The 288,358-nt window shown below is 39.0% G+C and overlaps 2 protein-coding genes and 1 long non-coding RNA gene across 13 annotated transcripts; 1 reads left to right on the top strand and 2 right to left on the bottom strand.

Annotated features, from left to right (window-relative positions):
* Positions 1-19,226: 19,226 nt before the first annotated feature.
* Positions 19,227-51,011, bottom strand: LOC138241029 (melatonin receptor type 1A-A). 2 transcript variants are annotated; one of them, XM_069193331.1, is made up of 2 exons: positions 50,176-51,011; positions 19,227-21,173 (listed from the first exon to the last, which is right to left on the bottom strand). In XM_069193331.1, exons 1-2 carry the CDS (start codon positions 50,225-50,227, stop codon positions 20,311-20,313), a joined length of 915 nt encoding a protein of 304 aa, XP_069049432.1. In that variant the 5' UTR covers positions 50,228-51,011; the 3' UTR covers positions 19,227-20,310. The 2 variants fall into 2 exon arrangements, with proteins under 2 accessions (XP_069049432.1, XP_069049426.1); XM_069193325.1 differs by lacking the exon at positions 50,176-51,011 and adding an exon at positions 43,597-43,909.
* Positions 43,994-47,613, top strand: LOC107077181 (uncharacterized). Of its 2 annotated transcripts, XR_001478265.2 has the most exons (3): positions 43,994-45,004; positions 45,299-46,082; positions 46,307-47,613. It is a non-coding gene; the product is annotated as an uncharacterized lncRNA (long non-coding RNA). The 2 variants fall into 2 exon arrangements; XR_001478264.2 differs by having other exon boundaries at positions 45,299-47,613.
* Positions 51,012-54,922: 3,911 nt separating the features above from the next.
* fat1a (FAT atypical cadherin 1a) lies at positions 54,923-129,679 on the bottom strand. 9 transcript variants are annotated; one of them, XM_015345635.2, is made up of 30 exons: positions 129,170-129,677; positions 120,904-124,198; positions 102,883-103,197; positions 92,220-92,281; positions 84,442-84,771; positions 83,998-84,208; positions 83,568-83,636; positions 82,896-83,035; positions 80,635-80,910; positions 80,068-80,278; positions 75,198-79,268; positions 74,359-74,555; positions 73,809-73,962; positions 70,900-71,133; positions 67,141-67,530; positions 66,759-66,973; positions 66,215-66,352; positions 65,887-66,030; positions 65,498-65,695; positions 63,037-63,838; positions 62,813-62,944; positions 62,212-62,369; positions 61,543-62,005; positions 61,290-61,443; positions 60,884-60,994; positions 60,132-60,766; positions 59,238-59,375; positions 57,610-57,669; positions 57,118-57,153; positions 54,923-56,465 (listed from the first exon to the last, which is right to left on the bottom strand). In XM_015345635.2, the coding sequence occupies exons 2-30, from the start codon at positions 124,166-124,168 to the stop codon at positions 55,843-55,845; spliced, it is 13,932 nt and encodes a 4,643-aa protein (XP_015201121.2). In that variant the 5' UTR covers positions 124,169-124,198; positions 129,170-129,677; the 3' UTR covers positions 54,923-55,842. The 9 variants fall into 9 exon arrangements, with proteins under 9 accessions (XP_015201121.2, XP_015201120.2, XP_069049415.1 ...); XM_015345634.2 differs by lacking the exon at positions 129,170-129,677 and adding an exon at positions 126,814-126,945; XM_069193321.1 differs by lacking the exon at positions 57,610-57,669 and adding an exon at positions 58,775-58,833 and having other exon boundaries at positions 56,412-56,465; positions 129,170-129,679.
* Between the last annotated feature and the right edge of the window lie 158,679 nt (positions 129,680-288,358).

Here is a 288,358-nt window from a genome sequence, read left to right on the forward strand (position 1 = left end):
AGAATTCCATGTAGTTCTGGAGGCTTCAGGTTGTGCTGAACTTCAAGTACCAATTTGCCCAAGGACCGTGTAGGCTGAGTGCCTTCCATGAGTTGTGCAATGGCACTTTTTCAAAAATCTTGTGCTTTCCAAAAACATTTTGCACAACTCAATGAGCTAACGAGAAGCTTATTGTTTTGTGCAAAAATAGAAAAAAAAAACATCTTTTCAAATTCGGGAATACTAGTAACATTTTAGAACATATTGTTACATTTTGGGGTCACTAGGAAAACTAGGGAACATTTGGCTACATTTGGGAAGATACAGTATGTTAACATTCAGGAATATTTGGGTGTGGTGGGAAAATTAGAAAACATTAAGGAACAGTGGGAACTTTTGGGGAAAACTAAACATTTTGCAGCAATTGAGAACAATAGGGAACATTTAGGAACACTGGGAACCTTTTGGAACATTTGGAGTAGGTCATAATAAAAAATAGGATAGTCAATGTGTTAAAAATGGAATGTATCCTGTGTATGATATGTGTGATATACATCCTTAAGATGTGTATGTTCTCCTGAGAATTATGTTGCGATCAAGAAGTGTTTGTTGGGAGACACTCTACATCGATCCCTTAAATGACGTACAAGCCACACCCACCTACACTGTCTAGCTCTGGCCCTGTTAAAGTGCCTGAATATGTACATTCTTCAACACTCCCAATTCTTTTGACATGCGTGGTGTTTTATTACTAGTACTTTAAGCATCAAGGTTGGAGTTTTTTGGGTTATTATTTTGCTGCTGGGGCATTAAGACCTGCTGATTTTGCATACACGTCTCAACGTCCAGCTAGCTGAGAACATGCAGTTTAAGCATCAACTCAAACAACAGACCCAGCACAAAGTTTTATTGTCAGTTGCTGACTCTGGTCTTTTCCCCTCTCAGGTTACCCACGTGTGCCTGCTGCTTCACTGAACATACCACAGGTGTATATGATCAAATTGGTACATTTAATAAGATCGCATGAGTTTTAGGCTATTCTGACTTGAGCACTTTAGCAATGAATATGAAGTAAATGTAGGCTATCAAAAATGTACACAAATATTTGTCCACAAAAATAATATACAAATACATATTGAGCTGAACTCCAAGGCTTTTAATGTGTTGGGTAACTGCTTCTAGTTGAACACATTTGGTTTAATATGTATGTTGGAGGTGTGGGAGGCAATCATTGTCAAAGATATACACTTTTCCCCACACTGTCAGGATTTCTGGTTTGTGGGCAGCTGGATGTAATACGTTTTTGGGAAAATACCACATTAATTGAGCTCTGCTGTGAACTTCACTAGTACACAGCTTTAGAAGTTAGTACATTTTTTGGTTTTAATTTTTTGGTTATGTAAGATCTATTTGTCTGTCTGCCCTCCTTTCTGTCTTGCTGGGCTACAGGAAGCAGAACTCGAGGATGCTCTTTAGTATAGGGGTACCCGCACAGACCTGGACAGATACAGTCCAGTAGGCTTTAATGAAAGTTGTGCATGAAGAGATGGGAATAGATGTTCTGTATCCTGCTCCACTTAGCAATAGTTAGCATAACAGGCATTATGAGCTAGGTTGGAGTGTTGACCTGCAGATACATTGGGCCTTCAGGACTAAACACGGCCATATCTGTTTCAGATAATTCTGAAGATAATTATTCCTAATTATAGGTCATAGTAATATAATGTGTGATGGATACATTTCTATGGAAAACTGAACTGTCTTATGGGCTCTCATTCCATCTTTGTGATCAACATTTTACAATTTCAGATACACTTAAATATACAGGAATGCATGCAATGAGAGAAGAGTTCTGTCTGTTCTGTGTCGTTGTGATTTGTTGCATAACTAATATCCATACCCATAATACGATATGCTCTTAACACACACTACAAGATGGAAGAGTGTTTCTTATGGTAGATCAATAGCAGAATCTGATCTCAACTGCAAAGTTTATATCTAAAATAAAGGTCATTTGGAAATGGCATCAATTTTTTCCAGACAAAGTTATGACACTATATCGACATAAGAGTTTATTACAGTGAGTACTCATCAATGTATAAGTCATGGGGTTTGGTTACCGTAAAATGCTCCAGTCCAACTGAATCATTAAATTCCTAATAAGGAGAGGTATTTGGAAGGAAAAATGTGTCTGACTGAGGATTAGTTTCAGCTATCATAACACAAGGAAAAGCTGTAGATAGAAACACCTTTTTCTGTTTTTTTTCCAAAAGGAATTTTGTAAGCTTAAAAAACAAAAAAGGGCAAAGAAACTGCTTAAACCAAAGAAATAATAAAATATAAATTATCAGAAATGTGAATTTCAGTGCTCCAAAACAGCTGTATTACCTTATTTTGATATCGTTGAGAAATAAGCACATACAGAACAATACGTGCTCTTTGATACGTGCTTTGCTTTTGCACTTATGTTCTTCATCCACAGCCTTCTGTTTGACAAGCAAACTGGTGCTCCATCAGGCTGGTGTGGGATCAGTCCTCATCTTGAGTGTCAGGAGTGTCTTGGACCTGTAGTAACGGGTCCATCATAAGTGTTGGCTCATGTACAGCACCACCCACCTGCTCAAAGATCTCCCATACCAGCACTGGCCAGAACAAGCTTAGTTTCAGACGTCCCGATGATATTGGCAATAAATAGTTAAACTGCGTTAAAAATGGTGGGCATGGAGTTCCAGATTTTCAGATGGATTGACAAGCCATTCCAGAGGAGTGGAATGACATGTTAATCCATCTCAGCTTTTAAAGGCACTCTCCGGGGGTTGTTATCCACAATTCAGGCGCCTCGGGTTGAGCACTTTTCCGGACATGACCGGGATTCCCTTGATAGTGGCGCACGGTGGGTTCAGCACTGACGAGAGGAGGATGAGGCTGACAGGCATTCTCTTCTTGGCTTTCTGCAACACTGCCACCCCAACATCCTGCCAGGCCCCTGCAGGCTTGTGCTTCTGTTGGTGAGGAAGCCACTGCTCCTCCAAAAGGCTCTGAACCTCCAGTACGGGACTGTGCTGCCTGTGATGTGTGAAAAGTGGCTCAAAGGCTGCCGAGTCACATTTATAGAAGATGCTAAAATAGCAATATTAGCAAACACTGTAAAAGCAGTGTATGAAATTCAAAAGGCTTTAGATAAGATTCAAGACTGGGCAAGCACCTGGCCTTCAAAGTAGATATGTGCTGAATAATATTGCATCTAAGCAGCAAGATCACAAACTACAAAAAACAAATCTGGGAAAACCTGAGCTTGTAGTGGCTAGTTATGAAAAAGTGCAAATTTGAGATCAAGGGTAGTTGTTTTAAAATTGTATAATCTACTAGTAAGGTTTAATTTATTAATTTACTTGTTTAATTTTGTGTGCAATCAGCAACCACATGCATTCTAGGGCTCAAAGGAATGTCCTACACTGACAGGCTAAAGGAACTTAACCGTTAGTTAAGATTAAGAGGACTGGGAAAGGGACCTGATGCACGTATTCAGATTCCTCAAAGGCTTTTGCAAAGTTAACATAGTGAACTCCTTCAGATTAAATGGTGAAGCATGAAAAAGAAGGCACAAGTGGGAACTAATAGGAACAGGAGGCACTTCTTTACCCAGAGGGTAGTGGGAGTCTGAAACAAGCTATCGGGCATTTTATTGAAGCCGATACCCTGGCTTCTTTCAAGAAATAGCTGGATGAGATCCAATTAAGTGTAATGTACTGACAGTTCTTGAAACAAGAATTCCTTGCCGGAAGGATTGTCTTGCTTTCTAGATGAAGACGAGCACAAAACCTAAATAAAATGCATGATTCTGTGTACTGATAAGCAAACCATCTTGTTGTACAATTACATGTAATGCTAAAGTCTGCTGTTTGACAGCTGCATATATTTCATCTGCTGCAGTTCTAATTGTATGGATAAATTTAAACCCACTGTAAAGCAGCTGCCTCTGGGTTTTATTTTATTTACTGCTGATGTGACATGCATCCCCCTTATGAAAATGGAAATGTACAGTGGCCGACAGCAGGAAAACTATTCCTGCAGGCTATGCTGATGCACAAAATTAAGCAAAACATTTTAAACACGGATATCAAAGAATCTGAAAACGTGAACAAATCTTAGAAAAGTTCGTATCCGGTGCGACCTTGAGCTTTAACAGAACCCTGGCAGTGTTGACGCAGAGTTCTGATCAGCCTCTGGACACACTGCTGTGTTCTGATGCTCGTCCCTGCAGCCAGCTGGCGAAGGTTGGCCAGCCCCGTTGTGCCCCTGTTGTAAAGTAGTGCTGTTGTACTCCTGGCACTCTGTAATCTTGCATTGTCCTTCTGGGAAACGGTCACTTTCAGACTGGCTTGCGTGGAAGCAACAGAGATCTCAATGTGCAAGGGTGAAATCTGAGCAGCAAAGTTGCCCCCAGTCTCTGCAGCAAAGTTTTTTTATGTGTTAGAGCTTCTCCCACAGCATTTGGCCTGAGAAACGTAATAGTCAGCGAAACAGCTGCTGTGTTCTTTCCACAATTGTCTTTCAACAGCTCCAATGTACTTTACTTTCATTTGATTTATTTTCTTGTCTGTACATCCATAACCCTGGGCATGCTTTCTAAGACAAATTCCCCGTAGTTGTTTGGAAACACTAGGGGGATCCGTATTTACTTTGTCCATATTTTATATGCCCCCTCTGCAAATAATATTTATACTAGAACATCCCTGAGTGCCTTTAAGCAAAACACCAACCAATTCATGTTTTCTTTCAACTGCAGGGGATAACAGACTTTTTTGACGAGGCTGTATCATATAAATAAGAAGACAGACTGATTTTACAGAATGATTTAGGTGAAATCGGGTAGGTACCCATTTACATTTGTCATTAAGAAAAAACGTAAAATAAAGATATGAATTGCCCAAAAGGAAGGTAGATCACTTCTGGTCTGGTGGGCATACTTAACTGTGTTTCTACTCCTGGCAATAAAGAAATGATATTCATTAACAGGATGATACTTCAGTCACTCTCAAATTTGAAACTCCAGACAAACTACAGTTAATCTAAGTTATACCCTGTCAACCCAATACACAAGCATCTCTTCATTAAATGGCCAGATGCTAAACACAAACTAATTATCATGCTTTTATTAATTCCTAATGTTATGCATTTAATAAAGGTAACCTTTTAATAATTAATGACTGATACTCGTGTTCAGCATATCATTAAACATTATCCTTGAAACCATTCTCTCTCCCGTGACATTATCCTTGAAATCGTAAAAAGAAGATAATCTTTCTAGTGTAAAAGCAACCAATGTGTTTCTTTTAGGGGTAAAAGAGCTTGAAGGGAGGAATGGTTTATGTAACAAGTTACAGTATGTGCATTGAAAGTTAAATTTCTAATACAGCTCAGTGAAGGGCTTATCAGCTTCAGCCCTGAAGGCTTCACTGTCCTCTGAATTTCACTCAGTGCAGCATTTTTGTGGGCAAGAGTCAAAGTGATTTTTTTCCTAATTTAACTAATGATTTTCTAATTGAACTAATATAACCCTGTAAAGAGAACAATAAAACCTCTGTCTATAGCCTGGGTGTCAATGTTCAGAGCTGAGGACTCTTTTTTCCACAAATAAGCATCCACAATCACAAATGAATCATAGTCACTGACAGTTGACTACGATGGGGATCTGCTCCCCAAGTCTAATACATACATTCTCCAGGGCCTATACGTGAAATAATATTTATTTATTTAGAAATTGTATTTTAAAGAAACTGCAGATAGAAAGGATACAATCATGTGCTGAGCTAAAATAATGATAAGAAGATAAAGATATGAACTATACTTCTAATGGATCAGACAGAATGGAGGAGTGATGTTATCAACTTCGAATTGATAAAAAAGTATATTTTGACATTTATTACAAAATAAAAGTAAAGGTTCTAGTCGGGAGCCGTCAGTTCACAAGGTATGAGTGAACAAGGACAGATAAATGCATGCTACAGTACAAGTAGAAAACGCAACGTTTGGGTTCTTAAGTCTTTACAAGAACAAAATCTTAGTTCAGTACAGCATTGTGGAAGAAGGTGTTGAAAGGGGGTGACATGTGGTGTCGCAGGTAGCAGTGGGGCTAGGGGTTCAGTTTCTGGGTTGTTATCTGAGTTTTTACAGAAGCAGCCATTCAAAATGCACGGTTCAATCCCGTACCACACAAAAGTATAAACAGATCACCGCGTTGTACCGCAGTATGTGATTGGCTGGCTTAAAATGACCGATGGGTACACGTGGTGCATTGGTTCTTAGTGAATCAAATAAATCATTTAATCTCTTTACTGTACATGTTTTAATCCGGTTAATATTGAATATTAATATGGAATTTTACAATTAAAGGGAAATTGTATTTGCTGAGCATAAAAAGAAGAGGAGCATAACGCATCTAAAGGTCATAATGGATATTAATTTAGGAACATAAACATATTATGTAAACTATATATGGCTGGTATTGGTAGTTTAAAAAATACACACAAGTAACTCCACTTTCTTCCTAAACATTTTAAGCATCAAAGTCTTTCATTTGGTTACACACTGTGGTTATTTTGGAAAAGTTTTTACGTGCTCCTTCTGAATTTATTAAGTTTATATGCTTCATAAAAAGTTATAATGTTTTAACATTTCCTATGAATATTTGCTCTTGGTATCACAGTAAAAAAACACATACTTTTTAGAATTTAATTAATAGGGAATATAATATAGGGAATGGCATATATAAAGAAATTTATAACGATATAATTATATTCATATAGCTCAAATTATTTTTTTTGCAAATGTCTGTATCAGTTTAACTCATTCACCCATGATTAGGTGTGTGGTGTAATGGCTTAGGCGTATGCCTTGCATGCTGGTGGTCAGAGGGTTCAAACCCAGCTGTCACCATGAGATTTCTTTTAACAAAAACATGTATTTGAAAAACTAAAATAGCAAATATTATGGACACTATATTGACATTTTTTATATTTATAAATATCACAACATGTTCGAAGCTAAGTGATGTATTAATAACAAATAATTTCAAACAGCTACTATTCTGCCCCTACAGTATAGCCTGTGAGAAACATATTTTTTTGTCCTGCATCAAAGTTGAACTTGTTCAGAGTGCCCTACGTTACAAACTCCAAGTGTTTCATTTTGTCTATTGCTACAACATCGACAGCAATGTAGTTGAAAGGAACATGTCAAAATGTTTCCAAAATAACCACAAGTGAAAGAGTTGAGGGATTTGTTAACAGAGAAATCATAACAATGACCCCGTGTTGCTAATCATGCATACCCAACTGTACTGTAATCCACTTTCTTTGTAAACACGTTTTATTTTTAATTTGACTCATTCGCACATGATGAATTTTAAGAGTGACAGATGGAGACAAGATGGAAGTTCTTGCAAAAACTACATTCCCCAGAATGCAGTGGGAAATAATGTAAGTCACCCTCAGTCACCTGACCAGCTGATGCACTGCAGGATTAGCCCATTAAGAGCAAGTTGTTTTTAAACAACCTGGGGGGGGCAGGAAAAGTGCCCACAGTCATTTTTTTCACTGACAGACAAAGGTAACTCGTGGTGCATTGGTTGTTACGATTTAACGATTTAATCACTTAATCTCTTTACTGTGCATGCTTTAATCCACTTAATATTAAATATTTATATGGAATTTTACAACTAAAGGGACTTTTTGGTAACTAAGCATAAAAAGAAGTGGAGCATAACGCGTCTGAAGTCATAAATGATATTAATTTAGGAATGTAAACATATAATGTAAACTGTAGTTCAGGTGTGTAGCTGTGTCAGCATGTGTAGGCTGTAAAGGAACAAGTAATAGGTTTATTCCATGCTGAAAAGAGAAGAAAGAAAACATGAAGAAGGCTCTATGGCTGAAACATTGTTTTCTTTCTTCTCTTTTCAGCGTGGAATTAACCTACTACTTGTTCCTTATGTAAACTGTATGGTATTGGTAGTTTAAATAAAAAATACACATCAGTATTCCACTTTCTTCCTAAACATTTTAAGCATCAAATGCATTCATTCGATTACATACCGAATGAAATACTGTAACATATGAGTTTTTACGTGCTCGTAAAAAGTTATAATGTTTTAACCTTTCCTATGAATATTTGCGCTCATTATCGCGGTAAAAAAACGCATACTTTTTAGAATTTAATTAATAGGGAATGTAATATGGAATTGTGTATCTAAAGACATTAAAAATGATATTCATTTAAGGATCAAAATATATGTATTTATATAGCTGGTAGTATTACTGTAATCCACTTTGTTTATAAACACATTTTATTTTTAATTTGACTCATTAACGCATGATGAAGTATTATGTACACTATATTAACATTTTTTTTGTATATATATTAAAACATATTCAATTTTCAGTTATGTTGTTAACAACAGGCCTGAAGGCAGTCCAGTGTCTTTTATTGAACCATTGTACTGTATGTCCAGATAACCAAGTGCACTTCCATAATCTACAAATGCAGGAAACCTATCCATGTAGAAACCCCACATTGATATAGTTATGATGATTTTTCTATAAATCTTAAAATAAAAAACATGAAGTAAATATTTCACGAAATCCTCAAAGTATCCAGTCGGCTATTCTCCTCCGACTTTTTATGCCAGAGTTTTATGGTCTTCTCTCCTACACAATGGAAATTAACTCTAGAACTCAACCGTGTTCTATTGTATCACCCCCAAATCCTTACACTGTCCAAAGATAAGAAAGGCCATAGGAAGAAATCGGATCACATTCATCAACCAGGCCACACAAAGCCAGTAAGAATTAGATGTTTTGAGATGGGTAAGGATAGGTAAGAGATTCTGCTGAGTAACCAATCAATTTTCAATTAGAATTCGAAGTCTCTTTCATGTCACTGTTTATCTCCAATTACTCTTTATTCCTATCATGACCTAGCAAATTACCATGGAATACACTTCAGTATTGGAGATTACAATGTCATATTTACACCTGTTTCATCTAAAATTATCAGTCTTTAAACAATACAGTATCCCTCTATCTGAAAATTAACCACTGCCCTTAGCTAATTTCTTTACCAGAGAAAAAACCTGAAGATGGGAATACATGAAAATATTTAAACAGATTATTGTCCTGGTGTTCATTGTTCTCACTGTTGTGCCATCACTTCATTTACACCCATAATCACAATCTTCTGCATACTTTTACTATACTTATACATTGATATAATTTCATTTATAAGACTGCAGAGTTTTATTAATTAAAACATAAACACGTGTGTGCTACATTGACTTTCTTACAATATACATTTTTGAATATAGCACAATACAGTATTTGTGTCCTTGTTTTAAGGATGTCAGAATTCTCTCTGACATTAACTCTGGGGGCATAATGATTAAAACTTGCTAGCAACTCCCTGACTCCCCCCCTTGCCCTCTTAAACCCACTCCAAAAGTAATAGAACCTACTTCTGACCTGCTCAATCATCCTGATGTTCTTTATCCCTTTAAGCTGCATCTCACTCTGGAGAGTTATCTAGCTCTGCCAAAGTGACTGATCTGTATAAATGGATAAAAATATTTTATACGGATCAGTAGCCAAAGCTGACAACAAATACCCCTAACTAATCAGTCAGTTGTCCCATTCTCAGTCCACTACGAAAACTAGGAATCAGCCCAAACGAATCCCACGAATAACCCATCGCTTATCAATCTCTATCCCCTTCGTCTGTCTGTGGGAATATGAACCAGAGTGAATCTGAATAAACCTTTTATGGGTCAGACTTGTCCCAAGTCCATATTCCCTCACTCTTTCTAAAGCATTGAGGACCAGTTGACAGTAGTGCAAAATATTTTTTAAATAATTACAAATTGACAATGGTAAAGAAAGCTACAACTTCTAATTGGTCTCATATATATTTCGCCGCATGTTAATATGAAGTAATTTACTGTCTTTTCGTACTACAATAGAAACTTAAAAACTTTTAAAGGATATTTTTGAACAGGAAGTTTGAAGGATTCATTTTTTAAAGAAATAACTTCCATGCAATAAGTTGGAATGTGTGCCTCCCTTTCCCTGTCATTCTTCCTTTCATCATTTACAGTGTTTTTGTATAAGACCAGATGTTATTCTGGAATCTGTGTAAACCACAATATACATTATAACTATGGTGTGTAAGTTTAATTTCATCCACAGTTTATTTTGGAGCTGATGCAGTAGAACAGTTTTAAATAAGTGATTTGTACTGAGCAGAGAAAAATACATTATACTGTAGATGGTTTGTGTTTTTGTCCCTTCAAGTTACATTCCTAGTTAAAGCCCTCAGAGCTGCATGATTCTGTACATCCATCTGTTTTCTAACTTCTTCCAATTAAGCGTCGCGGAGGAGCTAGAGCCTATCCCAGCAAGCTACAGATGCAAAGCAGGATACACCCTGGACAGGAAACCAGTCAATCACAGTGGACTGAACGCATCGACACATCTACTGCTATATCTGTTCTCTTTCTTTCCTTTTCCCGTTTACAACCGTTTTTTGTGCAATATATGCCAGGGACCTGTGCAATACATTTATATCTATATCTATATTTACATCTATATTTATATTCATATGTGTGATACGATTTTTCTGCGTACTGTTCTGTTCTAGTTTGTTCTTTGTGTGTCCAGATTGTGAGTAATTCTTTTAGTGCACCCCTCACTGTAGTGATTGTATTGTATGTATTGTACTATTATTATTATTATTATTATTATTATTATTGTATCATTCGTTACACTGTGGCTGTGTTGTCTGTGTTAAGCTGCTGTTGCCCTGCAATTTCCTCACGGGATCAATAAAGTATCTATCTATCTAATCAACCTACTGTACCAGGACGTCTTTGTACCGTGGAGGGAAATCAGAGCACCTGAAGGAAATCCACGAAAACAGGGGGAGAACGTGGAAAAGACAAGCGAGGAATTGGAACACATTCTCAGAAAGGAGCAAATTTTCCCTTGGGACCCAAAATCTTAAGTACAAAAGGTTGTCTTACAACGTTTCATCTGACTCTGTTTTGGAGTTCTTGAGTGCTGCAATATGCAACAAAGGCAGCCAAAAGTGTCTGAGAAAACATTTTCAAATAGGAGCAAAATATCACATGTTCTAAACTTGCCTTGGGACCCAAAATCCAGCACTGAGCGTAAAAAAGGTCTAAGTAGTATGTGAATGCTAACCCTAACCCTATCTGGGGCTTTGACAGAGAAATCCTGCAATCTGTGTCTAACGCCCTCCAATCATCAGAATTTAAAATGTTTCTCAAACCAAAAGGAATGTGTCTAAAGCAATCAATACCATTGAAATAAGATCTTTAAAATCGATGGTCTTCAGAATGACAGGTTTTCTTACAACTTTTAAACTGACTCTGTTTTGGAATGCAATATGCAACAAAGGCATCCAAAAAGTGTCTGAAATAAAATCGGATAGGAGCAAATTATCACTTGTTCTGATGTTCCCTTAGGACCCCAAATCCAGCACCGAGTGTACAAACTCTCTAAGTAGTATGTGAATCCTAACCCTAACCCTACCTAGGGCTTTAACAGAGAAATCCTGCAATCTGTGTCTAACGCCCTCCAATCATCAGATTTGAAAATGTTTCTCAATCCAAAAGTAATGTGTTTAATGTAGTCATAACCGTTGAAACAAGCTCTTGGAAACTGACGGTCTTCAGTAGAACAGGTTTTTTTGGAATGCAATTCCCGAGCGCTGAGGGTTTAGCATTGATTCACTGTGCTACTCTCATGAGAATCATATTTATTAAAAATAGGATTGTCAAAATAACTTTATGACAGATTGAATGTGCTTTGCCTTTCATGGAGAATTAAAAGTGTTGTTCTAGACAATATTTTATTGACATTTGATAGATGTGGTGACAAATGCTACTTCAAGTCTTTCGAAACTATTTTTTGTTTGAAAAACTGAGTGGAGACTGTGTCATCTTTGTAAAAATCTGGTCTGCATTTGTTTAATGTTGTTCGCATTACTGTATGTACTTGCTTGAGAAAGCAAAGATACAACTCTTTAGATTACTTAAAAGATGGTACTTGAAGCAGCTCTCCTAGGATAAAAGGCACACTTTTTTAAAAATAGAGATGTACATTCCACATGGCAGTGGGGAAAAATTCCTACATCTCCCCTGAGCTATTAAGACTTTGAAGTTCAGTTTCAATGCAGATAAGACCGTCAGTCATTTGACATGTATCTCCTTTTGTGCTTTTTTTAGATTTCTTACCTCATTGAAACGTTCTACATAAATGCTTTTAATTAAGGAAATTAAATTATAGAGTCAGATTATATAGTGACTTCTTAAGTAATTTTACTGAATCATGCATTTTCATTATGATTATCCCTATAATATGTTATGCTATACTTCTATGCTTTGGAAATATTCTTCTGCTGAATATATGCCTTTCCTTTGACATGAACTGATTTCCTTCTTGCACTCTTGACAGAGTGCTTAATGCATGTCACGGCTAAGAGTGCATTTTTCAAATGATCCAAGACAACGTTGTAAGAAAGAAGATTTAATTGTAAAACATCATTCAATATAATTAGATTGAATGTATGCCTTTATTTCTCTGTCTTTCTCTGTGTTTTTATAGAATGTTAAAGAAAATTAGGTCTGATAAAAAGAGCTATTTGTAATGTAATGTAAAATAAAATGTATTACACATATATTTTACATTTATTTAATTTCATGTACTTTTAAAATGGACCTGCTGTTCAGAATAAATTGTTATTTTTGTCTTTAGCTTAGCTGAGCATTTACATTTAACAGATTATGTGTGTTTTCTGTTTTTATTTGTAATATTACTGGTGCATTGCTGATATGGAACATAAGTAAGGTTACAAATTTGCCTCATCTGGCCCATTTGGTAGTCAGTAGCTAATTGATGCAAAGAACTAAGCCAGGATCCATATTATCCTGCAACTCAAAATGGGTAGTCCACTTAAGCTAAGCAGGTGTGAGCCTGGCCAGTACCTGGATGGGCAAAATTAAGGTTGCTGCTGGAAGAGGCGTTAGAGGGGCCAGTAGAGGGTGCTCACCCTGCAGTCTGTGTGGGTCCTAATGCCCCAGTATAGTGATGGGGACACTGTACTGTAAAAAGGTGCCATATTTCAGATGAGACATAAAATGCGGTCCTGACTCTCTGTGGTTATCAAAAATCCCAGGGTGTTTCTTGAAAAGAATGTGGGTGTTATCCCAGCATCCTGGCCCAATTTTAAATTGGTCTTTATCAATCCTGGCCTCCTAATAATCCCCCTCTATGAACTGGCTGCATTACTCTGTTCTCCTCCCCACTGAGAGCTGGTGTGTGGTGAGCGTACGGTGCATTATGGCTGCCGTTGCAACATCTAGGTGGGGCTGTACATTGGTGATGGTGGAGAGGATTCCCCATTACCTGTAAAGTGCTTTGAGTGGAGTGTCCAGAAAAGCACCATACATAAAGTGCAAATAATTATTCTTATTACTCTCATAGTCATTTCGCAAAAGAAGCCAAGGGCATCAGATTCAACAACATACAGTAGCTAGGCACTTTGTTCCCTTCCTATAACCCTTGAGATGTCTTAAGTGCAATAGGAATTTTAGCTTTTAACAACTCGTGCTGCTGATTATTACGTCAAATGATGTGTATTATTGTCTGAAACATCATATCTAAGGATAACTGTGATTGTTTAAATATTTTTATTTGATCCACCTCACATTAACCTCTGACAGAGAATGGAAGCAAAACTAAACCTACAGAATGCTGTACATAATTTTCACTGTGAACTGTCACTTATGTGGCACTTATTATGCATTCAGCCTTCTGCCTTTGGCACTGCTTCTAAAGATAAAAACAGGACTCGTGCTTTTACACAAAGGGTGTTTGGGGTGTATAGAACAAGCTGCCCAGCCATGCTGTTGAAGCCAATGCCTTAGCTTCTTTCAATAAAACAGCCGGGTGAGTTCCTTAGCCATTACCAAACTAGACAGGCTGAATGGCCTGTAACCTTGTTATTGTTATAGCATACTGTATAGTAAGTTTTAAAGCAGTTGCCTGAAATGACTGTTTCTCCAGGCATACTCTCTGTCCTGTTACATTACATACAGTACATAGTGTGTAAGAGAGATGGCAGGTAGACTTTGTAAGACATTAAGTTTTGTTCTGTTTTTACTCAGAAGACAAAGTCACAGGAATAAGTCTAAACAAGTAATAATTAGGGATTTTTAATACATTTTTTGTAAAATGTTTTTGACCTTTAATTCAGATTATTATTGACGTTCATCTGTGGCCCTGTGGAACTTTACCTAATTGATTAAAACTGTTATCACCCTTTTGTGAAGCAATATTATTCCCTTGTTTTTTCAGTTAAATTCATCCTAGGGAACAAAATTAAGACTCTGGGAAAATTACCTGAGTTAACATAAGGCTTGCCAGCATTCGAGTCTGCAGAAACAGTGCATGACCATAAACAGTGAGGAAAACAAAAGCTCTGTAAAAGCATATGTGCTTGTCCTTAGATGTTCTTTAAATAGATTCAGTGGTTTGGCATTAATAAAAACACCTCCATGTCTCTAGTGCCCTCCTGTAACACTCTCATCACCTGCTGTTGAAGACTATGGATCTCCAACATTTCACAGTAAATTCATACTGAACTTGTTTAATCATTTTCTGTGGACTGGAGGAAAATGGCAAGACAATTTAAATTTCAAATAGCACTTGAAAAATCGTAGACAATATTATTTCCATTTTTCTTCTTTCCACATTCTTTTTCTCAAACATTATTTGAAGATTCTAACAGAATCGGAAAAATCCCTTGCTCAGATGACTGTATCAGAACACAGGTAGCTCAGAATTTGAAGATCAGAATTTAGAATTAATCTTCTTTCTGGGAAACATCTAAATCTTAATTAGCAAATGAAACAAAATCACAAAGCAAAAGGTAGTTGCACTTTGTTGTAAACTGCATTATCGGTGGAAAACAGGATTGAAAAATATAAAGATGGAATTGTTATCAGGGGCACTGGGTCCCTGGGTTAAGTTCTGGGTGCGGGCTGCATGGAGTTTGTATGCTCCTCCACGCTTGCTTGGGCTTCCTCTCACAGTCCAAACACACTGGTAGGTGAATTCGCTTCTGGGAAAATTGGCCCTGGTTTGAGTGTGAGTCTGTGTGTGCCCTACAATTCACTGGCCTCCCATCCAGGGTTTGTCAACTGTCCCAGTTGCACCAGTTGCTTGCTGGGATAGGCTCTGGCTCCCCCAAAGCCCTGTATTGGATGAGGGAGTTGGGAAATGAATGGATGGAATCGTTCTAACCATATGTGGTTCCGCAAGCCAGTCTAGAGATTCCTAACTTCAACAAACCCTCTCACCCCAAAAAGGCGCTTTTGCTGTTGGGTTTTAGAGGCACACAGTGCTTTGCTTTCCAGTGATTTTTAGTCCAGCTTGCTCTGAAACACAGACATTTCACTGAAGACAAGAAATGAGTGGAACACATTTTGTACTATAAAATCAATAAGACTTGTAAATGATTTCTAGATTGAGGAGTGTTGGATTGCTTTTGGGATAATGTCCATTACTTTAGAACCCTGACCAAGCAGATATGCATCAGTCTGTTGCCGCGTCTGGAAAATGCATGCCACTTGTCGCATCTGATATAGCTGTACCTTCTGCTGTTACATAGATAAAATCAACACAGCCATCAGTGAAAATCTACTCTGTGGAAGGATGCACATTAATGTTTTTGTCCATACATTACTAGTTTAGACAAGGGAGTAATCGTGGACAAAGCTGCTTTTGTTTGAAGATTTCTGTATTGAATTTGTTAGGGTGCTAGTTGGAGAAGAACCATTTCACACTCTGATTGGTGCAAATAGTACAAGTGTAACTTCACAAAGTCTCCCCTATTATCCTATCTTTTATCTGTCTAATGAATTGCAATGCATTATACAGTTATGACTTCTGTGTTGAAACCTTTGTTAATTGGAAGCCCCGTTTACAGCTCAAACCTCTAATTTGTCTCCTATACACCTCAGCATAACCCTATACTAGTGCTACAAAGTTAGATTCTTTGCAACAGCATTTTCACTTGCATTGAAAAACCGAGATGCAAAACATTTGTCAGACACACGTTGTGTAATGTGTTGGGAGAACAGGAGCAGCACTAATAGAGTGTGGCACGCAAGTCTTCTTAAGAACTTGGCCATTAAGGCGGTGAGCACTAAAGAGCTCCTGCAGCAGCCTCACTGTGCGCGACTTCATGAGCATCTTGCACTGTACTGCATTTAACAAAGACGCGGTCATGCATGGTTAGTAGATAATTATTTATTTATTTTAAGAAAATTAAAAAAAAACATGTATGAGGAATTATAAATAAAATAAAACTGGCTTATTTAAGAACACATTAAATAATTAAGTGTTAAACTAAATGGATGTCATTACTGTGACATTAATTTGCCCAGTTAACAGATTCCAGAGAAAACATTCAAGAGAAGAGAACACATTTGCTTCGTCAGCAAAAATACATCAAAGTATGAAATTACGCATCTCACCTCACACTTAATTCCTTTTCCAAGACATTAAATATAAATGGTGCGAAATCCAATATGATTTTAAGCATGCATTTAAGGAAAGAAATAATTTTGAATTGGAAACTTGCTTCTTGAGACTGGAATATTTTTAAAGATTCTGTTTGTACTAATGAGATCTCTTGTTGAAATATGAAATTATTTCAGATTAAGATCTCCAAAACTAAACCCCGAGAGTCAGATACAATGGTAAGAAATGCCTTGAGAGGAGTGAGGACAAAAGGCATGATATTAAAACTGAGCTAAGTGCAGTTAACAGACATTTGTGAAGCTTATTGCAATAACATCGTGCACCATTTCACAATGTGTTGGAATTAAAACTACTTGTATGTCTTTGCTGTTTAAGTTTTCACTGTTAAGTACTTTGCTTTTAAAGTTTAATTTATCTTTCTGCATTTTGAAGTCGTAATGAGTACCATAAGTGCTTATTGCAAACATAACTTGTTGCTGAACCCAACTGACTCAAAACTAAGAGCAGTGCCTAATGCAGTCTCTGTAGTTCATCAGTCAACTCCAGTGAATTTCTCTTGCAAAGCCAAATTAATCAGGGTCAATGGTCACTAGACGAAATTAACAAAATGGCATCTTTTCATTCGCAAACCTTACAGTGTGTTCTTACAATCAACTGAGCTACTGGCTATGATTTAGAAGCAGTAAGTTCTATTCTGTTCATTGTATGTCCTGCTCATTGGTTAAATTCCATTCCAGGAATCCCAGGAACTACAAGCGAAACAAACAGGACAGTCAGGACCGTTGTCACCGCTGTAGTTCAATTCTATATATATATATAAGACATGAAGCAGCTCCTCTAAAACGGCCAATTGCTCATTTAAATAAAACACTATCAGTGTGTCTGACTTTCTCTACCTTCAGTACACTGAGGACCTACACCATGTGTAACAATGTAGAGGAGATGAAAGGAAACTCAGTTTTTTAGAAAACCTTAAATGTAACATTTGTTTATGTTTCTGATATCAGACCAGGGCTTATTTCAGTTGCACATATTGCAAACAACTTGCAGAAGTTTGAAAGAATGCACTGAAAAAAAAGGTTTTCTGAGATATCACAGTTTTGGAAATCACTTTTGAAAATCAAAATGCTTTAAATGAAATACAGTGGATTTAAACATTTTTGTTTTACAGTTAGGTTTTTTTTCTTCAATAAATGCTTTATTTTGATATATTTCTTCAAAGTATCCTGCAGTTGCTAACATGGACAGAAATTGACTAAGAAGGGTGAATTTATCAGATTTTTTGTACAGTTTATAGATACATGTAATACACAGATATGGAACCAGTTATTGTGCAATTGTTTAACCCCACAGTCAGTAATGCTGTTTTAATAATAGAAATATTAACTTTGCTATTTTTTTTACTTGGTCTGTGACAACGATTGAATTTTGTATACCTCTATCTAGTCCCTGTGGAATTCTTCTTAGGATTTAATTAGAAATCCTGCAAGGCATTGATCAAGTCAACTCAGAGAACTGTCTCGAAATCAGTGGCGAAACTAATATGTGGGATACATCTAGAAAGAAAGTTTAGGACACAAAGCATTACATATTTTTATGCAGGCTTTTCCTGTTGAAAATAAAAAAAGGTATTTTAAAAGTACATTTCCAAGAAAAAAATACTTGTGAACAAAAAAAAAAGTGATCAACTCTCTGTTTCTTAAACTGCTTTAAATTAGCATATCCCTAAGTAATCTTTGAATAAAAATAATTGTAGTAACAAACATATTCTTTCTTCCACTGTTGTTAAACCTTGTCATCAAGACTTATTCTGATGAAAATGTAGTTCAGTGTATAATACAGTTTGAGAGACAAATACGAAAGTAGCATGCCTTTTTTGTAGTATGGTATGAACAACCAATATTATTGTTAAAATATACACGAAAATTTACTTCTAAATCTTTGGTTCTATTGATATAAAGTTGCCTTGTTAAAAAAGAAAATATATAATCCCATAATACTTTCTGATATTAATTTGAAATGCAATATTTTGAAAGTGTCAAAAAATAAAGAAGAATAATCACATGACATGCACAGCAATATACTGCTTGTTAATTGTAAGGCAGTAAGAAATTATATCATACATTTACTATATGCGTTATAAAATATTCTAAGTATAAATATTTCAGTTATGTTCTTTAAATATGAAGGAATATTTTAAATATTACATGAAAATAAATTTGCATAAGTGTTCCTGTCCCTTATCTCCCCATTACTTGACAAATCATAATAACAGCGAATCACCAAAAGCAGACCCTGCACAGTGCAGATTTTATCCAGAATGAACATGGAAACTTTTGAAGGAGTTATCCCTGTTTGGCGCTGGGAACGGAATGTGCTGATGTGTCTAGCAGCAGAAAGAGAGGATGTACTCTCTGAGTATGCCTTATATATCATTATGACACATTTACACAAATATACTTCCTGCAGTGGAGAAAAAGATCTGACACAAGGAAGCAAAAGCAGAAGTAAGGCATTTACATTCTGTGGAAGGATGCACAAAAGATAACACGCAGAGACGTTCTACACCAGCTCTGCTTATTTTTGATCATTGAAAAATAGCAAGTATTTAAGACCATCTCTGGCAGGTTTAGAAGTAAGTGACAGTTTGAATTGTTACGGAGGGAGATTTATAGCTTATTGGGAAATAATGATGTACACCTTACATTTAATATACAGCAGGCTTGCATGACAAAAAGATAGCCTTGTTAAGGGTGTTGGAGTTTGCTATGTTCAGAAGCTGACACGTCTTCTCAAACCATGTGAAAATGTGTGGGCCAATTCTGAATACATGTAAAAATTAAGAAATGTTGCACAGTGCTGAAGTGTTGGTAATCAGCTTGCCTCATTTCCTGACGTGAGATTTTGACATCAGCATTTATGAAATACAGACACACCTGTTGGTCCAGACTAACTTTCTGAAATACTGACAGGAGAGCCTGATCAATTAAACATCATATGTTTTTGCTGTTAAGCAGAACGTCTGGAGAAACTCATGGGAAAAATAAAACATCAATGATCAGTGCCAACCTAGAACACAGCTGTTATATAATAACAGTTTTCTTAACCAGTGAAGGAAATGTATTCTTCTCAGTTGCTACCAGCAGGGATCTCATCTGTGACCTGAAAACAGCTTGTATTCCAGAAGGTGTCTGTTAGGCTGAGGGAGTAACACACTGTTCTGCAGTGGCATTGCTGAGTGAAGGATGTACAGTACTAAACGTGAGCCACACGGTTTCTAATTTGTCACATGTATATTGGAATTATATTCTTTTTTCTCTAATATAATCCAATTATTTGTGTCCAAAGAATATAAGGTCATTAGAGTACTTGAAGAAACCCCTGTGGTGAGTAGTTTTTCTAACCTTACTTACTAGTCAGTCTTAGGGAGATAAGTGCACAAGTACAAATACTGCAGTATAACATTCATAACCCTTTACCCTTTCTTATTAAATGTACTGCATTGTACTCCAAAAGCTTTTAAATGCAAACACCAAGGCATAGGAATTGCAAATTACCTTAAAAATAATAATAATAATAGTGCTTTTGAGAAAAATACATAAATGCCTTTTCAACTGTCTGGATTCAAGAAATTATTTTAAATGGTTAACAGAAATTTCTCGAGCTCAAAGTTGTGCATTTTTGGTATTTTCTTCACAGTGATTTTTTATCGCTAAACAGAATCCACTTTCACTTGGTTGTTGTTGGTCATTAAAGGGGATGGCTTGCTCTTAATTCTTTCAGCTGCGTCATTGGAGCTGTCGGGGAAGAAAATCCTTGCCGTGCAAACCGACACGATGATCCTTTTATACTCTCTTCTGAAGTTCTGGTTCAGCAGTCCATAAATGATGGCGTTAAGGCAGCTGTTGAAGTAGGCCATGAAATAACTGGACACAAAGAGCCACTCTGGAATGATGGGCACGACTGGGTTCACGGCGACTGCCAGCCCGATGAAATTCAGCGGAGCCCAGCACACAGCAAAGAGCACAAACACCACAAACATGGTGACAAAATTCCTAACGTCATGCGGAGTGAGTTTGGGCCGGAGGTCCGGTTTCACTCGTCTCCTGACTTGGATCACCAGAATCCATATCCTCAGATAGCAGTAGGTGACAATCATTATAGGGAGGATGAAGTGGAAGAAAACCACGGCGATGGTGTAGGCCGAGCTGACGGACTGCACAAAAGTGCAGGAGTAGACCCTCGGGTCGTATTGCAGCGATCCCACAAACAGGTTTGGCACGATAGCGACAACGGTGAGCACCCAGATAAGAACGACATAGCACAGGGAGTTTTTGTCACTGTACAGCTTATCATACTTGAGGCTGTGACAGATGTAACAGTAGCGGTTGATAGCAATGCCCGTTATGTTAAATATCGATCCGATGACGCTGAGCCCCATGAGGAATCCGCTGATCTGGCAGTGCACGTACCCCAAGTTCCACCCATTGTGGAAGATGGACGTGAGAACCAGAGGATATGGGTATATTGCCACCACCAGGTCTGCGACTGCGAGGCTCACCACAAAAATGTTGCCTGCAAACGAAGAAAACAAAAGATTGGATCAGCCATGAAGCAGGAGAAGCCGCCTTGCATTCGAGCCGTTTGTCTTGTACAGTGAGACCTTGCATAAATTATGTCATTGCAATGTTTCGGTTGTTTGTTCACGTGAGAACGGCCAAAGTCGAATGGAGATGTATATTGTTAATTTACTTATATTTACAATAAACATAAATGATAAAGTTATTTAAATATACACGTTTTGTGGTATATAAATGATTTTAAAAAATACCGAGAAATAGTTGATCATAAGAGTGGTCAGACACGTCTTCTAAAATATGTCATGTTTGCCCGTCCTGTTTTTAGAATTGGACTTCTATCATTCATGTTGTGATTGGATATCCTAAGAAATCAAGTTTTCAAAATAAGTATTATGGTAGGATTTTAAGTGGTTTCCTTCATATCAATTTTAACTAAACAAAAATATTAAATAGGCATTAAAACATGCATTTTTGTCTTCTACATACAAGAAAAAAAACATTTACCAAATAATATTTTATAAATTTTCTCGTGAAGTTCACATGCACTACATCGCATGTATGTACACCATTCTTAAAATTGATATTACCGGCTACAGAAAATCCACAGTATTACACAGAATCTATTTTTAATCCTTAAAGTAATTTTCTTGTAATGCATATGTTGTGTTAATTATTAATAAAATATTGTATAAAGCTACATACACCAAACCTATGGGCATTTTTACAACAGGTGATGCCTTTAATTTTTCTCACTTTCTCTGCAGCTTCATCATTATTGCCTAAAGCAGAGATGGACTCTGAAGACAAGCCGAGTAAATGGAAGAAAGGCAGAGAAATATATATACAGTAGGTCTCAATTGCGTTCACCTCAGACGGGTTGAATCATTAATTTTCTCTTTCAAAAAGTGCACTTCAGAGCTACTAGTATGGAGGTCTACTTAAGCATTACTTTTTAACTCTGTGGTTGGCATAATATTCTAAAAGATGGCTTCCACAACTGAGAAAAACAGCTCAGCCTCCTTCATTGAGATTTTTTAAAAACTAAATGATAAATCATCTTGAGAATCCCAGAAACAAAATAGAAACGCAAATAGTTTTGCTTTCTAAATCACACTTCTAAAACTAAAAAATAATTAAAAATAGTTCAAAGATGTGGAGATCAGTCAGTACTTTAAAGTGTTATGTGTACTTAATTTACAAAGTGCAAAACTACAAATTAAGTGTGTGCGATTCATTGGACGCCTGTCAAAGCAGATGGAATCGTGGATTAGGATAAGCAGGATGGTATTCGAGCTCATTACGCCTGGGATAAAACTAACTGGGAGGAATTTAATGTTCCAGGAAGACAAACAACCCCAAGCATTGTCCAAGAAATGTTCAACTGTTTTTAGTTTTAATTTGTGCCTTGTGAGCCAAGTTTCCAGAAATTAATTCCTGTAGCAAATTAACCTTTTTCTTTTTTTGCACAAAGCTCAATAAAGGATACATGCAGATTTGTTCTAACACTGTACATTTTGCACACGACTATAGCCTGACAAGTACTGCACTGATAGTTTGTGACGTCCCTGTTTCCTCACCAAGCCTTGCTCAGCTTAAATTGAACATTTTGTTCTGTCGTTAGCTGATTTTCTACACTCAAAGCTAATTAAGTTAATAAAACACTCTTTTAACATGTATGTAATCCACTTAAAATAAGTCATGCACTTATTTTTTCCATTTAATCTCCAAAGGAAAATTATTCATTAACACAATAATTAAGAATACGTGCTGCATGAGGTTTAGTTGAACAGCACAGCACAGCCTGCACCCCCATACAGCAGAATACACTACAAAAACTCTTAACACTACATTAGATTTCATACAAGGCACTCAAAAATAACTAAGTAGGGGTTAAATCCGATGCACTGGAAGAAAGTTTTCACCTGAAGCCTAACCCTACAGTGGATGAACTCCTCTCACAGAGTTAAGCTGAAAGATGATATAATATGAGCAGTTGTGCTGTTCGAGATGACCTTCCTTCTCTGAACTCCCCTGAGTGAGCCTTGGAGCGTTCATTGTTTGACACAGATTTGTTTGAATTATTTTCTTACTAAGCATCCCAGCAGCACAACTGATATTTGTTGAAGCGACTAAGAGACGACGTAAACCTATGAAATGAGAAAGGGAAACAACATTATTATAGGAGATATGGGACAAACAAAAAATTATTGTGTGCATACAATTGATAAAAGCCTTTATCATATAAATTAATACTGATACAGTACAAATTAATACAGTACATTCCTACTGAAGCCCCTAAATTGTTTTTAGGAGACTGAGTATAATTATTTATTTTTCGAATTATAGCGGAAACGCAGTCTGTTACAGTACTGATGTTTACGGACACGAGTGTACTGTTATGGCAGTATGACTAGTTTTATTTCTAGATGGTTATATGAACAAAACAAGGACATACTTATGCATTGTGTTGACAAGTTGTAGAATCTGGCTGGACAGTGTTTGCAGGGTGTTATTTGAGAGCGAAATAAAAGAGGCTGCTCTTCTATTTCTCATCATTCCCGACTGTCACGTCTTTATTCGTCTTTCGTTCCACAGCAGTGCGCGGTCATTCACCTCGATGATTATGAATTGAACTGGAGCAGGGGTTCTGAAGTGATGCCTTTAGCAACATGAAGCATCTGTACGTGGGGCATTCTAATTTTCTTGTCAAAGATGCCACACAGAGTTTTGCAAAGGGACCTTGGCTGACTTTAATTAAGTAGCATTCCCTTAAATGTGTCATCTCATTGCCTTCCTAGAAGGATTACAGACACCTGTTGTTTTAAGTTCAGCTAAGAGCACTAAAGACTCAAACCAAATTAAAAGGGGGTCTTAAAGGGAGGATACTATTTCCTCATGTTTATTTTGCTTCTCACATATCAGCTGCTAATCTTTTACAATCTTCCATTCATCCATCCGTTTTCCAACTACTTCATCCGATACAGGGTCACAGGGGAGCTGTGGCCCATCCTGGCAAGCAGCGGGCACAAGGCCGAACTCAAACTGGATGGGATGCCATTCCATCGCAGGGCAGACACACACACACACCAGAAAATAATTAACCTACCAGCATGTTTTTGAACCATTGGAGGAAATCAAAGCACCCGGACAAAGTCCTGGGAATGGGGCCTGTTCATTGTTTCAGCGTTTTCTTGCTTATTCCAGTAATGCAGAGTCTATGTATACTCCAAATCTGAAGACAATGTGGATAATTGGTTAGCTTTATTTCGATCTTTGTTTTTGTCAGTTAAGAAGAATGTCAGCAAACATTCCTGTTGGCTATAGTCAAAAAATAATTTGAATTGCAGACTAAATACTATGGATTCAACTTCATTTTATGGAATCAAGTAATTTACATTGATAAATATCTCAATAAGAATTATTTTGTTCGCTTACTGGATGGCAAATCTCTTTTTAAAAAAAAGCAAATAGTAAATAATATAAGTTATAACGGTGCAGAGGTTTTATTTTTTGTGGATTTTTTCTCAGCAATAAACTACTTACTCACTTTGCCCTGTTTTTAAAGGCTGAAGTGCATTCAACAACTGTCAGCAGACGAATTTCAGGGTACCAGTTAACAAATGAATATACTGTAACTCATTTGAGGTGTATAAACACAGTTCGTGTATGTGCATGTGACATTTGTATCCCCTTGTCCCTCCTGTCTTCCTGGGGGGGCTGGTGCACAAATAAACTTCAAAGGGCACAAGGTTTCCCCACAGCGGAAAAATGTAAAAACAGTTTTTATTTTCCCGAGTCCAATAAAATCCAAACAATTCCTATACAAAAGGAAGTTCAGAGCAGCTGAAACAGCCAAAGCAAATATATAAGTTCATGGGTTTCTTTAGTACTTAAAATATATTTATTAAAAAGGAGAGATGCAAAGCCATCCCTACCCTAGGAAGCTGAAATGTATAACTTTAGCCAGACTCAGTCACATCCTGTCATTCAGCAAGTTTAAGCTTTTAAAAAACTGAGATACAGATGAACTACATTAACTACATAGTAACATAGTATTTGCTTCCTAAATCCTGTAACCTCTCTATGATTTAGAAACATTGTAACTATGAATGTCTCCCTTTCATGCTGAACTGGGCTCCTCTTCTGGAGAGCATGAGGGTTTTGCAGTCTTGTGGAGTGAATGAACATAGAAATAGAAATAACAGCAGCAGCAGTTTTACAAAACCCCGTCAGTAGAAATGATGTCAGGAGCAGCAACAGTGATGTCACAGATCCCAGGTAATGGTGTGAGCAGAGTCACAGACCCAAGTCTACAGCAGCAGTGATGTCACAGACTTATTCTTACCTGTCTGGATATACAATAAGACCTGTTCATCTCAAACAAATCATTGGAAAGCCTGGGTTTTTATTTGTGACAAAATTAAACTACAGCTTTTCTGAGCATTCAAGTGAATGACTGAGAATTTACATATATAGCATCTGAAGTTTGCATTGGTTTTCCCACTTAAAGCTAAAAGCATGGCAGATTCATAAAATATTTTTCTGCTCAAATTGTTGAGAATAAGACAAACTAATAATCTCTTAAAATCACAAATGGTAAAAGTATCACATTAAAAACTGCTTCTCTTTGATAAGTTAATAAGAAACATTAAACATTAAAAGTCATTTTAACTAGAGGAGAGACAGCTACTAGAATCTAATGCTGAAATCAAGCTCTGGCAAGCTCTTCAATGGAATATAATAAGAGCATACTCAAGCCAATTCTCCTCAACATTAATCCCTATAGAAGCTTAATAACTGAAATATGAGTATCACAGTGTTTTTCATTTTCACTGCTGGGATTTCATAGCTCTTAAACAACTTTTCCTATGCTGTGGCATTACTAAAAATCACTACCTTGTATGTTAACAATGCAGTTTCTTTGCCACGCATGTACAAATTCTTTGATTTTCTTTCATGCTGAGCCCGAAACGACCTAATTGGATCATTAAGTTGCTTAATTAGGACATGCTTTCTTAACCTCTACAAACGATCATTTAAGTGTAAAAACAGCCAGACTGTGGTGAGATTGGATCATGGTTTCAGACCTGTGGGCATGTTTGTGTCAGAATAATGTTTTGTGGACAGGTAATTCATTAGTGTTTCCAGCCTGCTGTTGAATATTTTTAAGCATGGGATGTACTGTTGATCTTAAAGCTAGATGCACTGGCTATAGAGTTAACCGACTCTGACCTCTGTCAGCTAAGCAACTGACACCAATATTACCACACTCGCCAGCTGTATAATGTGCCGAACCAGTCTTCTACTACTCTCTGAAATTATCTGGTCTATGACGGAAGGGTTACAAAGACCAGGTGAGAAATTGTCTGTTTATAATATCGTCTATGGATGAAGTGAGCTAGTAACAAAACTTTGAGGCTCCTTTCTGTTTTATTGCTTTGTTCGCATTGTAATTAAGATCTGTGACAAATAAAAGTCTGGGACATTTTAGGGGAAAATTGATTTTGTTTTCAAAAAGCTAAATTTTGTTTTCAAAAAGCTAAATCATAAGTGCTTTGACATATTCTCAAACTAGAATATTCTCATGACTGGGAGTTCTTATCTGCATATCATCCTGACACAGCAAAGTTCTGTTTATTATTTGAATTATTATAAATAATTAAAAGACTCATATCATTTTGTGATCAGTACAGTCCAATTAAATTTCTTGTTCTGCAACATGGAATGAACTCAGTTTACACAAACCTTTAGCTTCACAACAAAGATTTTTATATAGAGTTTAACTCACAATGCCCTCAGTTCCCTGTCTGTGTGTTTTTGGGATATTCCATGTTAATCCACTCTTATGACATCCTAAAAAAGTAAGTTAAAAAAGCCACCTGCATATTTCTGCACAGATCCTGATGCAGCAGCACCCAAACTCAAAATCTGTGAAACATTACTGAAGCGACTATACTGTATATTTCCATGGTTCACTTTTTCCCTCTCATATGAAAATGTATAATCTTGTAAAAAAGCTCTTTTTCTCTTCCCCTGAGAACTTTTGTACGCAGCTTTTTCTGTTGTTCATGCTTCTTGTAACTAGCAGTGCCAGCAGTAAAACTGATACAGCAAAGAACTGTCAGGAAATCTCCAATTCCCAAGTAAACGTACTGTGCACTGAAAGAAGCCGCCTTCTGAATCACATTTATTGCACATTAAGAACAAAACAATCCAGGGAAATTCCTCTTCCCATGACTTGTCGAAATCAGGAACGTTCCTGTTCCCACGACTTGACAAAATCTTTCATGCATTATCATGGGCCAATGTGCAACCATACCTGCAGTGTCTGTCTTAGCTGGCTGACAGCATGTGTACTGTACATTAGGAACCCAGTTTCCAGGTCACTAGGCCCGTCAGGTTACCACTTGTTTCAGCAGGTTCTACAGTATAATGTAAGGAAAAATCACTTTGACTTTAATTAGGTCTAGTTAAGCTCAAGAGCTAAGGGGCAAGGCCTATGATCCTAGTTCAGGGTCTTAATGCAGTCCTCTATCTAGCCTGGACCCCATGATGAACGACTTCTACTGTATATACTATTTATAGTAAATCCTCGATATAAACAAGTTCTACACTCACAATTCAGCTTTTTCACGCAAAATGCTTTTGTGACCACTTTTTCCACACTCATGGACCCAATTCACTTTTTCACAGGCTGTTCGTTGGGAGAGTTACTTCAGTCTCCCTCGGTCTCTGTAGTAAAGACACAGCTGGGTTCACAAAGAATTAACATGTTTATAAAAGTACAGTAAATCCTGGGACATGCTTTAGTTATTCGGCTGCCATCAGAAAAGTATTTCATATGCGTTTTGTGTAGACCTTTTATCAGAGCAATGCCTGTATGCGATACAATGTTATACCAGAAAATAAAACAAATATTAAATTGAAAACACCCTGTTGCCCTGAGCCCTGTGACACTGGAACTCTGTGGCTCAAACCTTTGCCAAATTTATACAGTACATCGCCTCAATTGACACACTCAGAGCCTTCACCTGTTCATTGTGAGGTTTGGCAGTGTATTACGCAGCACAAATCACACAAAAGAAGCAACTGCACCAGCACACAAGGAAAGAGAGTCGTTGGAGCACCTGGTGTGGAGTCTTTAAGGTATTTAGGATTATGTGCCTTTCATTAGGAGTTAGACTGATTGCAAGACTAAGTTGGAAACAGTGAGCAGGCGTTGTCTCCTGCTGTTCAGTTCAATTTTTTTATGAGTGATTTTTGACTCTTGTCATCCTTCAGCATCTTTTTTGAATGAGTAATTGTTGGGTAAGGGGCGTTTTTCTTGGCCTCTTTCAACGACTAAAGTATTTCCATTCTACATTCTACTAGAAAGTTAAAAGGCAATATATGTGTGACTTTGGTTGCCTGAATTTCCCTTAACCATTTCAAATGGAGAAATCAATATTTCTCTCTTTTTTTAGATCACTTTATTTTTCTGCTTCATAGAACAGAGCTGTTTCTTAGGAAACAATGAACCAATGAAAAGCAAAAAGCATAACATTTCCCTCGAGCCTTAATTTTGACAGTTCTCATGAGAAAGGTCGTTTTCTTGGTTTGGAAACGAGGCGCTTCAAATTTTGTATAACCAAATATGCACTTGTTTCTAAAAGTACTTACACCAATATCCAGAGGGTTAGTTTTACAAAAGAGAAAGCAAAATGCTCATGTTGCTTTAGAAGGTATTAAAAGATTAACAATGTTCAAGACACATTTGTTACAGATGAGCTATAGACAGATTACCACTGAAAAACCACAATTTTCCTCCTGGCTAGGAAGGAATATTCATTAAAAACACGTCTTTACAATATCTGTTTAATAGTAAAAAAATACTACAACTTTTTCCTAGGAAAGTAAAACAGTATCAACATAACAGACTATTGAAATGCATGTTTAGAATGGTTTGGAATTAAACTCAAAGCATTTCCTATTATACTTGGATCATGAAATATACTGTAGAGTCAGGGAAACCTGAGGCAATACAACACTGTTACAGATGATTCACTTCCAGAACGTTATAGAAGACCGATACTCCTCACCCACACGATTTCTTCACTTTAATGGAGGTTTGGTTTTGAAAAGATAGTGATCATCACCATTTCAAAAACCTTAACTGCTATAATTGTCTCAGTTACTGTATGATTTTACCAGTGTTCCAGCCTTCTGTTGAAATTATAATTAGCAAATAAAAGGGAACAAAGTCATAAAGCAACGCAACATGGAAACTTTTTTAACAGTTTGAGTCTCTTGTAATTAACAGCCTCAAAGCCTGCCTCCAAACTGAACTGTCTAAACTGTTTGAAAATCCAATGTTTTTTAATGAAATGATAGCCCTACAAATTATTTGGACTACAAAACAATGTTTCTATTCCTTAAAAGCTGATTGGATTATTTATTAGATTATTCTTTTAACAAAGAAGACCTGAAAGAGCACTAGTTTTCTGAATGAATCCTTTAACGTCATATTTTTTAAACAAGTGATTGTTATGGAGTTTAAAGGTATTAAACCTTTTTCATAATCAGAAGGCCCTGCGGTTGTGTGCTATTGCACACAACCGCAGGGCCTTCTGATTACGAAAGGATTTATGGATATAATGTTAAGTTAAATACATAAGCATGAGTTAGATATGCTCATTCATATACAAAAGTACAGTATAATGGTATACATTTTAAATGATAAATATTATTGAATTCATTTTATATTTCTGGGCATTTTTTTATTACTCAAATGTATTATATCCAAAAGGACTAGTGGCAGAGATGTCTTTAAATGAACTCTGAAGAAAATTAAGCAAATTAAAAAGCTATGTGAACAGTAAGAGACACTCAAACAGGGAAAATCAACAAAAACAAAAAATCTTGTTGTGCACAATGATTAAGCTGGGCTGCCTTTAGAGTAGCTCCAACCCCATCAAAAGATGTCAAGCTTCACAGGTCACTTTCCTATAGACTGCCGGAAATTAAAAAAAAACTGCACTGGGACAGTCGATGTGGAAAAATAATGGCTTTGTTGCCCCAATGATCACTGAGGATTAAAAGTAGAAATGTTTTACACAGATGTACATAAAGGTCAGTGGGGCTTTCTTCCTGCATCTCTTCCAAAGCAAATGTATTTCTCTTTCATTATCATAGGCATTTCTGGAAGTGGATGTATATACAGTACCAAGACAGGTTTACTGGATACTTTCTATCCTTATTACAATAACCTATAGGTGACCCCTAGTTTTCATACTGTGCGTCTTCGTTCCATATGAAATGGAGAGCATTTCTGTAGAAACCCTTGGGTTATTTTTATAAGCGTAATCACGTTTTTAAGTAACTTGAATCAAAATCTCCATGCTGCAAGCAATTATTTTATTTCATGCAAGCTTTCCTGCTCTATTGCCGCCTTAATTAATTTCACTCTGTTCTGCTGCTAAATTGTGGATCACAGCCAACTGCTTGGTTTTACACTGGAGTGATTTCAACTAAAAACAGTCTCTGTTTTTACATACTGTATATCCAGGTTTCACACAGAAGGAATAAACAGAAGTAATTACTATTTTTGAAAATAGTGGGCATACTTCCTTCAATTAAAATTCAGCATTATTTATAATTACTGTATGTGGTTCTCTAAACGCTCACTGGTACAGCAATAAAACGTATCTAGCTTGCAGCCTAGTGTCAGCTTGATTTAAATTTTTTACAGCACATCTGTTCTGCCCAGCTTAGCTGAATTATCAACAGCTTTAAAGTGCACGACTCCATATTGGTTGCAACTAGGAATGCAAATCTTGCCGATTTGAAAGCATTTCTTTTCCGGTTTAACAGATAAACAGTATGTACGCAATTGGATCTGAAACGAATTTCAAGCTATAGATTCTATAACAAATCCCAATTAAACAATTCTTTTTTGTTGTTTTTGTTGACTAAAATACTTTTCCAGTATAACGCTGTTCTTTTACTTCTTTTATTTGGTTATTTTTCCCCTTTAAATTGAATCACCAGTTTTTTTTTTTTAACCGATTCTCTCCTGAAGTTTCGGTTGTGTGTTTTTGTACGTCTGGGCTCACAGCTATAAACCCTGCGACCGCACACAGGGGAGAAAGAGGACATGTCCTCCAGCCGCTCGGTTTGTCACATGTCACAGGCCATGGGAGTTCGGTACCGACTGGAGAAGGGCCAGCCTCATCGCGGGCTGCACTGGGAGCCTCCAGAAGTCGCTGTGGCCCTGAGATCCGAGAGAGATCGGCTAGACTATTCCGAAGCTGCTCCTCGCATGCAGCGTGGCCCGGGTCCGAACCCGAGATCACAGAGCTCTGGATATGGCACTGCAAGCTGACTCAGCTGAGCAGAATGACAAGGCCTCTCGTCCTCTTCTCACAGCAGGTCATTTTAATTACAAAATCAGTGTGTCGCTGTAATCGCTGCAAATGCAGGAAAAGCATTAATAATAATAATAATAATAATAATAATAATAATAATAATTGCTTACACTTATATAGCGCTTTTCTGGACACTCCACTCAAAGCGCTTTACAGGTAATGGGGACTCCCCTCCACCACCACCAGTGTGCAGCATCCAAATTAGGAGAAATTTCAGCAACAATATAATTTCATGATAACATGAATGGAATATCATATCAAAAAAGGTATGTTTCCCTAAAAAAATTTAGTCTTACAAGGGATTCTTCATATCACAAGTCTCTCACAATGATGAGACTATAGACTCGCATACTAAATACAATGTTTTTTATAGGTACACTTGTTCTTGTCAGATATGTAAAAACATTCCAGGCCAGAGATTATGAGTTATAGCATCCCAATTATCCCACCATCTTAATCTGTGCTGTTAGATTGAGAGATAGTTTCTCTTTTTCTTTTTAGGCTCAGAAAAAAAAGGAAGAGATGGCACATAAACCAATCATTACACTCTTTAATCGAGACCCTTAAGTTCCATCTGGTGCATGGAAGACAGTTTTGAGTTTGACCCAATCCAAATACAGACAGCAACGCAAGCCACTCTCATGACACTTGGGAGGTAACTGTGGGATTATTGAGTCGCATCTTAATAAGGTCAACCCCCCACCTCCAGCAAAAAGAGCTGCAAATCAAACGCCAAGAAAACCTCCTTTATGGGACAGGATGAGATCCGCCATCACCTAGAGCTGGAAACAGTTGTGCTTTACCCCCAAACTACACAGCCTCCTGCACATGAAGATAAACCACTGCATAGCAAAGCCACACTTTCTCCCATTAATCTTTCTAAAGGAGAACTAAAAAAAATAAATAAAAAAAAGTTTGACTCACAGGACTCGAAGTGCTAAACAACCCCCTTACCAGACTTGTGGTAAGTTTGGGGATGTATTAATGGAACCCTTGCAATAGAAACCCTTCATTTAATCATAATATTAGCATCTCTTTCAAAGGAAAAAATACAAAGGTGGATAGGACATGTTTTAGTGATATTTCCTTGTTAGTAATGATAAGGTTGTGGGTGTAAATCCTAACTATCTTGCAGTAAGAAAATAAAATATGATGACCGTGCATCCACTTCTAAGAAGGGTTCAGGTTGCATAGCATGGAGTACAGATAACAATCAATAGAAAATAATAAGAAGTTTCACAAGCCAATGTGGGGAAAAAAAGGAAATAATTCAAACAAAACGATTCAAAGAGGGATGGTTCCAAAGGACCAAACAGAAATCAGTTTCCTGCTGTTGTTTCTGTTAATTCCATGTCAAATCTTACCACACCAGTCCCCCGTCTATCATCAGTTTGACCTCTAGGTCAGACAAAGGCACAGGCTCCCTTGGGGGTCTTGCCTTTCTTGTTTCAGGATTCATATAAACCCTAAGCCGAGGTTACCAGCTCGAGCACAGCCGAGAATGTCGAACACGAAGACATTTGCTACAAAACTCCTATTGAATTTCCTTCGCAGAGTATAGATCACCCTTCGGAGGTCAGTTCCCAGTTTCCCCGTGTGTGCTCTGCCCTGGGGGCTCCGTGGGCAGATTTGTACACTGTGAGCGTCCCGAGGTGGGTATGCTCTAAACACAGGCGTCTCCTCGTCTGCCTGTCTTATTCTGATCTTATTTGCAATGGGGATATTCTCTTTTCTGGTTGGCTGGTCAGACTGCAGCCAAAAAGCGGCTGGCAACATTATTCAACCTGCACCGGATACTAAACTATTAGTACACAGGTCAAGAAGGATTTGAGGGAAACGTTAGAGCCAAGTAGAACACTGTTTAAACTCGATAGGAGTCAGTGGGTGAGAAGAAAATACAATGAGACAAAAAGTCAGAGTGAGGTTTCTGCAGTAGATTATGGATTTTTGGAGTTATTTTATCATGTGAAATATGACATATTAAATTTAATTCTTCCCTGTACAGTACATATGTCAGTTTTCAGCACAGCAAAGACCACAACACACAGCCTGGCTTAACCTAAATTGTTCAGATTTTATGGAAGAATTAGGTTGTAAATTGTCCTCCCAAGTTAATCGACCTTATCCATTTTATTTTAGCTTCACGGTAGAATGAATAAAAGAAAATATATCTTTTTGGACACCCTTATTAGTAGGGCAATCTCATTAATGCATCTGATTAAATCAATGTTAGGCACAATGGTAAATGCCATGATGTTATACTGAGCAATGCTATCTCATTTATTGCCAGTGGAGCCTACCATGGATAGATGGGATAGACCTCTGGCATCTGCAAAAGGTTTCACAGTAAGGTCAAAGTTTTCATCTCTATGCACGCCTGTGTGCCCACAGTTGACCCTGCTTTGTTCCCATCATGCACTGCAATACGCTAACCTGGCAAACATTGTCCGACTCTTCTCCAGGTTTCCTTCATTTTGTCTCATAAGAGAAATGCCACTTGCCTGTGAAAAGAAGTGACCCTACTCAACATGCTCTGTGGCCACATTTCAGCCTCTCCTGTACGCAACACACAGCTCTTGTGACTGGGCTCCTTGACCTCTCTTCTACATCATTTCTCTTCCCATCTGTCTGGAGACAGAGACACCTGTGGCATTTCCGAGTTTATCAGCTGAGCAGCCATGAATGCCGAGGGAACGGCATTCAGCCAGCACCAGGCTCGATCAGTGACCTTGCATGACCTCTGCCACATTGGTTTGGCACAGCTGTCACCTCCAGGAAGCCAGAAAGCTGCACCCCGACTCCAGCACACCAATGCCGCTGTTCATCCCTTCGGGCCCAAGGTGTCATCAGAGTGATCGCATCGACGCATGTTTTAATTCCTACTGACAATCCACCTGCCTGATGATTTGCAGTGGGTTGTGGAATGCACGTGTAAGCTGCATGCTCACAACACATACTCTCTGTAGATTCGCTGAGTGTGTAGGAAGTCTGCTACATCAGTAAGAAATATACGCTATTGCATCAGTTTCTATTATCATTTGTAACATTTAGATCTTTATACCCCTATGCTTTGAATCTCCCTTAAAATGCTGCTTGCTTAACCATATTCCAGAAACTCATAGATCTGTGTTTTGTCTGTAATCCGTCCGCTCAGAATTAAATAGAATATGTTTCTGAAACAGGCGGTACAGTGGCTAGCAATGCTACCTCGCAGAGCTGGGCGTAACGGATGTCAGAAGGGGCGAACCGTGGAGAGGCAGGAGAGCGGAAAAAGACCCTATGCGTAGCGGCGAGACAGGGGTTAGCCCGGGCTCAGCAGTTCAGGAGTCGTAAGAAACCTATGCCCTCAGGCAGCGGACGTGGGGCGACCTGGTGCTAGGCGGGCCTCGGGACATCCGAACGTCAAAGCTGAGCGAGGAGCAGAGCAGAAGCAGGAAGTAAATAGGCTCCACAACAAGACACACCAGAAAGTCATGAATAATCACAGGGAACTAGGAACAGGAGAGTAGAGCACCCTCTAGGTGTACTGGGTGTGATACTGGGGTCCTGAGTTCTATTCCTGGGGTGCTGTCTGTGTGGAGTTTGTATGTTCTCTGAATGTTTGCGTGGGTTTTTTCTAGGTGCTCTCGTTTCCTACCACAGCGCAAGGACATACTGGGGGGTTAATTGACTCCTGGGAAAACTGGCCCTGGTGTGAATATGACTTGAATATGATGGTTGCGTGTTTGTCCTGAAATGGACTGGTGTCTTGTCCAGGATGTATCCTGCTTTGCATCCGTTGCTTGCAAGGATAGGCTCTGGCTCTCCTGCTGGTTAAAGCAGTTTAAAAAATGGATGGATGGATCTCTCTGCTCTAATACTTTGAATACTTTATTTCAGAAGTATTAAATGTATTTACATTCAGCTACTAATCTGCATCAATAACTACAGATCTTCTAGGGCATAAGGAATTATCCCTTTTAATATCTTACTTCCCACTGGATAACCTCCAGTTGTTTTTGGAAAGACACCAAATATTTTCCCTCTTAGGTTGTTAAGATCATGCCAGACACAGTATTAACAGTGTGTATTTATTACTCATGGGTGTAACTTCTTATCCTGTTAATGTCTGTCACACAAACCTTCCTTTCTAAACCTAGGAAATGCCGATTTCAATAGGGCAGATTTTGCAACACTATCGCAGGATTTCAGTTTACTAAAACAAGAAAAGACTGAAAGGTTTTAGCGAAGGCTAATTGAATATCAGTGAAGACATGACCAGAAAACTAAGACTGAGCACTGCTGTAATGCAGAGACAGGACAACAGGCAGTATACAGAATAGAAACTATTTTAATTGGCTAACGTGGAACTTCAAAAGTCAAAGCTTGAATAGAGTTCAGGGGATATTACTCTTTGTCTCCCATAACTGTTCTTATCAGGGCCACTAGAAACATACAGTAATGCACATCATGCATTTGGGCCTGGAGTAAGACTTTCTTTGACTAAAACACAATTTAGTTTCTTTCACTGTGACACCTACCTCCAGTGCATATCAATATACCCAATGCTCTCTCATAAAAATATTAAGGTCCTTCATTATAGCTAATTAGTCAATTAAAGAACAAATTGTCACTTACAGGAAACAGAGAACCATACCATCTTCAGTAGTACACTAGATAAATGTCACCTGCCAACTACTGTCTATTCTTTTCAACCTGTGCAACCTATTATTAATACCATTCATATAAGGTAGGTTGATCAGCCATTTTGCTTTCACCATATCTAGACTCTTCTCCCCTGCACAGAAAGGGGTGACCCACTAGATAACTGCTGTCATCCCTGCTCCTACGTGCTCTCTGACCGCCTCAATCCAGTGCAGTTTTCCTTGGAGGGAGCTGGCCTGATTGTCTGACCTCATGTCACATCAGGGAGACTGGAACTTCAGAGAGCCACAAGACCTACTGTACTCAACTGAGCGAATAAAAAAGAGACACAAAGAGACAGAGCTTACTGCCCAACTTTAAGAGCACCTATGTTGGCGCGCCGATGGTTACTGTAAGTGGGGGGTCACCGGCTTGTACTTTTGGTGTGAAAAGCAGAAATTGTACTCCCGTAATTTCTTGGTAACATGTAAAGATTCTATATTCTAGCTAATGGGGGTTAGCCAGTTTGACCCCCTGTCTCTTAAACACAGCGCGGTTTGACAAGCCTATAAATGACTGAATTCCCAAGCAGGACAGCTGGCCCACACCCAGCAGCTTCAATCCCAGGACGCGTCAGCAACCAGAACAGGGTTTCTGACCTGCCAGCAACACCCGAATGAGTTCACTTCGTCATCTTGCATCTGGGAACTAACACCTTTGAACTCTATAAAAGGATACATCTGTGCTCCCCGTAGTACAGCAAATAAGATTTTGCTACTGCTGGGCTCGGTTACAAATTATGGTCCACACCGGATGCCTTCGCACAATTAATAAAGGTCTTCAAGACTGTGAATCGGTCAGTGTCATTATCGCTGCTTTTCAAAGTATTTACTCCACTGATAACCGATAATATCCTGTTTGTCCTGCAAAGTGTTTTCATCACGTTCTGTGTGGGAAAAACTGCTTTTCCCAGTTTAGTTTTCTAAATACGCTCTTCATGTCTCTGCGCAGTGAGTTGAGAAGACCCCTGAGGCAAAATAGATGCTGTTTGCATACAAAGGCTATTGTATAATACAGGGACCAGAGATTCAATTGCTTAGGAAACTGGCTAAACTTGAACGAAAGCGCTAAAAATGTCCTTTGGAAAGGCATTTCATTTTTGGTCAGTCAAAGGAAAGTTTAGGTTAGATCAATTCCATTGTATTTATAGGGAATGTAACATTGTAATCTACTGTATATCTTCAAGTAGAAACCGATCAACCTCATTTTATTTGATGAGGCTGATTTTAGAGGAATATTACACATTTTAACTCCAAGGAGACAAATCTAAAACTGCCAAAGAACTTAAATTAGATGTACACAGGGCAATGGTGTGTAAAGTGTATGACAGTGATACAGTATGTAGCCTTGAGGTATCCTTGAGTGCCCCATGTTTCTGGTTTTCATTCCATTTTGTACCTTAATTAGTTAATTGTACAAATTAAGTGGATAAGAAGACATATCAGATGTGGTTTCCAGGTCTTAATCAGGTACTGAGTGATAGGTGCCTCTAAACCCTACAGGAAAAGGACTGTAATGATACAAGTCTAGACGTCTATAGCATAGCTGTATGTTCCTTTTCTGACAGAGTGCTCCAGAAGGCCTTTGGGTTGGATTTTGATGATGTAAACAGGAAAATAAGTATTTGATGTGTGTCATTATGGTAATAAGTTGTTGAAATGTATTTCGCCCCTTGGTTGCTGCAAGTCACTTCATATTAAGGTATCCACTCAATAACTAATTAGAACAAACAGCTCAATATCTGAGTGATAATCTCAAGATCCACTCCAGATTTAGTTTTCTGGGGCTTAATCCTGTTGAATTCATTCCTATTTGCAATGAGTGAAGATATCACACAGACTATTCTTACTAGTGTAAAGACAGGCCAGTCCATTAAAGTCATGAAGAGATGTTTGATGTTGCTACATGACCTCATGCCATCATGTGCTTTCTCTCATTAGTCTCAGGGTAGCAAACCCAGAGTACTGTAGATCAGGATCAGTCTGCAGAGCTGTCTTTCTTTTTAACACCCTTGCTGTCTTGCAATCCAGTCAAAGTGGTTATGCAATGTTCTTCCAAGCTAATTTTGCATGCAGTGAGCACATTCAAATTAATAACAAAATGGCTTCTATCCTTCTGGATGTAAAACCCTTACATGACCCCAGAAAAAAAACCAACAACTGCACAAGCTGGAAGTAATTACTGATGTGAACAGTGCCTGTGTTTTCCACACACCTCAACTATCACTCTTTGACTAGTACATTGTATTGCAAGAGCACTGATGTAGCTTTTGTCTGTTGTGCTCATAGAAATGGTTCACATGCAGAGTAATACATCTGTAAAAACGTAAATACCTACAGTATGTCTGAACTGATCATTGGCAGTACACAATTTGTGCAGCATGCCATCAGCGAAAATCCAGTAGAAATCAACCTTTTTACTTTTTGAAACGAATTTAACAGTTTGTTGAGTTTACAGTGTTTAGTATATTACAGAATCATTTTAGGACGAATTGCAAAGCTCTTTTATCTTTTTTTTCTCCACTAACATACTGGTATTCGACTTTAACACAAGTCCATGCTTGAATGGTCTGTTCTTCCCTTATTATTAATGCATTGGTGCACTGAACATGAGTTGGAAAATAGAAGCTGGTGCTATTGAAAGTGGTTTTACATGTTGTTTATCCTGAATATCAACTGCCAATAACTCCAGTTACTAGTAGATACGAGTATATATTTTCCTCCATTCAATTTTTCATTTTGTGGGCTACAGACCATTGTTATGCCCCTAAATAAGAGGCCATCAGCAGACCTAGCTCATCGACAGGCAGACCACTTTGGAATTATTCTAACGTAACAGCGGAATGCTTAGACTGAGTTATTTACACAGACAGGAGGTCATGATGTTTGAAATCTAAAAACTGAATTTGTTTAACAGCTGCAATAATAAACAAAAATGGACTAAAAAAAACAAAGCCTTTTTTGTCATATATCCATCTGCAACGTAAACATTGCATATGTCGGACTAACCTTATGCTGCACAAATCATTCTGCCCTGGACTAGTAAAAACTTAAATGGTCAAGAAAATTACCTACAGACTACTAACTAAATGCTTTTGAGGGGAATTAAATTGATTGAATAATGCTAATAAACTGAGAACATATTGCATATTTGCATGGTACCTAAATGTTCGTACTTACCCAGCAGAATTACCCTATTCTGTATCTTGCATGCAGTGGACACTGTCTTGAGTATTTCTGCATCTGGCAATATTCTTTCCTCCCTCTCCGTGAGCAGTTCTAATCATGTTGAATTCCAACATTGTTTCTGAAGCACGATCATCTTTCTTCTACCTCTAAACCTGTCTGTTCCCAATTCACTTTTATAAGCTCTGCCTCATTCCTACACAGTCTGCTATGCAGAATTAAAGCACAGATCAAACATTATTATGTTATAGTTACAATTTCTCAGTGATCCTATCACATATAGGTTTTAGAACATGTAGTTGCACATCAATTACAGGCTCACACGACACCTTATGATTTGTTTGAACCATTCTAGTCTGCTTTTCGCTCTATTTATAGTACTAAGACTGCTCTTATCAGGGTTGTAAATGATCAACTTTTTACATCTGGCTTGGAAGCTGTAAGTATCCGTATGCTTCTGGGTCTTAGTGCAGCTTTTGATACAGTAATTCATTCAGTGCTGCTCGATTGCTTGCAAACCTTCTTGTCCATTACCGTCTTTAACTGGTTCTTTCTTGTCTGACTGGCAGGCAGCATTTGTTTCCCTTTGTTCTCATAAATCCCCTATGGCCCCAGTCAATCACGGTGTTCCGCAGGGATCAATCTTGGGCCCATGGCTTTTTGTTATTTACATGCTTCCTCTCGGTCAGATGAAATGCAGACAAGGTTTTCAGTCTCATCAGTATGCAGACGACACTCAGATTTATACTAATGCTTTTCCCACTCCGATCTCCCACCTCCATCACTCATCTCTTGTCTCCGCGAGTTCAAGCTCTGGTTGAAACCAAAATTCCCTGAAGCTAAATAGTGACAAAACAGAACGTTTACTGGTGGGCAGCAAATCTCAGCTGGATAAACTCAAAGGTTTCACAGTGATGGTGGATGACTTCCCCCATTCACACATCAGCTGTAGCCAGGAATCTGAGAGTCACAGTTGGTCCTCTCCTGTTTTTGGAGTGCCAACTTAAAAATATGATTAAGATATCTTTATTTCACCTAAGAAATATTACCCGTATTAGGCAATTTCGATCAATGTTCGACACCGAGTGTTTGATTCACACATTCATAACACCAAAGGGTTGATTTCAGCCACTCTTTTCTCTATGTGCTCTCTAACACTCTTCTCAGGAAGCTTCAATACTGTATGTCCAAAGATCGGCAACTACTGTAGATTACGAACACACACCAGACACTGGCAGCATATCACTCCTACACTTTAGTCTCTACATAGGTTGCTTATAAAGTCATGTATTCGATGATATAATGTTATTGTTGACTTTTAAGACTCTAAACAATCTGGCCCCATTGTACATCTCCGTGTACATCATGTTTACTTTGCCTCCTGTGGGCCCCACTCAGTTGAGGCCAGTCCTCTGTTCACTGCGCCTGGGACTAAATCTCAGACTTTTCGTGACACAGTCTGCTTCTCCTGTTGCTGCTCCACTGTCATGTTATGACCTTCCTCCAACTCTGCGACACACATTCTTTGACCCTGTTCAAGTCTAAACTCAAAACTCACCTACTTATTAGGGCTTACGGTATGTCTGGTTGCCCTGTATGCTCCTTTTAAATATTTAATTTTACGTTTTTTTTTCCTTTTTCTTTAGTATTATATAGACCATACTTGGTTTTTGAAAGGTGCTTTATAAATAATATAATATCACACCTTCAGTACATACTGTACCTCTCCAATCTCATTACTCAGTAAAATACTTGAAACCATAACTGTATTACGTTTCGGCATACACCTACAGCGTTGTTAAACCCCTTAAAGTCTATTTTCCAGTTTTACCCAATGACAACATTTTACAGCAGCCATCAAAGTTTAAGCTTAAAATTGTTTCCCAGAAAACCAGAAAAGCAAGGAAACTAGAAAATCAGCAGTTAAATAAAATTATTAAATTTTTAATAGCTCTTTGGGGTTAGTACAGGCGTCAGTAACCATTGCCTCATTTAATGATATACAGATCCTCTGAAGTTTTCATTTGTGGACACAGCTGCTGGCTTGTGAATAGATTATGTAGAATATATAAGTGGCTCTTGTGCTACTGCTGAAGAAGATCTTTTAAGAACTTCAGAGGGAATATGGGAAATATTCTACTATATGTTGTCCAAAAAGTGAACCCCCTTAATCCCGAGTTTTTTCATTGCTCACACAGTTTAATTAACCACAGATCTGTTGGAGTGCTTGACTGTTTTATTGCTGCTGCGCTGAGCGATGTCAAAATTATCAAGTTCTAAATGTCAGATTGATATGAACGGGACAGAGAGCTGACATCACATGACAGGACCCCCCCCCCGCCGCCACACAAACCGAGACAATTCAGATCGTGTCCACAGCTCTGGACTTCTGAAAGAGTGCGCCCTGCATTTCATATTGATGGATAAAATCTATATCAGACCTCTCATAAATATCATTGCTGATTTCGGTAAAAGCCTCAGATGAAAGTAAATCCTGTCAAATTCCTTTTCCCTTCAGCTGACATTTCTAGACATACTGTACAGATAACTTCTCCACCAGATCAATGGAAACTACTGCGTGTACGAGCTGACTACTGATAACAACAGTAATAACGGTCACAATCGTGTCGGGTATTAAGGAAACGGGTAGCCATTTACTTATTAGTAGCACCAATGAATAATTTGCAATTTAAAATCAGTCTTTTACGGTTTTGCTTGCTCAATCACTCCATCTTCTGTTTATTCATTTCGTCCCGTGTTACTTTTGGGGGGGCTTAATATAAGAAATTCTTCATAATAGGAGAAAAAACATATCATGATCCTGAACAGCACTATGTGCTTTAGCGCAGGTTTAAGGCAAAATGACAGGTATTATGAATAGGTGATGTCCAGGGGAAGGACAAAAAAGACGTTATTTAATGACAGAACTGCTTAGTTCGTGTATTTCGGTTTCCAGCACACTCTGCTCGTCAGCAATGTCTCGCCATTTCTCGATGTCAGCGAAGTGATGTTGTCGCATCTGGCCGCTGGGCTCTAGTTTGGGTTCAGCTACAGTACGACGTGCACAGAAAATGAGGTTTTGTATTATCAGGTATCATTACAAGCGTAGGGGGGGAACATGCGCCCGTCTTCGTCTTCACGCTTTGCCCGGTAGGTTTGTTGTGTTTCTGAGCCATATTATGAGATGAAACCTGCGCTTTTCTAACGAAGACACCCGTCTTAAAGGATTGCATCTTATCGCTCGCTGTCCACCGCACACTTGGCCATTGAATTAGCGAACCCTGACATGTTGCCCATTGCTTCGCTCACAGATGTGCCTCCTGCTCCCTCGCTGGAAATACGCGCCTTTGACATTTGCTCGCCGATCACCGCTTACCAAACCCGTCAGCATCCCGCTCCGCTACTTGAGAAAACAAAAAATCGGCGACAGCCTTAACTACCCTAAAACATGCTCGGCAAGCACCCCTCGTTATCTGCACAGCCACATCGAGTCTGACACACCACGTCTTCCGACAACGGAGAGAATCTCAGGTATACGGAATGTACAGTACAGTGAAAGTGAATAATGCATTAAGAAAACTTTAATTTTACGCGTCGGAAATCTTGTACCCATTTGTTAGTTAGCTCTATGCTTGGTAAAACAAGCGCCTGATGTTTTTACTCGGCATGTTTATTCTTTTTCTGGAAAACAAAAAAAGAGCTGCGGTTTCTTAATTCGTTTACTTCTTTCTTCCCCCCATATCCGTCGTCATTAGCATCAGTTCGCAGTTTTGGAATTAAAAATCTAAATTATTAGCAAAAGGAAGGAAAAAAAAACACTTTACAAAAATGCCAAGGGTCTTCCCCACAGGGATCTCCGGAAATAACGATGTCGAGTACAGTAATTCGCAGAACATTTAAATCACGAAATAACATCATACGAGATGACCATTACTTTTGAACTTGGATAGCCAGTAAACCGGAATGTCAAAGTCTTCAAACGAACTCAAATGCGCCTTCAAAATCGCATCATCACCATCAGCATCATCATAATAATAAACAGTGCTAACAAAGTCACAATTAAACTGCAGTATCAACATTACAATTCAATGGCGAATTCAGGCCTGCCACATGAAGGTACACCTTGCTAAACGTGTTACCCCCTTACCTGCATTCCTTAGTTTCTTGTTCTTGTACACGGAGAATATAACCAAAAGGTTTCCCAAAATATCAACCACGATTGTAAAGATCAGAAAGCTGCCCAAAGTCGTAGCGACCCAGGGGGGGCGATTCAAAGTTAGCTCCCGGGGGACCAGTGAAGTGGTGTTCAGATAGCTCCCATTTATTCTCATTTTACCTTGTCTACTTTACTTTCTCAATCAGCAAAAGAAATCATGTGTCCCGCGTGTCTTCTAAGATGTGAAATCAAAGCTGAGGCGTTGTTCTGCAATGACCTGTTCCTGTCGCCATGGTGTAACTTAAATCCTCGGCTTGCCAGCTAACTTTTTTTTTGGGGGGGGGGTTTCAAGTGCACATGTTGTCGGAGACTACACTGTTACAGCTTTGTGTCTGCCCATCACACTGTTGGTATGTGACATCCAGCGCTATCCTCTCGGCTTTCTTCGATTTGTGATAGAAGTGGAGCTGCCTAGCACCGGGGAAGCGCTGCCCCCTTGTGGACACAGTCGGCAGATGCCGGAGCGGAACCCTATCCGCGTCTATGAATTCCTCCAGCTACTGTAGTTCACTCTTCTCCACGCCCAAACCACAGATCAGTAGTGATTCGGGTGCTCGTCCAGTATTACTTCACAGTCGCGCATGCTTTATGCATTCGGGTATTGGTTAATTCATTCGTCTGTGGCAGGAAAAGAGGAAAGACATGGAGAAAAAATACCAGCTGTAATCTACTGTATAAAGAAAAACAATCGATTTCTTTTAGGCTATTGGAAAGCGAATAACTGAACAAAACGAACTGCAAACACCTCGTGTTTATTGTTATTAGCAGTAAATATAAAGACAAAGAGATGTGTCAAAATTGCCCCGGGTTGTAAATCATAATTAAATAGCTATGCATTGAATTTAACACGTAAAAAAATGTGAAGCCTGAAGTGCACGACTTCCATGAATGGGTGGTGGGAAATTTTAATTCTTTCTAAGGAGACATAATCTCAGCGTCACAGTCAGCGATTGCCACTAAGAACAATAATGAGGAAAAAGGTATCGGCAGTGAACCTGAAAGACTTGCGCAACCTGGGCTGGTTCCGTGCGAAACACATCTGCCCCACAGTTCCTCTTCCAAACCTGAAACCTAACATTACAATACGGTACACGGACTGCCCTGAACGCGGACTGCACGACTGGCTTCCAGTAAAGAGCGAGTGTACAGGATGTCCGATTTCCAGATAGAGAGCAAAGGGAAGAGAAAACAGTTTACAAGGCGACGTCGCGCTTCAGATGAGCTCCAGCAGGTCCGCCGAGTCCCAGTGTCCCTCCTGGGTGATGAAAACCGAGCTGACTCTTTGAAGACCCGAGGACAATCGCAGCGGGCCAGTCTGACAGGCAACTAGAAACTAGAGGTACCGCAAAGGGCCGTCGGTAGCAATAGCCTTCACGCAAACCAAATCGTGCCTCTTCTCTCAGTGGAACTAGTAAAGGTTTATGCCACGCCGAAAAGACAAGAAAAGAAACACGACGTTCCGGCTGTGGAGCCTTCTCCGACTCCTTCTCTTTCCAGCGGGGGATAAACCTTTACTTGTTCCTGTGCAGCCTACGCATGCAGACGCAGCTCTCTGCTTGAAGCTCTCCTCTCCATGTTCACCAAGAGCAAGAGCTAAGCGTACTGAAAGGTTTGTCGGGTGTTTTACTCACAGGAAAATGTGCCTTAACGCGCCTGGCAGAGGGCTGAGCTCCTGGCCTCCGGACGAGGGGACCGAGACGCGTAGTCGAGGAGGAGCAGGGATCCAGGAAACAGGTGAAGGTGATAACTGGATGACGTTTAGTAACTTTTTTTAAATGTGAAGAAATGACGTCAGGGGCGATTGCGAACGACTGACGGCTGGGTCTGATTGAACGTGGCCATTTTCTCTCCTCCCGAACTTTCCCTTATAAACTCCATTTTCGCGGTGGCGGGCATAAAATGTCAGGACGAGCACAAAGGGCACAAGGTTAATCAGTTAGTTAGTGAACTGGAAACTACAGGAGGTGAGGGAGTAAGTCATCCATCACGTATAGACGAAAACGTCAGCCCCTAACTAATTAACTTACGTTAACAGACAGGGAGGATCTCCAGTGCCCAGGCTTGTGCTTGGATACTGGCCCACTGCCTCGGCTCGTGGGAAGCGAGTTCAGGCTGCCCCGGCCTCTCCTACTCACTGGGTCAGAGATTCTGTGTACTGCCTCTTCTCAGACTGGAGGAAGTGAGACCTCTGTTCTTAGTGGCTCGAGTGATAAATAACAGGTCTTCCTCTTAGAATCTCTTACTCTTCCCTGGCAGCCTGATGCCTCCAAACCATTCCTTATAGAAAGTATCACTGCACCTCTTCCTTGACAGATTCCAGGGGACCCAAGGCACTGCCCCTCTTTCCTGTCTCTTCTCTGTCCTCTCTGTGTTTCTGTGCCCTGTACACACTTTCCCAAGCAAGTGTGAGGATGCAGGTGGGTGTCCACGAAGGACAGTGTATGTAGGCTCCCGAATGTCAGCTGTGTATTTGTTATTGTGTGAAAACAATAAAAGGTTGGAAAGAATCAGTGGGGTTAATCTATACATTTTATAGTGTAATTAACGTTTAACTGTGTTATGTTTGTTCAGCAAATAACATACATTTGTAAAAACAGCTGCATCATTGTACCTTATGACACTTTTTTATTTTCCCTTTCAGACACCAAGGATAAGACAGCTAAAGAGACACTAACTGAGTAAAAACAACAGTAATAGAAACACTTCTTCTTTCCCTGAGCCTCTTGTCATTAAATAAAGCTTCTACACTCCTGCCTGCTCTGGAGGCATTGCTGACTCATTTGGCAACAGTGTACAAATATGTTTATTGGCTTATGTTTGATGTTTTTATGACACACACGATCTTCACCAGAGGAGGCAATACCATTTTTAATCAATTGGGATTTTGGTTTCTCCTTTTCTGCAAGGGAGAGATTGTCCACATGAAGAATTTTAATAACAGCAGGTATTTCCTTCACGCGGTGTTCAGCACAGTCCCTTGGCATATAAACCATGAAGCAAACCCCATTTCCTTTTGGGAGAACAGCTGTATCGATAATGTTCTTTCCGGGCTTGTTTGAAGGATGGGTTAGCTGTTCCATATACCTACCCTACAAGCCTAACATACAGTAAACCACAGTTTCATTACCCCACAGGTTTCACCTTTTTATTCATGGTCTTTCTGCACGTTCTCTCTGCAAAGCTCCTGCAATCACCAAGCTCTCTGATCCCGGTGTGCCCCTCTCCTCTGTGATCGTTACTGCATGCCTGGCTTCAGTGTCTGGCTGCTGATTGGATAGTGGCTCTGCTTCACCTGCTCGACAGCCCACCTGGGGCACAGACTGTTATGTTATCAGGCTGACAGTGTAATGTCTTGGTTAGGCTATCATCTGATGGGAGATTTATGCTGTTAACATTACTCATATTAATATAAGATTTCAGCAGCCCCAAGAGTCAAATCCTATTATGTGTTTGTAAAAAAAAAACAACCCACAGTAATATAAACACTTCTTCTTTCCCTAGGCTACCAAGTTATTTTTCTTTAAATGAAACTGCAGCTCTCCTGCCTGCTTCTGGAGACGGGTACAAGTTAATAGGGCCACACTGAATATTCTTCACAGGATTGCTGCCTTCACAAAAATGAAGGAAAGATTAAAAAAATGTTAACCGTGTACTTTATTTGTTGCAATGCATTCATTTAAATTACCTAAAAGTGCAGAAAAACAACAATGTGCAAAGGAAGTAGACAACTTCAGAACTCTGCAGTCAGGCTCAAGTTTACTGATGTGGGAAACCAGACAAAAGTTCACAGAAGTACTGTACTGTATGTATCTCATATTACATTAACAAACATCTTACTTGGAACTTAAGAATTTTTGTAATGCGCTATAGCTTATGTAAGCATGTTCTGTGAAATGACACTTGGCACTTTTTCTTGTATAAAAATAAATTTTATTTTATGCAATAAAATGTATCATGTTGTATCAGGTGTTTTCTGACTTATAGATATTTAAAGTAATATTTAAATTAAAGTAATTTCCAAAGCTATTGTGATTTGATTATAAGGAGACTTATATAAGGAAACAGTGCATTATCATGTCATTTCAAATCCGTACAGAAAGCTTATTTAAATTTTCAATAAAAAAATGATCTTGCTATAGCTATTTTGTAACCTTCTTTTTTATGCTATCATTTGGCTTATGATCTAAGTCATCTAGCAGAGCCCAGCAGGGAGATCCGACCTCAGTTAACAGGTTTTGAGTTCTCCTGGAAGTTCAGTGCTTAGCCTCTGAAAGTTCATGTCTCTGTAGGTTTCAAACATACAGTGTAGCTGTTCTCTCTTTGTTTCCTATTCAAGGGTCATTAAAAGCCATTTTACCACACAGTCTGATCTCGTCTCAGTAGCCAAGCAGAGCTGGGCCTGGTCAGTACTGGTATAGATGGGAGGCCTCCTTCCTGTATCTTACTCTGTTCCATTTGCTTATAAGCTCATAAGCTCTGTCTGCTCTTAAGGAACTGTGAGTCAAGGCCTGCTGTATACTACTGTACAGTATGTGTCCAGGGTACCTCAGAGGTTACAGTATTGCGCCAACGTCACTCTAAGCAGTTATGGTGCACTTAAAGATTTTATCCTCTAGGTCTACTATCTTTTTTCTATGCATTTCAGTTATTATTAGTGGTGTTCTATTCAGAAGCACAGGCTGCACGTTCCACATCATTCTAATGACATAACATTATAATAAAATCGCATTAAATGAGCTCTTCACTAATTGCCGTTGGTGATCAACATACTGTACTTGTGTACTTAGGTCGTACCGTCTCCAGCTTTTAATGAATTCACATGCATTATCAGAGGGAGATTCCGTGTCGTGATCTTTAGGAGGATACATCGTTGAGATAACAACTTATACCATTCGTTGAATTTCAAATGTAAGGTTAATGTATAATAAGAAAGTCAAGCGGTGAGGTAATGGGATAATATGCTGTACAGTTAACAGGGATAAAGAAGAGAGAAGAAAGCAGCTGTTTAACTGCCGCAATGATAAACCAAGATACAGAGCTGTAGGCTTGACTTAACCAATGAGACTACAACAGATGTTCAACTGCCAATATTTTTAGCAACACCTCCAAGAACGTAGTATCTGAAGTCACTTCATGATAGAACGAGACCTTATTTTCAGACCAGTTTCCTGCCTCGTTACATAAATTAGACAGGGCTTGAGAAATATCCACAATGGCAATTTTCCTGGATCCATTAAAAATAAATAAATAGGATAACTACGGCTCTTCAGCAGGAAACACTTAGGATGCAATTAAAATATTGCTTTTTTAATAGCTGACATTAGACACCAAGATCTTCACCCCAGTTCTCCTTGCAGCCATGTGTTTTAGTTTTACTAAGTGCTTATTTTACTGTTATCTGGTCCAGCAAGTGTGAAGATTTGCTTTTTTCGATTACTTTTTTTCCTCATCATGATCATTATCATTTCACCGGGTCTATCGCCATAACTACGATGACAGAACAATGCTCACGCAATTCCAAGCGACTGGCCTCCAGAAGTACGAACCGCCAGTTTTTCACATCATACATCCATCCTTCTCCACCAGCCTTGTCTTCCTACTTCTCCTCCTCACAAGCACACAAACAGCATAATGAATGTAAGCAAACGTTGCGATCATATACAGTACGTTCAAACGTAAAAATGAGATATTCAGTCATGTCTCTTTTAATGAGGAAACTCATTAAAAACAGGGATACTCAAATGCTGGTCAGGGCATCCGCTCAAAGTTCAAGTGCTTCCTAAAGTAAAAATGCGTTTGCAGGTTTTCGAAGCATTTTTTTTTAAAACACCAGCACTTGGGCACTTGGCTTATCCTGATTAATGGCTGTCTAGTGTATGAAACTTTAAAACTTTGGCAAGACAACAGAAGAGGTTTTCGTAGTAGAGTCACTGTGCTTCAATAAAAGCTCATCTTATTCATTTTAATAATTAAGCCAATAAAGTCTTTGAGAGTCCAGTTAGACTGAAAACCCCCTAGACAGGTCCAGATCCTGACTGAGGCCTCCGATATGTGTATAAAGCGATAAATATAGCATAGATTTACATACATACCTTTACGTTAAACACGTAGAATCTAAAAAGAAATATTAATTTAATAAAGGCCTTGCACGCCTGTTAGTATTTGTTTTTTAACAAGCATATTTGAATTTCACCCTTCAAGTAACATTTTGTGCCTCTACACACAGTATAAAGTTCTAAATTTGATGTAAAAACGTAAAAATCACGTCACTATGGCGACGTCGTTCTCGGCATCTTTCAGGTCGAAGGCGCTGAAAACAAACCGCCTCCGAGCCTTTTCTTTTTTACAGAGGAAGCAGCGCTCTAGAGAAATAACCACGCAATAAAACTGCGAAACCTGGCCTGCCACTGTTGGTTACAGCCAGAAACGTATTACATACCCTTAAGGGACTGTCAAAACATGTCAGAGAATTAAACTATTGTCAGCGTCTAACAAGAAACATTGTCAAACCTTGCTCAGAAGCAGTCCTCCTGCTCTCCAAACCAGCAAAAATCTGTTTCATGCCAAAGGTACAGCAGTGTTTTCTTTCATTTTCCCCCCTGCATGGTTATTAATATCACGGCATCCTAGGTGTATTTATAGGACAGGGATGTCGAAAAGATTTAACGTGATTGCTAGTTAACTTGAAGGAGTCTCTTCCTTATTAGTAGACACCCTTTTTCATTTCTGGAAATAGTGTCGGTAAAGTCAGCATGACTAGATGCGAGGATCCAGTCTATAAATTTGTTGGAATCAGACACTCGCTCCCACCCACAGACGATTCAGAGCTTTTGTGTCTGAACAACGGAACCTAGGCAGAGCAACATCGGCGGTTAAAGATTCACTGCAGTAGCCCTGACACAGCAAAATAACAACAGCAACAAGTTAATGAACACTAACCTGAGGTTAATTGATGTACTGTAGCTGGCACCGCGGAATGCAGTTTGTGCTGTATGTTGAGCGATTGTACTGTACATCTGACCTCAGTGCCACGGTTAAAATGCGTAATTTATTGACAGGAGCACTGACGATAACCAAGCAGAATGCCCAAGTAAAAAAGATTAAACGTGTCATTTTGGGGAGGAGGTTGGGGTCGTCATGCTAGGACGATTTCTGGTATATCGATGTTTAAGTCTAAAGCTGGACTGAAATATTTTCTAAGCATTCCAAAACAATTTTCCACTAATTTGTATCATTCACTCGGGAACACCACAGTCGCTGCTGTCTCCCGTGCACGCTGCACAGACTGGTGAAATGCACCAGCTGTTGTACCTCCGAGGGGAATTACTGTACCTGTTCAAGTCAAACTTTGTAACCCTCGTCTTGTCTTGATAAAATGCTCCACGGTGTTGCACCGCGTGCGTGAGAAATGTCCTAGATGGGACTTTATTTGAAGCAGTATAAAACGTATACCCTTCACTTTGACACGGCAACATTTTTGGCAGCCTGTAAACTTGTAAGTGTTAATGTAACAGAAACCCTCCTCTGTTTCCACATCCCTGAAGATTTAAAACACTTCTACCGCGAATCGCGAGTGTAATGAGTCTGGGTCTGTGACGATGATACACTACCATCTTGTGGCGAACATTCAATGCAGCAAGAGCTCATGATGCTTCTCACTGTGGAATACAGTGCTGTGCATGACAGTTATCTGCAGTATAAGAGAGGCAACACGTACTGTATAACTTTGAAAATAATGGGACCGTGCCTTGTTTTCATTTCGTGTTTTTGTAATGCAGAATTTTCTAGTGGAGAATGAAGACTTTCATATGCCTAGCAACAAGGTGTACTTTCAAATTGTATTGATTATCACCCAGTCAATGTATTTTTATGCACTATTTGTTGTAAATGTTTTTTTTTCATTTTCCTAAACTGTATTACTATTTACAGTTAAGAAAGCTTTTTGCATACATTTAATTATTCCTTGAAGTTTATGTCGAGCTAAACCTTCAGTACCATCACTGTATATAATTTTGATGTGGTGTTCTCTATGAAAAAAACAACTAGTAGTCTTACACACTACTGATAACCAGTGCAATTGTTTCTATACTGTGCGTCTCCAAACTTAATTAATTCTGGAAAAAAAAATCCCAAAGGAATCATCTCCGTTTTCAGCTGTTGACCTTAAGAGATTCTGATCATTATTAATTTGGAGGCCTAAGAGGTGTGCAAAGTATAATGAACACTTCAAAACACAAAATGAAGGGGACAGCTGAGGTATCAGACACAAGGTGGGAAGTCACATTATATACCTTATCAGATGCTACTGCAGAATGAGGAAAGAGCAGGGAAACCAGAGTTGGCTGATCAAATGAAAAGATTGTGCTGTGAGGCTCGACCTTACATTCATGGTGTCATCTGCAGGGCTCTTACGTAAAGGACCTGTGTACATTTTTCTGCAAGCTCTAGGTGCTACTCAGGGGTTACCCTAGGGGAACACCCCTGGAACTTTGGCACCGACTCCCAGAAGGCTCCACTCCGGCCTCACAAGGACTAAACCAGTGAAGCACTCATTCAGAGTGCACACTGACACTGAGCCCGGGTCTCCAAGATGCATTTCAATGTTTGTATTGCCTGGGTTGTACTGGATTACCTGCAATGAGTCACTTCCTGGATGTGGAGCGCTACAGGGTGTTTTTTGGGGGGAAACGACTTATACAAATGGAAAAGAATCATAATTGTTATTACTTTAATTATTCCATTCTGTGTCTCAGAACGTCTCTCTTTTGGACAATACAGTCCCTGATTCATACCAGAAACAGACACGACAAATTTTGGATAAGTATTTCCAAGAGGACGGAAACTTGTAGGAAGAAACACAATACTGCACACAAGAAAATGTATCTCACTATATAAGCTCTCACAGCTTCAATTCGGAAGGTTAATGATAAATTGCCGAATGTACATTTGTCACATTTATAGCCTTTGTTTGCTATAAATGTTGCAGATCATTGCCATTTATTACACACTTGTGCTGTGAGATAACGGTTTTGGCTTTCAACAAAGGGATTTGAAGATCTTATACTTTTTACTTGGGCAGACTGTGGCAACATATTAAAGTGTCTCTATACAGGATAGAAGAATGTAATTAGTGGTTTAACTTCCACTTATCCATTATTAGTATGCTGAATGCTTTATAGTTTTAAACACACCTTACCTGGTTATCATCTAATAGAAAAGAGCATACGTCTTCACTGCATCTGTTTTAGAAGCTAAGAAAATAATTGAACTACCCCTCCACGTGGTCTTCAGTGTACTAAAACAAACCATCTGTGGAATCCCGATGATGTTTTCTAGACCGTCGTTACTTTTGACACTTTCTAAAAGTTTGCTAGCTTTGGGCTTTAAGCCAAACACAATTTAAGTTGGTCTTGGCATTCAGTCAAGAATTTTCATTAGCTGAAGTTAACCTTTTGAAGATAGGCAGAGTGGAGCAAGGGTTACACTTCAAAGGAAATCTTTCTGTTTACTGCAGTCACCAGTGACTGCAATGTCCCCTGCAATGAAGGTCACCGTGACATTTCATCTCACAGGGTCCGTGCTGTTCATGAAAAAAGAAAAACTCTCCCGTCACCTCGTCTTGAAATCTCCCTCCCGGTTCCCGTCCTCTTGGAAGTACCTCTTTGAAATTTCTCGTGCCTGTTTTTGGTATGAATCTAGTTTTGGTTTTCAAAAATCTAAAAGTCTCTCTCAAACACATTCATATTTTTTTTCTGGCACATTTCGAGATAGAATTAATTTTATAATGGCTCTGATAAATTGGCATTATGCAAACAAGATATCAAAGAACAAATAACGTTCCTTTTCAAATCTCAGGCTTTGTTTCACAGGTTTTTTTATGCAATGAAAGGAAGCAGCCTTCTAAAAGTACTGCCCAACCTCCCTTTGGAAGAACGCTTATTACCTCATTATAGCACGAGGCTTTTTACCTCCCTGATTCACAAGAGAACTAGCAGACTAATACCAACAAGGCTTGGATATTTACAACACTGCACCACGCAGGGGCAAGTCATTCAGATCTGACCCTGGAAACACGCGACTGAACACTTTAATAATGGGGGTGTCTGACTTCCCATACAGCATTATGCAACTAGGTTTCTATACCAGCTGTGTGCCACATAAAAAGATAACTCTAATAATACAATACTTTTACATTTTAAGATTTAAACAAACAATACATATTTTGGTTTAGTGGTTTAGTGAAAGATACTCTCAGCTCAGGATCACAGCTGGAACTCTGAGCTTTCCTCATGTCCCATGACAGACAGACAAATAAGTGCCTGAAAAAGTGAAAGTGTCTTAGTTTTCACTGATATTAGTCATATCTGTCCACTGATCTGGTTGTTTTAAATAAAAAGGGTGAATTTCCATATAAACATAAATAATAATCACAAGTACAAGTTGAAATGATGGCCAATAAGGATTTGAGCAATTTGATTATAGGGCCAGATCTGTTTATATTAATTATTGCTGTATGAGTTTTACATTTCATTATTTTTTAATTAATTTTGACCAAATTATTTTATTATGGTGAGCAGAGTTTAGTTTTTACTTGTTTTTTGTTCCACCCCGTCAGTTGGAAGTTTCTTAACACATCAAATCTCAAAACATGAGTTTCATTAAAGGTGCAGTTAGTCATCTATAAAAATACGCAGAGTTTGGTGGAAAGTATTACACAGTTAATTAAATAATTCGACCAATCATGTTCATTATTATTGTGTAATTACGTAATGGAACAAAAACCAGAAGACACTGTGTCTTAGGAATTGGCTTAAAAGACTGATAATGGTACGATAATAGGTATCTTTCTAGAACTGAACAAGTAAAGGTTTATTTCACACTGAAAAGAGAAAAAAAGAAAATGTTTCGGCAGTGGAGCCTTCTTCGGGCGTTTTCTTTCTTCTCTTTCCAACAGGAATAAACTTTTACTTGTTCCTTTGCAGCCACCGCATGCTGACGCAGCTCCCTGCTTGAACTCTTTCTAGAACTCCTTTCTACCGACAACGAGCTGAAACAACGTTTGAAGAACGTTATTACATGGCTGAACAGATGCATACCTGCTACTGATGGAAACGGGCACTGTGACCTCCTGAAACAGGAGATGTAAAATGTCAACGAAAAAAAAACACATCAATGATTTTTATAGCTCCATGGGTAGCAAGAACTTGTTTAAACACTTTTAGTCATACTGTGGTTTGAAAAGCATTAAAAACACATGTTTTTATTAATAATTTATTGCCAGTAGGAAAGAGTGAGCTAATGGCAGTACCTGATAAAAACCTTTACAAGACCATTCCATCTCTCACACATACAGACACTTTTAAAAACCTGTGCCAAGGATGAATTCTGCACTATAAATACATTGGGTCCCATGTTTGTTTGGAAAAAAAAAGGTTTACAGCTTCAGTTTACAAAAAAATATTAAAATAATACGGAATGAAAGAACAAATGCAGTCACTCATTTAAGACCCTCAATTATCAATGTTACACATACACAGACCGTATCTGACAAGCTGTTTTTATCGTACGTGTTTATGAAAATATTCAGTGATAAAGTAAGGCTGATATAATGTCACACCACAAAACTGTTTTTTTTTTTGGGGAAAAAAAAACATAAAATATCTACAAAACCTAGTAAAACTTGAAATCAAAACTGTACATTAAAATTTACATAAAACGAATGAGATTTGTTTTTTAAAAAAAAAATTAGTCTCTGCATTGTTATAACTATATAAATACAGATATCGCTTGATTTTCTCGTTCACAATTGTACGCCTGTTCAGAACTCCTTCAAAGTTTGCGCAGGATGACGAACACTAAGCCAATGGCACAGCCAGTGAAAAATCGAATCCGGTTTTCAGTTCCATGGGAGATGCCGCAGGAGATGCAGGGACGTGCGGAGTGGTAGCTGCATGATCCAGTGCCGCCACAGGCTTAGCGAGAACAGCTCGCAAGCAGTCTTTGCAAAAGAAGAGAAGCGCGGGATCGGCTACTCTCGGCGTTATCGCGGGAATCGAGCTTGCGCGCGCGCACACGCGCTCGCGGGGGTGCGGGCGTGTGCGGGCGCGCACGCGGTGTGCGGGCGTCGTTTTTTTTTCCCGCTCCCTCCGCTCCAGGCACTTTCGTTTGGATACAGTGTCAGACCTCGGTGTGCTGCTGGGAGTCCAGCGGGGGAATGGCCACGTCGTCGAAGTGGCCTTCATCCCCACTTTCGTAGTCGCTCATCATGACCTCGGACTCCTCGCAGCACGCCGACATGTCGGAGCAGGAGGCCGTGGAGGTGTACAAAGACATCGACATGTTGTCCACGCTGGGCGCCTCGAAATCCCGGCCGTACCCCAGGGCGTACGCGGGGAACACCCCTCTGTAGCCGCCCGGCCCCACGGCGGCGCTCTGGGCGTCCGGCAGGTCCGCGGGGTAGTGGTGGTGCGGGAGGTACTGGCCGAGGCTGTAGTGCGGCGGCCTGCCCCGGGCGGAAGAGCCGGGGCTGCCGGAGGGGGGCGTGTCCCCGGGGGGCTGTACTGTCTCGTACTGGTCGGCGTACTCGGGCAGGGGTGGCAGCTCGTCGCGAACGGGGAAGTCCTCCGGGGGCGGCGGGAAATCACTCTCGATGTCGTAGCCCCCCGGGTAGTAGTCAGTGTCAATTACGTTGGGGTCACTATACAGAGGGGCCGGTGCTTCCACAACCTCGAACTGTGGGAACTCCTGGATCCCCGGAAGCTGGACACTTGGCATCCAATCTGAGGTGTCCCAGTGGTAACCTGCGCAATGCAAGACAGCCGTCAGAAACTCTTCTTTTTGATATCTGAAGCACATATTAAAAAATATATATGTATATATATCGGTACTCTGATGGGAGCCCTACTGTCAGCTGATCAGGTCACCCATATGAAGTACGACAACACAAATCTGTTTTTATTTCAAGATTCCCAAAATCATGCATCATCATTATCACACCAGTGTGTTAAGCTGCATTAGTTCAAGCTTGGGAACACAACTCCTGTGTACAAAGACATGTATTGAAAACTTAATCTGCAGACAGCTGATAAGAGGAGCAGTGAGCCCACCTATGCCTGGTTTTCAGTGCTGTTGGAAAACTGCATTACAGGGTGTGTGTGATCTGGGTAACATTACAGATGCCATTAATGACAGCCTTGCACTGGTTCAACAGTCCACATCAAGATCTCTTTATCCTCTACCTTTTTTAATCAGAAGTGATTTGACAGGTTGAGTGGAACAGTGGTTAAACAATGCTTAAAGCTGTATTTTGTTTTACTTGAAACCACAACACCTACTGCGGCCCCTTGTCTAATCAACACTGTTTTATTCGCTACGGTAAGCACATAAGCACATTACAGTGAAAGGTGAGTGAGATTAGCATCTAGCACACAAAGAAATTCATGCAAAAGTCACCTCTTGGGTTCTTGAGGTCATGAGCCGCGAAAGACTCTTTAGACGGCAGAGAAAGAGAAGAAGAAAACATTTCAGGTCCAGCATCAAGAGATAATCAGGAACAGGAGAGGAAAACACGAAGAGAAGAGGCCTTCAAACCTCTGTTTATCACACTCCCGAATGACTGAGAATGGGTTCTGCCATTTACTTAATCAGACACTTATACAGTCTGAACGTCAGCTGTATTGGGCTTCTCTCTTCACCAAGTGCTTTTGACACCAGAATTAAATATTTTTTGTATGTTGATTTTAGCTCTGATGCACTGATCTGTGCTGTTATTCTAATACTGACTCCAGAGAGCCAATGAAAGCAGCAGCGCAACCAACACGTACTGTAATTGTTGATTTCTGAATAAGTAAAGGGCACGTTTGAAGCTTATTCTATGTCACAAAACTAAAGACAGCACTACACACAGAAGACCACAGACAACTATGTATGAGGTAAAAAGAATACCTTCTCTCTCCACCGAGTCAACAACAGAATTGACAAGGTGTATTACAGTCACTATGGAGGCTAGTAAAAAGGTAGGGAAGGAGCAAATAAGAAATCTACCATTAGTACATATTCTTCAGTAACAATGGAAATCTTACTTAGTTGGGATATAAAAATTGAAATCAACTGAAATATGCAGTACCCATAAATTTTCCTTTGCTTCACTGGCAGTATTTCTTGATATAAATCTAAACTTTTCCAATTTTACATCAAATACTAAAGGGAATCTATACTACATGTCTGGGTTTTCACAGCTAATCACAACACAGACTTAAAACATAAGATGAGGACTTGTCTTATACAAGGTAACATACACGTATACAGCACTGAGATGCTCACAATGGTATTTACAGTACTGAAGGAAGAAGCCGCAAAATTTTCCAGGATAAAAATGCCTTTCCTCAGGTTAGTATGTGTATATAGCTGAAGGTGATTTCTGGCTGACCACACAAACATTCCCAGTTTCACTTGAACATCTTTGATTCCTGGCTTAAACTCATGAGGCCTGGGCCACAGAGTACAATCTGTCCAGTTAGAGAGTTCCCATTACTGGGAGCCAAGCGAACACTTCTTAAAGACCAAGGGTGATTTAATGTGAAAAACAATGAGTTGAGTTATAGGTTTTGTCATAACACCTGCACTCCAAAAATGTATTTATATAACATGGTCTGCGGATTAAGGGGTCAATAAAAGTACACATGTACATGACCATATAACCACAACAGGAAGGGAATACAATTCCTGTGCAATGTGTGCAATACTTTCTAGCTGAAACGAAACATGACCTTTAATGTAACAATGATACAGCTGGTGCGGCAAAACCTTTTGTTTTCTTTTTTTTTGCTGCTCTCCAAACATCTGTTCGCTGCTTTGATTAATTTCCAAAACGTCAGTTAAAATGATCATAGGACCTTTAAATTAGCTGCACAGCAAAGCTTTGCCAAGATCCTCTCTAGTGGCAATGACAAAGTTGACTTCAGGATCAGATATTGAGAACATGTGCACTACGCATTGTTTCAAGCAAGGATGTGTGCTGTGGGACACAGACAGGAAAAGCTTTTTATCACTGGAGAATCTCAGAGCCTCTTAGGCAACTTCCTTCTTTACCGGTGTAAATCGGACTTACAAGCAGCCCCTAGTTAAACCCTGCTCTCGTTCTGTGGAGAGATTTGATCCATATGGGAGCTGAAGCCGCAGCAAAGGAAGAAAAAGGAACAAATGACCCATAGTCACCTTTTCATATGGAAACATGGTTTTGAGTGAAATGAGGGAAAAAGTTTCATGTAACAGGGATAAGCTTAAAGTGAACCGGATTCTTTTGGCAGCCAGAATTTCTTTTCAATTTAAGGTATTTGCTGACGATGTTAAAAGGATTTAACATGCTTAGAAATTTCTATTATTTCAGACAGCATAAGGGAGCACATTTCCTTCAACACATTATTTTAAAGTTGAGTTACAAACTCTTCTACACCTTCCATAGAATATCTTATGGATACTTTGTTACAGATTTAATATTTAATATTAATTTAATATTTGACCTAGAGGAAAAAAAAAAACTTTCATCCGTTGGTAAATCTCTAAATACGTACCATTGTCATCACAAGACTCTGACTGAAAGGAACTGAGAGATTGGACTTCTGACATGCTTCCTCGCGTGTTGTATGGGTGACAAGCACTGTCCTCCACTGGTTTCTTTGACAAGCAGGGATCCAGATCAACAACTTTAGCTGGAAAGGGGGATCATAAAAAATTCATGTTGGGTGACAGCTTGCAGCAGAACAGTTACATGTATTTATTACAATCATTTTTAAATGTTCCCCATTTTATATTTCAACTGGCTTTCAAACTTAGCACTTTAGTCCTAAACTGATTCAGGTGGAGCCCAGACAATGAACAGTACCATGACATGGAGGGACAGATAGACTGTTAAAAAAAATTCAGGGTTCAAATGCACTACATGTGTAATTCCTACAAATATTACAAAGTCAAAGTCGGACTTTGTTGTAGTTCTGCAGTACTACAGAAATAGGTTCATTGCTTTCTTAAAAACTAAGTACAATGTCTTCTTTAATTTTTAACTGGAAGCCAATAAAATAATCATACTACGACTTAACTAATTTTTTAAACGGTATTCTCACAAACATACTGTGACTTTCTTTCCGTACAACATACATTCCTAATCCTGAATCAGGTCTATTCAGCAGAATTTAAGGCAGCCCTCTGCAGAGCACATCACCAATCCATCTCGCTCAGTCTTAACATTTAAGGAGTAGTACTAAAGGAGGCGACATCAGTCACAAAGTAAATAATTAATAGGTTAAGACAGCAATTAGTTCAATCATAAGAAATGAGAGTGATTCAGGCATAAATCATTTATAATGGAAAACACATTCCTTCCTGACATCAATCGTCGGTTAATTAATAATGAAGACTTCATTAACAGTTTCCCCCTTTATGCATATAAAACTCGAAAACAAACGTACCGTCATAGTCGTAGTCCCAGCTGGGCTTCTGAATGGAATCGCTGTCGGACGGAGAGTTGGAGGGGGGGGGAGGAGGGAGATTGGGAGCCACACTGCAGACAGCCACTGTTTTCCTGTGCCCATGCATGGAGTCGGGGTTGAAGGTGCTGAACTCCGGGTGCTCTGGGATGGCAGAGCCCTCAAAGGAATTCCTGTCCAGGTTGTTCCTGGAATCGCTGGGTATGCTCGGGGTGTAGGAGATTGGGCGCACGGGAACTTGGGGAGGGACGTCCGAATACACGTTCTTGCTCAGCTTGGAATCGAAGTACGGTCGCTGCAAGAAGGAGCTGGTGACCCCAGCTTGTTTCTCCTCCTCCAGCTTGGGCTTCCGGGACCTGCACACCCGCTTGCGGAAGACGACGAAGAGCAGGACCAGGACGAAGATGCTCACCACAAAGACTATGATCCCTACGACCTCTTCCAAACCGATGTTCCACGAGGTGGAAATGAACTCGTTTTTGACCAGCACGGCGCTCTCGCAGAGCGCCCCGCCGTATCCCAGGCTGCAGTTACAGCGGTAGGAGCCGTAGGTGTTTTCGCAAAGGCCTCCGTTCGAGCAGGGGTTTTTGACACATTCGTCAATGTCATTGAGGCACCTGGCGAGAGAGAAGACGGTTTCTGCGTTCGGTTTGGAGAGCAGGGGAGGGGGTGGGGGGAGAAAAAGCTGCATTGAAACAAGCAGTGTACGCATAAACTCTAAGACAGATACCTACCTTTCCCCATGAAAACCGGGCTCACACTCACAAACGGGACCATCCAGACTGTCGATACATTTGCCACTGTTTTTGCAGGGATTATCTTTACAGTAGGGGCCCAGCTGGCACCTAAAGACACAGACAAACAGAGGACTCGGGTCACAAACTCACCGCAAATCATTTTTGAGCCGGCAGACGGACCTGACCTATTCTTAGAGCTTAAAGCTTATTTATAGGTTTGCAATTCTTCTACAGGCTGTCGTGCCCAGTCTTCAGATGGTAGGCCCAAACAAGACAGACAAACCCTGTAAAGTTGTTTTTCCTTTTTTCCCCCACAATCCAATGACATCTCATTTATCCGAAATCATACTTGATGAAACAAAGCAAGAGCTGCAATATGGCTCAACAGACTGAAAGACAGTACCTCTGGCCGGAATATTGCCCCCTACATTGGCACACGAAGTCGTCGTGGACGGGGATACACGTTCCTCCATAGAGACACGGGTTGGAAGCACAAGCACTCACACCAATTTCACAGTGTGTCCCCATGAATAAGGCACTGCATTTACAGAAGTAACCTAAGGAAAAGAAACGCGTTAACATCTTGCAGGCAAATGCAGTTCTTTCGGTCCTACGCAAGGGGATATACAATCTACCGTTTTTTAAAACCGGCGTACCTCCATTTGGGAGTGAGGAGCAGATCCCGCCATTGGTACAAGGATTACTGGAACAGCCTTCTGCTGGGACCACGGTGCAGCCGGGCGCCACGTCCACCATCTCTTCCATCACCGCGTAGGGCCTGGGCTTGCTGCTCAGAGGAAGCTCTTGCCCGTTCAGGAAGATGGACTCCATGCAGCCCCTGAGCCCGCTGCTGACCGGCGCGCTCCTGCCGTGGCGCGAGCCCTGCTGGCGGGCGTGGCCCCCGAAGAAGACGAAGTTATCCAGGTTGAGGGTGCGCAGGGTGCCCGGCGCTGTTCCCGAGGCCGTGTGGACCCGGTCCAGGACCAGCTTCGCGTAGTTCCCGTCCACCTCCAGGGACACGGAGTGCCACTCGCCGTCGCTGACCTGGATGCTGTGCACCGAAACGATGCCTGGACCGCTGCCGCAGTCGAACTTGTACTGCAGTCGACCGTTGCTGATCTGAAATTAAAAACACAAGGAACTTGGTTCATTAAGACTTGCTGTGGGAAACTCTCGTGCTTCCCTGGGCTAAAAGGGGCTGTTAAAATAGTAGTACAGCTGTCCACAACGTCCATGTGAACACTTTCTACCGAGAGAACGTTAAAAGTTTCTATACTACATTATGATCGTTTGCCAAAAAAAAGTTTGAATCAGTCTTTATATACCTCCAGAATACTGTAGTCAGTTCCTTTTGCGTACATTACAGTTGCATGGGTCGAGTATGTTCTTAGCTTCAGGGAGAGCTTCATTTCCTCCTTGTTTTCACTCTCCGAGAGACGGTACTTGACGTAGCTGTTCCCACTGAATGTCAGTGAAACACCGCCTAAAACAGCAAGAGCAAAAGGTTAAAGAGGAAAGCTCATATGAAACGTGCGCATGTAATGTTACCTGCGGAAATTGCCCTACCCAATGGAAAAACTAGAAAACACTGGATTAACACTTTACATTTAAGAGTCTATGATTTTCATGCCAAACATTTTTAAGTCATACCTAACTTCCATTGAATGCATAACCAGTTAATTCACTAAATCTCAATATATATTTAAATTCTTCTTATAGGATTTTTCCCTATTCCTTGTTAATTAACCATGAACAGACACTACAAAATGTTGCCTAGTTTGGGGAAGCAAAGCAATGCCTGCACAAATCAGCCTTGAAATGTAAACGGCAAAGGCGATCTCTTTCACTTTCGAGGTTCTTTCTCAAGATTCGTGAAGCAGAGAAAGAGTCTTGCTGCCTCGGAACAAGAAGCGGGGCTGATCTTACCGGAACACTTTCCATGTTTGCCGTCCGTGCACACGCAGCTGTGTTTTCCTTCCTTTGGATCAGCGACACACTCGGTACCTTCAGGGCAAGGAACGCCTTCACAGAGCTTACTCAACACAGGGCATTTACCACCTGCAACGGTACAAAAATACATGTACAGTTAGGGAAGAAATCTTTAATTGCAATGTAAAGGTAGTCACCTCCCTGGCGTGACACTAGCTCACCTTTACAGAGACACATCGCAGACCTCTGATGCCGTGGGGTGACGAAACTCAGCCTGGCAGTGCTGTAGGTTGACATGACATTCTTGTCCAGAGTAATTATTTCATTACAGAATCTCAGGGGACACTCCAGCCCAGAGCAAAGTTTCTTAATGACTTTGACAATTCGCACACCAGTCATCTCCTCGACGAGCGCGATGGAAGTGTTGAGCTTTCGGTACAGAACCTCGTGTGACTGGTGAGGGCTTCCTGTCTTCTCCATGACGAGCAGCACGTCCAGGTGAGAGGGAGGCTCCGCGGGCTGCAGGCTGACAATCTGAATGTCGTGTCTTTTCACCCCTGCGATGTTCCTCAGGGCCCTCTGGAAGTTGCGCCAGTAGTCCCCAATGAACTCCTCCGGCGCGATGTTGGCGAATCTAACGGCAACAGAGTTGTTTAGCATCTGCTGGGTGACTTGCTTGACGTACACGTTGATGTTGGCAGCCACAGTAAACCTTCCATCTGTAACCGTGACATTGAGAGGATAGTGCCCGACATCCAGCCCTTTGCTGGCTATGAGTTTCCCATTGGCGCTTGAGACAGAGAACAGATTCCCAGATTTAGACACCAGGCTGTAAGTCAGGGTATCATAAATGTCCTGGTCTGTAGCATGGATCTTTCCAAGGACTCCCCCAGAGTACTCATCCCCATGGGTGGTGATGAAGACTTCTAGTGGAAGAATAGCTGGAGGGTAAATGCTTTCTTCAATGACTTTGATGCTGATGAATGTGGATGAGAGCAGTTGAGGCTTTCCGCTGTCAGCCACCTAAAAATAGAAAAATAGTTTCAAACAATTTGCTGCTCATGAAAAATTCCTTTAGAACTAAAAACACTGATAGTAGGTAAATCTGTGACGAAATTGAAACAACCCAAAATTAACCCAGGTCATTGGGTCTGACCTCGACCCCTTAGAGGTAGTGGCTGAGAGGAGAATGGTGTCCAAACTAGAGGCCATCATGGACAACGTCTCCCATCCCCTCTATGACAGGCTTGTAGAAATGAAGAGCACGTTCAGCAATAGACTGATTCATCCACGGTGCGACAGGGAGCGCTACAGGAGGTCATTCTTGCCTTCTGCCATAAGACTGTACAACGCATCCACCTTGCGTCTGGGCAGAGGCAACAGCGACAGTGACCTGTTTCTGGACTAAACGCATATACACATCTACTGCTACATCTGTTCTCTTTCTTTTCCTGTTTACAACCGTTTTTTTGTGCAATATATGCCAGGGACCTGTGCAATACATTTATGTATAAGCAATACATTTATATTTATATCTATATCTATATTTACATCTATATTTTATATTCATATGTGCAATATGATTTTTCTGTGTACTGTTCTGTTCTAGTTTGTTCTTTGCGTGTCCGGACTGTGAGTCACTCTTTTAGTGCACCCCTCACTGTACTGATTGTATTGTATGTATTGTATTATTATTATTATTGTATCATTCGTTACACTGTGGCTGTGTTGTCTGTGTAAAGCTGCTGTTGCACTGAAATTTCCTCACGGGATCAATAAAGTATCTATCTAAACAGCAAGCACAGGTGCCCATTACACTTGGAATGGTCTGTGTAATTAAACAAGACTGTGTATTTGTCATCTATGAGAAGACTGTCAAAACTCTTTGAAGTGTTCATCAATGTAATGCAGGTTCAATCCTGAAGCTTTCTTTTCGACTTCTGATGTAAAATCAAATGGCTAAAAAAAATCATGCGATGCTATAACAATGTTCCAACAGAAGAGGGTGCTTCAATCATTACATATTTTTATAGCCACGGTAATCTTTCATGAATTAATACAACTGACCCCCCCCCCATTGTGTGTAAAAGTACAAAAATAAAAGCAAAATTAACAACAACTTGTTGCTGGCATCCACCAGACATTTATAGGTAAAAATACATTAAAAAATGCACAGATTTTCACAGCTAGAAACAAAGGCAAAACTGAGAGTGTGCAATATTCTTCCTCCTAGAGATGTAGATTTAAAATATGAGCCCCCCTGTTTTGGAAAGAAACTCAGTCATACTAATCTCATCAGACAGCACTGTGCTTTCTGAAGCCAAAAATGTTAAGAATTTGGGTTTGTAAATTTGTGGTCTGGCAGGGGCACGATTTTAATGCTTCACAGAATTATTCAGGACACGGTGCCTTTCCGGACTGTTTGATTTTTATATTAGATTCGTATAGGAATTCCTCTTAAGAATTACATTTTAGGGCACCAACTAGTATGGCCACCATAAAAAAAAAAAAAAACTTTGTACAGCTTTCTGAAGGGTTGCACATTTGTTTCTCTTTTTGGACTGCTTATATCGCTGAATGTGCACAACCAATGCTGTAACTTGCAACCCAAAAACTGACTGCAGTGCGCAGAGGGGTTTATCATTTTCTTTACTGGAGGAGGTGGAGTGCCAGAGGCCGTACCTGAACGTGAAGGAAATAGTGGTCCTTCATTTCGCGGCTCAGCGGGATGGAGGCCGTAAGAACTCCCTGCTGGTTTATTTCAAACGCATTTCCTTCGTCTCCACTGGTGATTACAAAGGAGAATGGGGGCCCGTTGTGAGAAGCGTCTTTATCTGTTACTAATAACTGCAGCACTCTGGCACCCACGGGTCTGTTCTCCTGCAAAAAACACAAGAAGGAAGATTCAGAAAACGCTTTCGGATACACATCAAGAACGGAGACGTACACCGCACCCTCGATGGGTTAAACATATAGTCACAATTATCAGTAGACATTTTAAGTACACAGCTCTTAAAAATACAAGCCCCCCCCCCCCCCCCCCCCAGGCCTTTAAGGCAAGATGCGTTTACCTGGATGATGACACTGTAGTTGGCTTGTGAGAAGACTGGCGGATTGTCGTTCACGTCTGACACGTCTATGTTGATGACTGCCGTGCTGGACTTGGGGGTATTTCCATTGTCCGAGGCGACCACCGTCAGCGTATATCCCGAGATCTACAAGTAAAACCCAGGTTATACGTCAGGTACTGAAACAAAGCCGGGACAGCATCCAAGAAGTGCTTCAACCTTTTACCCGACGATGCCCGAAAAGCAACAGACGGAGATCAAGGTACATGAAATGAACGCTGGGACAGGAGCTGGGGATCTGATCAGCTCGTTGGGAAAAGAGCCCTCTCACCTTCTCTCTGTCTAACTGTCGCTCGAGCTTGACCTCCCCTTTGACGGGATCGATGGCGAACGGGCTTCCCTGATTCCCGTTGACGATGGAATAGCGGACGTGGTTGTTGGAGGGCCCGTCGGCATCGTCTGCCAGGACCTGAAGGAACGACACAACCGTTTCCGCCATGAGCCGCGAGGAAAACCGGGACCTGCTTCAGCAGAACATCTCTTAACACGGGTGTTCCCGTGCACACAAAATACGGATTCTGTTCTCAAGGGAAAGAGAAGGGCCGAGAACTCAGCAGTGTGATTCAAAAACCGATATTAAAATCTAATTTCCCGACTGCTCATTTAGGAACTGCCTTGTTTAAAAAACTGGAATCGTGAATTACTCTCTATTTAGAATAAACCTCAAGGGATTCCCCCCCCGAGCTTTGAGAGCAACATTTATTTTTTTTAAAACAATTCCGCTATGAAAAATATTTTAAGTAAACGATTACATTTTCAATTATGGTTATATATTAAACTTCTATTAAGCTCTGTAGAAAAAAATCAGCACATACGGCAATAACGGTTTTCCCCAGTTCAGCATCTTCGCTTATAACTGCAGAATAGACCTCCTGGTTGAAGACTGGACTGTTGTCGTTTATATCTGTCAAATTAATATTCACTGTTGCCACATCGCTAAGAGAAGGTGTGCCTCCATCGGTGGCCTCTACTGTGAGATAGTACTCGTGGGACATTTCATAATCCAGACTCTCAATCACAAAGATGTCACCTGCAGACGTGGAGAAAGAAAGAAAGCAAGCATAGGCCGGCAATTAAACCGAGACTTCAAACAGTTTATCACAGAGACTACCCCACCTGGCAGCAATTATCCTTTATGTCAATACATCTGCTACGCTCATAATGGCAACTCCAAAACAGGCCGTTAAGAGGGCATACCTGTTTCGGAGTCGATGCTAAACTTCCCGTGTTCGTTGCCACTGATAATGGAGTAAGAGATTTCCGCGTTCACTTCAATGTCTCGGCTTGCGGCAAAAACTTGAAGGATCCGGGTTCCGACGGCGACGTCCTCGGAAACGGTGGCGACGTACTCCCGTTGCTCGAACACCGGGGGGTTGTCGTTGATGTCCAGCACAGACACGACCATGGTGCAGACCGCGGAGAGCCGGCGAGGGGAGCCCTGGTCCGTAGCCCGGGCCGTCAGCGTGTACACTGCCTGCACCTCCCTGTCCAGGGGCTTCTCCAGGCTGACGACGCCAGACTCCTCGTCCACCAAGAAGTAGCCATTGGCAGAATCGACAAATGAGTACAAGATATTGCTGTTTTGGCCTGGAAAACAAAAAAAGAAGGTGAGAAAAGATTATCAATACGTCTCGTTTCGCAGGGCGGGTAACACATTTAGATGTGCGGGAGTCTCCTAACTGATTATGTGCTATTCACTCAACACTGCTTCAGATAATCGTTTTGTATTCCAGATTCCTATAATGTTGTTTAAACCATTTTTCAACAGAAGTGCATGTTTATTCCTCTGTGCTGTTACAGCTCAGCTGTATTTTTCTTAACAACTTTGCTGGAATTTTACTAAGTGCATTGAGCCAAACCACTCCACAATCTTTACTCCTCATCAGTAAACAGCCACAAACAAATTCTGTTGACTGTATTTCACAGCAACTCCTAAATCGATGTACACGTTCAGGCCCAATGAGTTCAGCTGCAATTAGAAAAAAAAACCCATTTGGCTACGAACAGAGAAATAACCGTTTATAGTCATGGTTGGTCTATGAAGTGGTATCTGTGATAAGGAGGTTTACACGGGAGGAAAACTGTGGGAAGATAATGCTGTTGTCTAGAAAGAGGAATGTTCTCCATAATTTACTCTTATCACACATCACAAAACGTTATTTTGCCACTTCATTCTTTCCTTTGTAATCCCGGGGATAAGGTTCGGCTACAGTGGCGCCATCCAGACATTCACAAGTAGTGATGCAAGTCAGCCGTCACCCTTTTAGATTATCAAAGGAAAAAGTGGAGCGTCAACGTTTCATCACCTGGTATAAATATAACCAGCTACAAAGCTTACTAGCACGGCAGTGGCAAACCACTAACGCAGACAGGGAAACAGTAAGTTCCAGGTATGTTCATGCACACACTTATCTATACTTCTAAACATGTCCAGTAGATTCGATTAAATATTATGTCGGACTTGAGCAAGAAATAATGAGATGACATAAAAAAAGACTCATGAAAAGAAAGGCTTGATCCTTCATTTTATATTCAGAATGTTTTTGGCCTTATAAAGTGCTGTGTATGTGTCAGAAACATTAATCTGTCACTGGGGTATGACAAGAAACAAATAACTAACACCCATGGACTGACTGGGTGCTGTGGGTGATGTTTATTTAACAGAGCGAGTTTTCAGCGGTAAATGTACCACAACGGAAAACACTGGCAGATGTCATTTTGTGACGCACATGATTCAAAGAATTTATCTCAGAGTCTGAGCTCAGGACCAGAAATATCAAAAACTCAGCGGAATTGCTAAAAACCAACAGATTTTTCTGCTTAGCACCTCATTAACTCTCTCATTGGGGAGTTCAGAGTGATTCATCATGCTAGTGTTTTAGCAATAATTAATGTGTTTTATCTGTTGGATTTCAGACTACTCCAGCGTACTCCTGCAACACAGGACTCAGGCACGGACAAAACGAATACCTACTGTGCTACTCTAACAGAGGTCCACTGTTACACGAAGAGGGTCAAAACAGTTAACTGAGGTCTGTTACAATGTACAACAGCATTGGAACTGGTGATATCCTTAGACCTGACAGTTTTTAAGATAACATCTAAAATGTATTGTTTACACTCCTTACCATTAATACTACTGTGACATTAAACTGGTTTGTTATATAACTGATAACATAAGGACTTTCTTATCTAATACACAAAATAAAAACAACTGCACAGAATGCACTATTCCCTGGAATTTAATTATTCATTCTACAGTAAATATTGGCATTTTTATTTGCACTGTAAATACCACTGATGATACACATGGCATGATTAATCTAATAATGCAACATTTAATTTGGCTCTTGGTAAAACTGCTCAGTGCAAACAATCTCATATCCCCTGATGACTGATTCACTGCATTTGTGAATGGGAATAAGAGAGAAGTTCAATAAAATAAAAAAAAGTATATTGCTGCTCCTTGAGAATGTAGATTTGCTTAGAATATTAGTTACTGACAAAGCAAGAAGAACTAATCCCTAACCAGTTAACTGTGAAGGCAAGAAATATACAACTAAATTGAGTTTTCTGCTTGGTGCATGCTGATTTAGGGCTTCAATAATGTCTATCAAACCATAGCACATCACACTGAAACATGCAATCAATTTTAAATTCCTCTGCGTTGTTTTTGCCGCTGTTGACACCTGCAGTTATTTAGCTGCATTTAGAAAAGATTTAACTACAGACACTGTAGCATATACAGCAAACTTGAGACTTAATTTTAATCACTGAGCCTACCATTACGATGTCACTCTTTTCTCATTAAACTTCCCTTTATATAAAATAACATACAAGCACGATCAATCTAAGTGTGATGTGATCACTATTTAATCTGATTGTGTGATCCGATCACATAATAATACACAATCACAATCAGACTGACCACTATTCCAATGATGGCAAGACAGGTGAAAAGAAACACATGGTGTACTCCAGTTAGTGCAAGAAGGCCAGCTATCTCTTTTTTACACTTCAAGAACAAAAGAGAATCAAGTGCCAAAAAGATACATTGAATAATTCTCTGCTGCTGTAATCACTGCTAAACAAGGTCAGACTCCTTACCCAGTTTAATCAGTCCAGATAAGGGCATCCAGACATATCTCAGAATTTAAGGAATGTCTTACTCTGGCATGCTGATGGAAATTAACCTCTTTAGTCTTTAACAGGAAAGACTATGGGGGGACATGTAACAGGTATTCAAAATCCTCATGGTTAGTGACAAAGGCAGCGAACAGATTCTTTCAGAATGAACTTTGAAACATAAACCAGATAACATAAGTGGGAAATGTGGAAGCATTCCTGATTTAAAACCGGACCCGAGAGGAACTTCTTAATGCAAAGAGATGCAAACAAACTACCCAGCCCATGTTGCTGAGGCCGACACCCTGTTCTGTTTTAGGAAATGACTGTATGAGATACCTGAATCAGGTATCAGCTATCTACCAAGGAAACTATATGGGCCTCCTCTCATCTGCAACCTTTCTTATGTTCTGGTGCTCAATAACCTTATCAGGAGATGCAGTCACGGACGGCGAGAAACAGAAATGTATTACCAACTTGGGAAAGACAGTGTAGTGCAGTGGTTAATACTCTGGACTGAGTGTGAGTTTCAAATCCCAGGTGGGGATACTGCTACATTACCCAGATTGCTCCAGCAAAGTCAACTGAATCAATGTGTCCCAAAACTTTTACTAAGAGGAAACAGATAAAAGTTCCAGTCAGGTAAATATTCATCTGCTGGTAAAGCTCATGGTGAAATGTCCTTCTCCCACCTAAAGAGCTCTTGTACTTCTGTTTAACACGTACGTGCACGTTCAACACTTACAGTACGTAGAACACACTTTGACACAAGGGGCTACACAAGACAGACAAAACAGGTACAGTACTCTTTCAGCAGGAACACCCTCTGACCTATGTCAGCATCTGTCGCCTGCAGCCGGGCGACAAACGTGTGCAGCTCTGTGTTTTCGAACACTGTGACGGAATAGGGGTCCGCGGTGAACTGCGGCGCGTTGTCATTCACATCTTCCACGGTCAGCACGACGTCGGCCTGGCAGAAGCGATCTCCCCCGTCCACGGCTTTCACAACCAGGTGGTAAACGTCCTCCTTCTCGCGATCGAGTGGGAGCAGTGTCCTGAGTTCACCTGAAAGAAGCATCAAGATGAACACTTCAGGCACGGATGCATATGAACACTGCTCCACACAGTTAGCGTCTTGAACGCACTCTCAGTAGTTATTTTAGCTTGATTTCACCTGTCAATGGACTAGCGGGAACTTTAAGGGGAAAAACCGAAACGTTTTGTTACAGCTTCACGTTTTTTGGTGGTGGTGGTGGGGTGATGAAAGTCAAACTTTTCAATTCAGATCGAAGTTTAATTTAGTGTCACGCACAAAGCTCTCTGTAAATGTGGACAAGTTAATATTATTTCATCTTAATGGCTAAGACGCACAGAGGCACCCAAGTAATGACTGTTCAAAGAAATCCAGTACAGAATGGTTTGCGGCTAAGAGCAATTTTAAGCAGAAGACAGTTGCCCGGGGAATTGCATCCTTAAGAATTCATTAGACTGTTTCAGGAAAAAAAAACACTTTGACAGCCCTACAAGTAATAATCCTGCTTTTCTACATAGTACATCTCCTGATACATTAACCCCGTCGGAATATGCTTGTATTTTTTTAATTTAAGTTGGTTAACTCCTATATTCCTAGTCATGCTATATCGAAGTTTGATACTTTTACAGCAACCCATTGCACTACCCTGTTTTGAGTCTACATTTAAAAAATGGATATTGACCTGATCTGATATTGATACTGAACTGTGAATTTTCGATCGATAGCTCCTTTTACTTCTGTGGCACTGTTCATCCCCACCACTTCCTCCTGCAGAGAACACGGATCAGCAGATCGGCACCAGCAGCCCCACTGCACTGTGGCCAAACTGTTGCACCAGGTGAATGAAGGGGGGATTTCAAGGAAGGCAGACTGTACCTTTAAACCTTGTTAACAGTTCACACTTCTACTGCTAAGAGCAGTGCCAAGGGATATACAATGACCAAGTAGGCAGGACCTCAGTTTAATGTCTCATCTGAAAGACAGCAACTCTTCCAGCATAGCGTCCCTGCCCTCATACTGGGAGATTAGTTGGGACATCCTGTTTCAGAGGGAGGAGTGCCACCTTCCGTTTTAACTTCAACAACTTACACCACCACTTAAAAGTCTCCTTTCCTTGCCTTGCCTGGTTTTAAAAAAGCCTGACAAGTTGCTTTTGTTAACAATCCCTCTTGCTGAAAAGCTGGTGGGAACCGAGTGAAAACCTTAGCTTGCATCCTACAACGCGATGCTTGCAACTCAGGAATCGAGATCACAGAGGTTTGGTCAGCAGTTCCCAAATCAACAGCTTCAAATTACAGACCGTAGAGAGCAGCTGGAGTGAAATCCAGAGGGGAAGCAACTCTTCTTCAGAGTTTCAATTAACAGTTCCGCTCTGTCAAAGCGGGACATGTTGTAGGTGTAAGACTAAACAGAAGGTAAGAGTTGGCACTGATCTATTATAATTACACAGAATAGATGCCTTCAGCATACACGCAGCCTCTTTCTTTGCCAAAGTCTTATGAAGGATTATTGAAGACTGTGGGTAGATGCTTGTTCTGGTTGCATATGCTAAGCATATTATTTAAAAAGAAACTCCACACCGCAGCGCAAGGCTTGTATTGAGACAGCTCTGCTAGAATGTACTGAGCAAAATTGCTTTTCAAAATTCAAACATTTGTCATTCTGTAGGACCTTCACTATTTTAAATGTCGTAGTAAAGTATAAACTTTACTAATATTAATGTAACTCCCACTTTATTCTATAAAGCTATACTATCATTTTTTTAGCGCAACATGAGGTTAGCATCATGACAGCAGAAGGCCTAACTGACTTTCATAAAAGTCTATCAAATGGATTTTTAATCTGGATGGTAAAGACAGTCAGCTGCATATTACTGCAATCAGTATGCAGGCCATTTGAACCTTGTTCTCCAAGTGTGCATGCAAATGTTAGTTTCTTTGGAAAGTCATTTTATAACTTAATTTATAAATACACCAGCAAATCTGTCAACCTACAGGCAAACAAGAAAATTCATAAATTTTCCAAGCTGTTTAGTACATTTATAAATAAACCAGTACCTTTACATAATTATTTCAGTCAATCTAAATAAAAATCCAGGACAGGAGATTAATCAAGCATTTTTCCAGTTTTCATTAGTTATTAATTAAGATGAAACCTAAAATCTGGACGAATCCACAACCTTCCAAGTGCACATTCTCCACATTCTTTGAATTTATTCCTACTCTTGATACAATGCAACAAAGTTAGTTTTAGCAATAAAAATTCAAGTACATTCAATTTTACATATAAATAAATGTAAAACTTTTTTTTGCGAAGTATCATCACTGGATGAAATAAAAACCACCTCTCCAAACAATCACTTTTTTTCAAAACGCAAAATTCACTCCTAGTAAATAGCAGCAATTTGATGATTTTGAGAAAACATCTTACATAACTAAGGATAAAATCTTTTTAGTGTTCCTTTTCTATATTCAATAGCACACATTGGAGAAAAGCAGATGGAAACACTTTATGACGACAATATTTGGTGAAACAATACGCCACCAATTTCTGTAAATATGCTTAGGCTACAGACATTACAGAGAAAGTGATGCACAAAGTTTTTGCTTTTGTCTGCACCAGCCATTAAGTTCCTGTTTCGCCTTAGATAATACCTGCTGCTGCATGATAGTGAATGTTAGGATTTACATTGAACAAAACAACTTACCAGTATCTACATCTATGCTGAACTTTTCTGATCCAGTCCCAAAGAGCTTATAAGAAATCACAGCATTTGAACGGATATCAGCATCCGTGGCAGAAACCTGAAGGATGAGCTTGCCTGAAGGTGCATCCTCTGGGACCGTCTCAGTGTACAGTGTCTGGAAAGTACCACAGGTTGTGGAAGTTAAAATGGACATACTATTAATATTAGAAGCATTTAACAAAACACATTTACGATTGTAATCACCGCAACATTTCAAATGTACATTTGCGGTGATGCAAAAGAAAGCATATCTTTCTAAATACTGTATATTGTGTGAGGAAATCTTTCACGAACAATGTAGGTTTAAATTGATCAAAACCTTTTGTCGATATTAGTAGTACGTAGCTGAGAGATTCATCCTTTTTGAATACTAGTAAAGCATGAGAAATTTATTCCCCCCCGAACCAGATTTCTAACCCTTGAGGAAAAGTGATGTAAATTCACATCTTTTCCATGTGAAAACCAGCAGAATGAATGTCATCCACAGATATTCCAACCTTTGGAAACAAACCTTTTCACAAACAGGGCTGTTGTCATTTGCATCAAGGACCTTGACCTCTACCACAGCCTTTGCCACAAATGTCCCATCAGTGGCTGTGATATTTAAGAGGTAATTGTCTTTCTCTTCTCTGTCCAGGGGCTTTCTTACAGAGACCTTCCATTCATTCTGAATGTGTTCAATAGCAAATTGTCCCAGAGGGTCTCCGCCTGAAAAGTCAATGGAAAAGTGTCATTCAAATTAATGCCACAATTTAGCTCGTATGTAGGACCAGAGAAGCTTATAACACGACTGAGGTCCCTTTAAAGCAACAGAACCTGAAGGGCTGGGAGAAACTGTTCAACTGGTTCAGTTAATCCAACCAGCAGCTGTTTAGCTTGTTAAGAGCAGAGTTGGAATGAAAATCAATGTCAGAAGCCCCAGCCCTTCAGGACTGGGACTTGGCGCCCTTGAACTGCAGTATCAGATCTGCAAACATTGAGGACACCTATTTATTTGTTGTTTTGTGCTCTGCATTTCATCCGAAATAAGATGCAAATGTCCACTTCTCATCATAGGCCTGGATAACGAATTTGACATCATTCCAACCACACAAGCTAATTAGCTTCAGGGGTTGCATTTTCCTAGTTAATTAGAGTAATTAAGAGCACTATCCTCAAACGAAATAAACTCCAAGCCACTATGATCCATCTTTTGGATTGTTTCCAGTGTTAACATACGAGAAGCGATAAGCCTGGACCCCTCTATTTTATTTAAAACGTTTTCCTATCAAGAACCGCTCCTCCTAGCCCACTCGCACCTATTCCAAGTCTCCCTGACGCCTGGGTACAGAATCTCACGACAATGATTACCTGTAATGTAGTAGCTGACTTGTTGGTTGATTTCTTCCGAGTCGGCGTCGGTGGTGCTGAGGATGGCGATGACTCCGCTCGGTGGGGGGTCGTCCTCGCTGACAGTCCCCTTGTAGATCTCCGCGGTGAACCGTGGGGGATTGTCGTTCACGTCGGCGACAGTCACCTCTACCTTGGTGCTGGCGGTCAGCTGCACCTTCTCTCCTCGATCAGAAGCCACCACAGTCACAGAGTACTTGCTCTGCTTCTCATGGTCGAGCTCTTTGAGTGTCGTAATCCATCCGGTCTCACTGTTGATGGCAAACAGCTCCAGGATCTCCTCCGTTTCTTGGTTCTGATCCAGGCTGTACATAACCTGGCCATTAGTTCCAGAGTCCACATCATTTGCTCTCACTTGAATCACTTGAGTTCCCCCAGGTGAGTTCTCCACTACAAATGCCTTATATGGGTTGGACTCAAACTGAGGGCTATTATCATTGACATCCTTTACTTGAATATTTATTTCTACAGTGGACACAACTTCATTACCTCCGTGGTTACTCTGCGCTAGCAGTGTAAGCTGGTACCATTTTGTAGTTTCGTGATCAAGGTTCTTTTCGAGTTTCAGCCTCCCACTGTCCCTGTCAATGACAAAGATCTCACCTTGGTTACTCTCTGGAGTATTCCCTTTCGCAAGGCTATAAAACACAGGCTGTTCACTCTCTGCCTGAATGACATCAATCTCTGATCCAACAGCGAGGTTTTCAGAGATTGCAAATCTGTAGTGTGGCTCTACAAATTTAGGCACTGGCTCTTCGGGGGCAAGAATTCGGATATATACTGGGATGATAGATTCCCTTGGAGGGTTCCCAGCATCCTTTGCCCTCACATAAAAAGCATAGAGATCATTTTCAAGTCCAATTAAGCTTTCTTTGGTAACGATTATACCGCTGAAAGGATGAATTTCAAAATTTTCTTCTACGTTTTCCAGGTCTGCTTCAATGGTATAAGCAATATCAGCGTTGCTTCCTTCATCTGCATCTGATGCTGCAATTTTAACGACTGTAGTCCCCCGTGGGACATCCGATGCTACGTTGACCCTGTACTCCGCTGCTCTGAACTGTGGGGCATTGTCATTGACGTCGGTAAGAATGACATTAACAGTACAAAACCCCACCTTTCCACCTCCATCTTTTGCCATTAGACTGATTGCGATCACCTTCTCCGCTGTGTTCTCACGATCCAGGCTCTCAAGGGTGAAAATCTGCCCATCCTCATTGACAGAGAATTTGTCCCTGGCAAAGTCGTTCACAATGTAATAGGTGATGTGTCCATAAGTACCGGAATCCTCGTCTGTTGCCGTGGCTTCGGCAACCAGTGTTCCAACGGGGGAGTTCTCAGAAAGTTCCACCACGTAATCAATCTGATTGAAAGAAGGACTGTGGAAGTTTGCTCCAATAACCGTAACCCTGACCTGAGCCGAGCTCCGAAACACACCATCCGACACCGAGACGTTCAGGTTGTAAGAGGCCTCCATCTTCTGCTTCCGGTGGTTGGAAATGGCAATGACTCCGCTCTTCCTGTCTATGTCGAAATTCTGGTTCTCGTTTCCCGCGAGGATGGCATATTCGAGCTTCCCGGCGTCCGAGCTGTCGGCGTCCGACGCCTGCACGTGTGTTACGAAATGCCCGCGGGAGGCAAGCTGGCTGACAGTGGCCTCGTAAAGCTGCTGAGTGAAGACTGGAGGGTTATCATTCAGGTCGGTGATGTGCACTGTCACGGGTACATCGCTAGTTAGGGCGGGCACGCCACCGTCCACAGCCCTCACTAGCAGGTTGTGCTGTGCTCTTTTCTCGTGGTCCAACATTCTGGCTGTCACTATAACCCCACTCTCGCGATCTATGCTGAAGTAATCGGAGTTCTTTCCGTCTTCTAATAACTGGTACGAAACGACTTTGTTGCTACCAGAATCCGAGTCCGTAGCAAATACCTGCAGCACCGACGTGCCAATTACAGAGGCTTCTGAAAGCCTAACGTTGTACGACTTCTCTTTAAACGCGGGAGGGTTATCATTGACATCTTCCAAGATAACGTCCACAAAAACTTCAGAGTGCGCCCCAGTTAAAGAGTCCGTTGCTCGCACATTCAATTTGTAGGCAGGGTGTGTTTCGAAATCCAGCGGAGCAATTACGTGTATGACTCCGGTGTTGAAGTTGATCGAGAACTGCCTGAAGGGGTCTCCTTCTGTGATGCTGTACACTATGCGAGGCCCTTCCAAGCTGCTTGCCTGCACGTGTGCCACTGGAGAATGCCGCTGAATATTCTCCGGAATTTCAATATTGTAAAATGGTTTTTCAAACACCGGCATGGCCTTGTTAACTATTGTAATTGGTACTTCAACCACTGCAGAAAGGGCTGGTTCTCCTCCATCTTTGGCCACAACAGCAATGACGTACTCGGTGGCCAGAGATTCCTGCTCAAAGGGCTTCTTCAGTGTGATCTCACCCTCAGGACTTATCTGAAAATACTCGTGATGTTCTTTCAGGTGGTAGTGAACCTCGCCGTTTCTGCCGATATCTTCATCTACCGCCGTCACCTGCCTAATCACATGGCCGGCCTCAGCGTCCACCTGCACTAGAGCGTAGTACGGCAAATTAACGAACTTTGGTTTGTTGTCGTTCTCATCCTCCACCGTGACCTTCACGAGCATGTGAGCAAGTCCAGCCGACCTCTGCTCCTTGGTCACTTCCACAACTATCTCATAGACATCTTGCTCTTCACGGTCAAAGGGTATGCCCGTGGTGGACAGGACCCCAGAGGTACGGCCAATTTTAAACCTTCTGTCTGGATTTAGAATCGTATAAAATAGCGGCTCATTTATTTGGTGGCCTACTGACGCAATAACAGCAATACTTTTGGGCTCCAAGGAGTTCTCCTGAACTGAAGTAGTGTATGAGCTCTGTGTAAACTTGAAACCACTTTCCTTATTTTCTCTCACGTTTATTTTTACGGACGCCGTGCTTGCAAATTTTCCATCAGAGACTCTAACAGTGAGCTCATACCTGCTTCGCAAGTGGGAAGTGTTCTGAATAGAAATGACACCCACATTTGAGTCGATCTTAAATTTTTCTCCTATGTTGCCATCTGAGATGGAGAAGATCATTTTTGAATTCGGTCCAGAATCAGGATCTGTAGCGTTTAGTGCAATAACTTTCACTCCTTTGTACGTTGGAAGCAAAACAGATGTTTCATACATTTCTTTACTAAACAGTGGAGAGCAGTCATTAACATCAACAACCTGAATTGTAACATTGGCTGCGGTCTCAGCAAATAAGTAAGGGGCTCCCATATCATGGACCTGCACTGTGAAATGGAAAATACTATTCTGCTCATAATCCAGGGTCGTTACAAGGCGAATAGCTCCTGTGCTGGAATCAATAGCAAAATAGCTGTGGGCAGATGGTTCAACAATTTGATAAACCAGCATAGCATTTGTTTCTCTGTCAGCATCTATGGCTCGGATAACAAGCGGTGAGTTCTCTCTCGTTAAAACGACGCTGTTCACTGGAGCAGCTTCGCTTATCATCCCTAAGAATTCTGCTTGCGTGAAGACCGGAGCGTTGTCATTCTCATCTCGGAGATGAATCAAGAGGGTCGCATTGTTTGACAGCCCAGCCATGTTTGTGCCCTGAACTGTCAGCCTGTATGAAGGCACAGTCTCATAGTCAAGTGTTTTTTGCGTGATGACGATGCCGGAGTTCGGATTAATGTCAAATACACCGTCGAAATTCCCATCCTTGATTTCATAGAAAACAGATGACTGACTTGATGCTGAAACTAAGCCAACAAAGCTCCCGACCAGTGCACTTTCGCTGACTTCTGCAGAGAACTCCTTTTTAGCAAACCTGGGTTTTGCATTATCTGAGATGGTGACAGAAATGTGAACAGGTGTCACCACACTTAGCGGAGGATGGCCTTTATCTGTTGCTTTCACTGTGAGCTCAAATTGATCCTTACTGCTCTGATCAAGCTCCTTTGCTACTGTAATAGTGCCAAGAAGGGGATCGATAGCAAACGAATTTGCAACATTTCCTGTAAGAAAAAAAGAGCTATTACCGTATGAAAATCAATGCCTGTTTTTCTTTTGAATAACCATGCATCTCTACATTAATAGCGGCGTGTAATTTATGTGGCCTGATGCTTACAAATTAAATTACAACCATGAAGAGATTATGCACAAAGCCAAAACTAACAGCTTTCATTAGCATAATTCTAATTTCTGAGTGACAATTGCAACAGATTTACTCTTGCTATAATTGTGTAATTGCACAGAATTTAGTTCCTTATCGTTTCTTCAATACAGAAGTAATTAACAGCTTTTTACACTGCCGGGTCCTGAAACTAATCAACTACCACCCCCCTTCAGCTGTTTGGTATTCCAATCCTGTCAGCTTCGGAAAGACAGTTGTTCTCTAGCTGTTTTACTTCAATTAGCTTTAGTCATTTCAAATATCTAAAAAATGCGCATTCTATAAAACAGCACTGCCATCAACTATGCTATCCACCCCCTAATGCTGTCATTTATCTTGAACAACAATGGTGGGAAAATAAGATGCTATTTCCCATGAACTCCTACAGACAATTAGATGAAAAGGGACTACAGTGCTTCACTGCATTTTCTGACTCATACTTCACACTACATTTCCAATAACCCATTCATAACCGACGCATGTGGGACGCTAAACCCAGACGCCTTTTGGCTGACCTTTGTCACAAGTGACATTAGTGTAATTCTGTAATTCATGATGTACATATGCTTCTCAAACTCTTTAAAGGCTCTATAGAGGCACACGTTTTGTTTGATGAACTTCTGGCCAAATTCAAGACCAACCTGACTCTATGCTGTAAACAATCTCCGCGTTTTCTCCCTGGTCCCTGTCCAGCGCGGTGACCTGCAGCACTGCAGATCCCACTGCGGCTGATTCATACACACGGCCTTTGTATGGGGAGCTCGTAAACCAGGGAGCGTGGTCGTTGGCGTCTTCCACGTCGATGATAACTCTGACAAGGTTGCGCTTCACAGGAACGTCCTGATCCCGAACCTGAAGGCAAAAACACAAAGTTACAAAGCTCTAAGGGAGGGGATGGGGGAGGAGGGTCATCACGTCTAAAAAAGAGACGTAACATGCAACATTTCAAGTTTTTTTTTGTTACTGACTATTCTGTGTGCGTCAGTGCTACACATCAATAAACATAAAACAACAGAATTCTCCAGCAGAAAAGGAAAAACCAAAGACAAGCTCCGATGGATTTGAAAGGCAGAACTGAAAGAAGTACGAAAAGATCAATGTGCTCTCACAACAGAGATCCAGTTCAGTCAGGAAAGCTATGCTCAATTTAAACATCCAGTTGTTTAACAGAAGTGGGGAAGGAAAAAACATACTATTTCACAACTTACCATCACGGTTAGGACATGTTTGTGCATGGTCTCATGGTCCAGTTTCTCAGCAGTGTACAGTATGCCTGTTCCTGGATCCAGGCGAAACTTCTTCAGGCTGAAGGGATCTGTGCTGCTTTGAAGTGTGTAGATCAACTTGTTCTTCTCATCTTTGTCAGTTGCACTGATCTGCAAAATCTCTGTATCCGGCACTGTGTCCTCCGAAATGCTGACTTCATATTTTGGTTGGGAAAATTCCGGCCGATGGTTATTTGTATCAATTACTCTGATAAACACCTGTTAGGTAAAGAGACAAACATCTGAAACACTTCCTGTGATAGCTCACAATACCAATCAAAATGGGAAAAAAAACTAATGTACTGTGTATTGATTTATGGTCCTTTAAAGGGTAGGGGTATTTTAATTTACTATTTTTTTTAAATTAAGGAAACAAAAAGACATGACTTATCAAGTGGAACCACTAACCACTAAACTAGTAGGCAGAATGCATCCGAAAAGGCAAATTTCAGAAGAGTTCAGATAAAGCAGAACTGTGAATGAACACTCTGCAACAACAGCTGTTCAACCTAATCAGTCAGGTTAAATGGATAAATACTGAATCAACACATCTGTCTTCGCAGGCACGGAAAACAAAACAAAGGAATAAAAGACTTTGTGAAAAACTTGCGATCAATCTAATGTAATATCCACCAGCAAACTACATTGTGTTGCAGTGATATTATATACCTTTCCAGAGCATACAACCAACATCTAATAGTTCAAAAGTATTAAGAAAAAGATAGAGCTCCTAATGTGGAAAGACAGCAGGTACAAATTCCTTCAAATCCAGCACACATACAGCTAAGCTTGTTTCCCCGTGTTTGACACATAATCCCTGTGAATGAGATATGACTAAAGGTCAGGTAATACTCAATCCACAGCCAATCTAATCATATTCGCTATCTTGTACTGGACCGGATACCCAAAGCTCCGGGGGTGCACTGTCTCCCCCAGACTCCACTTGATGACCTGTGTGATCTCCTGGAGAAGGTCAAGCCTGTTCAATCCCAGAGAGTCCACATACTCCCAGTCAGGGAAAGAATAACCCACTATCCACGCAATGCCTCGTGGACGTAACCTTGTCAGGCAACAGCAGCAGCTGAAAACCTTGACAAACAGCATTAAGGCTTCATGACATGGCCAATCCAAGGAATGAGCTGTTCAGATAGTCCTGCCAGGGAATTCCATAGAATAATCAGCCACAATGTCCGCTAGCTGTCAAATGCTGAATTTAAATTCATATTGCACATGAAACATTGCAAGAAAAGAAGGGCTTGGCTAAATGCAAGCTTATTTAAATGGAAATCAGATTTAACAAAACTTCACTATAACATTTAATAAAGTTTCATCTGCTTTTCCCTTTTATACTATAAAAAAAGTGATACTGAGTGACTTTCTTGAGTGATGAAGTGATGAAAAGAATGATCACAGACAATTGTATTATCAAAACTCGTTCAAAATGAACTATTTGTACTGAAAAAAATATGCATGCGATTACTTAAGCAAAGGAACGCAGATGATTAGAGGGAGAAGGGGAAAATAAACATTTAAATCAACACATTTTTTAAAATCTCTCTATTTAAAATTTTATGATTATTTAAAGGTGTTGACAACCCCTAAATGAGTTTCCACAGCTGACTAGGACTCGGAACAAAACACACCTGCTTCGAACAAGACAATAAGCATGATATGCTGAAGGCCCTTTCTTTTAGTGAGAGAGACATTTCTGAAATGGCAGAATTCAAAAGCTCACATTTTCATGTGTGAAACACACTAGCAATGTAAAATCAGGATTCAAGTGTAGATTCAAAGAAATGGGGTGCCGCTTACACCTACATTATCTGTTATTACATAAAGCTGTGTGAAGTCATGTCTTCTAAGTTTTATAAGTACAAGTTCTCCATCATTACTGAAAAGTAATCAAGGTTTGTATTGCCAAGTACAGCTACAAATCCGTATTAAAAAAATTGCAAAACCTTTTACAATACTACTGCACAAGACCACTTCCCATATTCTTATGAAAGACAAAAGTGCTTACAACGATACACGATAATGGAAGAATGATAACACCTCCTTTAAATGGCTTACAAGATAATACCCTTTCTCCTAAACCATTGTAAGTGCACTACAACACATGTACCCCACCTCATGACATTAATATCAAAAGAAGGATCTGCTACGAAGTCTATTTTCCATAAACATTTAATTAGCAATTCAATTACCTGGGTGCTGATAGATTTGGTTCCATCTGTTGCCTCTACTGTCAGGTTGTAATTTGATTTCTGTTCTGCATCAAGGGGTCTAGCAACAATGATGGTTCCACTGCCCTTGCCCACATCAAACCGGCTGTCATAGTTGCCACCTGGTTTATGTAATGATAATTGACAAAAGCTTAAGAGTCATTTCGTAGCATGTAGGTACAGAAAATACAGATGCGTCAATGCTCTGGGTGCAACTGCACCAGAAAATTCAATGTAAAAATAGTCAGGACACCTTTAAGAGAAGTATACTATAGAAAAACGTATATAACACAAACTTTGCCAAACTTCATTAACCATTAACTATTTTTTTATGTGCATGCTTCTAAAAAAGAAAAAGAAATGCTCTTGAAGCACTTTAAAGATAGGATATAACCAAATTAGGCCATAATGTATAGCTAAAATAAATATTTACTTCTGCAAAAGCAGGTGTATGTTACATGCTGCATAGACATTACAGAGGAATGGAAAATAAGATTTATGCAGGAGTCAGTGCTTAAGTTTTCACCTTTTTTTTAGTTTGTGGAAAAGGTTAAGATACAGTGCACCTCGAAGGAGTACTACAAAGTGTTACAAAGCAACAGACAAGATCTCAAAAGATACAATGGCTGTAAATTATGAGATCTCAGCAGATACCTTCTGCTGTACAGTTCAGGTCACAAGCCATCTGAATGATGTAAAACACTTCTTTAGCCTGTTTCCCTCCTTGTACATCCCAAACACAATCCAAAAGAAAGGAAAGGAAATTGGAAAGCGGAAAAAAACACACAGAGAAACATGTCAGTCAAGGGCAGGCTTGTTAGGAAGAGGAAGAGAAGGCAAGTTATAACAGCAAAAGATATTAACTGCACAAGAAAAGTAACACATCATGCAAAGAGAGCAATAAAGAGGTCAAACCAGAGATCACCTCACATCTTGAGATTTATGAGGGATTCATGCCCTAATGTTTATCATAAAAGACAATCTACTAAGTAATGGGAATGTCCTCTCTTGCTCTGAATTGAAGAGAAAATCAGCACTCTGGCATAAGTAAACCGGGCCCCGTGCTTAGCGACTCCTTTCTTACCAGTGATGTCAAACCAAAGAGGAATGTCGGGGGGCTCATATGTTATAACGCCAACCATATGTGCGATGGGATCGCTCTCCATTACGGAGAACGAAAAAAACGGCTCATCGAAGGCCAGCGGGTCCGCGGACGGCGGGGGTTTGGAAATCCATTCGACATGCAGCCGGCAGGTGGAGGACTTCTGGGGGCGGCCGTTGTCCACAGCTTTAATCTGTAACGGTATAAGAGGCCTTTCACTCGGACATCGAACTGCGACCTTGTATCATTAATGACATGAGACACAATTACAGAGATATCAGGCATTAAAGGGCTCCCAGTCGCACATCTTGGGTCTAGGCTGGAATACAGAACAACGAACCAAAGAGAAGGAAATGTACAACATGCTTTTACCACTCCTGAGAAAGCATAATGAACACAGATATACAGCTTTCTAAGGTAACGTACCGTAAGAATGTCATAGTCTCCAGCTGAAGAAAACTTCTTGGAGGACACCAGCCCAGTTTTGGGCTCAATGAAGAACTTGCCCTGCTCGTCGCCTTCCTCGATGCTGTAGGATATTTCCGCGTTGGGGCCCTCGTCTTTATCGGCCGCGATCACCCTGTACACGGGTTCCCTCTGGACAGATCTCTCCCGGTCGGGCTTCTCGCGCTCTGGGAGTTTGATCTTGTAGATCTTCTCCAGGAACTGAGGTTTGTTGTCATTTTCATCCAACACTTTCACCACCACTCTCACCACAGCGGATTTTGGAGGAATGCCGTTATCAAGAATTGTGACCTGTGACGATGAGAAACAAAAGAGCGACAGTGAACATTACTATACCATTTTATTGCTTACACTTTAATAGTGCCTTTCTGGACACTCCACTCAAAGTGCTTTACAGGTCATGGGGACTCCCATTGTGAAAGAGGTTCAACTCCCCCGTACTTTTTAAAATTAGGGTAATAGTTGGACCTGTAAAAATCTTTTTATTGAAGCACCAGGGAAGAGGTCATAGAGGAACCCGAGGAACAGTTAAAACATCTAAGATCGCCAGCAAAAAAAAAAGTTACAACAAAAACTCTGAATTTGACTTCTGTGACACGAATGAGATAATCAAAAGCTGGAGAAGCGCTCCAAGCCGCTGAGCAGGAATCTGAATTTTATGGACACCGATGAGGTCTGCGTGTGCGGAGCTGCGGAGAGTGAGTGTCACGCAGTGCCGCTGAAACCTCTAGTGAAATATGGAGGTGGTTAACATGTGGTGTGGAGAGTTTGGAAAACCTGTGGGAATTAACAGAACTCTTGACAACAGAAAAGTAAGAATAAGTTCTCTAATGTCATGCTGATCCCTTCTGGCCTCACAGAGGTTTCCCCTCCTCAGCAAGGCAATGATCCGAGACACACGGCCAAAACAGAAAGGCACTATTTGCCAACAAAAGGAACAGCTGGAGCTCTAAAATTACTAGAACAGCCACCAAAATGTCCAGACATAAACTCCATTGAAGCCACCTGGGATTATACAGAAGCTGAAAAGAACAAAGAGGCCATTACAAACTTAGACCAATTCAGGACTGTTCTCCAAGAAATCCAGACAGAGATAACACAGGGAATAATTTAATAGTACACTAGTAGAATGCTCAGAAGACTACAAGCTTAGCAATATGCCAAAGAGAGACATACAACATTTAAAAAAATGCGGTGATATGATATAGTTTGGCTTGGTGCTGGCTGTGGTGTTTTGTTTATCCACAAACCAACACTTTTACATATGAGAATACATGTTTTCATAGTAGTGCGACTGTATATAAGAAATGTCATTTCACTTCCTATTTATCACACACCTTACAGTCGTTTTACTGTCAACTTTTTGATTCAGAGGAACTTTTTAATTCTTAAAAAAAACCACACCTTTTAGTTCAATATGTCTTACATTTACACAGTGTTCTATTTAATAGTATTGTACTTTGTTTAGCTTGTAAATATTTTTTACCATGACTGCACATGTAAGCAGACAATCACTTATAAAACTATTAACCCATGCGAATACAGAAATCTAAAACCTCCTTACAGGCCACTGGAAGAAGTTTAAGATAACACATTTGGAAATGTCTTGACCCATCTCATCAGGAAGTTCAAAGCTAATGGAATGGTTGTTACACCACTAGGAACTGAATGTAAATAGTAATTTATGTAATCACCTAAGTACTTAGTAGTTGCTTTAGTACATTATATGCAAACGAGTGGTCAGTCAAAGGGCAGTAATTGCAAACTTTCATCAGGAAACAATGTCCCTGCGGTGACCATTCGAAGCCGGGCACATGACTCTGCCTGCCGGTGCCTGAACTCCTTGGCAACACAGACAGAAAAGACACTAAAAGAATCTACCAAACAGCAACTGAGCGACTCCCAAGTCCAATGGCACCACATGACAGGGCCGCTGAATGAAACAACTGAGCTTTTTTTAACAACGTCAGAAGTAGCCTGATTAGTACAGAAAGGCAAAGTTCACACTGAAAAATAATGCATTCCCACATGTGAAAAACAGACATTGATCTGTTCTGCAATTAGTATAGCATTTTTAGAAAAAAGGACAATTATGTTTTAAGTTATTTCTGCAACACTGAATACTGAAAGTGCACTTGCATGTTTTTTTTTTAAATTAAAACCAAATTTCACCAACATAGTAACAAGGTACACACACAACTTATGAAACAGTGCAGAAACAAAGGTATTTTACAAACACTGTTATCATCATTTTTAGTAATCAATGGCATCAAGCTTCCAAAATGTGTGTAAATGGGTTCATTTCGAATTGTCTTCCGGTTTGTGCATCACTGTTGATATGGAACTGATCAATGTTTGGATAGACTCTGGAGAGAGTACTAACATACTATACAGACAGTAAAACATTGCTGTTCATATTTAATGACATCACCGTAATGTAGCATCAAATTGTATTTTGTATATAATGCATTATTTATGACTTTTCTTTCTCTTCTTGCATCTCTTATTTTGAGCACACCACAACAAATTCCTAAGAACCCAAACGTTTTAGTTTGGTAACGAAGTTGTATTTGACTTTGATGCAGTATTATAATATTATATATAATATGCACTAATGTTGCACTTAAGCCCAGGCCCAAAGCAAGAAGGATGAATGATCACTGGACCAAGGAAAGGGTGTCAAAAACATTCGAATGACAAGCGAAATGTATACAGCCTCTCTTTTTTTGGGCTGTGGATGTAGTTGAGCATTTTTTCCACTTCGAAATTCCAAATGTCCTTTGGATCCATCTTATCAGCTGTTCAAAAGCCTTCTCAGACTAAGCGATACAAGATGCATTCTTTTCCTGCCTTTTTCGAGTCGCTGAAAGGATTTCTACTCAATATGAACACCCTTTTTTTTAAAGTCTAATAAAGCAATCATATTGCTTTTCCTTTATGTTCGATCCATCTAAGTTAATCCTACACTTACATTTAATTGTCTCGTCAATTCAAACACATTTCTGAATAATGTCAGAATATATCATGGTTTTTAAAGTGAAATACCATGCATACAAATGGTCTGTTGAACATAAAGCTAATAGTAAGTTACTGGTGCAGCACAACAAATCACTATATATATTTAAAAAAATGTTTTGTAAATGTCTTTATTTTTGTATTACTGTCTGTTACCTATTTCTGTCCCCCTGCACTGTAAGGCTTAAAAAGGGGGGGGAACGAAGAGAGAAATCAAGTAGCTTTTCGCACCATCTGGTCAGTATTTCTACAAACACAATTAGTCAGATAGCTCCACGCCATTTGGCACAGGCTGTGATTAACACCATTCTGTGGTGCTGTTTTGGAACAAACCACGACTGTTCCAGAGCTGCTAACACGGGACTGATTAAACATGACAGGGCAACTTCTAGACTACCATTCTCTTTCCAGGGGTGCAGTGGGGCGTCTCATATACGTATAAGAGTGAAGACAGGCTTTTGTAACCAAAGGGAAGTGCGTGCATATTGATCCGACTACGTGTCTTTGAGAAAAATGCAGACCTTCAACAGGGAAACAACCATCCATTAGACAGCTCTGTCGCGATGGGAACAGGTACTGTAGCCAATGATCAGAAACATTAGTTAAACAGAGACAAGGGTTTTACTTCAATATCTCCAGAATACTTTGACAACCAAGGATCATAATCTAAAGGGAGACAAACGACTATTGTGGTGATTACAGATGCTTGCAAACTCTCAAATGTTATTTCTGACTAAATAATGGACTTGTTAGGAAGACGGTATTCATTTTATGATGAAAAAAGTTCTAGCGTGGAGGGAAAAAAATCTGTAATGAGAAAATATGAAGTGTGCTCTAAATTGGCACAACAAATTTTATTCACATACTAATGTAGAAATTATTTCAGACTACATATTTTAAATTCATAATATATTTTCTAAATATTGGAATTTTACCAATGCTTTTCTCAATATTAAGTAAATATACAGTATATTAAGAGGCAGTAGAAAATGACTAATGTAACCAGTAGTATTTGTCCAATTTCTCATGCCTCTCAGCACATACTGTATATAATGGACTGTAACAACAGACAGACATGATAAGCACTACCTGACAGAGGCTTCTCCCAGAGGTAATTACTAACTGCATAACTGCAAATGGAGATATGACAGGAATTTTATACAAAGTATAGTCATTTCATATTGGAAATGGATTGTATTTCATGTATCATTACACTGAGACAAACTGCTCATTAAAATCTCAGACATCTCCAAAAATGAGGGAATCAGCTCCTCAGACTTATTGGGATATAAAATGAGCAAGAAGCTTTACGCACAGCAGTTCAGCATGCACGCATTATTCAGATGAGGTAGACTCTAGTGCTATTGTGATAACCTATCATTCTAATCTGCCATTTTATATGAAAATGTGCCGTTACCCATGCATTACAGCCTATGCATCTAACAGGGCCTTCAGTGTGAAATTTGAGGATGAACTCATTTGTCCACAGAGAATTCAATTCCACCTGACTGTGGAAATCCACCAGAAAGCAGTACAACCACATAGATATCTGATACTTCAGCCACATCTTTACTTAACCTGAACATACACAACAGTAGGTGTTGAAAAACGGCATTCAACAGGAAGCTGGGAATCAAATTAAACCCTGAGAATGTAAGCATCCTAGTCAGTGGGGAATTCTGCAAGCCTAGAAATGTTAACAGCACCTTTCATGATGTGGGCCAGATCTTGGTGCAGTACAACATTAAGCACACCACAGTCATGCACTACTACAGCCGCCAGCGCAAATCTGCAAATGCTACACAATAACACTGTTGAACACTGTGTGCACAAAGTGTCCCTGTTAGCATCACTTCAGGTGTGTAACTATCACGTCATGCTGGCACAGCCCCGCAGGAGCTGTGTGGATCCTCATAAGATCAGTAAGTAAATTTTAGTTCCAGAAGCCAAGCAAGAGACACAACTTAACTCACTCAGCCAGCCAGCTGATTTTAAAAGTAACACTCTGACTGTAACTTTAATAAAAAGAACTGGAGTTCTGTTTATATTCTCTATTTATGCCCAAACTACAATGCACTCATCGTGTTGTGTCAGAACACACTGTAGGAAAGGAAGGACACCACTGCTCATCACTGCTGTAAACATGAGATCTCTGGCTGCATCATTAGGATGTGCAGTTTCCCCAGAAGGTGTACAGGAGGGGGTCCAGGCGGATGAGCACTTGGAAGCAGTAAACATTCCCAACCTCTCCTCTGTGTCGGAGATGGCCGTGAGATTGCCAGTCCAATACTCAGAGCTTACTGTCACTTCCCCATAGTTACTGGTTTTCATTAAGTAATAAACAATGCCATTTACCTCCCAGACAATTGCCTCACAAGAATACATTTGGTAGTGAGTGACTACTCGATTCAAGGATCTCATCCTGTTTCTTTAAAGAAAACAGGGTGTACGCTTCAGTAACATGGCTGGGTACCTCATTCCAGCCCCTCACAATCCTTCAATTAAACAGCTGTCTCCGGCTTTCGGCTTGAAATGCACTTTCACATAGTCTCTTCTAGTTCTGGCATTCACTGTTGATCCTACAGAAGTCCCCCTGATTAAGCGTCACGGCCTTTGAGAATTTCAGATCAGGTCCAGTTGCAATCGCCCGGGTGCGAGACTAAAAACGCTTAGTTCTGTAACCTGTCAGCTGAGGACATTCCTTTCCCTCCAGGAATGCATCTGGTTGCTGTCTGGACTGATTGCAGTGCAGCAATATCTTTATAGCAACATATTTACTGATAGTAATGTAATGTGCCGCACACTGTTATGACTGCCAAGGGAACAGGTTGTGAAGTTTTTATGCTAATATTTTATTTTCAACTTTTGTTGAATAATGGTGAGGATACAATGTCAAAATAATGTGCATGGCAATCTCCACACCAAAAGTTAGCTCTCATGTTAACAGAAGTGACATTCAGCATTTTTCCCCATTCCTGAAACTCTTCCCCTGAGCAAGTCCTGAGTCATAAGCTGTGAAAATCTAATAGAAATTGACTACACTTAAATAAGATGGTTTTACAATGTAAACTTAAAGAGACAATAAAACACTTGTTATTGAACAGTCAAATCTTACACAAGATACCATCATGATCGTGTTCTTAATTATCTTAAGTTAAAAAAAAACATCTTCAAATAACAGCCTACTATTATATTTTCTGAACATCAGTGGATAAAAATAAAGTTCAGAATCTCCATTTTGATGTACAGTACAAGAAAGTAAAAGTATACAAAAATAAGGCTTTGCCTTTGTTACAATACGACAAAAAAACACTGTGGTCCATCCTGGCATTCCAGAACTTAATTTTCCTTTATTTGGTAATATACTTTGCAATGTTAAACTTGTCCCAGTGGTTGCATAGCAACACACTCCCAGAAGGAAGTCGGAAATGGCGTTTTTGTGGACTCCATTTTGGTTCAACTTCCTGCCTTCGGCATGAGTACAATATAAAAAATGCACTTACAAAAACAAGTGCGAATCACCCGATCTTCCAGATTACAGGCAGTTTTACTCTAAGGAAGGCTAAAGTCTGCTGTCTTTACCAAAGTTCAAGAAATTGACTTTACATTTACTCGAATTAAACATCAGGCGGCTGAAGGAAGGCTATCTAAGGTCTTTAACATATTTAAGAGAACAATGAAGGTTGACTTCAATTTAGCAAGGCTCTCGGATATATAAAGGAGTTTGTCATGTAATAGTGGCACAGCACCTGCATATTATGCATTGTGGGTTCTCTAAATAGTGCCTTTCTATTTCTAACTGCCTGAATTTCTTTTAAGTGTATCTTTTCTCCACATGTGCTTTATACATTGAAAATCACTGGTAATTCCTGGAAGGAGGCTAATGTTAGTTTAAACAGATTTTCAAATATTCCTCCCTAGAAACATATTTTACATAGGCTTTAAAAAGTAAATGCAAGACTAGATTGCTTGTATACATTTTGCACTTCTTTAGATAACCAGTCATTTCTAAAAGGGAAACCAATGTTTTCTAACCACAGTTTAGAGGCCTGCAGCACATTTTGTTGATTGTGTATTAAGCTGGTCGGTAGTATGATATATAATATTTTGCATTATTAGTGTATTAAAACAGTATATGCTTCCATTGAGCAAACTGAAGTTATAAATACAGTTATACAGGAAATACAAGAAATTAAAATTCACATCTGCACAAATAATATAAGAAAATAACATGCTTCATAGTCCTTTTCAAACTTTTAAAACAGATAGTTAATTGGACCATGAAGATGCATGTTTCTTACAACAATAAAAGTATTTAACAAGCAGTCAAAATGTAATTTAACCTCACCATTACATCCCCTCTCCTGGAAAATTTCCCAAAAAGGTCAATTGTCAGATCGATAATTAAGAAAAAAACAACAATATACTATACTCCCACGTTTCCTTCTCAAAAATCAAGAATCTAAACATTTCCTCCTCAAGAATCAAAATCCCTGAATTGTTCCTTTACTCTCTCTGAATCAACTTTAAACCCGTTGAGTGTCCGGCTCCTGGGTATATAACCCAAACAACTAAATACCATGATTTCAATCAGAGAAGTGAGGATGAAACATTCATAAAACATTCAATATAAACAAAAAGAGTTATCCAGGAATCCCTGAAATCTACAGAAAACTGACCATAAAGTGGGCAAGCTTTAGCACATGAACTAAAAAGGACCTTACTTCAAGAATATGTTCCGCTTGCTGCTCTCGATCCAGTTTCCTTGAAGTAGTTGTTACCAGACCTGATGAAAGAAATGGTAAAAGCGATTAAAACATTTTACAGCAGACTTCATCACAAAAATGCAATATGGTTTTCTAGATGATTTTTTTATTTTTTAAGATTAACATTACACTTCAACCATCGCAGTACCGAACAGCAGAGCCTTTTCTTTTTACGCAGGCTTCCTGATCATCCCTGCTCATTGGCCTGACCACCACTTACACTAAAAAATAAATTACTACATCAGAACTGATCGTGACGGTTTTAAGCCTTTTCCTTCTTTAAACTACCACTTCTAAAATCACAGATGAGGGGATAAATATGTAAAAAACTGTTCAGTTAGGACACAGATTTAAATGTTCCTAGAGGCAGTGGTATTTCACACCATTCCTAATTGTTTCTTTTAAGATAGTTGTGAAAAAGGCATCAAATGGCCTTTTAAATTGCCTTTCCTTTGATCTTCTCGTGGATTTTCTACTCACTCAGCCAGTCTCTCATTATTAGATGCTAAATACCGCAGGAACTTGTTAACAGCACTCAGATGCAACAGAAAGATATTGCTTTCAGGTTTGCTCCAAGCTGAGCAAATGTTAAGTAAGGAGGTGCTGTGATTTTAAGCAAAAGTCTGCAGCCTTCAAAGTTAAATAAAAACAATGCTGCAAAATGTGGCGCAGAGATCAGGGCTCTGGTACAAACACTGTACCATAAACGTGCACAAATATGAATCACTTTGGATAAATGTGTCTGCCAAATCAATAACGTCAACAATAACACTTCCAGCGAATGTAGTAGTTATAAACCAAGAAGACAAGTCAAACAAAAAGAGCTAAATGAGAGCAGTACCGATTTAAAACAGCACATGAAAAGTCAGTGAAGCGCCTTCAAAACTGTATGTTGGAGTTAAACATACTTATCCAAACTTGTTTAAGAATGTGCATTTATTCCTGAAAATGTTATTCATCTTTTTTTTTAGAAGAGCAAGCTACACCATGTATACCGAGCATGTTGCTGCCACTTTAAATTTAAATTTAAAGTTATTATTTTCACTCCCAGTTTAATTGTAACCTTGCAAGAAGAGAATGCAGAATCGATGTGCCAGCCCTGACCGCATAAGAAATCTTTTACTACCACACTGCATCTGATTAGCATAAAAAAAGGATTTCCGAAACCCAAGCCGATGGGCACATATGCTAAGACAAGAATAGCAAGCCACAACTTACAACTTTGTAAAAATAGTACTGCGATTTATTCCGCTGAAAATAAATGGCTTATTTTTTTCTGGAAGTTCCACATACGCTTTATAAATACAACCCCAACTAAAATTCACATTTTCATTTGCAAAAGCTGGAATACCATCGTAGATAAAACATGTTGACGAGGCTAGCCAAATACAATTACTAAGCAGGTTACAAAAAGGTGCAATATCATTAGGATTAAATACAAAATTAATTTGAAGTTCCATCATGTGCATTACATTTTTAATTACCATTTTATTCTAAAAGGTGAACCGATTTTAAAAGATTGTCTCGTGCTTAACTCCAAAATATTTCAAAATTACTGCTCTGTAAAGAACTCCGAAGCCCATTTTATTAAAACCTCCTTCAGCCACAAACAGATGCAGACATTTTTAAAAGAAAATGCACTTACATAATTTCTAAAAATCCTCCAACGTATGCAAATAATTAATTCTCTATATTAAAAACCTACTGTTAGATTTGCTTTAAATATTATACGCTGATAAAAGATAACACAGCATGATAGATTTTATTTGCTTTTACTGCTCAGGGCAAAAAACCCATGTGTTAAAGTGTGCTGTCTTTATTGCATTCATTTCAAAACATTTTTCAACATCTAACAAGAGGCATGTAGTCACGGTAACAGGAGACAAAGAAAGCTTATTACACAGTCCCCGGGGACTGCCCAGAAAACACACAAACTCACAGCACTCCCGAGTTTCACAGACCCAGCTGTTTGCAAAATACTAAGGATTACTGATCTCTGCAACTTTTGTTGGAACGGTCAAAAGTTAACGGCTCTGTGAGAGGTATACTGTACCTCTCAGCCCCTAAATTTTATCTGCCAGAACTGAAGACGGTTGCTTAAACTAGTCTTGGTGCCTTCGGCTAGAAATGTGCAAGGTTCCTTGTTTATCCTTTGATGTTAGGGTCTCAGGATAATTAAACACTTTCAAGAACACACAGCATTTGTATATGCATTATATATATATATACAGCATAATGATGCATTCAAGCATACTAACACAAAAGCACAGTGATTTTTGCAGGTTGCATCCACATACTCTCGTCAAACCTGTTATATACTGTGTAGGCTGCCGCCCCCCACTCCCACGACATATTATCAGCTGTAAGTCAGCTTCATTATGGGCTAACAGAATAAAGATGCAAATACAGAATTATCCTGGCACTTAACTAACTGTTGCAAGGCTGTTGCCACCACACTTTCTTCTGGTTCAAGAATAAACGTGTGACATGTAACAGAGTAAGCACTTTCCAGCTCAGCTTTCACATTTATAAAGAAAGACCCAATGCATTCATTCAAAATTGTTAACAGAAAAGCTTACATTTTTAAAGCACCGAGCTGATGATTGCAAAAGTTGCCTGTTTTAGCAAGTTATAGAATTAGTAAGGGTTAAGCTACTAGCCTCTCCATGTGCAAATGTACAGGACCTGACAGATCTCACAGTGTAGAACCACCCCCCCTTCAATTAAACGCCTTAAACTTTTTGTACAGAATTTGCACAGAAGGGGCTGTTGTTTAAACTATACAAACTAGCACGGCACACTTCCAAAAATATTGACTCTCGTGGTAAATACGGCGTATTGACATCACCTATAAATATTCCAACTTGAACCCATAACTGACTCATCAGGTGGCTCTCCTAGTCTTTAAACCAAGATCAGTCTATTTTCTAAAATTACAGTTTTTTACAAAACCATTTTTCAATGTAGAATTATACAAACGACATACAGATGACATCAACTGCAAAGAATATATGGATATGCCAAAAATAGTCAAAGATGGTCAACATCTCATGAAGTACAAAAACTTACAGACATAAAAAAGAAACAGCACAGCTTACTGCAAACTGTTCTAATCCAAACATATTATTTTAGCAGGAAGGAATTCCACACATCAGACAGAACCCGGCATTCCATCCATCTTAAATATAGGGAATGGGTTCCTTTAGGCCACACTCTACAGCTTCCATGAAATAAATTCAGACAGTTCATTCTACTCTCTTTGCTGCAAACTTTGCATTTCATTCCTCTTCCCAAAATGAAGCATTGCAGAATCATGGATACTCTCGAGCAGTTTTCAGTGCTTTCCACTGTTTACTGCCAAAAGAACAAAGGCATAAAGGAAACCGGAGCATTAATGAAAACCCATTAACCCCCAGCTGTGTGATTAACAGAGGAGAACAGACGGATATCCATATAAGAAAATTGGCAATCAATATTAAAAGCAAAATCTCAGTGTATTCATACAATAAAATGATTCTTTGTAGGTTTATGTTGGATAAAAATAAAACACAATATTGAACCAAGAAGAAAGCAATGGAAGAAAAAATAGGATTTGCAATTACTTCTGTAAGTAATGAAGTGAATCGAAAGAAAGTAAGAAAAAGATTGCATATTAAACACTGCAATTTTAAAGTGTTTTAATAAACTCTAAAAACAATGAAGCTGACATCTTAAAACATGCTGCCAGACTGATCTTTTTAGAAAGATGATCATGCACACATGAAAGTCGTGGAGGTTTCTAAATTACAAAGTGGTTTAAACAGCACAGTCACAAGCAACACACACACACACAGTATACATAAGTCTATTACAAAAAAGCATCACATAAATGCAGATTCACTTAAATAGAATTCTGGAAAATGTAGGCAGATTAATCAAATTGTGCAAAGAACTCAACACGCAGCTTCATTAAAATGTACATCTGCATCCCAGTGCTTAATAAGGGGTCAATTTAGAGGAAACCACTAAATCCTTCTGGATTTGGCCTCTTTTCTTTTGCTACACTGAAACATTGCACAGTAGATTAAATAGTGCAATAATTCAAAACCACACTTAAGTCTGCATTCCTCAACTGAAATTCTCAACTATAACCATATTATTAGAAAACTACTACAGTATATCTTTATGCACGTAATAGCAATTCTCTTGTTAAATGTAAAAAAAAAAGGCAAGGTGTGATCTGACACTTGTGTTTTACAACAGATGTATTTAAATCCATTTAATCAGAAACAACAGAAGAGCAGCCTCACCCCATGAGTTTTCTTAACCTTCGTTTGGGATGGCTGTGGTTCACTGAAAACTGCAGGAAACTGCAGGAAGTTGTTGGAGGTAGTATCAATTTCCTATTTGGGTTTCCGAGCTCTCCGCGGGGTCTTTGAAAACATGCTGACATTGTTCTGAACACAGAAGGCGTTGCTGAAAACTGATATGAGGAAGCAGGATGAGGATGATTTGCTGTTAAACCCACTGGCTATGAGCATTTCACTGCTTTTCATGTTACTCCAGGGATTAGTGATGCATATAAACCTGACAGAGAAATCCATACTCGCATGAATTGCTGAGATATTTCTTTTCAATTTACTACAGTGACTAGGTCCCTGCTGCAAGCATATTACAGGTTCACACTTCATTTTCATAGCCATGAACCTGGGAGAGCTACTCTCTTCTTTCAATTTGGTCTTTACTTTTAAAATGCCCCACTTCTAGGGGAGACACAATAGAGTCTGTTTTCATACACTGGTACATTAAAGTTTAATACCCGAGTCCAACTACAGAGGATAAAACCAAATAGTCTTTTGCCAATTACAACACTGTGCAGTAAGAGAACGCTGTGGCCACTTAACTCTGAGCTACACTCTCTACTGGGATGCACTAAGGCATCCAACAAAACTCCTTTTTACAGACTGCACACAACTCCGCCACAAGCGAAAAAACAACAACTAAAAGACCCCCATGTAATTGCAAAGGTCAATGTCCCCAGATTTTTAGACTTGTAGCATAATGGCAATATAGGAAGATAATGAGCCTCAAGCTGATGGTAAGATGTTTGAACTGTATCATTCTGGACAATTTAATTCTTATGTAGGAAGGAAATAACTTCAGGAAGTTATCCTGATTCACTTTTGGCTTAGTTTATCATATCTGCCTGGAGCTGAGAAATGACTCGGTCCATGCTAATACTGTGCTCTCAGCTGTCAATTTAACACAGTGAAGATCATGCATGCCTGCATTAGAGGCCTTCAAAAAGACAGAGGAATAACAGTTCATCAATGTTTCCTATAATCCCAAACATTACAATTAAGTAGGTTACCTGCTGTCCATAAAAATGACAAGACAGTTTTACATAGATATGTTTTATTCAAACCTGCCCTTTTGTCAGTTTAATCCTCTATGTACTGCTCCTTCTGTTTGTGCCTTTCAGCATCTGTGAGCTGCATACAAATGAACTTTCATCCCACTTAACAAAAAAGATATGCTATTGTTCAGACTCTTAGACAAAAAAAAAAGTCCTGAAAGTCCGCCACAGATTTTTCAAACACACCTTCAAGCAAGACTCAAAAATCGTCCTTGAGAGCTTGACACACTGCTGATCTCTGATCACCTCAAAGGGCTTTATTACACAGATCCCAATCTTAATCGCCTGGTGTATGACACATTCAGATGCATGCTTCTGACATGCTGGCCACTGGCCACACGGCACCACTGTGCTCCAAAGAGCTCCCCTTTGAAAATGCTAAGGTATGTGGCACAGAGCGTCGCCTATGCCTCACCACAGTCACCGAAGCGCAACATACGTGGGCAGCATCAATGGCATGCCCGACAGCAACACCTCCTCGCGCCAAGCTGGATGGGCACTCCCGGCGCGGGGCTGCCCGGCCTTGACGCCAGGACGCCCGACATGAATGGGACCGCGGCACACGCAGGCAGAGAGGTACCGACATCAAACGCGGTTTTTCAAACTGCCCGAAAGGTGCCAAGATACTGATTCGGCCCATCCGCAAAAGTCTCCATCGTTTGGAGAACAAACGAGGGAAACGTGACAAGAACAAAGCTTCGGAGGCCTGGGAACCGCTGAATGTGCCCAGCTAAACGGCTGTTTTTTTTCGCTCCTAGATTTACTGCAGGAATGTTCGGGAAATAAACTTTGCTGGCCCGACCCGTATTCTTTTCTTTAATCAATGAGAAGAAAGGTAGTCGACACTTGATTTCAAAAAAGATTTTGATATTAAAGAAAGGCACTTTCTGAAGCTCAAGATTTTGGGGCTTAACGATTGATCTTTTTTTGTGAAGTGTGACGAGCTTGTTTGCAAAGCCCCTAGAAATATGTGAAAAGGACAAATGTGATTCCTGCAGGTCTCTGTTAATACACACTGGTGCCGTATTCGGTCTTGGGTAATCCGAGAGAGTTTCTCCCGCAACAGAAAGATGACGCACGCCAGTGTAAAAACTTAAGGAAAATTCTAAATCTGTACACGAGCAGATATCTAATGTGCTGCATCAGTTCTCTGCAGAGCCACAAGTCTGCAACCAAGACTTGTTTAGTAAAGCCGCAACAACAAAAACACCCAGACTCTGCGGCTGCTGGCAGATCTAGGACACAAATAACATTCTTGTTTTTCTCAATAGTTTCATAACGCAAGAAAAACAGTAAGAGGTACAGTTATGTCTTGAGCTTGAAATAATAAACTTTGAAATCTACCTTGTACCTCGCTAAGGGTTGAGGAAGTAACAGACAGCTTGCTGCCCAGCCATGTTGTATATCGATGAAAGCCGATACCCGTTTCATTCAAGAGCTGGATGTGATCCTTGGATCAATTAACTTCTAACTACCAAACGAGTTAGACGGTTCCTAAATGTTCCTAAAATTTTAAATGTAGTGGGTTTCAAATAAATTCAAACAAAAAACAGCCCTCTTTAGGGATTAATCAGAATTATTTTGATTTGCATTAGTGTTATGTAACGCTTTTTAATTACGATCAGGTGAAGCTTTTGTCACATTTTCTTTTAATCGATTCATCTTTCCACCTACACTATTAATAAATCAAATAACCTACCTGCGTATTATGCAGCTGGTAATGTCATATTTACTTATTATTTGGTCTTTGTTGAATTCTGCTCTTTGGCAGGCTGCATGTAGAATAAATTGCATTTTCCTTTTAAACACTGATAAAAAGACCTTTTACATTAATGTGCTAGAGTGTTCCCTAGCTCTGTGAATAGTAATGAATAGTAATTCTATGCAGCTTCTTTATAAACTGTACATTCTTTTTTTGTTGTTTTGCTTTCAGCTCTCGACTCTTATATACAAGGACCAGATCCAAAGAACAAGAAGGCTAACACAGGAATGTGTGGCTCTCGACATCACTGCCCAAACCTTACTGTGCAGCAAACGAGCAAACAACAACACTCAACGAAACGCAGCCCACTTATTCTGCTTGTGCCGGAAGCGATTCAGGTGACTGTAAACGTTAATACCGTACTGACATGAAACTAAAATATTTAGATCACAATTAATTTCAAGGTCAGTCTTGCAAAACCTTGCTGTGCAGTGTGCATTGAAACATCTGCCAAGTGGAATAGAAAAGAAAACTCCAGAAACCCGTGTGTAAACACCAGTTATTGACACAACTGCACAGTTGTGTAGCAGTGAGACTACATAAAGGTGAATGATAAAGAAATGAAGGCTTTCAGTTTTATCATTCACCTTTATGTAGTCTCGCTCCTAGTAACCTTAAAACTTTGATTCATTTTAAAGAGATTCAATTGTATTTCACAGCCCTTGCCAGCGGTGTGCTGCAACAGGTCACATACGACAACAGCCTCAGACAAGTGTGTGGCTGCCTTCTACTAGTGCAGACACAGAATTTCCCTTGTTTCTTCTGGTTCTCAACCTACAATGGCTAAACGTTCCAATAAAAAAATACAATACAGCCGTGATAGGGCGGAGCGGCGGCACTGTGGCTCAGGATCTGCTCCTGTGGCTGGAAGGCTGCTGGTTCAAATCCCGCAGCCGGCAGAGGAATCCTACTCCTATGGGCCCCTGAGCAAGGCCCTTCACCCCCCCAACTGCTCCAGGGGCGCCGTACGAATGGCTGAGCCTGCGCTCTGACCCCAAGCTTCCCTCTCCCTGTCTGTGTGTCTCATAGAGAGCAAGCTGGGGTCTGCGAAAAGACAAATTCCTAATGCAAGAAATTGTACAGGGCCAATAAAGTGATATTATTATCACACGAGAGCTGCGCAATAACTATACACCGTGATACCTGAAGGCTCTACAGCACATTCATACATTGTTTTCTCCTTTCTGCTTCCAGGGTAGATTCATCTCTGCCCGCTACTCTGATCCAGCGCCCCACTCGAACCCCTTCATCAAAGAGTTGACTCATTTTGTTCTGTGTAATTACCCCTAATGTTACCAATTCACCACATGAGAGAACTAACGGGGATTCTTCGATAACTCCTGAAACACGTTTCCGCAAGGAAGAAGAGTGGCTTCATTACCTCCCAGCACATACTACCTATCGCCAAAAACACTGCGGATCAATACTTCATTCTCCCTGTTTTGGTTAATGACGACGTTGTTAGTCAAGAATAATGAATCCCGGAAACAAATTGTATTTAACACCCCCACGTCTCAGTAGAATCGTTGTCCATAATGCGTCTTTATTAGAGGAGAGCAGGAAGTGTTATTTCTTTGGGTGGCTCTATGACAGACAGCTCCAAAGCTGGTAAATTCTCCAACAAGCTCTCAAACACACAAATGGGTTTTACTCACTCAACAGTGCCCTGAATTTAATGTACGCATTGAGTAAAGAACGAGAACATGAATGATAAGTGACAATAAGTGATAATCTGTCAAATGAATATATTCTACTTTATGATTAGACTCAAATCTGTACAGAATGATGCTCCTTAAATTTCCTCTTTTATAAGAAGTATATCTAAAATAAATATCTTTGTCAGTCTGTAGTACCGAAATATCACATTGAATTGTAGAAGACAAGCTGATTTCCTTTCTCAGGATTCTGGAGGTAGCAGAAGAATTTTAATTTATTTTTTAATTTCTCCTCTGGTCCATCTCCTTGTTCACAGTCCTTTGTACATTCTTCCAATGACCTTGCCAACAGAAAATATACTGAATTTGTTATTAGAATAAAAGGCTCCACTCAGGCTAAGCAGGCTTGATCAGTGTGCAATATAATTTCAAAGTTGATCGCAGAAAACATTTTGAGCGGATTATACTGAAGTACAGTTTTTATCCTGAATTCAAAGGACAGCTTTAAATACTGATTTGTTCCATCTATAATCTCAATAAAACAAGAAAATACAAACTACTACAAATACGATTTTTTTCCTTCAGCACAACAACATTAATAAGGACTTTTGTGAGACTGGAGTTTAGTTATACTGCCTTAGAGTAATGTTCAATCTGTTTACATATTTTCACATACATAAGAATTACTTTATGCGTTCAAGAATAAAGTACTAGTTCTTATAGTTAATCAAGGACTATTAAACTAAATATTAAGACTAATATTCTAAACTATAATTTTTAGTGTCTGTAAAACAATAAGGCGTACTGAAATTTTGAAGAAAATCATAATGGGGGATACTTTTTCTACATCAAAATAGGAAATGTTTGGGAACCACAACCTGCATTTTGCACCAGCCGGTAACTGTCTTGAAAAGTCTGCTCTAGGATTTCATTTTTTAAAAAAAATATCATTCACAGAATTAACTTTCCTGACTTTTAAAGATAACTAGGTATTTGAAAAAAGGGCCATGTTCACAAAACGTTTACACTGGGATTTTTTATCATACTTGTGGTAAAAATGACGTTAGGTATGTATGCTTCTAATTACATGGATAGTATGTTTCTACAATACTGCCAGACTGTTCTACTCTGAGTTACCTTTGAAAAAGAACTGGTAGACTACACCTGTTTCATCATTTCCCCTGGACCTCCCAGAGCGACAAGCACATACAGATGCAAATGGAATGGATACTCGTTTTCTGGGGCAGGTCTCTTAACTAAATGGACACATGCTTCCCTTTCAGGTGTATTTTTAAATCAAAGGTTTATATTTATAGAATTCTGAAAGAGCATTTGCGAGCCCATCTGTTTTGTCATTTTCTCTCCCCACATTCTCAGCATTACAGTTGCACACTGCGGGGTTAACGTGCAAGAGATTTCAAAATTTAAATGATTATTTAATTAATTAAGCTATATTTTTCAGGATTATTTAACTGTTAAAGTTAATGACATTTTTTTATACACAAAGATGCAGAAATCTACATACTGGGGATGATATGTTATGACTTGTCCCATGTTAAAATTTGCGAGACGACGATTCAGAATTCATGCCTTCTAGGACTTTTTCTCTTCTCTCGCCCTGTATTTAAGACATGGCAGGAGCATATGTTCCCTACCGAGGTGGCTGAAGCAAGTATATACAGCACCTTGCCATGGGAATCATGTTCTTCACACTGTGAAGTCCAGAATGCCAGCAACTGGACTACAGCGTTAAAACGTCCAGCTGCACAGGACCCGCACGGCACCAACAACCCAAAAGAAAGCTCTTACCGGTCTTAGGGTTGATGGTGAAAAAGCCCTGAGGATTTCCGCTAGTAATCTTATAGGTCAGCTTGTCGCTGGAGTTGGAGTCGGGGTCAAAGGCTTCTATCTGGATGATGGAAACATCCTTCAAGGAGTTCTCCATGACTGAAGGGTAATATACCGGCTTCGCCGTCTGGGGTGCATTATCATTAACATCCTGCACCTCGATGTAGACCTCAATGAAGGAGGAGAGGGGCACAACCCCTTGATCGGTAGCGTAGACCGTCAACCAATAGCGCGAGGTGGTTTCATGGTCCAAAAGTTCTTCCGTTCTTATTATCCCTGCAGGGATGGGAAAAAAAAAGAGAAGAAAATGTCACATTTCAGTTACAATACAGTGCGATGTGAAACAAATTCAATACACAGTGACATTGAAAAGGCATTGTCACAGAACATAGCAAAGAATTATTCATCACATCTTCAAACTGCTTTTTTCGTTCTGGGATAGATATGAACTACCTATAAAGCAGAGAAAAGGGGCAAAATTAAACTTAAGAAAGAGGCTTTTTGTCATGTACAGTATACAATGATAATGCATACAGATTAACATACAATAAGTACAGAGAGAGACAAACTGCGGTCAAGAGCTATAGTGTTCATTCTTGTTCTGCAATCCCTAGAATCACTAATATCCTTTGATCTGTGAACAGATAATGGTCTCCTCGTTCTCATCATACTTCACAGTTTGATATTTGAAATGTCCTTCTTTTTCCGCTACAAGGAGACTATGAAATTGAGAAGGGTGTGTACTGCAAGAAATGTGTTTAGTTTACTCAAGCTCACAAAACGTAAATTTCAGGTAACACATAAACATCTGCAAGTGCAGTTTCCCAAAATGTACACTGCAGTTCAGGTATATAACTTAACACCATCTTGTAGGCAACACACAAACAGCTCTGAGCTGAACGGCTTCACTAGGACAAGGAGAACAACTCCGACATCAATATGCAGAATGTGTTAAAGAGGAGCAAGCTGGGTATTAAAACAGGGATATTTGCAGTCCAGTGATCAGCAAGAATAGACAATAATATTGTCTGTAATTCGTACATGGCGTTTCCAAAACCTTAGAAGCAAATGTATTAAGGAAAACTATATAACTTTCAAGCACCCTAAGCCGATTTAGCAGGTAATTCATACCAGCTCCTTAGATGCACAATTTTCCTAGAATAAGATGACACCAGCCACCACCAATTGTCTAGTATACTGTCATTTCCTTACACTCTGAAATAACGTACAATCCTGCCTTCTAAAAGAGGACACAGGCATCTCGCCTTCTAGTGGATCTGAGGATTGACTGAAGTGAAAAGTCTGTATCCCTTGCAATCCACACATGGAATGTTCACCCTTTTGAGAGGTACTACACTAACACGTCGATTTAAACTTCTGCTAAGTATCAAGAGAAAAGTACCACTTTCCGCTGCAACAAATTCCTTAAGTTACCAGGAAATCACTTTTTGCAGGTGGTGCCATGACATTTTATTGAATGGACTTGGCAGGGCTGAATGTGCCGATTAACATCTGTCATCAAGAGGGCTGATCAATGCAGGGTCTCCTGTGCAAGTCCCAGGCGTGCAGCTTGCATGACCACAGCAATACAACAATACTAAGGAAACAACACAAGTGCCCACACGTGCGATGCATTCTTGACGTCAAGCTGCACATGAGGTCTGGTGGGATTCTGTCCCATTCCTCTCTCCAAGCCTGGACAAACACATGCCTATTCTCTGGTCCCCAAGTCTGAGATGCAAAACACAATCCCAGCTCACCCACAAATCTTCAATGGGGATTGTGTCTGTCCAAGAATCGGCACGAAGATGTGCACTGCCCTGTGGAAGGTGGTCACATCAGAATGAGCCCCCAGGAAGGGCAGCAATTTAAGTCCCAGGACTTGGTCAGAGTGGCTCTGTGCAGGCAGGCTGCCACCCGTCACTGCAAGAGGAGATGTGGAGAGACTTGACACTCCTGTCCAGACTGCCACATCTGGCCCTCCTGGTCTATTATTCCCCAAACTAGCACATAGCACATAGAATGCTGGTTCCTTCTGGGGGTTTTCCTTAATGGGGTTTCAGATCTCTCATTAACGAAGTAATTTAGTGCTTATGTACCAGTCACTGGAGTTAATCAATCAATTAATGAAAATAAACATTTGATCAGCAAACAAAAAACACGTTTTACTTTACTAAAAACCCACATGCAGGAACAGAGTGATAAGTTTCTTTTGATGCTCAGTATATGAAAAAAAAAATGTTTAGCTTAATAACACTTCAGGAAATCATGAACTATTCAGCACTTTGTTTACTGAAACTATTCATTTTAATCAATAAAAAAAATCACAAAAAGTCGTTGTGAAACGAATCTGTGTAGAACTGAATGGCTGTTGGGCTCTGATGCAGGTGAGAGTCTTGCACGGTTTGTGTGTGCGACATGCTGTTGAGTCTTCTGAAGAAGGGCCAAAAGCTTTCTACTCTTCGGTGTGGAATTAACATCTCTTTGTAGCCCCAATGCAGCTCTTAACTCAAACACCTTCACTCACGTACAACATTCTCCTCGGAAGTATGGATGTGAATCTTACCACTTCACTATGGTAAAAGGGACTTCCCAAGTGATTCACTCAAAAAAGGAGTGGTCCCCTGCAGTATACCACTAAACAGGTCAAAGATCAAGACAGTGCACCACAATGCCACATCCTGTATCATACAGTAGAGATAAGACCTGCCCATGTACTGAAGAATTTCCAGTTGCTGTATCAGCATTAGTAATTTTTTACCTCTGTGACTCATATTGCTGGGCTGAACATAAATATTTAACTTTCGCTTCTAAGAAATTATGTCCAAGTCACCCCTCCTCCCTGTGGGTTTTCATCTAGGTTTTCCAATTTTGTCATTACATCTTTAGGATGTTAATATTTATCATCGTAGTGACAGTTACATGCAAACTGTATTTTAATTAAGTCTATATGGAATATGATGAAGGGGAAAAATATACAATATGAAATGGCCCAGATTATAAAAATTAACACGGTCTTCTGTAAAGACTCGGTTACGTTTGCGCATTTGTACACCACACTTAAGTAATGAAACTTAGAATTCTGCCATTTAGTACAAACGGTTTACAATTGATCTTATATAAACCTCGGGTGACACTTACAGTAATACTAGAGGTTTTAAGTACATTTAACAAATTCCTCTTTTCAAAAAAATAATTCCTATGCAAAATGGTCAGAGATAGTATAATGAACACTGAAACCTACCTATTTCACCACTTGAACTGATATTCTTTTTGAAACAAATTGAAAACTTTGTTTTAGCTCCTCTTATAATCGTTTCAATAACGGGTGAATGAGTGAAGACTTAAGTCCACCGTCTATAGTGCTCTGCCAGAGTAGTCTTACAGAAAAGCGTGGTTTGTTAAAACGTGCAGCACTGCCAGGTGGTATTTTCTGAAAACTTTGCTTCCACCACTTTGAGTATTGGTGCTGATTTTCAAAGACTGCATGATCAAGCAAACCCATCAATGGTGAGAATCTCAGACGCCCCTGCAGGAAGCCAACAGGTGCAGGGCACAGTTGTTCCCTATGAAGAGGAGGGAAAGCGTTCGAAAGAAATCAGTGCGGTCAGTGAAGTCTTTCTGACACGGGATCCTTATACTAAAATGAGAACGGGTTGTTCCCTCAGTGTCCTCAGTGCAAGAAACGAGAGCCTTATTGGTGCGAAGAATGTTGTTGCTCTGAAACATACAGGGTGGAAAACATCAGTGAGTAAGAACAACACTGCAGTCCAGGGTAGCAAAAAATTAACAAGTGAACAATTAACAGCCAGGATAGTTTAGACAAACTATCCTCAGGCATGCCTAGGGTAATTAAAACAAATCTTCAGAGCAATCTGTCAAAGTCCACAAATGTATCCCATTTCATTTTAGATTCAATTACAAAGAGCAGAAAATGACCACCAGGTCTCCATCTTGTAAGATAAACCCTACATCCTCCTTAGCGGGAACACAATATTCTTCAGCGTGCTGACTTAAACGTTGGAATATTTATTAGTTTACGGTCTCAAGGGTGAACAGCCCATCCCCTCCCATATTACAAACTAAACATCCTGGAGGTGATAGCTTCAAAGTCATTTATTGTTTGATTTGTTTCCTTCATCAAACATGTCTGCCCCCATTGCCACTCCTGGCAACAGAGACAGTGAAACATTTATCAAAGATAAGCTTCTCTGCAAGAGGGTTTGGGGACTTGCAAGTCATGCCTCTGTTTCACTCAATCATTAATGCTTGATCTCTCAGCAAAGTGTAAGATTCTACACAGCAATTAACCAAAGGCCGAGCCAATGAAACGATATGCAAGTGATAGCGGCAACACATTTATGACATCCATAATATTGGACCCATGTACATGAGTCACTTCGTGGAGTTCAAAGAAAGCGTTCACCCCCTAGTGACACTCTTCCATTTAAGATATTGCATATTGAATTCATTTCAAAGCCGACAATCGAAACAAATTAGAAAGCCAGAAAGATTACTCGTTGTCAAAAGAGGATTGCAGTTTGTAAAAATCCAGCCTTATCCTCTGCACACATTCCCCATACTATTTGCAAGTCTGCTTCAAATGTGGGGCAATACCTACTTTCAGAAAAACACATTAACACAGGATAATTTTAATTCCTAAAATGGCTTAGGCATCTTTACGGTTATTGTTCTGTAATAATTCCTGCTTCAGATTGCACATAACATACATACACACATTCAACTCTTCACAACATTCAACACAGAAGCCATTACAGAACTCAGACATCCTTGATACCTGCCAAGCGAATAAATAGGATTCGTAATATCTACACTCCCATCATCAGCGATCTCTACCCCTGGCAGCACGTGCAATCCCAGCTATCACACTTGAAAGAGTCGGACTTCGAACTGAGCTAGTGCTCTTGATTTGTTTCAATAGCCTCCACATTCCTCAGCCTTTCTAGGCCTCTTTCCTCCCGCTTACATAAACTTTCTCATCAACTTTTCCAGTCCCAGTGACATGCTTTAAATTCCTGTGCTACAGAAAGCTCGCTGTAATGAAACTCCACAGCTACTCCCAAATCCCCCAAGTTTTACAGTTATACAGTTTCCCAGACTTTTCAGTCTTGAGCATCAGAACATAAAAACGCACTTCTCAGTCCTCGTTAGTAGTATTTGATAGGACCTGAAAGTCGGCAATCTGTGTTCAACAGAAAACCTCAAAGCAAACATCCCCACATCCCAACTCCTCAAGATTCGATTCCCTAACCTATACATCACACAGCTCAACAACACTTCAAAGATGGAGGCACACATATTGTGAAAACCATGTTACCTAATATGCCATGATCTAATGGGCCTGAAGCTGTTCACAACTTTTCTTCGACATACATTTGCACCTGTTTAGACAGCTGGCTATTTCACTGGGACAGCTCAGGTGAAGTACTTTGCACAAAGGCTCAACAGCAGGGTCTCACCTGGAATCTCAGCCTGCAGCCTTCCTTCCAGCTGCAGGTCCTGAACCCTGACCATCACACCACACTGGTGGTACTGGGGTGTGACAAATGTGTGCATGATAATGTGGTTACATCACCCCCTCAAAACACCAGCCTGACATCCTCATCCCTGAAGTCACAAAGCAACATGCGGACAGAAGTACTCTGGTCCCTGGACTCCTATTTCTGAAGTTGTAATGTTTCAAAATGTCTTAAGATTTAGGGGTGTGTAATGGATTGTACCACTGAAGAAATTAACTCAAGAGCTATCAAATTGATTTAGTTCATTCTTATAGCACTATGGTGATTTCTGTGATGAATACTCAGAACCCAGAAATCCCAAAGGTTTGTAGTTCGGATAATGATACTTAGCCTCATAAAACCACAAAACACATAATGGATCAACGGCCTTACATGAGCAGAGTTTCATCCAGTCGATGCTTCTAAATACTGCGTAGCGATGTTAGCTGAAATACTGTATATCACTCACAACAATAAAGACATAGGATGAATACTTATGCTTGCTTCATTATGGAAACACAGTCATGAAGTTTCTAGATTATCACATCTCACTATTTAATAAAATCTGCTTGGCTTCTCACAGCCCATGGTGTAAACCATTTTGTGAACTGTGAACAAATATTCCATTTACAATGGTCATCAGGGAAATAAGGAATTCCTCCAACACAACAGTCTTGACAAAATCCACAGCTCACAGCCGCACGACTACAGCAGGGGATGGAATGACCAGAACTTATTACAGTAAATCTTATTCTGTGCAAGTGTTATAGAAAACAGGCCACAAACTGTAATCTTTACTGACAATTTTCCTTCTGGATTCTACTAGTTATCATACTGATTCCACACTTGTCTCTGGTGTTTAAGCAAAATCTATCCATCTAGAAAATGATGCACAATTCATTTTGTATTTCTGTTCTAAACATGTCATGCTCCCTTCTAATCACTTATATTGCATCCCTAACCATTCACAGCGACAAACACTAATCCCATATTATGTGAGCAATGTCAAATAAGGTGCACTTTCATGCATCACAGTAATTAGGGGCGCAGTCATTTCACTACTCCATCTTTCGACATGTAATCGCTGGACAAGACAAGTCAGGGCCACCATGGATACTAGCTGCTATGCAACCCCAAAATGTAGTCAGGCCATGTTGCATTCTACCTGGGAGCAAGACCACAAACTACATTTCAGAAGTAGGGAGTTAATTCACTGCAAGTCACTGCACGCTTCTACTTTATGTATTGTATTTTAGTTTTTTTTTAACTTTCAAATGTGCAGTTTTTGGAGGTTTGGGTTCATATGTTTTTCCTAGAAAACCAGTCTGAAATGTCCCAGAACCTGCTCCTGCACACAGTACTTTTCTGAGGCAGTGTTTATTGAATAATTGCATTTTCTACTAAAAAGAAACAGTGTTACTTCTCACATATGCAGGGATAACAATGTCTGAGGAGATGTAATTTTAGTTCTTATTTTAAATGCAGACACGCAGAAATTCATAATTCTATTGAAATGTTTGCCATGAAAAATAGGTCTTCCTATAACCACAATATTCTTGAAGCATTGAGTATCTGACAGTTATTCCTTGCAGATCTGTGGGTTTTAAAATTAGATGAGGAAATCAGTTAAAAGCAGGAACTTAAATTTTACTTTCCATGGCTATGCAAACACCTTTCAAGATTCATTTCTGAGCCTGGACTATTAAATTTGAAAACCACTTCCTGGTCAACAGTATGCTATTAGACAGTCTTTTAAAGATAAAATAATATACGTTTTGTATCAAGGCACTGTTGCACATCGTTAAATGAGATAAAGCAAAACCTCTTTTCCATCATCTAACAAATGAATTGAAGTCATTGTAATGTTTTCGGAAATATCTCTTTCTCATGCACCATTGTGTATTCTAAAAACAACCTCTCTCCCACCAACAGGGCTCATGTGTTATTAGCAGGCAGTGGGCTGCTGGCACAGGACCCGGCTGAAGCCTATCCCTCTGCACAGCACACCTCGAAACGGCGCCGGGCCGCTAGTTCAAGATGCCACACTGGGAAAACTGTGAGAAATCACATCTGCTTCACACAGCCGAGCAGGGTATTGGAATGTGCATACGGAGACTCAGCCACCATGTCAGCCCAGGCAGGAGAGTGCCAAGAAAAGCCCCAAAACATGTATTATTTAAGGGGATTAATACAGACCTTTCTCGAGGTGCCTGCATAGTTAAAGCATTTACCCTATAAGCATAAATCAATGTTTACACTGCTTGTCAAGTCCACATGCATTATTCCCTAATCATTTTTATCTTGGACTAGTTGATGTGCCCACAACACACATTTACTCTGTGACACAGTCAACCTCTGTTGTTTCTGTTTATTGACCAGGTCTGCAAGTTCATTTTGATTTTATGCAGCATTAACAAAAGCTGATATATATATATATATTCCTACACTTATTTTCTCACAGAATACAAGAAGTGTATTTGCTCCTTAAAATAATATTTTTTTTTTAAATTAGAATTTCTATCTTAGAATTATTTTATCTATTGACTTGAATGTTTGCTGGTTTTATCTATTTACTTTAATTTTCCCTGGGAAGAAAATATACAAAAGCCAAAATTGGAGGAGACGAGCAACACTATAACAGGCACAGCAGAAGCTGCAAAAGAACTTCAAAAGGTTTTGGAAAAACATTTCAGATGGGAAAACATCAGGACAGTTTAATGTAGACACATACACAAGTATTACATGAGGCAGCAAACACAAACTCCAAATACAAATTGGGCACTGAGCTTGAAGAATGAAGTCGTAAAAAGGAAAGCAGTGTGTATGCCAACACGCTTTATTTGCATGTTTTACACATTGTTAGGATATAAATATTTTAATTCGCGGAACTGAAATCAAGGGATGTTTAAATTGCACGATACACCATTAAGGCAGCGCTCATTTCCAGACACCTTGATACTAACGAGACGTGGCTGCGCTGGAAACAGTCCAGGTACATTCCCAGACTCGGAGGAATGGTCACAGAAGACGGCTCCGGGACCCGATTCAAGTATTCAAAACACCCAGAGGCACGGACGGAGCAAACCCAACGGACTTCTTCAGAACCAAAAGCGAAACGAGAACCAGGACAGAACTGGGAACTAAGGGGAAGTGTGCTTAAAGCCCGAGAGCAAGCCGCCGAGAGCAGGCCGGCCTGCTGGGTTTTGGAAGTCGGAGTCACTGATTTTTTACCCCAAATACCTGGATGAGATCCCTCAATCAATTAGCGACTCGGAACCAAACAGGCTAGATGGGCTGAAGAGCCTGAGCTCGTGTGCAAACTTTTTTTTTTTTACCCTCGTGTTCTTTAAAGCATGTCCTGAGGCGCGACGTGGCGCTGTCTCCGCATGGCGGAACAGCATGACCCCGCGGGTCCTTTCAGGCCGGTCTGTGGGCTTGAAGGCTCACGAGAAGCCCCTGCACAACAATGAGGCTGCAGCATTAACATAACAAACAACTGATGAAACACAATAAAACTATTTTTAAACAGACAGGAATGCCCCTAGACAGGGAGATGCAAGCAGTAATTATCTCCCCATGAAATACAAGGAGCATTTTTTTTTTTTAATGGGGGTCACATTCATAATAAATCTCATAAACAAGTATTGTTTGAATGCAACAGGGCAAAATAAATAAAGCAAGACTCACAAGCTCACTGCCTTGCAGGTGAGAAATGATGCAAACCTCCTGTACGAGCCTTGAGATGCTCTTTAGCAGATGATTAGAACAATCTTGTAAGGTAAGAAATTCAAATATAATTAGGTATAATCTTCAAACTTCTTACCTGATCTTGAAACATGTTCACGGTTGAACTACACCTTACTTAAGAGCTGCATGTTTGTTTCAATGTATAATGTTAAACTTGTTTTTACTATATTTTTGCACATTTTAGGTTTTCTTCTATCCTGCTATATATTCCTTTTGCAAACTGAGATTTTTTTTTAACTTTTCATATAGAGTCCTATTACTTATTGCTTCTTTAGTTCGTAAGAATTTCCCAGTGCACAAAAAACTATTGTGCTAGTGCTAGTTTTCAGTTCTTGTCTTATTCCATATTGGAATAATTCATAAGCAATATTTCAAAGCAAATACAATTTGACTGTAGCTGTAAATTCCTGACAGAAATGTTATCAGAAACATGTAGGCTGAATGAGTTGTGCACGGGTTAATTAAAAGCCTTTAAGAATCACCACATGCACTTTTTACATATTGTTCATTGCAGTTTTTAATCTGTTCTAACCCCCGATTATATGCGGAAATTGCACAAAGTTAAAAACTCTTAACTGGATCCCGGTATAGCAGCACAAAGCTTTTAATGTGCTCTAAATACCAGTGTTCTTTGTGCATCACAAATGCACAATGAAAATGTGCCTGCATCATCAAATTAGGATGAACAGCCCAAAACAGTAATACTCAGGAAGCTGGGGTTTTCCGATTCATCACCTGACGTTTAGGTTATAATTTATGTGATGCTGAGAATGGACAGTTCAGTGACTGATAGGAGTGATGCAATTAGAACATGCCTGACGGGACTTTTGCAGAAGGTAGCCCATTAATTCCAGTCCAAGTAACCTTTTGGGACAAGCCCAGACATCTCCCATTGTCACCCCTCTGGATGTTATTTTAACAGCTCCAGTACATGTCTGTGAGCTACACTTGTTGTAGATGTCAAAGCTTCAATTTAATATTACATGATTATTCGGGAGCAGTTACCTCCTACCCTCAGGGATTCTCACTGGGTTTTTTTGTTTTTATGAAGAAGAGGTCTGCCTTCTGCAAAAAAAAATAATTACTGACTATAAACCTACACTGCAACTACCAGTATTCATGAAATACTGAAAGCAAACGAAAAGAGTATTCTAAGAAACGGCACAAAAACAAAGCAAAGATTCTAAAGGAACCCGTGTGAATATGTACACAGTTCTAAAAATGGTATTTTTCAATGTCATGACAACAGAGAATGCAAGTTATACGAGGAGGTGTCTTTGCAGCGCAAGCTACTTTTAAAAAGTGTGCTGTGTGCTCTGCATTTAGTACTCTCCAATCAACTTTAACCCCCTGCACATTCCTGGCCCGGTTGCTCAGGCAACATTTCTCAGGCAAAGACCATGTGGACTCGTGCGCTTTTCCAACTGGACTAAAGGGGGTCACGCTTCTGGCTCGAGCGCCGCATTAAAGAGGAACGTGGTCAGAGGCCGTTACTTCAGTTCTCTCAGTCTCCCAGGAAGACACCAAGGCCAGGGTGCACTTCAGCAGCCAAACATGGAAAGACACACCATTCAGCACATACCTCCCTTATCTAGCATCGCTATGAATCAGCCTACCTCTCATTCATAACAGGAAGGGCAGTCTAAGGGCAGTGCCTTTGGATGAGGCAAATCTACCAGCGGAACTTTGTTGCTGCATGTCAAACTATTTCAGCTGCCTGTACAAAGAGCTCTTTGAGCCCAAGGTCTGCAAACAATACGCAAGGAAAAGGGCAATGCCTGCGTGCGTCTCTTTCTTCATGCCCGTACAGCCAACTGCAAGCCCAGCTATTCCGTGTAAACGTCATTGGGGCTTTATGAGGGACTTTCTAGGTTTTTCAGCCAAATTCACCCCGTGTGCATGAGCTCAGTGCAGCGGCCGTCCCTTTCCCGATTCTTTAAGAGCCCCGGTCAAAGGCTCAAGTCCAGGTAATTTAATCTGAAATCGTTTCCCCATTGTCATCTGTCACGGCGAGCGGCGGCCCACAGGACCCTGCGGACAGCCCCCGGAGCGCGAGCGGGGCCACCCGAGGCCCGGGCTGTGGCCTGGCCAGCGGACGCCCCAGACGGGGGACCCAGAGTCACCACCTGGGTCGCCGCTGGCCCGCCCCGGGTGCGACCCCAGCGGGGCCTGGGAGAAGGGACCGCTCGGTCTGGTGCGGAAGTGTCGCCAGCGTCTGCCCGGAGGCCCTGCGGCGGCCCGGCGGCGGTCCCTTGCCAGCACGACAGGCGAGCTGCGAGACACGTAGACTAGCTCTTTCCAAATTCCCCACGCAATAAAAAAAAAGTCAGCCATAATAACTTCTGAACCACTGGTCCAGTTAAGTCGCGATCTGAATTTCACATTTTCCCCCCCAAAAGACTACAGACCACAGAAAACACTAGACTATTTGAAACTGTCGTTTAAAAAGAACATTCTTGTTAAATGGGGAAAAAAAACTGCTGGTGTCCTGATTTGTAATGGAATGATCTGCTAATTAAGACCGGCGCATACTGGATGGGCAGATTAAAGGCTGTTCCAGCAGAGACACTGTGCCTTGTGGAGACGTACTGTATATGTGGAAAAGGTTGCTGGATTTTGGCAACTGCACAAAAATTCGTGGCATGCCTTACTGATCTCGGGGAGAAATCATCACAACAAGATCTGAGTCTGAAAGGACTTTGAGAAAACACTGCAGCAAAATACAGATCATTCTCTCCCAGCCAAATCAGCAAGCACAGATCGCCTGTTCTCCTATTTGCCTAACACAAGGAGTCAGCCTAGCTGCTGGCTAGCCAGTTAGACTCCATAACAGGTCTGGGCTCTATGAATCAGGATATCAGTACACTTTCCTGCCTCAGTGCCTGACATTCTTTAACGCTACTGCCCCAGCCGCAACGTCTGCACACTTTTTCTGAACACACCAAGAACAAATCTGTCCTCACCCCCCCTCCCCCCAGACCTAATGGAAGATATCCCCCTGATGCCAGATCTGTCCCTGCTGCCTGTAAAACAAACATCCCCTGCTAATTCTGTGACTATGGAAATGCTACAGAATTGAATGAAGTGCTTACAGGTATCTGCACATACTATGTGTGTAATAAGCAGGCTTTATATATGGTACAAGCCTAAAACCTACCTGACTTGCTGATATCACGCATTTCATTTCTTGTGGCAGTCATTCCTTTAAGCCTTCGTCTACCCTATATTCACTCTTTGAATGTACTGTACTTCAAAATTTAGCAGTCTTTCCAGTTAAGTTAAGTTATAAAGCATGCTTGTCTGTAAAGGATGTTTACTTTTTCCGGTTTTATACTGGGCTTTTCCTGTCTTTTGTTTTAGTTTTGATATTATTTGGTATTAGCCCTTTATTTTGTTGTTAAAGTACTGACATGTGGGCCTCTGACAAACGGACAAATGGGATTATACTGTATAAAATTTCAAAAAGAATCCCCAAAGCTCTCAAAAGGCATACGATTAATGAAACACTTATACAATATTAATAACTAGGGTGCTGGGATAGAACACGAAAACATTTATCTCCCTTAATGTTTTAAGAAAACATTTTACTGTAAAAACTACATTTCCAAGGCATCTAGGGCATTTAAGTGCTGAACAGGACTTCTGGCAGTAACGTATGTGAAGCGAAAGAGCAATGCACCAAAGAGCAAAAATGAACTTTTATAAGCACAGGTTATGGAAAAACGTTTCCCAAACAGGAAGAAAATCAGCCTTCAAAGTGAGCAGTAAATATCTTCGAATTTCCACATTCGTTACATCTCTGCTTTCTTGTCCTTTAGTCTGCAAACCAATGCAGCAGCTGCTGCCTGCAGTAAAACCCAGACCTCCGCAGATGTGCGAAGCCTTCTCTCAGTACCTCCCCATCGGGCTGTACGGAAACGGAGGTGCTGTGGTATCTGGCACTCAGAACCACTACTTATTTTTTTGCCTTGCTAGCAATTTCTAAACCAGAGCAGGTTCTGGGTGCGCGCTCTCTTTTTCACATCGATTTCATGCTGGGAGGTGGTCTTGCAGCCACATGTGGGTGAGCCTCGCTCCCCACTTCTTGAAACTCCCCAGGGAGAGGCGGGCCCCGGGCGTGTGGAGATTAGCACAGACCCCGGCTGTGTCCCACACAATGCAGCCCTGAACAGGTCAATCCCATCCTGTCAGTCGGAAGGAGTTACTGGGTAAAGTGGGGGCTGGGACTTCTGTGTACATTCCTCATCACCTCCCTTTCATTTGCTTCACAAGCCTCAGAGCCTCCTGAACGGCACACCTGCGGGGAAATGAAAAGACGCGGTCCCCTCGCTACGCAGATGGTCGCAGAGACACCACTTCTGCTCTGCAATGCAGCCTCAGCCAACCTGACTCACGGCAAAGGTTTGACCCCATGAAAGGCTGTCAATGTCACCTCCACTCTTCAAGCCCAGAATCTGTGTCCCATCCGCTTCAGAACTTTCAAGAACCACTACTCACTTTGAGAACGCCACCAGTCCTTTAGACTCCCAACTGAAAACTGGGAATAATAAAAACACCACAGCTTAATGTTTAAAATACGACACCCGAGAACTATTACAAGGTGAGTGAAGAACCCTACAGATTAGGCATGGTCAGCTCCCAGACAACCTGCTGAGCTCCATTTGTTTGCACCGAGAGGCCTTAAACAAAAGAAAATCAGTATCCTGCAAGCCCTCTAATAAACCAGCAGCACAATCACTATAGATCAGGGCCGAGATAACGGCCGACAGATGGCTCAGAAGGCAGATTGTTACATGTGTTCTTATGTTGTCGCATTAAATTCAGAACGCCTTTTGATAAATCCCAACACGTCCGTGTTTTAACTCTGCGGCTTATTTTACGAGCATAAATGACAGTGCACTTTCCTTTAAATGGTATTTAGAAATCATCCATAGTCAGACATTTTTATTATGTTATTGCAACCCAGTACATATCCTAGTATTTTTCTTCTTTAGTTTTTGCTTTTCAGCAGGGAATTAAACTCTACTTGGCTCTGACATCCTGTTCTACAGACAAAATTGTAGGGTCCCGTTAATAATAAAATGTTTTTGGATTGGCTTCCTGGAAATATGCCTGAACAAGAGTTTAGGGTCAAATGAAACCTATTTTTACTTCATCTATACTGTAAACTTTTCTGCCTGCATCAGAAGCATGAATTGTGTGATTTGTGTCAGAGAAAAGCGTAGAAATATTTTTAAAAACACCTCTCTCAGATTAGCTCTTGTGAGAGTATTTAGACCCCAAAAAGTGTTATTTTCTCACTTGGACCAGACGGAATGCCACAAGCTTTCTGTGACAACAGAAATTTAGATTCCAGTCTATTTATTTTAGTCTTTCAGCACACAGGTGTTTAAATCATTCTCAACAGCTGAAAGTGCAAACCATACAGAGTGGTGATGTCCCAGGGGCTTCAACCACAACAGACTGGGAGAAGCCAATTGTTCCACTGATTTTTAAAACAGGTACAAAGCTTCACTCCTTATGTCAAAAAATGTCACCTAAACTGCCATGAAAATAGCTGTTTAAACTGTTTTGACAGCAAACAAATTCTTAAATACATGCTTAACAGTTATAGACAAGACTCCTTCACTGCTTTGACTTTAGATCCATCCAACAGTCTTAAAATCTGGGAGTATGGATTAAGATGCTGACAACTTTAAATAGTCAAACCAGTGCACAACACTAAAAATAAAAAAAAATCCTGAAGACTGGTTATTTCAAAGGTACTGGAAACATTATAGAATGCATGTTTCAGGATGAAGTAGTTAAAAGAAACCTGACTTATTCCTTCTTTCACTAAACATTAACTTACACCAGCGGTAACAATTAACCTGCAAAACTTGGGAAATGTATTAATTGTTCAGGGATAATGGCCTTGCTGGGAATTATCAGGATCTTCCCATCTCATGAGAACAGTGTCTGCGAAACACCTGCCACTGTCAGTTCTGCTCTGCTGCAACATGATTTTTCAGATTCTCTTCAAAATACCCCCCCTCACCCATATGGCTTTTTAACAGCTCCAGCCAAGATTCTGCAGCTCTTTCTCTGCTGAGCGAGGAGCTGGTAGACACAGAGAACACGACGCAATGCTGCAATGCTAACCCAACAGCCCACTTCTCCTGCAGTTAAGACCCCCACTCAGCATGTGGAAACTTCTTGTTTTTTTCCCCTTTTGCTCCCCGAAGTCTCCCTGCCATGGGATCTTAAAATGACAGGGAAAATTCTCATTACATCTGCACACACATCTAATGATGCTGAGGTTTAGCAACGTCTATTAATTAATTAACAATTTATGCTCAGTATTGCTAAATCCTACACAATGGAACAAGTGCAAAACCCTGGGCTTACAAAGGATTTCTGCGCACACAACACAGAACCAACAGCCCAGGGTCTGAGTCTGAATGCTGCACGCAGAAAACACAGAATCCCAAACGCTCTTTTGCTTTTGAATGAAAAAAAAGAAAACCAGTGATCAATGGCGTAAGCACATTTGTCAACTCCTTCCCCCACGCCTGAGGTCGAGACGTCTTTGTATGCACAAGCAGCAAATGTTTTGGATATCTACACATTTGCAGGAAACACTTCTTCAACAGTCCAGTGCTTGTGCAGCAGTTATATTTACAACACGACCACCTCCAGGCTCGAGGAAGACGCAGCCTGTGTGGTACGATCCGCACATATTTTGAAGAGAGACTAATGTGTGGCGTGAAGAATTATCATTCACTTTCAGACAGTCTCCACAGCCCTTTATTTCAATTCCAAGATTGCTGGTTTGGAATTTCACATGCAGGTCCAAGAGACGGCTGTCCCTCTTGCTAAAGCCATTAATTTACTTCTGAAAGAAACAGGGAGGAAGCTGTAGGCTTCATAGCGTCTCAGAATACTACAATCAAAGCGCACTTTGTTGTTAATTGAGAAGCTGTTAATAAATCCACTTCTTCCATAACAGTTTCAAATTTCTTCTAATTGTCCTCTTCAGTTGGCTGCGTTGGACGCGTTTCAATATCTATACTGAACAAAAATGGTCCCCTATATGCGCTACAAAAATTTTAAAGAAAGACAGGGTCTGGCTTGAATGTATTTTAGAAAATGTATTCATTCATTGAAATAAAGTATACCTTGGCTTGAAATACTTTATGTTCGGAACTTACTGAACTTACAATATACCTGGGTACACAAATGGTTGCAATTCTTAGTCTCTTTGGATCAAAGCATCACCCAAATAAAAATATAATATCATACATTTCAGATTATAAACCTAATGGTAGACTGAACCAAAGCTCACAACATATAGCCACCCCAATAAAGGACAAGCTGGACAGGAACCACGTCAAAGAGTTATCAACTGTGGTTAGGAACTGCTGTCAACTCTAACACATGCAGTCAAACATCATTTATTGTAAACAATTACTCGTTTTTCTTCAAAACCAAATGATACAGACAGAACCCCAGATCTCCATGAAGTAAAACTATGCCAATCCAAAGGCGAGTATGAACACCTGATTAATCTTGAGTTTCAGTCTGGATCCGCAGTGAAGCCAAGTCAAATAAAAACCTAATCCAGGCTTCTTCTCTTTCTCTGCCCTGCCATTGTGTAATTGCGTACATAAGCAATACCAATATACTTCCTCTCATTTCATGCAATTAAGTGTGAGCTGATAAGCTATATATTTAAACAGATAAATTATAGGATGGAGGTAACTTCCCTGTTATTATAGTCAGTCAGAAGTTAAAGACTGATCTAATTTGTATTCACAATGGTTTCATTAGAACAACCAGATAAAAATTTTGAAATTCTCACCAGGGAATCATGAAAGTCGGCTCCTGGAATTCATTTGTGAGCCACAGCTTAATGTTTGTGTAAATTAATGCATTTCTATGAAAATCATTTTTAACCTAAAAGTATCGCGGCTTAAAGCAAAATAATTTCCAAATATATTAATTCCTGCCATCACTTTCCTTTGATGAGAGATTTAAATACATAGTATAACTCTAAGTCACTATGAAGACAGTGCTTGCTATTTTATATTTAGTCAAAAACCTGAGTCATTGAAACTTATCAATTCATTGATGACTAACACAATGCTGCAATAAACATAAAACACACAACCATAATTGAAACTTTCAGGCAAGCTTTTTTTTCTTTTCAAAAGCTAATAAAAGTTATAGATTAAACAACTTAGTTAAACAGACCAAGGCCCAGGAAATGAGAACCCTGCCTAAAGTTTACTTTAAATCTGACTTGAACCCCTCTATTTAAAAAAAAACAATGCACCTCTTGGAAGTTAAAAATGCTTTTGTTTACTCGTGAAAACTGACACCAAATAAAGTACAGAAAGTAAACACCCCTGTAGATTTATCTGGAGTTATCTCCACTCACTCCAAGACACCATTCTCCAAAAAGAGGAGGCTAATCCACAGAGACACACCCAAGCACATAGACCCACCTGGCCACTCTGTGCAAATACTGTTTTTCCCATTTCACAGGCAGAAACACTTCACATATAAAATGGTCACTGCCATGTGCCGATGTTTCCATTTTTGACCCATTTTCTATTTCTGACCAGACCTTCATTTTGAGCCTTAAAATTCACCTTGAAAAGTTGTCAACCTGTCACCGCCAATTTAAATTTCAAAAAAGAAAAATTAAAGAAATAAATCATGAAGCACATCTTACCCGTCTCTTCGTCGATCTTGAATATCCCTATGCCCGAGCCATCTCGTATGGAGTAGCGCACTGTCCCATCTCTGCCTTTATCGTCGTCTCGCGCAGTCACTTGCATCACAGACGTACCAACCGGCGCATCTTCTTTTACAGATCCTTTATCCACAAAGGAAGAGAACGAAGGGCGATGCAAATTCTCATTGACGTCAACAATCTCCACTTCCACGTAGCAAGTCGAGGACAACGAAACCGGCTTCCCCTTGTCTTTGGCCCTTGCTGTGAGGTTGTAAAACTGCCTCTTCTCGTAATCTAGGTTTTGCACAATCCGCACCGCTCCACTCAGTTTGTCCACATCGAAGTTTCCATCCCCGCTGTCAATCAGGCTGTAACGCACTTGGCTTGCCTGCCCCAAGTCCGGATCATGGGCCTCTAGCCACATTATGACGGTGCCGACTGGCAGGTCTTCCCGAACTTTCACACGATAGTTTGAAGGAACAAACCTGGGTGGGTTATCGTTGACATCTTCCAGTGTTACTTTCAGCAAGACTGTTGACAGCAGCTGAGGCTCTTCAGCGGCCTGGTCCCTGGCTGCAATCTTCAAAAGATAAACGGAGCGCGCTTCACGATCCAGATGGCCTTTAACCTTCACGATACCCGTCTGCTCATTGATCTCAAACTTGTCCGTGTCTCCAACAAGGGAGTATCTGACTTCCCCATTGAGGCCTAAGTCTCTGTCTGTTGCTTCCACCTGAATGATGTCACTTCCCACCTCCGTGTTTTCACTAATTTCTACAGAATAACTATCTTGCAAAAACCTGGGGCTGTTATCATTTGAATCCAGGATAGTCACATCTAAAAGACGCCACGAAGACTTCTGAGGTATTCCAAGGTCATAGACCGTGACATTAAGAGTGTAGTGATTGGCTGTTTCTCTGTCAAGTGAAGCATACACCATAAGCCAACCAGTTTCCATTTCGATGATAAATCGGCTGTCACTATCTCCTCCTGAAATTGCATAAACCAGCTTTCCATTGAAACCAGTATCGGCATCTGTGGCACTTATATGAAGAATCCTGGCGCCCACTGGGAGATCCTCCTTAGCTTCTATGACATTTGGGAACGTGTCCGCAAACTGTGGGGCAAAGCGGTTAACCGAGTGAACGTCCAAGAAGTTTTCGTCAGGTTCCACGTGGTTGTGAATCTTTGTGCCTTGCAGGAGTTTCTCTGCCAGCATTTTGGCGACTCCAGTGTCAACACACTTTAAATGAACCGGCTTCCGACTAGTTACCATAGTGATATTCATGATCATGGGCGGCGTCATGTTCTCCCCGTCGTTAGCTGTAATATGTAAACTGAGAAAAGAGACTTTCGCCCCTTCCCCATCGACTAAAGACTGCTTCAGAGAAAGCACGCCAGAGTTCGGGTTTAACTCGAACAGGTCGAGGTCATTACCGGCCTTTATTTCATACCGCACGAGCTGCAGCTCATCAGCGTCGATGGCAGACAGGGTAGTTATCTGCTCGCCGACCCCGAGGTCTCTCGGGACGGTCACTTCGCAGTCTACGTTCTCAAACAGCGGCTTGTTGTCGTTCAAGTTGTTTAAAGTGATTGTTACGGGAACCTCAGCTTCGCGCCGATAAGGGAAGCCCCAGTCCGAAGCGCGAATTTTCAAATTGTAAACCCTGGGCATTAACTCGTAATCTAAATCTTCAGAGGTGCTAATTACACCGGTAAAGTAATCAATCGCAAAAGGCCGGGGGTTCAAATTGGCAATGCTGTACGTCACATAACCATTTTCTCCACTATCCAGGTCAGTGGCCCTCACTGTTAATACACTGGTACCCACTGGCACATGTTCATCCACGCTGGCTTTGTAAGATGTCTGGAGAAACTCGGGGGCATTGTTATTCATATCTAAGACATCAATAACAACTTTGGTCGCTGCCTTTCTATCGCTGGTCATAACTTCCAGTTCAAACTGGGGAGTCAGTTCTGCTCGGATTGGACCAGCCGTTGTTATTAAGCCCGTGTTTGGGTTTATGGCAAACAGATGTCTGTGCGCGTTGGTTTTCAAAGCATACCTCAACTGGGGGTGCTCTGGCACGGCCGTTACCATCACAACGGGGGTGTGAACAGGAGCGAATTCACTAAGATTTACCCTGTAAATGGCCCGTTCAAATGTAGGAGGCCCTGCTTTGAACTGCGGCGAGGCGAGATGAACTACTTTCACAGAGGAAAACTGAGGTGGGCTTCCTTTATCCTTGGCCTGCAGAGTTAGATTATATCCAAAAGGCCGGCTCTCCCAATCCACTTCTCTGACGGCTTTTATTTTATATTCCTTACTGCCGGGGCTGGACCTCAGGGCTTTAAACTGCTGCAGCGGGTCTCCCGCCACGATACTTAGCGAGGCTATTTCCCCGTTGGGTCCCTGGTCACCATCTTCCACCGTGACGACCGCGTACGTGGGATCCCTGTCGGAGCCCGAGGGAGCCAGGGCGACGGCGGTGATGACGGGCGCGTGCTCGTTGGCCTGTTCCACACGCACCGTCAGCCTAGCCATGCTGCTGACGCCGCTGCTGCCGTACAGCTTCATCCCCCGGTCCACCGCCAGGATCTCCATCTCGTACAGCCTGGCCTCCGAGTAGTCCAGCTTGCCGGTCAGCGTCACCACGCCGCTGGTGGGGTGGATGGCGAACATGTCCGTCCGGTCCCTGAAGCTGAAGTAGTACTCCCCGTTTGTCCCGATGTCGGCGTCCGTGGCCATGACGCGGGAAATACTGGTTCTGAGGGCCGTGTTTTCAGGCAGGGAGACGCTGTAGGAGGTGGGTGAAAACAGGGGCCTCAGGTCGTTTGTATCAAGAACTTGCACGTCCACCCTGGTGCGTGTTTCAGCACCGGTGCTTCTTTCGGACGCTTTGACTGTAAGCGCGTAATGGTCTCTTACTTCCCTGTTAAGAATAGCAGTACTGCCTCCTTTGGTCCTTATCCGCAAGAAACAGAAATCTCCCAGGAAGTATTCTTCCGCTTTAAACAAATTTTCATTATCTCCTGACATTATTTTGTACCTGATTTCCCAAGACGGCCTTTTTATGTATATTCCCATTTTGACTTGGCTTTCTAAGTAGGTCTTTGCTGCGGAGTTCTCGTATATAGTGGCATTATACATTGCGTGTGTAAACTGCAAGGGCGGTGTCGGCTCTATCCTTTGGTTCCCCGTGCAACAGCAAAGGTGCTGCAGCAGTATTGTTAAAAGCAGCGGAGTTAAGTGCTTCCCCATGATGGCACGATTCAATCTTCACCAGACCTCCTGAAAAGCAAGGAGAGGAAGAAAATTGTAATTCTGCATGGCAACCTGTGCAACGACAAAGGAGATGCGCAACCATGTTAAGGAAGAGCTGGGATCAGGCTGGCTCCAGCTCTTAGAATGAACACAAGCACGGGTCTTATGAATGTATTCTTCCTTTTAATTCTAATTCAACATGTTTTTTTTTGTCGGACAAGCTCCTGCCGTTTCTCCGTCGCGGAGGGGAAAAAAAAGCATCCCAAACATTTTTTCCCCTTGCCCAGTTTGCCCACTCTCTGGAGTCCGATTCTTTAAATAAGAGCGCTACGCTACAGCAGCTTGATTTACCCTTGATTTTACGGGGAGCTTCGGTGCACTCATTTAAACTTGTGACAAGTGATAGTCAGGTTGATTAATGAAGGCTGTAGTAAACGGGGGATGGAAAGACGTTCTTTGAAAAAGCGATTATTTATTCCAACCCATACACGTTTTACTAATAATGCTCCAGATTTCTCTACATTTTCAATATCGGTACTCATATAAGTAATGAAAATGAGGACTCAATCACTTGCAGCTAATAGAATGTTTTTCAGAAATTACAACACAAGAGCATCTACCACTGAAGTGTGGCATCCACAGTCTGCAGGCTACCCAGCCTGACCAAGCAATGACTGGTCAACTGATTTCAACTGGGAAACTGCCTCTTTCGCATCAAGAAAAAAACTTTCAAACTCTACACCTAAACAGACCGTGATTTTGATTTGCTTATTTGTAAGCAATCATTCATCATTCAACGGTAAGTCAAACACAAGACACTTCAAAGACTTGATTTTTTTAAACTGTTTTTATCAGGCTCTTAAATAACACCTCTTAAGCAGATTCTTTGATCTGTGCTACACTAGGCAAATAGCCTATTGGCTATGATCGGCAACTTGTTTTTTAGGGAGTGGGTGCAAGTTGGTAGAATTTAAGTTTCTCAATAGTAATGTAACCTTCAGTCTAACTGTAGTTGTAGCAACATTGCAATGTTTTTAGTTATCTTTATTTTATTGCATAGGCCTAATACTAAAATGTCTTAGACGAGGGTATCCTCCAATGATTTAATCTGCAATGTTTCTTCACATGTTTTAACCCCAGTAAGTTATTAGGGGAGTATTTGCTGTAATTATCAACATTCAAAATGCACAGATCATTGCTGAAATGAAATAGCTGTGTGGATCTCCTTAACACGGTTTTCGATATTCTCTAAAGTCAATCCCATCTCGTATATCCTACAATTAGTAGGTATTTCTTTTTTACTGTCGTGCTCTATACAGTCAAGGGCTGAACAACACACTCTAAATCGCGACATTAAAATACATTGCGAATGAATAATATAGTCTTCTATTAAAATGCAATTAAGTACACCACAAAACAAACGAAAAGCATAAAAGCCATTTTGCACCACGAAAGAATGCAACTAAAACGAAGTTTTGAGAGTTTCACCAGCACACAGAAGATTTTTATTTGTAGTTCTTTATTCGTGATCGGATTACAGTGAGGATCCCAAGAATCAACATCCGGTTACTTTCAGTTTAATTCACTAACAAAAACTTCAGCAAAACTAGCTTACGTCTTTCTTTAAACATCCCATCTGTCACGTTTAGAGGTCCGCGAAATCTTAAAACAATGCATTCAACAACCCATTGGAGCCTTACGACTGGAATCCGTCTGTCCCCTGGCAATGTTGTAACCAAAACGCATCAGGCAGAGCAGAGCTGAGAGTGTTACTATGTAAAGAGGTATTTCATACCTACAGGGCACAAAATGAAGAAACACCACACCTTATGTTTGATGACAGGACAAACTCTCTCTGAAGAAATCCATCCAACTTGCACATAGTGGCAGACTAAGTATTTCAGAACCGTCTTCCAGTAGAATGGGGGCAGTTGTTACGGTGGGATTTAAACGCCTCATTCACAGAGCGTGGAAGATAATTAAATGTTAATTAAACTTTTAACGCTGAAGAGAATTCTGTGCTGTTTTCATAGAAAGAAACAGTTGCTTATCAAATAATTCGAAATGTGCATAAGGGAGAGTTATATGGCAAATATTACACGCAGTATCTTATTAAAAAGGCTAGGGTTTTCGCCCGTTTGCATCTATACTTTATGAGCTCCACATATGGCACTGATAGAAAGACGCAAATTCGGTGAGGTTTTCTTTTTTGGGTTAATTTTAATCTTCCCCCCATCCCCCCGACTTGGGTCCATCTCTATTCAGTTCACGTAGACACTGCTGCCATGAGTATACCAGATGTATACATTGTTCAAAGACATTCTTAAGGAAAAAAAAACAACAAAAGAACTAAATCTGAACAGTCGTGCTTCGGGACGCTTTGAAGTCTTCAACATCAAAAAAAACAAACCTCCGCTTCAACTTTTTTCCCCAACTTTAAACCGTGCGATTACCGTGTATCGCACACGCTCTCGGTAAAGGGGGAAAGAACTACAAAGCACAGTCCTGCCTAGTTCTCCCAGCAATTACAAAGCGCCTCCTCCCCCCCCTAGGCAAAGACTAAAACTTTTGAAAAATAACCCGAAAGACTACAAAAAAAAAAGAAAACAAAACCCAGCCCATTAAATCGGGAAACAACAGACCTTTTTTTTTTCTTCCTCATTAACTTCTCCGGTCGGGGAGACAATCCTGCAGTTTATAGGGTCCCGAATCCAGCATGGTCACTCTGCGCGCACCCCGCTCCCGCAGCCGCAAGCCCGCCTGGTATCGTTCCGCGCGGTGCGCCGCCCGGATCTACTTACGCCTGGCATGAAGATTAAACGAGCCCTTGCGCTTCATTTTTCCAGCTTTGAAAGAAGCGTGCTCCCTTTGATGTTCCCGGCCCGCCGCCGCTTGAGAGGAGTCATATTATTTTCAACTAGTGGTTTCTGTGCGTTATTGATGTAAACGCCGCTCAAGCACCAGTCCCGGCGCTTGATGTCGCGTGTCGGCGGATTTTGTATTTCCTAACAACAGCAAAGCTGAAATACTTTTTCCCCCCCTGTACTTGTTAAACTGGGAGAAATGTGGAGCCCATCGTTAAAGACTGCTGTTTCATCATTACTGTATAAGGGTGACTGTGCTTTGTCGCTTACCGCCGGATAGTCAAAATAAAAATGCAGTAAATTAAAAACGCAGCAGCGCAGGTAAAGGCAACTAGCAAGTGGTGTCGGACACGGTGTGCTCGTCACATTATGATGTGCGGTATTAGAAACTGCACGGTATCGAACCGTTTAGTACAAACTGCTTTCGCCGTGTAACGTGTCATGCCAAAACAAACGGTAAAAATCAGCGGTTAACAGGCAGTACTAACAGCCTTGGTGGTGGACATGATGTGCCACAGCCTTAGTGTCATAATTAGGAAAACATGTCAAGTATTTTGAATTTCTCGTTTTCCTTGACCTACACCTTTTCAGGATGCCCTTTATTTATCAAAAGACCTGCAGTTTACACTGAACTATTTTTAAGGGGACGGAATTAATTGCAGTAACTGTTTGCTTTCGGCCTCATGCTACTTAGTATTCTTTATTTGCAAACAGTACTGTCCTTGGGGTATATGTGGGACACCGTCATCTCTACAATGAATCTTGATTTAACCAGAACCAATCCTCACTTGGGGACCGGGGAGTGCCTGCGTTCACAGCTCGGGTTTCCTGGAGCAATCTGCGTGATTTTACCTTGGGCAAGGGTACAAACCGCTTTGCTACTCCGGGGATGTAAGCCCACGCAACCGTGGAGCAACAGTGAGTCTACCAGCACTGCTGTAGTAACACCGCCGAGATTGGGTATCGGATATTTTGAGATAGCCGAGCTCAGTCTCTCCAGCTGCACCAAAAAATCTCGTTTCCGTGGAGGTGTGGTCGTGTGTCTGCATTTTGTGTGTGTGTGTGCATAAATAAAGTACAGGTTTCGTTAGCTTTTGGGGATCTGCGCGAAGACCAGAGGTCACCACTAAATTAAGATCCGTCTGGGGAAAAGGTTGCTCACAGACGTCTCTGGACACTACGCGACTCACAACCTTACACTGTAGCGGACGGTCCTCTTTAGGAGGTACGGTGTGCTCTGAGTTCCTCTAGCATATAAATAGATAATTATTAAAGATGATGCTTTACTCTCCTTTGATTATTATTATTATTATTATTATTATTATTATTATTATTATTATTATAAATAATAATAATAATAAACTTGCTCTGTTTTAATTTGAATCCCGTTCGTTACACTGCATGTATAACTAAATAGACGTCAGCGTAAAAAAATATATAATTCGGGGACTGTTTAATTATTAATGTGCATTAATTTTAACAAAAATATATATATATACAGAACGTGAATGGATCTCCGTAGTGCAATTTTAGTTCTACTTCTGTTTTTAAGTACCATATCTACATATAATTGTGATATACTTATCTTTTAGGGTAGCCCGTTCAAAACAGACTTATTTCTGGCACACGTGTTATGTGTCGTTTGGATAGGGAATTTTATTTTATTGTTTAACTTTAAAGCTCTTTTAATGGTAGTTCTCCATTGAAAAAAAAACGGAAACCGTTTGTTCAAAAAAACTATTGTTTTTACTTAAATTGTAGTCTGCCCAAAAACCTTTTACATCTATACAATTTAACGATCGTGGGTACAGATGGCGCTGTCTCACAAGCCTACATTGTACCGCCAATCTACAAGGATACCTTTGACTTATTTATGCTAACTTGTGTTTTTTGTCCAAAATAAAAATAATCTACTATGAAAATCATTGGCTTAGTTTTCGTCTTCATATACACATACAACAGCACTTCTAACAAAAATGCAATAGTACAGATTTGTTGTTGGGTCTATAAGTACAACATTTCAAAAACAATTTGATCTGTTTTTATTTGTTTCTGTGCGTGTTTTCTTTAAAACTACGCAAGATAAAGACACACATTTTATAATAAAGGCCATCTCTTTTCTCTTCCTACTTACCAGACCAGCTGGATTGAACGCCTCTGTTCTTAAGTTACAACAGTTCAGATATATCCCGAGGAATGCTGGCAGATCAAGGACGCAGACATTTCTTTCGGATAGTTAAGTCAAATATCAAAAAAGAAATCCGCTACCGGGAATTCCAGATTAGTCCCATTTCCACCGCCTCCGAGATCCACAAAAGCCACGTTTTACTGAAAAGGAGTCGGATACATTTGAGTCCGCTTGTTAGGCTTGTGTGCAAGCTTGGCCAACTCTGAAGTAGACCGGCAACACTGTTCCAGTTCCACTCCGGGATGCCTGGGCTCCAGGAGCTGTGATGTCATCAATCTCCAACTCGAGTTTGTCAGCTCCTGCGATCCCCGTCCTCTGAATCCGAGCAAAGGCGCAAATCCGCAGGGACAGTGTTTCTTAAACCTTTGGAAGGAATGAAAAACGCGCATTTAGCGACGCAACGATCCCAAACCTTACTCTAGAAATCCCGACGCTTTAACTCCACGTACTGTACACTGAGCTTCCTAATACCGATACTATGTAACCTAATACTGAAAACGCTTTAGGCAGGCGGTTTTCTATATTTTTCTTGCTGGCTTTTTGAACTTCAGATCCATTATGTCATGCATTACTGTAAGGGTCCGTGAATTTTATACGGACGCTTTAGGAAAAGGGTCGCTGTCGTTTTCGTTTTGCTAAAACGATCGTGCAAAGGTATGAGCACAAGCCGGTAGATGCGCTGATATAATTGGAATACTGTTGCAAAACAAATCTTTCTTTGGATGTTAAAGAGCGGTAATAATGAAGAGCTCACCACAGTTGAACACAGATCAATAAGAGAACGGAATTAAAAAGAGACGTCTTTTAAAAAAAGACTCCAGGCAGCCTGAATGAATACAAGGCTTTGCTCCTCACGTGAGACAAGAAAATAGGCATGTTAAAAGACGAAATAAAAAAATGAATGAAATGCATTACTGCTATTTCCAAAATTAACCACATTTCTATGATAGTGACTTTTTAAGAACTAAAGTCTAGTCTATAGTGGAAATTTTACTCGGTGATATGTGCATCACTGCAAGATGGAAAAGAAATGCTGAATATTTTTGACATATTTAATTATGAGCACGTAGCTTTATGAGTTTCACATAAAATATTACATACCCTCCAAGTATGAAGCATTGAGTTTTCTCTGTGTGTATATCTACTCCATTCACCTGTTACTAAGCCAAATTAACTGTACAGTATATCATGTTTTGGACAGAAATACGGAGTAAAATTCAATGAACACACTGAAAACAATGGTAGCGTGATTCGTTCATAACGGCAGTATTCTGATTTCTGTAAGTGATATGGAACAAAGAATCGCTCCTTTTGAGAGATGAAATTAGCACTGCATTGTTCTTCAAAGTATGAATATCAGTAATTGCCTGTAACAATCCAATTATTTTGTTCTCCAGTGTGGAAAAATATTTCAGTTTTATTTGAAAAACTCCTATAATTTAATTTATTAAATGGAAGTTTCCAGTATTATTTGACATAATGTTTTTATTATTATTTTCTACAGACATAGATTTAAAGCATTAAACTAAATGAGTTAGTAATTTATAGGAATTCTAAAAATGTGCAAAAACAGTCAGGTAGCAAAGGCACAAGTGGCACTGTGATATGAACCAACCCTACAAGGAGGATTAGCATCTATTTAAAGGTAGGCATAGCCGAGCATTGCCATTCACTGCTGCACTACCTGGGTCCACCTCAAGCAGACCTCAACAGGGGTCCCTCTGTTCATGATTTGTGTCCTGCCATATCTATCAAAACAGGGCTGGGGGTCCGTAGCAGTAGTAATGATCTTCAGAATCCAGATACCTAAAAAGCTGTTGAGGGTTTCAGAGTTTAGTGAATTGCGACGGAGGTGCCGGGAGAGGATTTTCATACTGAGTGTTAACAGCAAAGTGAGGCGTGTGGCTGCAGCTTTGTAAGTGCTCCAGCACACACCTCGAAAAAAAGGTAAACAAGATTGTTTAAGTGATTAAACCATTCAAGGTCCCTGTTCCGAGTGCATATCGAGCCCTGAAATACAGAGATTGCTATGCTGAATCCGGGTTGTGCTATTAGCTACCTGTGACCACCAGAGTCCCCCGAGCGATGGTGCACAGAGCCTGAGCGCCTGCGAGCTTGAGAGGTGAGTCACAACTCCCCCATGTACCGCAGGACTGTACCTCTCTCAGTGGTGCTCAGGCACATGGCCTGCCAGCACTCTTTTCAGAGGACACACGCACTCCCTCTTCATCTCTCCCATCAGTCTCAGGGGCAGACGAGTGAGTCAGCTGTGGTGAGGGAATGAGGAATGCTGCCTGGACTAAGGAATTTAAAGTTTTTTTCTGCAGTGTTTTAAGGAGAAGAAGGAAATTGTAAACAATAATTCCATCCATTTTGAGTAGCTGCTCTCTTCTAAGAGAGTTGCGATGACCCAGAACCTTACCCAGCATGCATTTGACACACGGCCCTAGCATTAGTCAGCAAGCAACTACTGCATAAAGATTATTTGCAATTATTAGAAAAAAATAATTCCACAAAAACAATACAGTGCAAAATAAATATGCATTCTGAAACTGCAAAAAAGTGATTAAGTTGACAATACCATAATGTGTTTAAAAAAATAGGTATAATGTTTTCAGTACAGAACCAGGTTTTATTCAGCAATGTTGCTAACTTTTCTCTGAGAAACACTAATCAATTGTGAGTGATAATGTGTCAGGATATACATTACATACTATTTTGAGCTAAGATTTAGAATGAAAATACATTTTGAATGGCCATTTTTAATGTGTGGGTATTGTTTAAGGTGTGGACTGTACTTATGTAATTGTTGAATTTGTAATACAGGACATACCTACAGTATGATATAAAGATTGTTTAGGATGTGCAGTAAGAAGCAGGTCAAAGATTGTAAAATTTGAAGACAGCTTTTCCTGAAGTGTTTGGTTGATTGTCCAGCTTCACAAAGGATTCACGGACCTCATTCACTCTTTGCCTAGAATGTCCTTTACCATGATGTGCTGTAATTAAAAAAATGCATATGTATATACTGTAGGAAATCTATTTATCTTTTCAATTGGATGTAACAAATACCATCTGTCATTGCTAAATAGGAACACTGTGTTCAGTGGAGGGCTATGAATATTAGAATGGTAGTTATATATCTCTGAAAGCTTCTTCTAAATGTGCCATTTTGAGATTATTTATTTTAAATCTTTGCAGAGAATACAATTCTTGAGGTTGTGTGTTGCTGGCTGAATGAAATACAGAACTCTTAAGGTGATTGTGATATTACAGCTTGCAACATTATTGTCACCCCCATTACTGTTTTCATCTGGAGAAGATGACTGCATCAGTAATTAATTCGGAGGAGGAAAATTCAACATTATGATTTTCTTCTATGCCATGGGGCCTGAAACAATGCATTAAACCCAGCAACAATACGCATCAGAGCACTTCTGAAGCCACCAGCGCTTTTATGGTCTGGCGGAAAAGTTAAACCTTCATCTAAAAAATTCTCAAAAATGAAATGTGTGCTTATTTTCTAAATGTAATGGCAGACACTTGAAATACACCCTTTGGAATAATTATTCCCAATAATTTAACTTTAGGATAATTCATCATTTCATTTTGAAATGAGTAAAAAGTGGTAACAAGCCAGTCACATAGTCTTAAATTTGAAAATTGGTGTTATTATGTGTAAGGAAAAAAAAAATGCTAATTGTATCTCTTTGAAATTGAAAACATTTTGAGAAATCTTAAACTTTAATAATAATACAAATATTTGAACAGTTCAATTTGTTTTATTCTGATAACAGTACCATACATACAGTACATATTATTTCCTTCACAAGCTATCCATGATAGTCAGTACAAATAGCAACACTCTGCTTTAAGTATACATTAAGTATAAGCTGGTTGGTATGAATTAGGTATTTTATCTGAGCTCACAAGCACTTACAAAATCTCTTATGGCCACTTTATAAAGCTTTACTATTTGCGGACACACTTTGGCCCAGATGAAATCAATGCTTAGAGCCGCCCACCATCTGCAAATTATAGCCCGCTTGCTGGGTGATAGGCTCCCATTGGGAAGAAGAAATCAGCCGCTGGAGAAGGCAAAGCTGTGATCAGGTACTCCTGTGATCAGGAGTATGTAATTTCTGATCAGCAGGTGACTGGGGCTTTGAGTTAACCCAGGCCTCATTTCCAAGAGCACCGCCCAAAAATACCTGATCAGCTAAGGGATTTATACAATAAAGTCCTACCAGGTTTTTACACTTTACTTCTCAGTCATTGTAATGACAGGTAGTCTTAAGCAGGCTGAAAGTAACTAATACGTACCTGACAAAAACATGCAAGAGTTTGAGATGTATTTAATCACCAATAAATGCCTAAAAGGAAATGGTTAACGTGAGGAGTGACTCTAGAAATGTAGCAGGCAGGTAGAAATGTAACTGTCAGCTCTCTCACCGTTTCTTTTTCAAAATGTATTTCTTAGCAGGTTGCACATTTCCAATGTTTGTTAAAGGTAAGAAGAGGAACAGGTATTGTCAAGCGGGTTTCAAATCATGTGTTCAAAACCTCAGCAATACACACTCAGTCAAGCAGAGTTAATGCCCATAATTTGATTGCACAGTGTAATGATTAATTATACAATTAGTTTACAGTGAATCCCCTCAATGCCATACACGACTGCCTGATGTAAAGCATTTTGAACACAAGAATGGCACGCAAACCGAGGATTTTAAAACATTAACTGTGGAAGAATAAAGGGCTTAGTGACACAAAATCCCTAAAACAAAATGCCCGAGACCATAATTAGACACGGAAAATAAAGTAAATAAGACACAAGTATTGCTGAATTATGACAACTATAGTGCTGAGTAAATCACCTTCCATGATAATAGACTTACTGAAATTCTGTGTGGTTTCAAGAAGGTAAGACCATCAGAGAAGGTTAGAAACAAGTCAAGGCCATCCAGCCCATTTTGGCAGAGATTCCAAGTTGGTTATTAACAGCTAATTGAGTGAAGTATCTCATCCAGGCGTTTCTTGGTAGAAGCCAGGGCAATGGCCTCAATAGGATGACTGTGCAGCTTGTTCCTGGCTCTCACGGTCCTTTGTGTTGGGTTAAGAAGTGCCTCTTGTTCTTGTTCCGACCACGGACAGAAGTCCGTGCCGGCTCTTGCAGTAGACCCTATGCGATGCGGTAAGAGCTGGAGAAGACAGGAGGCGTGGTATGGGAGAACACAGGGGTGTAGTAGTGCACAAAATAATAGTGACAGTCCGCGAGACGGTGAACGGGGGGAGAACGGCATCCGAATCCAAACAGGTCCAAGGGCAGGTCAGGGCCCAGTCCGGGAGTCCAGTGGCGGGTAATCCATCCTGGGACGCGACAAGGTTAAAATCCCCGGGAAGGGAGAAAAAACGAACACGGGCAAAAGATGGAGGTCCAGGGGTGACGGGGTGAGATCCTCCAGCCCCCGGGCTCAGGGAGCGGGAGGTGTCGGGGATGAGGCCTGTGCCCTCAGGAGACGGACGTAGGGTTTCCTGGTGCCAGGTGGGCCTCGCGACATCTTACCCTAATGATGAGCCCCGAGGACTGGAGGAGCTGGTCTTTAAATAACAGTACACATACAGTAACAGGGTACACCTGGGGAAGCTCAGTCACAATCACAGGAACAATAACGGGAGTGGTGGAGCGCCCTCTAGGGGAGGGATTTGGGCATGACAGTTCTCTGTTTTAAATGCATTTCCATGCACTGTAGGTTCACGTACTTGTGCCCCCTGGTTCATGTTTCACTGTTGATTCTGAAGAAGTCCATCGGGGTGACTTGTCAGTGCCTTTGGGGATTTTGAATGTTTGAATCAGATGCTCCGTAATCTTCTTTGATTCACTTCTTTTATCCTTCCAGTGTAAAAGAGTCCTTTAAGCCAGGGAGTGTATCTGATCCCTCTTCTCTGGACTGATTCCAGGGTTGAAAATATCAAAATGGCAACTCAAAGTGAACAGAATATTCTAAAGGAATGCATTGCACAATTTGAACATAACATCTCTTGATGTCATTTTTAAAAACTTTTACAGTATATCGTATATATGTATTTATATCTTAACTTTACTGTCATGAAAAAGCACATTATTACTTCTCTGAATGGATGAAAAAGACCACATTAATAGGCAACATCTTCAAGCTCAGTGTTTCCTATCTGGTGTTTATAGTTTACCTGTATTCTCTCTGCGTATAACACTCTGCACTTCTCTACATTAAATACTGTACGTGCCAGACATTTGACTCATCATTGTCAAAATCTTTTCATTTCCTTTGCAGCTCCTAGAATGTTTGCTGATCTCTATGTTTTGGTTTCATTTGCAAAAGTGTCTATACCTGAATCTGGATCACTAATATAAGTTAAAAAGAACATCTGATCCTAATACAGATCCCTGTGGTACTCCACTAGTTATATCACCCCAGTCTAAGCCTCCACCATTTATCTGCACTCTCTGCTTCCTATCCATTAACTCTGAACAGACCACTAACAGATTTCTCAAGCAAGACGTACTGTACATTTCTAAATTCAAGCAATCAGCCCCCTAAAACCCTACTGCTGCAGAGATGACCCTCTAGTTTTGTTCTAATTATCATTTCCATAGCCAAACAGCATATGTAAAAGAACAAGTGATAGGTTTATTCCATGCTGAAAAGAGAAGAGAGAAAACACAACGTTTCGGCCGTGAAGCCTTCTTCAGGTCTCTGCTCTCTTCTCTTTTCAGCATGAAATAAACCTACTGTATTACTTGTTCCTTTGCAGACTACGCATGCTGACACAGCTCCCCACCTGAACTACTTCAGTATACGTGAAATACTGTATGTCATTGGTCTACAGTGTATTGGGAGAGTTTTGTGTCAGTTTGTTTTTCGGATGGGTGCTAATGCATTTTCCAACCAGAGGGTACGACCCTTGATGGGAAAATATCAATCAATGACAATCAATCGTGACATTCCCAGTCCTGAGTGACTGTTAGAAGAGTTGTGTTACTGGCCTATGAGTAACATCATTGTTTGTCTCTTCTGTACTACTTAACGTAGGGCTTTGTCTTTCCACAGCTCCGTCTTTCCACAGCCTGAGGCTGTGACTGTCGACTTTTTCCTTGGTAAGCAGTGAAATGTTATCATAACATTTTATTCATTTAGCTTCGATTGATTGAATATTTCCTCTTTTTTATTTCCAAGGTACTTTATTGTTACTTTCTTATTGGAATACTGAACAAATATATTTTTGGCCTTCGTTATAATATTGTTTTCTATTCCTCTTTCCCAAATCTTGTTCTTTTTTGCCTGAGTTTGCATTTTATTGTCCTCCGTTTATTTAACTACATGCTGATCTTATTCAACCACCATTCACTTCTCTAAGCCATGCGTTTAAAAATAAGGGACCCGAGCCAAGAAGAGACAAAACTCTAAAATAAAACAAAAATAGAATCGAAGTTGCGAGGGATTTTAACAAAAATAGTTATTTTACACAGTATCACCCATAAAAACCAGCGAGGGGAGGGCCAGCGCAGCAAAGCGAGCCGGCAATTGTCAGAATTTACCATTAAGCTATATCAAAAGCTGAAACCTGTTCTAAACGCCTAAAGAAATAAATATAGGGCAACAGAAGCTACTGTAAAAACGTAATGTGTTAGGTTACCTACATGTGTTTCCTAGCCTCACAATCTCAAGTAGTAGTTTGATACGAAGTTTGGCTCAGGAGGTGTCAAGCTACTGTAGTTCAAGGATTAAAAGATTTGCTTTATTGACCTTCTCCACATTCTGATTGTGTTTTATTGATTTCAATAAAATATATTTTTATTATATATTGATTTCAATACTGTATATATTCCATATGTATCTGTACGCCCATCTGCTTCCTTCGTCTCTCCCGGTTCTGTACACAGGTGACTGGTTCCCAGGTCAGAACAATGTTCAGAATCGAAAACTAAGAAATGTTTTAAATAATAAAAAAAATGTTCCAATCTGGAATTTGCACTTGTGTTTACATAGTTTATTCACAACCCAATTAGCCAGACTTTGAATGTTTGCTGTTTTTATTGCTTTCAACTCAGCATATTTGTATATCGGAGTAAAAGGAGGAACGAACAGTTGAGAAACATTTCACATTAAAGATATCTGACTAAGGATAATAAAATTATTTAAAGTCTCGTTTGGTGTGATTCAAAAACAGTTTTAGAATCTATATCTATATATTCAGCATTTATAAAAATTAAAAGCTAGCGAGCGGATTTGAGACAAAACCGAGAGCAAGGAGAAGTGGGGACACGGTCATGTGAGTTCTCTGTGAAGCTCTTCAGCGTTTTACAGACTCTCTTCACCACCAGAAACAAGACCTGCCTGCCACTGGAGATCTCTTTCAGCCTGGGACAATAGCAACTGTTTCTGCGAGGATAACCGGCTTTGTTTCGAGAGCAGGCAGCGATTGTTCGCTCCGTGTTTGCATTGCGGTTCGACAAATCCGCCTGTGGGGGGAAAAAAAAATCAAACCCAACCTTTCGACGGGTTAGTTTAGTTCAGAGAGACACGCCGTGTGAAGATGGGGACGAGGAGAGAGGATCCTGTTACAATTTCGGTGCATAAACTCCCCAAGTTAGAGCACCGCACCCACAACCCAGAACAGTGACTGTTCTCATTTAACTTAAGAACGAAAACGATCTCTTGATTATTTCGTTTTTTTTCCTCTTCTGATGTCCGTGTACAGTAGTTTTGTGAAAAACCTTCAAAAGTTATGATTGTACGCTGGTGGACAAGTATTATGAGATCAGTTATTTCAAATATGTAGTGTTGTTTTTTTTTCTATAGGCGTTTCCTCATGTATTATTTCCTGATCAAACATATGAGGGATTTTAAAGTTTACCTTCAGTAATCCAGCTCTGGTAAAAGGAACCTGGATATTTTCTAAGTTAATTTAAGTATCAACGTCCTTGATAGTATTGGTCTTATTTTCTAAAAGCATTTTTAAAGCAGTAAATACATTTTCTTCTGTATTCTTCTGAAACAGGTCTCTTAGTTTGTATTTAAGTCACTTTAACAGCATGTTACTTCGGAGAGTGGGGCATGCAGATTACATGTACAGTATATAGACTACTATGCTTGTTTGTGTTCCACTGTGAAGGGATTAGGGAACAATTTCGCGGTCGTTTTGGGGAGTATTTTGCCATCCTGCATCATCATGCAACATTTCTGAGTTACTGAAACTTTCGAAACTTTTCTGTCTGTGGAAATAATATCATCCAAATAAAACTTCACTGTTAAAGTAACTGTAAATATTGGAATAAACATAAATGTTTGATTTTTAATGTAATTTCCTGTAGCAAATTGGTAACCTAAAGCTGTGATTTATTACTCGTATGGGATAGAAGAGTATTAAATGATCAATTATATTAGAGGGTTACTATGTAACAGGATAAATTCATAAGCAAATGACCTATGTTGTTCTTCGGAGTAAAGTGTGAACATGCGGTTTTATAGGAGTGCTCACCAAATCTACATCTCTCAGAGTTTTTTAACCAATGCTATAGAAGAAATAACTGATTTCATTCAAGTATTGTGACATATCAGATATACCGCATATCCTAATATTCATTCCTATTTTCTGTTGGTCTGAAAGACGTGTAAAGGTCCGCTTAAAAAAGAAAACACTATTAAATGTTTTCTATAAGGTTTTGCATGTTTGGATTTGTTTAACCATGTAACAGAGCTGTGTGTTTGCAAAAGAAGCAACAAACATAAAGGGGGGAAGATCCCATTTCAGATTGACATATATTCTGTCAGTCCATATGAATTCAGATCATTCCATTTTAAATTTCTATTTGGTTTTGATATCACAAACAAACAGGCACTAACAGCTGAATTGCTGTATCTGTTTTGCTTGAAGTATCCATTCTAAACACCAGATACCAAGTTCGACCAGTGTTCTCATTTCCACCCCGGAGAAGGGCACAATAGGAAAATATTGAATTACTCATTTTTTTGTGCTTATACTCTTCCTCCAGTTATTTGTCCTTTCCCTTCTCATTTTTGTTGCATAGAGAAAAATGATTATTCTCTGCCATGTATTGTGTGTTTTTGAAATTCATTTACTTATCTAACAGTAACATGCTGTTTCTCGGGTCTGCTGAACTTCGTCAATAACCCAGGGCAAGGCACAATTTTAAATCACATTTTAGATATCTGTGGTGTTCTTTCTTTGCAAAATAAATTACAGTCAAAATCACAGTACTCAAGCTATTCCATTGAGAGAACCTTGTATTTTTCAAATCCCTTGACATACCTGTTAAAGATGAAGGAAAATCAATGTTCATTTCTAAAAATGGACGATTCATGAGGGAGGCATGTCAATGTAAATCCCCTCTCAACACATTTATGCACTTTTGTATGAACATTTTAAGAGTTTATTTCTACAGTTTACAACTGAAATGCATTTTAAGTTATACATTTCCCCACAGATTAGCATAGACATTTCTATGAAAAAAGCAGCATGTACTTTTAGCAGGAGAGTGAATTTGCAGATTTTCAGAGAAAGGTAATAAACACAGTTTTGCAAATGGAGGATTGTATTGTAGGTGTTAAAAAGCCTGCAACAATGACACAAAAGTAAAATATATTAAACAGACAATGATGAAAAGATAAGCTAAAAAATGAACTTTGTGTCTTTGTACATTTTCAGTTCTCTGTGCGTCTGCCTTGTCAAATTCTTAAAGTCAATCTAGAAAATATACAGTAGTTACACGCTGTGCTGAACTGTCTACAGCAAGGATGACCTGAAGCTCCTCCGGGTTAAGAAAGTTAAGAAACTTTCTCTCCATGTATCACGTCTGCAGAATTCTCAGAGGAGTTCAAGCCATTGAGGTCTCACTAAGTATCTGAGCCTCTCAGTTATCCTGTCGTAGAAAACAGTGCTGGTCCCTGTCCAGGACAAGTCAAACAATCATACTCTTAGATGGTACTGACACATCCTTGAACAACACATCTTGAGGGAATGTTTCCTCTGAAGTCTGTAAAGGGCAGAGCCACCTCCACCATAGAAATATTCAAGTGTATGTACAGAGGCGCCGCGCTGCACCAGTTATAGAGGTGACGTCACTACCCTTTGAGATCTAGGCAGTGCGAAGCTCTGTGGTAGTGGAGGGCTGCTCTTCTGAGGCGGTAGAGTTATCTGCTGTCTAGGAAGTGGCACTGTGCACCCTGGGAGCCCGAAAGGGATCGAATCCCAGCTTGCGCAGGGTGTGCTGCACTACACACAAGGAAAAAGTTATAACTGCATAATGAAACTGTCACTCTCAGTGGTGCGCTTTGAATTCAACGTCTCACACTATAAGAGGTGAAGTGTCCATTTTCAGAGTTAGAGAGCTATGAGGGGAGACTTTATTTGAATTTCTGTATGTCATACCATTGTCACCAACATACATTGTAATATGCTTAATTTTAGATGTCATCTGGATAGTATTTCTGTAAGGTTGCTCACATAAGGTTGCTAAGATATATTTTTGATTTTTAAACAATTATATTCACACATCTTTTAAGTTCTAGACATTCCTTTCCCTCCTATATTTATCTCTTTTTCAGTCATTTTGCAGCCTCCATTCATGTACTAATTACTAGATGTCTCGAAGCCATTAGCTGTGAACCTAAACACTTTTTAACCGAACGCCAGCACTCCAGATTTTGATGGCTAAGTGCGCAGAACTCATAAAACATTTGATTCCCCTGGGAGCTGAGGGTTACCATCTTTTGTTCATCCGTAAGTAGATCACGATGTGTGAATCATTGCTCCACAGCTGTGCCACGAGTGAGATATAATAAAAATGTCAAAAAATCATTCACAGATGGTTTAAGTCAGAAGGCATGCATCAGCATTTATATACAATTTTGCTGTATACAGCACAGTGTTTCCAACTCACACTCTTAGACTCTTTTTTGACACCACCATTCAGCATTATCCTGGGTTCTGACCTTGAAAATGGTCTTGGCAAATTCTCCATGAACTGCTAACTTCTGCTATCTCACATGCTGCTATCTTTACTAAATTGTTTGCCTTTTATCAGTCTAGTATCGTTCTTGTTTTGTTGGCAAAGTACTCTATCATCATAAAATTGCGGGTATGATCTGTTCATGAATATATGTTACTGTATATACTGTAGTAAGAAGAGTAAAATATTTATTATACTGCAAATATTTGCATGTTTATTAGCCTTTAATGAATACTATGATACGAAGAGATCACTTCTAACTGAGTTAAAAAATGTCCTTCTGTATGAATGACCAGAGAATAACTTGAAAGTGATAAGATCGTGCTTATCACGGCAACAAAAAAATCAATGCTGTCAGACAGAGTGAAAAGCAGTTTCATCTATGGTATTCATAAATGAGAAATAAGACATATAAGGTCTGAGCAATCTACAGTTGTTCATTATTGCGGGCAAAGGAAATGTTCACTGCCATACAATATTTTTATTCTAAAGATGTAGTATACATCCACTTTTCTTGGAATACAATGATACTCAGCTCTGTAGTTATTCTCTTCCCCTAAAGACTTTCTTCACAATACTTTCCACTCTGTGAGTCTCTCAATAAAAGGCATAACTTGTGAATATTTTAAAAATGAAGGTGTTATACTGTGAGGCTATTGCATGTTTATGTTCATACCTTAAGATAATTTAGTTAGAGATTTTTAAATCAGTTTTTTAATCATAATTAAATATGATTAAGATTTATAGATTACATTTTTCATCCAGTTGCTAATTCATAATAGTGCATAGCATCTTAAGACATTAAAGTCACAATACAAATTCTGACTTTTCTTTATTATATTTTTACAGTCAATACTGTCATTTTTTTAACACTTCATTTTCTTAAGCTAAAGGTGTAAAATTATTTTTTTATACACTTTATCACTGTATTATTTGCTTTGTGATTATGGTTCGCTAACATTGTCTTCAGTAAATAAATGCATTTCCTGAATGAACCTCTAGCCTGCTTTGTAATTATTAGTTCGTTAACATTATACAAATGTGTTATCATCACAATCAATTATGCCTTTATTAATTAGAAAATGCATCCCATTATAAGGAGAGACATTATAAAAATGTAACAAATCTTATTGGTCCCAATAATCATTTGTTGCATGAATATAAATGCTTTTCAGTGTATACTGTACATACGATTAAGTCTTAAAACATTATTTCATCTGCATCTAGATATTAAAGCTTTTTTGTCCACAATTTGTTTTTACTAGGATAGACATTCCAGAAAAGCAGCTGCACTCCACGTATTTCGATAAGTATTTCAGTGGATTCTTAGAAGGCAGAGACAAAGGCCTGGTTTTTAATCCCAGCAGAGCCACTGGAATCCTGTTATGCCCAATAGGCTTGTGGTGGTCTTGTGCAAACCAATCTAGAGATCACAGTCTTTTGTAAAAGGCCGCATGAGTATTCTATGTAAAGCAAAGTGACAGGGTGGTCAAGTCCTAATGCCATAGACCTTCTGCAGTGAAGGGATTCATCTAAATAGAGAAAGGGCATTTTGGCTGCATTGGCTGATTATGTTGCAAAAGCACAAATCCAATTAGCTTCTACCTGGAAGGGACTGCACGAGAGCATTACTTTTTTCCTGATTATTATTTTTGTGTGCAGTAGTTAAGTCATGGAAAAGAAAAAAAAAAAGAAAATGTGAATTATTATTCTTATTCCCCAGAAAACAGGACTTTTTTTTCTCAATATAATAATAATAATAATAATAGTAGTAGCAGTAGTATGAGTTGTCAAATTGACTGATTGTGAAGATACATAAGGAATAATATTGATCGAGCATTAAACAAGTTCTTCTAGTGGCTGATCAAAATGACTTATACATATTATTACAGGGGCCTGTCGCAGCTGTCAGTACCTCACAGGCACTCAGCGATCTTCAGCGGTGGCCGATTCAGATCTTCCTAACCTGGGCACGTTGTGTACTGCTGCTCGAGGAATCGCAGTGAGCAGCTGCCAGGGACGCACTGCAGCCCAGAGCTGAACTGCCACTGTCTGGCGTACTGTTCTCAGCCCTGTGCCCCCTACACGCCACATTCAGGATCCCAACCATCCCGGCCACGAGCTGTTCTCCCCCCTGTGATCTGACAAGCAGTACCGCACTGTTAAAGCACGGAGCACTAGACTCAGGAACGGCTTCTATCCCACTGCAGCGCACATCCTCAACAGCTGCTCACTGCAGGGACTTAATACACATTTGCACTACCCACTTTTTACATGGTCTACCATTTTTTTCTTTTGGGGTCTCACTGCTACATATGTATTTATTTCTCCACGACGTATTTATTGTACCTGTTGTCTACATGGAGTGGTGTTGCCTGTTGTGCTCTGTATGTCCGGAGAGATCAGCGCAATTAGGAATTCCAATGTACGTGTGCATATGGCAATAAACTACTCTACTACTACTCTACTCTCTCCATGCACGCAGACTAGCTGACCACTTCTTTGGCCATGCCTTAAACTTTCGTCCACTTTACTTTCAACATCTTTTTTACTACTGCACTCTTAGTTTTATCTGCCCAAGTGAGAAGGATCAAGCTACTCAGCCACGTTGTTGAAGCACATACACTGGCTTTTTTTCAAGAAATGACAGCTTAAAATCCCTGGAACAGATAACTACTAGCTACTGCTGAAAGAGTGAAATGAACTGAAGGGCTTCATCTCATGTGTACAGTACCTTTATTATGGTATTATGATTAATCAGTCAGCTATTTCATGACTTTTATGTAATGATAATTTCTAAGTTTTGCATGAAAAATATCTCTTTAATGATGGATTTAGTGACACAACCTGTGACTGTTAGACGGAGGAATACATGTCATGTATCCATCCATCCATTTTAACCTCTTTTTCCAATCCAGGGCTACAGGGGAGATGAACCTTCTCCAAGCAAGCGATGGGTCCATGGAAGGGCCCACACAGACACACACACTCACCTGGAGGAAACTCACATGAACACGAGGGAAAAACATACAAGCTCCATGCAGATGGCACCTCAGGAATTCCAGCACTGCAAGGCAGCAGTGGTAGCCACTGTGGATTCTGCCACCCATGTCATGAAGCAAATGATTGAATATCGTATAAGACACTAAACAGGCTTCAGTATATCCAGACATCCCACTAAAAGCGCAATTGTCTGTAAATTGTACTGGCACCCCTTGACATTCTTCACTGGTTCTTTTGTTTGCAAGACACCGCACAGTCTAACTGCATGTGATTTTTTTAGGGCATGTTGTATGAGTAGAGTCCAGCTCTTAATCTGAAATCTGCTGATCCAAGGCGTCTTACTCTGCTGAAGACCTGGCACCACACGTTGTGTGATAGCATCTTGTGTGGAGCTCACTGACCAAATCCATTAGAGACTCTGAGACTGTCCACTCAAAACTCACTTAAAGACCTATCTTTTTCAATAACACATCATTTAGGTTTATTTTAGGCTTTCTCTGAGTCAGTTTGCTGTGTCTTTTTCTTTTTCTTTTTTTTAGCTTCTGTTATGTGGAAAGGTGTGTTTACTGGTGTACAGAGACTTTTTCTCAAAGCAACAATAAATTATAACAAAAAGTTATTAGAATGGCCTTAATAGCTGCAAATATAATGAAGCAGCACTTATGAAATCAGAAACACGCAGTGTGAATGTGTTTCAACATGTACAGTATATGGATGCATGCGTACATAGACATTTACAATCTTATACAGTGCTTTGCTGTCTCATATACCACAAAATTGGATTACTTGTAGTATTTCATTACACATACAAACTGAAACTACTTAAACAAGTTTGCTGTAATAAACACAAAAATCTAAATTATCGGATTTGCCCCATTAGAATGTTAGTTTGATCTACCAGCAAAATAATGACTGCTCAAGACAGGATAACAATATGCTGATGTGACTCAATCATCCTGTGTGATTTATTTCTTTATAGAAATACTTTATTCAGCTTGTGTTATTTCAATTACCTTGTCTGTGTATGAATGTATGCTTTATATGAATTTATGTCGACTAACTGTGTTGGTCTATTGTTTGAGTGAGTTGTCAGATAATCTGTACATCAGATGTGAATACAGAGTGTTCAGGAAACCTAGACGTGTCTGAGAATCTGGATCTGTTCTGCAGCTGTGATTAACACCTTCAAATCCCACTCAGTTGAGAAAGGAGCAGACATGGTAAGACTGCAATGACAAATCTATCTCTAATAGAAATATTTAAACATGAATACAGGGACTTTTATTTCAGTTCAGTACTGCAAGTACTGCTGCTTTCTTAAAATAATGTGCATTATGTTGTATGTTGGTAGTAGTTATAATGTTGAACATTGTAAAATTGTAGTGAGAAAAGTAGTACCTTACAAGTGATTCAGAATGATATAATCTCACTAAAAGGTGTGCAACATCTGTATTGTCATTAGTGATACCAATGAATGAGTAGCAGCTTTTTCCCCATCCAAGTAAACTACACTACAGGCTACTTAGCCTTAAACTGCTCATGCACAAGGTAATTTGGTGTACCAGCACTTAATTAGGATTAATTATCACAGAAGAAATGATAAATGACACCATGCAAATTTAGTGTAAATAAGAAAACAGCTTGCCGTATCTGCCCTCCAATTAATAAGTTTTGTTGTCAAATCCATGAACTTTTGCTGCTGTTTTTTAATCTATACAATGCTGCCTAAACAGCAAAACACACTACTGTCTGATGTGAGCTAGATTATCACTCTTACAGAGTTCAAAAAAGGTTTGCCAGTCCTTTTAATAACGATGATTAATTAAGGAAACTACAGAAGGCAAAGGAATGCAATCTTTTTTTGACCCCTGTATTTTTCTATTAAAGAAGCATTTACTGTAAATTAAAGCTGCTCACTAACTGAAACACACCTCATTTTAAAAGCTTTTTCTGCTGTGCTCTGGAGCTATTGCTTTGCATACTTTACTGAACTCACATCATCTACATTTCTGTATTACCTGTATGAAATTAATTGAAACCATTAAGCTCTTTGTTTCTTACAACTGATTGATGTTATAGGCTGACCACTATCTTTTTATTACATTCATCTATCTGTAAAACATTTGATTAGATTTGGTCTGGTTCAAAAACTGTTCATTTTGAACTGTATTGCCACTTCTCAACATAGAGTGCTGTGGTTCATATCCACCCAATAAAAAGGCAAGTACAAACACAACTTTATCAATGACTGGCAGACTCTGTGAAATATTATCAAATGTGCATATTTCCTAAAGCTCTCCGGGTTTCATTTGAGTGTGAGAAAAACTGTTAGTGCTGTTAGAATGATGGCAGAAACTGATTAAAACTGTCAAAAAGAATATCAGAAAGGTGAATTGGATTAACCTTTTCACACATACAGTACCTGCATCTTCCTTTACATTCCAGGAAAGGTGCTGTTAGGTTTTTGTCATTACATGTGGATTATCACCTATTTTCCTTCAACACACAACAGTCCCTCATGAACAATTTTGAGGGAAATTTAAAGCAATGACCTAAATAATCCAGCCTATTTTGCTGAAAATATATTGACTATAGGATTTCTCCTTTATATGTAAAGGGGAAATCTTATAGTCAATGTATTTTCAGTGCTAAAAACAATTGGTTATACAGTAGTGGCAGAAAGGTGAATGTAGCTGGCCATCACATGCAGGATGATTTTGCATGACATTAATGACAGTTTTAATTTTATGCAAATGAGTACATTAGTATTAATAACATTAGAAGATTAGTATTAATATGTCAAAAGTCCTGGATGAAACAGGGGTAAAAATGGTGATTAAACCACTTCCCTAGAAATTATTTTATTGACCAATTACCAATATATTAGTGCATTTAGCAGTCTTTATTGATAACCATTGCTTGTGTACTTAAACCTTTCATAGAACACAAAAAGACTACATGCATATTCATTCAGACAAGGTGTTGCATTCAGACCTTTTTTATATTTTTTGCTTTTATTTGAAATGTAAAGCCTTTACTTGTCATAAGTAAACTCACACATTAGTCTTGGAACATAAAACAACCGCCTATTTTCATATATCACAGCCTATTTTTCTTCCTTTTAGATTTATATTTTTTTCTGTAGGAGTAAGGAAATACATTTCTGACTTAAAGCCCTGAGTTGCAAAGAAGCCCATTAACAAAAATATTTTCATGCAATTCAAATGTTATCTCAGGACTTATCTTATCTCCTTATCTAAGGAGAAAGAAAAGATTTAATTTAGGAGTATTTCTTGGTTATTTTTCTATATCGCAGTTAAAAACCAGAAGAGACCATGTTTCAGAATGGTTTGTGTACAGTGTTGAAGTTCCTGTGACAGAATAAGTTAATGTTTTATAATTAACAAGGACAAGAACTGCACTTTACTTGTTAGCTGTGTTTTAGAACATAGTATCTAATTGTTCCTTTGTCTTTGAAATTTAAATGTATAATGTAGTAAATAGGCAATAATATATGGCAAGAAGCACATGATCTTTGGATGTTTCTCACTGATATTTCTGTTGCTGACAATTTTCCAGCTACTGAAGAACTGATGTAAACCTATAGAAATATACAGGACTGAGCAACATGCAAATATCCTGTAATTGCTTAAGTCCTCCTCTGAACCAATGTATTTCAATGCATGATCACGTTCTGGTGTGCCTGTCATCTCTTGAATACTCCCAGTCCAAAACAGAAATTGATCATCATACCATTCAATGGGAACTGGGACTAATTAAATATTAGCTCGATGTCAAGAGACAGATGGAAAACAATATTGCCTTGGAGGCTAAAATAAATAATATGAGTTTTATTCAGTAGTGCAACAGCAAAGGAATAGTAAACTCTAGTTATGTGAGTGTTTTAATTTACTGAAAGAATTAAAAGTTGCTGCAGTAAATTGCAAGAGTCCTTTGATAACTGTTAGGAGTCAATTAAACATATTACACTCTAACACAAGAATTCTAATATACAATGTGCAATTTATTGATGCAGCACCAAAACATGCACAATATATACCACCAAGTGTAACAGAATATATCTGTGAATTGATCTGCTGTGGTAAAAATTGTTGATCATTCATTGAGGGATTACAAAGACAATAATTGATGACATCAGATTTAAAATATTTCGACTATAAAATGTTTTATTGTCTGAATTGTATGCTTTATCAGTCTCATATCGTAAATTTAAATTCATATCCACAAAGACAAATAAATATACATTTATCAAATACTGTAGGTTTGCTTCTGGCAAGACACTGAACTTCAGTTTTTAAAACAGTCTGTGCACAGTTGTCTTCTAGGTTCTAGCCACAGGTAATACAGGTGAGAGAATTTAAGTTTGTCCTGTCTATAGCTTTTTACTGAATATGCTCAGATATTCAGAATGTCGACCAAAAGAGTCCAACATATTAGTTTTGTTGATGAGGTGAACATAACAATTGGTTTGGGAAACACAAGATTTCTTCTGTTGCATATCTTGGGCAGCATTCTGTTCTTTACAAACTCAATTTTCCAGCCTGGCATCCTGATTAAAGTTGGAGTCCTGACATGGACTGCTTGCAGTCATGTTTTTGGGAAAGTCAAATTCCCAGTTTAGATGGAAAGAGAAGAGGAGAAAGCCAGCAGGCTAACCAACGAAATGAGGTGTGCACTGCTTTTTAAAGCAGGAAATCACAGTTGGTGATCGGTTATGAGGTCATCAGGTGTTGTTATCCATCCTGCGGGACAAAGTAAAGGTTCTCAGAGATAATTATATGGAACTTTTAGACAAGGAAAAGGAAAATACATAACTGAGGATAAAACAGACTGGGCAAATAAAAGGAAGATACTGCAGACAAGTAGAGATACAGTTCGTACAGTACATTTCCATACAAAAATAAGATGTAAAACAATGAGCTTGAAGAATCTGCTCATGCAAAGACTTTGGTATCAGTTGACGTATTATTAACAAGATTTGAAATCAATTAGATCAGACATTGGATGAGATGGTTTAGACCCTGAAATGTTCACAAACTGTTGTCATCAAATATGGCAAATACAAATTAGCACATACAGAGCAATATACTCCAGATTAGATAGATAGATACTTTATTGATCCCGTGAGGGAAATTGCAGTGCAACAGCAGCTTAACACACACAACACAGCCACAGTGTAACGAATTATATAATAATAGTACAATACATACAATACAATACAAGAGTTACTCACAGTCCGGACACACAAGAGGAAACTAGAACAGAACAGTACACAGAAAATCGTATCACACGTATGAATATAAATATAGATGTAACCATAGATATAAATATAAATATAAATGTATTGCACAGGTCCCTGGCATATATTGCACAAAAGTGGTTGTAAACGGGAAAAAGAAAAAGAAAAAGAAAGAGAACAGATGTAGCAGTAGATGTGTAGATGCGTTTAGTCCAGAAACAGGTCACTGTCGCTGTTGCCTCTGCCAAGACGCAAGGTGGATGCGTTGTACAGTCTTATGGCAGACGGCAAGAATGACCTCCTGTAGCGCTCCCTGTCGCACCGTGGATGAATCAGTCTATTGCTGAACGTGCTCTTCATTCCTGCAAGCCTGTCATAGAGGGGATGGGAGAAGTTGTCCATGATGGCCTCTAGTTTGGACATCATTCTCCTCTCAGCCACTACCTCCAAGGGGTCCAGGTCAGACCCAATGACAGAGCTTGCTCTCCTGATGAGCTTGTTCAGCCTTTTGGAATCTACTGCTCTAATCCCAGAGCCCCAGCACACCACTGCGTAGAAAATGGCACTCGTTACCACCGACTGATAAAACATGTGTAGCATCTTACTACACACATTGAAGGACCTGAGCCTCCTCAAGAAGTTAAGTCGGCTCTGTCCGTTCTTATAGATGGCCTCGATGTTCTTAGACCATTCCAGTCTATCGTCGATGTGCACTCCCAGGTACTTGTACGAGTCCACCATCTCCACGCCACTCCCATGGATGTAGACAGGAGTAGGTTTGACCTTTTTCCTCCTGAAATCTACCACCAGTTCTTTTGTCTTTGTAACATTCAGTTCCAAGTGGTTCACCCCACACCACTCCACAAAGCTGCTGACCAGTCCTCTGTACTCCTCCTCCTGCTCACCCTTGATACATCCCACAATTGCAGAGTCATCTGAGAACTTTTGCAGGTGGCATGACTTTGAGTTGTACTTTAGTAGATTAGTGAGAGTGTGTGAAATTTCAGTGTTGTGCCAAGAAAGTGACTGACATTTTTTGCAGATTTCTGAAAAAATGCTATAATTGGGTGCATTTGAAGAGAGACAGTTTAGTCTTTAAAAGAAGAAAACAGAAGATGCTAATTATTATTTGAATTATTTTAATTCATCAAGTAGGCACCAAGCTACAGACATATCAGGGTCCAACCAAATGTTGTCGTTAATTGTTCAGGAAAAGTTCAGTAAATATCATATTAAAAATTGAGTACAAATCATTGTTAAGCTTTGGGGTTCTATGAAAATGACAACTGCGTCTTCATCTGCTTACCCCTCAAGATAATGGAGCTAATTTTCTCTAGCTATTTCGGTGGGAATGAATTGGGAAACACAGAAAAAAACTTCCATCATTCCATCACAGAAAAAAAGAAATTCCATCATTAGCTGAAATGTGGATTTAAAAGGAATAATATGGATTCTGTTCCGGCAATTGAACATGGACAAAGTCTTTGCTCTCTTGCGGGTATTCTGTGTCAGTGGGGGTTTGTCAGCCTACCTTTCTTTGCTTAGTAGACATGGATAAGGTGTGTGACACAGCTCCTCAAGCCATCTTGTGAGAGGTTCTATAGGAATACAAAACTTCTACATGTTAACTGGTCCTTAGAGAGAGAGCTGTATATATTTTCTTGGCGGCATCCAGCCATGTTTGTGCAAGTTGAATTCTGGACTTTGCCAAGGGTGTATTGTCTCCTCTCCTGTTCACAATTTATATGAGTAGCATTTGGGTCTTAGCAGTGTTCATTGTCGCAGTATGTGGATTCTTCATTAAATGTGATTCCTTCCCTTCTCTGACTGTTGCAAATAAAGAGATCATCATGTTCTACTCTGTAATGTTTAAAAAAACAGTTCTCTGTGTGTGGTGTCTAGACCCAGCCAAACCGTTCAGTATAATCAAGAAGAATAGGTCATAGAAGACTAGAATCAAGTCTAAAATGCTACACCTGGCTCTAGGAAAAGTAAAAAGTGGTAAATACCCATTTAGAGTCTACTCAAAATGTTTTCAAGCTTAAGCTTAGTTGCATATAACTCTCCACCAGTAAAATAACATTAACACTAATAGCTATTCAATAAACAACAGTGGGTAGTCTCATTCAAAATTCATGGTTCCAGGCAAAAATATTAACTAACTGTTATGATCCAGCTTGCTGTTGGAGTTCACCTGGGATAAGTGAGAAATGGCTGACTGAGAGAAGGCGGGTTTCTTGTCTTGGGGTATCAGGTTTTATTTCTTGTTATTCAGCTTCTGTGGTAGTGCGTCTCAGTGGCAGAGCTGAGCCTAGTGGGAGCTCAGTATCTCAATGACAGAGCATCTTTCCTGTGGCATTTCCGGAACTGAATGGGGAATCTGGATTTACTCTAACTAATTAGAAGATAGGGTGCCGAAAGTGTTTGAATCAGAGGCCCTGGGGAAATGTGCTTGCTTGTGGGAAGGATACAGCTGAGGGCTGCGAGCCGCTGTAGGTCTGGGCATGACACTAGCTAAATAAACATAGAAACAAGTTCTGTATGTACTGCAAAAAGGCTTATGTGAGGAATTGCACAGTAATTTACAGTGTACAGTTTTCACAATATCTCTAGCGTATAGTTAAACAAAACATTGAAAAAGATCCAATGAACACTTGAGTGAAAAACGCTCCTCTTAACATTTTTTTTCACAATCATGGGTTGCTAGTAAATACAGTGTTTAATCCACAGCATGTTTCAAGAGTTAATCATATGACAGCACTCAAAAACACCCACACGTACATCCCAAAGACACTCATAGCTGTCAGTTCACTTTTACAACCTATGAATAGAACAGTTGCTGCAAACAACTGTACAGTGAGTTATGTTAAGGTACTTTTAGGTATGCAAATTCTTTGGTTTGCAGAGTAATCCAGTGGTGCTTAGGTTTAAAGTCTCTGTAACAATAAAAAGCCATTCTTGTGCTTTTATATTCTGCATAATTCCTTGCATTTTTCACATGAAAAGTATAACTAAACAATTTCTCAGAATGACACAGTTAAAATACTCCAGTATTTGAGGTGCTTTGAAAGCAAAGTACCTGTGTTCTTAAAACACTACCCATTTTCCCTTTCAATTTCATAATTATAGTGTTTGTAATGCAGATAGCTAGGAGCAAAGCATATTCGTTCTTTAAAAGAACAAAGAAGTCCTTTTTTTAATCTCTCTTAGTTTCAGTTTCAATCGGATTGTGTGGACATCCTCTGTCCTCTGTTCCAAACAGAGAAAATATTGTGATGCCAAAACACAAAAGCAATACTTTCTACATAAAATATTTAGATAAAATACTAAACCAGAATGTAACCTGCTCATTGCAAAGAAGCAATCCAACAAGTACACAATCCAATCCACCGTTTGAGACCTGAAGAGAATTCATCACTACATCCCATTTGTCTCTGAAGGGTCAGAAAAATAAAACTAAAATAATTTGACATTTGAAATAGCTCGCAGGAGAGCACAAGCTTGAGAGATTAATGGTTAAGGAGTCTTAGCTACTCCCAGAGAAGGTCACAAACCTGCTTTCTGCACAACTAGTGCTGTGCCAAAGCTCCCACATAGAAAATCACTGCATGATTCAGCATGCATGACAGTAAAGCTCGGTAAGTCTCAGCAGTAAGATAGTGCAGAAACAAAGTTCAAGCCTGTTAGGGTTCGTGCACTTCTCAGCTTATGAGGTTTATGGAGAGCACTACACTGCATTCTGTCCTAAGCACATGTGTTTACTGTGTCTAGCAGATAAAGAAAGTGGTCCAGTAAGTAAGGTGGTATCCATGGCAGGTATTCAGGAGACGAGTGAAATTGGCATAAATGAACATTCATAACCAGGGGCTTCTATGGTGTCAGGAACCAAGACAGTGGGTTCTTAAATGTTTTACAGGTCTCAACACTAATCATCATAAGAACCCGTCTACTGTATTGTAACAGTGCAATAGTGCTATTGGAATAGTGCGCTGTATATCCAGTACGTTTGGAGTTGTGTGATTACGAAACTGAAAGCGAGTAACTGTGGGGTGACTGTGCATCTAAAATAATGTCGATGTGCAATCCTGTAGTTGTGAGATTGTGAATGTGTGACAATGTAATTCTGCAAGCTTGCGTATGCAATGTGTCATTACAGGATGTAGCTGTGTAACTGTAATAGTGAAATTATATAACCTGAAGATTCATGTTTTAAAGGGGCAGAGAAAGACTTCCATGGTTTGCGTGGAACAATCGACCACATTTTGCACAATAGTAATAATAACAATTACTGGTAACTGATAATAATATTTTTTGTTTTTATTTCCAGTAAGGCGTATGTGATATGGTAGAATAATGTAGTGAAAATGAAATTACAATTTTTATAATGAGCTGGATTTTTATAATGCGATATTGGTGGTAATATAAAAATTTGTATTTCTTTTTAATGCATTTTTTCTTCTTTCTTTCCTATTTTCTTTCTACTCACTGCAGTGTGTTTTCACTGTGTTTTGTTACAATTACAGTTTCAGTAAATAAAAATGAAAAAGATGTATTTGGTTCATTGGTGTGGTTACGGGAACAAGCCCAATTGTTTATTTGTGCTGCAGCCTGTATTTGCTCCAATAAAAAAGACCCTTGATCTTGAAGGATATGTTAGATAGTAATCACTATGGCTTATTCAAGTCTTTGATACCAATTTGCAAGAAGAAAATCTGCTTGAACTATGTTTTAGAGGTACACATTGTCTGCTTTAGCGCTACTGTGCTACTGTACAGCCTCACAAGTTGACTTACATCTTTTCTTTTACTGAAGAGCACATCAGCATTCAGAAGATTTTTGTCATATAACAAAAAGGTGTAAGTGAAGACCCTAAAGAGTGGGGTTTATGTAAACCATAACAGTTAGAACAAAAATAAAAAAGTTTCAGAATATATAATCCCAATTTCAAGTATTTTTAAAGCTCTGTATAAAACGTGTATGTAGTTTTCCACATGGAAGGATAAAAAAGCATGAAATTTTTAGTTTTCCATGAAATGCTGAACAAAAATGCAGCAGGAGTATTATAAAATAAAGAAAACCAATGAAATGGGATTTCTGTTGCAGGCATTGCATTTACCTAGTTTCATAAGAACAGCCACTGATATTTCCTAAAATCAGTATGTATTTAAAAAACAGCCATCAATCGGAAACGTTCCAAGCTTCTGTTATTAAATGTAACTAATTGCCTACATGATCAAGAAGTTTGGGGGAATAGACAGCCATCACCTATCCAGCCCCATTCGAACAACCAATTTTGCTTATTTTCAATGAAGGCATTACTCCCTCCTCCTGGGATGATCTGTAGTGTCTTCATCACAGAACTCAGCCTTGGTGTTCAAGCAGCATGTACTGCGCGCTCCTGTCATGCACAAAAGAAAAGCTGTAAAGACACTTTCACTTGGTAATACTTTGATGTTTCATTATAGATGTTTTCTTCCTGAGTGGCAAGGCAGTCCAGGGGTTGGCACTGCTGCGTCCCAGTGCTGGAGCTCTGGGTTCAGTTCCCAGACTGCTGACGCAGTGGAGTCTCCATGTTCTCCCCGTGTCCCGTGTGGGTTTCCTCCCGCAGTCCAAGGCCATGCTGGTGGGTGAACTATACCCTGCCATGGGCCCGTTGCTTGCTGGGCTGGGCTCCAGCTCCTCCTTGACCCTGAATTGGAAATGGATGGACGTTTCTTCCTGGCAATGTTGTCTCTGTCTCCAGGACTTGTTCTCATGAAGTGTTTAGAATTGCCATCCATCATTTTTCATAACATAACATTTTATTTATTAAATAAAAGCTTATAAAATGACCTTCTGCAAGATACTATATGTTGAAATAAAAAGTAAAAAATGCAATCATACATTAAGTCTAGTTGCAGCTGCATAAAATGGAAATGTAATTTAATAATAAAGCAAACCATTTGATGATAATTTATCAGGCTTTTTAACTATAACTTGAATATTTCCACACAGCCATTTGACAAGTACCCATGATTTAAAATATGTAGAGGAGAAAAATGTAAATCTCTAAGAATTGTACAAGAGAGACAGATAGCAATTCGATGGACTGAACAATAAACTTACCTAATGCGTTTTATTTCTCTACCCCATCTGCTTATCATGTCACTAATTCGGTGACAAATCTGCCTTCTGATACAATAAGCCACCTCAAGAACTAATAGATTAAAGGTTTTAACAGAAGGGCATTATTCTGCAAACTATTGAATTTAACTGTGAGTTGAATGGCTATCACACCTTCCTAGTGGTGGATTTTACCCCGATTATAGATTGTATCTGTAGAGAGTAGCCTTTTAAATTACTTCAAGCCATTTATATTGCATTCTTTTAAAAAATCCTGATATATAAGGCCAAGTATATCAAGACCTTTACGCCCAAATTTGATTTGTGCAGTGTTTTGCGAGAGGGAGATCAAACTATTAGTCTTAAAAGTATCAGCCAGATAAAAATCTTAATTTGAAACCTCGAAAGGAAACCAAAACGGATTAGGTCAACTTCATAGAACCAAGAGATTAAATTTCACGCTCCCTGGCAAAGTTGCATCTTTCACTGCAGCAAAGCTACAACATATAGTTTCGCATTGCCTATGCTCTTTTGGATTTAATGAAAATGAAAAGAGGCAAACAGAGGCAGATCTGCAGAGATGTCCACATGCACTCCCACCTTGCAAACTGAGCCTGGCACCTATAACCATTTGTTGTCTTTAAATATTCACATGATGTTTATTAGTATTCAAAGGAGATGTCATGCCTCCATTCCATTAATGTTGCCTCCACAAAATGTAAATTTTATATTAAATATATATCTTGCATTAAAATTACAGCTCAACACTCATACCGATGATTCAGTCACTAAAGCAATCCCTCCTCAGGCCTCTCCTGTCTTTGACTAAAAACACAAGCAGCTAGTCAATTTCACAAGCCCAAGAGAGACTGATTCACATGCAGTCTCAGCACCCTTTTCATGCTTCACACATTCAGTCACAGGTTTGCTTGGGTGTCCTTTAAAGCATCGTGGATCCCCAGCAGATCTGTTGCTGTGTCTGAGTGTTGATGACTTTCTGTTTTCAATCTCTCTGTGGGGCTGCATTGCTGCATTTTCACCCCACCATGGGCCGTGACCCGGAGCTCTTTTTTTCGGACAATACCCTTCGAAATCAACGCTGCGTCGTGCAAGATCACAACTGTCACTTGAAGGTAAATTCATTGTGTATTACAGCTGAATACCTAACAGAGAGATAAACAAGAAACTCTGCTCTGGGACGTTACTGAAGGCCACCTGGTGAGCTCAGTTCTGCATGACTGAACCCTCTGATATGAGCACAGTTGTCTCTCCTAAGGTGATAATCAGGTCAAAGCTATTCACACTGTGCCATTTCTAGGTGTCACTCATATTAACTGACAATACAGGGTACAGTAAGTAAACAGATAGACTAGCCCCCAGGCAACTGTCTCTGCTCTTAATGTTTTTATCCATCCAAAGCTCGCCATATGTACAAATCAATAAAGCACTTGTATTCTCTCTGGGAGGTTTGCACCCTGCGGAATAAGTCTCCTTCCATTGAGGAACTGGAAACTTGAAAGGGGGTGACCCTGCTGGGGGCGTAGTGGATTCTGGAAGACGGCACGAAGTGTACTCTGTTGAACAAAGTGAAATGAATTAAACTGGTTTGCAAAGTGAATTGTTTCTGGAGGTGAACACAAATGAGATCCAGTAATTCTGACAGAGTCTGCACTGTACAGTGTAACTAGGAGCCCTATCACCCTGCAACTCCCAGCTGGCAGCCCACTGAAGCTCAGCAGGTGTGAGCCTGGCCAGTACCTGGATGGCAGGCCTCCTGGGAAAGCTAAAGTTGCTGCTGGAACAGGTGTTAGTTGAGTCAGTAGGGGGCACTCACCCTGCGATCTGCGTGAGTCCTAATGCCCCAGTATAGTGACAGGTGCACTATACTGTGAAAATGCGCTGTCGTGTTACCCTGGCATCCTGGCCAAATTTCCCATAATTCCCTCCTAATAATCCCCATCTCTAAACCGGCTTCATCACTCTGCTCTCCTCCCCACTGAGAGCTGGTGTGTGGGGAGTGGACTGGTGCACTCTGGCTGGCGTCGCATCATCCAGGTGGGGCTGCACACTGGTGGTGGTGGAGGGGATCCCCATTACCTGTAAAGCGCTTTGAGTGGAGTGTCCAGAAAAGCGCTCTATAAGTGTAAGCGATTATTATTATTTGCTGTCAATTGAATCTACTGTATATGGAAATGGAGTTGAGTGTACAGTATATGCTTTGACACAGCTTGTTCAAACTGAATTAATCATAGTTTCCTTGTTGTCACACTTGGAATTCTCTCAGCATCTTAGATCTCAGTGTAATTTAACACTTCACTTGCCTTTTGCTTGATAATATTTATTGTTAGTTTATCCAATTGCACATGTGGTCATTGAGGAAACTTTCACTGCATGTTATATTCAATTCATACGGCAGAACTGTAAACAGTCAAATTTACCGTAAGGACGAAAAAGCCAGCGTTGCTCTAAAAAATGAAAAGGAATTATGTAATTTTTATAGGCTGAATTAGACTTGCTATCTTGCATTCCTTATCAGCAATGAACCTACTTAAAATGCCCAGCGACGTTCCATATTTCAGATTTCCATTAACACAGAGCGGCACTAAGTAAAAAAAAATAATAATGAATGAATAAAAATGACTGGGGAATCTCTCCCTGTACTTAAAGAGTTTTTTAACAAATTTCTTCTAATGCTAAGTGATCTGTGACAATTATAAATGTGTTGAGAGAGAGGATATTAGGAAATCTCTTAGAAGTGTCATTAACCTTCCCTCACAGGCTACTGCTAAAATGCACTCTATCCCCGAGTAGCAGAATGTCATGTTCTTTTGATAAGTATGAATGATCTAACGTGTTGATCAACAGGAGAGACTGAATCTGTTATCCCTGCGGATTTAAGGTGCACTCCAGGGTTAAGTATTCAAAACTGAGGTGCAGAAATATAAGTGGACTGTGTTTAATTAAAGACTTCAGAGCAGAAGCACGGGTGCCAGGATTGAAGTTTTCTCCTGAAGTACTGTCAGCTCTTAAGGACTTTCACCCTAATTTTAAATGATTTAAAAATATAATAACATACGTGTATTCTGATTGTTTGCATTTTTTCTGGAATTACAGCAGAAAGCATCATGAATAATTCTGCTCCATTCAAGCTTGCCTTCACAGTTTGCAGTTCTTCGCAGTTGTTAGTTTTGAGTGATTTTGCTCTGCTTATTTTATTTTAAAATACCCATGGAATGATGAATCCATTACGTGGGTGGTCCTTTTAATTTCTAATCAATTGCAGTTCTGGAAATTTGGATTTGAACAGGAATCAGTAATTGAATCTGTTACATACAGTAGTTACACTTCAGTAATGTAAAACACAATACGTGGGATTAGTTTTGCATTACTTCAACCTTTACGTTTCTGTTTCACACCAGGAAGGAAGAAAATACACAAATTTACACTTTGTCATGAAGTAAAGAAATTGCCACCTAGACATTGTTAAAAAAGACACTCATGATGACCTGGTGCTTAGTGTTGCATGATTATTTTTCATTACTTTCTTTTCTTTTGCGGCAAAGAAAAAGCTGCTTCTCTCTGACAACTGTAACTTCAGAGCCACAGCACTACTCTCCCAGACAGCAGAGAGTTCCCCTACACTAAAGGGCTGGGCCTCACACTGTGGGGAAGCTCATTGCTAACCATGCTCCAAGGGGATGATGCCACCTTTTGTAACAGGTGTTATGCGAGGACGTCCTTTTTTATCAAAATAAAACTGAAATTACATCATAAGTATTTTGTATTCTCGCGAATGTTTAAATTAGCAGCACTGAACCTTCTTCGAGTTAATGTTTCTTAGTGTTACAACTTTGGCAGCATCCAGTTCATACAATGGTAATGTGTGGACAAAAATAATTTTACATTTCTTTCAGAAAAAAACATGCATTCTCAAAACAAAAAAATCTACGACGAATTTTGGCTTTGTTGTAAGCACAGTTCTTGCCAGTTTCCTACAGTACATTACGTCTTTCAAACCTTTATAGATGCGTGCCTGGGAGACTGATTCTAAACAAATTAGACACGAACATGACAACATGGAGGAAAGAAACCCCCTTATGTGATATGTATTTAGATCTGAATTACAATGTAACTAAATTTCTCTGTTTTAATGTTACAAGTTAATTCAACCACATCTGTGTACCATAGGGCTTCTGTACTGCAAGACCTCATGGTTTATGATTTTCTATGATTATGCTTATGCTTAATGATGGGCTATGTTGCCTGTTCCTCCTCTGTAGCCTTTCTTACAGTACTCCATAACACGCTCACTTTACTGCATATAACACAAAGCATTTCAGTTGGTTGAACTCTAGAAATGTAATTTAAGTGACACCCTGTTAGCCCGTTTGTTCTGTAACTGCTTAAATAAAAAAATAAATGTGTAAAAAATGTATAAACAATTCAGTTTCCCTGGTCCTAAAACAAGCACACAAATGCAATAGACAAAAAGAAAATCATGAATGCAGTATTGTGTACATGACTGTACACACAGACTGTATAAATGACGGCGTATCCATGTCTGAATGGGGAAAAAGAGAATTACTGGCAAAGCACCTGTTTCTGCAGCTCAGAGAACACATAAAAGGAATTAGATTTCAGGTGTTAACAGCAGTGCCTTGCACAAATTGTTCTGACATTTTTTGTAATCTGCTGATAATAATGCCTCTACCTGTAACCCTTCTACTAAGAACCTGTTAAAATGAGTCAGACCTGCTTACTCAGCAGAACAATGAATAGAAAAGCTAGACCTTTTGTATATCTACTCTTATTACATATGTGAGAGATTTTTGAAAACACTAGATCGCCATTGTAGCTAATTTTGTGTTCAGCATCACAAAATTCTACATGGCATTGTTTCTTGTGTAGACTCTCATTGACAGACCATAGCAGATGCTAAAAAAGAAAAGAACAAGAACTTTGATATCGCTGAGGTTTTGATACTGGAGATAATTGTTCAAATGCACGTGTCTAGGGTTCAGTGTTTTCTTGAGAAAGATTCCTTATTGAAATTCATTCAAATCTGTTACCTTTCCCAAGGTTGCAATAATTACAATTTCTGTGCGTCTTTCATATTTTTCACTGTTGCCTCATTTCATTTAAGAGACCTGAAACACAGTGGCTCATGGTTTTGAGAACATTCAGGTTTCCGAAATCCAAAATGACAGAGTTCTCAGACAGCAGGGAAAAGTTTTCTGTGTGGCTCACATCAAACAGACATTTGAAAAGCTGCATTATTCATGTTTAATTTTTTCTTTTTATAAAAATGCTAAATATTTTGTATTTGATGTGTGAAAATGTGAGGTGAGGAAAGTAAAGGTGAAGAGATTTTAGCAGAAGCAGAGGGAGAGACAGGAGTGCCACTCTCTTGTCATGTTTCCTCCACTATCACTGTAATCTTTCTGGTGCCCCACTGTGCAACAGCTACCAATTCTCTTCCTCCGCACTCAGTGGGAAAAACAAGACTTGCATCCTTACAATTTAGTAGCACTTTTGCCATCTTTTTTTCTCTCCTGCCCTTTCTGACAATTTTATCAAATAATACTGCAAATGTAGATGACAGGTTTGAATTGAGTCATTTTGTTTATTTGCTAGTGTAAGCTAAGTTTTTGACTGTGGCTTTTGTAATGTATTTTTTCAATACAGTATATCAATTTTTTCAATATCTCCGTGATTTTGTGTTAATTAAAATTAAAGCTTCACATATTCTGTTCAAATTGATAAATAATCTTTGAAAGTTTTCAAGTGTTTATAAGGAATGATATATTTATGCATTGTACCATTGACAGAGTGAGTTGATGCTTCTCAATGATTTATGCTTACGCTTGAAGCAAATTCTGGTAAGTTTTTTGAAGAAAAGCAATTATGTCTGTATTCCTCACTTAGGGAATAAATAACTGAGAGATAAGTAATTTTGTACATTCATTTTACATATATACAACATCCACACTAATAACTAGACAGAACCTAAAACACCAGAATATTGCTCTTTGTAAACACAAACAGATAACCTCTCATTAAAAATTGAAAAGTAAAGTTTCAGTCACGTTTCTTACAAAATATAGGTTTTCCCTTACTCAGTGCTGTTAGATAAGGCCATCCATTGGTTTTTGGTGAAAAAATAAGTTTTCAAACACAGTAAAATAAAATATAAAAAATTCAATTAATTTTCATTTCCCAGTCCCACCTTACTCGGCTCCAAGCTTCTACCCAAACACCTCTAAAATACTAAAGACTGCAGTAGATCCCCATACAGCAGGGCTTTGACTGTGTGAGTAGGAGCTCTCCAAGTCTCCACTGTCCCCTGCAGGGGTATCAGGTCTCCCTGATGCCAGCGGAGGGACAACACCACATTCTAATCTAAGTATTAAAAGTGCAAGAAAACACACATTATGTGTGTCATTTAAATTAATTTGTTGGCTACTTCTAATGCGATGCCAGCAGTCTTTTACCTCTTCCTCTGTTGCAAGAGACCCAGACCAGAGTCATTGTCAAGCAAGGGCACTGAAGGTGAACAAGGAATATCCCTATTTGCATTGGGCATACTGTATCCCCAGCATAATGGACAAGCAGGAAGATGTGCTTCCAGAACATAATCACCTCTGGATGCTGCTAAAACATGGCAAAATTTGTGCAGAGGGCCACCTGGACAAGATTCTAGACTTCATAAGATATGACTTACGATGAGTTTTTATACATTCTGTGAAGGAGATTAAAGTGGCTCATTTGATGGTCAGAAATTTTGAAGGCCAAATATGTATTATCCCAAATATTGTCTCAGGAAATGGGTTCACCTGCAAATCTCTTTCTCAGATTGTAAATACTGCTAAATATTTGTATGAATATCATGTTCTTACACAAACAGTAGAATATTTGCACAATATCTTGGAATGGTTTTGATATCTGGAGTGCTCATTTATTCAGTGCATGGTTTATTTAAAGTGTGTAATTTTGAGTACTGTGTTATACTGTACTAAATAAAAAAAAGATTGTTAACAGACTCTCTCTTGTCATATCCTGATACAAGCACTCTCCTACCATTTGCATGTATTTACTGAGTAATGGATTTTGTATTTTGGTGCTTGCTTTTGTGCCTTTTGTTGACATACAGTATGAAAAAAAAATACTCAGCCTGGTTCATTTTGCACCTAAGGTTTTAGAAAAAATACATTTTTAGTAATTACTGTATCTTACCCTACTTTTAATATTTGACATCTGCAGTGCATTTTCTTGGTAGCACATTCCATAATTCAAAAGAGAATCTCATAAATGGCCGTGATGGAATTAAAACATGAATTTTGCTGATGTGTAGTGGATCTTGCTAACTTGTAAAATTTTGTAATGTGAAGTATTCATGGCAGCTTAGGCAGCAACAGCAGAATCATTAATAAGATGCTTTTCAGCCTGGCCCCGACAGGCCAGGCTTCTTGTGGGCAGCTCACCATAATGATAACTCTCATTGAGGCAATTAACCTGGCTCAGGTTACACGGACAACACCACAGTCTAATATAATCATCAACAGTGCAAGAGAAACACACATTATGTGTGTAATTTAAATTAATTTGTTAGCTACAGTAAATGCTGAAAATTGCATGTTTGCAGTGTCTGGTGCATTACGATAACATGCACAAGCTGAGCTACATTTGCAATGATGAATTGAGCTCCCTACGAAAGGAGACGTTTTACATTTAGTAGCAAATGTACATTTCATACTACAAAGGAAAATAAATTTACTAGAAAAAAGTCTTTTGTAAAGCAGGGCCATAATTCCCCAATAATGTCTTTTTCACTTCTTTTTGTTCTGAAGAGGTATATTTTCTAAAGTGAGGGCTTGACACTGGACTGATTCTATTTTCTATAGTTTCACACCTGGGTATTTTAGTTGTTTTGTAAGAACTGAAAAAAGCTACCAAATCCTAGGAAGCAATTTGCCTCCTACTTAATTTTTTTTTCCATGAACAGAAAATTGAACCTTTTATAAAACTGATGTGATGCCATCATCTCAAGACAAGCTGCTTGAAAGACTCGCACTAAAGTTGTAACTGATGCTGGGCAGTGACAAATAGGATAAACCTAGCTTCAGTTCCCTGCTGTATTACACCACTGTCTTCGCAGAAATATGTGCGTGAATGTGAGTAGCCAATGGAGACCACTTCTCTGATGTCCCAAGTAAATGTTTTTAATTAGCCCAGGTAGGTGAAATTATATAGCTGAGCACCTTTTATACCCTAATGCGACTCTGAACCATTTTTTTAAAGGTATTCCTGGTACACTTCAATTATTATACTTCAAGTAACTTATGAAATCATTTAGTGCACCTAAATTTTCAGCGTACACTTCAGTATTTGCTAGAAATATACCTTTTTAGCTATTTTTAAGAGCAGCATTTTTTAATTATCCATTTTACAATAATATGTATTTTTTATCCTGGGGAAAAATATCTGTTTCTCCCCCGGCTGGTTTCATCTGAGTGGCCCAGCTTCCTCCTACCATTCGAAGACAAGCTCGTAGATTAATTGGCTTCAGGGAAAATTGGCCCTGGGGCGAGTGTGTTTGTGTGTGTCCTGTGATGGACGGGGGTCTCATCCAGTGTGGGCCTATAGCTTGTCACAACAGGATCCGTCTCCTCTGTGACTGTCAGGGTTTCTGAGAGGGGTCAGTAGTTGGACCCCTGTGCGAAGCCGTGAGGAAGGGAGTTCGAGGAAAAGTAAATCCAAGAATCCAAATCCAAGTCGTTAGGCAAGAGCGAAGTCAAAAGTAGGAGAACTAGGTCGGGTAGTCAAAGGAGTCAGGTCGAGAATAGTACCGCGCACCACAGAAAGCTGCGGAAGACTTCTCAATAGCGAGTGTAGGTAAGCCGGTGAAGAGTGTTTAAATAAGGAAGAGAGAGAGAGAGGTGGCTGGGTAATTAGTTCCTGGATGAGCATGTGTGGAATCTAGTATGCATGGGAATGCCAGGGCGCTTACGAGAGAAGGGACCACACAATATGCAAATCTCAACTGGGTGGAGATTTGAGAAGACCAACAGAAATTCCAAATTTTATAGGGTCTGTGAGTGATGTTTCATTAAGACATTTCTGTTTTTGCCTTTCAAAAAAGTGAATCACTTAAAGTGACAATTAAAAAAAAAGGAGATTAAGCTTAAAATATCTTCCCTTAAAATATGTAAAGTAACTCATTACTTTAATGCATAGAGTCTTATAAGTAACCTAACATGTAACTGTAATAATTACTTTTAAAAGTAACTTTCTTGTAATGGAAGGCAATGGACTTTCAAAATGATATCTTTTCAGTCCCCTGACCACCAAAAACAGTAAAATCTCTCATCTCCCGGTAAACAACATCTAGAATGATTTATGGATGTATTTAAATAAGAAAGAGCTACACAGTTTTATGACATTTTTTTAATGATTCTCTGGCAACCATCACCTCAGCCTCAGCGAAATATGATAGAATGAACTTGAGAAGATAAAGAATTGCATTAATACAATCTGGGACATAACTGACACTGAAAGGACAAAAATAGACAACCTAACAGTACAGATCCTGGGTTATTTTATCGAAAATGCTTTTTCTAACTAGTCATATGAATCCATAGACAGTCCTGGTTTTTCTTTAATTCATTGTATTATAGTTCAGCTTTCTCCATGACATCTGAGTATGAACTATATGTAAAACAGTGCAACAATTTTAAAGTTTCGTAAAAGCAAAATAAAGATAAAAAATATCGGTGAGATAAATTTACATTGTGCCCTACACTTATTGACTTGAAGTGGCATAGCAAAATAGTCTATAAAGAACATTTAAGTTACTTTTAATCTTAATTAGGATCTGTGTGCAGGAGGTGAACAGCACTCTGATTACATAACACCAAGACCTGAGTTTAACATGAATCAAAAGGAGTTCTTTCAAACGAGGTTAGCTCACGTGTCACAGCTGCATATATTATCTTCAAAATTTTGGCAAACATTAAAGTGGGCATATAAAAGTCTCCAGCACTGTGTAACAACATACCAGAAAGCACTGGACCAAACAGCTCCACATTTGGCTTAATTAGGTTGTTTTTTCATTCTTGTATGAAAAAGACTCTGAAGATAATTTTGTTGCAACGGTGCTTTTTGTTGACTGTTTTGACCTAGTGTTTTTGTTTTCACTGCTTTTTCGAAAAAGCTGCTGTGTTACATTAGAGTCTAGAGGTGAAAGTACTGGCAGGGGAACAAAATTAGCTTTGTTGTGACAGTACACTTTCTCAGTTTAGTTATGTTTTCACTACAGGAAAATAAAATGAATAATTGCTCCAAAATGCTTAGATTTGTATTTTAAACATGCTATGTATAAATCAAATTTTCAAATGTATATTTCCTTTTTCTTTACGTCTTCTTCCCCCTCCCTTGCCTCTGCACGTGATGTGTCCTGGATGCAGCCCCTCACATCCTCTCAGCCCCTCTCAAAACCAGCATGTGATACTCGTACAAATATTGGCTCGCACCCCTGTCTTCACGTTTTTAGATACACCCACTGGGGCTGTACAGTACAGTATGGACGCGATATGGGTGGTAATCAGCACTCCCTGCCACTAATGCTTGGGCAATTGCCACAGTGGGATTTAAGTCCTGACTGAGGCCCTGCTCAGCGCTCTGTCACTGGCGTGTCCCCGGAGAGTCTGTGCCCCTCGCTTCAACTCCCATCCATGTTCCTGGATCCTCCCTGGCTTGTGTGCATCCCGTCTCCCTGGCTTATGAACTTTATCTGCCCGACTCTGTGTTTTGGATACTCCTTCGGATTCTGCTGTGTGTACCCCCCTCTTCCTATCTCCTCCTTCTGCCTCAGCTCGCTGTGCGTACGCTTGCTCCTGGATTCTAGTCCCTGCCTGGGAATCACTGCACTCTCCCCAAGTGCTGCTCATATCACACAGCCTTGCTCTCTTTCCTCTCCTCTCTTCCCAGCTCTCCGCCTCTGCTCTCGGTTCTGTCGTCCTTCTGACTCTGCCAGCTTTGATCCCTCTGTCTCTTGCTCTTGGAGAGACTCTTTCGTGAATCTGTTTGCGGACCTGGTCTTTTTCAGGCTTGCGTCTGTCTCGACCGGTCTGCTTGCTGGCCTCCCTGTTTCAGTGATTTGCCCCTTTTAAATTTCAGAAAGAAAGCATTTACAAACATAGTGTTATGTTTTGTCCCTGTGGCAATGATCTTTTCAAGCTGTCTTTGTCCATTATCATTTCCTTTTCAAAGCACATCCCATTTTGTGAAGTAAGGCTAGATACTTCTGTCAGGACCTGTGACTTATCAGTGTTAAGCCACTCTGTCCCTTTTAGAACCTCAGTGTTCCTCCAAAAACATGAATTGACATCTTCTATTATGAAAGCGTGAGTGAGATATTCCTTTGGCATGTTTACTATCTCTTTATTAATTTGTTATTAATAGCATACAAACCCATTAATTATTTACTTATGCTTTCACAGTTCTTTAAAATTGTAGAACAGAAAAAAATGATTTGCATAATTTTTTGCCTCATTCTGCCCCTGTTGAGTTTCTCAATTAATAACAGTAGAGTCAGATAGGCCTGCTGTAATATTTTTTTTGGCCCTTATCTCAGTTGCTCCTGTAGCATTGCATATTGCTTTTATTGTCTTTGATTCTTGGCCGCTCTTATGCAGACTGTAGAATTCTGTTCCTTACGATTTTTCTCTGGTTTCTCCTTTGTAACATTTAGACCATACTTCCCTGGATTTATCTGTTTCAGGAGCAAATTTATTTTGAGCAATTAACATAATGTATTTCGAGTATGATCGACAGACACATGACTGCCTGTGTCCGATTCACCGCTGCAAACTAACCTATAAAAAACAATTTGAGAATCAACCTTTACAGCTTTAAAATATATGTCAAAAGCTACCATATTATGGTTACAATTCCCTGATGGGATTAGAGCACATCTCTTCCCTTGATTACATTCAGTTGTTTGTAAAGACTACTGTAGGTCTGTTAGAGCAACTCTTCTAACAGGCTGGGTTAAGAAACAATCACTGACCCTTTCAACCATCTCAGTTTCAGCTTCTGTACATCTCCCCACAAAAACCTAACTTATGTGAGGAAAATGTTATCAATAACACATCATCACCTTTCCGATACACTATATCTCATTATAGTGAAAGACACTGACACCCAGCATCTATCCTAGGTGGTCATAGTTGTTTTGCACACACTTGTTGTTAAGCCCTTCTGATATGTCTGTTCCAGTTTGACCCCTGTAGATTCTAAACAGTAGCCTCAGGTCTCTAGTCTGCTCTTTATTTTTGATATATAGTTTCACCCCTCTCTGCCTGTCTTCAGAGCCCAATAACATACCATCAGCAACTGTGTAACCATGAATACTTCATTCATCCCCACCGGCCTCCCCTAACCATGTTTCACTAGCTTCCAAGTCAAGTTTCCTGTTAATGCACTAGCCTCGGGTTCTTGCATTTGATTCCTTATGTGTCTTACATTGAGGTATAGGCATTGACAAATGGATATGTAATTTAGGTTTATTTTTAGTGCTGCCCTCAGCTTTCCTGATCCCATCAGAGCTGGTCTGATGTGAGCTCGGTGTCCCCCAGCTGGGTAGTTTAAATGCTCCTTGCCTCCATGCAAGCATGCAAACACTGAGCCGGTGTATTGGTGCCCCTCTGGTTCAAGGAGCGGGTCAGCTGGCAGTGGTACTGCACTCTCCTCTCTGCTGTGGGCTACAAAGCTCTCCAGAAGCTCATCAGTGCTCCGATTCGGGGAAACCAGTCAGGAGGAGTGAATCATAACCAGCTGTTGTCCCTTTTTCTCTCCTATTACTTCTCTATCTGCCACTTCAAGAAAAAAACTGTCACAGTAATGATTCAGTAGGAAAAATTTATGCGAAAACATACAAATATTTAAGTCAAACGAAATAAATATATTTATGCCCTTTTATATTTATATATACTGTAAAATAATGCTTTTGTTACTTACAGTATAGTGTTAAAGTTCAATAAGCAGTTATATAAATGCCGCCTAAAAATGACTACGTGTTTTTCTCAATTAAATTATTGTAAAGATATATGAAACTCTCCTTTAGTCATTTCACCAGTGGTTTCTTTATCTGCTTTCATTCAGGTTGTGATGAAGGTCGTGGTGGTTTATCTTTGTTCTGTCTTTAGGATACTCATTAACGAGTGAAGATAACCGTATATGAACTCGCCGAAGTCACGGCTGGCAATGATGTATTTAGATTAGACTTGTGATGGCCTAGGTTTGAAAACAGAGACTATTTCTAAAACACAAAAACAGCACTAAGATGTAAAAGGGGCCAAAGGGTGGAAACACTTCATACTGAAGTGAAGGCATTCAGTAATTTAAAGCTAATTTACTTTAACAGCTCAACTGGAATTTAGACAAATTGTTATTTTCTGTGACTTTACCCAGTTTTGTAACTGGCCAAATACCTTAATCTGCAATCACACAGATAGATATATATAAAGTACATGAGCGTATTAAAGTTACTTGACTCTACTGTTATTAATTGGGGAAACTTCTCCACACAGGCAGACTGAGTCATAGGCATGTGAAGAACAAAGGAAAGAATCTGAATTATGTTTCAGGGAAGATATACTGTAAGCGCTCTCTGTTACAAAAAACAGAAAGGCCTTTATTAAACCAAATGAAATTTTTGACATTGTATAGGAAATTTGCGAAGCCTTATTTTTAAAACCTTTAAACCTGAAGATAGATGACATGTAATTTAATTTTCCTGCTTTGTAAAATTAAATTTTCAGGAGTTTCTTAAACACCACACATCTGTATTTCTTTTGAACATAGGAAGTAATGAACCAAGACATTTTCTGTACACATGTGAGGCACTATCTAATAAAAATGGAACACTACTAGAAGAGCTTAATTTAGTTTGCCCTCCAGCACCTCTAGCAGGAAAATGTCTTTTGCTCTCTTTCCCTTGAGCAAGATCAAAATGCATTAGTCTCCTCATATGGCATATTACCTTTAGATTTAGCACATTTTTTTTTCTATGGAAAGATAAAGGTTTTTTAGTACCGTTTGACTTGAGTGAGACTAAAAACCACTGTTGTTACTCCTTCATAAACACTACACAATATGATAAAAGAACATGCACAAAAATCATGCAGCAAAAATACGTTTTGCATCAATATACTAGGACCACTATTACTGACCAGCATCTGCAGAAAGTCCTTGTTGGCTCTTAAGTCCTCAATGGTGTCTTCCATCATTTTCACCTGACTTCTCTCTACCTGGAGTCATGGTCTTAGCTTTTGGCTGAAATTATGGTCTGTAATAAACCATTATGAATAATCAAATGCCTGTAATACAGTATCATTTGCAGAAACGGTTGGAAAGGATTATACATATCGTTCTGTTGTGTTTTGTAGTGTTTTTGAAGGAATTATGCCTCATTAGATTAAAGTTATACTAGTTTTTAAAGAAATTCAATAGAGAAATATGTGTGAGAATAAGAATTGCTTTGAAAGCAGAATTGATGACGCAGATGACAACATGTAATCATAAGACGATTTAGTTCATGAGATCGTGAAAATGAAGTGATGTTAGTACAGCCTTATTTGGGTATGTTGTCATCTAGATTAATATGAGAAGCTACTATCTTTAACTCAGATTTGAACTAATCCTCTCAATTAAATGAAACAATACAAATATATTTTCACATATTTATACATATATATGTTCAATAACTGTAAAATGTGTTCTGCTTAATGTACAGAAATGACACAAGTGGTAAATTAGTATATTTTAATGTAAAGCTTGTGACTATTCTTTGTTGCATATAGTCATAACAACTTGATAATTCATATCCAAATAGTGGAAGAGCACCTAAAGTTAAAATACATACTGTAGAAGTTAAAATACAATAGTTATTCACTCTGTGTTGAAAAGCTCTGGTTATTATTTAATCGCTTTAAATCAAAGGTGAATAATTTAAATTAAAAGACAGAGAAAAGAGAAAAGATCAAATTACAAAATCTCATGCAATTTAAATTGGATCAGTGTTTGTGTTCTCAGTGCTTTAAAAGATACCTCATGTTTATATTAAGGAATCTAAATCTAAATGATACCCAAGTTAAGTCTTTCTGGCACTGTGACATTTTTATCACAACATAACAAATTTATTATTTTTTTACAAAACATTTTTTCAGGAATAAAACATTGACAGTGAATTCAGACCACATTTTTTTAAAGCATTGTCTCTGCTACGTTGAAGGACGCATGTGAATTATTGTTTTTCCTTGGCTTTTCTTCCCTACAAAAAACCTAAAAAGAGGTGTTCAGTGAAGTAAGCTACCCAAGAGCAGCAGCATCATCGTCATCATCACGGCTCATGGTGCTTCTGTTCTCTATCTACAGTACCCTACTGTTCAGAATTGTTGACAGAAGAAAACCCCGCGGAAGAAAAGGCATGCTGTATTGTTTTTCGTTCAAATATATTCCAAGATCTTTTTTGTGTAGTGGCTTTATTTTGTGCGAAGGCTGGTAGATTAAATGTAGGTTCAAAATACATGCAGTATGAACTCCGCATGTTGGCCACCTACTGTACTGTACGTGAGTTAGGCTCTGCAAAAATCAACAAACATGCATACTGCAGCTGTGTTTTTGTGATTTGATTTGGAGTCGCCATTCATTCTTTCACTCACTCCTCTTCTTGTCCGTATTTTTTCCTAGCAGGTGCCCTTAGCCTCTTCATCTTGGAATCATTGCTAGCTGACGCACTTCTCCGACCTGCACACCATTGATTTACATGCTGATTGGTACATCCAAATTTTTTAGGGGTTTGGAGTGAAGGGTTAATTGTGCCTCTACCTGTGAATAATGGGTCAGAAAGAAATACTTAGCGTCTCAGTTTCACAAGAGCATTAAATTTCATTCTGAAACGTTGAAAATCTGGAAGTTTTTTCTAATTAGCAAACAAAGCCATAAAACTAAAATAAATACTGGTAAATGAATTAAATAATTTTTCTGTTTGTTGTGCTTTGCATACATATACTGTACTATATGTATATAAAATTCATTTGCAGTTGAATTTATAATCATTTAAAATTGCAGCAATAATTTTAAATGATAATAATTATTCTCAGAAATGTCTGACAGGAAATTTCTACAAAAGAGCGCACAGTCTATATTAAGCACGAAAAATAAATTATGTTTGTTTTAAAGAGAGAACACTGATATTACAGTTGTGGGCTTTTGTGTAACAGTCTTTGTTTAAACTTGTGGTTTCAGTTTAACTCTGGAATATCCCACAACTATGTTCATATTTCATTTCTTGTTGCCATGGTGAAGATACCTGTGTTCACAAAAAGCTCTGTACATCCAGTGGGTTTGTTGGTACTGACAGGCTGCACACTGTCTTACAAGATGGTCAACTCATCCTTGCACTAACATTCAATACTAGAACACAGTCAGCTTGTGAAATGCTCTTTAAAATCATACTTGTAATTGTAAGAATGATATTTTTTGGCATTTTTGGCATTTCCTTTGACATTTCTCTGACATTTCTACAGTCATTAAGCATTTCATGCAATCATGCTCAGTCTTCTGTGTGTATCTCAACTAGATTGTGTTAACAGTAAATTGCTGTATGCAAAAATTACAGAGACAGAATTTCACAAAGTGAAATCATGTTTGGTCACTGGTCAATCACCTGCATAGGGAAAGAAACTTGTCAATTGAGTGTATGTAGGGTGACAGATGACATTGTCTATAATAAAAGTTGTCCCAATAAAGGTTTTTATAAATACACTGACACAATAGTTGAATCAGTTGAATCTTATTCACATTTAAATGTAAATGTACTGTATGTAGAACAAGGGACAAGACAATAAAAGCTGTGCATGTCACATAGACCAGCCTCAGTGGATATAGATTTTAGATTAAGGGAACAATATTTTTTAAATCTGTTTTCCATGTATAAAAGCTACAGGCAATTTCGGCCAGTTATTGTAATAATAAGAAAAGAAGAAAAAGAAGAACATTTAAAAGAGAATCAAAAATATTCGGAGACTTGGAAAGTCTGGACACGTTGAGTTAAAATGCAAAGGAAAAAACAATCACATTTTTTTTTCCTTTGTAATTATTTTCTTGGCAGTTGCAGAAGTACTAAGCATTCCAGACTCATCAGTGATCACTGGAAGACTCTTGGGATCTAATGTGGCCTAATAATTAAGCTGAATATTAATTTGCAGCATGACTCACACATGGGCACAGTACTGGTTGGGGAGAAGCACCCACTGGGAGCAGGGCCCCCAGAGGATTCTTGTCTGCTGCTGGGTGTTTCTGTTTCCCTAACCTCCATACCCACATAGTCTACTGTTGTCAGATTGTTAATCGCAATACTAATCTGTAGGGTGCACTGTGGCAAACTCTTGCACAGGGCACTATAGTAAATGAAAGACTGATTCACTGATTGACTGATTGACAGGATGATTCCAAAAGGGCTATGGCTCTTTCTTTTGAACTAGGCTTTGCAAAGTGTTTCTGAGAGCAGCCCTGGTGGGGGGATTTTGTGCTACAGCTTAGTCAAGAATAAACAGCCTTGAACAGTTTCAGATATCTGCATTGCATACAAGTTCATAAACTCCACTGTGTTATTCAGTGCGACAGGAGTGCGAAACAATCAAAATAAACTTTGGTAGTTGTGGTGACAACATATTTTGTACCTTCTTTTGAGATACTAAGACTCTTTCTGCCAATTGACTGCATACTATTTTTATTTACATTTAGAGTCCTTTTCATCTCTGTTCGAATTGCTTTTTATTTCAAGCCCTAACAATTTCATGTTTTCATTTAAAGCGTGTTGAAGCAGTTTAACATTCTCTGCTTGGAAAAGAGAAGACTGAGGTGAATAAAGTGAGAAATCTGACAAGACGGGCAACATGGTGAGTTTTTTTTAATTATACATGAACTTCAACTTTGCAGAAACAGTTGTTTCTTTTATCTTAATTCCTTCCAGTCATTTGTGTAGGTCACATCTATTTAGAGTGGGAATTTAAATGTCTTAATGCATAACCATTTTACAGATGTTCAGTTAACATTCGTAATATTGTCACATTGCACTTCCATTTAAAATAAATTGAAAACACATTCCAGTCATAATAACAGCTCCGTAATTCAAAATTAAAACATGGAGTTGTTAAATAGAAATCTGGGAGAACGGTCAAACTATTATCTCACACTTCTGCTGTCTTACACATAAATATCGCTCCAGCTGAGCTCTTCTGTAGATCTTTCCTAGCTCTCCTTCCTCCGCCCCATCTTCACCCTTATGGCAACTCCCTAGTTCATTCCTTGTAAGTGAGGCTGTCATTTCTTCAGTCGAGAACAAACACTACAAAAATGAGTACACTAATCTATTTATAACGTATTTTATCCTCTTGTCATGTCACACAGAATTTGTGTGAACTCATCCGGACTTTGTCAAGTGTTCATTATAACAATACTGTTACCTCAGGCTGAAATGGTCCTGTTCTTTTTAGTGTGGAGTCCACATACACTGACAGGAGAGCTGGAGGAGTGTGAAGGCATCGGACAGTAACACCAACACACACAACACCAAATCCCAGCTGTGACACCCCTGTAATACCCCTGACCAAGGTATGTGAGTTGAGTTGTTTTAATAAAATAAGGGGATGAAAATGTTACCTGTGTTCATTAAAACCATTGCCCAAATTACATGGTAGTTAGAAAATTATTAGAGGCAGGTAGCCCAGAATGTTTCTGTCCTTATTTGCATTTTTATGAGTTATACCGTGAGGGAACTACGTTGTTGTACTTTGTTGTACTTTGTTGCTGTTGGGTTTTTAATATTTTCCAGAATCACAAACAACAAAGACGGGAGGTTTCTGTTTATGAGGAAACATGCTGTTCTATAACAGATTGCAAATTAAGACATTACAAAAATCTCTTGAATACAAAAATAAAAAAAAAACTATTTGGCAAATATAGATCATGATGAACTACATGCACAATACAACTACCCTTTGGTGCAGCAAAGTTCCTGGATGTCTGACAGCTTTATTTGACTTTTTTTTTTCATTTTACACCTTAGCTAACATGGAAGCAGCTACTTGGAATATCAAGTCACCTATTTGATGTGATTTTGCTGCTCATCTGAGGTGCTCTTTAAAAACAGCTTTGTGTCTTCTTGTTAACAGGACTCAGGGGAGTCAGTGTGCGTCAGGTGAATTTTATCATGTATTTTTTGTTTCCAAAGAACTCAAGGAATTCCCTTAGCTGAAGTCACGTGACAGACTGAATTTACAAAATCATACCTTATCCTCTGAAATCTCATTGCAGCCTGGTGCTAGAGCTTAGTTTTTCAGTGCCAGGAAAAAGAACCCGTTTTGTTGCTTGCTGCCTTATTAAATTGGACAGTGATGTCATGTTCAATATGCAGTTGGTAAATAGTGTTAACCCTAAATATCATTTACCACATAGAAATATCAGGACTGGACCCATTCAGCATGAATCTGCCATGATTAGCTATCCAAGAGATAGGAAGAGAGCATTGTGTCATCCTTGGAGTTCTAACGTGTTTTATTAGAAGCAATTTACAGTAAGGACAGTGACTAAGAGTTATCATCAGGGTTGACAAAGAGATTGTCACGTGACGTTTAATGGGCAATGATCCTGGAAATGAAGAAAGATGTGAGAATTGCCCTGTATGTTAATACAAGGATTACAGTCATTTCCAGTGATGCAGCCTTTTGATCTACAGCTTTCCGCCCCAAGGGTGCCTGAGTGCAGAAGCCTTCTCTATTAGTGCTTACTGAACTCTCAGCTCCAGCTCAATTTTGAAATGATTTTAACTTTGAAAAACTTTAACTCTTATGTTGTAGCCACCACGAATTCAATTTTATCCAATTAAACTAAAATATAACGATTGTTAGAAAAGGAAAGGAGGCTATTCTAGGTTGTTTGGTTGATTGAAAATCTAGCTGGGCAGCTTGTTCCTGTTTCTCTCAATGCACTGTAAAGAAGTACCTTTTGGCCGCTCCATTTGGCCTTTCTATGTAGTAATAATGTGTTTCTTTATTAGCCCTATACAATTTCTTGCATTAGGAATGCGTCTTTTCACATACCCCAGCTTTTCTCCATGGAGACACAGACACAGAGACAGGGAGAGAAGCTTGGGGTCAGAGCGCAGGGTCTGCCATTGTACGGCACCCCTGAAGCAGTTAGGGTTAAGGGCCTTGCTCAGGGGCCCAACGGAGTAGGATTCCTCTGCCGGCCGCAGGACTTGAACCGGCAACCTTCCGGTCACAGGCGCAGATCCTTAGCCACAGAGCCACCGCTCTGCCCGGTGTCAGTAGTGTCAGAGGATAATTTAATAGTATCAAATTATATTTACTGTATGTCTCTTCCAAAGAGGAGGAAAGACATCATTGCCTGTAGTGATACCTTGCTTTTTTTGTTTTCTTGAAGTGAGAAGATCAGTTTCTAACAATGTTTATTTTTCCATGGTTGACTTATCAAATATTTACACAGTCCTACTGGTAACCTGCATGTAGAAATAATTTCAATTGATGACATAAGCCGTTGTTCTTGAGATATGGCTTTGTGTATTTTACTGATTCCTTTCCAACTATCATGTAAAAAGAAAATAGTTCAAGAGAACAATGGAAATTGCTGTTGTATTGTTACAATAGGGGGTTAAGAAAATAACCAAGCGGTTTATTCAATAAGTAAAATAAATAATCAGAACCGCCAAATTCTAAATGATTTTGCCAGGAGTATACCTGAGCAGTTGGCATAGTAAGAGGAACTAGAGTTCTTTGTTCTCTGGCACAGCTTTGGTGAAAAAAGGCACATTTAAGGCACACTGGGTTAAACAAATATGTATTAGCAATGACAATGACACACTAAACAAAGCACAATATAAACATACAAAACACAGGTTACACTATTAACAAATTTATACACAAGGCATCCCAGATGCCTATGCACTGACCACCCAGAAAACCTGCTATCTAGGAATTCAGCTCTTATATAATGTCTACAAAGGCCAAAAGAACATAAAACTGCCTTCTAAACTAAACAGAATTCAACCTATAGCTAAATCTCTCTCTGTAAACCCAGATGCTGCAAACTTGTATGGGAACATACAGTATCTCTCTTTTATTTAATTTTTAAAATGCACCCATTAACTAGGAGAGGCTGTTTTTAAACAAGGGATTCATTACACGGGAAATCAGAGTTCTTAACAACAACAACAACAACAACAGAATGGAAAGCTCTCTTAACAAAGTTCAAGTACTTAGCTCCATTTTGGTCTTTACAGATGATCTGTACAAGAAGCTCTCGCCTTCACCCTTTCCTCTCCTGTCCTCCTCTATCTCTCTCTCCCTTCTTTTTTCCCAATCTTCCTGCTTTATGCTGTTTTCCCGGAGTGTTGATAGACACTTGATCACCCAGCGCTGAATAAACTAAGGCAAATGAAAGGAAACTTTACAATAGGTTTGACAATTGAATCTCACACCCCTGCATAACAGCAAACATTTTATTAAGTTTGAATCCCCCCAAACTAGTGACTTGAGATACACAGAGTCAAAACTCTGTTATAGTGCCCAGAGCTCTGCCAGAGTAAAAATCAAATTGCTTGATTCACCTGAGACAGGAAAGATAGTAAAAAACTCAGGTGAATCATTGGTATCCACGGCAACTGGCACTGAGTGACAGGTGGGTAGAGGTGTGGCCAGCTGCCATGGCAACACATAGCTTGCTCTGCAGAGTGACAGCAGGGGCAAGCAAGTGTTTTCCAAATTTGTCAGAAAAAGAGATGCAGAACAAAACAGAGCACAAAATTAGACCTGACAATGTCTTTGCATCTTTTGTGTATTTAATTAAATTGTGTTTCTGGTTTTCTGAACATTTGTTACAGCTGCTCTTGTTACAACAAAAAAAAAAAATCTGATGATTATGCCTTGGCTGGCTCAATCTCTATAGTCTGCTTACACCCTTAATTGTTTTACTTTTAATTGCCAAAACTCAATTTTCCTTGTCACATGAAGAAATATATTATCGGTGTATATGAGGTAGGTAGCTGTAAGGAAGCTTCCAATAATTTATAACTGGATTATAACCTGATGCATTTAATCAGCATTGGGAAAATGCACCAGGAAAAACAAAAAACACCAGCGCAACTGCCTTAGCCAGAAACTTCTGCTTGAATTGAAATCCAATTTGGGCTTCCAATAAAAAGTCACAGCTCTAAGGAATGACAGTTTGTTTAGTATACATATTTTACACACAATCTACATTTTTCTAGTTGTCATGCATAAGTATTATGACAGGTGCCAAGCTAAATCAACAGCACATGCGTCACATGCCATTTATACTCTTATTGAATGAAACTGTTGTGTTGAAAGATACTCTGTAACGGCAAGAGTGTAAAAATCTCATTTGAAACTTATCTAGCACTGTCAAGTAGTTTGACAAGTGTAGATCAGGGCTGAAGATGTCTCTGCAAATTGTCAAATGATGAACACCTACAGCATTCTAGTTAGGATCATCATAGATGTGGCTGACGTGTGTGTTTGCAGCACATTTATTCAGGAAAATTAAAAAAATCTACGTGTAGTGCGCAGTGGGAGCTAATTGATTCCAGGAGGGAGGGCAAAGATGCACACAGATTGGTAATATTCTATTCTTCTGCTCATCTGCAGGGAAAAACAAGCTTATTAAAACTCATATCCGTGTTATTCTTCATTAAGTATCTGTTTTCTCTCCAATTTTTTTTAGGATGCAGTCGGTCTGTTTGTGCCAAAAAGGAATAAACTATTTGTGATGACATTTTACCTTGTTGACATGGGTGAGATACGAGCGGAAATATCAGTTCCTCCTCGGGCTGGAACAGATCAAAAATGCAGGCTGTGACAGTGCGGGAGTGGGTGGAGCCGTGGCGAGCACTGATTAAAAAGTCAACACCCCGAACTGAAGGACAGAAGCATGGGTGTGTGGTCAGCAGGGACCAAAAATAACACCAACAAAGGTGGAAAAACAAGAACAAAAAGCAAAAAGAAGTGCGTGCCACACCCAGGCTGGGCCACATCCTAACCCTGCTCGACGGGGGTCCAGCCTGGGGAAAAGTAGGACCGCTAGCCCAGCCGTGACCAGACCGGATGGACCCTTCTCAACGGGCGCAGACTGGAAGAGGCCAAAACAAAACAAAACTTGACATGTGGGAAAGGTGACGGAATGAAGATAAGTGACGGGACGGGCGGAAAGAAAAAGAAAAATGATCCCCTTCCGGGACTGCCGGTGAACTGATCCTCCCCTTCAGGGGATGTCCTTAATAGAGCCCTCACAACTGTGGCTAATCCTCTAACAGACTCTAACACACTGGACACGCCCCCCGCGTTATTCCACTACGAACTACTAATGCAACAAAATCTGCAAATAAAAGGACACTTTAACGTTTTTTTGGGTGTGTGGCAAAAGAGACCGTTGTGAAGTTTCTGTTCCAGACCGGCCCACCACATCTACACCCATGAAACATCAGCAATACCTTTTGCAAACTTTGTTTATAGAAATTAGTTAGATGTAGAAAAGGTTTGAGAAACAGAAGTATCAAAAGAAGAGATAAGATTAAAATTGTACATGGACTCATGCTACCTCAGGCCATGACAAATCGATCCAGTCCACCATACACAGTTACATAGAAGATATTAATAATTTAATACAGTATACAGTAAGTACAGTTTACTCACCAGTTTATCTTTCAGTAGTGTTACCTGCAAGTATTCATAATAAGCACCATTTTTTAATCTAGCACCCACTTTCGGTTGAAAATTGTTTTCTTGGTAAAACGTCATCAACACGACTTAGATGTTCAACCATATTGAGTTTCTACTGCAGGATATTTCTTAAGTAACATACATTTTGCCATCCATTTAATTAGCTATTTTCCTACAAACTTTTTGTGTGTTTTTGCTTGGCACTGCATGTCAGGGAATATTAATGAGGACCCTATGCAGAAAAACCAGGACGAACTCCAGAGCCGTAGTCCAGTTAACGGTCCGAAAGCCGAGGGATAACAAACCGGTGCAAAAGTACAAAATCAGAAGCGGAGCCGTAAGCCATGAGGAAGCTGAGAGTCTCAGCCAGAACGATAACCAAAGTACCAAAACAAAACCAGGAGACGTAGTCGGAGAACAAACCAGGGTCAGGAAGCCAAAAACCAAGAAGTAATAAATTGCGAGAAATCGAGGTAGTTCTAACCGGGAAAAATCTAATACTGAGCACAGGGGAAAGTGTGAAGCAGCTTTAAATAGGCTGGGGTAAATGGGCTAATTGGGAACCATGCTGGAATGCAAGGTGGAATGACTAGTCCTCCAGGGGCGTTGCCTAACACTGCATTTGAGACAGAGGAACAAAAACTATTCAAATACAGAATTGGTTTTGTACACCGGGTCCACAAAGGTGAAACGACAGTTTTGATCCGTATTTCTGTTTTATTGTAGTAGGAGATTCGGCGAGAGGTCTGTGCCGTGTTGTGCCAGATTTTCACCTGCAAGGAGGTCACGCACCCCTACAATGATATTAGTGTGATGAGTGCAGCTCTCCCTCTCCTTGTCAAGACTAGATTCCAGTCACCTGTGGGCCTATATTTCAAAAGGGGGTGATGTCACTTCTGTACACAATCCTTATTAATGCAGAAAAGAGACAAGATGTAAAGATTTATGTTATGTAACTCATGTATCTGAGGAAAAGTTAATCTGCCCATAAGGTTGAGGTGGACAGGGTCCCCTCTCTTTATAAGGAATGAGCCAGGGAGCTGCTGCAGGAATGAGCCAGGGAGCTGCTGTGAGGTTGAAGATGGGTTACAAACAAGTGGTGCAAGAAAGAAGCAGAAAGGGTATGCTGAGAAGTGAAATAATTATAACTAGGAGAATAAGGAATGAGGCCAGATCAGGAAACCGCCCTCCACCCGAAAAACAATTTTTTACAATTGATCAGCATGAACTTTATCAGTCCTTCCCTCTGATTTGCCCATACAAAGGTGACCACCCATTTACAAAACACAAACCTTTTGAAAGATTAATCTAGAAACCCCGACACACTTTGTAATTGTTACTTTTTAGAGGCTTTAATGTGGTTTTAGTCCTTATTTAGTTAATAATACATAGATTTTTTGCCCTTTCATTTGCCCTTATCATACATCTGCATTTATGTACTAATAATGCTCAAGCTCCAAGTCATTAAATTTACTACTTTTGACTTTACTTTTGACTTTTGACTTTGACTATTACTTTTAATTTACTACTTTTAACAATCTGCATCTTAATTGCAGCTTACAAGGTGTGGTTGACAATTACCAGAAAATTCATAGTTGTATTGTCATTAAATCAATTTAATGAATCATATGACACAAATATTTTTTTGCTATTTTTTATACTAGATAAGTGCCAGATTCTTAATGAATTTAGCTAAGAAATTAAAAATGGCTATATTTGGAAACTGTTATCAAAACAAACTTTGCCCAGGTTTGATGAGATAATTAGATTGTAGAACGGCATGGGAGAGATTTAATTAATCCAATGATCTCCATTTTTCTTTTCTAAAAATATATTTCTTTTAAACTAAGAACAAGAACAATGGTTTACGTATGCACTCCATTTAAAAAAGAATTTCAATATACTACCTGAGATTTTTTTTGGTTTTGAAAGTGGTACTATTTTAAATAATATCACAATTCATACAAATGACTGCTGTCCTTTAGTGGTGGGTATGTACTGCAAATTTCATTATGTTAGTTACAGGATTCACTGCTACAGGAGTCCTGAAAAATGCTTTTGAATTGTAGATATCTTTTAAAAATTGACGACCACCTACCTTTCTCATTTCTGTAAATAAATCGTTCTAAGGTGCATCTATGACCATTGCAAGTTACATTTTATTTCACAATTGTCCCACAATTGCCAACAAAGCTCCAGTGTTATACTAAGCCTTACAAATGAAAGGTACTTTAAAATTATAAGGAAAAAATCAATATATAATTTTGAACAAATGTAAATAGATACTCAGATCTATCTATCCACAGATACAGGATAATATGCGGAACACAGCTGACCTAGTTTATGGTTTGTTTTTTGTTTAAAGCTTAAGTACCAACAATCAAAGTTGTTGACTAGGATTTCCAGTGGCTTTTCAAAAACCCCTGACCATTTCTCAGATAAAAGCTCTTCTGATTCCAACTTTGCATACCAAATAGAATGCAGCTCTGAAAAGCGTTGAAACAAGCTGGTACAATAACAGGGAGAGATCTCCCTGTTTGTCAGGGTGAGCTGTTACACATAGTGAATGAGACTTTGTTGGCTTGTTTGTATATATTTACCACTCAGATACTTAGAATTTAGTGTAAGCTTTTAATGGAAACTTACAGAAATTTGCAGAGTGTTGTGTGTGTGTGCTAAAATAATAAATCTCTGCCATCTATAGACAAAATATAATATCAAAATCCCTTTACTGTATAATTCATTACACAATCACAATACGATAAGTGCTCTTTGTTGCATATAAATCCAGGAATCTGGGGGTAATTTCCAAGAAACAGAACAATCACACTTGTATGAGCAGACACTTGCAGTATCCAGGTCTTGTATATCTAAGTCATTCCTCCTGTAAAGTTTTGAATACCATTACAATAGGCCTTATTCATGCTGTGTGTTTGAGGTACACACAGTATCATTACAACAACAGAGAGCATTGGGCCGTGGAATAGATATGATAAAAAATCATAATATAATAACTGGCTGAGCATACATCTTAAATTAATTAAAATTATAATTATTATATTTTCATTTTGAGTCCCTTTCAATTTTCTTTGATTAATATTTTGGCTGGCATTTTTGCAAAATCAAATCTCCCCATTAGAACTTCATAACGGTGTTATCAGAATCTACCCTATTCACTCTCCTGCGCTATTATTTTCCTATTTGTGCTCACAGAGGCTACTAACTCTGATTTTCATTTCTCCTAACAGGACCCTTAATTTGCCTTAATAATTAGGGTGTACTCACGTTGTTTTATGAATATCTCACATGTGCACTTTAACAAACTTGATAGTCATTAAATTAAATTAAATTAGTCTAATTAAATTATTATCTCCATATTTAATTTTTCATGCAGCGCTGTTGTGAGATTTTAAACATGAATAACTTTATATTAGAACACCTACTGTACAGTAGCCTACTGTTAGTGCCTAGATGGAATCTAATGACATATAACAGAAATTCTGTAATCGGGTTACAAAATAGGGGTCACTGTGAATAACACATGAATAACTATAATCAGCTACAATTGCCGGTGCCGGCTTTTACAATTTTATGACGGTTTCTTTCATACTTTTAAAGATTAGCTAAAATATAGTCTTTTTTTGCCTACCTAAACGAAAAGTAACAGAACAGCCAAGGTGGGCTTCAAAGCTCTCTGTGTTTTTACCCAGTTTTAACCCTGTGATGCTTTCCTTTCAGTTATCCTTTCACTCTCACCTGTGCTTAGGCAGGCCTGCCTCTTCAGGAAGTGATGAAATCCATCTATAAAACATATGCGACAGACGTTTTTAAGTAATCGTTGCCTGCAACCCTTCTTGGCATTGATGTCTCTGAGAGAGACTGGCACGGAAAGGATCGCCACGGGTTTTGGGTCAACGGTGTCAAACTGTTGGGAGCATCTCGAAAGCCTTGGTACTCCTCGTTTGGCGTGGTGTCACTTTCTGACGTTCCTCTGTAATCCTATGACTGCTACTGTCTTGTGACCACTCCCAGGCGGGTATTAAGGCAACTGTGAGGGAGAGTTTACTGTCTGGGCTGACAGCAGGCCAGAAAAGCAGTACAGACCGCTCCTGCTTACTCTCTTTTCTGGTCCATACAGTAAGTGGATGGACTGGAGCCATATAGTGTAATCCCCAGGCTACAGGATTCCACTGTCAGCACTGTAAGTGTCTGGACTGCTGCAATGTCTGGGCTTTTGGCTTGTTGTTCCTCTATGTGTTTAATGCTACATTTTGTGTAGTATAAATTTCTAGACCCCTTCAGTCTTTTTTCATAATTCAATAAAACATGTTTTAAAATACAAAAAATCAATTCTACCTACATTGATGGAAATCAAAAAGATATTAAGAAAATGAACCTGTTAACTAAATTTAATTACAGTATATTTATGTGTGGATTCTCCTCTTGAATACAACAACAACAGTGTGTTGTCTCAAGTCAAAATGTTTTTTTTCCTCTCAAAGCCTAGGTAAAGAGTGAACTGCATACAGCAGTTAAGTGAGTTGGCATTTATATTTCCTGGTGGGAGTTTGTTTGTGTCTCTGTGTGCCCTGCAATGAGCTTGTGTCCCATCCAGTGTGTCTCTACCTTGCTTCCCAGGATATGCCCTGGCTCCACCGCAATCCTGTATTGGAGAAAATGGTTAGCAAATGGTGGATGGATAACAACAGGGACAACGATTGTTTAATAACAGTACTTTACTTAAAAAGTTGGCTAAAAATAAGAAAAAACGAAGCCTGTAAATCTGTTAGGATGCCTGTCTGTGCACGAAAATGTTTCCAATTAGTAAGGAATGTAGGGAGGGGGGAATGTAATTGGACAGAAGCATTTGATTTTAAATCACATTACATCATAAGACACACATTTTAAGTCATTCCATAACAAGAATTGCTTTGCAGTAACACATTTTTTATTATTAGTCTTCCAAACATTATTATTATTTTTTCTTCCCAATTTTCAAACTGGCCCTGGCTGAACACCATGTACACAGTGAGCTCCAAATTTGGCAGACATAGTGCCAGAGATCAGAAAGCTGCCTCTTTTGAAAACTGATTTATGTATTTAGCTACAAATTTGGCATGCAGCACACCTAATACAAAAGGATCCCCATTTTCTAAAATATTTGTCTCATGCTAGAAAACTGCATCCTTAAAACTGATCAAGTTATGGAGTGCATTTTAGACTACTGTTGTTAAAAAAATGTTTTATAACACTTCAGAATGCTTGTGGTCAAACATTGTGTGACTAACCAACTTTAAAATTGGCAGGCATTATCCTAAGTACTTTCTAAATGACAAAACAATAAAATTACAGGTTTGTCCAAAAATGTGACAGTGTTTGCTTCTTCCATTGAACCTGTATACCAACTGATTTAAAACTTGGCAAATATCAATAGACATCCACACCAGCTTTAGCTTGGCTCAGTGTAAGATTTATTTTGATTTGTTCTGACATTATTTCTTTGTTGAAAAACAGTCTGGGCATAGATTCGAAATATTTCAGGCATCATTGACGCACAGTAGTATTCAGATGGCTACATTGAAATTAATAAAAAAAATTTAAATAAATTAGCTAACGAGCTCTATACAGTATGTGAACTCTGAATGTGGCAGGTACCATATATAATGCAATTTAAATATGTAAAAAAGTGTTTCTACATTTCCCCTAAATGTAACACTCATAATGATAACTTAGTGTGATGCTGACTACTATAAGCACATTTTTTCCAACCTTTGTGAACTACAGGTGATTATTCTTGCATATTAGCTTGTTTAGAAAATTATTAATTTTTCAGTGTATATTTAAATAGCAGTTTTCAAATTCAAGATTAAAAGTGCTTAACATATAGGAGAGCATCCACTTCTTCCACCACTGAATCGTAGCACCCACCTGAGTGAAAATAATAAACCCTTTTTTCAACAAAAATCCCTTTACCCTTTTAGTTAAAAGCTACACAATGTTCAGGCAGGCTTAACTTTCTAAGTCCAGAATGGAATTTAGCTGAGACACCACAAATTAGCGGGTGAAGCCCTTTAATAATCAATAAGTCAGGGTCTTGGTTTAATGTTGTATCTGTGGGATGGCCCATTCTACAGCACAGTAAATTATAGTAACACTGACTAGTCCTCTGTCACCATAATGAGGCATTGCTTTGGCAAATTCTGATTCACAGAGAAGAGTGCAACCTACAGCTACTAGTCCTCCAGCATCTCTTACTGTATAACATCAGTCTTCCATACGCCAACAAGGCCAAACTCTGTTTAGCTTCTGAAGTTCAGACTTGAAGGTGGTGACACTACTGTCAAAAAAACACAGAAGGCATTTCTTCTTCTTCAGTCAACACGTTTAAAACAGGTATGTTCTTATATACTGAGAGAAAGCTTCTTTTTATAGGTGAAGCAACATTCTGGTTATTTATTATTGTCTTAACCTTAGGTACTAGAAATATTAGTCTATAATAACCTTTGCCATATGATAGTTACATGGGAAGAGAACTTGCTCGAAAGCTATCACAATTTCTTGCAGTTTCTAGTTACATTTTTTATCACCTCCACTAATGCATCTCAACAAAGCTGACAAGACAGAACGTGTTGTTTTGCCATCATCACTCATGTAAATCCTTGTAATCAATCACAATCACACACAATCAATTCACCTCCTTGGCTTCAGCTATTTTTGGCATGTGCTTCTCAGACATTTAAAGAACCTTTCCTGGCAATTTCCTCAAACTGATGTATCTGTTGAAAGTCCTCAAAACTCTGAATCCACGTGATAAGAAATGGTATCCTGTTATACCATTGATAGGTCTTGCTGTAGTTTAGAAAAATGCACCTGAGTGGCTCAGTCACTTTGATTTCAGCCATGATCAGTGTTTCAGCCCAATTTAAGTCTTTAGTTGACTTTGACCAGGAGTGTCAAGGTAACAGCACACAGTCTGCTGAACTACACCAAGGGCCCGCAGCCAGGAGTTCAAATTTATCAGTCATAGCCAGCAGTGATTCCAAGAAGAACACAAGAAAGGCTTCAATTTAGAAGAAGCAATTTGGCCATTATAGGCCATTCGGTATTTAGTACCTAACAGACCTGCTTAAAAACACACTGGTCCTCCAACTCTCCAGTAGGGTATTTGACAAGGTGTCAGAAGATAAAAGGTTCCAGCGTGTCTGTCTGTCTTCCTTCTCTCTCTGTGTAGTACACAAGTCATTTCTGTGTGTTGAGATGTAAAAATGAGTCACAGCTATCATTTGAAGACAAAATCCATCCGTCCATCCATTTTCTAAATGCCTTATTCTACACAGGTTGCAGGGGAGTGAGAGCTGATCCCACCAAGTAACTGGTGCCAGGCAGGAAGCCCCCTGGAGGGGACGCCAGTCCATCACAGAGCACACACAGATGCAAACACAGACACACATTCCTACCAGGCCAATTTTCCCACAAGCCAATCGGCCTACCAGTAAGTCCTTGGGCTGTGGGAGCACACAGAGGGAACCCCATGTGAACTTGGGGAGGACTCCTCACAGACAGCACCCCAGGAATCGCTCATCATTCTGCTGCTGTGCCGCAATGGGTATAAAATAAAACAAATAAAAAAGAAATGTTTTTTTTTGTGATGTAGTGAAACAAAAATGTAACAGTGCCAACATCAAAAATAAACATAAGAAGGTTACCAAGGCCATTCAGCAAAGAATAACTATACCATTCATTTTTAATACAATTATCTACACAGTTTTTTTGAATATTTCCATGTTGCATGCATCTTATTTCTAATCATAATGTTCTACGATTTCCATTATTTTTTATCTGTGTGTTGAAAATGTACTATTTAAGGTATTGTGTCAATAATGATAGGTAGAATAGTACAACAATGGAGAGTTCATGCACCTGAATCCTAGAACATAATATAGCAATATGATAGTTTTAAATTTTATTATTTATGAATAAAATATTTTGTCTATCATAATCAGTTTCTTTTGTGTAGAGTATTTCTAGATCTAAAAGCAGAAAATTTGAAAATATCCTAAGCAGCCCTAAACCATTATTAACCTCCACTAATGCATATTTATTTACAACTGTAAAAATATATCTATGGTTCACAACTCCTGTGGTCATTGAATTATTGTACAAATAATTCCCCATTGTGTCTCAACAATAACTAAGTAAAAGTAAAATTACCTCTACTTCTCTGTGTCTTACTGTCTCTTATCTCTCATTCACAGCTGCCTCTGAAACCTCTTTGAATTCCGCTGGAATGAAAATTAAATAACTAGTAAGTTTTCCAATCAGCCATAGTATGTAAGTTTTTAAATGCAATTTCCAATCTATCTTCATTGCTGAAAGTGACAATTTGAAGGCAAAAATAAATTTAAGGATGAATACCCCCTCCTGCATGAAATCCAGGTAATGGGTTCTGACAATGCACAAAAATGGTAATTTGCATGGCTCTTCATTGTACACAAAACACTACTTTTCTTCCAATTAGAGGGCACCAGTGAAGTGTACCTGCACTTGGAGTTGACTGACAGCTGTATGGCTCACAGAAACATTCTGCCATCGGTGTAAAATAGAGGAGTAATATACTTGCATAAAACATGAATCTTTATTGAGGCGATTCCTTTTCAAAAACCATTTTTTCCTGGTAATAGTCATCTTGTTTTCCCTTAGATTTTGAAAAGCAAAGAGGCTGTGGGGAGCAAAAAGAAAGACCTCAGTTCGTAACGAACGTCTGTGAAAAAGACAGATCCTGGTTTCTGCTGAGCCCTTCTGAGTTAGCTGGAGCTCTCCTCCACTAACCCGACGGCGGTTAGGTTTACAGGGAGGCCTGGACTTGACCGTCACGAGACGCATTTGTCTTAAATAAAAATAATAAAAAAACTGTTTTCACTTTAGACATCTATAACAGGGTGACATGGTGGCACAGGGGGTTGCATTGTTGCCGTGCACCACTGGGGAGCTGAGTCCGAGTCCAGACCTCTTTGTGTGCACTTTGTATGCTTTCATCATGTTTGCGTGGGTTTCCTCTGGGTGCTCCAGTTTCCTCACATAAAACAGACTGGTAGGTTAATTGGCTTCTGAGAAAATTGGCCCTAGCTGTGAATGTGTGTGTGTGTGTGTCTGCCCTGTGATGGACTGGTGTCCTGTCCAGGGTGAACCTTACCTTGTGCCCATTCCTTCTGGGACCTGGCAGCCCTGAGACCCTGAACTGGAAGAAGTTGTTAGAAAATGGATGGATGAAAAACAATTACACAAACACAAAACTGTAATTATTATAAATAATAATGACATTTTAAATGAATAGTGTCCCAGCAACCTGAAATAATCAAAATAACTTGTATAAATCTCAACATGGCCTATAAAACCTAAAGATTATTTTGAAATAAAATGCAACAATATAGCAGAAAAGAAAGACACAATCTTTTTGATCCAGGAGGTATGTACTGGTAAAGCTGTATCTCTCTGTGTTGTTTCTTAATATACAATGAGAGAGGGTCAAACAAACAGTTAACGCAAAGAGATATGTAATCATTGGTATTTCAGTAATCACACCTACAAAATATACTGTAATGATTTAAATGTTGATTTGTGTGAATATTTTCCAGCACTTCGACACGCAAAAGATTAGAATATGAATAATTCTGTATCTAGTATCAATGAATACGGAAACCGATTTGTGTTACTATAGAGGTAGGAATGCGTGATGGATTGAAAATCAAAGGAGTGTACAATGCAAACTTGAAGCATTTCCGATGATCATGTGAGTCATTTGCAGTATGTGATAGAAAGGTTTACTAATGACTCAAAATTTCTCCAGAATGTTCCTAACGTAAAACTGAAATCTTTAGCAGAAGCTGATTCGGTCTACACAAAAGTAAACCAGATGCTGCTCTCAAAGAACAGGAAGAGCTTTTGTTCCAAAAAAAAACAAACACTTTCTGTAGGTCCTGTTCAGAAATGGCCTGATACTCTCTAGCGCCTCTTTTGATTTTTATTCAGCTTGCACCTCTATCCTAAGTGCCACAGTTTATAAGCTAGAGTGAGGAGTCTGATTCAATTAGGACAGGCACTCATTTTTTAAAACACAAAGGTGTGAGAGAAATGGTGATGGACTACAGGAATCTGGACGTCAAGTGAACTGCTGCTTAAAACAAAATGAAAGCGAGCCCTCACTGAGGTTAGAGCGAGCCATAAAGATGATTATTACACCCTTCAGGAATATGCTTTTTGTCCAGTTTTTACAAAAAGAAAAGGGGTGTGACTTAGCCTTTCTTTTGGTTTCATGACATTTGCTGTGTCTTTAAGCCTCTTGATTTAAGTGGTGAAATGTGATATGCTCCACCTGAGCCCTTGGCCATCCAGTAATGTAGAAACACGGTTTAGTGATCAACCTGTTGGAATTAATCAGATCTGACAAACAGAAGGCAAGCTGTTCTAGCATGCTGGGATTGAAGGGTTTATACCAATCATACTTTAAGAGCTGCTACAGCTGCTTCTCATTTGTATTAATAATAAAGTCAATGAATAGCTAATTTATTATACCTACTCCCAGGTGGTGACTATGCTGCAGTGGTGAATGATATGTACTCCTACAGTATATGTAAAGTGCTTTAGGACCCTTCAAGACTTGAAGCACTATATAAATGTAATCATCTTTCATTTGCGAGAGACCTGGGCACAGGCCTATTGATGTTTGTAATAAGAAAGGGAGATGTTGCTTTCTAAAAACTTTAATAATGATGTTCGATTGCAGTGTTTTCAGTTTAAATGGTTTACTCAATAAACGATTAAGAGAACAGGAGGGATTCTGCGACATGTATAAATGTGGGGTTGCTTTTTACACAAAATTTTATTTCCAATAAAATTCTGAAGGTGCTGCTAGATTGCCGAAGATGTAGCATTTTAATTTGAATAAATAACGACAGCAATAGCTTCTTACTGTATATTTAAATAGCTCTACATCTAAATTCCATATCAGAACTTCACATGCTGTATTGGAGTGGGGCCTCTTCACCCACCACTAAAGCACAGCTCCCACCTAGGTGACACAGGGCAGCCTTTCTCCACCAGTACAGCTACAGTACACCGCAGACTGAATGGAGGAACAGTAGATTAGTTCTGGAAGTCCTTCTGAATTTTTTTCAATCATTTTCAAATTTTTTTCTTTAAATCTGGAACACCTGATTACTCTTCTCTTTTTTGATGCCGGATTTGAAATCGCCAGCAGTGGATCACCTCAGAAGTATGTAGTGGAGCAATAGCCGTGTATGCTGAACTCTGGGGTTCTTACTGTCAGGCATTGTTAGCACTGTGACCTTCACAGTATTTTAGGGAGTGTTGTTACACATAAATTCAGGAGGAAGTCAAATTGTAATCCCTCCATTTTTGTTCTCTTATGCATAAAAATTGAGACCCTTTGAGTTAATATTTTCCCACACCCCTCCCTCCACCCCAACTTCACCCTTGCAGCTGTCTCCCTGGTTCATTCCTTATGAGCAAGGAGGTTTTTGTCAGCCTCAAGCTTACGGTCCCGGTTGCTTTCAGAGTTAATGCCAAACATTAAAAATATATTTGTTGTCTTATTGCGGTAATTCGAATTTTACCAAACTACTGAAACTGGATCTCATGGATGTGTCATGATTGTAAACCCCTCCTCTTAAGGACGCTCCAGCCCTTTTTTATTCCTGATCTCCTGCACCTGCCTCCGGTTCCTGCCCCTGTCCTATAAAAGCCAGACGTTCCTGCCAATCTGAGCTCAGCTTTGGAAGATGGACGCTGGGAAGCCCACCTACCCTCGAGTCCAGGGGCGACTCGATGGCATAGGCTTCACAACGGCGTCCTGACCATCTAGGTCCAGGACGGGGATCGTCTGGCCCTGTAACCCCCTTTATTCCCCAAACCCTTCACCGGATCCTGCTCCAGCTTTTAACCTCGTATGTCTGTGTCAGGATGGATCACTTGGCTTTGGACATTGGCTTTCCTTGGTTATTCTTACGGACTCCCTTGGACTAGTTTGCCCTGGACACACCCCCCTGAACACCAGCGCACCTTGGACACGCCCCCGTTCTTCTTCCAGTCCCTATCCTATCCCTATCCTTTTTCCCCGTGTTTTCTCTCTCCTCTCTGGATTGTGCTGTCTGCATAGGGTCCTGAAATAACACTTCATGACAGGATGGAGCTCACAGGTATCTGGCAAAGATCAGGACTTGTTGAAGTGGAGCAACTCAAGGACACCCTGACTAAGACAAGCCCACGCTAAACCAGGAGGTGCTGATTTGGTTAACGGGTGTCTCACAATTGCCCACATGTGCTTGCATATTGGTGTGCCCTGTGATGGACTGGCATCCCATCCAGCCCATAATGGACTCTGGAACCTTACCAGAAAAAAAGAAGCTTCCTGATAATGGATTCATGGATTTTGTACTAATGAAAGCGAACTGAATTTTGTGCTTCTTGAGCTGCATGGCAACGCTTGTAGATGAGAGAATGATTCAGTTTAAGTTGTCTTACACTGGTGTATGATTTGAGCCATGCTCTGCTGCATTTTCTCTGTACCTGTGACAGATACCTAAGAGCTCTCAGAAGAATTCCTAGAAGAATTGCAACACAGCAAGGGACTTGAAGCAGTTTGCAGACAAAACTTCATGAAGAGCTAGAAGGCCAGGATCTTCAATCATGACAGATTTATATGGGTTGTTTATGTAAACTGAGACTTGGAGACTTCAGAGAACATGTTAGGGCTGTGAAATTAAAGATTTCTCCAACTCCATAGTTTCTCATTTCACCTCTGACCGCGCTGATCTCTCTGTCTGCATTCTCAAAGTAGGGTTTCTTAACTCCTATAGGAATCTTGGTTCACACCTTCCCCCTTCTCTTTGTAGGTTTTGTTTCACACCACTCCTCACCTCTCTCGACCTCGCACCACTTGATTGGCCACTCTGCCTCTCCCCTGCTCCCGCCTCCTCCTCTCTCCTGGCTGTTGTTTTCCCCATGCTATATTGTCTTTGCTGACTGCTCATCTTTCTCACACCTGAAGAAGGCTCCACAGCTGAAACATCGTGTTTTCTTTCTTCTCTTTTCAGCATGGAATAAACCTATTTAACTGGCTCTTTGGTAACTGTTTAACTTGAAGCACTGTCCTTCTAAATTCACCCGTATACTAGCTTCTGTGTTCATTTTCTTATACATTCTGTAAAACTGAAATCAGACTGTACCTTTGAATTTTCAGGACTCAGCTCATTTATGCATAGTTTTTTAAAACTAATCCAGCTACGCTAAAAGTACAAAGGCACACACAGACTTTATGTAACCATCAAACTCACACGTCTATAAAACTATTTAAACAGGGTACTTTTAACAGGATTCCTTTGTCCATGTACTGTATCATTTTTATATTTATTCAATTCATAGTTTTGGGCTGAATAGTCCCCTCACATTTGTACGGATTCGTATACCCCAGTTTTAGTTCCTTGCTGATTTTTTAATGAGTGAACTTCACAGATCTTTTTGGGGGTATTAACAAGAGCAGCCATAATAATGATTCAAATACAGCAAGGATTTATTTCTACATTTTGAAGCTTTTCTTACCGGTCTTAAAATGAATTTGTTCTCTGAAGGGAGGGTTATGCTTCTCTGTGGTGCTCACCTTTAATCCTTATCTAAATCTGGCACGTTTGCATGCGCAAACCTGAGAGTGACCTTTGCAATATTTCTCACTCACTTTTTTCATCAAAAGGAAGAAATAGATAAGAGCAAGCCTCTGAGATATAACTTAGAAACATGGGATGTCTTCTGTTAAGTTGGGTTCACTGGTTTAAGATTAGATATAATAGCCTCTGTTTTAAATATCATGTTGTGGCTTATTAGAAAAATACATAGCATTGACAAAAAGAGAAAGTTGGGATGAAGGTGAGGCCATGCAGTGTTCATATTTTTTTTACACCAAAAGTATTTATATTGTGGAAAATTTTCAATTTCTTGAAATCCACTGAAAATGTTAATATCCCTTAAATGTTCAAATGAACCACAACACAAATGTGTATGCATAAGTAAACACCAGTGTTAGTAATTTGTTTAGTACATCATATAAAAAACAACACTAAATTGAATAAATGCACAGCTGAAATAATTTACAAATAAATATATATTAAAAGACAAATGTGCATATCTAAATATGTAACAGTCTTAAAAATCTACCTTTATATTCAGTTGCTGTCATTTTTTATAATTGTTATTTTAACCTTCTTTTCTTGAATAACCTGTCAGAAGAAAATCCCCCTGCTACAGTACCTGACACGTTTGTTTTGTTTTGTAGCCTGTCTCTAGTAAAAACAAGTAAGTTTACTTACATAGAATGCTAAAGGCAATTGACATTTCTTCTTTTTCTGGGGTCTGTTCTTCCAGGGCCTTAGATGTGTAGTCTTTTCAAAAATTGTCTCAGTACAGTCAATAGCTGATGTCAATATTAAATGTAAGAAAAGGGAAATGCTTTAAGGTAAAAGTTATTTCAGTGTACATTGTGGGAAATCATGTTTTGTTGTATACAGTAGTATACAGTATGTATTTCAAGAATGTTACTTTTTTTCAAGTGGTGATCTTCAGTTCTGTATTGACTTTTAACAATTCTGACTTGACTTGGGCTTGTGTGCAGAGGACTGTAAATTATTTTTTTCGTGGGAAATATTCCAGAATATGTGTCTTTTCCTGCTATGCCCTTGATTGAAAAACAGATTCACGTGTTTATATTTTGAAGGAATGGCTATCGACTCTTTGTGGGAGTCTCTAAAATTACACTCAGCGAGTTAAAAGATTCTGAATTTCGGCAGATAAAATCTGGTCTGGGTCTCTAACAAATGATCAGATCAGTGTAGTCCTGGTGTTTTCCAGGCTTGGTCAATTTCTTTAGTTTTATTTCGTGTGTTTCTTTTTAATGTTTTTATAGTATTTTGAAAAATCTGCTTTGAAATGTGTTACATAAAAAATGGACCATTAGTACTACTTTAATCTGTATGCGTCTTGTCAAAGAATTTGCAAAAGGGAGTAATTTTTATACAGTATTTAGAGCATCCTGTACATGCTATGAAAAAATCCATATTATTCCTTTATGAATATATTTTAATTTTGGGAAGTGGGTAAAATAATTTCAGACTGAGAAGTGGGCTCCATTAACAAGGTAACTTCATTTGTTTCATATTAGAAAGAAGAGATTTAATTAGTTACTTTAGGAGGCCAGTGCAGGTTAGCCAGTGCTGTTGGTGTGATGGGATCTTGATTTATAGCTGATGGCTTTCGCTCCATTAAAAGGCTTCCCTGTCAGGTACTCCACTGCAGATTTTGGTCCCAGGAGAAAAACCCAATTAAATTGTTCGGTGCTTAGCCCTACAAGAAAGGTTGGGTGTGGATATTAAATCGGTCACATAGTCACATTAACCTTTGAAAAAGGAAGTTGTAGTGTTATAAATCACCCTGTAACATATTGATAATAGAGGTTTAATTTATTATTTTTACACAAGTTGTATTCGATAAATGGTTTTAGATTTGCATTACCACAAACACGGTTTCTAATCTTTAAATATTATTAATATTTGTCCAGACCTCTGTGCAAACGTCCCAATTCGAGGTTACAATATGCTGGATAGAATGTTTGTTGTGAGCATCAGTAATTTACTCAACGGATCCCCTAAATGATACTAGTTTTTGACAGTTATTAGAGGTACAGCTCCGTTTGATTGAAAAGAAACCAGGCAAACCAGGTAATGTGGCAATCTTTAATTCACAGTGATCATGAGCTTGATCACAACAAGTTAAACTAGACATGAGCTGCCAATATGAAGTGTTCTAATAGCTAATCCATCACATTTTTCAATTAGTTCTAATTGACTTGAGGTCAGGTATTACTCCTCATTAATATTATATGTTCGACTCTACACATGCATAAAGCTGAAAGGTCACTTTTGTGACGAAAAACAATCGATCAGGTTTAACCCTATTGCTGAAATAGGTTAAAATGGCTGAAACAAAATGGGTAAAACTTCAGCCTTAATATTGTGTTTCCTCAATAAAGAGGAAAAGCATCTCATGAAAAGAGTAGAACCATGCAAAATGTTTAAGACGTTTGCACAGTAGCGCACGTTGGAAAGAAAATTTACATCACAGCAGGAGATTCAGTTCACAAGAGCCAGGCAGTCTGAACAAGACCTCTGTGGAACTTGTCTGTGGACTGTATCCATGTCTCCATTGGCTTATTGGAAACACTGGGAGCATCAGTTACAGTATTTCTAAAGACCGGTTTAGATGTAATTGGCCGTACAAAACTGTTATATATTGTAAATGTAAATGTTGCTTAATGCAGTTACAATATTTTCTTTTTCTTATTATCTATCCATTTTGCAAGGGGTAAGGAATATGATTCAGTATACTTCTTTTTTTCTGTAGCAGGGCTGACATCAGTGTTTCTAGTCTGTACTTTGTAAAATTGAGGATTTTGACATTTAATAAAATGATACATTATAATGTATACAATGCTTTTTATCTTTACTTTTATACAATTATTTTCTGCAGTACACTCCAAGTAAAGCATTTACTCAACTTGTCTTTCAATAACAATTAAAATAGATGGCTTGCTCATTTAGCTGGAAAAGAACATTTAGAAATTAGACTTGTTTTTTACACAATTTCCCCTCACTGTTCTTGCGCGGAGCACTTGAAACACTTTAATTAGTGTTTATTGTGTACTATTTGAATTAATGTCGATGACAAAGTATTGACGTCAATGGACATTGCACTTTTTACAGACTCGAATATTTGCCAGTCCATATGGAGTACCTGCCTTCAAGGGTGCATTTAGCATATTTAAAAAAATACACGGTTCCTGATCATGATCTTTAAATAAATATTTTTAATATTCATAATGAGCAATTATTCATGCAAAATGCTAAGAAAATGTCAAAATACCTATCACAAAATCACGGTTCTCATCTCACTGCAAAAACATCTTTTTCATTCATGTGCCATTAGGAAAAGATATACAGTACTGCATACACCTGACCTTGTCAACACTATTCAGTCTGTGGGGAAATCATGCTCTCTGACCAGTTAGTCCCAAAATGGTATTTTAGTGCTACATCAGTGGTTGTAGCAGAAGAATAAAAGGCTCTATTGCAGTTGCTCAAAAAAATCGTGTTGCAATGGAAAACTCTTAGCAAGTTACAAATGCAGTTTTAGATATATAGCATTTCAGTTACACATTACGCATTACTTTTCGAGAAACACTTGTAGCACTGGGAAAGATGTTGTACAAATGTAATTCCCCCGCATTCTGAAGAAACCACAGTATACTCTTCTTGCCAATAATGGAATTGACCTTAGCATAACAAAATGATTACATGTAGTTCAGGTGCGTAGCTGCGTCAGCATGCGTAGTCTGCAAAGGAAGAAGTGATAGGTTTATTCCATGCTGAAAAGAGAGAAAACACAATGTTTCGGCTGTGAAGCTTTCTTCAGGTGTGAGCTGTAATGTAAAATTATTACTACATCGGTATTGCTAAACTCACAGTATTATTGTGGAATCCACCATAAATGGAACAATTTGCCTTAGGGACTGTTAGGGATTGTTATCTGTTTATCTTTCCAAGCACGCCATGTGATTCCCTATCAATTATGTTGATGAAAATATTTGCACCTATTTTGGGAGCTTGGTACTGTGGCTATTCAATGTTTTGTCAGTATGCCTGCAGTCTGGTTAAACCACAAAAAACGTCAAAGGAATAATAGTACGGCTTGTCCCCTAAGCTTTTCCCCTGGTACTGAAAGTCATAGATTAAGAATGCAGTTAGAAAAAAATCAAGAAGAAGCAGGGGTCCTCTAAAATCAGAATGAATGACCAGTTGCTCTTAGCTCCCACAATGCTCAGCTTGAAAGAGATAATGCTTGAGTAACGTATCCGCACTGATCTGGACACAACCTTCTATGTTGAACTATGCAGTGAGTTGTACAACCAAGTGATATACAGCAGCATAGCTCCAGTTCTGTGTGCCATCATACAAATGAAGTCCCAAGAACTAATGCTCAGTTTCAGTTTTAATAGTGACTCGTCTTCACAGCAAAGTATGATGAGCTGAGTGATTATTTACAGTATGCAATAATAATGAACTATGACCAAACCCCCCCAAGAAAGACTGCAGTTTGACCAGTCCACCTGTGAAATTAATTCAATGGATGAAAGGCTTAACATCACAAGCAATAACTTCAGTCTAGAATACCCATCTAGACTGAATTTGAATGGCCTTGTACTGATTCTTGACCAGGAGCTTGTTTAAATAACATGCATGTGGACTGGCAACTTGACCAAATGTGACAAAACAAACGAGAGAACTAATTCTGTCATGCCAAGAGCAGCACCTCCCGAATCTATGTACATACGCAATGTGTCTCTTCTAGTAGGGAATGCCCCTGTGATTCATGCTATCATTGCTTTTATCATTGCATGTCTTTCATATGGTGAGGTGGCACTTCTCCTTTTTTATTGATTTCTGGAGGCATTTGCAGACTTTTATTAATGCAAAAAGATTTTCCCTGTGCCGGTGAAGTCAAATAGAGGACTCACAAACAAAAACAGCCCCCATATTGCACTGTAATGCAAGTCTGGGAAACAGGTTATAAATTTAGGAAGTGGGAGGGTGTTAGTTGTTTTTTTTCATGCCTAGAAGACAGATGCAGAATGCCTGCCCTGTTAGCTTCCGACTTCCTTCATTATCATTTGAAACCACAGATTCCTGCCACACTCATTTCCAACAACAGCAGCAGTTATCTTTTTTTAACATTTCCTCTCAACTCTAATTGTTTTCCCTGTAAAAAAGATCAGTGATTCATGTGTTGAGAACAACTTGTTTGCATCTTAGCAGGAAATTTGCAGATCGTTCTGCACACATAAAGCTAATGTAATTCTTGTAATGGTTATTTTGCTGTTGCTACATTGAAACGGGCCAGTGGAAATTCAGAAGGGTTAAAATTATTATCGAAAAGATAATAAACATTATGCCTTGTTGCTGAAAAACAGCAAAACAACAGTCTGTCCTACTCATTTTAACACCTGCTTCAGAAGATCCATATATTTTTGAATTAGACACAAGTTAGACATTAACAGCACATAATCCATAAGCATGAGGTATACAGTTAGCAACAATAATCTATAATATAATAACATAAATAGCAATATTTGTTCAGCACATGGCAGAAAGATAACATGATCATACTAACTGTGACTTCCAAACCTCTTAAAATTTTACATTTTGTAAAGTATGTGTGGGGGGTACTGAGCATTCACTGTACTATTCAGTTTGATAAAACATTTCTAGGTAATATGCTGAGAAAACTGCAAACTAAATACAATGTAAAAGGAAGAGAAAATAATATGAAACAAAAACATTAAATAATCTTACTTTATGACACAAAGATATGTTACAAAGATATATATGGTATCTTTGGTATAAATAATCATTTATTCAGGCTTCATTTCTGCGTTAACTGACTTAAAACCCCCCAAAAATCAGATTTTGTGATGTTTAATCTTTGCAATCATTGTCATTCTGAAAAAAAAATCTAACTAACCTAAACGTCATTTGTTTTGTGATATTTCACATTCTTTTTCTGAGTACAGTTTACCACTCCTTCAACCAATCAGTAATACAATTTAATATCCTCCTGTGGCCTAGATAACAATATTGAAAAATGACGGAATGGATTTCCTACAAAAATGTGATGGAAGCATGTGACTGAACTAGGAGAGGTACTTTCCTGAATACTTAAGGAAAGGTTTTTTGTGTACTGTATGGTTGGTGGACTTGTTTTATTACCGCATGTAGTATATATTGTATACACACAATTCTATTGTGTTCACATCTTCCACAAAATGAAGAGTTTAGCTTGGCAAAACAACTAAGATTATATTTGTATGGTTTCAGATGTTTATTCGCATAGGTTAAAATATTACGTGTGCTAACTGGGGCTACTATAAGCATATACAATCTTTGTAGAAATACATTTGAAGAAATAGCAGCTACAGCTGTAGATCTATCAGGGGAAAATCAATTTTCTTTGACGTATGTAACACCCTACTGCCCACAAATAAAAGTATTATTCTCCTAAAGTGTTAAGAAAATGTATTAATGAGGCCTCCAACATATTTATCAATCAACAACTGGAGAACCGTTAAACTGTTTCCTTATTAACTGCAGGAGAGTAAAAGGCACCTGTCAGATAGGATCTATTTCTGATAGAACAAGCAAAATGATTCTATTACATAGATAAGATTTTAACCAAAAATCCAATCCATTACTTGCTTATCTGTCTTTCTGTACAGATATAAAATCTGCATTTTGCGAGAAAGCAACAGCTTCATGCCTTCTGATAAAAAGCTATTGAATCTCATTGCAAACTCAAAAGGCTGATTAATGCACAAGTTAAAGTTAGTGTTAAAACTAATATGTGAGCTTTTAAAGTTGAGCACAATCATTGCATTTCTCAGTCCCTGTAATTGGTGTTCCTGGAGGAAATGTGTAATGCCTTTTGTGATAGCCACACAGGGTTTTAATCAGAAGATAAGTAAGGCTCTTAAGAAAAAGCATTTTTGGGATAAACATCTCAAAATTAAAAGGCATGCATTAAGCATTGGATGCATGAAGGACCATCCATGATTTTACTCATTTAAAAAAAAAATTCTGGTCTCTTTTCTATCAACCTTAAAAGAAAAAAAAAGAAAAAAGGCTTCCTGTCATTTCCTCCAGCTCTCGCTCAGTAGCTCAGTTTCCTTCTGACAACAAATTCGGCATCTGTAAAAAAAAGGACGTTCACAAAATATATTTTTTCATTGTTTTTGTGTCAGGTGCACAATCAAACAGCCAGGCCAGTCAACGTGTCACCCCGCTGGCAATCCTAATATAATTATTAGTTAATTTCAGGAGTCACAGAGGTTCCTTGTAGAACCCAATTTTGGAGATGAGCGCAGATGCAGCATGTTAACTAGACTTTCACTGCAACACTCAGGATCAACACCAGGATTCTGGGAGCCTGGATCGCAACACCCACCAGCAAGAAGCCATGTTCCCAGATCAGAAGCAAGTTAACCTGCCTTGATATTGACCCAGCTGGGGATGTTGCCTTACATGGGAAAAATAATGCTTGCAGGGGGAGTACAGTATGTTGCACACAGCCGCTTGAAACTGTGCTAGCTGATAGTCATTTTAAACACAACAAGCACAAGCTGCATGCACAGGGATGAACAGAGCCAGCCGATGCAGAGAGCTTTGCTCTAATTAACGCACATCTGAGCGCATATCGAGAGAAACGTGGGTGGGAGCTGGATTTCACAGGGTGACAGATCAGCGCATAGATTGACTTAAGGACATTTAATAAATACTTCAGAGAATGCATTGGCAACAGCAGGCAAATGCGCACAATAAGTGGTCATTGTGGTAAATAAAGGGTCATTGTGTGTCTGACAAATTGTGACTGTGCTTGCCTCAGTGGCCCAAGGTCAACGCTGTCCATTCAAGTTGTAGTGTGAAAACACTGCACTTCAATTAGTATTTGTGTTAAAAGTGTTAAAATCAGCATTATGAATGATCGGCACAGTCCTTTGCTGTTAAATAAATCAGATAAAAGAAATTTGATGTTGCCCAGAAAAAAAACATGAGCCTACCTTCAGCACACGAATGTGCTTTACATTTCACATGGATATTTTGTGATGATAAATGGTCAGAAATATGAAGTCTGTGACTATGACTTACTATCTGACATGATGTCTGCTGCCATACCTGAGCATCTCCTTCTTCTATTTTGTTGAGTAACATGCAGAGCAGGCGATAAAATGACACCAGGTGCACAACAATGGTAATGCTAATTCAGTCTCTTCATGTTTCTCTATAAAAAATATGCAATTTCAAAAGATACAAAGACAAATTATCATCCTGAATGTGCTCTAAAATAAAAAAATGAGTAAGTTAAATAATTGAACATGCAATGACTTGATCGACTGAAATTGAAATTCCTGTCCAACACTGATTTAAACTTTTGCCCAGCACAGCAATGGAACTGATGCCGAGCAACTGAAATTGTTTGGCAAAGGAACACTGTTTTCTGAAAATAGGCTACAATCTACTGTAGGAAATGATAAGGTGGAAACGCAAAGTCATAAAATATTTAAAGCCCTGCAAAAGTTTTCCATCGAATTTTGATTTCTAAAAGCTCCAAGATACTGAATTTCTTTGAGTGTCAGTTAGTATAGCATGAGAAACTTACTTTTTTTAAAAGATAATCTGATCTATATCTTTGAATTTGTGTTGATCTAGTTATACTGAATCTGTAATGCATAGATGTTTTATCCTTTTTCTTCATACAGTCTTACCGTTGTTCAATTTTCCAGCCCTTCTCTTCCATAGAAATAAAATTCTTTGAATTCTTAAATGTCATTTGCAAAAGTGAAGTTTACAGTACAAATCATTTCATTGTTTACTTGCTCATTCTTTTTAAAAGGAGATGAACACTTCCCAGGCACTTTCATTGTCGTGAAAATGCCTCATCATTCTTCTGGATGCACGTGTTAAAGACGTTTGTCCTGAGCTCCTCTAAATCATACTAAGTAATTGACATAACAAATCTTTTTTATTTTGTGTGACTCGGAAAGGTTAAATAAATACAAGGTAGATTAGATGCAGTATCAAGGGCTCATGACAATAGCCTGACTTGAGTACTAAAACTGTGAATAGCCTTGGTACAATCTGACAGGAGTGGAAAGTCAGAGAGTTGAATTGCAAGGCATTTTTTACACAACACCACCAATGGAACAAAACCAAACTCTCCACAGCAGGAGTCTATAATCTGCAACAATGATTCCTTTTACTTCAGGCAGACTGGGAACTTTTTGGCTGTCTTTCCATTTGGCTCCATTCTGAAATTCTCCCAGGGTATGTTCATTTCAAATCTGTAGCATAGCAACCCCAAATTAATTCAAATAACCTTTTAAATTGAGTGTATTTTCAACCATCGCTAGTAAAAGTAAACAGCCAGATGCAACATGATTTGAGAACTTGTAATGTTTCATGTATTTTGTTGGCGGAAAGAAAGAAACGCTGTCAGATCAAAACACTGGATAACAATAAATCTGCATAAAAACAATTTGAGCATAGTGCCAAATGTGAGCATAGCAACATAAAAAAGAAAATTAGAGGAAGCATTGCCTTCAAGGCAAGTTAAATTTGGTTAATTTTGTGACTCACAGCTTAAAATATTAAGCATATGATTTTATGTGAAGGCATATTATAGTTCTGTCCAATTGTAATCACTCCAGAAAATACATCAATTCCCAATATAATTTTAAACTTTGGATTATTGATTGGCTATACATTGTTTTTAACCTTGTATTTCTCATGCTTCTTGCTTATTTCCAAAAACACAGTACAATATGTTAATAAGTCCCATGAATTGCAAAATACAGTTAGCTTCCGACTATATTCATGCCCTTGATGAACTACAGTATAACACAAAACTGATTTAGCATGAAAAACAAGGGGAACAATTCATGACAAATATAGAAAAAAGCTAAAAGAATTTTAAAATCTGAATGTATAAACAGAACATTTAGCAAAAATCCATTTATACTTCAAAATGCATGACATTCATGTATAGCAACCAGCCATCTTTGCCTTCAATAACCCTGAGGAGGTAATTCCTGTAACCTTTTAATAAGCTCCTAAACTTCTCAGAATGGATATTCTACCACCTCTCTGAGCAGAACCTCTTGGCTCTTGAAGATGATGCAGCTTATGTTTGTGATCAGGTTTCTCCAGTTCATACTGTACTGTTAATATTCTGCCAGAAACTGTGATGACCAGTCAACAGTGATTTCCATGTTCCCTCAACCAACTAATCTGCTCTCTTGGTCATTGGGAGTTTTATTCTCCTATTACAAGGTACATTTGTGACCTAGCTAAACATTCATGACAGATGGCACCAGCTTTTGGTAAAAATACCAGGCTCCTCCTTGGCATCTGTGTGCTCCTTAGTTCCAATTAGGACACCAAAACAACCATAAAGTGAACCAGGTCCATGTCTGTTTTTCACAGATGGGAAGACATACGTTTTCAAAATGAACTTCACCTCTCTGTGTTAATCATGCACACAGAGACTTTCCAAAAACTCTAGTTTAGTTTACAGTACACTAATTAATGATATGTTACACACAAGTTCTTATTTCCATTAACGGTCAGTTTTTATAATGTAAGACCTTAATATTTACACGCTTGCCCAATGTTATTAGTTAACAGAAGCTTGGGAAGAGATTAATTTCTAATCTCACACTTTGGCTCTCCTACAAAGAATATAAATATTCTCTGGATGCCCAGAACTCTTTCTAGCTCCCTTTCCTCTACACCCCAGCTGCACCCTTGCAACTGACTCCCTCGCTCATTCCTCAGACGAGAGGGGTTGTGACAGCACATATATTCATCCAGAGCGGCCTTTCTTCAGCCAGGCCTGCCAAAAAAGCAATATTCAAAAAAGGCTGTTTCAAAATTATATCTTAAAAAAGCATTAAAATTGCTAACGCATACTTAAACATTAATTTATTATGCAAGACCTTTGAAAACTGTATGGAAAGTGTTAGTTAAATCATCAAACGCTTCTAATTAGGGTTCTTTTTGAAGTATAAATAACATTGGATGGAAAAAAAGAAACATAGATGAGTTCATTCAAAAGGAGATTTGATATTTACATAAAATTTATGTCTTTGAGGCATTTTGGTTCCCACCACCATTGTTTAGTTTTTGAGCTAATTTCCATCACAGTTCAATTACAATTTTATCTCCTTTTCGAAAATAAAAAAAACAATGGAACAGTTATATAATGTTTGAAACCATAAACTAAAGTCTACCATTTGTTGTTTTAAAGAATGCAGAATTATTAGAGAAATATGAACTACTTTACAAATTTGTATATATTTTGGATTATTGTTTGTTATTCCCTGTGTCAGAAGGGTTATCCTACAGTAAAAATGAGAACATGAATATGTCTCAAAAAGATCCCTGGGAGCACAAATGAACCGCAGTAAAATATTTAAGGCGCAAGATTGGCATGATACATAAATATTGATGTAAGATGTCATATTACATTAATTGTCATTTATGCAGTTCCGTTTTTTAGTATGTATCACGGAATTTAGTTTTGATAAATATGCCTCATTAATGACCTTAACCAGAATGAATTAATAACATCACATTTCAGTGTTTTTATTTAATTTTTATTATTGCCTTAGCATATTCCTTTATATTAATCTGATGCAAACATGATTGAAAATTAATAATTCACTGAAGTGTGTCATGTTCAGGAAGAACTACAAGAGAGGTCTTATTTATTTTTAAATTATTTTTTCTTGCTTTTGAAACCTCTTGCCCAAGGTGCTCTTTGACTGCTTGCTGGCATTCGACAACTGATTTTGTGCTACTCAAAAAATTGTCCATTTCTTGTTGCTGTAAATATGCTGAGTGTTTAGCTGGCTGTGAATCAACTCTTGTGCCCCCTGGGTTGAACTAGACCAAGCTTACATACATATGAGCTTCAAGTACAGTATGTGATGTTTCAGTCTAAAGCCAGATAGAGAACCATAGTCATGATCTCAGATGACCCCCAGTGACATTGGCTAGTGAGTATTTATACAACACAGTGGATATTTTTTAAAATAGAATGTTTAACTTCATGAATGCCATCTTCCACATCTGGATGAAATGATGTAGCATTGTCTTTCACTGGAATTCATTAATAAGTGGACATGGCGGAAAGAGATCAAAATATTGATCTTCATCTATTGCATCATCTTTTTCAAATAAGGGACTAATCTTTGCTAATAACTCCCAGGAAAAACAATAACATGACACTCTCAAAAGGCTCATAGTAAACAGGGGGTTGTTAATAAGACTTTACAATGATGTTCCCTGAGTTTTGTTTTCATTGTTCATATATTCGTTTTTACTCATGTTTAGATTAAAATAATGCTACGTCACAGACAGAAGCACAAAGTATATACTCTCACAAATATTATTTTTTTCCTTCTCGAGATTTTTTTTTTGTTCTTGTAAAATTGTTTGACATATTTTTCCCATGGGGATCCAACTATCAAGGAAATAATCAATACTCACCAAATATTTCCCCAGTACATCAAATCCTATAAATCATTTTATTCTAAATGATCTGGAAAAAAAAATGATAAAAAGAAGTACAACAACAACTATTACATTCACAGTTGTAAAAAAACAACAACATAAAAACAAAATAGAGTAATGGGATGCATGTTGAACGAATGCTAATTATCTTGTTACTCTGGAAACTGAACTGCTATATTTCGACTGGAGGAATAAATTGTGACAAAACGGTGACAATCTCCAGGTAATATCTGATGGCTACAAAGACCCAATGTAGAGTGAAATGAGCTTGTTGATGTATGATCATATTATTTAGATCATATATAGCCAGCAGCCATATCACCCTGCAACTCACAACTGGCAACCCACTGAAGCTAAGCAGGTGTGAGCCTGGTCAGTACCTGGATGTGAGACCTCCTGGGAAAAACTAAGGTTGCTGCTGGAAGAGGCGTTTGTGGGGCCAGCAGGGGGCGCTCACCCTGTGGCTCATGTGGGTCCTAATGCCCCAGTGTAGTGACGGGGACACTATACTGTAAACAGGCGCCGTCCTTCGGATGAGACATAAAACCGAGGTCCTGACTCTCTGTGGTCATTAAAAATCCCAGGGTGTTTCTCGAAAAGAGTAGGGGTGTAACCCCGGCATCCTGGCCAAATTTCCCCATAGGCCTTTATCAATCATGGCCTCCTAACAATCCCCCTCTGTGAATTGGCTACATTACTCTGCTCTCCTCCCCACTGACAGCTGATGTGTGGTGAGTGTTCTGGCGCACTATGGCTGCCGTCGCATCATCCAGGTGGGGCTGCACATTGGTGGTGGTGGAGGGGATCCCCATTACCTGTTAAGCGCTTTGAGTGGAGTAGCCAGAAAAAGTGCTATATAAGTGTAAGCAATTATTATTATTATTATTATTTATTGTTAGCAGTGTTTTTCAGTTAAAAGCTTGTAAAATTCCAAATAAATCAACATGATATTTCTGTTCCATAAAGGCGTAAAATATTTGATGCGGTTTATACCAGTAAAAACTCAAAGCTGCCACTCCCACACCCTGTGTACATCAAGATTTCAAACAATTATTAATTCAAATGTGATATAAATGAATGAAAAGGAATACCGAACATATCAATAGTGTAATTATAAAAATATTTACACCAACAGTCACGCCCACGGGAAAAGATTTGTCCGGGACAAATCTATCTCCGGGACAACCACTAAGTCTGACGTCATTAATCTGGGATCTGCATTGCAACATAAGTGAAAAGGTCAAAAGGAATTTGCCAAATGGTTACTGGTTAATTTACAAGTCAAATGTGACTGCAGCATGTGCTTGGGTTACACTTCATCATCACACGAAGGTAGAGCTCATGTCGAAAGTCTCTTTGTGAAGGCTGTAGATGGGTCTGTTCCGATTTTAGGCTTTATTTGTATCCTTTGGCCCCGGTGTTCATGTGCAAGCTAAGGAACAAAATAATGCACTTTAGCAGGATATTTTAGAGAGAAACTGGGTGCCTTCATCAATGAAGCTCAAGCTTGGTTCAAAACGGATTTCATACTAGGGTATTAATACAAAGAGTGCATTAAAAACAATAACCTAAAGGTTAGGTGAGCATTAATATCTTGATTTCCTGATTGGCTTGAAAAAAAAGGGGGAAATATGAAACTGTTATTGACAGCTGTTCTGTTTATACTGTACATACAATATTAAAATTCATATTCATCTTTTTATTTGATTCTGTCAAAAATATTATATGCACAGCTGGATTTTCATCGCTATAGCGTAAATCAATTTTAATTACACCTCATTGGGTAATCAAGGTTATGAATAAATTGGAGGCTGGTGTGTGTTTTGGATGTAGCAAAAAATGTTTTTTTCCATAAACTGATCAGGAGATTTAAAGGGAATTGTATGTACAATTCAGTTCAGAAGCACTTTAGAATTCTAGGTGTGTACAAGAGGTATTTTATTTGGAAAATGCCACATAATGGCATTTTACTAAAATATCAGAGAATGTCAGATGGTAACAAAGAATTTATTGAGCAGTATTGTACTTTTTAACACAAAATGTTTTATTTCTGTATGACTTGGAGATCATTGTTTGCAAGTAATAAACAGTAGCAAGCCATGTAATAGCCAATGTGAGTACTTAGATACATACTGTATATTTTAAGAGCTTTATGTTTTTAACTATTTCAGCTAGTTTATCATAAAACATTTGAAAAAATTAAAACATTCACTAGATAAATGTTTATCAACATTGCACCGCTAGTATATACAGTATTTGCATTCAGTTTTCTAAAGATCTTCTGAATACACATGCTTTTGCATTCCTTTTTGAAAAACCAAAATGAAACAGTGACAGAGAAGATGAGGTCACTCAGCCTATTAAGCAGATCTGAACATTAGTAGCTAATTGATTTACAGACCTCATTCAGCCTTTTCTTGAAAGAAGCCAGGGTATCGAATAGCTGGCTAGCTTGTTCAGGATTCCCACTGACTTTTTTAGCCTGTCGGTGTAGGACACTCCCTTGAGCTTGGAAATATAGCTTGTTTCTCTTCTCTGAACCGGGCAGTAATACTTTTTCTTTAACCGCGTGACTGTGTACATACAGTAATATTCCAGATGAGGTCTTACTGGTGCATTTTGACTTACTGTAATTCATATTCTTCACTTTTAACTGTCCATCTTCCATTGTCACAAGGTATTGCACGTTAGGTGAGGTTTATTAGATACACAAAGGGTTCAGCCCAGCCCTGTCTTGTTCCCATTGACATCGCTGTGTGGACAGGAGTGATCCAAGTGAACTGCTTTGCTTAGGGGTCTGCAGTGAGAACTGCCCCGCTCTAGGTAATCAGGGGTTTTAGCAATGCATTGCTTATGATTTCATTGCTATCATATTTAATGGGTAGTAGAATTTGCTAATAATTAATCCGTCCATCCATTTTCAAACTGCTTTATCCAGTTCAGGGTCATAGGGGAACCACAGCCTGAGCAAGCAATGGGCGCAAGGCGGTCTACACCCAGGGCGGGACACCAGTCCATCACAGGGCAGACAGGCTCACACACAGACATGCACGCCTGCACTCACACCAGGGCCGGGCTGCCCAGAAGTCCGTTCACCTACCAGGGTGTCTTAGGACTGTGGGAGGAAACCCACACAAAGACGAGAACATACAAACTCCACGCCGATAGCACCCCAGGGCCTCAGCCCTGCAAGGCAGCAGTGCTCTCCATTAAATTATTCTGTACCATGTGGCAGTTACTGCTCTTTTACTATTTTATGTTTAAAAGTAAAAAGTATTTTAATTTTTAGACAAACAAACCAATAGGTGTGCTAACACTAACAAAGCCCGTAGGATAGAGACGGGATCTTCACAACATGTCATTGGCAAGCAGTGTTGGAGAGTGTTTCAAGCTCAGAGACAGGTGTTTTAATAGTCTTTCACACACACAAGGTTTGGTTTGACTGCAGGAGCTAATACAGGCCTCGAGGGAGAAACATCTGGTTTCTAAGTTAAAAAAGATACAGTACAGCAAGCATGTAATAGTATTACTGAGTAACAGTACAAGGCACAGTATTTTGCATTCACTGACCTAAAGGCATTTAAAATCTGATAGAATGAACTACTGTTAGATTTATTGATCCGATATCTGCTGTAATAATGTGCCTTTCTTTTTAAAGGCCATTAAAATACTGTAATGGTGACAACAGGGGTCTACAGCATTATATCCAGTTTCACCACACTGAAAGTATGGATTATTTTTCAGTACTCAAACATATGGTATCATTTATTTAATGGATTACATTAAAAAAAACACAATCAATAGTTTTTGGGAAAAAATATTTTAACCCTTGATTCAAATTATTAGGGAACTTACTCAATTCATATTTTTTACATGTTCTGTCTATTTAAAAATAGCGGTATGTATCTATCTACAGAAAGATGTTACGTTTTCGTCTTTTATTATTGACAATGATTCTTCATTCAATTTGCCATTGAAGTCCTGTGATGTGAGAAGGTCAGGAATGGTATTTATTATTTCACGGCTTGCATGTTTTAATTCAGCGGGCTGCACGCATACAGTATGTTTCATGGGAATTAACGGCAGAGGCGCTGTTAGATTTCGTATTCCACCGCAGACAGAGTGATAGTAAAAAAGGACTGTTCAGAGCTGTGGCAGCCCTTCACTGTAGGTCTGAATTCTGACATTAGAAACTGCTTCAAGACCCCACATCTTACACTTGGATCTGGTTCAGAATTTAATAGCACAAGCTGCCAAGATTTCCAAGGGGGGTTCAATGCTATTTAGTCCAGTGAAACTGTCATATCACAGCACTTCATATCCTCTGACACAAGTGCTGCCTAGACCTTAAATGAACAAAGAAGAAAAAAGGTCAAATTTCAGCATTACCGGAGCATTAAATTAAGATTTTTTTTTTCTGGTCACGTTTTTTTTTATCCTATCTTCAGGATCTATTATTTATGGGGGAAAAGGTTTCCTAGCAGTCATATTGTTATACAAAAAGGGCCTAGAGGAAGTACTGTACTGTAAAATCCCTCACAGAGTGACCTCCACTATTGTCATTCAAGATTTCAGACATTTTATTGTGACCTTTGAGGTGAAACCTATCTCTTTGTATGTTTGTATGGCACTCTTAACCATACTGAACATTTGCAGCTGGCCTCCACTCAATGAAATCTGTTGTATTTCAATGCAAAGCAGATGTCCATATACCTGGTTCTTTTTGAATACATTTTAACAGGTAAATTTCAAACCTTTAAAATCTTACATTTTTATTTATTCATATTTGTTTATATTTTAATACATTGGCAGTGGGGCTGTGGTTTTAATTGCTTCCCCACAGCACTGGAGCAGTGAGTTTACTTCCTGGGCTGCTGTCTGCGTGGAGCTGGTGTGTTCTTCCCATTGTTTTGTGAGTTTCATCCAGGGGCTCCGGATTCCTCCCCTGGTCCAAAAACATACTGGTAGTTAACTGGCGTATGGGAAAAATGGCCCTGGTGTGATTGGCGTTCTGTCCAGGGTACATCCTAGCTTGCTCCCACTGCTTGATGGGATAGACCTCCAGCTCCTAAATATATCAGTTAGAAAATGGATGGATGGATATGGGATACTCATAGGCATCCTGAATGAGTGGAACATAGTGGCAGAAATGAAAAAAGAATATTAAATGCATACATTGCCTTATGTATGCCACAATGAGCAATTGTACTGTGAAGAAAAGCCATTACTTTTGAAAAAGTGCGCACACGTCTTCCATGCTGAAATGATCCACTTTATTATCATTGCATTGTCTTTCAATAGACTGCAGTGCCCTAGTATCTAACGGCATCGCCATGAACGTTTGTTGGCCACTGACACCTTGCAACACATATTTGAGTAGGGCTGACCGAAAAGCGGGTTTCATCTGGTAGGGAGTAGGTGACAGGAGATGATCTCGGTGCAGTGCTTCAGCGAGACACAGCGAGAAATGGGAAAAGTGAAGGAGCAACCTCATATATTTCATGCTTCTGGTTAAATCTGCCCAGCAAGAGGAGAGTAGTCACTGAAATCACACCCATTCCTGTATTCCCATTCCCACGTCAGCCTCCTGATTCAGGCCTTCATGACAGCCACTAAGGCGACCTCTGGTCATTCCATGTCCTGTACCTTCCTGCTATGTGTCTTTATTGATGACATTAAAACTCGCTTGGGTGTATCGGCTTATAGTGTCATGGAATTGGCTCCACAATCCGTCTTGGGATTATAATAAGACCCTATGCGAGTGGTAGAGTCTGGAGGAAAGGGAGACCTGCTATGGGGAAAACAAACAGGGGTTAATTCGTGCAGCCAACGGGAGAAGAGACTCAGGTATCCAAATCTAAACGGGTCCATAGGAGAGTCAGGGCACAGTCCGGGGGTCCGAACCCGAGAAATCTATCCAGCGACGACTCGAGGTTAAAATCCCCGGGAAGGGGAAACGCAGACATGGCAAGACCTTGGAATCACGAGTTCTCCAAGCCCCGGGCTCAGGATGCAGGAGATATCGGGGATGAGGCCAATTCCCCTTAGGCCACGGACGTTGGGCGACCTGGTGCTAGGCGGGCCACACGACATCCATATGTTAATGCTGAGCCCTGAGCATTGGAGGCACCAGGATTAAATAGAGAGACAAACAAGACACACCAGGAGGACATAAATAATCGCAAGGAGGTAGGGACAAGAGAGTAGGGGAGCGCCCTCTAGGGGAAGGATGTCACCCGTGACATATAGTTTTCCCTGGGGACTGGACAGAGGTCACAATATGGTCACACTGTGGTTTGTATTTTTTTACAGACCCCCAATGTACGGTGATTTTTCCCTCTGTGTCCTTTTTTGTTTTATCTTTCACCTGTTAATTAAATGTGTTTAGTTCATGAGTGGGTGGCAACAAGCTTGAAAAACACTAATGGTTCAAGTTTCTTCTACCTCATTCCCTTGTTATATTTCCTAATGATCATTTTTCAATAACAATATCAAGTTATAGTGGGTGAGTGTACTGGTGGAAGGAAGGGGCTTTTCTTTTTTACATTTGAAAAAAAATGTGCTTAAAACTGCATATCTGATCATCGTAGGGCCAATACTTCAAACAAGATATTCAATATAATGTCTGCATCTTCTTGATAGAAGACTGCAAACATGTCTCTCATGATTCATGCAATAATAATGGGAACATTTAGGACACCAAGCGCGTATTCATCAGCACTCAATCTTATCAAACAGAACATTTCATTGAATCCAGGTTGCTTTATTTCTCAGACAGTGGCGCATCAGAACCACCTGCGAGTCACAATGGCCTTCGTCAGGCTCCGTACCAGTGTGGAGTCTGCCCCTGGGCACTTACAGCTGGTAGTGCCTAATCGAGCTGGGAACATTACACAGTCAGTGCTCATCTACCAATCCCTGAAAATGGTCCTCCTTCCAATGAGAGCACTGATGTTGAGGCCGCATGACACAACCGGATCTGTAAGTGTTTATGGAGAAGGTTGAAAATGTCCATTGATCTGAACTCCTGTGAGGCTGTGTCGTGAAGTGGCTCGCAGGCTGAAACTGATACTGTTAAAAAGTATCAGTTTAAAATATTATTAAAAATTCAGGAATCAGTGTCTGTAATACATTGATCAAATTATACTAATTGCCATGACTCTAGTTTCTGCAGTATATGGTTGTATTTCATATGCATACTTTCCACATGTTTAAATATTCTTATCACTGTTGTAGTCTTTTTCTTTTGTTTTTTGAGTGATAAAATGCTTTTTTCTTTTTGTTTAGAGGTGATTAGCTGTTGTGGGGGAAGATGGGAGGAGAGGATGATTCCTTCAGTTCTTATTTTTGATTGCTTTCCTTTAAATTATGTATAAAAAAGAGACAATTAAAAAAAACACTTATTGGATATTAAGCAGGCAAACTGCATTTTGGCTTAAAATGTATTAGAAATAGGTTTTTAACCAACTAAAGCATAGCATCCCATTTTTTGAATAAGCCCTGGGTCCAAAGAGAAGGTATTGTGTCTTGCATAACCAAAAGCTTATACAAAATCCAGAGATTTTTCACTGAAAGCATGTATTAGTTTAAATGATCTTTATTTCATAACAGGCATTATGTGATCAAAAGAAAAAAATATTATAATGTTGGCATGGTGATGAAGACCATAATCCTTAATTTTCTTCCCTTCAAAAAATCAACTCATAACGACAGAAGGATTTTCAGAACTTAAAGAACACGTCTACTCTTCCAGAATCCACTGATTGAGGTAATATCTGTTGCATCCTACATCAAAGTTAATGCTTTTTAATCATTATAATAAGTCATGTGTCTGGATTAAGTTGGTATCTCTTTAATTCTGTCTTTACATTTACACAACTTTACAAAACATGATGGTAGAAAGTTAAATTTTGAAAAGCAGAAAATTCTTTGTCTGCCCTTAGGTTTGTCACTGTGATCACAGAAAAAATGTTCAGTTCTGGAAACTGCAACTCTACATCTAAAGCTTTTGCACATTAAGTTGGTATCTCTTTAATTCTGTCTTTACATTTACACAACTTTACAAAACATGATGGTAGAAAGTTAAATTTTGAAAAGCAGAAAATTCTTTGTCTGCCCTTAGGTTTGTCACTGTGATCACAGAAAAAATGTTCAGTTCTGGAAACTGCAACTCTACATCTAAAGCTTTTGCACATCTAAAAAATAAAACATTACAGACTTCATCTGTAAAATGCCATAATCTGCAGTAACAAATAAAGAAAAGGCTAGGTGAGAAATCACTACAGATTGCCAGGAATCCAGGTTCTGGCTGCGACACCAGCTGGGCAGCACAGTGCCTTGGAGGTCAGCTACTTGCTCGATTCTACTTTCTGTGTGGACTTTGCAGAGACTGCAGAGTCTTTGCAGAGACTGGGACTCTCTTTTTTCCAGGTTTTGGGATTCCTATGGCCTTCTGAAGTACACTGGCTAGGTGTGGTTGGGTATTCCCAAATGTCCCTCCCTTCATGTCCTGCGATGGCCTGCCTTCCCATCACATCCAGTAGACTTGCTGTGATCCTCAGCAGTCAAAATGGCTTATTAGTGACGGATAGATGGATGCACATAATATTTTAATCATTAAGTGAAAAATTATAACCCGCTGTGCATACTGATTTTAATGTGTAATGGCTGAATGCAGAAGTTGTTAACGGATGTGTTGTATGAGGGGTGGAACTGTTACTGTCCAAACATCGCTTTCTCATGTCTGTGTAGACTCCTCTGATTCTTGAATGGTGCTTCCACTGAAGTTCTTGCTGAATTTCTGGAATGGTGAAGGCTGAGAATGTTTCAAAAGGTGAATGGAAATCTAACAGAGAAAGTATAATCAAGCTGAAGCCTTCAGCAATTCATACAATGTATAGTCTAATGTACTTTTATTGTGTGGAGAACAATTCACACTCTGCAAATCAAATTCTGCCACTGAGCTCAAAAGCTATGAGGGATGGAATAAAACTAAGATTTTTTTTATACTTTCCTTTTCTCCATCCCAATATAAGGCATTTATTTTTGCCTTAGATTAAAAGAACAAATTATGTTCTGAGTCCTTTGTATTCATATCCACAAAACTACACTGTAGAGGCTGAAGTAATTAAGGGGTACTTGTCATTTTACACCAGCTTGAGGTATCTCTCATCTCCCATATTGATTTTATGTGTTTTTCATTCTGGTTCTGGTCAATAGATGCTAATCTTGGACACTAGTCTTCAGCAATTGCTGTTAAAGAAATTATCTAGATCTGGATATCTACCCTTAAAAGATATAGACTTAATAAATTCAAATCTTAATTTGAAAAGTATACTGGTGACATTGCAAAAATTAAAATGGATTTTGGTAATCTCATTAAAAAAATTGTTGGTCGTTTTCAAGAGACAACTAGAAAAAATACACTTTCTTATTCCTACCTAAAATAAATATTATTTCTTGTGTCCATTTCCTGATTTGTTTTCATATGCAAAGTTGCTTTTACACATTTTCACTTGCAAGAGCTCAATTCTAAACATTCTATTAAAAAATAAAGCAATGGCTCTGGCTCATAAGGGAGGTTGATGAAAGATCTCGTCAAGAAAGGATGAATATAGCTTTTAGAAATTGCACCTGCCTGTACATTACCACCGGAAAATGACTATGTGTGATGAACATCTGTCTTGAATCACATCTGCAGTAATAGTTCAGAAAAAGAACATTTGGTTGTAAGCACCCCAGGGGTCCTTTTCATGGTGCAATTAACTAATGTGAACCATATATAACGAGTTGCCTTAATGATGATATGTATGCATTTTCGTTCAGCATATTTTTAATCATAAAGAAGTGTGAGTACTATTCCTTGCAAAATGCAAAACTTCAGTACTTACAGTATTATAAAATCTGATGCAGACTCTTCTGCGATGGCTTATTTGACATGAAGTCAGACAGGTATGGATAATGTATGTACAGTACGTCCTTTCTTGATTGCTTTGGATCACTTTTTTTTGTTTTAGTTGGGTATGGTCCCTCATCCCCTGCTTTTACACAAATGTCGGGGGGCAACATGCAAGTCTCCAGACTCCTCCTGGTGGGTTGTGGGTTTGAGTCCCCACTCCAGACATTGCTGTTGTACCAAGGTGTCTCCAGTCCTCCCAGCTGTGTAAATGAGGACCAGTATTGCTGAGGAATGGTAGTGAACTCCTTGAAGGCCTGATCCTGCCGAGGGGTGGAATTGTGTCCTGCCTTGTCCACGTAACAGCATAGAAACTGGGACAAGCTCTGTCCCGATGGGCCCTTGCAAATCGGATATGAAAATTACCTACACAAATATTGAATTGTGTTTCCCAACTTCCTTCAACAACTACACACACTTCCTACCACAGCCTGTTGAGACTTTTATCAAAATACCACCCTTTAGGCTGCAGAGTCCTGTTTGTTCAGGTGCTTGATATATTTTGCTTCTATTTAAGTGCTCATGAGTGAATAAATGGTCTTCTTGTTCTTTAGTCTCTATTCATATATTGTCTTTATCTTTGAGGCTTCAAAGGGGGGAATCTGAGTCAAATACTGTGAATCATTTTTCCTTTGTGATTTGAGTTAAACAGCACTTTTTACATGAGAAATAAAATATAACATTTCAGGGTGCAGTACAGATTTAAAACTAATGAAGTGGAAAATACATTACAACATAATAAAACTTTGTTGAAGACAGAATATTACCAGACCAAAAGGAAACTTGACATAAAATCAACCATTTTAGGTTGTAAATGTGGTTTTAATTATTCAGAAGCTATAATTGACTTATCAAATACTCTGCTTCTCAGATAACTGCAAAAGGACTTGTTAATTATTTATAACATTCAGTATTATAAATTGTATAAAAATCTTACCAACTCTCACAGGACAGCATTTCATATTTGGTGCTATTAAGTTCTGTGTGTTGCATTAACTTTAAAAAATAAGACTGCAAAATGAAGATAAAAATGTAACTGATTGACCATGTATGTAGGAAATCTTTTTCAGAGCTGTAATTCTGGAACTGTAGAATTGGATCTCTTTCTATCCTCTTCAAAATCATTGCTATTCTATTCTCAGCTGCACATTAATATACACTACAAATAACATTTTTTTTTCTGCAGAAAACCATCAATTTTTGTACTAAATCAAGTGGCTCTAAGTAATCCTGGAAGGATGCCTAAGCACAATTCTACCACACTATTTGCTAAAACTATGAATAAAAAATTCATCCTGCAGCATAACCATCTTTGGTCATATTTAATAGCATCAAATAAATAATGGACAGGAAATTTGTATACAAAAGCAATGGTCATTTCCTGTTTCTTGTTGTTTCCTTTAAATGAGCATATTGATGGCTGCCCTTCTTTATTTCTGAGGAATCGGGAAATAACATGATCAACCACACTGCCGAAATAAAGACAGTGTTCATATAATATTCGTTGTATATAATGACAGTACAATTACTCGTACTCCAAAATGAGTTCTAGGTGGAGTAGGATTTTATTTGTGCCCACCAAAAGGCGCACTCATAGGAGCTGTTACAGAGAGGCGGTACATAGCTCCCTCAAATGAAGCTCTCTCCCGTGTTGACACAGATCGACTTGCTGTATGGAAAATGGCAGATGGCTGTCTATATACTGTGATATCCCAGGGGGAGTGCGTATATATGGAACTTCTAAGAGGCAGGGCCTGGAGCTCTAAACATACCAGAAGTCCTGGCCACCCAGTTCTCAACCCAGAAAGGGGAAGATCCCAAGTCCTTTTTGGCAGTCGAGCTTCTCTTCAGACAAGACAGAGACACCATTAGACCACTCCCTCGATGTGCTTTTTTAAACATTCCCTTGGATGTTTTCCTCTCTAACAGGCTTTCATTTAAAATAAACCAGAGGTCCTTCTGTAAGTAGATTAATCACTTTAAAATAATAAATAAAATAATCCTCTATGCCTGTTACAATAACTAGAACTGCAAACAGATACTGCAGAGTTTCCGAGTCTACAAGTACTGTTAAGAGACTGAGGCAGGCCAGCTGTTAGCTGCACAGAAATAAATATACAGTATTAGAGTATTCCCATTGTCATTCAGTAGCTGGTTTTATTAATCGTGGCACAACTGAAACCTCCAGTGTTCTTCATTCTGAAGTAAAGGGGTGATGTGGCTTGATCTCCTTGACTGTGGCACTGTCCACAGTAATGCAGTTGTCTTGGCTGGGGAGGTCTTAGTCACAATTAAGTAGTGACTTATACTGGAAACTGTACTTAATAGCGAGGTTGCAAAGTTCTTGCCTGAACATTCTTCAAGATAGACTTCCTGAAGAATTCCCTCGAGAGCCAAAGATTTGAAAGAAAGGAGGAAAAGGAGAAACAGAGCACAAATTTACATGAGGATACAGTACATTAATGCATAACTACATGCGTTTTTTTTACATGTATGAATCGTGCTCATACCATCGTACATTGTCCAGAGTTTTCCAGAAGGAGCATGTGCTCTATATACAGTAGATACAGAATCTACCATATAAATATGGTTGATTTTGGAGCCCTGTCCCACAGATCACTTTTGCTGAGTGGTCTGATTGACATCTTGATGACTTTTACTGAATACTGTGAATCTCATAGTGCCATAGTCACTGTATATGGGTATATACAGTAAGTATACATACTCTTGTAGTCAGAAATGGGTTGTTTTGAAACATTTTTTAGATTTCAAATAGCATAAATTAATTAGTTTAACTGTGCATGATTATATATACTGTGTAAAAGGCTTTCTGAGAAAGTATTGAATGAAATTACTTCATTTACCTAGTGGCAAAATGCAGAATGTCAAAAAATAAATAAATTTGACACCTTGGAGCTTATCCAGTCAAAATAATTAAATGTTTATGCACTGTGAATAACAAAAGAAAAAATAAGAAGTGTAATTAGGTTGTTTAAATTGCGTGAGTGAAGTGAAAGTAAATTCCTTCCTGTAAAATGCTATTCACATTTATTTGAAGAAATTTCAGAGTTTACTATACCTAATGAATTTCTCCCCAGAGTAACTTGGTAACAGTGGCATCTCACAAAGATATGAAGGTGGACTGCAAAACAAGTCAGAGGATTTAAGCGAGACAGCAGGCTGATCAGAAATTTTAATGTTTTCATACATTATTAAATTTTTGATTATGTAGACTACTATTATTCTGAATACTAATCATCACCAGAAATGATGTCTAGTCTGTGTTGTTTTTGCCTGTTCTTTTTGTTCTCTAAAACCAGACAGAAGAATTGTAATTGTATTGTATTTTAAGTCACACGATGATGATGGTTCTTTCTTCATTTAATTATAATTATTTTTATATTATTATTTATATCTGCTCCACATAAAATGGTCTGGGTGAAAAGTCATTTTAATATAACTTTGTTATCAACACTGTTTCCTACTGATACAGTATATGTAGTCAGTGAAGTTTATCAGGTGACATTCCATATCACTGTTATTTCATTTAGCAGCTTCTCTAAATAAATAAAAATGATTATTTACCTTTCTAAAATGAATCTTCCCTCAGGTTATTATGGCACAAGGCATAATGCCTTGTGCAATATGCCAGGCTTTTCATCAGTGCTGTATTTTTGTTATGTTCTTCTAAACCAGCCAGCAACCATTATTAAAATATTTTAGCATCACATAAAGATTTAGGATTTCCATTTTGTGGGATCTTGTGAGCATTATTGTGCTTTGTTAAAGGATAAAATAAAATGTGGTTAAAGAGATGATGGATTGCAAATCTGCAAATGCTTTCTGTCCTTGCCTTGGTAAAGATTCTTCCATCATTACTACATTATTTGGTTGATGCTTTTATCCAAAGCAGCTTATACTCATTTATACAGCTGGGCATTTTGCTGAAGCAATCCGAGCGATGTGCCCTGCTCAAGGTTACAATAGCCGCGCCTCGTCAGGGCCTGAGCAGTACTGGGTTGGGAGGCCTCTACATAAAACTAGGTGGCTGCTGTCGGTGGCATTGGTGGACCAGCTGGAGGAGCTTTACTTCTGGCCTCCCTAAGTTTCCCCCTGAGTCCAGTTTGTGCAGCACTTTCTCACTCTTCCATCTGAGCTCCTGTGCAGGATGGCTGCAGGCACAGAATGGCTGTCGTCGGTCACCCTGGTGAGCCCTGCACTTCAGCGCTGCATGATGTGGGATCCCTCCTAACTCCAACTGCCCCAGGGAGCGCTGCACAATGGCTGACCCTGCGCTCTGACCCCAAGCTTCTCTCTCCTTGTCTGTCTGTCCGTGTGTCTGTGTGTCTCATGGAGAGCAAGCTGGGGTATGTGAAAAGACAAATTTCTAATGCAAGAAATTGTATATGGCTAATAAAGTGATCTTATCTTATCTTATTTGAAAAGTATTTTGGAATCCTTTGGGATGAAATGCATTGTATACTGCACATTCAAGGGATTCTTGTTCATTTTAACTCAAAACCTTCCAGTTATGAGTCTAGAGCCCTGCCCCCTACTCTCTGACAGATACTTTATGAGGCTAGAGCCCTGCCCACTACTCTCTGATAGATACTTCATGTCACTTTAATTTAGCTGTTTTTATACTGTTCTAAAGCTACTACTGCATTTAGTGAGACCTGCCACTAGATGCCTGTGTACTCACTTTCACCATGTTCGCCGTCAATTTAGCTTTCTATCAGAGGCTTTAACAAGCTCTCATTATCATGCTGTTGCCAACAATGTGTGCTCTCACGTATTTTATAATTCTGTATATAACAAAGAAATACATAGTTTGGTTCTGAATAAGTCCTATATTCCTTTGGAGATGAATGGCACACATGTCCAATTTCAACAAGATTATGATGTTTTTAAAAGCAATTTCTAATCACTTAGCAAGGCAGATTTCATTGTGAATCATTCTATTGAATATATTGGACTCATTTTATGAATGACAACACAAGAAAGTCCGGTGACTTTTTTTTTTATTTACACACTGATTTCATCCTTTAAAGTGTTTAGGTAAAAGTCTTTAGAAACTTTTTAGAAAATGGTCTCATGCACCTTAAAAGATGATAATGTACTGTTTTTTTTAACGTGATTTTTAAAAATGTACACAGAAATATCACCTTTGGAGGCTTGCCTCATAAATGTGTACGTTAATATGAACACACAAATTTAAAGTAGAATCATTCCCAGCATTTTAGCAGCAGTTCTAACATATATATCCAATACTTGCTCACGAATTATCATGCGATGCACACGCTCCTCCCAGATGTACAGCATTCTTATTGGATTGCAGCTTTCATGTTGTCCCCAGTCTCTCTCTGCATATCGTTTCCAAACATCAACAATCATTTCTCCTCAGAGAGAACAGCGTATTTAATAAGCATATTAATCAGGGAACACACACACACACCTCTCCAGCAGATGTACAGTTTCAGAGCAAAAGGAGGACTCGCTGGCTTGCCATCATAATTACGCAGGTGCCTCGTCAACGTCATTCGTCCTTTATAAAACAGGAGAGGGCTCCGTTTCTCGAAGTGCATTGTCGGTTGAAATGCCAAGTAGAATGTCGGTGTAGACTACAGTGAAGAATAACCTTTTTTAAAAAAAAGACCTTTTCCTGATTCTTGCATTATTTTGAAAATGTGGTTGTCAAACGGGGATTAGTGCTCAATAGTACTTCTGTAATTCTGACTTTACACTTTGCATTTTCAGGTATTTGTATGATGTATGATGCCCACATCTTACATTTAGTCAACACAGTAAAAAAGACTGCTGAAGTTTCTTGCCAGGAACATATTATTTGAAAACAACATTCTCGGGATCACATTCTTTCATTTCATGGGTGTCATTAGAGATTTATGTACACAGGGCCGTTCCATAAGGACTCCAACCTGATAAGAGCCTGAAACACTATATTGCCATTGTAGGAGTCAAAGCAGCAAAGAGGGATTCTGTCTGGCATCCACAATGCACAACGCCCAGCCGGTGTAACACTCTAGTATTTGCAGTTATTTTTCTTACCAGCAGCAGATCTTGTTTCCACTGTCAAACTGATGCATGGGGCTCAGTTACAGGAGATAGTCACCACCTCCTTAAAGGCTTTTGTAAATGTTTCAGTTCTCTGAATTCCACCTTTAAAGCTCTATATCCAATGGGTGCTATTTTACTATATAAAAACAGTTGATAAAATATAGGTAGGTGACAGTATGCCAGTATAATTGATAGAATCAACAGAATATCTTTTTTGGTTTGTTTTGATTATCCACAGAAAAACAAAGGAAAGGTACAACATTTGTGTACTTATGTTTGTAACCCACCTTTAAACTAAAAAAAAACCTTTAATTAACTATCTTTATAATTTATGGTGATTTCAACATATTAAGTATATAAGAACATACAAAATGTTACAAATAAAACCATGCCCATTACTTAATTTGATTAATTGAAAGAAACCAGCTTTGACAAGTCTGGGTATCTTCAGTATTCCCACATTTAAACAAAATTTGTGTAAAAACGCCAGCACTCAGTTTCAAATGTATTTCCCAGTATGACTTGTGCTGTCTGGATTTTGTTTAAATTATACCCTGTCAGAATATGACATTCCTTTACACACGGGAATGTATTAGCCATTCTTATCTGGACTGATTTTGGAGTAGTAATATCTGTGTTGTAAAGTGGTGAATAAAATTATATACTATGTTTTAACAATGTTGTAAAAAAAATACACTGTACAATTCCAACATTACTTTTCTTGATTTCAATTCCACACTTTTATCTATACAGGGTCTTACAAAAGTATTCACTCCTTTCAAATGATGTTCAGTTATGTTGAATTACTGTACCAAAGTTGTATACACATTTTTTAAACTGAATATTTGTAATTAATTAAAACCTGGATGCTCAGATAGAACACCATCGTGGCTCAAAGAGGTCAAATGTCAGCAAGAACTGCAAAGAAAAATCGAAAACTAAAATTGTCACGATTATAGTCCCCCCTCCTTAAGGGTGCTCCAGCCCTTCCACTTTAGACTTTATTCTGTGCACCTGATCCCTTTTCCCAGCCCACCTTAAAAGCCAGGCGCTGACACTCATCCTGGCTCTGCATCTGGTTTCCGCACCGTGCGAGTCCGGGACCTGGAAGCGCCTGGTCCCGGTCCCGGTCCCGTTCCCGTTCCTTGTCCGCCGGTTCCGACCCGGTTCGTGTTTTCAATTCCTGTTTTGATGGATCACCTGGCTATGGACTTATTCTTGTGTTTTGGATACCCTCTATGGATTACTCTTTTGGATTGTTTGCCTCGGCCACATCTCCCCCATGCACCTGCGCACTTTGGACACGCCCCCCTGTTTTCAGCCCCGTATCCCTGCATGACGTTTTCCCAGTGTTTCCCCACTTCTTCAGATTGTGTCGTCCGCATAGGGCCCGGAAAGAACTGTTCGTTACAAAAATAGCTTGATTACATACATATTCACTCCCTTTACTATGGCAAATCAACATTAATTCAGCGGCACAAAGAAATCACACAATTATTTGAATGGCCTCTATCTTTGTGCAACAATAGTAGTACACATGATTTCAGAATAAAAATAAATAATCTGTGGTTTGGTAGAGTCTTCAGTCAGTGAATTTTAAACAAAGAGTCAACCATGAAGACTAAGAAGATTTCAAAACAATTTAGGGATAAAGCTGTAGAAGACCGTGGATCAGGATCAGGACACAAAGACATTTCAAAGCCACTGAATATACTTTTGAGCACAGCGAAGTTGATCATTATGAAGTGGAAAGTGCATTGTATCACTGAGACACTGCCTAGTTCAAGTAGTCACCCTAAACTGACTAGCTGGGCTCGGTTTCTAGGAGGAAACTAGTTAGGGGTACCACTGTGACTCGCTATCTGCATTTTCCACCATTTTTGCCTATTAAAAATGCCACAGATTTTTGTTTCTATAGTATAATAGCATAATATTAGATCTATATAAACTAGAGTATAGAGTAACACCACATTTTGTGATACTATTGATACAATAAACCATTAAATGCTACAGATTTATATAATTGTTTTTAATGTTAGTTTAATTTATTTACAGTTATTGAGGTATATAATTTTAGACTTTCACCATAACATTTCTCAGTAACTAATGCAGCCTACACTATATTACCTTCTAAATCCTGTAAATCTCCAATAACTCAGGAGCAGAGTCCAAAGGACAATATCACCATAGAAACAGATCACAAACTATTTTGAAAATTCATACTATTTTACTGGCAGCTTTCTCCACATATTGCATACTGATCAATATAAAGTGTATTTCAAAATGCAAGCTGGTGTAGGGGTCAGATCCCAGCTTCTTCTTGAACGTCTGGATGAAGATGTGCATTATGAAAATCTTATTGTACATGCACATGTGGTATGTTGTTCTTTAAAACAACACTTATCCAATAGCGTTTCAGGAGATAGACATGAAGACATACAGATTACGTGGTATTCGTCGATAAATCGAACAGCAGAGCAGTAGTGGTTGGAGCTCGTAACTGGAAGTTTATGAGGTGAAATTCCAGGCAAGCACTGCTATTGTACCCTACAGCAATGTAAAAAATCCTGATTGCATAAACTGGTGCAAACGTAAGTCACTTGGGATAAAAGTGTCAGACAAATCAATTAAATTCAGTAGTACTGTAATGTAATAAGGACAATTCTGTCTAGAACGTCAACAGTAACACAGCTATTATGTTGAGTCAAATAAACACATCTTTAATTGAGGCTGTTAACTAGGTGGACAGTGATCTCAAATCTATTCAGTACTAATATTTTTATTTTACAGTATATTAATAGTAAAAGAATATAAGAATATTCCATCCTTCAGATGAGATGCAAAACCGAGGCCCTTACCAACCATGGCCTCCTAATAATCCCCCTCTTTGAATTGGCTTCATTACTCTGTTCTCCTCTCCACTGTTAGCTGGTATGTGGCGAGCGTTCTGCCTCACTAGTCAGTGCTGGAATTTCAAGGTGGAATTATGTCCTTGTGTAACTTATTCATATTTCACAGAACCCTGAAAGTGCTCTCTTTGAAATGACAGACAAACAAAATAAAAACAGAATACGCAAAAAGTCCCAAAGCAACACACAAAGTCTGTATGGGGGAGGGAAACAAACCAGCAAAAACCTCCATATAAAACACACTTCAGGACTTAGCAGTTGTCCATCACGCACACATGAGTTCACATCACCCCATCTCGTTGGGGACCTGCTTTTAAAATGTTCTGCAGCCTCACCTTTTTGGTTTGTGCCTTTTCTGTTTCCTAAAAGGTGACCCCCTCTGCTGCATTGAGACACAAACAGACAGGACGATCAGCACCCTGGTTGACGGAACAAGGGGCTTTTTAACAGGTGCTTTCCTATTAATAATTCGATAAGCTGGGTGAAATCCAGCAAAGGGATAGGAGTGAGAAGGCGATTCCTAAAGAGATAAAACACATTGAGTATAAATAGTTATAACTTGTATAATCATTTTTTAGTGTTAAATCGTTATAGCACGAGATATAGCGAAGTATACCTGGCACTGTTTTGCTGTTTTGTTCTGGCCTTCTGGTCAGCAGAACAGACCTATATCAATAGCCAAGTGCTCTGATATTCTGGCCAACAGTTCACAGTACTGCGTCATGAGAAATCTGCAGTGGAAGTGTTTGATCTATCGCTGTGATAATGGACCATGCGATACAACCATCTGGGAGATGGGGGTTCAGGGACAGTAACACCGAACACTTTCGATGATCAGCCCAGAGTCCCATCTTAAATCAAATCAGCCACCTCACTCCCAGAGTGCTGCTGGCCTGTCAGATTCCAGTGATTCACCATGAGTTATGGCAAGGAAAGTAATTTATCTAAGTTACACTCAGATGATTTCCGTTAGATCCAATTGTTTTATACTTAGGCTGTTCAAGTGGAAAATAAAGCAAGGCTTTTCAAGTCATGCTGATCTTACACTGGTATAGACATCCTGTTGATTGTACTGAGATTCTTTTTGTAATTCTCTGAAAACAAACTGATGAGGAACCTCTGAAATGCCACATACAAATCATTATATTAAAAGCAGTAAATTAACATTAAGCTGTGCTTGTCCGATTTGGTAAGAAAGAACTTACTATTGGTTACAATTTCACATTCAGCTGAATATTTTAAGATATATTTACGCTACTTTTCCAATGAATCGTTAATATTAAGTTGCATGTCTGCATTCATTTGATTGTGTTCAGATCTATGTACTCTAAAGAATAGGAACATCTCTATTTACTGAAATGGCAAACATTTTTTAGTGATTTAAAAGTGGGAGTTTATAGATCCTTCTTATAACCACCATCAGCTCTTTCAATTACTATTTTGTGCTTCTGTTACTTATCACTTCAGCAGATGTATTCAGTTCCTTTCTTTTTATGCCCAATATTCAAAAATGCATTGTTGCATTGGTCAAACACATGACTGTATTTTTCAACATAATAATTGACTATTTATGAACTTCACCAATGGGATTTATACACTGCTATAAAAATAAACCATCGTCCTTCTGGTTGTTCCAAACTTCATTACCAAATTGTATACAGTATGCAGTCCCTTACAGATAAAAATTGGTGTTGTTCTTTAAATCATGTTTAATGTCTTGGTGTACTTAGCTGCTAAGTAATGCAGTTTCAACCCCAGTACTGCACCAGCAGCATAAATATTCTTTAATACGTCTTGAGTAACATCTGATACTTCCCTGTTCTTTTTTTCTCACTGGGTTTTTTCTTGCATGAACATGTGGCAGCAAAGTGCAAAACCAGGAAGCTTACTTATCAGATTACATGTTTCAGAATAGAACATCTTTATATTTAGCTTTTCATAACATTTGTGGCCCTGGGCAAAGATGTTTTTGTTCCAAGGTTACACCAGTTGTCTCTTCTCAAATTAGTATCAAACATGTTAATGAATAACTTCAATATAAAAAAAGTTAATTAGGTTGGCTGATTGATTTATTTACAGTATACATCTCTCTTTACAGTACAACTTTTTTGGTTTCATACTGTTACACTTTAGTAGATCTTTTTTTTCTCACATTTCCCTTTGGATGGGTCATCCAGGGCAGCTAACTTTGAGAAGTTCAAAGTTTCACATGTTGCTTATACAGTAAATCAATCAATATTCTTACTGTCACAAGTGAAAAGACAGATCTGTCTGAGGTCGAGTTCTTGTTGGGTCTCTCAGACTGCAGGCACAAGTTCAAAGGCAGATCTCAGTTCAGGTTTGTCAAGATAATGTGAAATCTTTTGAGGTAAATTGACAGTTTGATCTTTCAAACACTGCGCTTGCCGATGTAGTCTCCAGTACATTCCACCATGAAGCCAAGGCTGAGCAGAAATCAATGCAATAAAAATACAAACTTTTGCCATTTAAAAAGAAATTTGCCACCCAGCTCTCAAGAAAGACTCATTGAAGGGAGTACAGTACAAAATGCACACAAAACAAGTAAGGTACTCTGTTTTTTTTTAAAAGAGGTTTAATTAGAGAAAAACAGAAGTCTAACAATGTGATGTGTGTTCCTAACAGGGCCCCAGTTCAAAACTCCCATCCAAATCTGTTATCATGTAGTGCTACTTCAAGGATTTAAACCATCTGCTGTGCAGCCCAGCCATACGTCAACGTCAGTTCTTATGTTCAGAAACCTAAAGAAACACATTCACTGAAATTCCTATGATTAAGGAGTCAAACAAGTTCTGTCTGAGATGAAGTGTCGAGGAAACTGACTGTTTCCCTTCCTAATTACATTCAGACTAGAGCAGAGGACCACGGCTGTTATTGTACACCTTCATTTTGCTTCAGTAGTAAAAACATGATATGAACATCTTATAGAAAAGTTCAATGAAAGCTTCCACACACTAGCTTCTCTAATGTATAGGCTTAGCATTTTGCCCATATATGATATTTTTTCTCATAAGTAGGCATATGCTGCTTTCCAAATCGGGAATTTGATGGCTTGATTTATCATAAATGTTAATTATGAAGATGTGCACATACAATGTAGTAAAAGCACATGCTGGTATCAGCATCAGGGAATCAGGCAGCCAGCAATGCTGTTGGTTCTGTATTGGTACTTTATTCAGCTTTGTCCTTTTCTCACTCTGACGAAACCACCTGAGAGTAAATTCTGGGGAAGTCACAAGCAATCGTACGAAACACCACTAAAAAAAAAAAAAAAAAAAAAAGAACAAAAAAGGATTTTCCGAAAAGGCATTACTTTCGGGTGGCTTTATCACAGGGAGAAAAGGAACATGGAAAATGTTATATACTGTACTAGGGGATTGCTTATCCAGGGCATATGTGCAAGTATGCCTTTGTTGATTCTTCAAGTTCTTTTATTCTAGTAAATTTACCTGCATCCTCTGCTCTGTTTTTTCCAAGGGATATAAAAAGTTTTTTATAATGCAAGATGTAAATATCCACCACAGATCCCATACAAACCAGTCAGCTCTTTGTTCCTTCACAAAGACTCCATACTCAAAATGTGCAATGACAAGACTGATAAGAAGGCTTATGGGACCCTAAACACTCCCAGACCTTGTGATTACTTCAGTCCAGCAGGAGCTGAGGCACATTCGCTCTACAGGCTGGGATTCTCCAAACTACACTCCCAATATTGTGTTGCAGTTCCACCTTACAGAGATCCAGACTTCAAACAATAGAAAGTCTATTAGAAAAACCCTGCACCACAGCGATATCCAGATCCGGATTTGTTATCTCACTGGTAACATCCTTTAGATGATCTCTAAGCAAAACGCAAAGGAAAAGTTTTTATTTTTTCACAGAATCATCATTCTGTCTAGTAATTTGCTGGTGTGTCTCAGCCAAACCATCATTTTATTCCCATCTCTGTTTCCCAAGCTGTAACAATGTCTGTGAATCAAAGCACAAGGGATCAGACGCATTTTTGCATTAATCGCAGATTTAATTCAAAATACAAATGTGCAACTATCGCTCATGGGGAAAAAAAAGTTCCTCTAAAATATGTTTGAATTGAATATCTCCCTCAAAAAACAAAAGAATTGTGTTTCTTTATTGACTTATACAGCACTAACATCATGGACGTGGTGCACACAATGGCCACAGGAAAGAGAGAAACAAAATTCTGGTACAGTGTGTGTTTTCCAGCTGTGTTTTGCAAGATTAGAAGGGTAAAATAAATTGCTAGAACTGAATGTCTGGCACAAAGCTTGAAATCTCAGATCTCTGTGGGTAGGTTTTATCTGACAAAACTGAAAGCCTGGTACATGTACTCGCTCCTGGCGTACTGGCTAAATACGACCCAAGACCAGGTACCAACAAGACTCAAGCCTGCGGCAGAAAATAAAAACTAAATTCCAAAAGCTGTAGGAAAAGCTAATGGGTCTGTGAAAAAGTAGTACAAAAGTATGAAATACCTTCTTTTAGGAAGATCGCTTTATTAGCCATATACATATACATTATTGCATTAAGAATTTGTCTTTTCACATACCCCAGCTTGCTCTCCATGAGACACACAGGCAGGGAGAGAAGCTTGGGGTCAGAGTGCAGGGTCAGCCATTTATACAGCACCCCTGGAGCAGCTTACTCAGGGGCCCAACAGAGTAGAATTCCTCTGCTGGCCATGGGATATGAACCTGCTACCTTTGAGCCACAGGTGCAGATCCTTAGCCACCACTCAACCTACAGGGAAACTACAGCACATGTGTATTTGCAAGATAATATATATTTAAGGAAAAAAAGGTTCTGCATTAAAATAACCAAGAGGAAGGGGGTGTTCTGTGTGTACAGGACACGTCATAAGATTATGCACATTACCCACCGTTTTCTCAAACTAGGGATCTTCCAGAACGTATCTTCTGGGAGCTGATTGTGTGTCATTAGTATTCATATAAAAATTTCTCAGTGATTGAAAAAATTGCATTGCTATTCTCAGCTACAAGTTCCTTACATGGTCTTTATGTATAGGTGTAAAGATTCACCTACAGTAATTCTAATGCCTTCATTATTGCAGGATGTACATTGATATTCATTTTTTTTACAAAACACTGCAGACATAAAAAGATTTACAGTACACAGACTCCTGATCAGAACATTACAGGTGAGATAAAACATGAAAATTATATCATAATGTAATTATTGTGCATTGGTACACTTGTCTTTACTCCTCAAGGTGATTTAAACGCTATCTTTCAGTTCTTTCTCCCTTCTTTCTTTCTCTTTTCTTTTCTCAGGCTGCAGAAGGTCTCCTGGACAGCAGGCATCCTTCTCAGCTCGCCAACTGAGGGGTGGATGACAAAGGTGCATCACCTGTCTCACCCCCAGATCTCTCTCTGTTCCTTCTCTTCTCAGTTTTGTGTCTACCGCAACCTGAATTTTCTATCAATGACTGGTCAGACCTCAAGGGGATTTCATCAACGGGCAGATAGGAGACGAGCTGCAACAAGCGATATTTAGTGAGAAACGAAGTCCACACTAATTCTACAGCAAACATGGTGAAAAATATAATAAACATCTGTCACATAAATATCCGAAATACCACTGTGAAAATCACGTCATCTTAAGAATGATGTGAACAACAATAATAATCTCTGTCATTCAGGTCACCATTGCCTCATAAAAGGATTTATAGTATTAATTCTGTTGGTTGTGCTAAATCTTTTGGAAGCAAAGTTTACATACAGTAGTTATGGTCTGATATATGAATATCTAAAATAAGATAGTTGAAAGTTTCAGTAAAAACTGTGTTTTTAGAAAACAAAACAATAAAGACAATTACAAAATGGTCTCTGGAAATATTTATTGTCCATTGTCAAGTCAATAAGACTCAGAGCTGATATTAATTGCATTCAAGACATTTGTCATATTTCTACATTCAAGTAGTTGTTAAAGAACTTGATCTTCAGTCTGTGTATAAAACAGCTGTTTTAAGGTGAATATGATAAAATGTTCATAGCTTGTGGGGTCAATAGTTATATTAATGTAGACAGAATAAATCATATTCCTTGTCTTATGGAGGTCAGAGCACAGACACTTACTCATAATGAGCTACATGATAACAGCATGCTAATCAGTTTGTTTATGGTCTAGTCTACTGCAATTCATAACCCTTCTGTCATTTGCAAATCTTCATGGTAAACAGCCTGCAGAATTGGAACTACAGATGTTCTATGGCATTAGGAACTAAGGGTTAGAAATCTCATTCCATGAACTGTTTACTATGCAGACAGGCAGGCGAGTTCTTAGTTTCACTAATGTCTTTGCACCTTTGGGCAGAATGTTGTTATGATACATACATGGTGTATATACTGTACAGTACTCTACAGTGACTTCCCAGTGTTCACTCCTTTGATACAGAATGTACAAAATAATAGTTAAGAAGGTTAGAAAATTAGTGCTAAGGTCTCTGTTTGGGTAATCAATGTGTTTATTTCAACTTTAAGTTAATGTGGCTGTCTCTCTAAGTTCCTTCAGATAGCTTTTGAATTTGAAGCCCCAGCTCACTTAGTGAAACAACATATTTACCAAGACAACCAAGGATTTTCCAAAACAAACCAGGTATAAAGTGGTAGAGAAGCACAGATCAAGAGGTCACTTATAGCTTTGAATACAGTGAAGTCCATCTTTAAGAAGTGAACGTGTTTCATTTGTTGATACATTATTGAAAACCATAGTCTTTTTAGTATTTTTGGTTAGCAATCAATCTTTCAGTCACTTTTTATTTGATACTGTATTGAGGTCAACTGGTTATTTGGAAAGTTTAGTCTAGATCTCACTGTAGATACCAAACTCTTAAAGTATGTAGAAGGCCGATTCCACAATAGTCCTTTAATGCAATTTTAGTTCAAATGATATGATGAGTCAGTTGTTAAATGTAATTAAATACTCTACCACCACTGATAATATGAGTATCCACATCACCATCAGGATCAACATGAGCAAAAACTTTCATAACTGTATCAATATAAAAAGTACCCATGACAATCTCCATCTATGAAGTAAAAAATGTAAAATAAACATGTGAGAAAGTCATTACTATAAAATTCTTGATTGCTAAGAGAGTAAAAAAAACACATTTAGTTTATGTTCTATAAATTTAAAAATGTGCCAAGAAGATGCTTTCTTTCTAAAATGCTATGGTGGAGAGAAAAAACAGCCCAGGTTGGAGGAAACCTCTGGTGTCCAATTGAACTGGTGTTACAGCATCTTCTTCTAACCCACTGCATCTGCAGCAACATCTTGGCTCCTCGTGAAACATTTCTCACATACGTGTCCAGAGAAAAAAAGACACCAAAGCTTGATGATATTGTTTTTGCACTGTTGTTTTACACCACAATGATGGAAAGATGGCCTGTCCCCAGTGGATCTTTGTTGCATGTGAAAGTGAGGTGGCCATTGGTGCTTGAATGATTTTGATCCTTTGGCAGACAGTATATAGAGTAAGTATTACTTTTCCATTGATAACAATAATAATCAATGCACAGGGATATTTAGTCTATAAAATTATACATTTTAAATAAAATACATTTTTTCTTCGTGGTAGCAATGAGTTTGAAATTCCTGACAGGAGTGCGGTCACGCAGGAGTGCGGTCACACAAGGGAAAAAGGAGAAAGTCTCCAGTAATCATTCTGTGGAAGGAGTCGAGAGTCCCAGTTTTTGGTGATTTGTGCCACAGCACTGATGATAACTGTAGTTCTTTGAAGATGTGATTGGAGGGTGCTGGGAAACTGATTTTTCAGGGAACAAGCAAAGGGAAGAAAACTAATTTGCAGGTAAGGCTTAATGGTCTAAGAATGGCTCTTGTTTAGACCATTTTATCAAACCATCCTGCAGTATAAATGAGTGCAAGAAACACATTGAGTTCAATCCTTTGAACTAGCAATGTCTGATTTTTTTTTATTCTAGATTGCTCTTTGCCCTAGAACAAAAAGTTTATTTTTTTCTTGAACACTAAACCATTTAACACCTGGATATCGGAAGTAAAGACGAAACCTTCGGTCTGCTCAAGACCTTTACAGTCAGTGAACTCTCAGCTTTTACTGTCTTTTCCTACGTTAGAAACAGGAAGGACCAAAGCTAATTGCATAATTGTAATGAACAGTTCTTTCCGGACCCTATGCGGACGACACAATCCGAAGAAGTGGGGAAACACTGGGAAAACGTCATGCAGGGATACGGGGCTGAAAACAGGGGGGCGTGTCCAAAGTGCGCTGGTGCACGGGGGAGGTGTGGCCGAGGCAAACAATCCGAGAGCGTAGTCCTTTGGGAATATCCAAACCACAAGGGTAAGTCCAAAACCAGAAGATCCATCAGAACAAGGAATTAAAAACATGAAGGCCGGGTAGGAACTGGCGGACAGGGAACGGGAACAGGAACAGAGGTTAAAACCTTAACGGGACCAGGCGCTTCCAGGTCCCGGACTTGCACGATACAGAAACCAGATGCAGAGCCCGGATGGGCGTCAGCGCCTGGCTTTTAAGGTGGGCTGGGAATAGGAATCAGGTGCACAGAATAAAGTCTTAAGTGAAAGGGCTGGAGCACCCTTAAGGAGGGGGGACTATAATCGTGACAATAATTCTGCTTGGAGTCAAAATGTAAAGGTGGGCAAAATATTATATACAACTACATTTAGAATTAAATTATCATGTTCATTTCCTGCACACTCAGGGATTATATACAAGTGAAAGATGAAATTGTCATTGTCTTTTTTGGTCCAGAGAGCTTTTGAGATTGTGGCAGAAAGTGGATGTGTTTAATTCACCGATGAGTACTGTTTTGCTCTTAACAAATCTGATGCAAGACAATGTAATGAGATGTTGTGTGGAAGAGTGGAAGTGGGATTATGTTGGGAGGGAATATCCACATTTCACACTGAAAACAAATCACAATTCTCACATTTTCTATGATTTTGTATGATATCAATGTTTTGTATTACATCAATGTTACAGTTTACAGGAGATTAAATTGATAACCTTTGATTAAAATCCATTTAATCTGAACATTATATTACCTTTCAGAAATACATTAGTATTAGTATTTGGCAAATGACATGACATAACATTAGTATTGAATGTTAAAAAAATAAACTATTTTCTTCTATCAAACATGGAAATATAAATAGCTTGAGCAAAAAAGTTTTTGGTCGTAGACTGCGAGGTAAGCCTTTGAATGAGGCATGTGATTGAATGCGAAAAGTATCTCTTTTGCTGATGGTGGTGACACTTGACTGATTGCTGCAGAGGAAAATAATGTATTTTCTGGACCATTCATCTTTTCAAATGTGGCAAGTGCAAGAATAGTATATAAGTCATACTGAGGGTTTGAAAGATTTCAGAAGGCAGGGAAAAATGCCTCTTCCACATGGAAAGGGTTTACTAACCAACCTTTCAGGTAGAAAGAGATTAACTCCAGTGAAAGAGCAGCAAGCTGGAAGGCCTGAGCTGAGAGCTGGAATGTGTGAGAAGCAAAGACGCTTGTTCAGATTATAGCCCAGATATTGCTAGTTTGAATGCTCTTTCGTGACTTTAACTGGGATTTACCCCAGGGGCTGAAAAAAAAAATATTTAATATAAAAAAATAAAATAATGGTGTTCCAAAAATGCCAAAAAGTTAAAGAAGTTAATTGATAAACAACATTATTTCAAATTACATCTAACAATAAGAATACTGTGAAAACTGCATACCACAATGATAAGAATCTTTACCTTTACAGTACATGTATCATTGTGGTATGCAGCTTTCAGATTGTTCTGATTGATAATGTAATTTTAAGTAATGCTGTTTATCAATTAACTTTTATTTAATTTAAGTGCTTTTTTCCAACCTTCCAACTCCAAGTGAATTCTTTCCTCCTTTTATTTCACCACAGATAAATGATTTAAGTCTTTTTTTGCTCCCAGAATAGAACATTACGGTGATTCAAAAACTTATTTCTTAGAAACTTAGAATCTTTCTTAAACTCTTTTCCTGAGTTTAATTGACAGCATTTTTAGAATGATCTCCTACTTACTTTTAGGTCCCTTTACTTTTTCATTATGGATTGGCTGAGTTGTTTCTTGTGTAGTAAGAACTGTTTCACATCAGGATCCCTGGCCAACAGAACAACCCCCAGGAGAGAGGAGACCTCTAATGACCCCCAGACACAGTGGGATACTGTGTGGCTCAACAACTAAAATTACTGGCTACTATGCGTGTTGATCCAGAGATCACATACTGTATAAGAAAATAAGAATTTGGTCCATCTAGCCTGTTTGGTGGTTAGTATTCAATTGATCCAAGGATCTCATTGAGACCTTTCTTGGAAGAAGCTGCGGTATCGGCTTCAATAATGTGGCTGGACTGCTCTTCCCAGACTTCCACAGTTCAAGTCTGAGCCTGCATCACTGTATCACGGTGTCCAGGATCCCCCAAGCAGCAGAGCACAGCTGGCAGAGCAACACCTGGGTTGGGCTGAGATTAGTCACCCAGTGTTGTCTCGGTTCTTGGTGAAACACTCACTCCTGTGACAGGTAATATGTCAAAAAACAAATGGCTCAAGGGTGATGGGCTGAAGGGACTTGTCTGTTGTTCCACTTTCTTCATGTGTGGACAGAGGGCTTGTGTGAGCTGAGAACCAAACGTCTATTTGGGTGAGTGCAACATACTGTAATAAGGAAACATTACTAAAGAAGAGACTTGGTATTATATGAAAAATGTCTTAAAAACGTCACAGGCATTCACTTTTTCTGAATTAACCTGAATTTGTGCTAACATGTATGGTACACAAACAGAAAGGTCCCCCTTTATAAAACCTTGGTATACAATTATGGTAGGAGTTTTATTGAAATACTTTCTTTTATTCAAATGGACACATCAACAGATAGAGAAAAAAAACAATTCATACCCGAAGATCAATATGTGCAGCCGCTACAAATAAACTCAGTCATTTTAATAACAAAGCTGTGCCAGGTGAGCTCATTGAATGCCATCTTGTCTAGGAGAGAAATAATAAAACACTGTACAGTATATGCAAGAGGTAACAGAAAAAATAATAGTGTCAGCAATTTGTTTGTCTTTCCTTGCTCCATAGTTCAAATCTAAATATAATAGATTAATACATAAAACATAAAGGTATAGCTCATGCTCTTTAAGCTCATAAACTTGAGTATAAATTCAAAGTCAGTTGCCGAATGGAATCTCTTGACAAGGGCAGCTAAGCAATTATATCTGAGACAGGACTAAATCTTTTAAAGGAACACATGCATGATAAACTTTCTGAATGTAATTTTTTATCTTTCATTTCCTCATTAAACTGGGGTATTCAGAAACAAGGTCTTGAGAGGTGCTGCTGGATGTTTTTTCTCAACTTTTTCTCCAGAGCCTCCTTTCGTTTGCTGGCATGAAAGTCATTTGCGCTTTCAATGTGCTTACAGGATGAAACACTTTTGATCTCTTCTTTCAACTTGGAGTTAGACTGATGATCAGGAAGAGAGCCAATGAAAACTTCAAAGTCTCATTCAAAGCCTTGTTTATTCAGAGGAAAATCTGCTGATATTTTATCATCTGGTAGAAAACTTACAATACTGCATGAATTGCACCTGAAGTGTAAATATGCATCTTAAACTAACCGCAGAAGAAAAGTTAAATTTAATGTTGAAAGATCTGGATATACAGAACCATAGCTCCGAAGTCTTTATGGTATTTAGGAATGCTTTCTAAAATTAATCACAGGTTATATCTGTCTGTTATGAGTGACGTAGTAAGTTAGTGCACACTTTCCTTCAAAGGAATTCCATTAGTTTTCTTTAATTTCATTATGTTTACCATATGAAAGAAAGGGATTGTGTTTTTTGACAGACCATTATTTTTGCATTAGTTATATCATTGTTTATGTAGAATGTACTGTAAGGATACTCTGAAGAGGAGATATAGATCCTGTGCGGATACAGGAGTAGGTGGGAGGCACGGCAACAAACAAGCCGAAACAAGGAACAAGTTCTTGGTCAGAGGGAGAAAGGAAGGTCGAAAACCAGGTCAAACACAGGTGGCAAACAATCCAAGTCGAGAGGCGAGATCGTGGTCGAAGGGAGGAAAGTTGGTAGGTAGAAATCCGGCAAAGACACAGGTGGAAAACAATCCGAGTAGTAAGGCGAGATCCGAGGTCCGAAGGCAAAAGACTAGTAAAAAATCCAGGTAGGCACAGGGTATAGAGATCGGTAGGTAGAGCTCTCAAGGAGTTTACTCAATACCGAGCAGCAAGACGTGGGTTGGAGAGGCTTAAATATTGCAGCCTGCCGCACGGTAGGGCGTTTGATGTTGAGTTTAACACGTGCGGCGGCGCTTGTAATTATCGCCCTGCTGCTGGTGCTGATTAGTTCTCTTGGGGGCTGGTCTGGGCCGCATGGTCGTCGTGACATGTACTGCACGTGGAAATATGTCAAGGAACAAAAGAGCATCTGAACTTGCACAGATAGGTCTTTATCTGTCACGCCCTCTGCAGCCAGAGGGCGCTCCTACTCTGTCCTGTCCCTAGTTTCCTGCCTGCTGCCCTTCCGGTCCCTCTCTTTCCCTTGGGCTATATATTTCCGGGTCTTGCACTCTGCCCTCGCTCAGCATTGACGTTTGGATGTCCTGAAACCCGTCTAACCACCCAGGTCGCCCCACGTCCGCTTCCTGAGGGCATTGGTTTCTACCTGACTCCTGAACTGCTGAGCCCGGGCCTTTTTCCCGTTCTGCCGCTACGCATATGGGTCTTTTTCCGCTCTCCTGCTCTCCACAGTTAGTCCCTTTGGTCATCCGTGACAGTATCGGTCTTATGAACTCCACACTCTTCTCTGAGAGTACCGTCCTCTGTTGTTGAAGAGAGTTTGTTGTGAAAAGCATGATGTTCTGTTCTGCACTGATACAGGAGCACAGATGTACTGTACATTTCAGGCTGTTCTGCATGTAAAACTTAACAGGTTCTGCCAGAGGCTTGGATATAGCTCCTTAAGCTTGTTCCCAACATAAAACAGACATTTCTTTTTTCCGGTTTGCGCCTAGGACACAAAAAGTGTCTTTGAAGAAATGAACAAGTTGAGGGAGGAAGAGGCAAAAAACAAATATTAAATAGTGCAACTCACTTCACCCGTCACTTTTTTGAGTGAAGACTGAAGTCAAAGACACACTTGGAAGCTTTGGCACTCAGTATTCATGTTTCAATAGCTACAATGTAAGTAAAAGCCCTTTTGTGTATACAGTACCTGATGAGTGATTTCTAATTCATATTGTTTGTTTGACCTTCACATACTGTATAATTAGTTCTTAATATCTGAAAGTTTTCAGGTTAGACAGCTCCAAAGGAATCTTGGTGTAAAGTCAACACCTTACCGTACAGTACAGTATATATAGATTTTTGGTATGTGAAAGAAATGCTTTATGATGCAGATTTTAAGTTCTGAGAGTTCTTCACTGATGAAACCAGTATTAAAATATTGGTTGGTGTATAACATTCAATTTGTAATTTTCATAGGGTTGTTATAGTAATACTGTATCATTATTAATTAAAGTAGTGTTAGTTCATAATAAAATTAATTTGCAAATAAACATTAATTTTCAAACAAAATCAGTACTGATTACAATGTTTTTTTCAAGAACTCATTAAGCGAGAAAGAGTGCCTTTAAAAACTGTAACACTGAAGACCCCATGGGTGTTCCGAAAATTAAATATTTGTGTCTGTTTGTAGATATTCAGCTGGTTCAGTTTCCTTTGATTCCGGAAAGCAATAGCATGTGGGCAGAGTAATCATATGAGACATAAAATCAAATGATAATTTTAAATCAGAACAAACACTTACAATTAAAATACCAGCTGTGCATTTCCATACAATCAGTAAAGTATACATTACACATTCAGATATTTCACATAGCTAGCAAACAAAAATGAAGCTCAATAATTCACATGATATGAAGGAGAAGACAACGACATGTGCAAGGTTAGTTTTTTGTACCTAACTCCATGCTCAGTTCCATATACATTTCAGGAACTTATTCGAAACTATAAATGGCATAAATGCATCATTGGTTGTCTGCATTTTGTTGGGTTTCTGATGATAATGCATATGGATATTGGTACTTAGATTTACTGTACAATAATAAGCATAATTAATTGCATTTGTATAAACTCTCAGAGGATCCCAGAAATATTTACATATGGAAGGGGACCCTATTCATCTCCCCCAGGAGAGCATCCACACTTTGGTTATGTGTAGCACTTACAATGCACCAGCAACCCAATTCAGCAGCACATCTGGTAGAGGTGAAAGTTTCACCGTTTAAACTAAGGGAAAACTTCAGGTTGGCCAGCAAAGTTTTTTTGTACAAACCCAGCCATTGTGGTTTGCATCCCTACTCTTCTGAGCAGTAATGGGATATTTACTGTGAAGCGATGGCACTGTGGCACTGTGGCTAAGGGTCTGCGCCTGTGGCTAGAAGATTGCCAGTTCAAATCCTGTGGCTGGCAGAGGAATCCTACTCTGTTGGGGCCCCTGAGCAAGGCCCTTAACCCAGCTGCTCTAGGGCTGCCATATAAATGAATAACCCTGTGGTCTGACCCCAGCCTTCTCTCTCTCCCTGTCTGTGTGTCTCATGGAGAGCAAGCTGGGGTATGTGACAAGATGAATTCCTAATGCAAGAAATTGTATGTGGCTAATAAAGTGATCTTATCTTATTTAATAAAGAAGTAATTCGTCCCTCTGGTAAATGTGTCCTCTGAAGTTTGGCACATCCTATCTATCCTATCATCTATCTCCATACTGTGGCAATGGTTAGGAAACTATGGTCAACAGTGAAGAGTCCACCACCACCGTTACTACCCAATTTTCCCTGGAGGTCTTCTGGAAACAGGTTTTGTTAATTGCAAATTACATGCAGGCAAAACTTCAGATGGAGGTCCTGAGAGTTGTAATGTGTGAAAAGTATGAATTATACTTTTTATTCAGTAAATAATTGATATCTTAAATAATGTGTTCTTCTTATTATTATTTTTATTATTGGTAATATATTATAGAATATGCATATTAGTAATTTTATTTCACTACTTTTTTTTCACTTGGTTGGGTTGTGGGGCATTTTAAAGACAAAGGCGTTTTGAACAAATCACCATCATCAGCAGCAATAATAATAGTACAGTAGATGTACATTTTTTGCTTTGGTTATAATTCTATGGTTAGAGTACGAATCTGGTCTTCTCTGGACTAATTCAAGAGAGTCCATTTAGTATCTTTTTTTATAACACGGTGACCAAAATGATCCACAATTATCTACTGTAAATGAAATCTTTTCTACCATTTACTTGTACTGCTCAGCTGGAGACTTACCAAAGGAAGTAGTTGTGGAAAGCTGCAACACAGTTCACCCCCCTTAACATGTTCCAGGCCAAAAGGAAATGTATTTGTGAGGCTAATGATAAGTACAACTGATAACGTTTTTGAGTCTTATTTCTACTTGTGCATTTAAGAAACAGCCCCTGAAATCAGATTCAACTTGCACACCTAGGGAGAATAAAACAGTGATTGGAGCAAAATATGTTTCAGTCACAGTGCTCATGCAATAGACAACTTTCTGGAGTGTTCTGACTGATTGTCTTCTCTCTGTAAGAGAGAGCAATCTTTTGCTGTAGGAAATTAAATGGCATTGAAAAACCAACCATGTCAGGGCTGGTAAATTGTCACTATCTCTGGAATAGTGGTACATGTCATCTATAACAAGCAATTTTCTGCAAACTTGACAGCAATAACAGACATAATGTATGTTTTTTTCTGACCAGTTTGAGCCCAAAAGGAATCACAGGAGAATACAGTGCTGCATAAATTGGTTTACATATCTGTCAAAAATATTTCTCAGGAGTTAATACTTAATGAGGTGCAGTAGTTCTGTTACAATAAAAGCTCTCAGTGCTCTCAGTGAAGCCTTCTTACATTTATTTGATGATACAGTACATTGTCGATCCTGCAAGACAGAATATAGTCTGAAATATTTTGAAATCTACTCACAGGAGAAAAATATATCAGTATGCTCACATTTTATCGAGAAGCATTGTTTCTACGATAGCTTTTCATGCTTTTAACAAATGTTATTGCCATTGTATTTTAAAGACCACACTATATCCTTACATCTCCATTTGTGGGAATTAAGAACTTTTTAAACAAGGCACAGGTTTGTGTTTCCTTGTGTAAAGGTCCCTTTTTTTTCTTAAACCTTGGAGCCATCACAATTTTTACATTGGCATGACTGCCGTCTTTAAATGATATCGACTGGATGACAGAATTCAGAATGGGAAAATTATAAAAAGTGTTTCGTCAGCCACACAAAAAGAGGGAGATGCTGTGTGTAAATACATCAATGCAATAATGTCAGCAGTTTCTGCCGGTGTAGCTAGTAACTCTTCAGGTAATTTCAGGTCTGGCACTGGGTGGTATCCTCTGGGGTTTTCCAGGGTTCCATACCTGGGCCTTTGTTCTTTACTTGGTATACAAGTATGCTCCTGTTAGGATGAATTCTCGCATCTTTATGCTGATGACACACATCTACTGTATGTAATCTGTGTAAACCTGATATTGGAATGGGATTTGAAAGATTGTGGGCTCAGAACTGAGGTGAAACACTACTATTGTGTGCTTGAGCTCCCTTTTTGCTTCAGTCAAAAGCCCAGCTGCACATACGGGTTCCAAAGTCAGCCACTTTGGATAATACAATACAACAGCAAATCAAGTCTTCCCACAAGAATTGCCGCTGATGTGTTATAGCACCTCTCCTCCCTCTACCCTGCTCCAGCTTGGGAACAGTTACAGGAAAAGTGGGAAGACACTAAAAAACTATTCAGTAGCATGCTGGCAGACAGGGAGAAGCCAGGAACTGAGAAATGGAAGGTGGAAATGTGGACAAAGAAGACTGTGGAGCAAAGAGGAGGGTGTGGTGTCCAGATGCAGACAGGTCTGGGGACAGCTGGTGGAGACAGAGGACAGTGCGGAGGAAATTGGTGAAAAATTAGAGCGGTCTATCTGAAATCAATGCAAAGCTAAAATGCAAATGAATGTACTGTAGTTTAAATAAGTTGTCACATTCCAGAAAGCTTATTTCCAGATAAAAAAAATATAATTAATAATCCTGTCTTTCATTTCTGTGTTCTGCACACACCCTCGGGGAAGTAACATAATTTTGGCAAAGACCAAACATCATTATTTGGAAAAGACATCAAGGAAGTGAGTAACTAGATAAAAAAAAACCTATTAAATTTGAATCCCACCCTCTTGAGATGAGCAGGTTCCTGTCTTGAGGCACTCTATCACTGTATATGTTAATCACTTTTGACAGTGCCGTAATAAGTCAAGATGACTGAGTGCCTTATAGTGTCCGTGATACTTTAAGTTGATTTTTAAGTAATGAAGCTCTTATGGAGAAAAGATCCCGAATGCCTATGTACTGACATGTACAATATAATCACTGTATTCAGGCACACAGTAATTCTGCTGTGCTTAGATGTGCAGTAATATCACTGTACTCAGATGTACAGAAGGGATGGGGATTGGAGTTTATAAAGAATAAAATTCACTGGCAATCTGTGGAGTTTTGAGATTTTCATGTGTGTGTTTAAAAGGTTGTACACACCTTCTCCGGATCAAATCTTGTGTATAACCCTGATAAAATAGAGCATTTAATTTTAAGAGTAACAGAAGTATTATGGCCGGTTGCATAATTACAGAAAACAAACTAAGAACCAGAAAAAAACACAATAACTTTCCCAATATATGGGTTATTTGTCTTGCTGTACTTACTTATTTTTTAGTAAAACTGCACCTGATTCATACTTGAACAAGTATGAACTGTGAAACTAAGGTCACACAGGTGGCTTCTTTCGATTGACAGTTGCTTCCATAGATCCACAGTCAACAAGACATTGATGTCACATATTAATTAAATATTAATTACATTTCAATTCTCTTCAGGAGAGTAACATTATAAATAATTTTTCTAGTCACACAGGTCACACAGTTTGACATGTCATGAATGTTTTATTAGTAAACCACTAAAAAAGGCACAGATCAGCAACTTGCTTTTTTGCAGCACATTCTTTATCAGCTTTATCTACAACACAATGGTAGATATACATTTCTGAACCCTAGCTCGACTTCCAAATCCATAATACATCTTTCACAAAATCTACAGCCAAAAGATTTTTAATGCAAGTCACACAATTCTGCAGAAGATATTTTGTTACGTGCTCATTATGTCAGTGGAGGAACGTATTGTTCCTGCATCAAGTCATGAAGTTTCCTGAGTGTTAGTCTACCTTCACAAAGTATCCTAAGAATTAACTTTTTATGCATTGACAATTTTATTACATGTCTTTTTGGAAAAGCTTGTATTTGAAGGGGAATATCTTGTCGTGTTTTGAACACTCGACCGTAATGTATCATGTAGGCCCTTTTGAGGTGGCACTGTGATCTGCAGCATATTGTTTCTGCACTGAAAAGGCCTTTCACCTAAGGCAACAAGCAGGCAATAGTATCTGCGCACCTGCTGTATACGATGTAACACCAGTCATCCAAATGATCCGACCTTATTGTTTTGCAGCTGATACAACGTGCATGTGATTGAATTTGGTGACATCTTTACACAATGTAAATGGGAGAATTTTTTTAAAAATTGCAGGTACCATAAAATAGTGTTTAATAGCAGTCACAGACAATGCAGCTTGCTGCTACCTAAGCCAAAGCCTGATTTAATCCTTCAGTTGTTATTTTTTCATAATATGAGAAGGTCAACCTGTTTAATTTGATTATTTCCGCAATTCTACATTTAAAAAAAAACATTATAATTCATACACACTAATCTAAAGTTTTATCAAAGTTTTTCCACAGTGACACAGGATTTTAGTGCTTTTTGTTTTGTCAGGAATGCAGTGATCTGATTGACATCACAATGTTTTACCATGTTATTGCCATTGATAAAAACTTTAGAAATGATACATATCTGTTAATAGATTGATGCAAATGTGACAATAACCAGAATGTAATGCAGACAAATTGCTAGAAACAAAATCCTTATCCTGACCATATTCTGAACCACACCCTAGAAGATGTAATATTTTTAAATAATTGTTTCTAATAACATGTTAATAGATCAATTAAAAATTAATTGCTTTCAGCTCTTGAGCTATATTTTTCTTTTCAGGAGCAGGAGACAGTTCCAAAGGTCTCATTAACCAGATTATTAGGGTATGTATGCAACTAGACACAATATATATACAGTGTTCTGTACATAAACAGAAATTCCTGCCTCCATTTTTAACTATGGAATTGGCTCTTATTTGGATCTGAAATAAAGATTGAAGTGCCATTCGATGGGGTCAAGAAAAAAACAGAAGCTGCACCACTATAAACGATATAATAAGCTTAAATACTTTATTAAACCCTTTATTTAAAGTATTAATTGGCTCATGGAACAGGATGGAATTCCCATGTGACGGTAAGAGAAGCTGATATTTCCAGAGTGTACGTGAGTCTCCAGCTAGTGCCCTGTAGGAGCTCCTGAAGCAAGTGAGCGGGAGAAAGCTGCTGGAGAAGCAGGACAAGCCTGGGAGCGCCAGGAGTCACTGCAGATATGGTCATGAAAAACAAAACACTTCAGACCAAAACAGCTGTTTTACATGTATTTGTATGCTGTTCACGTGGGATTTTTTTTCTTTCTTTTGCATATGTTGCACGGATGAAATATGCATCATGCTAAATACAATTCAAAGCGTGTAAAATCGCATGCAGTATATGAATATTTCAATCTGAAAATTGATTGGCTTGAAAAACAGCTTAGCAGAATGGTGAAACGTGCCTCGCTTGTGATCCTCAAGCACACCCATGCAGACAAACACACTTAGGGACACACGCACAGACTATGAGAAAGCATCCCGCTAATTACTAGCTAAGTGTCAGGAACTGTAATTCATTTTCCAAGGACAGACAGCTAACCAGAGACTGACTGTAGAACAGGAGTCATACAACCACATTTTCTGTAGAAACTTTAAAGGAACGGCTGCTCTTACTGTGGTGTTTTTTTCTGACTCCACAGAAAATTAAATGGCTGCTTGAAAATACCAAACAAGGGAAAAAAGAAACAACAATTTTACGTCACTTTTAATTAAAGTGTTCTTTATGAAACAGTAACAAAAAAAGTATCAAGAGATCATACTCTGCAGTTCTTTCATCATTGCTTTTCCATACTGTAATTACGCATGCTTGACACACATCTTAAGCAAAATAATATATACCAGACTAAAGGAAAACAAAACACAGCAATCAGAAACTGTTGTTTGACACAAAAGAAAAATGTACAAAAGAAATAACCATGAGCTCAAAACATACTGTGTTGTGCTTATGAAAAGACCACAAAAACATGTAAAAGAAAAGTGCAACAGCTAGAAATGCATACAGTATCTTCTGCCGGTGATATATCTACTCCTGATCCGCACATCTGGCGAATTGGTTTGTAGATCTGATTCCAAATGAGCACTTTTATTTCCAGAGACTGCATCTCGAATTGGTCTGGAAATGTTCTGTTGCCTTTACGGCGGGATGAGATTGTTGGATCAGTAAGTTATTAAAAACCAAATGAGTTACAGTTTATGGGCCAAATGGCTTTCACTCACCTTACAACATCATTGTGTTCAAAAACTATGAGTAGTCAAGTCTGTTTCGCTTTGTAACTTTACTCAATGGCAGGTAAGACATTCTCATGTTAAGCTCTAAACAAGAGGACTTCTGGCTCTCCAAGTCCTTACATGTTTACCAATCAGTACTTAAAACTTACATTACCTTCTCTCTTGTCCAGTTTTCCCAAATGCATTACATTACTGTGACAAAACCACCAGGAAGCAAACCCGGGGGTGGTCACAGAAGTCACAGTAACACTGACAAGAGATTGTGCAAGAAAGGTATTTCTTTACGTAAAGTGCTCTGTGCAGGAAAAACAGAACATTTAACAAAAGTCATCAACTGCAGTCTTTTAAGAAAAGTTCCTGGTATCGGTTCCAAAAGAATTAGTGACACCAGTCATCCAGTACATAGTCCATATCTGGTACAATCCAGTACATAGTGACATAGTCATCCAGTACAGACCAGGTACAGCACGCAAATCATACTTAAAGACAAAACAACTTGCTACACCAGGAATGCCAGGTTAAATACTCTAAGCTCTACCCCTGGTTCCTACTGATGGACAGGAAAAATCCATGTTCTGTAGCCTGGACACAGCACTGTGGAACAAACAGAACAAACCAGTTAGCAAGTATCTTTACTGTTAAACTATTCAGGTGGAGGCATGTTCGTTTTTCTCTAGAAACGTGTTTCACTTGCACTTCAAAGAAAACTGGGCTTGGGAAAACCTTATCTAAGTCAGTACCATGCCTTTCTATGACGCTTGCAGGCATCACACGGCTGAATGGTTAAGGGTGTTGTGAAAATATGGTATCTTTATCAATATTTTATCTTTTGATGTGTGTTTTAAATCCCCAGACTCTGAATCTAAAATTAGGGGTTATAATTTTAGAAGAGCAGGCTACATGTGAATTGCGCTTGAGCTTAGAGGCAGTGAACTGAGAGCAGTGGGTTTCAGAGTCAGTAGGAAAAGAAGTAGCATTCTATAGAGTAAGAAGGGCCCAAGATTCAAAGGTGAAACAGAGTCTCAGGAATGATTGGAAAAAGACATCAGAATTACACAGAAACCCCACACTCTGCAACTGGATTCGGGACTTTCTGGCAGGCAGACCTCAGGCTGACAGGCTTGGAAACCATACCTCCGGCACACTAGCTCTGAACACTGGGGTCCCCCAAGGGTGTGTGCTTAGTCCATTACTCTACTCCCTCTACACCCACGACTGTAAGGCCAAACACAACACCAACCCCATCATCAAGTTTGCCAATGACACCACAGTTTTAGGACTGATCACAGACAATGATGAGAGGGCCTACAGGGAGGAGGTCAATCTCCTTACAATGTGGTTTGAAGACAACAACCTCACCCTCAATGTCAGCAAAACCAAGGAGCTGATCGTTGATTTCAGGAAACTGCAAACCGGACATGGCCCTATCCTCATCAACGGGACTGAAGTGGAAAGGGTCAGTAACTACAAATTCCTTGGCATATCACCGAGGACCACACATGGTCTCTTAACGCCACCTGTCTGATCAAGAAAGCACAACAGCACCTGTACTTCCTAAGACGGTTGAAGAAGATATGTCCCCAGATCCTCACTAACTTTTACAGATGCACTACAGAAAGCACACTAACAGGTTGCATCACAGTGTGGTGTGGCAACTGCAGTATTCCTGACCGCAAAGCCCTACAGCGGGTGGTGAAAACTGCCCAGTCCATCACTGGGGTTGCCCTCCCATCTATACAGGACATTTATGACAGACGGTGCTTGAGGAAAGCTCTAAGCATCATCAAAACCCCCACACACCCCAGCTACAGACTGTATGATCCTCTACCATCTGGAAAACGGTACCGGAGCATTCGGGCCCAGACTACCAGACTCAGAGACAGTTTTTACCCCCGCACTATCAAACTGTTAAACTCCCAGCCTCTCTCACCTATGATCTGAACCTCACAGTGCCTTCTTTCTTACCAAAAACTCAAACACACATTGAAATCTACTTCTACCTCACATGTCAAGAAGCTCACTCCCCATCATTTTCTATCCTTTATTTCATTCTGTTGACGTATGATTTTGCACATTACCTGTTACCTGTTGTTGTTTTGCACACTGCCTGTTGTCTCTGTCTTTCATTTCTTATACAACTGTATTGTTTTTTGTACTACTTATCATCTGAGAGCTAGCTAAATAGCATTTCGTTATACCATATACCTGTATTTGAGTATAATGACAATAAACTTGAACTTGAACTTGAACAAAAAAGACAGGAATGATATACTTAAGATTTACAACACAATAGTAAGACTTTGTTAATAATAGTGTTAGGTTTTGGTCACTGTATGACTAAAAAAATATTAAACCCTGAGCAAGAGTTCAGTAAAGAGCAACAGGAATAATTTCAGGTCTCCGAGTATTGTTAGAATTGGACAGGTTAATAAAATTAAATATTTTCCATTTATAACAATGGAGAGTGAGATGGGATTTAGTCCAAATGTATACAATTCTAAGCAGTATAGACTGGACTGGGTCAAACCAGGAATTTACTTCATAACATACTATAGGAGTAAAAGAAGGATTGAGGGTAACAATTAGAAAGTAGAAGGGAATTCATTTAGAACCGAGAATAGAAAACACTTCCTTCTACAAAGTTGTGGATATCTGCAACAGGATTCCGAGCCAGAGAAGCCAGTGGATGCTGAAATTCGGGGCTCATCTAAGTGAAACGAAAACTTATATTTTCCAGATGCCGAACCAACAAACAAGCAAGGTGGCTTTCTTATTTCCAACCTCTCTTGTTAATGGAGCAGGAATTCCTGAACTCTTTCCTGAGCTGACAGAATTCTTCTGAATTCTCCGTGCACGACACGGAGCCCAAACTGCAACACCCCTCTTCCGGATCTGACAGCAGAGACAAAGGGATCAGGATGGAATTTCACACCACGCTGCCGCCCCAGGAGATCTGAAACCATTCAGCACTTCTGAGGACAGAATGAAGGATTGAATCCTTTAGGAAAGCAGCTATATAGCAATATTCTAAGGCATCTATGGGTTTAATACGTCATTATTTAACTGTGGGCTCTATTTAAGTAACACCTTTCCCTATCTTTCCAAGAGGTCCACATTTAACGCCCCTTCTGCTCAAGTGAACCTGTTTCTATGGAGGATCTCAGTCCACTACAGTTTTGTCTTTCTTTCCACATCTTTTCCACAGCTTTTGTACCAAAGCAGTTGCAGTTGCTTCCTGTGGTTTGCTAGAGAGGTACAGTAGGATCATTTTTTGTTGGCTGTCTTGTTGGATATTTCTTGAGGTCTCTTGAGTGCAAGAAATTTTCAATGCTTTTTTTTTTCCAGGCATAGCTGGAAGTCTTTCTCGACCGCAACCACAGTCAGCTTGTAGGGGATTTGGTTTCCTTCAATCTCTGCAGGGTCGACTGAAGTGAAGCTCTCCTGTTTTGCATTTGCAACCTGGGAAAGGAGTAGCTGCATCTGAATTCTTTCCCTTTGGTTAATTCCCTCACGCTGTTTGCATTAAAAAATCGCTAAGCAATGTAATTTATCTGAAAAAAAAAGAAGTAAATATTCATCAGCATTCACCATTGTTACAGCTTTAGCTGTCAGGGCCTGCGGACCTTACATCCCATGAGGTATTGGCAGTAATGAGAGGAGACATAAAGTTCTACAAGATATTAAATCTTGTCTTTTGTTCTCAGATATCTACAAATCACTGATTTAATTATATCTGTATTATTATTCAGTATGCAATTCATTGTGTAATAATATTATACGAAACAACAAATTCAATACAACAGCTACAAAGACAAGCTGGACCACAGATTTTCCAACGAACTTATTCAGGTGTGAATTTTTTAAAAGGGCTGAGGCTTAATTTTTGCATAAGAGTATTTCAAGTTCAAGTTCAAGTTCAAGTTTATTGTCATTGTACTCATACACAGGTATATGTATAATGCAATGGTGTTTAGCTAGCTCTCAGACAGTTAGTAGTACAAAAAACAACAATACAATAGTGTAAGAAAAGAAAGACAGGCAATGTGCAATGCAACAACAGATAATGTACAATACAACAACAGGTAACAGGTAAAGCATTTTTGAGCATTTGAGCACTTTGAGCATTTTTCCTTATTTCTTCAACATGGCAGAAAGCAAACAAGGTTAAGACGACTAATGTTCGTGTTCAACACTATGAATTTAAGCAAAAGTAGGGTCAAGATCACGCTTAGAGTTAGAGCCTTGGTTGTGATCAGGGCTAGGGTTAGGTTTAAGGTTAGTGCTATGTTCAGTTTCCTCTTACGTCCTAAAGACATGCAGTGTTCGTTGACTAGACTTCTCTAATAGACCCTCTTTCCATGAGGCTAGGAGGGAGGTTTCCATTTAAATGAATTGAATATTGCAAGAGAAATTGTAACGGGTGATGGCTCATCTGTACACATTTTTCAGAGCCTTGGGAACACACACATTTTAAATAAAATAAAAGAATGGCATAATATCAAAACTTTACAAAATACTTTTTTAGTAGATTCAGATCAATTTCTGAAAACGGTTGCATAAAACCAAACAGTTTTCTAACGATGTGCAGTTTTTTTGATGCACACCTTTTTCTTTTCCTGTAAGGATATGCTGAGATTGCATTTGAATTTATATGTGGCTGAGTGCGGTTTATAATTATGTTTTACTTAAACATGTATTTTCAAGGAAAATTAACAGGTTCCATTCTGCATACCCGTTGGTAAACATTACATTCATGCCAGCTCAAAGCTTCTTGCAAAGCTGAATGAAATATAATGAGGTAAACCTTTATTTCAACACATATATCTATGGAATTAACTCATTATGATTTGTAGGTAGATGATGATACATGCTTAAAAAATATCAAGACTCCTGTTGTTGTCTCACAGAGACACTACAAAATGATCAACAAAAGTATATTTAGACTGGACTAATAAAGTAAGGGATGCTCAAAATCTCAACTTATAAAGCTTACCATAGTGCTTTTCCACCTTAATGCAGATTTACATTTACAGTAGCTTTATCACAATTGAAAAATCCAGGTCCAATCATCATAATGTAGCTAAGATCAACAACATAAGGCCAATTTAGTGTTATAGGTGGTTTTAAAAGCGTATAATTAAATGCATATAATTACACAGTATACTGTACCAAACAAACTTAACAGGTTTTTCATTTATCATCTTTAAATTAAAAAAGTGCACAAAAATATGTTTTATTTACACTCCTGTCAGTAAAAAATACTTCAGGGTTCAGTGGAGGTTTCATGTAAATATCACCAAAGTGTCATTCGTCTAGAGAGCTGCAAGGGACATGTGCTGACAGAAGATAAAGAAACCCTGTCTTCAAATTACCAAGATACTTAATATTCTGATAAGTGTTTCATGCCCAGAATATCATATGTGGTTTATGCATATTCGCACCATAAATACAGGTAATTAAAATGAAATATTTGCCCCTGAGTTCACCAAAAGGCATTTGAATTAATACTGTAGATCCGTGTCTTCATATTTTTTCATTAATTTCCACGTTTCCCTGTTAAAGACACTTCCTGTTTTTCGGCAGCTGCCTTTTACAGCAGCCCATGACACCTCAAGGCAGTTCAGCAGACTCCTATCCATCCACTTCTGCACATGTCCCCAAACACTTATGGACTCTGAGCTATCATTTCTCTGTCCTCTTTGAGGACCCCTTCCAGCTGCCTTTCAGTGCTGCTTCAGAAAAGACTGAACATCCTGACCGTCCTGGCGGGCACCTGTAGAGTGTGCTCCTGCTCCTGCACTGCTGGATAGACTCGAACCTTTGCTGTCGCAGTCATGTCTCACGGTAGCCGCAGGAAATCGTTGATCGGAAAATCGAAATTCTCTGAAGTGATTCTCTGTAGGCACCTAATACTCCTCTTTATTCTAATAATTCATTACATCAGAGTTCACTAGAAATAACAGCACCCAAGAATGAAGTGTGCTGAAAGGATTATGGAGTGTTTAGTCAAAATCTGGCTTAAGCCGCTTGGGTGAGGGCTGAGCTCCTGGCCGGATGAAGAGGAAACTGGGACCCCCCCTATAGAGTGAGGAGTCACCGTGGGACCGCTGCAGGGGGGGAGATGGGGTGGGGGTGGGATGCAAAAAGGTGTTTGCGGAGGAGAGAAGGTGATCATGTACAGTATTTATAGTGTTGTAGGAGACGAAATGACGTCAGGAATGATCATGAGAATTAATGATAGCTGAACCTGGTTGTTATCCTTCCCGAACTTTCCGTATAAACTCCATTAACACCTTTGTTCGTATCTTTTCAATAACTCCTTAGTCCAATACAGGGTCATAATAATAATAATAATAATAATAATAATAATTGCTTACACTTATATAGCGCTTTTCTGGACATTCCACTCAAAGCGCTTTACAGGTAATGGGGACTCCCCTCCACCACCACCAATGTGCAGCCCCACCTGGATGATGCGACGGCAGCCATAGTGCACCAGAATGCTCACCACACACCAGCTATCAGTGGGGAGGAGAGCAGAGTGATGTAGCCAATTCATAGAGGGGGATTATTAGGAGGCCATGATTGGTAAGGGCCAATGGGAATTTGGCCAGAACGCCGGGGTTACACCCCTACTCTTTTCGAGAAATGCCCTGGGATTTTTAATGACCACAGAGAGTCAGGACCTCGGTTTTACGTCTCATCCGAAGGACGGCGCCTGTTTATACAGTATAGTGTCACTATACTGGGGCATTAGGACCCACATGGACCGCAGGGTGAGCGCCCCCTGCTGGCCCCACTAACACCTCTTCCAGCAGCAACCTTAGTTTTTCCCAGGAGGTCTCACATCCAGGTACTGACCAGGCTCACACCTGCTGAGCTTCAGTGGGTTGCCAGTTGTAAGTTGCATGGTGAGACAGATCATAACCCTACAGACAGGCAGGATAGACGTGGATGGGACATCTGTCTATTGCAGGGCATACACACAGGGAGCAATTAAGAGATGCCAATTAGTCTAGACAGCATGGCTGAAAGAAAGTGGAGACAGCGGAGAAATTCCACATGGCCATGGGGAGATTATACAGAATCCACACAGGCCAGAGTTCAACCCAGGACGCAAGAGCTGTGAGACAGCAGCACGAATCTCTATGACACCACACCGCCAACCCCTTCCCATGAAATACATATTATTGACTCTATGCGCAGACAGGGCCAAAGTGGGAACTAACTACAAGTTTGGCGTTGCTTTCCAAGAGACACCAAAAAAAATAAATAAAGGAATGAGCTTCAATAGATTTAAATGAAGTTGACCTTAAGTTTCTTCTTTATTCTGCAGATGAAAGTATTTTAGTTCTCCACGTAGTTTCATTCTCATCCTTTAGTTTTTTTCCCATTTGATTTTACGTCTCCTTTTAAAATCATAATGCTTATTTATCAAATGAAAAAGAGTTAATTTGAGGTTATCGGTGTTGCTGATTTCTTCAGTAAAAATATGTCATTATAAGCTCAGGTGCACTTAAAAGGGTATTATTATTGTTTCAAAATAAATTAAAATTCAACTGAGTATTGTACAAATATAGGCTTTGCAGAGTGTTACTTAGGTTTTTCTTTACCAGTTCTACAAGGGAAAACCACACTTGACATCTTGACAGCAGCCTTAACAACTTCTTGCTAGATCTTGTTAGATGTCAGAAGCTAAGCAAGGCTGGGCTTGTCAGTACTGGGATGGGAGATCTTTTGGCAAAACCGAGTGGCTGCTTTACTATAAGTGTTGCTGGTAGACCAGTGGGTGAAGTCAGCATGCAGTCTCTCTGGGATACAATATGGACGTTAGTGTGTTCTCCCCGTGTTCTTGTGAGGCTTCCCCAGGAGCTCTGGGTTCCTCCCGTAGTCCAGAGACATGCTGGCAGTAAACAGACTTCTGGGAAAACTGGCCTTGGTGTGTCTGTGTCTGCCCTGTGGTGTCCCTGGGGTCCTGTCCAGGGTCTATCCTGCCTTGCGACCATTGCTTGCTGGGATAGGCTTCTCATGAGATGTTGCACCATGATCATCACTAAACTTCTAGAGTAGATATTTCTATTAGGGTAGCCAGTTAAACCTGACTAAATTCCACTATGGATTTGTACAGTCTGGTCTTCCTGGAGTTCCACCTTAGTTCACTTGATAATGCAATTATCAAATGTATTTGATTTATGTGTTCTGCTGTGCAGTCGTGCTCCTGGTGCAGAATGGATATAACGAGTAACTCAGGTGAAGGCTGCAGGAAGTAAGTCTCCCCCTACATGTGCCTGTACAGTACAGTGCTTGTGTGCGTGTGGAAGATTATTTTTATGTAACTGATACATTTTGTTATTGGACTTTTCTAAACTGATACACATTGTGCTTAGAATGTGCACATTGTTGGAGCATGTTTCTTTGACCTGAAGTAGATCATGATCCAATGAAATATGAAACTGATACCTATTTCTTCATTTCAGGAATAGATTTGAAAGTAAAAAAAAAGTGTCATATACATGAGAACTTAATGAACTGTAACCAAATTTATTTCTGATTACCTCCTGCTGTGCTCTTTAAGGATCATAACACAGAACACAGATTCTATTTGAGCAATTTCTAATTGAAATTGCCTGTAAAATTGAGTGGGGCTCGGTACAGACTTGGAATTCCACCATTTCAAATTGCTCCCTTCAGGCCTCAGAATAACAGAAAAGGAAAAATACAGCATACTCTAAATGTACTGAGATAGAAAAGTCAGGATTTAGTTTTGCTTTACAGTCAGGCAACTTGCAGTCATAATCATTAAATTAATATAAATCATACGTACAATACAATATCTGTTTATTTTTATTTTTGTGTAATTCAATGGACACATTTGATCAGATTAATTAAAACAAACTTTGTGTGGAATTTTCAAGTGAAATATTTAGACATACTGTATTACCTTGATGTAAATTTCAGAGTGTTAAAGTATTTCCTCATCATTTTTGCCCTTTGAAGGAATATCTGCATGAAGTATTGAACTTACCCCACTCATTTCTGAGTTTTTGGGATGTTCTTACTTCATGTTTTTCTTCAGCTTGTAAGATGCATACTCCATTGCATTTAAATCAAATTTGATGATGACCCGACTAAGACTTTCAACTTTTTTATCCTGATGAGAAAGATGTCATCCTGGTTGCATTGGTGCTATGTTTTGGGTCAGCTCTACTCAAAGCGCTTTGCAGGTAATGGGGACTCCTCTCCGACACCACCAGTGTGCAGCCCCACCTTGATGATGCGACAGCAGCCAGGGTGCACCAGTACACTCCCCACACACCAGCTCTCAGTGGGGAGGAGAACAGAGTAATGAAGCCAGTTCACAGATGAGGACTATTAGGAGGCCATGATTGGCAAAGGCCAATAGGAAATTTGGCCAGCTCACCAATGTACTGTAATACCCCTACTCTTTTTAAAAATCGCCCTGGTATTTTCAATGACCACAGAGATTCAGAGCCTTGGTTTTATGTCTCATCTGAAGGATAGTGTCCCCATTACTGTACATGGGCATAAGGACCCACACAGTCCAAAGTGGTGCCCCACTAACACCTCTTCCAGCCCCAACCTTCGTTTTTCCTTTTCCTTTGTTTTTCTATTAAATGTCAGAATCCATTCTGCTGCAGCCATCATTACTTACAGCTGCTTCCAGATGCGGCGATGCCGACTGGTTGCATCACATCATTTAAGGTCCATCTTGGTTTTATCGGTTCTTCAGACTTCAGTAACAAAACTCTTCTGTCTCATTTTTGTACTTGTGAACAAAGTCTGAAGCATTTTGGTGAAAGTAATGGTACTGTCTGGGGAACTGAACTTTTGAGTGTCTCCCATGCACAGCCTGCATACACATGTCCTGTTTCTATCAAATATAAAACAAATACTCCCTAGGTTTTTTTTTTGTGCTTTTCATTTACTTCACTGTAAGATAGGTATTTCATGAGCTGAACAGTGCCAAGTAATAGCAGTACCACAAAATGTTGATCTTAAGTCAAAGGCATCTTTCTTTTCATAAATCACCAGAGTAAAATGTACAAGAAAAAAGGTAAACGGGTACTGGTGATGAAGAAAATGAAAACAATTACTTTATTTTCTTTCAAATTATTTTAAGTACAGTTAATATTAATTAAATATAAAAAGAAAAAGACACATAAGGACATTAGCTTTAAAAGGAACATTTCTCTGTAGATTGTCCCTTCCTGTTCGAGTTCAATATGAAAGATTTCCACCTTCTGTAGGTGTCTTACTGGATGTAGCTCTTTGCACAGCCAGTAGAGCATTTATCATGTCCAGACAGAAAGTGGCCAGATGTCGCATTTTATACTTCCTGTCAGAGTTCACATTCCTTCTGCAATGGTCAGTATTCTGCTGTGAAAGCTAAAAAATGTCTGTCTTGCAGACAACCACAATGCTGTGTTTAACCCCAGCTGTAGGCATTTTTTTGGTACTATTTACTCATCAAATCCAAATTTAGATTTTCCAGTTTCACACTCCCACAACCACTTGAGAAACAGTGTGGCATGCAGGCACAGTCCTCCGATGTACCCAACAACACTTTAAATACCCTCACAGGTAACTGGCACAAGAATCAGATTAAAACATGCTATAGTTCCCTGAATTGGGCTTTGCTTTTTGCTTTCTATGCTTTACCTACTGTGCAGGCCTGCATTGTTTAAGAGCACATGAGAAGATTCCATTATGTCTAGACCTGTAGTTGAGCCTTGTAATGTAAATATTTAATAAGACGTGTTGTGGGTTTTGAAGTTTCATCTGTAATGATGGTATGAAAAAGCCCTGTTATTGAAATCCTCTTTGCTTTAAGCCATCATATACCAATTAAAAATCTGTATGCTTTCATGACTGCTTTCGGTTTTCCATGGGAAAACACATCTGAGGTGAGAATAATCCACAACAGTGTATTCTATATTTAATAATACCACCACTTAATGCAACACAGCAGTTTTCCGAGTGTTTTACTTAAGCCACTGTATCCTGTCATTCCACATAAACTACATGGGAACTCATGATTCAGAAATAAAACAAACTGCACTCGACCAAAGTTTTACAGTGTTTTATTTTGACTAGTTTTTACATATCTGACTGAACGGTTTTTTCTTTGGTTTGTTAAAAATTTGTGTTTGCTTCTGTTAAGAAATCTGTGATTAAATGTTCATGGGCTGATCATCACTCACAAAGCTTGCAAACTTTGGGTGAGACAAAACTAGAATCCAAGGATCTAGAAAGTGTTAATATTCCACATACAGTAAGTATCCCTTTTAAGAACAGCTTGAAACACACAGTTGCTTATCCAAAAGTAGCCACTTGCAGTCTACTGTGTGTTGCACTATATTCATGGCATCTGTGTTTGATTTGGAATCTGCTTATTATACTGTATATGTTCTTCTCCAATCAGCCTTGTAAAACATGCAGCTTTTTATCCCCACAAAATAGTTTTGCCAGCTGTCATTGCTTCTCAGCTAGGGGATGACCCTGCAGTCAGGAAGCTTGCTTGGAGAATGACTGTTGACACTGATCCCTGCTATAATACAAAGATTAGCCTTGACGTGGAAAGAGGACAGTACTGCATAATGTAAATCAGTGAGTGAAACAGAAAGATACGCTGAAGCTCATTGCGTGCCCTTGTGGTTTTTCCTGGACCTGGTAGCAGACAATAAAATAAGAGACAGATATCCATGACCATGGATGAACTGTGTCAAAAATGGGCTCAATTTTAAAATGTATAACCCACCATTTTATATTTTGTGGGCTGTGTAGGCATTTAAAACAATGGCATTCTCCTTTGGACCTTATTAACGAAACTCAGCTCATTTCTTTTTTTGCAGTTTAGTGACAGATTCCCAGCATAGCTTTCAGTCTTCTCGCTGGTACTGACTTTCTTCGCTCATCTCTCTTCGCTCATTCCCTCTGCTTTGCCTTTACTGAAAATAAAAGCACTGTTTATACCTTACACACGTTTTGTGTGTCTGTTTTCCCCAAGCCTGCTCTGGGCTTGCTACAATATATAAATATGTGAAGTGCTTTTGTGCATTAAAATGTGCAGATGACCTGGGCCCATATGGTAAATCAATTTCTAGATAAAATACATTTTAATTCTATGTGTCAGTAATTTGTTTTACTCCGTGTATTTTCCAACTATTCGTATTTTGGAATTAACTGAACCACAGTAGCTGGAATTGAAAACGCACATGGTCCCTGCTTCTACCATAGTGTTCCCACTGGTTTCACAGATTAACAGGGTTTCTCCTTGCATTTATTAGTGTACTCCGATGGAAGTCGGTGCCATAAGAAATTCAATTTATTGTGCTGATATCTTAATCCAGGAAATTCAGAACTGAACACCTATATTACTATATTATTTACCAATGAGTTAAACATGCATGCATGTAATTATGGTTGTATTGTAATTGTAGCTGTGTTACAAAGTATAAATGTTAACTACTTTTTAGGTGTTATTATAATTAGCTCAACATTACAATGTTGTTTTGTTGGTGGGTAAATACTGTACTTCTTTTAGATGGCGTGTCATTAGCAAGCCAGCAGCATGTTAAGCCACAGCGGTGAACTCTTTTTCAATGGTAGTGTCTGTGTGTGTGTGATAGAAACTGTTGTGAGGCTGGCAAGAGGTTTATACACCAAAGACAAGGGAGAATTTCTTTGTTTCAAGGCTTTTGATAAACATGGTGTGGCATTTGAAAGGAGATCCTCTTAGTTATAATATTGTGACATTTGTCTCGGCTGTTTCCCTGTGCTTCTTATTTGCCTAAATTCTGCAAGAAGTAAGATAAGATAAGATCACTTTATTAGTGATTAATTCTTGCATTATGAATTTGTCTTTTCGCATACCCCAGCTTGCTCTCCATGAGACACACAAGCAGGGAGAGAAGCTGGGGGTCAGAGCACAGGGTCAGCCATTTATACAGCACCCCTGGAGCAGCTGGGGTTCAAGGCCTTGCTCAGGGCCCCAACAGACTAGGATTCCTCTGCCAGCTGCGGGATTTGAACCAGCAACCTTCTAGCCTCAGACACTTAGCCCCAGTGCCACCACTCTGCTCCCATGACTGTGAATAGTGATCTGGTGCGCCACCAGCAGTCGCACCTGAGGTTTCATTTCAGAAAATAGCGTGCCGTGGAGGTAACAATGAGTAGAGCAGTGTAGCTCACAGTAAATTCACAGCTGCTAACAGAAAGAGGAGGGGAGGGATGGAGAAAAATCCAGATGGAAAGAGCCATCTTCCTACAAGATGAGTCTCCCCAACCTGTCTTTCCCTCAGGCAGGGAGGCCATGAGATGCCATCACCCTGTCCAGAGTGATCGGACAGCAATCATTTTTTATCACAGTTGTTTAGCAGGCATTTGTATAATTAAACGAGAGACAGCAAATTAGTGGATCGTATAGGTCTAATTGGTAAAAAGGAGAACCTGAAACTACAAGCTACATTACATGTGTTTTTTCTCTTCTTGTTCATGCTCTGGTGCTGAATGAATCCGATTTTGTGTGGTTGGACTGTGAAGCACTGGGAAGTGCTAGAAGTAATTTGTGGAAAGAAAGTAAAATATATAATTTCAAAATAAATCCAATCAATAGTGAAACAAGATAGCATTAACAGTGTGGTAGGCCAAGCGTACAGACTTTCATGTACTCAGTGAACCTGTCATCAGATATAATGATATAAGATATACTGTTTGTTTATTCTGATTGCTAAATTCCTTAAAAGAAATAAACACTCTATCCCCGTGATTATGAAGTGAAATTATTTTATGATTTAATTTGGCACACCTAAGTAGCCCTCCTTTCCATTTACGTGATCAAGTACAGCAATCCAGGTGATTAGCTTTCTGCTGAAGGGAATAATGAAAATCACTTCTTTAATGAACTTAAGACACGATCGTGGAAATTGATGCCTAATCAGCAGAACAATGATGCAGTGATCTAACAAGTATGAAGGGCTGTTTTACCTGAAGGCTGAGTGTCTCTGAAAGAACACAGCAGGCGAATTCCCTTTAGAATAATCTAGAAATAACTCTCAGAGATTAATAATAAGAACCAGGAGAATATGATGTTTTTTATATCCAGCCTCTACGTGATCAGCACTCACTTGAACATGCACATGTGCTCAAACTGTTTAAAGTTTGAAACTTCCTTAATAGAAAACATTTTCATATACAGTACAGTATATAGCAAATATGGAAGGCAATCTTGTGATCCTATGGATTTATAGCTGTCTTATAACCCTTTCACTCAGCTCAAACTTGTTGCCTTCAGTAGATGAATAAGTGTAAGTACAGAGACTACCATAATCGTTACCATAAAAAAGTTATTACTCAGGACTTTTTCACTTTTCTTGGTGATGATTTTTTGCTTCACTGACAAACAAACATAACCTTGAAATCCAGTACAAATAGTGCAATACTTTAATAACGCAGGCTTATCCAAAAGCGAGAATGCTTTGATTTCTTGTCTGATTAGATCCCAGCTTCTCACGAATGCCCAACAAACAGAATAACTGTGTTCAGTTTCTGCAGCCAGGACGAGTTGATGCATCGTCCTTTCTGCGCTGTCCTGGGACAACACGGAGGAGCAGGGGTCAGCGTCACCTCACAGCACTGGGTCCCTGGGTTCAACTCCAGACCTCGGATGCTGGTGCTCTCTGCAGGGAGTTTATATATTCTCTCCGTGTGTCACGATTATAGTCCCCCCTCCTTAAGGGTGCTCCAGCCCTTTCACTTTAGACTTTATTCTGTGCACCTGACCCCTTTTCCCAGCCCACCTTAAAAGCCAGGCGCTGACGCTCATCCTGGCTCTGCATCTGGTTTCCGCACCGCGCGAGTCCGGGACCTGGAAGCGCCTGGTCCCGTTAAGGTTTTAATCTCTGTTCCCGCTCCTTGTCCGCCGGTTCCGACCCGGTTCGTGTTTTTAATTCCTGTTTGGATGGATCACCTGGCTATGGACTTATTCTTGTGTTTTGGATACCCTCTATGGATTATTTTTTGATTGTTTGCCTCGGCCACACCTCCCCCGTGCTCCAGCGCACTTTGGACAGGCCCCCCTGTTTTCAGCCCCGTATCCCTGCATGACGTTTTCCCAGTGTTTCCCCACTTCTTCGGATTGTGTCGTCCGCATAGGGTCCGGAAAGAACTGTTCATTACACTGTGTTTGCGTGGGGATTCCTCTGGCTGCTCCAGTTTCCTCCCACTGTCTGAAGGCAGACTGGTGGATTCTGCCTGGGTGTGAGTGTGTGCGTGTCCGTGTCTGTGACTGCCGTGTGATGGACCGGGGGGCACATCCAGAATGCTCTCTGCCTTGTGCCCACTGCTTGGCAGGGCTCCCCCATGACCCTGAACTGGATGAAACAGTTAGAAAATGGATGGATGGAGGGATGTATTGCCATAAACAAGATGGATGGTACTGTGCAAATACACATGTGCACCATTTCAAGGTTAGACACTTAAATGGAACATTTCCAAAAAGATAATGATGCACACATCTGGTTAATATAGTTGAAAGGTAGTTTGAAACCAAGGTGGCTGAAAGATGGCTGAAAGTACTGAGTGATGCAAGGTTTAATTTGGATCAATTAAAATGATTCAGGATTGTCCAGGAATCTGAACAAACTCATGCTTGTGCGATGCTGTACAAGACAGTTCAGTATAAGGTATTAAATGTTTTTTTATCGTTTAATTATTACACCTGTGTTCAAATACATGTTTTAACAGCAGTAGCTGCAAAGTGAAAGGAAAAGACTTCAATAGAAGTAAACATCCATATATTGCTAGTGCTGTAGTACCTTGCCTTTCAGTGGATTTTTCTATGTAATTGCAAAGCTACACAGAATGTATAAACATCTACTGCCTTCAGCCCATCAATATATTTGTTTTCGGTTTCTGCCACTGTGCTACACTTGGTATGTTGTGACAAACTAGATAATCTATGAAGTATGGTATGAAAAGGTTTTGATTGCTTGAATTTGTTATTTTCTCAGCTGTTTCAGTCTTGTTATTTTATTCTGCTCTGCAGGAGCCTGACATTTTTGTGGTGTGCATTGTTTAGTTTACGAAAACAAGAAACAATCTTCTTGATTTGGGGAAAATAAAATCTATGGATTATTTATATTTTCAGCTGACATAAAAAGGAAAAAAATATAGGTGCACCTGAACTAATAAGAGGAGACCTCTAGCTCATATATTTATCGTGTATTGTTACCATACAACTGAAAGCCAAGACCTGCTCAATTAAAAAAAAAGCTACAAATGTAATTCAATATTGTACCAAGGGAACGTTTCCAAAAATTACTTGGTGGTTGATGGTCTGGAGGACAGGACAGCTTCAGTATGTAAAGTAAAATCCCTTTCCTTTATTATTAGTTTTAAAATGGGTCATTCCATCATTGCTGCCACTGTAGAAAGATTCCTCAGTTGCTTTTTAGTCTAGGAATTATTTTCTTTGGCTTAGTGACAAATGAAATTCACTTTCAGATTTGGTATGCTGGTCAATCAAATGAATTTGCTTATTTAGGACATAGATTCTTATGTTACCATGGGAGACGTAAGGAATATTTTGCCCTACTTCTTGGTAACATAAGGTGGTCTGCCAGAGAAACAAATAAATGACTGCATTAAAAGCTGATCTTAAATTGACAGTGTGTCAGGACTTTGTCATAATGTAATGGTGTTTTTTCTTGTCACATGTAGGGACCTGCAGTTCACATCACAATTCATATAGAAGCAGCGCGATGTAATATTTTTCCCTCACCAGGACAAGTGGACCGTTAATAGATGGATGAAAATTTTTATAAACACACTGAATGAATTTCACACTTAGCAAGAGGTTTAGTGTGTAATATATAAAATAATATTTCCGGAAGAGTCCTTGATGGGTCGCAATAGGTAATTAACTGATAAAAATCCCATTCACCGATACAGTTTTTTTTTAATGATTTGCTGTGCATGAATTCAATCTTGTATGAAAAACCAGCCTTGATAGGGGCACGGATCGTGACACGCGGACTGCTACAGCCTTCTGACTAGCATGGCAGAGAGAGGGCAGCAGGAGCACGATGAAACAAGCGTCAGTGACCCATCTGTTCCTGTTCACCCTGCGAGCCTGGGCACACTGGACAGATGTGAACCACCATGGGAGGCAGTGGGCTGATGAAGCCGCAGCGCTTAATTCTCAGACACGCACTTGTCCACCCACCAGCGTGAGCTCAGTTTTCCACAGGCCACTCCTGCCCACCCTGCGCACTCCCATAGCTGGTGGCAAGGGCAGGACCTTCCAGACTGGACCTTTTTGGTTGACACACCACTCAGAAACACCCTAGCCTTCCAAAGGCCTGAGCATAGCACTCTACTCTACCTTATTTTCCTGACACCGCAAAAGACGATACATCTTATGCCAGTGATTTTTATCTTGGTGACCAAATTACAAAGGAAGCGAAAAAGAGGTCCTTTGGATTACAAGTCACAGCCCTATATCGCAACACAACATTCCTATTCATGAGCGCGTGGCGAACACCTCTTATGAATCTCCATAAATCCCCACCTGGAAAAATCAGAGTAGAGTCAATACTATGCAAAAAATATGTTATGTAAAGAATAGACTTAATACAAAGAATGCTCTATTTAACTTGATGTAATTTACAGCACCAGACAAATAATAGTTTATAAAGAAAAAAAATGCTTTGGGTCATATAATAGTTAATTTTTTTCTGCATCGAAACCCATTTCTTTTGATGGGCCTATTGGATGAAATGCAAACTTGTTTTGTGTAATTTTCTTTGCAGAAATGCAAGTGTGTGTTTTTCTATTCTTGTGCTACATATTGGTTTTTCTGCTCTGAAAACTTATCTTCCAAAAACAGAAATGTGAAGCTCAGGGTAGTTCACTATCTGCTGCTGAACGGCTGAAAATGATTTGAACAGGAAAAAAATGCCAACCTGTTCGTTTTTATGACCTCCAGAATGATATCAAAGCACTTTATACTGAGACTCTGAAAGATGGCTTTTGAATATATACTAAGAGAAAATGCTCTCAGATTATGTATTAAGAGAAATATCCTTGGTCTGCTAGAAATAAGAGAAGAATAAGAATCAAACTTAAAGCCTAAAATAAGCAGTTAATTTGATATTAACATATATACTGTAAAAGTCAATGTGAAATGTTTGACTGTTGAAAACAGGAGTAATTACATTTTGCATAGCGTGTATGCTAGTTGAAAGAAAAGAAATTAATCATTTTTATGCCTTTTTAAAGTAACATTTCAATAACACAAAACCTGCTAACCAATAAAAAGAGAGAAGGCAAAAACAACAGGTAAGTGAATAATTCATATGAGAGACCTCATCAGAGTCCATGAGACGAGGCCCTTTGTCGCAGAACCTTTGCAAGTTTATTTTCTACTCAAAAGTCGCAGATCTTAAATGCAATAGGTAAATGCCTGCCTCCAACAGTTTTAGAAATTGAAAACAAACAGTTAGGATTAATAATAAGACTGAATAATGCTTTACATGTATAGCGTTTTTCTGGACTCACCACTCAAAGCGCAATACAGGTAATGGGGATCCCCTCCACCACCACCAGTGTGCAGCCCCACCTGGATGATGCGCCAGTACTCTCCCCACACCCCAGCTCTCAGTGGGGGAAGAGAGCAGAGTGATGAAGCCAGTTCAGAAATGGAGCCGTGACTGGTAAAGGCCAATGGAAAATTTGGCCAGGACTCCAGGGTTACACCTGTACTCTTTTTGAGAAACGTCCTGGGATTTTTAAAGACCGCAGAGAGTCAGGACCTCGGTTTTACCTCTTATCCGAAGGACGGTGACGTTTTACACACCAGTGTCCCCATCACTATACTGGTGCATTAGGACCCACACAGACCGCAGGGTGAGCCCCACTGGCCCCACTAATACCTCTTCCAGCAGCAGCCTTAGTTTTTCCTAGGAAGTCTCCAGTCCAGGTACTGACCGGGCTCACACCTGCTGAGCTTAGGTGGGTTGCCAGTAATAATACATTACTCCTATTATGGCAGTAGGTCATGTAAGGGTTCAATACTGTAAGAGAGCTCAGGGGGAATAAAAACCAGCAGGTGGGAGTGACCCCTCCCCAGGAACAGGGTTATTAGCGTGTTTGCATCACAATAGAAAACTGCAAAGACCTATTAAAGTGTCAGGGTTTTCTTCTGCAAGTAGCTCCGTTAAATGAGTGTTTTAAAAATTATTGTTTCTCATGGGTTACCAGTTACAATAATAAATCATTTGCATAATAACAAATATGCCGACAAATAAGATACTATTTTCCCTTTTGCCTCTATAATCAGCTATGTGAACATAAAGGATGTTTTTGGAAAGCAGACAGAAATAACGAAGGAAAGTAGATAAAGACATGCAAAGAAAAATGAATTTTCACTTCTAATTACTATATCATGCTGACTACCATTCCCTAACATGCAGCTTAAATGAACCTCAAGGTGAAACCAATCAAAGTCAGGACGTGCAAGTTTTTAAAGGGAATCATCGTGAAAAGTCTAAAGGTTATTTGTTTTAGTGGTATTACCAGAGACAGCACTGAATCATCAAAGTTAAATACCAATTGTCTTTAGGTCCTAAGGGCAGTCATCCATAAATACATAAATTAAGCAAATTGAGATAAATGTCTTCGTTTGTTGCTTTAAGTTATCATTGGCTTAGCAAATGAACCTCTTAATCATAAAAATGAATGATTTGCAGTCAACAGCATTTGTTTAAAGCGCAGTTCAGAATAGGCCTCAGGTAGCAGTAGCCTCTCACATTTTAAATATTCAAAACTCTACAATGCTATAAAAGGTTGTGTACACTTAAAAAGGTACTTCAATATGTGCTTTACTTAATCATTTGTTCTCAAACAAATCCACTTATTAACAACGACATATTGCACAAAATATTCCCAAGGTATTCAACAAAATGTATTTAGTACACAAGGTCCATAAAGCCTAATCATTTGCAAATTGAGTCATACTTTTCTACCTGACATTCATGCACAGGCTGAACCATCCTTATGTAATGTATTCATATATTCAACTGGGAAACAGTTAAATGCCATTGAGAATGGTTTGATCTTGTGTTGCCTCATTTAATATGCCATAAACAAGTACATGAGTATAAACCTCATGCATTTAACATTTTTACTTTATAATATAAGTGTTTACACCTTAAACTAATTTTAAGAGTGCTGTATAATATCCTGCCATTTCACAATAAAGATCACATTAACTATTAGTGGTTGGAATCTGACAGTACAATTACCACATCATGCCTCAGTAACGTGACAAACCAAGAGGAACTTTTTGCATTGGAAAATCTGCAGCAAGCTGAATTTGTAAAATCTTAATTCTGTCTCAAATACATTTGTGTAATGAGAAAAATACTGCATTTTTTATTCTCTGACTTCTGGTGTTCATTTTGTCGATTGTGAAGTTGCCTTTGTTTTAAATGAGAATAATGTATTACGTAACCAAAAATATCCTAGATGCAATATAAATACAGCACAACCTTGCTGCTTGCTCTTTTATGAATTGCGGATTACGGATAAATGCAGAAAAGTAATTGTGGACTGTTTTGTAGACTTCGGGGCCGTATTTTGCTCTTTTGTGGAGTACTGCCTGTGCAGAAGTAATCCATCTTAAAGTTTTGTAGTGCTAAAAAAAGGCAGCTTTAAGGCTGGGTTTCCCCGTGTTGTATACAGTACCTCTGACTGCACTGGTAATTGTCTTGTGATTTTTTTGTACAGTATGCTTAGCTTTGGCTAGTTAGCTTTAAGTGGAAGCAATTGCTTCAGCATGTCATCTGTTGGTAGGCGGCATGGTGTGAAGAAAGCTACCATCACGAAAAGTGAAGAGGGAATAAGGGCAGATGTTTTGCTCCTGAGACTGTTTTAGGGCCATATGTGAGTCCTCATGACTACATCAACATTGAAAAGGTGGAGAAAGCTTTGAAATTTGGGATCAAGGAACCTGACGGTCCAGTGACAGATTAAAAACTACTGTTAGTGTTCTTGACCAATTAATTAAGCACTTTTGCACTTTTTTTTTACTGTGTAGGAAGTATACGAACTAAAGGCAGTGTTCAGATACGAACAATACAAACACAAAGTTATTGTATGAATGATGTTGTTGGGATTAGGTGGGGTCCCAGCAGCACCTGTATAACTGAGGTACCAAGCATTATTTGTTCAGAGCCTGGCAGTGGACAGCTGTAAGAACTGTACATACTGTACTGTAAATGAACAGATACTGCAAAATGAGGAGTGAGAGAGACATCAAAGGCAGGTAAGGTAATTACCCAGTTCTGCTAAGGCAGTGCCAGCACTGAAACAAGTAAAAACACCTTATTAATAAGATCTGGATTAATGGGGGTATTGGGAGTGGGAGAGGGCGTTGAACCTGAATGGTGGGAGGTGGGGGCAAATGTGATGTAAATATATTGTTTTGTTTATAGAAAGATTAAGGTGATCTTATGGTGGTGTCCATTTATTCTACAGTATATCGAAGTCCAGAGGCTGAATCCAAACACCTAATCTTTTCTCCGCTAACAGGATCCTATGTTTTATTTGTAACAGAGCACTGTACAGAGGTCCTACAAGGCCCACACAGAGGCACTACTGCAGATTACTCAGAAAGATTTGTTCCTGTATTTTCATATAATGAGATACTACAGGGCACAGCAAGATAAACTGAAGTGCTGTATGGAAACCAATATGATACTACTCTAGAAACACTGATATTTGAAAGGGGGTTTATGTTTAATTTCTTAATATTATTAAGTGTTCGTAAACTCATAATAGATGCTACTATAAACCAATGCATGGTACAGTTACTGAAGTTGCTGTAGAGGCAGCTTTGATATATTGTATACAGGTATGCACAACTTCTTTTACAAGGAAGATTTCAGGAAAATACTGTATACTGTATATGTATCTTTATTCAGACATACAGTGTTATGGTTGATATGTAAAACCCCACTGTTCCAATGCCAGTCATGCAAGGATTACAGTAGAAATGTAAGGTCCAGTGAACTGGGAAAAGACCGCCCTTTCTAGCCCATGATTAATAGAACTGGTCAAGAGCTAAGCTGGAATGAAAGTCCTGTGTCCTCAAGGTCCCTCTAAATCAAGGATGGGTTAATTCTGTTTTTAATCTATCTAGAACAAAATGTTTGGAATGCATCAAAACTTCAATCCTCTACCTAGTTATGAGTGAAAACCAGAGCACTCAGAGGAGGAAACCTCCGACTGTCATTTTAATACTATCTAGATTATAATACTATAATAGCCCTGTATTTTAATAACACTGAAGTACAGTTTTGTACAGTAGATGGCTGAATGTCTGTGTGTCAACTGCTAGTAAGTGATTTATGGCAAAATATATTTGTTTTCTATTTTCTATTTTGTGCCCAGGCCACACATAAAATATAACTGGAAACACATTAAATAACTCCTTGGAGAGGGAGACTCATACTGAAAGTCACTAAAGTAATATGTCACTGTTTTAAACCATAATTAAACATGCAGCAAGATGAGCAAACTCTAAATTACAGTCTACAACAGTGTATACTTCTGATAACGCAAATGGAGAAATGGTGCAAAAGTACAGTATATACAGTATACGGTACAAATGGCTTATAATATATAACATGGACTATAACATACAACATGGACATTTAGGCTAATCTGTATTTGAATATTTACTAATGATAGTTTGTTCACTGTGGATCTTTTTATACTGTGCATATACAGCACAATAAAACATTTTGTCAGTTAAGAGAATCTGACCTTGCATCAGGTGGCTTAGTGACCCATTTACCATGAAGTAGAGAAAATGAAATTTTCCACACTCTTTCCCTGGCCACTCTGTCATTTAAGTCTCATAAAAGTCCCATTTTCGGCAAATGTATGCCTAATTCACACTCAGGGTATGGAGGCTGCCATGCCTACAATGACATATGTACAATGCCTGCTTTGGAAAATGCTTCTTTCTCTGCCTTTTGCTCAGAACCTTTGCTACTCACAGCTGTATTTTGAAAAACGATATGATGATTGGATTCTTTGTTATTTACCAAACTGTGATGTGATTGAATTTCAGCCTTCAAGAAAATAGCAAGCATATTTTGCGGTTGATGAAAATGCTTTGACAATTACCCTGTTATGGTAAAAACTGTTACATATTATGAGGGTCAGTAACACTTTATTAAGGCTTCATTAAGTCTTCATATAAGATTAAAACACAGTATATTGATTGTTAATAAGCTACTGTATGCATATAACTCTATGTAATTGTCTGTATACTGTACAGTATGTAATTATTAACTCCTGTATATACTCATAAACATACTTTATTGATTTAGCCTTCATATAAAATATTACTGTACAGAAACCCTGTACATGTGGCAAGGGGAGGTGTTCTTGAATGTCAAACCCTCACCTTTGTTGCATCATTGCAAGATCTTGTATGTGATTGCACTGGTGTAAAAAGGGTTTCAAAGGTTACATTTGGTGAATACTTGCTGCCTTCATGGATCATGAATGCATATCGATAACAATTAAACATTGATACATAGTCGTAAGTGGTTTATTTACAGTTAATATACTGCATGTTCACTAACTATTAAACATTAATAAAGGGTGTGTGAACATTAAAATATTTTAGTGCAATCTACTGTATCAGAGGATTCAGCAGGCCAGCCAAATGCCTCTCTAGCCTCTTCTGTTTGGTGTTTGGTAAACGTCTGTATTTTTATAACAAGTGGAAATACTCCAACCAGGCCAGCCACCCAGTCTTGCAATGATATTCCTCAGACTTCGCGCGTCACTTTTCAAAGATGGTGGATTTAGCTGGAGGGGTAACCGAAATGTGTCCCAGTTCAATACATTGTTTTATGGGCTTTACACACTAAAGCAAAGTTTATCTCTTAACAGCCACATTTAAAGCCCCTGGCAAAATTCACTTTCAACAACTACTGTAGCTGCACAGTAACTGAAAGATGTATCACAGCAAATGCCATTTAGCTATGACTTGGGCTTTTTGTTCAGCTGCTGCAGCTCTTACCATTAAACCTTCTTGCCTTTGTTGCTTTTCGACGCATCGAGAGCCTCCTCTCTCTCCTTACATGAAGGCTCGCCACTCGCTGTGTTTCTCAAATAAAGGATTTGTTCGATGGTATTCGTGTAAATAAAAAATAAATGAAAAAAGGCAATGCAGGGTGCATTTGCATCAGAATTTAGACCTGAGTTATCTCTATTGTGACTTCATGAATATTGATGATTGGCTTCTCCCAACTGGGTTATTCTCTGTTGCCCTCATTTGACTCAAAAACAAGCCAGGCTGTGATTAAAAATTCCTGCCTCCTTTTAAATCTAAAAATTAGACAAGAGAAAATTAACACTAACCTGACCTCACTTTTCAATTCATACATCAGAGACTAAAAAACAATTTAGGATGTCTATTCATTGGATTTATGCAATTAAAGTTCATTTTCATGATATTTAAGATCATTTAATTAGAATGAATGCTCATTCTCATCTCAAATCTGGGAACGTTTAACAGCCTGCTGTTTCATTTTCGTCCTAATCAATCAGATTGAAAATGACAAATTCTATAAATTAAGACAAAGATGTAATCTCTGTTTGTATGTAAGAAATTGAAAAATGTTTTGGAAACCTAAATGTATTGGTCACCATGACACACACACACACAGAAACTAAAACATTTGAAGCAAAGTAGTCTGTGTTTAAAGAGCATTATCATTAAGAACATAATCTAAGTAAGAATCTAATATTCCAGTGTATATTTTAACTTAGTTTTTGCTACTTTTTGTTTGTGGATTTAACAAAAATACCATATGAAAACCTGGACTTCGTAATTCAGTTTGCTCGTGGTTTGGATGCTTAAAATCCAAGGCTGACATTGTCTGGAAAAAGCTGTATTGAAAAAAAGAGATGGATCAATATGTTCCTGATCACAACATACATATTTAAACAAAAAAATAAAAGACAGTAGCAGTAAACTTTCAGGGCATATGGGGTCAAGATGGAGACTTTGGAGTGTGAAATGAAAGCAAGCAAGTCCAAAATTTCATTGTAAATAAAAAAAAAGACTTAGGAATTTTGTTCTGGCACAAGCTTTCATACTTCATTTACAGGACTCTTTTGCAGGAATGTGGGCACTTGTCTGCACTTCATACTGGGAATATAATATAAACCTACAAATGTTTACAAATGAGAGGTGGTTATTTGGCACGTCTAGTTTGCTTGGCCGTAATTAAAGCTATTGTCCTGCCACCTCATGGAAGAAGCCAAGGTATCGTCTTCGACAGTCTGGATGAATGGCTTGCTCTCTCACAGCCATGTGTGCAAAAAAGTGCCTCCTGGTCTTCAGCTCAAAATGTACTTTCCTGTAGTTCCCATCTGTGTTCTCTGGTTCATGTTTCACTGTTGATTCGGAAAATGTCTGCTGGGAATCCTGAATATTTGAATCAGGGCCCCTTGTATCCCTCTGCGTTCAAGAAGAAAACGGTTTGGTCCTTTTAACCCATCAGTGCAGGCACGATCAATTAGAGACTCGATCAATTTCGCAATGACTTCGACACTTACTTGTTCTGCAGACACACGGCGTCCAGAAAGAGGGATTCAAAGTGTAAGTTAAAAACCCTGGAATAGGAATTAAACATTACCTGATTAAAAACTGCATATTCGAGGCTCCGTCGCAAATTCTTTGTGTGTCAGAATTTGGGATGTGGATTTAAAGTAACATTTTCTCATAGGTCGGTTTATATTGCTTACTGAATCCATAGAATAATTATTACTATTGATCCACCTCTTTGGCACCTAAGAATACAATTGTTATTGTGATGTTGATAAAATGTTAATGTGATGGTGGTGATATAACATAGATGGAGACATTTAACCGGCACATTTATTTATTTCATTTATTTAACCAGCTTTATTCCTCTCCAGGAAATCCAATATTTTGACCACTCTGTTTTCACACAATGGGCTCTATGTTAGCACATGTAAGTAAGAGAAACGGAGAAATCTAAACCGTTAGACGACTGCATTCAGAGGCAATTTATGTGATTTTCCTTCAGAAGTATTTTTTTATTGGCCCTTCTAGAAGTACCTCTCCCAACTAATTTTCACTACAACCTTATTTTTTTCTCCTGTTTATGTAAACAAACATTTGTATCTAAGTCTTTTTTCTTTTTTCATTTGTATCTTTTTTTCTGTTTTTCTTTTTTTGCAAAAAGCATTCTGCATGGTGTTTTTGGTGTCAAAGTACAAGCCTCCCAGTGTGTTTGTATTGTGTATGGTCACCCTTACTTTTCAATGATACCATTTCACACTCGCATGACAATCATAGACCTGACAATAAAAGCAGAATTCAGTCACTCTTTCAAGTCTTTTAATGAATAATTTCTTAAGAATAAACAAACATCAGCCTGCACTAGTTTGTATCATTTTTATTTTTTTCTAACCCTTTCCACTGTATTTGAAATATTACCATTGAACCATTACAATTTATTCTACATATCATTGTAATTTTAAGTCACTCTGTATAAGGCATCCTGCTAAACAATGTGATAATTAGTGTCTGCTCATGGTTGATCATTGCCGATTATGGAAAGTTATATAAATACATGTCACATTCATGCATAAATAACAATGTCTGATTTATTAATGTGTTATTAAAAATACAATGTTAAACAGCAAATAAAGTTTCCGTGCTTTAAAGCACATACAAATTGTACCATAGTTATTGTTTCTAAGAGTAATAATAGAATTTATTGATATAAACATGTCACTCCATGAATAGCTGGCATATATACTGCTTTGAAAATCAGAGACCAAGACCCAACTTGGATTTTACAAAAATATCCTGTTTGAGAATTGCAACCATAAGTGTCCTTCTGCAAAACATTAAAGCAATAAAATGACATTTTATTTAAGGAATAGATACATTTGTAGGGCGGTTTTTGGCTCACAAAGAGAACACTCTGTAAAAAAGCAGAATTTGGTTTGTGCAGGTTAGAGCTGCGCTATTCTCCTACAGAGAGCAGAAAGATTATTCTCTGACTATGAGTGATAAGGGACAAAATACACTAAAAATAGTAAATATTAGATGTTATCAGATGTAAATATTAGATGCATCTTAAATGAAGCTCAATAATGTAGGTTGCAAGAGGGTAATTAAAAATGGCGTAATTGAGAAAATATGTATGTGAACTAATTAAAAAGATATGCATTAGAAAATGTCAATGGCAGTGCCAGATAAGGTTCACAAGTTTGCCCTTTACATCCAGCTTTGCCTTTTCTATTAAAAGCGCCATAACCATAAAATAGTAATTAATTCTGCTATGCCAACACAGAGATTTTGATGTGTTCAGCATGAAAGATCAAGAATCATCCCGTTTTTCAAAAGGGTTTGTTTTTTGTCTGTTATTCAATGGAAAGTAGATGAAAGTGAGGGAAACACAGCAAGCATTGTACTTTCAAACTATGCAGAGCTGCCTTGCACCCCAAGGCACTGAATACAGAGACAGCATTCTAAGAAACTAAAATCTGACAGCTGCTTGCCCTAACAGAGTCACGCCTGTTCTTGTTAAGGGTGCTAATCTTTGCTTTAATTCCGACAATAAGTGCATTTTGAGAACCAGAATTGTATTACAAGACATAAGTGGTGTTATAGAGGAAGGAGTGGATGTTGAAGGAAACTACAAAGCTTTGCTTTTATTTGACCAGTAAGTTTGCATCTTTTTTTCCCTGGAAAATCCAGAGTTCTAAAATCTTACCTAAGCTTTGTCTTATCCTTGTAGAGACAACAGGAAGTGCGTTGTGTGGTATCAGAGGCCCCGGCAGAGATCTGGACTTGTGAAAATGTACTCACATGAAGTGGATGTTGCCGGTGTTAAACAAAAAGAATGAAAAATTCACACCAACACTAAACAACCATAAATTATTTGTTTAAAACGGTGACTCTTTTAAGGGCATTGTTATTTTACATAGGTGCATCTACTGTATGACAATCTTAAGACGTTAGAGGCTAATTTATTTAAACCCCTGATGAAAAGATCAGCCCTAATGAACTGTAAACCTATAAACGTTAATCCTCATTATATCTCTCTATCTCTGCCTATGTGGAGCAGAAATCGTCAGTCAAGAAGTGCAGCACTAAAGCTGATAATACACAATCAGGATCCTGCCTTGGGCTGTTCAATCCTCTTGTTTAGTGGAGTTTGTACCTGATATTCTCTGATGCATTGCACACAGAGGGATTCTTTACTCCCATTGTAACATTATCGTGCATGTTCTGGGGACAGTCTGTGCCCAGCTGAATTCCACTCATTTTAATGGCACCTTTTTGGGATTTGCACTTAAATGTTAGCAGAGGCAAATGATAGCAGAGGCAAATGATAAAATGCTGAATCAATGGGCATCTGTTCAGATTATACCAAGTGACTTTTTTATGGATTGCGATATGTATGTACGACTACTGTATATCCTTACGCTAAATAATAAAATAACACCCCTATTCAGGAAAGAATATTGATGTCATCAAGGCATTGTAGTCAGAAGGTAGGACTACAGTATGTATTCACACTGTATAAATCACGTATGTTACTGTCAAGAAAACCTCAATGTTGCTTTAGAAGTTTTAAAAGAAATAAAAAATGTCCCTCAAAAAACAATTAAGTTTTCTTTTGCTTAATCTATGAACATACATTCCTGAATAAGTGAAGAACAGCAATACCTTAACAGTTATTTCTTAGCTAAGGTTATCAACATGCTTTGTGGAAAAAGACTGTGGTAACCTTAAGCATCTATTGAAACTTAAAGAGGGACGTTTGAAACATTATGCCTTGTTGTGTTACACTCTTCTGTGCTTCTCTTTGTGCTGCAGATGGCTAGCTTGAACATTGCTATGAAATTCAAAGATAATTAATTAGATTTTCATTTTGGCTCAGCTTCCATTGTTTCAGTTATCTTGCTGTGCAGTTCCCTTCCTTTTTAATCTTCTGTTAGGTTAGTGGCTTACCCAGTTAGAGCTGCTAAAAAAGGAATGAGCGGGTTCAGAAAGAAATTATTGACAAAGAATATTTGACAAAATTATGTAAGAGGAACAATATTGTAATTTGTACCAGTACAAAAAAGTGCATTTTAAAAAGCTTAAGAATGAATCACGAATTCCGATTAGACTTCTTAGATTAGACTAAGCATGTCTTTTTGCCTGTTGTTAAGGTGCTCGGTTGAAAGTATTTTCCCTTTTGTATTTATTATTATGGTAGTCATGAGAGACAGAAAGGTCTGTTTACCCTTAGTGTAAAAAATTTAATTTGCTTGTCAAATGTGATTAATAGGCTTTCCGTTTAACAACAGTAAGTAATTTCCCAAGAAATGGTCTGGAATTAAAATGTGAAAATTCCCCCAATATCTTACAAAACTACCTCAGAAGAGCTTTTTTTCAACAGTGAAGATGCTATAAATACATTTTCTTCTTCTCTGGTTCTCACCAAGAATGTTTTTAACAACACGTGAAATTAGTTTATTTTCTGAAAAAAAGTAAAAGGAAAAAGACCCCATGCTCTAACACCTCGAGCCTTTTTTAAAAACAGAAGTAATCTGAACTAACTTCCTTCCTCAGAGAGACCTATTTATCAAAATCTTCAAAAACAAAAAATCCCATTTGCGTTAGAAATTTGCATTAAATGTAAGAGAAGAAACTCAGCACAAGTGATAAACCATGCGATTGATCGGGATCTTTCGAAAGTAGAAAAATGCCTACCTTTGAATTGTACTGTATATGTGTATTTTGCCTTGACCTGTACCTGTCCTTGAAAAATCTACAAAGTGAAGCAAAAACAAAGATCTGTACACACATCTGAAAAAAACTGACTGAACTGTAATGGCCTGCATTTGAATAAACCATCACAGGAGAATCAGGAAAGTGTCTGTACTTTTGTAAAGAAAAACAGGAGATTAACAGGATTGAGACTACTGACATGAAAGGTGCGACATATCTATTGCATTTTACGGTATTCATTAGCTCCTTTCAGATTACCTCACAGCAGGAAAGAAACTTTTGTAGGACACATGGTATGTCTATGTTCTCCATGAAAACACATTATATGAATATTTTAATTTCCTTAAACATGTTTTAACTAACTGATGTATGGATGTGAAACTTATACATTGAAACAACAGGACATTAGATGCTTTTGGAGGAGAATACAGAAGATCATGTAATGAATGAGGAGCTCAGCGAATAAAGTGTGCCACAAATGCAACATTAATCTTTAAGACGTTATTTACAATAAAGTCAAAGTTTCGACATTTCTTCTAAAGCTTGACATTCTGCCCCATCTGTGCCTCCCCTTCCACTGAACTGATGGATCGATGAATATCTTACAGTATATAATACAGTGAATTTTACCTTAAACACCACAGATATATCAATAGCAAGTATTGGCTGCATTGCTGTGTTATGACTATGTAAATGTTTTTGTTTCCAGATATACAGTTAAGTTTTTTTTATATAGTATATGGAAAACAGAAGTTCTGGAAAAGGTCAAGTTCTAATCTTGCGCACTTCCACTCTCTTACTTACTGTATAAATATCTTGCCTGCTGAGCACCCTGTTGCACTTCCTTTTTTGCTCTCCTCCCTCTAACCCACCGTCACCCTTGTAGCAGCTCCCCAGCTCATTCCTTACGAAGATAATAATAATAATAATAATAATTGCTTACACTTATATCGCGCTTTTCTGGACACTCCACTCAAAGCGCTTTACAGGTAATGGGGATCCCCTCCACCACCACCAATGTGCAGCATCCACCTGGATGATGCGACGGCAGCCATAGTGCGCCAGAACGCTCACCACACATCAGGTATCAGTGGGGAGGAGAGCAGAGTAATGTAGCCAATTCAAGATGTCCTTTCCTTACTGTTAGCTTTGTCCCCACAGCCAGGCAGCTGTTCGCTCAATGGGGTGAGTTATGCCAAATAAATTTACAGTACCTCCATCCCTACCATGTTTTAATTAAGATTTGTCAAATCTTCTGAATTCAAGGGTAGTTTAGTTCAATTAATTTTTAAATTAACTTCTACAGATGGAATTAACGGTATTTTTAAAAGTTCAAATCTCAACTCAATTTATTTGTGATTTTAACATATAGAACCAATTGAAACTTTACAAATCACAAAACAATCCCAAATTTAAAAACAATGATTGACATACTCTTGATTTAAGTTTTGATATCTGTTGTTCACAATGTTACAGCGTGATTTGATTAATAAATTTGATTAATGTTTTTGTTGTCACATTTATGAAGGTTCTGGTCAATGTGGAGTAAAGATTTCATGGGTTCTTCTCACTGTGGTACAATGCAGGGAGTGTCTGGTGTTGGGGGCGGAGCCCCGGATTAAGGAAGACGCGTTGCCGTGGAAACCACACCTGACGTGATTAAGTGAATGAACAGCAGGTGTGGTTTCGACGGCAACGCGTCTTCCTTAATCCGGGGCTCCGCCCCCAACACCAGACACTCCCTGCACTGTACCACATCACGTAAACGAATCTGTATTAATAACAGTGAAATTTATAACATTAAAACATACTAGTAGAGGCTTTGAGTGTTACTGCTCACCATACATGTAGTGTAGGCCCTGACTGTGTCTTAGATGTCTAACAGACTGTGCTTCTACAGCACATACTGTAGACCTACAGATTAAGCCATTCAAATTGTGCGGTAAAACCTTGTACCATGGGTTTCCACGAGCAGGTGACCACAGTATGTGATTGGCCAAGAGACGATCACTTGTGGTTTGTGCCTTGTTAGTGAAACAATTGCTTCATTTAATCTCTCTGCTGTGCATGTTTAAATGTGCTTAATATGGAATATTAATATGAAATTTTATAACTACTTTTGGTAGCTGAGCATAAAAATTACAGAAGCATAACATCTCCGAACATCATAAACAATATTAATTTAGGAATATACATATATTATACAAACCATACAGTATAAAGTTGGTAGTGTGACAAATGCTGAGCGAAGGGGAATGAGTGACCCGGAAATATACTGTATAACCCCAGACATAGAGACACCGGAAGGACAGCAAAGCACAGGAAACTAAGGACAGGACAGGGTAGGAGCACCCTCTGGCTGCAGAGGGTGTGACAGGTAGTGGTAGTTTAAATAAAAATAAAAATATTAAATATTTTATGTATCAATGAGTCTTTCACTCTGTCGCTTACTGTGGTTATTTTAGAAAAGTTTTGACGTGCTCGTTTAAGTATTAAGTTCATATACTTTGTGAAAAAGCTATAATGTTTAAAACATTTTCTATGAATACTTGGGCTTGTTATCGCAGTAAAAAAACGTACTTTTTAGAATCTGCTTAATAGGGAATATAATATGGAATTGCATTACTAAGGATCTTAATATAATATATTTATATAGCTGGTAGTATTACCATAGTCCAATTTCTTCATAAACATGTTTTATTTTTTCTTTGACTCTTTCTTTCACGATTACTTTCGAAACACTGTAAGTTGTTCGTTCCAGCTGTGTTTCCGAATGGCCAGCTGGTGCAGCGGGTTTGTCAATAGTGCCCTCTCTAGGAGATTCGAGTTCAACACCTGCTTAGCACATAAGTTTATCTTCTAACAAAGACTCCTTTTTAAAAAATAAAATAGTAAATATTATGTACACTACACTATATTAACAATTATTTGTTGTTTTTTTATTAATCACAACGTATTCAATGTTAAGTGATATTAATGATGAAATACAAACGTGAATGAGCAAACGTGAATGCTGTCAACGCTGGGAATAAAAAACAATTCAACTGGTTTAATTCAATTCGAAACACTTTATTCAGTCGAGCATTTTAACACAAACCCTTACAACCTCTATAAAACCCTTACAAAACGAAATCGTATGTATTTTAATTGTAATCACGAATAAAAAAATGGTATTAAAAAGAACACTGAAACTATAATAAGGTATCTGATCATCATTAACGGTATTAATGATTAATAATATATAATAATTCCAAACCTCTTTATCAGAGTCATTTGTTTTCTCTGGTTTTCACAACTTTCGCTCTCTTATTAAATCCCTATTTATGAGACACGATATTTCAGATACAAAAATTACACAGTGTCTTCAAACCACAGGAATTTTAAAGATCTTGTTACATCATTCTACTGTTTTTATTGTCCACTACCAAAATCTACCTTTGTATTTTCTCCACAGTATGTGGACGTAAACCTGAAAGAGGCACAGTCACAAAGCTACAGTATAATAACAAACTATTTTATATATCCAACTGAGCAATTTTGCTTTTATAACATATACCTACTTTTTAATTAGTTCAATATTTAATATGCTGTAATTTTTGGTTTAAAATTAATAAGTCTAAACAGTATACAACTTAAATTCTATAATTGGAAAAAGATAATTGTCCCTCAGCATTGACCGGGATTCTAAACCAGGCATTTTCTGGCAACAGCCCCAATGCTCCACATGCCATGTTAGACTTTCACTGCTCCACCTGGTGGGTTTACAAAGTAGTGCAACCTCTACTGATATTTTAAACAGTATTTTTTTAAAAACTGTGGGATGAACCGCAGGCCATGAACCGCAAAGTACTGCAGCATCCCTCGCTCATTCTGAATGGCTGGATCTGTATACATTACTTGTATTTCACAAGTACATTTATATTCTTAAAAACATTAAGAAAGGTTACAAACTGGGAATATTTGGTCCATCTAGCCCTTTAGTTCTGTATTAGATAATTGATCCAAGGATCCAGCATTTCATATAGCGAGTTCTTAAAACAAACCTGGGTAGCTTGTTCCAGACCCCCACAGCCCTTTGTGAAAAACTGACTCCTTTTCCTATTATTCGTTTTACTTTTGCAATACAAAATTATCAGAAAGCCCTGTTTTTGTAAAGGAAACTACCAAAATTTCATTTCTGTCAAACCATCGGCGTATAGATTAAAGGGAGATATCACAGACTGGTTTTATGCAATGGTTCGTCCTGCAGTGAAGCTGACTCTTATTTAGCTTCTCTGTTCTGTACCTTGGACAGCAAATCGAATTAATATTTCACTGGTACCCGGAATCAGGTATGTTCGACAAATGACTCTTAGTTCTCCGGGCAACTTATTTGGCTGGGCAAAGCTAACCTTTAAAGCACCTACTCCAAAAACTGTGTGTTTTGGGAATGAATTACTGACCATAAATTGTCCTTATGAGGAAGTAATGGTCCATTCATTGACAACCTGTCACATGGATATAAGAATGGAACCAATTATTATTATACCCTATCCTCCGGAGCTAACACATTATATGCCAAGACCATTAAAACGTTGCTTTTCCACTCTTTGTGAAAGGCCATATGAGATACATCACCTTTAAGAAATGTACTTAAGATTACGCTGTAGTGAACTACATGGGAAATTCTTTCAAGGTTATTACTTTAAAGAAGTATTTGGAATCAAAATGTGTTCTTTACAAAGAGCTATCTTTTCCCTCTGTTTTTTTCTAATACAGTTATGCAGGGGAGGCTTGTTAACTTTTTTAGCTAACAAATAAAAGTCCAAAAACAAGGAGTGTATGTACTGTAAAGTATATGGTTCTAATTGGCTAACAGATTTGTGTATATCAATATTATTAAAATATGGTTCAAGTTTTTTGCATCATAAGGTGCTACATTTACATTCAGGATTTTCTAAAGTAATAAAAAATGACACTGATCTTGGGAAACTTTTTTCCAATATGGAAATCTATGTTTTTGTATTCATTCTTCAAGCTGTCATGCACTAACCTTAAGAAACAGTTCATGTGAACTGATTACATAGTTCTAAACTTCATATAAAGAATGGATTATGAATTAACATACGGATCAATGACTGGAATACTACGCTCCATAGTCCGTCAGAGGGTAGGCTCTTTGTGAAACTATTAGTGGTTTTTCATTTAATGTGATAGATTGCAGCCCAAGAAAATGAATTATGCTAGCACGCCTCTCTTGAGAGCTTCTTTATGCATGTCCACAATTGAAGATATGATAATGAACAGTGCAGTAGCCACCCACACCCCTTAGTTGATAACAAAACCGAAGTCCCTCAATAGAGTAAGTGTACTGAGGTCCTGGAGAGAAAAAGAGCTTAAATAAAAAGAATTGCACCTTCATTTTGCAACACAGAAAACTGGCTCTTCATATCACGACTTTTCAGTGACTTTACCAAACACCGTCACATTCCCGCGCGTGCCCGTTTAAACAGACGCTCACGCCGCAGCAAATCTTCCCATCGTCTTCCACACCCGTCACTACTTCAACCCTGCTCTTTTCCCGTACCATCGCTCGCTATTTCTGATTCTCCCAGGTGTGCCTACGCTTCTTCTATTGCTTGTTGTCTCCCTCCTTCCCTGACTCTCGCTCGATTCTGACCACGTCTCTGTCTTTGCGTTTTTGGAGTGGTTGCCTCGCTGTATGGTCCCTACTCAGTCTTAACTATCGCCTGCCCTTTGGATTTCGGAAATTGGGACTTTGGCAGGTCTTCAGAGAACAATTATTGGAATAATTATTGGCCTTACAGAAACGGCACACTAGGCCATGTTAAAGGAACTGGATCTCTTCGGTCTAGAGCATAGGACATTAATTAGAATATAATTCATGTGCAAAAAATGCTCAAGGTTTTTGACAGTATCAACTCAACAGTAAATAACAGCAACACACAGGAGAAATGAAGAGGCAATTTATCTAGGATTAAAGAATGGAGGCAGACAAATTAGATGTTGTGGGACAACTGTGTGGTTTGCAGCATTACATGAAACAAACTGATGAGACTCAGGAATCACTTAGTTGCTGTCTTTCTGCAAGTGAAGGTTTTATTCGTTTACAGTATTGGTATATATTTAATTTCATACAATATATACATAAATAACAGGAATGAATTTAATTCACATACATTCACGTGTTTAGGTTCGTATTAAACTGCAGTCTTATTTTCTGTAGTCAGAATTAAATGAGTTCATTGACCATTGGAGCATTTAAACTTCTACTGTATTTTTAGGCTGACAACAACATTATGTGATCCAGAATCAGAAGTGGACAAACAAGGACCAAATGGAATTTGAAGCTTTAACAAGAGCTGACTTATCAGAATGTGGGCACAGGGTACCTGGCTAGTACTGTGGGCTGTATTGTACACAACAAGGATAGTCCAACTCATCCAAATTACACCACTCAGAGAAAGTACCTGTGATATGCGGTGTCGGTGTTATTTTTCAGTAAATCAGCAGGTGCGGTTTCCAAGTGTTACCATTTAAACACGTTCGATAAACTAAAAGATTGTGACGTAACAAGAGCTCAAGAATAATCCACTCCTGCATCTAGAGCACAAGTCAGACCTTTGACAAATGTGAATTTGAATTCTTGTGAGAAGTTTTTACTTGTTGTAAAAATTGAATTTACGACTGTTTTGGCTGGAATATCCCTGAAAAGGCTCTGTCATATTTCTTATTTCACAGCGCCATTGGCCCATGTTTGTCACCCTGTTCTTTATCAGCCCATCACTTTGACAATAAGCTGTGTAGAGTTTGTCCTTCAGCAGGACGTTTCTATTGATGTACTCTTAATTTTATAACATTGTGGAATACACGGATATGGCCCAAGAGCATAAAACATCCAATCACAAATAATAATAAGCGTTTTTTTTTTTAATTCCGGAGCTCTATGTCATGTTCTCTGATAGAACTGTTGTTTAATACATTCCAGCAACTGCTGTGCATGTGTGTTGCAGTATACACAGGACTGAGAGATGTCTTCTGAGAGAGCCATTAGCTAGCCCATTCTTTCTGCCCATCTGCAGAGGCAGAAGGGATTTACGGGCTTGGTTCCTTTCATCACACTCAGCCCCAGAATGAGGAATACGTGAACAATGAGGCAGCGCCATTCATTCCCCCTGTGGGGTAAACATTGCAGTGCCAAGGTTTAGTTAAATCTTTCCAGCTCATTTGGTCATTTATCTTCTGTCTTCACATTAGTGATCTGCATGATCAATAAATGACGCACAGCAGGCGGAGTGGTGAAATATCCTAACAATGCTGCAAATTAGGTTGACTATAAAACCACCATAAACTTTTCTTTATAACCTAAAAATAAGCATGAAGGCAATCATTTATTTAAAATAGCATGCTTATTATGGAAGGAACATAAATGGCTGCTAATCCCTGATGGTTTTTCTGGGACAATTTTCCAGTTAAGGACTTTCAACGGAAAAATGCAATATTGACCTCATAATACCTGTTATAAAAACATTATGAGAGTACCCAGCTTATTGGAGCTCCAAATTGCAATGGAATTTTAACAACATCTATCTGGGCCCACACAACACCAATACGCTGACTGTGTTTAAGTACAAAATTGCTGTTTATTATTTTGGATCAGTTTATGCAAGTTTTATGGACTTGGAAAAAATGCTAATGGACAAGGCCTAGAGCTTTAAGTGACTCTCAAGCCTTAGAACAAAGACTATATTGTAACCCACATAATGTCATTGCATGTGATTTATCATTTGTTTATTTGATATTACGATCTCCCTAGAATTAGATGAGGTCACTATTCATGTCTCTGTGTGAGTGATACAGTGCCAGTGGGAATCCACTGACATTGAAACATCTTGAGAAACAATTAAGATGAAATACAAATGTCAGCGCACATTTTGCATTGTTTATCTTCACAGTTGACGGTTCCTTATTTTAAAAGACAATGTTTTAATATGTGCATCAATTAATTTTGAATGTTCATTTTACAGTGTTTTTACACTAGGGAGACTATGTTTTCTATCACATAAATTGTAACATGTTTTTATTTTTTTTATTTTCGTGCAATTAGGTGAACGTAAAAAAAAAGAAGAAAACTGTAGTTTGGGATTTGTGCAAGATAATGTCATGGTTATTACATGCTAAATTCTTTTAATTTAAGTAAGATGTGACAGGGCTGCTGGTAGCTAAAAAGCAAGGAAAGAAGACAGTACAGAACTTTTCTGTTTAAAGGCAAATTATTCATATTTGGGTGGTAGCTATGTCAGCATGCGTAGTCTGCAAAGGAACAAGTAACAGGTTTATTCCTTTTTTATTTCTCTGAAAAGAGAAGAGAGAAAACACAAGATTTTCTTTGCTGTCTACCTGTGAGAAAGACGGGGTAGACAGCAAAGATTAAATAACACAGAAGCACAAAAGCTTAGAGGGGGGGGGCAGAGAGGCCATTCAGGAAGTACAGTGTAGAGGGGTGACGAGAGGTGTGAAGTCAAAACCTGCATGAGAATAGAAAAGATTACATGAAAACAAGTCTGTCATTGAGAGAAGGGGGAAGGTGTGAACCAAGTTTCAGGAAGAGTTTAGTTTCTGTTGTCTTTCTGCTGTGGGAGTTGAGAAACCCTTCTTTGAGAACAGAGGCAGGGAGATCAGTGTGAAGGTGAAATGAGAAACTATGGGCTTGGAGAAATCTTGAATCTTCACAGCCCTAACATATTCATATTCATATTTGTGCTGGCAGGTTAGTTGTTAGTATTCAAACTGTTTCACATTGTTTTAATCTACCAATCATAATTACAAGTTCTAGAAGTGTATGTTTTTAACCAGTTGAACAACAGTCGTTCAAGCGTTTTGAATATTTTCATTTGCCCACTTTTCTTTTTCTTGTGCTGCTGAGGGGAGCCACTGCTTAATTTTGACAGACCTGCTTAGCCATGTGGTATTGATCAATTCAGGCAGATTGGTAGCAGTACTCGAATTTTGTGGCCATGAGAGAGCTGTACTTAATTCTTGCCAAAATCCTGACCTATGCCCATTGCAAATGAGTATACCCTGGGGCTCATTCACATCTCAGCTGGCTTTCCACATGCTGACAAAGCAACATCTGGAGTCGGGGGGAGGGGCTTCTATTTAGAGTGACAGATGAAACCAGCTATGAGCCTGAACAACCGAAGACCACATACTGTACTGTAGGTTCCTGCGCAATCTGATTTATTGAGTTGTAATAAAAAAACAACTTATAAATAACATCCTAATAAATTCAAAATATATTTAAGAAAGAAATCAGAAAATGCAAGGGAAAGTGAATCGAATCATTTGTACATCTACAATTCAGCCTTGATCAGCTTCTGTGGCTCAGTTATCCTGGGCTTTCATGCGAATCTCAGCTGCCATCCCAGTAAATTTCCTGGATGGTGATGAATCCTCTTCATGGAACCCCTATTCCATGGAAGAACATGATACACCATTTTACATTCACTGGTGTATCATGTAAAAACATCTTTTCCCAAACCTAGTTGAAAACATTTTCAGAGTATTATTGTTAAAATACCAATGTAATCTTTCCTACATCTGCTTCAAATACCTAATAATAACACTTGTCATCAGATTGTGATTTTTTAATTATTGTTAAATATTTCTATATAGTTAGCAGACAAAAAAAACTACCACAACAGCACAACTTTTAACTCAAATAATCACTAATCATGAAAGGAACAGCTCACCCCCACCCCTTAACGCACAAAATAAAGAAATGACAATATTTTAAAACACACAGGATTTTCAAGTCATTTGTCACTGAAACTCTCAGATTGATTCTGACCTCTACATGCTTGTATGCATATGCTCCACAAGAATGAACACAGGCTCTGTTTTTATGGACGATGTATCCTAAAATCAATAGCTGAAGCAGCGAGTGCTACTTTCAAGGATGGGGATGCATTTCCCTGGATATAGATGTACTGTAGCATGTCTTACTGAATTTAAGGAACATGTTCCAGTGTCAGACCTGTTCCTGACTGATGTTGGTATTCAAAGCTCTCCCATTGCTTGGTTCCCCCATGTTCTCAAACGAAAAAGTGAATCATGAGGGGATCCTCTTGGACAGAGTTTTCCTCGTGGTGGGGGTTCTTTATTCGTGCTCGATGCTAAAGAACAGATATTACATTGTCTCAGCAGTGGAGTGACTGAAGTCTCTTAGGTGATTCTCATTTGGGACTCTGTAGGAGCCCTGGGTTTCCTCCAAATTGATATTACCACCAGTTTCCAACAAAGATATTCTCAATTATTTCAAGCTTCGCTCTTTGTCTGTTGCAGCGATTGTAAAATATATTATAGCTATGTGCAGTTGTGTTCATTGTGGTTTTAAATACTTTATTTTCTTCCACAGAGCAATGACACAGACACATAGTAGACAGACAGATATTCCTTGGCATTTTCTTTCATCCCTCATCTTCAGAGGCTCGTAATGGAAGCAGAGATCTGAGCAGGGGTCACCTTGTCGGAAGTGTTTTGGGCAGTTCTGCCCCAGGGTAAAACTGAGCACTGCAAAGCACATGGACACGTGAAAAAGATGCTTAAAGCTGTAGTTAAGCACTGGCTTATACCTTCATAAATCTTGAACTTGGACCTTTAAAGATGGCAGCATATTCTTCAATATCAAGACTCTTCTACTAAAGAATAAGTAATACACTTTTATTTGGTGTTCATTATTCTTTTGTGTTTCCACTGTAAATAAAACAATATCACATATTAACTTCCTATGTTTAGTCTTAAATATCAAGGCAATGGAACTTTGGTTAGTAGGAAAACCTATTACAGCTTTTATCTGACTTCTTTGCAAACAGACAATTATCTTTTGTTGTAGGGTACTGCCAAAACCAACAATGTTGAAAGTCTGGTAGGGAATTCTGTTGTTTACATTTAATTACTTGCAAAACCTAGTGGTGCATTATTGATTTAACATAAGCGGTCTACTTCACAGGTTAAGTCTTTTTTCTTTATGAAATGTAAGGTGTCTAGCTCCTGACCGGAAGGTCCCAGGTTCAATCACAAGTAGGGGCAAGTGATGTAGCTCTGATTCCTTCCAGACGGCTCCCAGGTCCACTCAGTCTGCTTTCCAAATGAGTACCAGGGGTAATAGGCCGGCCAAAGTGCGATGCTGACCACATCACCTCCACCTCCAGTGTGGATGGTTGGGAAAAACAGTGGCCCTTGTCCCCCCATTCCCCATGGGCCTTTATGGCCTGAAAAGGGAACCTAACCTATCTACTGTACCTAAGTGTTATGGTAATGCCAGTGCAAGGCTTCTGCATGATAGTTTGATGAAGACGGTGATGCTACCAGAAGGCTGGTTAGTTTATCTTGTTTTACTCTTAGTGGGGCTCTCAACAAAAGTTTAGGATGGTGCCCTTCGACACCAATTTTATTCCCACCCACCCCACTCTGAACAGGAAGGAAGCTCTCAGTTTTCACAATGCGTGCCCATTTAATAACGCACCGCAGTTTGTGTCACATCTGTGCAGTTTTTTTCCCAATATTCACCAGAACCTACACATACTGCAGTAAAGTACAGATCTACACACTTCATTACACACACAGCTCAGCACAGACACACACACACCTAAGAATACGAATCCATCTAAAATACTGTAAATGTAGGGGTTTTACAATAAAAAAGAATACATCATAATAGGAACGTAATGATTCTAGATTCATTTGACATCTCAGTGCTAGTGCATTATATTGATGATTGAGTGGAAAATGTCAGCGAGCAGATTGTGCCAGTTCAATAATGCAGAATGACAAACCTAATCCTAATGACTAAAAAAAGCAAACACACTCAGATTAATCTATCAAATTCAATCTCCTCAGAAACTCAGTTTAAATGTTTATTTATGCACATAGGTATTACAGAATATTACTGTACATGGAAATTAAAAGATAATTATTCTGAACTATCCACAAAGTTCATAAACATATGCAAAGCAAAATATTCTTTTCTCTATATTTCCTGTATAGATGTTTGTATTTTACAAAAAGACAGTGAATTTTTGTGAATGTTGATTTAATATGTTGGTGTTTAAATGATTCAGTGATAATTCATGGTTAAGCCTGATACACTTGAATGACTTGGTGTTGAATCTGCACTAAATTGCCTCATTAGTGAGAGTTGTTTGGACACAGGTGATGAGGTGATTTAACCTGTTAAATGTCACATCTGGTGAAAATCAATAACAGAAAAGATCAAAAGAGGATACACCCTCGATGGGACACCTGTACTCTGCAGGGCACACACACGCACACAGTCACACCACGGCCAGTTTTTCCAGAAGCCAGTATGTCTTTAGACTATGGGAGGAGCACCAGAAGAAAACCAACACAATCAAGAGGAGAATGTAGAAACTCTGTGGAGATAGCACCCTAGCAATTGAATTCAGTGCCCCAGAGGTGTGAGACAGCAATACAACCCCGGTGAACACAAAGGTTAATCATCATAATGTATTTATCTAGGTCATATCTATTCAATGAAATATTTCTTACAAATTAATTGACTAGCAGGATTTTTATTTCTTGTGATTACCACATTTCTTTCAGCCAAAGTACTATCTAGAAAAGTCTGAAAAACAGAATAAACCCCAAAGTCCTGATTCCAACCAAACACTGTGTCAGCCAACTGCACAGTTGGGCTGCAATTACTGCCAGCCTGCCAATAGGGGCTACTAACATTCCTCAAACTGGTGTAAATAGACACACCAGATGAGATTTTGTTAATTGATTAGATTATTGATTATTCATGAAAGAATTTTGGCATACAAGATGCTAGTGGTTATTGAAAGGTTTATTAGTATTGCGTCTGTTGAGAGCCTTGTGCAATAAACATGCACAATAAAGCCTCCTGGATTCATTCACCTGTTTCTTGTTATGCAAATACCTTTTCTCAAACAATTGTCAATAACTAGCCATGTGCAGAAATTGATTTCATCTGAAGGCCTTGGATGTTTGTGAAGTTACAGTAGATTGCTGAGCGAATCAAATTAATTTTCTTCAGACTTTACCACAATACAATAACAAATTCATTTTCATGTCATAGGAACCAT

The sequence above is a fragment of the Lepisosteus oculatus genome, chromosome 1 (genome assembly GCF_040954835.1).
Source record: "Lepisosteus oculatus isolate fLepOcu1 chromosome 1, fLepOcu1.hap2, whole genome shotgun sequence".
NCBI classification, from domain to species: domain Eukaryota; kingdom Metazoa; phylum Chordata; class Actinopteri; order Semionotiformes; family Lepisosteidae; genus Lepisosteus; species Lepisosteus oculatus.

What these genes read in the sequence shown, in the direction of transcription:
- LOC138241029 (XM_069193325.1), bottom strand. Translation starts at nt 43,780, where the DNA reads ATGAGAATAAATGGGAGCTATCTGAACACCACTTCACTGGTCCCCCGG. An exon ending in CAAGAAACTAAGGAATGCAG is followed by an intron (nt 21,174 to 43,596) that starts GTAAGGGGGTAA and finishes CTTCGTTTGCAG; the next exon opens with GCAACATTTTTGTGGTGAGC.
- fat1a (XM_015345635.2), bottom strand. Translation starts at nt 124,168, where the DNA reads ATGGGGAAGCACTTAACTCCGCTGCTTTTAACAATACTGCTGCAGCAC. An exon ending in CAAGATCGACGAAGAGACGG is followed by an intron (nt 103,198 to 120,903) that starts GTAAGATGTGCT and finishes CCATCCCTGCAG; the next exon opens with GGATAATAAGAACGGAAGAA. An exon ending in TGTTTACAGCATAGAGTCAG is followed by an intron (nt 79,269 to 80,067) that starts GTTGGTCTTGAA and finishes TTTTTCTTACAG; the next exon opens with GAAATGTTGCAAATTCGTTT.